General features: G+C 45.7%; 1 protein-coding gene, 1 non-coding gene and 1 pseudogene across 7 annotated transcripts; 1 reads left to right on the top strand and 2 right to left on the bottom strand.

Annotated features, from left to right (window-relative positions):
• Positions 1–4,951: 4,951 nt before the first annotated feature.
• On the top strand, positions 4,952–241,751 carry Rap1gap2 (RAP1 GTPase activating protein 2). 6 transcript variants are annotated; one of them, XM_047543930.1, is made up of 26 exons: positions 4,953–5,069; positions 17,254–17,370; positions 44,072–44,107; positions 133,461–133,545; positions 175,789–175,824; positions 179,651–179,695; positions 180,462–180,494; positions 180,884–181,096; positions 182,261–182,364; positions 190,432–190,510; positions 191,286–191,339; positions 193,898–193,981; positions 199,234–199,334; positions 201,392–201,521; positions 203,973–204,128; positions 209,150–209,221; positions 209,782–209,868; positions 211,235–211,369; positions 226,375–226,512; positions 228,163–228,281; positions 231,021–231,134; positions 231,409–231,526; positions 231,695–231,821; positions 235,591–235,667; positions 236,086–236,123; positions 237,258–241,751. In XM_047543930.1, exons 1-25 carry the CDS (start codon positions 5,020–5,022, stop codon positions 236,092–236,094), a joined length of 2,319 nt encoding a protein of 772 aa, XP_047399886.1. In that variant the 5' UTR covers positions 4,953–5,019; the 3' UTR covers positions 236,095–236,123; positions 237,258–241,751. The 6 variants fall into 6 exon arrangements, with proteins under 6 accessions (XP_047399891.1, XP_047399886.1, XP_047399889.1 ...); XM_047543935.1 differs by lacking the exon at positions 180,884–181,096 and having other exon boundaries at positions 4,952–5,069; XM_047543933.1 differs by lacking the exons at positions 4,953–5,069; positions 17,254–17,370 and adding an exon at positions 23,329–23,440.
• On the bottom strand, positions 7,419–7,530 carry LOC124981461 (U6 spliceosomal RNA). Its single transcript, XR_007107985.1, has one exon. It is a non-coding gene; the product is annotated as a U6 spliceosomal RNA (small nuclear RNA).
• LOC124979575 (alpha-enolase-like) lies at positions 127,115–128,417 on the bottom strand (annotated as a pseudogene).
• Positions 241,752–247,726: the final 5,975 nt, after the last annotated feature.

Genomic DNA, 247,726 nt, shown 5'->3' with positions numbered 1-247,726 from the left:
CCCTGGGCGTAGGAAGTAGAGGAAAAGCCGGCACCCGCCTAGGGAAGGACTAGGGTGCGGGCGAGCTGACCACGGGTCTAGAAATCTGCCCTGTTTTTTGGCGACAGGAAAGCTACCCCAGACCTTTCACGAGCTTTGTGACCTTGGGCGAGCCATATCATCTCTCTGGGCCCCAGCTGATAAGATACATGCTTTCTCCTTTATGTGAGGGTTTCAAGAGTCAAGGGAAGGTCCTTTATAAACTCTTCAAGTATAGAACAGGTGCAAGACATTGATCCGTTTTTACTTCATATGGGAGGTTCTAGGGTCCCACTGCTTGGCTTATAATTTTAACTCCACCAATATCTTCCTCTTTCCTGGGCTTTGATGTCCTTGTCTGTTAAATGGGGATAATGATGACTATGTAGCTCATAAGATCTTTGGGCTTTTGTGAGGATTAATTGAATTAATACATGTAAAATGTTTAGGATAGTGCTGAGTGTTCTTAGGCATTGGTGATCATTGATGGATGTTGGCAAGGGACTAGGTTCATTGTGTGAGTGGGAGGTGGCTCAGAGCTCCCTTCGGGTAACTCATTTTCATCCCTGACTTGAGAAACTGGAGGAAGGGACTGAGAAATTCAGACGAAAGAACTAACCTGGCTTTTCCCACTCCATTTGCAGACAAATACTCCTTGACTGTTCCTCCTGAGCCACATTTCCAGAGAAGTCCTTTCCTTTTGTCTCTGTAACTACTATGAAGATCTTGGGAAGGGTTCCAGCAACTCATTGGCTTCAAGAGCATCCTGCCTTCTCTCTATGGGTCCTTTTCCTCCTTGTCCTCACCATTGAATTTCCAAGGTTTAACTGAACTTAGGTGTCAATGAATAAAAGTTTTATCTGCTCCTGGCATACTCTAAACCTAAAAAGAGTTGAAGAATGGCTGTCTTAAATGGCCTAACAGGCAGTAGGGATTGTATTTTGCTCAGAGTCACCTCAAATTCCACCCTGTAGGAACTAACTGCCCTGTGGGTGGCTCTTCTTCATTCTGTAAGAGAAAATTCCTGGGAAAGGAGCAGAAAGGCCAGTCTAGTTCTGCTCCCTAGTTCTTTGCTGACCTTCCCAGAGGGTGCAACTCCTTCCTGGACTGTGCAACTCTCTGACCTTGTATTTGAGTGTTTCCAGCAGGGATATGGGTTGTGTTGAACCATCTGTGTTCCCTTAATTTTACGAATTATCAGTAAGAATGAAGAATGTGTGTTTTGTAGTATGAAGGAATCTGAAAACCTGGGTTCTGATTCCAGCTCTGTCACTTACTAGCTGAGTAATTCCAGGCAAGTCTTAGTGTCTCTGAGTTCTTGTTCCTCCTAAGTAAATGGGAAGCAGAACATCTAGTTTGTCAACAAGATCCTTGTAAACCTGTCATGAGGTGCAAGGAAAGTTTATGTGTGTGTGTGTGTGTGTGTGTGTGTGTGTGTATGAGAGAGAGAGAGAGAGAGAGAGAGAGAGAGAGAGAGAGAGAGAGAGAGACAGCAGACAGAGAGACATGTGGATAGGATTGTTATGACTGAGTTCCAAACATTTTTCTCCTTGACCTGTATCAAAATGTGTCCTGGAACTCTGACCTTTCACCAGCTAAAGCAAACAGTCCCAGACACCTGTCAGAGATGGCCCTGCTTGTTCACCAGGAGTCCCACTGTGCTTCTTGCAAAATCCTGTACCTGACCAAGTTTCTGGATGGACATAAAAACCCTCTGAGGCTGCCCTCAGAAACTTTCAACATATTTGGCTGGAAAAAAACTATATGTAAAATAACAAATAACATATAAGGCACCAAAGGAACACCTGAAAGTGACAGCCAACAGAATTGAGAGATCACCATGTGAAGACAGAGCAGGGGCCTGGACTTGGAGGTCAAGGGATTTAGGGATACCTCTTTGGAACAGTTTTAGAAATTAGTGAGTTAGTGCTGGGCTTGGTGGTGCATACCTATAATCCCAGTGACTTGAGAGGTTGAGGCAGTAAGATTGTAAGTTCTAGGCCAGACTGGGCATCTTAGCAAGACCCTATTTCAAAAAAAAACAAAAAACAAAAAACTAAAAACTAAAAAAAGTTGAGATGTAAGAGATGTAACTCAGTGGTAAAGTACCCTTGGTTTTGATCCCCAGTGCTAGGGGGGAAAAAGAGAAAGAAATTAATCAGTAAATATATAGAATAATGTTGAACAAAGTTTATTGAAGGCCATGTACTGGAAATTATGGGAGAGCTTGGAGACATTATGAAATAGGACATTTGACATGATGATGACAATTATAATTAAAAATGTTAAAGTATTTTGTATATGCCAAATCACTCATAAATGCCCTTTAAAAAGATTTTTTTTTCTATTTTCAAAATTAAACTTGTAATACTGTAAAAGGAAAAGTATATGGAATGTATACATCTTGCCTAAGAAGCATTATTTTGAGTTGAGTGCTTTATCCATGTAATCTCATTTAAACTGTTGAGAATTTCTGTTGGAAAGGTTTATTCCCATTGCAAGTGGATAAAATGAAACTCAAAAGAGGTTACATGTAGCACCACATAGCTGGGAAGCAACAGAGTCAAGATTCAAACCCTTACCCAGCTGGGCATGGTGGCACTTGCCTGTAATCCCAGTGACCTGGGAGGCTGAGGCAGAAGGATTGCAAGGTCAAAGCTAATCTCAGCAATTTAGAGAAGCCCTAAGCAATTTAGGGAGCCCCGGTCTGAAAATAAAAAATAAAAGCTTTGGAGATGTGGCCCATTGGTTAAGCACATGTGAGTTCAATCTCTGATACAAAAAAGCAAAAAAAAAAAAAAAAGAAACCCTTACCCAGCCTAGGCCAGAGGTAAGCTTGTAACCATAGTACCATCAAGTCTCTCAGAGAGATGAATCTAGTTGTGACAGTGCCCATAGAGGTCATGAACTTTAGGGGAAAATGAGGGCCAAAGTGTGCAAGGATTTGAATGCATCTCAGCTCTGATTTGTAGGGACTTTGTGCAATCCTCCCTTAACCGCTAGCATGGCAGTAGGAAATGAATGTGTGTGTGTGTGTGTGTGTGTGTGTGTGTACTAGGCCATCACTGGGCCTCAAACTGCCTACATGTTCCTGTTCCTGCCTACCTAGGGCAGAGGGCTCAGGAGCTCAATTGACAATATCATTCATCAGATCCTAAGAGGTTCTGCTGCCTGTGCTTGAAATCCCTCCATTATAGGTCAGTGTCCATGATCTTAGGCAACTGGTTCCCCAAATTTGGTGATCTGGTGAAACTGTGGTCCCTTTGGCCTTTTATATTAGCTTTGTTACATATGCTGGTCCATATTTTGCCTTAAACATGCCACTTTGTATATCAAATTCTGTTTAATATTACCATTTGTAAGACAAGTATTATAATTATATTCAGAAATATTGTATATTCAGTAACAAAAAAGTACCCGTAGGGCAATCCCATTGCCCTAATGCAACTGTTGTTATTTTTGTGTATTTTCTCTTAGTGTTTTCATGCACGTGATGATTTACCTAGTTTCCATGTCAGATTTATGTGACTTTTTTCACCCATATTGCATCATAACTTTCCCCCATGTTTCTGTGTAGTCTTTACAATTCCTGTGGCATCTTAAAGAAAATTGGCTGTGTTGTTGTGTTTTATTTGCTTGAATACACTACTATTTTGTAAAATGATTTTTAAATTTCTTTCTCCTCCTCCTCCTCCTCCTTTCTTTTTGGTACTGGTGTGCTCTACCACTGAGCCACATTCCCAGCCCTTTTTTTGGTATTTTATTTAGAGACAGGGTCTCACTGAGTTTCTCAGGGCCTTGCTAAGTTGCTGAGGCTGGCTTTGAACTCTCCATCCTCAGCCTCTGCAGCTGCTGGGCTCACAGATGTGAGCTACCCTGCCGGGCCAGTCTTTTATTTTTTATTTTGAGACAGGGTCTTCCTAAATCTCTTGAGGCTGGCCTTGAATTTGCAATCCTCCTGCCTCAGCCTCCCCCTGTAGCTGGGATTACAGGCATGCTGCCACCATATCCAACTCTAGTCTTTTTTTCTTTCTTTTTTTTTTTTTTTTGAACACTGGGGTGGACACCTATGGATATAATGACAAAGGTCAGTAGCAGTTGGATTCCCTGAAAATGTTATCAGGGTTCCAGAGCTGCAAGGAAGGTAAGTTCCCAGGATGTCACCTTAGAAGCTATGTTTGTTCTTTTTCTGCAAACTTTATCCTGCAAACGAAGTAGGTTGTCTTGACAGGAGAGGCATCCTGCAATTTGCAGACAACCTCTATGTTTATAAACATTTCTGATTTATCTCCTTCACACCAGGCTTGGGATGCATGTCTCTACCATGCCGCCGGCCAGGCCGGTCTCTGCTCCCCTCCAGGAATGAAGAGATTCTGGGGTGGATGGGAGGTTGACCGCCTGGGTGGAGTTGGTTCTAGGAAGGTTTGGGCAGTGTGCTAGGCGAATGCCATATTCTTTTATTACTGTCATTTTAGAAATTTTTATTTGTAGGGTACATAGGCGTTTGTTTTAGGCGTTTAGTTTAATTTTTATGCATAATTTTCTGGGTAGGTAATAACAACTGTTTCAAAGGAATGTGGCACAGAAGGATTCAATGAATCGCTTCCTCACTCAGCAAGTCAAATTTTCCTCTCAGTAGGACTCGAGAGAGTCTGACTCCTTGCCTAGTGCTCCGAAGAAACGGGCTGTTCCGAGTGGCTGGGCAAGCCAGGACGCGGAGAAGGACGCGAAAGGGACAAGCTGCTGTCCCGCGAGCTGCTGCGGAGTGCGGTGGCCCAGTCCCAGCCCGCTCAGAGGGCGGGGCGGCCGCCTCCGCACTGGGGCGCACAGCCGCACAGCCCGCGCTCCGGCCCCAGTCGCCTCGCGCCCGCCGCCCGCCCCGCCCGGCCCCGCGCCTCACCCCGCCTCAGCGAGCGCGCCCTCGGCATTGGCCCTGCGGCAGCCGGAGCCACCTCCACCGTGAGGCCCACGGCGGGCAGGGACCTGCCGGCCGGGCGAGGCATGGCGGGTCGCCGGGCGCCGGGGGAGAAGCGCTGGCAGCTGGTGCGCTGGTGAGTGGGCAGCGGGCAGCCGCCGGGCCTAGTGCGGGTGCTAACTCGCGCGCCCTAAGCCCGAGCCCGGCCTGCCCGGGAAGGAACTCGGGCGTTGGCCCAAAGTTTCTTCCCGAGTGAGAGGTTGACGGGTTGGGTTGACAGAGAGGGCTGGGCTACCTGATCAAAAAACACTGGGGTCCCCGCACCGGGTGTTTGAGGCTGTCCAGAGACATAGGCGCTGGGACCCAAGGACCCTATCCATGACGTCAGGTTTCGGAGGGACCTGGTTTCTTCTTCCACAGAGGGCGGGGTTCTTCTCTCCTGTAACCCCCTTTAGCTTTCCCATTTGTGCAATGGAGTAGGGGGGTCCCCGTGTATCTCCATTCCGTCTGCTACTCAGAGTAGGGTCAGGACCTGGGCACCTAACAGAGCACAACCCACAGCCCCCATCCCCTGTGTTCGAAGAGATGCCCCAACTCACCTCCACAGGGACCTCTGGGGGTGCGCACTTTGGGGGGTGTGGGCTTCAGAGAAGGGAACCTAGGAAGTGGGAGAACGAATGGGAAGGGATCCTGGAATAGGTGGGTAGTTGCCCCTTCCCCCACCGCAGTCCTGCTGGGAAATCAGAGCCTGTCGGTATCAGGTTACCGGACTGCGGGTTTGAGAGGATTTTCAGATGCTTACAGCTAGTCACCTGCTCTGGGCCACTAGAAACCATGTCCTCCGTGTGGGGGTTTCCGAATATTCAGGGCTACCAAGGTGCCTCACCTCTACTTAACGGGACTTAGAATGCAGGGGACCCTGTGGAACCCTGCAGGGGCTAAAAGATCTAAAAAAAGAATGTCTGACTGGGACACCGCCCCATCCCAAATTATCCCTCCCACACCAGAGTCAGGGGACCTCCTTGAAGTAGCATTTCTGAGCACATTTCGCCAGGTATATTCTGTAGCTGGTATATAAATAACAGTAATAATATCTTCAATAATAGCAACATGGGCTTCCTGAGCACCTCTGTGGCTCTGCAGTAATCAGGATTCAGAGTAATTCAGGATTACTCTTCACAGTAATACTCAGAGGAAGTTATTAGCACCCCCGATTTTTCATATGATGAAATTGAGAGCCAGAGAGGGAAAATGATTAGTCAAGGCCAAACAGAAAACACTTTCACAGAATCTGGGTTTCAGCCTAGGTCTTGTTCCTAGGCTTAACTCTTCCTGTTTTGCTTCTTGTTTCCTAGATTGTCCTACAATCCTAACCTGGCCACACACAGAAATGCACATTGTTGAATCCCAGTATGTCAGAGCAGGAGGGATCAATGTGTTTCCAAGTTTATTATTTAGTAGTGGAATCACTCTTCAGATGAAACTCCAGCATATAAATCATATAAAAGTAGAATTAATCTGTTTGAAGAGTAGGAGCCAAGCAGTTACTTCCTCAAAAGGAGGCACCACCCAGGATCCCAAGACTTTCCAGATCAGTTCTGTCACTTCACAGCAGTGGAAACAGAGTGTTAAAGGGGTCTTGCTTGGTTACCTGCTCTGACTCACCTCACCTCACAACCTACCCCTTGCTTCTGGCTGGGTGGGATCTTGGGTTGGCCTGAAGATGCAAGAATCTTTCTTAGTGCCCCAATTAGGTTTGGTCATTCTGACACTCATGTAAAAGTCCATCTTCTGAGAAGGTTCTGAGGATGTGATATTAGTGCCCAGGCAAATTGGCAGGGAATACTGTTGAAGGCAAGATACCCATCTGAACCCATGCCAGAGTCCAGATGCTGTTAGCCTTGATCCCTGGTTCCTGGACTTCACACAGAGTCAGTTTGCTTTCCCTTTGGATGAGTCAGGATTCTTTTACTTGTAAGTTGTAGAGAAGCAGCTCAAAGTGTCTTGAAAGAAGGAAATTTATTGGCTCACAAAGGAAAACTCCAGGAATTTCTTCAGGAACAACAGGATTCAGATGCCCAAATAGTGTTCTGTTCTCTTTATCTGTTTGCTTTCTACTGTTCTAGTTTTATTTCTTGTGGTAACAAGGTGACTGTCAGCAACCATAGGCGGCCTTCATTTCTCCAAGACTAACCCTCAGGATGGCATTTCATTGGACTGACCTGGGTCACACATAGTTTTTTTTTTTTTTTTTTTTTTTTCATTATGGGGGCTCTACCACAGAGCTATACCCCCAGCTGTTTTTACATTTAATTATTTTTTTTTTACATTTTAAATTAAAAAAAATTTTTTTTTTCCTGTTATCAGGTTTTGAAACCAGGGGAGTTCATCCCCAACCTGTTTTCAAAATTTTTTTCATTTATTATTTTTTAATTTTTATTATTATTTTTATTTATCTTTTAATCTTTTACAGACTGCATTTTGAAAAAATATGGAACGCTTCACGAATTTGCGTGTCATGTCATCCTTGCGCTGGGGCCATCCTAATCTTCTCTGTATCATTTCAATTTTAGTATATGTGCTGCCAAAACGAGCACAATTTTTAAAAATTTTGAGCTGGGGTCTTGCTGAGTTGCTGGGGATGGTCTCCAACTTATGATCCTCCTGCCTCAACCTTCCAAATAGCTGGGATTACAGGTGTTTGTTATGGGGCACAACTCAAGAACAGACTGATCACCGCTGAGAAGTCCAAATTTGAGAGTCTTTATTAAGCCAGCTGGCTGACTGTGTCGCACAATGCCCCCAAAAATGATTATTGGGAGAACAGCCCTGACCATAGGGTTGTAGGGGTTCTTATACCAAAAATCTCATCAATCATAAGTGTCTGTTGCTATGATTTAAAATTACAAACTAACATCATGAGATCATCGACAGAGGGGGATGTGGGTCAAAATGACCCTTACCTAGGTACAAACTAAAGAACGATTACTAACATCCATACAATCACCGTTCACATGGTACATTGTTTAGAAGCAATAGGAATCAAAAGAGAGTAATTTTTCATTACATAGGAATTGTCATTTTGTATTGCTAAACATGTCACACTAAGTAAATGATGATGGGTACAGAGGCGGGGTGTTCCCATGGGAGAAACTTATTTCCTACAAAACATGGAGACTCAGAGCAAAATGGAGTCTGTTTAGACATTTTCCTTATAGTCTGGCCTACAACATTCTCATGGAGCCAGATCTGTCAGCCCATTACAGCGTTCACCACCTTTCTGGACTTTTAGGGTATTTTGAAAATAGTAATGTGCTACTTACTAACAGGGAAATACATGGTTAAATGATTTTTGTCATCATCTGAACATTTTAAGTGTATTATTTACACAAATCCAGAGGGTATAGTCTACTACATACTCGGCTATATGGTATATATATATATGGTATAGATTATACCATATATATATGGTATAGGTTATTGCTCCTATGACCATGATGAAGAAAAAACCCCACAATATTAAAGCAAGCATGAGAGAAAATGATGCAATCAAGAGACAAGGCATAGCTTGTTGCTGTGGTGCACGCCTGTAATCCCAGCAACTCAGGAGGCTGAGAACGGAGGATCACAAGTTCAAGGTCAGTCTTAGCAACTTAGTCCCTAAGCAACTTAATGAGACCCTGTCTCCAGATAAAAAATGAAAAGGGCTGAGGATGCGGCCCTGGGTTCAATCTCTGGTACCAAAGGAAAAAAAAAAAGGTAGCTGAATTTGGCCGTGCACACCTGTAATCCTAGCACCTTGGGAGGCCAGCCTGGGTAATTTAGCTAGGCCCTGTATAAAAATAAAATTAAAAAAAAGACTGGGGATGTAGCTCAGTGGGAGAGCACTCCTGGGTTCAATCCCCAGTACCCAAAAAAAAAAAAAAAAAAAAAAAAAAGAGGAAAGGAAGAGAGAGGCAAGGTAACATTTGATATATGAGGAGGCTGCTAGCATTATACAGTAAAAATTGTTTTTTTGCAGTTTTGGAGATTGAACCCATGGCCTTGTACATACTAGACAAGTGCCACTACCCTATTACTGGACTACATCCCAAGCCCCATTTTTTTTTTTTTAATTAGGGATGGAACCCAGGGGTGCTTTACTGAACTACATCCCCAGTCCTTTTTATTTTTTATTTTGAGGCAGGGTCCCACCAAGTTGCTGAGACTGGCCTTGAACTTGTGATCTTCCTGCTTCAGCCTCATGAGCTGTTGGGATTATAGGTATGTGCCACTGTCCTGATCTACCTCATTTCTTGATTGAATCATCTTCCCTTATGCTTGATTTAATCTTGTGTTGTTTTGTTCATCATGACCCTAGGAGCAGCAATAGGCTATACTACACACATGCATGTATATGTATATATCACACAGTCTAGGTATGATAGTAGTAGTTTCTACCCTCTGAGTTTGTGTAAGTACAGTGAATTTTTTAAAATATAATTTTCATTTATTAGTTGATTTTTCTTTTTATTTATTTATTTTGAGATGGGGTCTCACTATATTGCCCATGTTGGCCTCAAACTCCTGGACTCAAGTGATCCTCCTGCCTCAGTCTTTGGAGTAGTTAGGACTACAGGTGTGTGTTCCACCCCAGGATTTATCTTTGCACCTTTTTGGTAGTGCCCTTGGCAGCACAAGTTTGAAATTTTGATGATGCCCAGTTTATTGATTTTTCTTTTGCTTTGGTATCATATCTAAGAAATTATTGCTTAATCCAAGGTCATGAAGATTTACCCGTTTTCTTCTAAGAATTTTATAGTATTGGCCCTTACATTTAAGTCTCTGATCTGTTTTAATTAAACTTTGTATGGTATGTGAGAGGGTCCCCAAGTTCAGTTTTTGTATGTGAATATCTCAATGTCTCAGAATCATTTATTGAAAAGATTTTTTTTTATTCTTTGCTGAATTGTCTTGGTACTCTTGTTGGAAATCAATTAACTGTAAATGTTATGGTTTATTTAAATGCTCTCAAGTTCAATTCCATTGATGTAGATGTCTGTCCTTACACCTGTACCACATTTTATTGATTAAGGTTGCTGTATAGTGACTTGAAGATGGGATGGGTGAGTTCTCCAACTTTGTGCTCCTTATTCATAGATATTTATCTTAAACTTTGCATTATAATCCCAAACTACTTTACTTTGTTACTCAATTGTTCTAGCTTTGCCTGTTGGGAATACTTTCCCTTTAGCATACACTTATCATTCTTGTCTTTTTGTTTTTAGCATTTCTTTACCGTTTTTTTTTTTTTTTTTTTTTATCATAAAAGAGTAGGATATATTCAAGTGAGAGGAAAAGAGATAGAGGTCCCAGAAGGCAAGAGGGGACCCAATAGGTGTTGCCTAGCATTTCCTGACTTTCTGACACTATCATATGCTCAAGGCCCCTCTTGTGTATTTCCTGCCTCAATTCCAGAATCAACCATTTCTCCAAGGAGCCTTTTTACATTGGAGAATGATATGAGAAACTAAATGTGAATTCTACTTATGATCAATCTTTTAGGTTTTTTTTTTTGTGTGTGTGTGTGTGTGTGTGTGTGTGTGGTGCTGGGGATCGAACTCATGACCTTGTGCTTATAAGGCAAGCGCTTTACCAACTGAGCTATCTCCCTAGCCCAATCTTTTGGTTTCTATGTTGAAAGTATTTTCTCCAAATTTATTAACACATACGTGTGTGTGTGTGTGTGTGTGTTATTTATACTGTATTTAAAAACCTTCTGAAAAGATAATACTTCAGTGGGCAGAGATGGGGCAAAAGGGGTCATTCCAAGGCAGAGAAGACACAGTCTGGCTGGAAAGTGTAGGATGTGTTTGGAACAAAGAGAGCTCATGGGATTGGATGGGGGATTTAGACCTATGTAGGAGAGGAGTATGAAATAGGACTGGAGAGAGCAGAACTAGGTGGCATAGGGCTTGAATGCCAAGCCGAAGAGTTTAGATTTAATTTGAACAATAAGAGTCATTGAATGTTCTTGAGCATTGAATTTTTTTCTTCTTCGTGGTGCTGGGGATTGAACCCAGGGCCTTGCACGTGTTAGGCAAGTGCTCTACGACTCAGCTGCTTCCCCCAGCTATGAATGTTCTTGAAGAACCCTCACCAATGTGGTTATGGGCAACAAGGAGCTTTCCAACTTCTACTAAGTACCTGGCTCTTCTATTTGATAAACTATTGACTTCAAGCTGGGAGTGGTAGTGCATGCCGGCAATCCTAGTGATTTGAGAGGCTGAGGCAGTAGGATTGCAAGTTCGAGGTCAGCCTCAGCAGTTTAGCTGTCTCAAAATAAAATTAAAAAATGACTGGGAATGTTGCTTAGTGATAGAGCACCTGAGTTCAATCCCCAATTCCCAGTAAGGGGGGGCAGGCGGGAAGCAAGAAAGAAAAGTATTGACTTCAAGTATGCTATATAAAATTGAATTACTGTGTTTACAAGTGAAAGAAACATGCATTCAAACTGGCTAAAGCAAAAAACAAACAAATCAAAACCCCAAACCAATGTGTATTGGTTCATTTTACTGAACTGCCTTAAGAGTAATGGCTTCAGACATGGCTCAATCCAGAAACTGTCTTCCAGGCTGTATATCTTTTGGATTGGCACCATCTTCTAAATAACTCCTTGGAGGAACATCAGAGAAATTCTTCTGGACGCTGTTCAGACTTTTCAAGGTGTAGCTCAGTGGAACTATGGGAACTTTGGCTATCTGTTGCTTTTATTTTGTACCTTTTAGATAAGTCTTTTTATTTCTTTTATTTTTTAAAATTTATTTATTTATTTATTTAGGGTACCAAGGATTGAACTCAGAGGCACTCAACCACTGAGTCACATCCTTAGCCCTATTTTGTATTTTATTTAGAGACAAGGTCTTGCTAAGTTGCTTAGTGCCTCGATAAGTTGTTGAGACTGGCTTTGAACTTGAGATTCTCCTGCCTCAGCCTCCTGAGCAGCTCGGATTACAGGTGTGCGCCACCACACACAGCTTGATAAGTCTTTAAAAAAATTTTTTTTTGTAGTTGTAGATGGACAGCATGCCTTTATTTAGTTTATTTTTATGTATAGCTAGGATGGAACCCAGTGCCTTACGTGTGCTAGGCAAGCACTCTGCCACTGGCTACAACCTCAGTCCCAGATAAGACTTTTTTGGTGTTTGGAAATTGCACTCTGAAAAGAGCACTGACCTGGGAAGAAGAATCCTGACTCTGTCACCTAAGAGTTGTGATCTAGGTCAAATTATTTCCTCACTTGGGGAATTCTCAGTTTCCTCATCTGTTGAAGGAAAGCATTATGCTTTCCTGACCTCCCCCAGTGGTCACCCAAATAAACAGGTATGACCTGTAAAGTGCCAGACCCTGCTCTCTTGTGGTGATGGGTTGCATTCTCCAGGAGGTGCCAACCCACCCCACAGCCTGGGGCTTGTGTATCTGAGCAGCTCCTACCCTTCTCTTCCCCTTCTCATTCCTGTCAAAATGTCCCTATGCCAGGTATCTTAGTCTATTCAGGCTCCTCTAACAAGATACCATAGACTGGGTGGCTTATAAAGAATAGAAATATATTTCTTACAGTTCCAGAGGCTGAGAAGTCCAAGATCAAGGTGACTGCAGATTCACTGTCTTGTGAAAGTCCACTTCCTGGTTCATAGAAGATGCCTTCTTGCTGGGTCCTGCCATGGTGGAAGGGGCTAACTAACCCTCTACCATCTCTTTTGTTAGGGCACTAATCACATTCCCTCATGACTTTACCTCGCATAAGGCTCCACCTCCTAATACCATCTTGAGATTAGTATTTTAAGATATGAATGGAGAGCGCTAAGGTTGTAGCTCAGTGGTAGAGCTCTTGCCTAACATGTATGAGGCACTGAGTTTGATTCTCAGCACCACACACAAACAAAGGTCCATTGACACACAAAAAAATATTTTTTAAAAAGATATGAATGAGGGTAGGGGGGTTGCACAAATATTCAGACCATATCCCTGGTTTTCTTGATTTCCATTCTTTCAGGGATAATCTGAGAAACTAGTTCTTGCTAAAATTTTAATGCTGAAAAAACTTAAAATTTGACACTGTGCAGTATTTAATTTCAGTGGAATTTCAGATACCTGGCAGGTTAAAAGGAAAGATATTTGGGGATGAGTGGTCTGTTTTCCCTTCTATTCAGTGCAGTTCAATTCAACAAAAACATTTACTAAGTTATTAAATTGGATTAATTAATGGAAATAATCCATGGCAGAGCATTCCCAAGGATGTAAATGAGTTGATCTCTGTTGCTGTTGTGATTTTTACAGCAGGCTGGCTCCAAAGACCAGACTGTGTGAGGACGTTGCAGAGATATCAGAGCTGGATCAGACCTAGTTTTTGCACTCTAGTGAGGAGATAGACGAGCACATAAATAACTCATGTACAGCCAGCAGAGGGATTGCAATGCTGTGATCAAGGCTGAGCAAAGCATCCCAGGAACCTTAGCGCTGACTTGGGTTCTGGCTGGGAGATAGGATGCATTCTGAGGCAGTGTGGTTTGGGAAAGTGGAGCAGGTCTGGGTTCAGCAGGGTGGGTTCATCTAGGGACACAGCCAGAGCCAAAGTTCTGAGGTAAGAGAGGCCAGAGTATGTTTGAGAAGGACAAATGGTTCAGGAATGCAGGGGTCTGTGTGTGAATGAGGAGGAGGCAGCATGTAGTGGACAGAAACAGAACCATGAACAGAACCAAGAGAGGAAGGACTGGCCATCTAAGGTGAGCAGTGTGGATGACATTTCAGATGCATTGGGAAGTCATGGAACTTTTGGGACAGGGGAGGAGCTGACAAGATTTGTGTTGGAAAGTGGGGGCTGGTACAGAGGAGAGAGAGGATGAACGGTAGAGCTGGAGGGACTGATTAGAAGGAAACTGGATGCTAATGGTTCAAGGTTCAAGGTTCAAGGTTCAAGGTGCATGTAAGGCCTGGCCTCTGCTGTTTCCTGCACACATGACTTCTGACAAATGCACTTCTTCTCCTGAGCCTTTCCTTCCTCATCTCTGAAATGGGATGGTCAGTTCCAAAGGTTTTGATGTGAGAATGTAGGGGGTGGCTTTGGGTGAAGCATGTAAGGCAGATGCCTGGAGGAGACCAAAGATGATGGGAAGGGAAAATGACAAAAATGAACAGGTGGCAAGGAATTCCTATGCATTATATCATTTGATTCTGATGACAATACTTCAAGTTTTATTATTACTCTTACAGATGAGGAATCTGGTATCCACAGGGGAAAAGCCCTCACTCACAGTTGGAGTTCAGGTTGGGGTGCCTGCAAAGTCAGGTAGCCACTTTGTTAAGCGGAGGACAGTCTCCTCCACCAAGATCTGGAAGATGGAGTGCAGGGAGAAGGGAAGGGAAGGTGGCTGGGTTTGGGTTGGAGCAAGGAGGTCGATGGAGGTGGCACTGTGGCTGAGTTTGTGTTCTGGGGCAGGGCCGAGTGTTGGGTGAGGAAAGGCTTGGATTGGGGACCCCCTCTTCCCTCAGCTTGGGTTTCTGTGTGTGCCAGGTGGGGTCAAGCACAGCCTCGTGCATGGTCTGTCAGCCCAGGAGTGGCCCTGTGCCTGATCTGGGACTCCTATTCTCACCTATAAAATAAAGTTGTTGGGTTAGATGGATAACCTCTGGCATTTTGCTGCTCTAACAATCTATGACTTCATGATAAGTAGAGGTCTTAAATTTTTTTTTAATCATCTGGTTCATATTCAAAAGGGATCAAATCAATTACAGTGCTCTTCAGCCACTCACTCCCCTCCATGGATGCAACCCAGAGCACCAGTTGGTTAGTACAATTCATTTCCTCATGGAAATGGCAAGAGCATGTCACTCAGGGACGAATCTGAGGAGGCCATGGTGGGGGAAGACAGGGAAACATTATGGGGGGAAAATGGGATCGATCAGGGTAGGCTTCCTGGAGGAAGGAACCCTTTGAACCAGGTTTTACAGGCGGACAGTTATCCTAGGGGTGGAAACAAGTCACCGAGAAAGGTCATGTCCCAAACAGAGGTTACAAGCTTCCTTCCCAAAGTTGTCCCTGTTTGGCGTGAATGGCACTGCAGCCAGCCACCTGCACAAATTAGGAACTGAAGAAAAACCTGACTGCCTTGTCTTCTCTGCATTCATGTCCGCCTTAGTGCCAGGTCCTGCCACAGTACCTCCTTAGCCACTCACAAGTCCTCCCATTTCTCTCCATCTCCAGCACTGTCCTCCTTTCCAAGCCATCCCACATGGAACTCTTCGAGGACATCTGAGTGGGCCTGCCTGCCATTCCTACCCAGAAGGCTGGACGACCTTCCTGAAATGCCCAACGAATGATATGGAGGACAGTGAACAGAGACAGAGTAGGGCCAGGCACTCCTGTCTGAGAGAACACAGGGGCAATGGGAACCCCTGCTCTCCAGCATCTCTGCCTTCTTTTAGATCCTTAAAATCACCTGCTGCCTCCTGACTCTGGGTCTTGCCTAGGCAGGCTCCTCTGCTGGACCACTTTAGCCATGACTCTTTTCTCTTAGGAAATCCTTGTTAAGAACTGACTGTGTCCCCCCAAATTCATAGGTTGCGATCCCAACCCCCAATGTAATGGTATTAGGAGGCGGGGTCTTTGGGAGGTGATTAGGTCATGAAAGTGGTCCCTGGTGAATGGGATTAGTGTCTTTATAAGAAAAGACATGAGAGAGAGAGGAGTTCTCTCTGCCAGATGAGGATACAATGAGAAAATGGCCATCTGCAAACCAGGAAGAGTGCCCTCTCCAGACACTGACATCTTGATCTTGCACTTCCAGTCTCCAGAACTGTGAGAAATAAATTTCTGTTATTTAGGCCACCTGGTCCACGGTATTCTGTTAGCAGCTTGAACTGACTAAGGCAGTCCTTGTCCTTCAGAACTCAGCTCCACCTGTATCCCCCAGCAAGGACTGCTGGGAAATTCCCTTCCCCAGATAGTCTGTGCCCCACTGGGTAATAGAGCAGCTGCGCCATTCTTTTTCATAGCACTTTACCCAGTTTGTAATCACACACACACACACACACACACACACACACACACACACACACCCCTTTTGAGATAGGTAATAGCTCTCCTGTATAAGAAATTACATTGTTAAAAGATCACTTTCCCGCACCTGCAACTACCCTGCTTTCTCTTCTTCCTACCCATGAAGTGACTTTTATTACCTTTTGCATCTCCAGAGTTTATATATGTAAAGATAAGCAAGTATGATTTCCTACTTTATTCCTTCCCCTCTTCCTTTTAACATCAATTATACATACTGCTTTGCCCTTGATTTTTTTTTTTTTTTTTTTTTTTTGTCTTGCTGATGTATTTTGGAAATCCTGGTATGAGAGCACACAGGAACACACTCATTTACAACATTTCTTATGACTGCACATTGTTTTACTGTATAGATAAACCATAATTGATTTAACCAGTTCCCTATGATGGGTGCTTGGGTCATCCACCAGTCATTTTCTGTTAAAAACAGTCCCACAGATAACCTGGTCCACATGCTGGAATCTGAAGATAGATTCACCAAAGGGAGGTTCACTGGACTAAAAGGGAAATAATGCATTTGTAATGTAGATAGATGTTAGGTCCTCCAGAGGGGCTGTGCAAATTGACACTCCTACTGGTAATGTAAGAGAGTGCCTGTCATGATGATGTATCTATTTCTGTAATTATTGGATGGTTTCTCTCCCCAGAGGACTGTAAGCCCCAGGAAGGCAAGGTCTAGGTCTGTTTTGCTTACCAGCATTGGAACTTGATAAATGCTAAATTAGTGAATGGATTCATGGTTCTATCAGAGGGGTTGGCCAGGGATCAGGGAATAAAGGAACAGAGAGGCCATCTTCCCTTTGTGTTCACTTTGCCCAATCCAGCTTCCCTGATCCTTTCAGAGGGCAGCTGGGACTCTGTGAGAGAATCTTGAGGTTCTGGAAGACCTGACTACTGTTGACTCTTGAGCCCCACTCCAGGGCCACCCTTCTCCCTTTGTGAGATGAAGTCCAGGGTCTTAGCCTTGGAAAATGAACCCTCATCTGATGCTGGAATCCCCTGCCTGCCCTCTTGTTTACATACCTCAAGTGACAGGGAACTTACCCCTTCCAAGTGACTCAACTTCAGACAACAGTTTTTGGATAGCTTTTCAGATCAGCAGTGGGGAGGAGTATTTGGAGACGGGTACCCCTTGGCTATCCTTCTCCAGCAAGCAGGGCTGATTCCCCAAAGGAACTCTGCTGAGACCTGCCCACCTCCTCAGTCTTTTCTGTCTTACTCATAGGTACGTGCAGGAAGGGCGGTTCCGAATTGAGGAAAGGACATTAACAGCCTTCCAGTGGCTCTACAGCCCACAGCAGCACCGTATCCTCAGCCGTGCCGACCTCGAGTCTCCCTCCAGGTAAAGGAATTTCTGCCCTTCCCTTCACTCTGTGGCCTAGGTCCAGCGCCTGCTCTACCCCATCTGGTGTTTATGTAGCCGGCTCACACTGGTCCTTAAATCCACAGCAGGAAATTTTGCCCTCAGTGATGGAGAGGCTTCCCAAGGTCCTGGGTGCCCTTCCAACCACTGAGTGATTGGAGGCAACTTAGTGACTCTGCTTTCTCTTCTGTAAACTTGGAGATCTTGAGTCTCCAGTGAATGGTGTCTCCAGAGATTTCTCAGGCCTGGGGTTCAGCTGGACCCTCCTTAAGAGAGAGGGTAACTGGCGAATTTGCTGGATAGCTCTGGATTTGACCTTGGTAAATCCAGCCCTGCTTTTCTTGTGTGCCTCCTCCTCTATGCCAGAGAATCCAGCTGGGATCCTGAGTCTGAGTGGAGAGTTGGGAGGTGAGGGGCTTTCCCCACTCAGATTCCAACTTCCAGGTCCCTGCCCACTCTTCCTCCACCACTGTGGACAGGTGTGACCAGTGTTAGAAGTCTTGACAGAATCTTCTCTTTCAGGAATGGTTGAACAAAAGAGGAAAGGAAGGGATGAAAGGAAGGGGGCCACATGCTCTTACTGCAGCTTCCCAAACTGGCCCCAGGAATAAGGTTTAGCAGTAGTGGTAGATGTCATCTCTCCTACTATCTGTTAGGAGTCTTTTATAACAAAGCCCAGTGCATCTATCTCTCTTGTCTCATTGACAATTTCAGAAGATTCAGGAAGTCGTAAGGTAGGTGGCCACCTTGAACTTGGTTCTGACCAGTGAGGAAGAATAAGTCAAATGAAGATGCAGAAGTGACAGGAACCCTGGAAAAGGAGACTCAGGCCACCTAAGAATTCTTGTTATTTACAGAGGTGCCCTGGACTCCAGAGAGTAGATTTCAAATAATGTAGAGAAGAGACAGAAAAAAATCAAGAGCTTTAGGTAAGAGTATTAGGAAGTGTACAAAAATGAAATTCCAAGTGTACAGTTGTGACTGCTTGCAGGGAAGGAGAAAGAGGATGGTGTAGCTGCCCTGGGAGTACTCTGGAGACATGTGGGCATGACAGGTGTGCAAACTGACTTAGTTTCAGGTGACCTGCAAAGCTTCATGCATGCCAATTGTCATCTGACTTAAGGGAGCTTTTTCCTTCCCTTCAAAGCTCTAACACTGCCCATTTATTCATTGTCTATGTACCCCACTGGATTGTAAGCTCTCTGGGCAGGGACTTTTCCATCTTGTTCTTCCCTGTGCTCTAGCACAGTGTGTGGCCCAAGGAAGGAGCTCATTAAGCAGTCACTGAATGAACCACACATAGAATGTTGACTTTGAACTTGAAGGAAGGCTGGTAGGAGGTAAGGCGGGCTCTTTAAAACTGCCAAAGGTGATAGTCAGGGAAAAGGAGGAGGGTGGGATCGCCTGCCCATGAAGTCAGTCCAAGGCTAACTGAGCTGCTCTATTTTATAAGCCAGAGAACAAGAATGCCCTTTAGAGTCACATGAGCAAAACCATTCCTCACATGAGGAAAGCAATCAGAAAACAGGCTGGAATCATTTGAAACAACTTCAAATTCCATCCTTGGGGAGGCTATATCCCAGGAGACATGATGACAGGTCTGCTAAGTGACAGTACTTATTTTTTGATAAAATACTGTGATTTTTTTTTAATGCTTGTTATGTGTCACATTGTAAATCCTTTGCAGGAATAAATTGGTTTAATCTTTATAGCAACTTTACGATCTGGGTACTGTTGTTCTCCCTATTTTTTTTTTTTTTGTACTGGATTGAACCCAGGGGTGCTCAACTACTGACCCACATCTGCAGCCCTGTTTTAGATTTTATTTAGAGACAGGGTCTCGCTGAGTTGCTAAGTGCCTTACTAAGTTGCTGAGGCTGGCTTTGATCTCCAGATTCTCCTGTCTTAGCCTCCTGAGCCATTGGGATTACAGGCATGCACCCGGCTGTTCTCTCTATTTTTCAGATAAGAGTGAGAAACAGTAACAGCTAGTAAGTGACAGTGCTTGCAACCCCTACACGTTGCTTCAGAGCATCAACTGTGTACCTGAAGGTGGGAGACGGGGAATATAATTTCTCTACAAAGAAGGAGAAAGTGATATCCACAAACCATAAATAAATGGGCTGAGTATCATTATTGGTCAAGTTTCAGAGCCTGTTATTAAAGAGATGATTTGAGTCAGATATGGTGGTGCACACCTGTGATCCTAGTGGTTCAGGAGGCTGAGGCAGAGGATAATAATTTCAAAGTGAGCCTCAACAACTTAGTGAGGCCCTAAGCAACTTAGAGAGACCCTGTCTCAAAATAAAAAAATGAGGAGGACTGGGAATGTGGCTCAGTGATTAAGTGCCCCTGGGTTCAATTCCTGGTATTAAAAAATAAAATAAAGAGATGGTTTGGGAACACTTAGGAAAAGGTAGAGGATCATTAGCATTGTATGAATTCCCTGAGAACCTGCCCTGCTGGGGGAAGCCTATGTGCTTTTCTGATCAATTTTCTAGACTTGAAATTGAATTGGATGTGGTGGAGTAGGAGATAGTGGCTATGAATTTCTGCAAGAAATTGTTCTTTTCTTCCTGTCAAAGCACTGTAGGTGACAGAGGAAGTGGGCTGGGGTATGGCACAGCTGAGGAGGCTGATAAGTGGGCTGCTATTAGTTGAGTCCTGCTCAGTGTGTTTATCGTGCCTTGAGGAAGGACATGGACTGCATGCTGGTGATTTTGCGATGGCTGGAACCTGGGCATCATACCAAGGCAAGATGGCAGAATTGGGACCCCCCCCAAATGCCCTAGAAGCTGGATTCTGGGCCCAAGTTTAGTACTGTAGGTTCCCCTTATTTGTGATGTCACTTCCACAGTTTTAGTTACTCACAGCTAAACAATCTGAAATTTTAAATGGAAAATTCCAGAAGCAAGCAATTCATAAATTTTAAATTGTGGGATATTCTGAGTAACCTGATGAAAGGTCACCTTATTTCACTCTGCCCCACTTAGGACATGAATTATCTCCTATCCAATGTATCCACAATGTATATGCTACCTGCCTGTTAGTTACTTTGTAACTATTTTGATTATCCAATCAACTATTTCGCTATTTCAGTGCTTGTGTTCAGGTAACCCTTATTTTACTCAATAGTAGCTCAAAGGTGCCAATTTGGATATGCTAATATGCTACCTTTAAGAGAAAAGATAAAAGTTACCAATGTCATCATTGTTCTATATGTACAGATGCTCCTCAACTTATGATGGGGTTAGTCCTAATAAATTCATCACAAGTTGAAAATATTAAATGCATTTTATACATATAACCTACTGAATATCATAGCTTAAGTCTCTCAAAATACTGATTTTTCTGGGGTTGGTGGCACACACCTATAATCCTAGTGACTCTGGAGGCTGAGGCAGGAGGATTATGAGTTTGAGACCAGCTTCAGAAACTTAGCAGAGCCCAAAGTAACTTATACACTGTCTTAAAAAAAAAAAAAAAAAAGGGCTGGGTATGTGGCTCAGTAGTAAAGTGCCTTTAGGTTCAATCTCTAGTACCAAAACAAAACAAAACAACTTATATTTGCCTACAGTTGGGCACAGTCCCCTGGCCACAAAGCCTACAAAATGTTGACTATCTCATCTAATTCATGAATGCCTATATCCAAAAAATGCTAGCAACACAGTACACTGTAGTGTATCAGTTGCTTACCCTTGTGATTGTGTAGCCAACTGGGAGTTATGGTTAACTGCTGCTGATCAGAATCTCAGAGAGTATTTTATGGCATATTGCCAGTTTGGGAAAAAAATCAAAATTCAGAAATTATAATACAGTTTCTACTGAATGTTTATTACTTTCATGCCCTCCTAATCTAAAGTTGACAACTTGTAAGTGGAACCATCAATTCAGGCACTGTCTTTACAGGAGAAACCATAGCATCTATAGGGTTTGGTACCATATGTGGTTTCAGGCATCCACTGGGGGTGGGAACCTTGAAACACACCCCCAAGGATAAGGGGGGACTACTGCAGATATACCTTAACAGAAGTAAAAAGAAATCAAAGTTGGCCTCTAACCCTGTCTGCATCTAGGCAGAGAGGCAAGAGAATCAGAGTTGTCTGAGGGGTTCTGATTGAGTAGAAGCTTGACTATGGCCCTATGTTTTAGAGGCTTACCAAAGAAAATACTGGAATCTTGGGGGTTGAAGGGATTAGGGCAGGATCTAGAATGAGAAAGGAAAGGTCGTGCTCTTCTGAGGCTCAGACTCTAAGACCAAGACTCCTTATCCTTATTTTATTTTTTTGGTGAGCAGTGATTGAGCACCTTTCGTCTGCTTCCAGTGCCAGAACTTACCCTTGAATGGCTGGGAACTTTGCATTTCAAGACCAGTGGCTGAAGGAACTCAGCCTGTGGGCTGTCCATTCCTCCCTCCCTCCTTTCTTTCCTACCCCCCCCCCCCTTCTCTGCCTCCCTTCCTTCTACAACTGTCCACTGTGATCCTGATCTGGGTCAGGCCTTGGGGTTACAGTGGTCCTCAAAGCAGACAAGGGTACTGTTTGTATGGGATACATTCTAGTGGGAGAGATGGAATACCAACATGTAAACGTGAAAACAAGAGAGATGATCAGATTCTTATAATTTCCAAGATGATCGATCAGTTTGCTGAAAAAACTAAAACAGCATCAGGATAATGAGTGACCAGTGAGTGTGTGAGGACTTTGGAAGAGGTGGAAGGCCTCTCTGGGAAAGTGACATGTGAGCTGAGTCCTGGAGGGCACAAGGGGGCAGTCATATGGAGAAAATGCTGGTGAGGAGTGCTGAATAGGGGGCTGGAGGGGCATAGGACATGGGGTGGAAAGCTATCCCTGCAGGGGGGATAGCAAGTGCAAGACACTGGGTATATTCTAGAAGCAGTAAGTCACTGTGGTCAGAATAAAGTGAGGTCATGACCAGCAGAATGAAGTGAGAATGATTTCCCTTCAATTAAAGGAAGGGCTTTCTAGCTACATAAAGACCATGTGTCTGTCCCCTGAGGGAGTGAGCTGCTCATCACTAGAGGTGTGCAAGTCATAGTCAGAGGCTGCCCTCAGAGGCGAGTTACCGAGGAAGAGACCCAAGCATCCCAAAGGTTGGCTAGAGGACTGTTCATCTCTTCAACTACTTCAAGTTCAGGAGCATCTTTGGTTTGGCATAAGTTGAGCAGGTGTCTGTGGAGTGAGTGAATGAGAACTCCAGGCGACCAGGTCCACAGCAGGGGGAAGTTTCAGGGGTTCTGGTCGTTCTTGAACCCTGCCGCTAACTTCCAAGTTACCTTCCCAAGAGCACCCCAGAGTATCCTCAATAGACCAGGAACTCATGGATCTTTCCGCACTTGTTTCCCACCGTCCAGCGCCCCATCTTCCAGGAACCTCTGTGGGCAGGTGGGCTTCTTTCTCCTTCTCTTCCCTAGGACCTCTGGGCGTGCCTGCCCCGCCCCACGCCTTTGTTTCGGAGGAGCTGCCTCGGGCAGTCCCCTAACTGTGGCTACGCCAGCGTCCCCAGAGCGCGGCGCTCAGGACTCACTGTACTGCGACCCCGGTGCCCTCGCCGCTTCCGGTGCCCACCTCCCTGCCCCTCTTCGGTAGCAGCCCGGCGGCCGCGTTGGGAAAGCCGGAGTGGGCACCGCTGGGACCAGGCGCAGACCCGGGCGGTGTTGCTTGGAGGGGCTGGAGCGCAAAGTAGGCGCGGGCGGGGGCGGCGGCGGGAGGACCCTGGGGTCCCACCCGCGCAGTCTGTGGCTGCGTGTGCGCGACTCCGGAAGCCGGGGACGCGCCCGCCAGGTGTGCGAGCGGCTGCAGGCGGGAGGAGGGCGCAGCTTTGTGCGTTCCTAGCCGCCGGCCGGGTGTGCGCGTGTGCGCGCCGCGGTGACGGTGCACGCGACTGGGCGGGCTGCGAGGGAACCCCGGAGCGGAGAAGGAGGGGGCTTGGGTCCGGATGGAGAGGGCTAGACGCGCCGTTCTCTGCGCGCTGGCTGGGTGAGCAGCCAGGACTGACTGTTGACATTCCGTCCACGTCGGTGAACGAGGTCAGTGGCTTCCGGGCTGGGTTGTAATTCCATAGCCATCCTGGATCAGAACCTGAGTCCTGGGTGTGATCGAGCGTAGAATAGGAGTGTACGTTGTGAGTGTGGATGCGTGTATTGCAAAGCGATATCCAGCACGTATGGCCCGTGTGAGCTCTGTGCTGTGATCCCAAAGAGCAATTCAGTGTACCGGGTTATGTTTGGGAGGTAGGGTGACTGTCCTCAGAAATCCCTGCCGGGTGGGGCACCGCACACACATCAATGCAGAGGGGTGTGTGTGCGTGAGTGAGATGTTGGTTAGCCCGCGTCAGTCTCTGACTAGAGAAGCTGACCGAGATGGAGGTCAGACGTGGGTGTTTAAGGTGGTGTTAGAATCAGACGTGGGTGTTTACAGGTGGTGATAGAAGGAAAAAAGCCAGGAACACCCAGGGGTACTGGAAAGGGCATGAATTACAGCCTATCCTCACTCCAACCTGTGCCTGTTGCAGGGAAGGGAACTAGGATGGGGGTTGCTGACTGAGAGGCCTTCATGAACCTTTGAGGCAAGGCCAGCCTTCAGCCTGATGCTCATATTTGGAGGCCTTGTATGGGTGGGTGTGGTGGGTGGCAGACCTGGGTTGGGGTCCAGGGCAGATGTTTAGGGGACTTTAGGAGTCTGTGTAGACTCCACTTTGACTTTACCACCACTAGATGCTGTATGTCTGGAAGGGGTACCTTTCTTTCCTCCATAGCTCCCCCTTCACCCTTCTTAACAAACCTGAAGGACATTTACATGCAAGTGGGGTTTGGGCTCTGATTCAGGGATCTACTTCTGATAGTGAACCCCAAGCAGCCTCCATGGGGAATAATAGGGTTGTCCTGGGTCAAGCATCAGAGCTCTTGGTTCCTTTTCATGCCTTGTAACTCTGAGGCTGTCCCTTGACATAGGCCTCAGTTTCCCACGGAGAGAGAGGAGGCTCTGCCCTCTCCCTCTCTCTGTTCTTTCTGCTGTACATGGCTGGCGGGGGAGGGGGGTTGTGGGCAGGTGAGGAGTAAACAGAAAGCTCACACAGCTGTCTGGGGCTGGGAGACTGGGAGTGACTCAGGGCCTGTGAGGTCCTGGGTTGTGATTTTCCTCAGGAAAGTCCCAGCGCATCTTTGTGACTTGGCGGGGAGTTGGGGAAGACTCTGCCCTCACCTCCTAGCAAGGGTGCTGCTGGGTTTCCTGAGTTCGAGGGGTGGTGAAGGGTATCTACTAGATCTGGCTGCTTGGGCTTTGGGAAACTGCCTGAGGTCCCTTCTTCTTTGCCAGATGTTGAGGAGTGGGGCAGGGGTGGGGCTTGAAGGAGGGGGAATGGGAAACTGGAGCTGAAGACCTTCTGTGGTTGTTGCTTCTGGGTGGAAGCATATGCTAAGCTTGGTTAGGGCCAGGCCTCGTCCAGTTGAACTCCTGCTCAGCCCAGGATGTTGAGGTAATTTGGCAGGACTGGGCATCAGTTCCAGAGAAGAGGATCCTCCTGAGGAAGGCACACTCACAGCCTTCTTTCCCTTTTTTCCCATGACCCACTCTGATCAAGTGTGGCTGAGCTACAGTGGCCTAGAATGGTTTATACCTTGAGGGAAAGGTAGTGGTGCCATAGGTGGTGGTGGTGGCAGCATGGCACAGTGGCACATGGCATGAAGGCTTAACCACTCTCCTGGTGACACTGTTGTCTGTTACTCAGACCTGAGTGTGAATCCCAGTTGTACTACCCCCTCACTGTGTCCACCTGCATTGTTTTGGAGAAAGGCTTGTGTGCATTGGTTTATTTGGGAAGTTTTCTCAGGAAGCAAGGGCAGGGGCAAGGAGAGAAAGGAGAGCAATGCAAGGAGGCACAATTTTGATTATCACCACACTGCATCCTGAGGAGCTTTGTCAGGGAGAGAAGCAGGGAAGCATTTATCCGTTCATAGTGTTCCTGGACAGAAGTGGCTCCATGGACAAGAACTCTTATGGGCCTCCAGATTGCACATGTGTGAGTCTGAAGTGGCTTCCTGTGGGCATCCCACGTCACTGCTTCAAAGAAGGCCTACCTCAGGCTATATGAAGCTACATTTCGTTTTTCTTGTAAGATGCTGTTCAGAGCCTTCAGGTGACTGGTCATTGCAGAAATGGCTGGAAGGACTGAGAGGGTTGGAAGTGGCACACTGAAGTGTCCTATACACCTTGGGCAAGTTACCTAACTTCTCTGAGCTTCTGTCTCCTTATGTGGGTGTTGTGAGTGTGAACTAAGACTTTTTGAACATGATAATAATGGGTGGGTGTTCAGTGAAGGGCTCCACTAATGGAGCATTTCTGTGTTGCTGGGAAGACGACAGGTTCTAGTGGAGCAGATATTCATTTGCTCAAGTGAAGGAGGAAATGGGATAAGATGACCTCTAAAGACCCCTCCTGGTTGTAGAATCTGGAGCTCAAGGGCAGGACTCATAACCTGGTAAGTTCCTGGAGGATCCTGGAGCCCAGCAGTTGGCAGAGGAGGATGAGGGAAGCAGGCAGCTCAGAAGCAGGTGCTTGAAGGAGGAGCTGAGGGAGGGCTGATGCTGGCGTTTGGAACTGGCAGATGGTCGTGGGCACTGGTCTGGGCTATAGTCAGTGGGAAGGACAGGGCAGAGGGGCGGGGGAGGGCTAGAGAAAATACATAACAGAAAGGGATAGGAGAGCCGGTTGGCAGAAGGTGGTCAAGAATGATGGAGGAATCAGGGCTCAGGAATCAGGGGTGAGGTGGAAGCCCTGTTGCCTGGGATTTTAGAGGTGTCTGGATCTGAGGGAGAGTGATGGGTCTGAGGAAAGGGAAGAGAAGCAGTGGTTGAGGGTTAGTTGAGGGGTCCTGGGACATAAGCCAAAAGCAGACCTCATATTCAGGGTCCAGCATCCACAAGCCTCCTCATTCATTTTTCCAATGTGTTCACCTGCTCCTCCTGGGCTGTCACCTCCTTTGGCAGGGGAGATGCTGTCTCTGTCTGCAAACACGTAGGTCCTGTTATGAGCAGCGATGGGAGAAGTTGCCTCAGCCAAGGCCTGTTGCCATGGTGCCAGGTGGCCCTTGTCTCCCTACCTTCTATCTCTGAGCAACAAGCCACCCCCTCCAGGAGAGGTCACACAGTAGGGAAGATATCCAGCTGCCTCTTGCTCATGCACAGGTGGCTCAGGATGATAATATAAAGGTCACTGTGTCCATGTTTCTGCCTGCAGACAAGGTCACACCCCATTGAGGCTGGGGAGGTGTGGTCTTCACTTACCATCATTTAAAGAGTATTCTGGCTTCTGCAACTTGGGGTGTTTTTTCTTAATAAGTTTAGGGCTGGGCATGGGTGGCACACACCTGTAATCCCAGCAGCTCAGTAGGCAGGAGGATCATGAATTCAAAGCCAGTGTCAGCAACTTACTGAGGCTCTAAGCAACTTAGCAAGACCCTGTACCTAAATAAAATACAGAAAGGGCTGGTGATGTGCCTCAGTGGTTGAGTGCCCCTGGGTTCAATTCTCAGTACCAAAATAATAATAATAATAATAATTTTAGTAAAAAATAAAAGTATTAATGCCACCCTCTCAGTGTATTCCCCTTTTAAAGAAACATCTAATGGATGATACTCTCTTCTTTCCCACACTCTTTTAGAGCTTTGGTGTGTGTTGGGAAATCTTACCTCATACCTGATCTCATCCTGCCTCCTATTGCGCGCACACGTGCATTTATGTGTGTAGATGTTTTGTGTTTTTGTCTTTCTCTGTTTGCTGCCACTGTTCAGGGCTTTCAGATGGGGATAAAAGGATTCCTGCCCATCTGCTCCCCATGCAAAGCAGTTGTAGCCTCCTACCAAGACAGGTGGCATGCCATGGCAAGGATTGTGCTTTGAAGGATCTGGCATGAAATGGAGACTGTGAAGGCCAGCCTAGGCAGGACTGGGGTTCTGCTTTGGATGTTGCTCTTGAGGCCAGCTTGCATCCCATCCCCTTCCCTAGTTTAGATCCAGGATTGCCAGCCTCCTTCCTGGATCATACTGACTGACTGGCTGGGCCTGGCTAGGTCTGAGTCAGCATATGGCAGCAGGTGTCAGCACCTGGAGGACCTTGGTATAGCCAGGTCCCTTCTAGTCAGGTGGTTCAGAGTAAGAACAGGAAGGAAGGGGTAGCAAGTCAGGTAGACCAAGGTGTGCCTGTGGGTGTGAGTACATCTGTGCTTGGCACACATGTGTGTCCCTGGAGGCCTTGCTGCTGGATTGCTGTTTGTACATCTCTGTGTGGCCATGTGGAGTTCCACGGAACATGTCTCTGTGTGTGCACTGTTGTGCTCTCTGGCACGTTCATGGGTACCTTTTTCTGATTGCAAGTGTTTACCACCCACTGGGCACTCTCCAGGGTCCTGGAGGGTATGTCTGTGTGCTTGGCAGGTGCTACTTTATGCTAGCAGGGTTCCTGGCCCCCTGAGGCTCTCTGAGTCTTCTGCCCTGCCCAGCTCTGTTCTTTCTCCAGGCTTTCTTATCCTGTCCTTCCCTTTGCCTTGAGGAAGACACTTCTCTCCCTTGAATATGTGGATGTCCATTGCCTTTGGAGTGGGGACTGAGAGGGACTACCAGTCCAACCTTCAGCCCTGTGCTCCTGAGCTTGAGGGGAATGATGTGAGCCCTGCATTAAGGAGATAAGATTAAGGGATGGCTACAGGGGCTGGGCAGAAGCATGCTTCAGGGAACTGTGTGCTCTTGCCATCCATCCACTTGACCCACCCTTCGTGGCCTGGGCACCAATGCCACTGGAGAAAGACTCCCTGACCTCTGCTGTGCATATTATTGATATTTATGCAGCAATTCCTGTGCCAGACTCTGGACTATATACTAAACATATATAAGCTCATTTACTCTGCAGAACAACCCTTGCTTATGAGAATAACAATCCTGTGAGGTAGTTTCTAAAAACATCCCTATTTTTGCCAGGTGTGGTGATGCATGCATGTAATCCCAATGACTCAGGGGGGCTGGGGCAGGAGGATTGCAAGTTTGAGGCCAACTTCAGCAACTTAGCTAGACCTTGTCTCAAAGAATAAAAGTGACTGGGGATGTGGTTCAGTGGTAGAGTACCCCTGGGTTTAATCCCCAGTAACTGAAAACAAACAAAAAAACAAATAAGAAAAAACATCCACAGCCAGGTGTGGTGGCACATGCCTATAATCCTAGCAGCTCTGGAGGCTGAGGCAGGAGGATCTCAAGTTCAAAAGCCAGCCTTAGCAGCTCAGAGAGGCTCTAAGCAACTTAGAGAGATCCTGTCTCATTTATGAGTAAGTGGAGGTCAGTTCCACAAGGCCACAAAACTAATAAGTGATGGAGCCAGAAAATGAACCCAGGTCTGTTTCTGATACTTGCTACTATTCCCTTCTCTCTCCCCTTTTTGCATCCATCTCATCCTTGCCATCTCCTCCTCAGAGAGACTGTCCCATATCATCCCCTCTAAACAGGGCTCCTCAACCTGGTCCCTTTTGGATCATATCACTTTATTGTGAGTATTTGCCTAATGTTATTCCTCTTTTATCTCTTAACCTCCTCACTCTCCATCCAGAGCAGGGATCTGCCTGTCTGCTCACTTAAATTTCCTCAGAATGAACAGAGCGTGGAACACAGTAGAGATGTAATAAAGATTTGATGAATGAATAGATGAAGATAGATTGGACTCCAGACCCTTGTTTTGTACTGCCGCTCACAGAGGGGATCACTACAGATCTGCCAGAGGCATAGGTTCTGGAGACAGCTTGCTTGGTTCAAGTCCTGGCTCTGCCACTGTTCCAGTTATCTAATGCTGCATAATAAACCACCCAGTAGCTTATGGCTTACAACAATGGTGATCTTTATTTGGCCCATGAATTTGTAGTCTGGATAGGGCTTGGTAGGGATAGCTAATATCTTCTTCACTCAGTGTTATCCTGGGTGGTCCAGGTAGAATCTGCTGAGGGCTCAGTTATTCAGGTCTGGTATTTGATGCTGGCTGTTGGCTTAGGGTGTTGGTCCTCTCCACATGGGTCTCTTTATGTGCTCCATCTGTATGCTAGTGTGGGCTTCCTCTCATCATGGTGACTGAGATGAGGGGCAAGCAAGAGAGAGGGAGAGAGAGAGAGAGAGAGAGAGAGGCAGAAGCTATTACATGTTTTCTTCTTTCTTTCTTTTTCTTCGATAGTGGGGATTGAATTCAGGGGTGCTTTACCACTGAGTTGTTACACCCCCCCAACCTCTTTTTATTTTGAGATAGGGTCTCACTAAGTTTCATAGGACTTCACTAAGTTGCTGAGGCTGGCCTTGAACTTGTGATCCTCCTGCCTCAGTCTCCCAAGTTGCTGGGACTACAGATGTGTGCCACTGTGCCTGGATCTTTTGTGTTCTTGCTTAGCCATGGAAATGGGCAGCCTCACTTCTGTCATACTCACAGACACTCACACATCCAAGGGGAACAAACAGACCCCATCTCTCAATGGAGGGATGCAACATAACATGATAAGAGCACATGGGATGAGAGATAAAGTATGGATGGTGTGTAAATACAGTCTTTGGAAAATGCAGTCTGCCACATTTACTTGGATTGCAACCTTGAGGATATTACTAAGTCATCTTTGAAATGGGATCATTATCAGTATGTAACTTTTATCCCATCAGGTTATGCCTTTACCAGTTGTACTTTTCATCCACAGATACCCCTGGCCATGGGGAAAGCTTTGGCCAGGTCTTCTTTTCTTCTTTCACACGTTTTAAATTTAGTTCTTAAATTTGAGTAATGGGCAATGAAACTTTTCCCTTGGCTCAGGTTGGTCTGTCCCCAATTCCTCACTTATTGTTTCATAATATGGGAGGCATTTTACTGTACAGAACCCTCCCAAATATGGTACCTGTAGTGAGGAGGGAAGGGGGAATCTGAATGGAAAGGATCTTTTCTGTCTCACTTTATTGTTTCATTCCCAGTCAGCCCTGCTCCCTTCCAGTGGACGAGGGTCAGGTGTTGATGCAGATGTCTTGAGGCTGGGGCTCTACCAGAACTGTTCTGGCCTGGGGATGGGATAAGCCATACTAGCTCCCCCATCTTTATCCAGGAAAATCAGATCAGATGAATGAATCATGAATCTGTTTTTGAGTTGTGAGCCTTTTTTTTAATGTCTGGGGAGCTCCTTGTCTCTCCTTCTGTTCCCACTGCCTGCCTCCACCTGAGTCCCTGTTCATCTGCCAGATGCATGGGTCCTCAACCAGTTTGCCAGACCTTGGGGAGGAATCTCAGGGTTTGCTCATCGTAGCCCAGGTTGGGACCAGTCCTCAGGTGGGCATTGACAGGGGGCCTAGAGAGAATCTTGGGGTATGCTGGAGCCTAGTCTGTCAGTGTCTCACCTCCAGTGCCATCCCACTGGGAGCCTTCTCTGCTGTGAGTCTTCCCTACAAGAATGGAAAAAGGATTCAAAGAAGGTGCTCTAGATTTGAATTCTGCTATTGCCACCCTCAAGCCCTGTGACCTTGGGCAAATCTCCTAACCTCTCCGAAGCTCCAGTTCCTAAACAGGAAAGTGAATATGGTTGTGGGAAGGGTTAAATGAAGTAGAAAATATGACCTCCCTGATTAATGGGAGGCTACCCTCAAATTAAGTTGTTCTGCACAGATGAAAAATCAGAGATTCCAAGAGTTTAAGTGGTTTCCTCATAGTGACATTTAGTGTCAGAACCAATGTTGCAATTCATTCCAACACCAGGTGGATGTTGCTTATCTTTTGCAACAGGGAGAATTTCCCTCATCTCTCAATCCCTTTTGCAGAGGGCAATATGGCTGCCATCCTAGAAATAGAAATGAAAATATTTCCTCCGTGCAATACCCAGACTTGCCTGTAGAGGTCGCTAACGGACACTTATCTGATCCATCCTGATGAGGGAAGTACCTGGATGTTCTGCTCGATTAAAGGAAGGTTGGGAGTGACCCTATTTGATGGGGGTGAGCAAATGGAGGTCAAAGAGCTGGCCCTGTGATCGCTTTTAGTGAGAATCCCTTCAAACCGTTTGCAGTGTCCAAGCCTTCTTTTGGGTAACTACAGGAAATGATAATGGGAATATCGTAGCGTATTTCATTCCAGTATTTCTTACCAGTATTTGCCTGGTGCCATCTCAGAATAATGGAATCAGAATTTTAGCAGTCACATTCGGTAACATGTTTGCAGGTCTGGGTCAGGCACGACTCTGAAGGCTTAGCACAGTCTTAAGTAATTTTCCTACCAACTACCTGATGAAGGAGGTACTACCTTTAATTATCCCCACTTTATAGACGGAGTGTTTGAGGCACAGATAGGTTCAGGACTTTGCCCAAGATCACAGCACTGGCAAACTGTAGAACTGGGTGTGAACCCATGCTCTTCAAGCGCCAAATAATTCTACCAGTGCTTCTGAAACATTGATGGGTGCTGGAGATTGAACCTACAGCTTAGCGCCTGCTAAGCATATGCTCTATCACAGAGCTACATCCCAGGATACTTGAGAACCTATTTTATAACAGTGGGCCTGACCCCTTTCTTGTCTCCTTATGCTTTCTTTTATTTGCCATTAAAGGAGTATTATTATTTTTCTAATTACAAAAGTAAGGCTTGCTCATTTCAGAAAGTTTAGAAAAAAAAAGAAGAAAAAAAATCATGATCCATAATCCCACCTGCTTAATACTGTGGCGCAGAGATTGTGATTTAGTTTATTTTATTCCACCCTGAAATTGACCTTGACTATTTTCTAATATCATTGGGTATACAGTACTTCTGCACCTACCTTATATTAGCTGACATGTACTGTGTTGTAATTCTTTAGTCTGTCCCTTAAGTATTGTTTCCAGTGCTTCACAGTTTTGACAACAATGTGATGGAGAACTGGAAAGTATGACTTTGCATTTATCTCTGAGTTTCCCCTTTGGGATGAAGTAGAATTGGAAATGGAATTGCTAGGCCAAAAGGCATGCATATTTTTAAAAACTTTTTATTGAAGTATAATATACCTATAGAGAAATACACATATTTTAAGTTTACAGATTGATAGATTTCCACAAGCTTGACACATTCATATAAAAATAACATCTAGACTCAAAAATAGGCTGTGACTTATATTCGAAAAGCCCCCTTGGCCTGCACATTTTTTTCCAAGGTGGGGTCTTCCTATGCTACCCAGGTTGGCCTTGAACTCCTGGGCTCAAGTGATCCTTCTGCCTCAGCCTCTCAAGTAGCTGGTACTACAGGCACGTGTCACCGCACCTGGCTCGACATGCACATTTTTAAGGATTCTGATTCACATCATCATACCCTATTTAGCAAAGTCATATTCTGATCCCCTTTTAGTTTTCTTACTTAGGGTTGAAATAGACTCTTTGCTTGAAAGTAGAGTGGATGGCAGAGCCATCTGGAATCAGTGAGAGAGGTTGGTCCTTCCTTCAGGGGTAAAGACTGATTCCACCTAGGGTAAAGGGGTAGAATCAGGACTGGGGTCAGTGGTGAGTTTGAGCTCTAAACCTTGACTTTAAGAGGGTTTGAAAGAAATCAACCTGTGTAGCTTCTTTTGTTCTTTTTTAAAGGTAGATCCATCAATTTATTTAATATTTTTTTCCAAATTATAAAATGTCCATGGTTTTAAAAATGCAGTATAAAAGGACATATGGTGAAAAGTTCATTCCCTCTGGATTTGCAGTTCCAGTTCTACTCTTTAGAGGTGACCAGGTTTGGACCATTATTTATGTTTCCTTCCATAAGTTGTCTAAGCATCTACAAAGAATTGCATATTTATTTAAACTAATGGAATTTATTTTAACTATAGAGCTGTTCTGGGCCTTTTTTTATTTGAATTTTTAGGATATCTTTATATGTTAACATATATAAGTTGTAGGTTATTCTTTTCCATGGCTACTGGTATTCCATTGTATGTTTATTTCACAGTGTAGTTAATGTCCAGATAATGGCCATTTAGCTTATTTTTGGTATTTGCTATTACAAACAATGCTATAATTAAAATCTGAATGCATATATCCTATCAATTTATTTGAGTTAATGTGTGTGATAAATTTCTAAAATCAAAATTGTTGACAAAAAATACAGGGACATAACATTCTAATAGATTCTGAGGGTTCTCTAGAGAAACAGAATAAATAGGCTATCTATACCTATATATCTATAACTGTATGTATCTATATCTATCTATTCATATATACACATACATGCACTCATACATGTTTATAGGAAGACATTTGTGAGAGGTTGGCTTATGTGATTATGGAGGGTGAGAAGTTCCAGGATTTGCCATCTGCAAGTCAGAGACCCAGGAAAGCCAATGGTATTGTTCCAGTTCAAGTCCTAAGTCCCAAACCAGGAGTACTGACGTCAGAGGGCAGGAGAAGATCAATGTCTCAGCTCCAGCAGAGAGTGAATTTGCCCTTCCTCCACATTTTTATTCAATTCAATCCCTCAACAGATTGATTGATGCCCACCAGCATTGCTGAAGGTGATCTTAGTCTACCAACTCAAATGCTGACCTCACCCAGAAGCACCCTCAATGGGCACATCCTGACTTCCTGCTTTACCATCTATCTGGGCATCTGTTAGCCCAGTCAAATTGACACATAAAATCACCCATCACATAGATATCACCAAATACCTACACCCTAATGATTTACCTGTTTCCTTGAATCCTCATGCCACTCTCAAGGTTGATTTTCTTTAACCTTTATTATCTTTAACCTTTATTATCTGATGGGTAAAAATGAGAATACCTTATTATTGTTATTTAAACATTTTAAGTTGTGGTAAAAATTGTCACTTCTTTAGCCCACAGCCATGCATTGCTAGTGACTTGGTAGACTGGTCATACTGAACAGATAAGAAGGAATTGTGAAATCTTGGCATGTCTGGGTCCTGCTCTTGGAACCCAGTTTTCACAAGCAGTCTTTTTGCAATTATTTTTTGTCATCAACTTGCTTTCCAGAACTTGTGCAATGGACCATTCATTTTAGCCCCCAAGAAGGGCACACAGAAGTGACCCATGGACTGGAAAGCACTGTGCAAAATAGCTCGGTGTGGGCTGGGGTTGTGGCTTAATGGTAGAACACTTGCCTAGCATGTTTGAGGCACTGGGTTCAACTCTCAGCACCGCATATAAATAAATAAAATAAAGGTCCATGGACAACTAAAATAAGTATGAAAAAAAACCCAACAACTTCTGCTTAAAAAAAAAAAAAAAAAAAGCTTGGTGCTATTTTGTCTTGACCCCGAAGTGTGGATTCCTAACAGATTTGGGTTGCTGCTCTGTATACCCACTATACCCTTATTTCCCTGGAGATCAGAGTGACTTTTTCTGCCTTTGTCCTTATCCTCACCTGGCTTATAAAGGGAGCAGAGGCCAATATAAGTCTCCCCTTTGATGAATGGTAGATTGAAACCTCAAAAGAGTAGGTGAGTAGGTGCCCTGCTTAAAGTGGAGTGGGGGTGAGTGCTGAACTCCACAGGGTCAGCTCTGGTTACCATAATGCTTCCTGGATGGAAGAACATCTAGGCTGAATGATCAAGTGCCCGCTTCTCTAGAGGCATCTGTTTCCTGAACTTCCTGTAACCGTCTCATCCCCATGCCTGGAAAAGGAGCTTGTCTCATCTTTTGACTCTCATTGGTGGCTATGAAGTCTGAGCTGCCCAAGCAGAGGAAACCACACTGTCCCTTCATTCCCTACTGCCCTAGGGGATGGGGTACTGAGGCTACCTCTCCTCTGATGGCAGCTAACTTTCCTAGCTCCATCTATCTCAAAAGCCCATAGATATTGTAACTGAAATTTAAAAAAATCCTTTCCAAATATTTTATATTTTGTAATAAAATTCTATTTAAAAAGTTAAAAAAAAAAAAAAAAAAAACCCACAGAGCAGGGTGTTTGCCCTGAGCCCTGCCCTGGGACTGGGGCTAGAGCGGGGACCTTGTATGGAACTTGTTCCCTAGGCTGGTCCTCCAGGAACACCCACAGGCTCCACCAGGAGAGCTGGGCCCTGTGACTTGTGACAGAGAGCAGGCCCTCGGCAGGGTTGAAGAGCAACCTTAGGGCAGAAGGAGCCCACTGGGCGGATGTTAGGAGGACTCGGCATTTCCTCTGGTCCACTTTCTCATTGTTCTCTCCCCACTCTTGAGCTATTCTTGCTTTCAGAGTCTTATCTTTCCCATCTGTGCAATAGGCATTGCATGAATTATGCATTTATCTAGGTTTCAGAATCAGTGGGGTGGGCTTAATGATGCGGCCAGTACCTACCCATATAGATCATCCTGCAACAGTGGCTGAGAATGACCCTGTCACCATGGGGTGGGCTGACTGCATGGAGTTCCTTAACCTCCCAGAGCCTCCATATCTCTATCTGTAACATGGGCATAACAGTAGGCAACATCTCGACGTGGTGGATGTGTGGCTGAAATAAGCTAAGAGGTTAGGTCGCTGCTGACCTGCAGTGAACTCACAGACATGGGTGCAGCCCCTGAGTCCCTTATCACCTTAGTTCGTCCTCACCTCCACTCCAGCGGCCTGGCTGCTGGGTCAGCCAAGGTCTGGGAGGAAGCTGGGCTGGCTCACAGAGTACTTCCCTTTTCTTTTGGCTCACAGTCCATCCCAGAGAGCCATGGCCCCCTTGCCACCCACTGCTGCACGGAAGAGGCAGAGTACAGGGTGACAGACAGGAAGCTGACCGGGACTGAGACTGGAGGTGGAATCATAATAGAGAGTAACTATAGCAGTTCCTGTAGCCTGTGCCAAGTGCTTATGTTCATTGATAACCCTGTGAATTTGGTGGCAACCACCCCATATTACAGAGAAAACCAAGACCTACAGAGGTTCAGTAACTTGCTTGAGGTCACACAACCTTAAAGCTTGGGAGACAAAGCTGATCTGGACAGTCTCTAGAAGACTCTCAGCCACCTCCAGAGCTTATGGAGTAAAATGAAAGGTCATGTGGGAACTTCCTTTCTCTCTTTCCATGGGGTTTAGGGACTCTGGGTCCATCTTGCCTCTCTTATTCCTGATCCCAGTGGCATTGGGGAAGTCCAGCATGCTGGGAGTTCTGTCTGCTCCCTGCCAGTGCACCAGGCTGCTGCTGCTCCTTGGCCAGGTGTGTGTATCCCATGAGTGTCCTTTGTGACTGCCAGGGACCAGAATCCCAGGTGGCAGAAACTAATTTTAGGATAGCAGATTCTGAGGCCTTGAAACGCATCTCCTGCCTCCTTGCCAGGCTGCCCTGTTGCCCTCCAGATGTTTGGGCCTGGGTCCTCCTGTCTTGGGGAACACTCGGTCTGGGTATCTTTATACCTGAGTGTGTCTACAGACTGTGAGGCTCTGTGTGAGGGCATCTGTCAGCCACCTCTTCCCCCAGAATAGGTGTGATGGACAATGTTCACACATGGTCTGTGTGGTGGGGGGTGTGCCTCAGCCTGGTGCAACTGTAATCTCACCTCTTTCCCTCATACATGAAAGCTCATCAACATACACTCCAAAGACAGGCTTGCCACTGACTCCCTGTAATTGGTAAAAGAGTAAGGAGTTTGCAGAAGGGATTCTCATCTCAGTAACCCATGTGACACCTACTGCAATAACCTCTGGCCACAGCCATGAGCTGTGTCTGGTTCACCCTGGTGCTTCTGCAGCTGGTGCTATGTGTGGTCTGGGGGTCTTGGAGTTGGCAAAGGGAGCAGGCAGAGTAGCCAGGTGGGCTGTTCATTCTTACCTCTACTCTCACTTGTGAAACTTTTTCTTCTTCTTGTCTGTTCATCTGTCTTTCCTTCTCTCATTCTTTTTTTTTTTTTTTTCCTACTGGGAATTGAACCCATGGTTACTCTACGGCTAAACTACATCTCCAGGCCATTTTAAATTAAATTAATTAATTAATTATTTTTGGTACCAGGGATTTGAACCCAGGGGCGCTTAACCACTGAGCTACATCTCCAGCCTTTTTTTTTTTTTTTTTTTTTTTTTTTGTATTTTATTTAGAAACAGGGTCTTGCTGAATGACTTAGGGCCTCACCAAATTGCTGAGGCAGGCTTTGAACATGTGATCCTCCTGCCTCAGCCTCCTGAGGCACTAGAATTACAGACGTGTGCTACCATGCCTGGGTTAATTTTAAGGATAGCGTCTCACGAAGTTGCCCAGGCTGTCCTTGAACTTGTAGTTATGTTCCTTCTGCCTCAGCCCTTTAAGTTGCTGGGATTACTGACCACAGCTCTTGGTGGGCTCTTTGTCAGAACTTTATCAGTGGAGGGTGAGGGGAGTCTAACTCGACTGGCAATAGGAATAGAAGGATGTATTGCTGGTTCTTGTGAACTCAGGGGTCACCTAGCTTCTAGTACCACTGGATCCAGAAGCTCAGATGATGCTCTTTAAGACTTGATCTTTCTCTTGATTCCCTGTCTTCCTGTTTTCTCCCCTGCCTTCTTGGTGGTTGACTTAATTTTCCTGCACTCCTCAGAGCCACAGGCTTCTGTCCTGTGGTTTAGCAACCATTGGAGAAGCTGGCGGGGAGCCTCCCAGGAGGAGCAATACTGGTCTGCTTAGGTCTTCTGAACCTGTCACTGAGGCCAGGAGACTGGATGCACTGGTTGGCCTCACAAATCACTCCTGTCTTGGATTGAATTGAGTGCAGAAGTGTTTCTCTGAGGGAAGCCAAAGGGAGGTAGGACAGGCAGGACCTGAAGTGTCTGTGGGGCCCGTTGTGCATTTCCTAGGCATGGGATGAGTGCAGCAGGAGTGAGGTGCAGTGGTGACTCTGGAGTAGACATCCACGAGGAGATCAGGGATCTGAAGCCACCCAGACCGTGAGCCTTCCGTTCCTGGGGCACAGGTGGGTGCGCAGGGCAGCCCGAACCCAGTATCTCTGGACTTCTGCTGGGAACCAGCTGCCTTGGAGAAGGAAGGAAGCCCTCAGCCCTGCCCTGGGCTGGGCCCCTGAAACAGCTCCCTCAGCCTAAGTGGAGTGCAGCTTGAGGCCACTGTGGTGTCCCCTATTGTGGGGAAATCAAGAAAACAGAAATCCTTGTGCCCTTTGTCCATGACCTGGGGATGGCCCTGGTACCTTTGCATGGAGCCTTTGATGCCCAGAGTGACAGCTGGCCCCCAACAAGACACTGTGCTCAGGTTGGGTCAGAGGGAGAGGCCGGTGGCAGCAGCTCCAACTCCCTTATTTCCTTCTCCCCACTGCTTTGAAGTGGGGCAGGTCCTGGCAGCCCATCAGTGGCCACCTTGCCTGCTCTCTGCTGAGTATCTGTGCCACACCCCCTGAGGGGCTGTCATCAGTGAGCGCCTCCTAAGTCGCTGACGTGTAGTACCTGGTAGCAGGCAGCAATGAGGACTAGCCCTGTGGTTCCCAAACTGGCACAAAGCAGGGCAATGCTCTGGCTACACCCTTGTCGGGTTCTGAGAAGTACACATAGGTGTCTGTGTATATGTGTGTGTGTATATGTGAAGGCAGTTCACAGGCACATGCACACTTGAGTGTGTGCACATGTGTGTTGATGTGTATGTGTGAGCACCTCTGTCTGTATCTGTGTGTGCATAAAGTCTGCAGGGATTTGTAAGTAAATGGGGAGAGCGTGCAGCTGTCTCCATCGAAGTCTGTGTGGGCCTACATGTGAGCTTGCATTTGTGCACATGCGAGTGTGCTGTGGCTGCACTCAAGTGTGCAGGTGTCTGATGACTCATATGTAAGTGTGCATGTGCCCAGGTGTACCTTTTCATCCCATGCATGTCTGTGCACATGTGCCCATGTTCCTGTTTGTGTGCCCATGTGTCCACATGTGTCCTTATGTCCCTGTGTGTGGCTGGTGCAGTGAAATGTGCTGAGCCATAGTGGAGCAGCAAGTGAAGGTCCCTGTCTCAGGAAGGCCCAGGGAGAGGTGTGAGGGTCCCTGTCATCAGGGCTTCTGGCTTCCAGCTGGGTCCCTCCTTTCCTCCCAGGCATGGTTGTGGGAATGCTTGGGCCTCCTTTAGGTTCCGGGAAACTGGGGCTGTGTGGGCCCCACTGCCAAATGTGGCTGTGGTGCAATCTGCCAGCTGAGCCCCTTCCGGAGCTGTGGGTTCCTCTGGGTGTGGGGAAGCTGCCCTTTGTGACCTCCCTTGCCTGCTTTGGTGCCTCTAGGAGGGCAGGACACACCTCCCAGCCCTGCAGCCTCACCCACAGGAAACTCTGGTTGGGGGCAGGCAAGGAGGGAGGTGCCATGCCTGGTGCCCCGCCCTGTGCTGTGGCCTCTGACCCTGCAGCACCTCTGCCGTGGCCCTCTTTCTTACAGCCCCCAGGACATCGCTGGGAACTCGGGGCCTGAAGCCGTCACCATGTTTGGCAGGAAACGCAGTGTCTCCTTTGGGGGCTTCGGATGGTGGGTGACAAAGGAAAGGGCAGTTGAAGGGTTGGGAGTGAACTTGAAGGCGGAGTTCTATTGAGCATCTTATCTGCCTATGGGGAAGAAGGGATCAGCTTGTGCTTGAGACCTGGGTCTGTAGGGGGGCACTTTCGGAAGCCTGAATAGCATGGATGATCTTGGGGGAGGCATCAGAGACTGTAAGTTTTTCCTCCCTGTCCCAGGGGCACACTCTGCTGGGGATCCAGGTCAGAGCTGGCTGCCAGTGTGGGTGTGTGACTAGTTGAATATGCATGTCTCTGTTAGTGAGTTCTCATACAGGTAGGTGCGTTTCTGTGATTATTTCTGATTGTGTGTGTGTGTTTGCAGGTGTGCATGTGTGACCCCAGCTGCTAGTCTTTGTGGTGGTGAGTGAGGTGCATGCCTGGCTGGGTGGATATGCCTGTTTGTGACCACGTGTGTACTTTGTGTTTTGGAGCAGGTGCCTGCCAGCATCTCTGGTCTCCTGGGTCTGTGTGTGCTCCTGCTGTGCTGTGTTGTGACCCCACAACAGGGGCATCTCTGGGCTTCTTCCTCACTTGGGGTCAACTGTGAGAGGAGGGGGCAGGCCTTACTCCCCTGACTCTCACTCCATCCAGCCTAAGAAGTAGGGTCTGTGTCCAGCCTCCTGCATGGCCTTCTGGGCCACCTTTTGCCTTTAAGCTTTTGGATGGAACATGAGTGATCTCTTTCCTTCCCAGGGGGCCAGAAAGTGGGGAGACTGAGGTCAAAGACTTGTCTCTGGCTACCAGATGCTGGCAGCTTCTCCTCAGCTGGGGAACAGAGTCTAGTGGTTTTTGTTATCGGTTTCCTTTCAGCTTCTGGCCCTGGGGAAGGGTGCCAGGGCAGGGTGGCTGGGATGTCCCAGTGGAGGAGATGGTGGGCTAAAGGGGTTAGCTTGAAGGGCAAGGGTGTGGGGAGGCACAGGAGGGCTGAAAAGGGATGGACTTTATCCCTCTGGTTACCATATGTGTGTGACTTATTTCCCTTTCCTCTTCTTTGAACACACTTCACCCTCCACCCTCCACCCTCCAGCAGGCAGGGGTTATGGGCACTCATGTTTGGCAGATGGGACAGGAGGATGAGATGATGCTAGAGGTGGTGCAGTGAGGCTTGCCTGCTCATGGGTCCTCCTTGACGCCAGGACCAAGGACTGCAGTCCTGATGGTGGGATCTGAGTTTGAGTCATAGTCTGCTTCCTGCTCTGGGATGGATGTGTGAAGCTGGGCTGGGATTCCTGAAAGGCAGGGCCCAGGCAATGGAATTGTGTCTTCCCAGGCCTGACATTCTCTGGAAGGTGTGACACACACAGGGACTGTTATTGGAAAGCTCCCTTTGTAAGGTGCAGGTGTCAGTGTGGTTTTGTCCTAAGAGAATCCCTCAATCCCACGTAGCAGTGCTGGGCATTGAGACCCAGTGCTCCAGAGCCCTGAGGCAAAGCTCAGCCTGTGGTTTGAACATGGCCAGGCAAAGGGGAGATATGAGTGTGGCCACTTGGGGCTGCCTTGAAGGGAAAGAGGAGACCCCATGTGCTAACCACAGTGTCCATTAGACTGGGTTCCATGAGGGCAGACCCAACTCCATCTTATTCTTGTGGTCTCTTGGACACTTGGCACAGCACACCTTCTCAGTAAGTGCTTGTGAGCTGACTAGGTGAGGTGTTTTGCATACATCAGGCAGTGGGTTGGGGTTCACTAAGTCCGAGGGGATGGTAGGGCCTCCCAGTGGGGTGGAAGGGTAGAGCTGCAGTGTGGATATTATCTGGGAATGACAGTCAACTGGGAGGGGATGTTACAGCTATTTGGGGGTTAATTACAGATTCCTGGAATTTGCCCCCTCTAGACTGTGAAGAGAATCTTGGCAGGGGGTGTTTTAAAAGTTCCATCCATTGCCAGTTGATAGCCTTTGACCTCAGGCAGAATAAGTTGTGAGAGTGAATCAGTGGAGGGAGGAGTGCTGGGGACTTGGCTTCCTGCCCCACAGTTGCTGCCCCATCTCCCCTCTCAACCTTGCCCAAACCACAGGCTCTACCGTCCTGGGGCTACACACTAGACTGGCATGGGAACCCTGCTGGACAGGCTGCTGCTGGACAGACTAGGTTGTGGGCTCAGGGACAGGGTCTGCTGTGGCCTTGAGAGCTGGTTGGCAGCATAGAGGTCAGGCTGACCAGACAGAAGCCAGGAGGGCACACAGAGGAGTCAGGGCCTTGTGCTGGCTCCACCTTGACTATTAAGGAACTCTAGTGGGACACTTCCTTTCTCTGCGTCTCAGTTACCCCATGTGTCAGTGGAGATTTCTTCCTTTCCCACAGCGCAGGGCTGTTGTAAGAATTAAATGAGAACGACTGGGGTTGTAGCTCAGTGGTAAAGTGCTTGCCTTGCACGTGTGAGGCACTGGGTTTGATCCTTTGCATCACATGAAAATAAATAATAAAATTAGGGTTTCATATCCCTCTACAACTACATTTCATATCCCTCTACAACTACATTTATACAATATATAAATGTATATATATATGAATTGAAATATATATATATTGAAATATATATTTATATATACATATATATTATAATATATGTTATATATTTATAATATTTTCAATATTATATATATAACATATATTATAATATATATGTATATATGTGTATATTATATATATGAATTGAAAGAGAAAACATGGGATGCAAGGGCTTATTATTAGGGTTGTGATTGGGTAATTATGGAAGGAATATTCCAGTAGGTGTGGGGTTCTGACTCCTGGGCAGATCTGGGAATCTGGTAGATTGAAAGGGTGAGGAGGAGAGTCTGCATCCCAGAGGATGGTGGGCCCAGGTGAGACCCTTGGGAACTGGAAGTGGAAGTCCTAACTTAGGGGCCCAGGACAAAGTTTGGGGAAGAAATTGAGAAGAATGTGGGCCAAGGATACTCAGGTTGGCCACTGAGAACAGAGGGTGCTAGGAGCTTACTCGGAGAGAGAGGATCCTACCCCCAGCTCAAAGGCTCTGGGCTGACCTGAGATGAGGGAGAAACTGTGTCCTTACCATGTGGCCCTCTCTCTTTCTTTGTCCACCACTGTCCTCAGCAGTCTTGTGTATGGGAAGCTTGAGACAGAGCTGAGCTGGCTAGATAGCAGTACCCAAAAGAGCTGGGGTTGAAGCTCAGTGGTAGAGTGCTTGCCTCGCATGGTGTGAGGCACTGGGTTCAATTCTCAGCACCACGTATAAATAAAATAAATGTTCATTGACAACTAAACAAAAAAAACCAAAAACAAAACAGAAGAACTTTCCAGGGTTTCTAGCATCCTGGAAGTGGTGGTGATTTTAGTGACTCAGATAGTGATGTACACACGAGGGTGGCACTGATAGTGATGTGACATTGACAATGTTGGTGACACTGATAGTGATAGTGACACTGGTGGTTACCCTGATGATCATGATCATCAGAAGACTCAGACAATGGGAATATTGCCCACCTCTCTGTCTCTGGAGAGGGGGAAGGGACCTCCCTTTGCCAGCCATAAGGGCTGGCATATGCAGGGGGTAAAAATAGAAGCTCCCAGCACTGCCTCCTCTGCCAGCGAGGGCGGGTGCAGGCTTGGGTAGAGGAGTGACTGCCAGGACAGTCAGCAGCAAACGTGATCTTCCCTGCTCCCAACTCCAGTGCCTGCTGGAACCCACCTGCTGGTTCTCCCTTGAGCCTACTATTGGGTTCTGTCCCAGGAGTGGGGTCTGCCTGTTCAGATGGACTGGCAGCTCCTAGAGCAGGAGGGTCCCTGCTGCTAGGAGGTACTCATATCTTCCCCAAGCTGAAGGCTAGGAAATGTGGAAGTGTTGATTATCCTTGTGCTAATGAGGGATCCAACTGGGTTACACAGGCCCCTTGTAGGGGTAGGAGTAATAAAGGAGAGGCTACATACAAAGTGCTTAAAACTCCTGGGTCTGTATTCAGATATCTGGAGTTAGACTGGACCAGGGACTTCACCCTTCTGAACTTTAGTTTCCTCATTATTAAAATGGGAAGAATAAAAGTACCCATCTCATAGGGCTATATGTGGCCCCAGGCCTTCCAGAGCACAGTCCTCTCTTCCTGGGCTGGAGGAGAACTTGCCTCGGAGTCATTGTCCACTGCAGGGCCCTGCCAGTCTAGTGAGTTGAGCTCACTCAGGAACCCTTCTGCTGCAGATACTGGGTAAGAACCTTTAGCCCTACACAGACTGAAGCCCTGGTTTTTCTCTTGGCAGGATCGACAAGACCATGCTGGCGAGTCTGAAGGTCAAGTAAGTAGCCACTTCTTATTCTTTAGAGTCAGAGATGGCAGCTGACCATGCTTTCCTGGGGCCCTGGTTCTTCCCATATCATGGGAAACACAGTGGGGCTGCTGCATGGACAGATCTCAGTGGAGGGGGCTTCCCCATTAGAGGAGGCTGGAGTGGGCTCTTGATTCCTGGATGTCCAAGGAAGGCAGAGTTAGGAATGGAAACAGCAGGGACCAGTGAGGTGGGAATGTATACACTGGGTGTGACTTTGAAGCCACACAAATAGCAGTAAGAAATATAATTGTCTTTTCTATCACTTTAATTTTTATGGGAAGACCCAATTCCATCAGGTTTTTCTTTCAGACATTTCCTGTCTACTTGAATAATTGTGCCACACAGTTTCAGAGCCTCATAAAACACGCTTGGTGGTGTGTGTGGGATCAGCTGGTCATTGATTCACCTGCTACCTAGGCCTCTCTGAGGCTTCTATGGCAGAAATCCTGCTTGGGCTTGGGAATTATCTGCCATGGGTTGCCACATCTGCCTGTCTATCTGGGGAAGCCTGAAATAGGCACATCTCTCTCTTGGATCCTCTGTCTTCTCTTCTCTTATCATCTTTGTTCCTTTTCCCTCTATGTTTCTGCAAACTATTTTGTCTGCATCTTGATCCTCTTTTTTTTTTTTTTTTTTGAGACTTAACCCATGTATTAGTCAGGACTCTCTAGAGGAACAGAATCAACAAGAAGTATGATTATAAAAGGGAATTTATTTGACTGGCTTACATGACCAGAAGCTGGGTAGTCCAAAATGACCATCTGTAGCTGGAGAGCTGGAAGAACTAGCAGCTGCTTAGTCCAAGACACTGAAGACCCAGAACAAGAAAGATCAACAGTGCTACCCTAGTCTGAGACCAAGGCTTCTTGAAACTACCTGGAGAATCATTGGCAGAGTCCAATATCCTCAGATGATTGAAACAACCTTCAAGAACCCATTCAAGAAGAACTGAGCTTGCATCTGCATCTGCTTCCTTGTTCTTCAGGCTTTTATTCCATCCTATTGGGCAGTGCCACCCATGCTTAGGGAGGGGCTCCACTTCAGTTCACTATCCCACATTCCAATCATACCCAGACACGACCTCATGGACACACACAGAGGCCTCTTAATCATCAACATCTCTTAATCCAATCAAGTTGACAATTCAAATAACCATTACAACCCAAGTTTAAGAAACTTCTGCATACCTCTTGAAGGGCAATGAAGACATAATAACCACCTGCTCAAATTGAGTGAATTGAAAAAGGGGAAAAACTCTAGGAGGAAAAAAGTATTGGTCACTAGCTCAAAATATTCTCTGCCATATATGAATTAACCCTGCAAGAAAATTCCTCCAGTGAGTTGCCTTTGTCAGAGGTAAGCTCTTCTAGGTTGTCACTGCCCATCTCTGCAGAAAGGTTTCCCATTCAGTTGCCAGCACTGATTGTGTATCCTTGTACATAGAACCCTGGTCAAGGTATAGCCAGTCTTGAGGTTTGACATATAAGGGAGTCAAAACAAGGGGCCTCCTACTCTGGTCTGTTTCACTCAGAAAGGTGAGGGTGGGCAGTTAGCAGGGCTGGGATGGAGTACAGAATGTTTCTGCCTTTTGAGTGCTTTCAGTCTCTCCTAAATATGATACTAGGGGTGCTGTGGAACAGTCCTGGAAGACTACTGGGAGGAGGTGGCTTCTAAAACTGCAGCAGGACAGTGGGGCCCCCTGTGCCTGGGCTGGCAAGGGTGTGTACTTTTGTGTGATCAAGGGTTCAGGATGTATTCCTCAGGCCAGAACACTGAACTTCTCTGGGCTTCAGTTTCCATATCTTTTGTCCCACAGGCGAAGCAATATCTAGCTTTCTAAGAGCTTCTCAGAGCATTTCTGTATATTGAATGAGATGTGAGGCATGAAGCATAGTTGCTTCAGGTGGAGTGGGAGAATTGTTTCTTTTGGGGTTGTCTTAGGAAATCTAGTTCAAATTCACAAGCATTTATTGAAGTTTTGTGTGTTTTAACTGTTAAATAAAATATTTATAACAGGGAAGGGAACTAGGTAGAAGGTAGAGTGAAGGGCCAGGGGCATGGGCCAGGGTTGGGATTGGGTCCCTAGTCAGGTCTCTGGGTATCTGGGGAACCATTTGAGGGCTTAGGCACTGGGAAGTGGTATCAAGATGGTGGTTTTGGACAAGTTATAGGACTGAGTTTCTAGTTATAAGACTTTTTCGATTGCAAGAAACTAAAACCCAGTGTGTTCTGGTTAAACAAAAGATGGATTTATGGAAAAGATGCCAGGGTGGGGCTGGGGATGTGGCTCAGTTGGTAGAGTGCCTGCCTCTCAAGCACAAGGCCCTGGGGTCAATCCCCAGCACCCCACACACACACACACACACACACAAAAAAAAAAAAAAAAAATGCCAGGGTACCTTAGGGAACCCAAGGAGAGAAAGTGGAGCTACTACCTAGGAGGGATTAAACCAGGAAATACACACCCTATTCTATCAAAATCCCAGTTAGTTTCTTTGCAGAGATTGGTAAACCAATCCTGAAATTCATATGGAAACTCAAGGATAATCTTGAAAAAGAAGAACAAGTTTGGAGACTGTACTTCTGATTTTAGAACTTACTACAAAGCTATGGATGGTGTGGTATTGGCAGAAAGATGGACATACAGATTAATGGAATAAAATTCAGAGTTCAGAAACCATCACATATATGGTGATGGTTTTTAACAAGGGTACAAAGATAATTAATGGAGAAAATAGTCTTTTTAACAAGGGTGCAGGGACAACTGGACATCTACATGTAAAACCATGGAATTGGATCCCTCTCTCACAGCATATGCAACAGTTAAATGGTTAAAAGACCTAAATGTAAGAACTAAAACTATAAAACTCTTGGAAGAAAACAGGTGTAAATCTTCATGACCTTTGGTAACACAATAGTTTCTTAGAAAAGATACTAATAACTTAAGCAACAACTATAAAAAATAAATTCAATATCATCAAAATTAAAAACTTTTGTGTTGCAAAGGACACCATCAGGAAAGTGAAAAGGCAACCTGCAGAAGGGGAAAAATATTTTCAATTTACTCATCTGATAAGGAACTCATACCCACAATGTTAAAGCACTCTTCTAACTCAAAAATAAAAATAATGTAACAAAAAAGTGGGTAGCCAGGTGCAGCGGTGCATGCCTATAATCCCAGCAGCTTGGGAGGCTGAAGCAGGAGGATCACAAGTTCAAAGCCAGCTTCAACAACTTAGTGAGTTCCTAAGAAACTTAACCATATCGTCTCAAAAGGAAAAAAAAAAAAAAAGGCTGGGGATGTGGCTCAGTGGTTAAGTGCTCCTGGGGTTCGATTCTGGTACCAAAAAAAAAAAAAGGTGGGCAAAGAGGAAGAGGGCTGAGGATGTAGCTCAGTGGTAGAGCACTTGCCAAGCATGTTTGAGGCCCTGAGTTTGATCCCTAGCAGCACAAAAACAAAAGCAAAGATTCTTATAGACATTTCTCCAAAGAAAATATGTAAGTGGGCAAAAATCACATAAAAGATGCTCAACATTATTAGCCAGTGGGGAAATGCAAATGAAAGATATAATAACATGTCACTTCACAAACAACAGAATGACTATAATAAAAAAAGCTAGTCATCAGTGTTGTTGAGGATATGGAGAAATTGGAACTTCATACATTGCTGGTGGAAATATAAAGTGATGGAACTCCTTTGGAAAACAGTCTGGCAGTTTCTCAAAGTGTTAAAACATGGAGTTACCAGATGGTCAGCAATGCCACTCTTAGGTGTTTACCTAAGAAAAATGAAAACTTAGGTCCACCAAAAAATTTGTAAGCAAATGATCATAGCAGCATTATTAATAATAACCCAAACTGGAAGTGACCCAAATGTCTATCAACAGATGAATAGATGAGTGAAGTGTGGACTAATACTTGACCATAAGAAGAAATGAAGTCCTGATACATAAGTAGTATAACACGGATGAACCTTGAAAACTCTACATGTAAAAAACCAGACACTAAAAACCACATATTGTACGATTCCATTTATACAAAATGTCTAGAATAGGCAGATCCCAAGAGACAAAGTAGATAAGCAATTGCCTAGGGCTTGGGGATTTGTTGAGAAGGAAAAAAGGGAGTGAAATCTAAATGATACAACCTTCTTTTTTTTGGAACTAGAAAGGATGGTAATGATAGATAGTGGTTAAGTTTGCATGATATTGTGAATATGTTAAGAACCTTTGAGAAAGTGCATACACTTAAAAGTGGTATGTAAAATTACATGTCAGCAAAGCTTTTTAAAAAAGAGAATCTGGGGGCTGGGTTTGTGGCTCAGTGGTAGAGCACTGGGTTTGATTCTCAGCACCACATATAAATAAATGAATAAAATAAAGGTCTATCAACATCTAAAAAATTAAAAAAAAAAAAAGAGAATCTGATTGGCTCAGGTTCTGCCAGTTTTGTAGTCGTGATCCAATCAGTTTAGGCTGCTATGGTGGCCTCTTTGTGGGAGGGGTTAGTTCTTAGAGTAGAAGGATGGGCTGTAGGCTGAGCAGACACCATAAGAGGTTGTGTCCAGGTATCCTCACTTCCCTGGGGTGAAAAAGATGAGCTCCCACCTCTCTCCCCCCACATTGCCAGTAGCTTATGAAGATGCATTCTACTGTGTTCTGTGCTAAACAGCAGATATTCCTGGGCTGTGGCCCTTGGTCCCTGAGGCTTGGCTCCCTATCCAGGGACCTAGTGTCTGTGACTTCAAGTCAGCCATATAATTCCTGGACTTGTCCCTGAGGCTTGTGACTCTGAAGATAGAAGTCTGGCCCCACCATAATTAGGCACTGACTTAATGCTTAGATTTCATTGCACTGCTTTCTGGAGACTTTTCAACCACCTTACCGAGCAGGCACCATTGCTTTCTGCATTTTAGAGATTAGAAAATAGACACTTGGAGAGGTTAGGAAATTTGTTCAAGCTTCTCAGCAAGTTAAGTTAAGGAATTAGGATTTGACCAGGTCTGTACTTTGTTCTGTCCAGTGTGGAACTGAGTGGTTCTCAGCACCTGCTTCCCCACCCTGCTTTCCTGCTCTCTTTTCCTTATGTGCCTAGAGGTCAAATGTGTAGAGTCCTTGCTAACAGAATGCACCTCTGCCACAACACTGGCCTTGGGCCAGTCTCCCTGTTCCAGACCCAGGTTGAGAGGGGCCTGTGATGCCTGTATGAGGAAGGCTCCTAGAGGCAAGGACTTACTTCACAGCAGTGGGGCCTGGTGGGGGGCACAGAGCCACACAGGAACATGGAGAGAGGGGCAGTGGCAGTGCCATGCAGGAGAGAGAAGTGTGGGTTGGCAGGCCCAGGTTTTAGCCCCAAGCTAACAAATGGGTGAATCATTAACCTTTCTGGGTCTCAGTTTCCTAATCTGTAAAATGGGAGACTTAGACTTACTCTCCTCTAGCTTTAACATACTGGTTTATGTGCACAGCTTATGCCCTTTTGCATTTCTTCTAGATCCTTGGCTGAGATGGTAGGTGCTCACTGCTGAGTAAGTGAAAGTAGGCCATGAGTGTCTCTGAGAGCAGAGACTCTGCACTGTTCATCTCTGGCTCCCTACAGGCCTAACACAGTGATGGCATGAAGCAGGTTCTCAGTCTGTATTTGCTGAGTGAAGCACAGGACACGATGCTTAGCCCAACATGTGCTGGTAGAAGAATGGAGAGAAAAGGGCAGAGACAGGTGGAGGGAAAGAGGCAGGATTAGCATGTGGGGCTCTCCCTTTCTCCATCCTGCTCTAGGGGTCTGCTTGGGACAAGGTCCCTGTCTGCAGTAATTCAGTCATAGATTAATTTCTTCCAGAGGAGAGCCAGGCTGGCAGGGCAAGGTGTCTGGGGTTTTCTCAGGGCACCTCTAAAGCAACATCCAGAGGGTGAGAACCTGAGCTGGGAGCTTCAGATATTTTCCTCCCTTCCCTGCCCTCCCTCCCCAGAGACCCCTGCTTCTTTGCTAAAGAAGGAGGTGTGTGTGCATGTCTGTCTATCTGACTGATGTATGGCTTCAGCCACCAGAGATGACTGTTGTGTGTAAGGAACAGCCACAGGGACTGAATGAGCATGGGGATGGTTCAGGGCAGCCTGTCTCCACTCCCAGGGGCACAGTATCATGCACACACCTGAAAGTGGGAAGGGACCTAGAATTCACTGTCTTGTAGGAAAGAGAATCCAACTTTGATTGATGGCCCTGGCTCTTCCCTGGAAATGGCATCCCTGGTAGGGGGAAAACATGCGATTGGACCAAGGTGTGACTGTATCCTCAGATTTATTCCTTAGGGGAGGAAGAGGGAATCCTGGAGGAGACAATAGCCTGGCTGGGGGCAGCCATTCAGCTGTATCATGCTTTGTCCAGAAGACACCACACAGCTACTCCTAAAGTGTCTGGTTGAACCAGCTAAGAATTCAAAATCCTGTTTAAAATGAGGTGGCCACACAGGACAGGAGCAGGCAGTGCGTTTCAGTGTAGCTCCCCTTGGCCTATGGAGTCTCCAAAGGCAGCTGCTGGAGACATTGTCCAGGCAGCACAGGGGCTGGGCACATTTAAGTAGCTCAGTGTCTTGCTCTGTTATAGCCTTCTAAATTCAGGGCTTCTGTTGCCAATCTGCGAGAATTACAAGCAAAATCTAGGTGATTCTTTGCTGACATCTCTCCTGGCTCTCTTGGTGTTAGCCAGCCACATTTTCATCTGAGGGTGTAAGAGCAGAGTCAAAACCCAGGTGTCTGGGCACTGACTGTCTGTCTCTAGCTTAAGAAAGCCCATTCCTCTGTAGGTCACCCCTTATTCCAATGTGGTAGCTCTCTTTATGCATTGGGCCATGATCACCAATTTGATTCTTCACCTTTGGCCATCAGGACTCTGTGTTCACTGCAGATTATAAGAATCCTCAAGGCACAGCCAAGATGTTCTGAACCTCCTGGAACTGACTCATCTTAATTCCTCTCTTACATACCTAGGGCATCTGCTGAGAGAGTTTGCTGGGGTTGTCAAGGACATGGGGAGCTAGATGTTTTTTGGGGGGAGAAAGCTGAGTCAGTTCAACTAACATTTACTGGGCACTGACATTCCAAGCCCTGTGCCAGGGGCTGGGGGAGGGGTAAGGACAGAGATGAAAAAGATAGTCTCTGCCCACGACAGCTTCCAATCCCACAGGGTGACAGACGCATGGACAGTTGCCATAGTAAGTACTCTGATGCCCTCTCCTCCTGGAGACCTGGCAATGCCTGGGCTGTCTTCAAGGGTGTGTAAGGTCAGTGGGAGAAGGGAGGGGCTACAGAGAATTGCAGCGTGCAGGCAGTGGGTGAAGCAGCTCTGGTGGGAGGACCTGGGAGCTCTTATCCTTGCCAGACAGAAAATAGGGGTGGAATAGGGGGCAGTCTAGACCAGGCCTAGGGTTCTCATTGGGCTGTGCAGAGGGATGAGTTGCTGGGTGGCTTTTCATCTAGGGAAGGAGTCACTGTAGGGGTTAGAGAGGAGGTGCTAAGGCCAGGGTGGGGGCAGTGGGGCTGGAGAGAGCGAGCTGTGGAGGAGGTGGACTTGCCAGCTGGAGCTGGTTTGGAAGTGGAGACGGAGGGTGTTGGAGGTGATCAAAGGTGATGACTCTCAGGTTTCCGGGTGAGTCCTAGGTGGATGTGGGTCCCATTCATGGAGATGGGGACTTCTGAAGTTGGGGCAGTTTTGGGGAGTGAGAGGGTGGAAGTAAGACTGTGAATATAAAATCTCCCTTCTCCACTCTCCCTCCTGTGTGGCCATCTTGGATCCTGATCCTTAAGTGGACAAAGGAGCTGCCTCTGGGGGATTGGGAGAGCCCATGTGTGGTCTGTGGTGGTAGTGGTGGGTAGTGCCCTCTCCCTGATCCTTCAGGCACAGCTGGTGGGCCTGGCTCTGGCCTCCACCCTGCTCAGTTTCTGTTGTACCTTTGGCAGGTGAGCTGCAGGTGAGCTCCAGGTGAGTCCTGCTGTCCTGTGACAAACAGCTGGTGCTCCAGGTGGCACTGAGGGGAGTGTGTCTGTTTCTGTGTATAGCATCAGACCCTGGGTCATCATTTTCTTCAGGATGGGCCCTGAGCCTGAGAGCAGTGTTGGGGTGTGTGAGCCTGTGTGTGCACTTGCACATGAAAGTGGACATGAGCTTTGAGGGCCCATGTGGGTGCTGCATGGTGCCTTTTTTGGCTTTAGCAAGTTCCTATGGTAACATGAACATGTCTGTTTTGGGATTTAGAGTCTGGGGCGTGAGTGGCAACAGGGAGAAGCAAGGCAGGCGGGTGCTTAGCTGGCAGTTGGGCTGTGGCCTGATTTCATTGCTAGGCACTGGGGATATACCTGGAGGTGCCATTTACCAGTTTAGCACGGTCTTCAAACTCCAGGGACCCTCATGCTTCTGGCCTTCATCCTGCTTGGTTCCCACCATGCCCAGGAAGCCCTGGTGAGTCCCTATTCTAATTTCTGGGTGAACAGACAGCTTCCCAGGACTTGACCAGGTCTGGTGGGTGTCTACTGATGGGCAGGCATGGAGCGACTGGTAGCCCTGGCCAGTAGGTCCAGTAGGTGCTTTTGTGAGATGGGTATGGGATGGTAGGTAGGAAGGACTCTGCTTATACCTGGAGCTCTGTGAGGGTATTCTCCATGTGGTTGGTGGAGCTGGTGGAGCAGAATGGTACATGGCTGCCGGGCACAGTGGTGCACACCTGTAATCCCAGTGACTCAGGAGGCTGAGGCAGGAGGATCACAAGTTTTAAGTCAGTCTCAGCAACTTAGTGAGGCCCTAAGCAATGTAGTGAGACCCTGTCTCAAAATAAAAATAAAATTAGGTTGGGGTTGTAGCTCAGTGTTAGGGTACTTGCTTCTCAATGTGTGAGGAACTGGGTTTGATTCTCAGCATCGCATATAAATAAATAAAAAAATAAAATAAAAATCCATTGACAACTACAAAATATTTAAAAAAACAAATAAAAAACTTTAAAAGGGCTGGGGATGTGGCTCAGTGGTTAAATGTCCCTGGGTTCAACTCCTAGTACCTAAAAAAACCCCAAAAAGACAAAAAAAAAAAAAAAAAAAAAAAAGAAAAAGAAAAAGAATGGGACATGGTTAACTGTGTTAGTGTGGGGAGCAAGAATAGGGAGGTGGGAGAAAATGCCCCTGGGGCAGCCTGTGTCCCACCAGCCCAGGCCCAGCCAGCCGTGAGGCCTCCCCGACTCTATTCAGCTCCCGAATGCTTGCCTGTCTCAGGTTTCTGGCCATCTACTTGGGCTTTCTTACAGTTCTCCCAGCCCAGAGCCCTGCTCTGTTCAGGATGGGAGACTCATTTTCTGGTGGAAGAAGGGTCTCGAGAACTCTGTTGGGCTTACCAGGGCCTGGATTTGGTTAGGACTGGGGAAGAATTGCTCTAGCTTGAATTTGGAGAAAGGCCTTTGACTCCCTAGATTATGTATCCCTTGTGCTTTTTGTCCACACTCTGTGGACCCTGGGTACATCAGGATGCCCCCATCCCAGCTACCACTGGAACAGGGACCTGGGTGCTCAGAGGCCTTACAGAGAGGAGTTGGTGTCTGGGAGCAGGTGGTGCCTGCCTTCTTCTGCCCCTTCCTTCTGCTGGCTCCTCTGGAAGTATCAGGAGGGCACATAGATGCACTTCCGCATTGTGCTGGGAGGGACCCTCCCCCCAGTAATCCTCTGTGGGACTTTCTGTGAGGCTCTACTGGGATAGCTGGTCATGCAGCAGGATTTGCTGGATCTGGTTATGGACTCTGGTCATGGTGAAACCACGGGAGCAAGGACATGGATGTTCTGAGCTTTGTTTGGACCATCTAAGCCTTCCTGGGACGCAGAGTCCAGAGCTTACTCCTTGTGAGCATTGAGAGAGGGGTAGGGGAGCCTTCAGGAGAGACCCTCAGATCTCTAGAGTCTTAGGGTTTGAGATAAAAATATTCAAATTAGCCACTATGTGGATTTCCTGTGACTCTGAAACTTGTCACTCAGCTTGAACTTTGTTACCTCTAGTGACAGGGAGCACATTACCTTGTAAGGATGCCTATTCTATTGTAATGCTGCTCTACTTCAAAGTTGACCATTATTTTCATCTGAATCTAACTGCCATTGCTTAGTTCAGTCTTATCCCTTGGCTTCCCAAACCTGCTCCTAAACAAGCTAATCCTTCTTTCACCTGAGTGCCCTTCAGATATGGAAGGTGGTTCTTGTGTCCTGAGGCTTCTTTTCTCTTCCCTTAGATGATCATCCCTGAACTCTGACTGTTTTTATGATTCCTCAGTGTCTGGGCTAACGGGAGTTTAGGTTTTCCAGGCAGCCTGCAGGAGCTCCATGGACATGAAGAGGGACAGCTAAAGGTCATGGGTTTTAGCCTCCTTAATTGGAGGTCAGTGACCTGATACCCCCAGTGCAGATGTTCCTAGCTGAGTAATGGGCAGGAAGATGGTGAATGTGGGATCAGAACATGAGAGTCCAGCTCTCCATTTTGGTGACCTTTGTGACACATTGTCTCCAGCTCCTCTTTGCAACTTTTTGATTCAGGACTTCATCTCTTTCTGAAGAGAGACCCAGATGCTGGCAGGGTTTCAACCATGGGGAGGGGCCTGGGTGCACTGGTGAGCAGGTGTCTTGTCTAGAAGGACCTGGCAGCCCCTGTCGGGCCTGGCCCATGCACACATCTGGAATGTTTGTCTACCTCAGCTGATCATTTGCTATGCAGGAGCTGCTGGAAATCTGGAGTTTTCGGCAAAATCTTAGCAACTACCTCAAGAATTTAAAAAGCAGATATGTGGGAATTGGGGTGTAGCTCAGTGGAATGGTAGGGTGCTTGTTCCAAGTTTGATCTCCAGCACCAAAGGAAAAAAAAGTGGTTATATGTGGCCTTTCTTTCAGGCCAATTCAGCTTGTCAGGTTGCCTACCTGCCACCTGTGCCCCTAGGTCTCATCTCCTATTTCTCTGTGACTGATTCCCAAAACCCTCTCCCCAGGTTGCTTCTCCCTCTCTCTGTTCTCACCCCCCTTTGCCACTGCCTGGTCATTTCTGGCGGCATTCCCAGACTGCGCTCTCTCTCAATTAACCTTTTCTCTCTTTCAGATCCAGTTCTTTCTCTGTCACTGGGTTGAGAAGCCTCTGAGTCATGGGGGGTTGGTCCTTCTGCCTCCTAGTTCAGGCCCATTATCTCCAGCCCAGACGGTGACAAAGGCTGTCTCTAATTAACCTCCTCCTCCCGTCTCTGCCAGCTCTGACTAATTCATCATCCCCAAAGCCAGCTCTAGTTCTGCCCTGTGCTTGAGGAGTCTGATCCATGGCAGACCTCGTCGGTGCTGATTCCACACTGGCTTGTGATCTCCAGGAGGCTGGGCAGGGATGGTCCCCACCCCTGCTGGTGGGACGCTGGGCACTTGTGGTTGTATGTATGCGCCAGAAACTTCTCTTTATGACATGAGCATCCACTGTCTTTGAATCCACAACACATTTGATCCCTGCTCATTTCCTTGACACAGTGGTCTTCACATATTTCTGCATTTTAGTGTCACCTGTGGGAGGGGAGCTTTTTAAAATTCTGATGCCCAGGTTGTACCTAATTCCAATGAAATCAGAATGTCTGGGTAGAACTCAGCATCTGTACTTTTTAAAGATCCTCAGGTGATTTCAGTATGCAGTGAAGTTTGGGAACTGCTGTCCCAAGGGATAAACAAATGTGATGCTTGTCTGGGTCATGTCAGGCTGGAGGATCAAATGAGCTCCAGGAGGGTGAGTCAGCCCAGCCAAGGTTTATAGCATTGTTTTGAACATTGATTCCTTGTGCTGGGGGCTCTCCTGAGCATTGTGGAATGTTTAGCAGCATCTTTGGCCTCTACCTACTAGATGCCAGCAACCCACCTCCTAGTTGGAATAATTAAAAATGTCTCTAGATATTGCTGAACTTCTGGGGGCAATGGTATACAATCCTTTATGGCATTCTCAAATACATACAGAAGAAAAGAATGCCAACCAGTGAGCCCCATCTTAGTGGATAGTTTGTGGGCTTTGGAGTCACGCAGCCTCTGTTGGAATCCTGACCCCACCAGCTGGGTGATCTTAGGCAAGTTATGTAACCTATCTGTGCCTCAGTCAGTTCTAGTTTTGTTTTCTTGCAACTGTCTCTCCTCTTGACCTTTAGCTCTAGTGATAGGGCACTGTCCTTCTTGCTTCTGCTGCTCTGCTGCTTGAAATACCTTGACTTCTTCCTCCCACATCAGCATCAGACGTTGTTGACATCCTGCCTGTTTTTCCAGGGCCAGCCCTAGATGTGCTTCCTCCACACACACCCAGCGCTCCCTTCCAGGAGCAGAAAGTCAGGGGTGGAAGGTAGCTCCTCCTGTGAGGGGTGGTCAGGGGGTTTCTGTCTGTGTCCCTCATCCCTGGAGGTCTGAGCCTGTGGGAGCCTGTTGGGTGCTCAGCCTGCTCTCCCACATTGCTTATTGCTCCCAGGTTCCCACATTGTTTATTGCTCAGGTGAGGTTGGCTGTTCCCTCCCTGCCTCCAGCTGAGCTGTGAACCAGCAGATTACCACAGTGAGAACCCTCCACCCCATGCCCAACTCATTCTGAGAGGGTGGGGTGGGCGGAAATCCGTGCCTGGCAGGCCACAAAGCCACATAACTGACTTTTGGGGCCCTGCCCTTGAGGGAGGTGTGTGATGACAGCCACTGGCCCTTTCTTGGGTGCTTTGCTGCTAGAAGATGCCATTTGGAATTGAGGAACTCTGTGCTATGGACTTTCCCAGGCCCCTTTCTGGGCTCCGGAACAGGACTCCAGAGGTACAGCCCCTGTCCCCACCTTGCCATACCCTGTTCAACCCCATCAGCCAGAGGAGCCCAAGATGGATCAATGACTGCCTACCCTGGTGGCACTGCAGAACTCTCCAGGGAACAAGGTTAAAATGCAGTCTCTGTGAGCCCACCTGGGACATTCTCTTTCATTAGGCTTGGGTGGGACCCAGGAAACATGTGTTGCCAGGGCCAGAGGTGATGTTGACCATGCAGCCAGGTTGCAGTTTCGTGGGAAAACAGTTAATTTAAAGCACTGTTCCCCACCATGCAGACTCAGCAGTTAGGTTCGTGGTCTGAGAGACCTTTAGAAAGCCACACAACCTCTTTGTGTCTAGTTTTTTTTACCTGGGGATAATCTTAGTGCCTATATGTGGGTACTGTTGCTGTGAAACACGAAGCACAGGGGCTAGTACATGCTTGACAAAAGTTCCTTGCCTTAATATTTCTGATATTATTAATAATGGTCCTGGGCTGGGCTGGGGAGATAGCTCAGCTGGTAGAGTGCTTGCCTCACAAGAACAAGGCCCTGAGTTCGATCCCCAGTACCACAAAAAAAAAAAAAAAAAAATGGTCCTGGGCTGGGTGATCAATGAACACACATAACCATGAGACTTGCCCACATGTCTGCAGACATACCTGCCTATACCCATGTGGGTAAACTGGACAGATGCGCACCCAGATCTGAGCCTGCCTGCTGAGGTTGGAGGTGTGCGAAGGGGTGATACACAGTCACTGGATGGATGGGGCCATGAGGGCAGACCTGTGTATACACAGAACCCCCATCAGTGGGACTTTTCTTTTATTTGCATGCTGACATTATTCTGGAGTTAGCAGCACCTGGGCTGAGCTCTGGGAGCCCAAGGTGCCCCCTTGTTTCTATAGCAACCACCTTACAGTAAAAACAAGAGGAGGAGGGAAGAGATGGAGAAGCCAGAGCCAGCTTCCAGGGGCATCCCGCCTGCTGAGGAACTCGCTCCTACATCCTCATCACACAAAGCCTCTTTTCTCTTTCTTTTTTCCTTTTTTAAAGGGTAATGACATGGCAATCCTCAGATCCAGAATTTATAGTTGCTAACATTTTTTTTTTTCAGTACTTGGGATCAAACCCAGGGATGCTCTACCACTGAGCTACATCCCAGCCATTTTTAGTTTTACTTTGAGACAGGGTCTTGCTTAGTTGCTGTGGCTGACCTTGAACTTCTGGTCTTCCTGCCTCAGCCTACCAAGTCACTGGAATTACAGGCATGTGCCATTGCTCCTGGCATTTTTTTTTTTCTCCTGAGGGGCAGGGAATAGAACTCAGGCCTTCCCTCATGTCAGGCTGGTGCTTGACCACTGAACTATGGTCCCCACTGACAGTTGGCAGTAGTTTTTCTCATTTTCCACTAATTGTTTTTATTATGATAAAATATATGTAACACTTCACCACTTTAACCATTTTTAAGGGTACTAGTCTGACATTACGTACAGTCTTGTTATTGTGCAACCATTACCACTGTTCATATTTAAAACTTTCATCACCCTAAACAGAAACTATACCCATCAAACACTGACTCTCCATTTCTCTTCCTTCCTGCCCTGCAACCACCATTCTGCTGTCTGACTCTGTGAATTTGACTACTCTGCAAAACTCATATAAGGGAAAGCGTGCCTTTTTTTTGTATTTTGGTGTCTGACTTTTCTCACTTGGCATAATGTTTTCAGATTCATTTATTTTGTAGCATGTGTCATAATTTCCTTCCTTTTCAAGGCTCAATAATATTCCATTGTACATCTATACCACATTTTGTTTATCCAATCACCTGTCAATGGACACCTCGGTTGTTTCTACTTTTTGACTTTGGTGAATAATGCTACTATGAACACTAGCATGCAAGTATTTGACTCCCTGCTTTTTGATTCTATTGGGTTGACAGTAGGAGTGGAATTGCTGGATCATATGGTGGACTGTCCATAGCTCAGTTGTAGTAGCATAGTGGGATAAGTTGCAGAGAGACCAAAGAAGACACCTGGAGATGGGATATGAGACATGAGGTTTATTGAGAAATATGGGGAAGATCCAGAAGCTACAGGCTAGACAAGTAGCACCTGTTTCTCACAGTACCTCTGATGTTTCACCAGAAAGCAGTGCCTCTCTCCTTCACGATGCTTTGTCTGGTGGTTGCTGAGCACTTATCCTGTCCACAGTGATCTGATCTACACAGGTCATCACAGGGAGGGGACTTTTATAAGTTAGGCTCAGAAGCAGTGACATCATTAGCGTAACTTGCTTTGTTCCATTGTTTGACCAGTTCCCAAAGAACTTGGCATTCATTCAAGAAAGTTGCTTCCTAGCAGATAACACTGACTTGCCTTAATTCCCCACATGGGTTGGAGAAGGGCAGTGTCCTTTGAGATATTTATCTGAACATTCTGGCCCAGACTCACTTTTGTTGTTCTCTTAACTTGGCTAGGTTCTTGGGAGTGCAGGGAACTGGGTGTTTTGCTGTCTTCCTTCTCTCTGAGGATGACACATATGGCAACACTGTGTACAACTTTTGTTAAATTAAAGAAAAACACCATCACAGATAAGTTAAGTTCCTGTAATCACTTCTTCTTGGTCCCATTCTGTCTGTCCCACCCATAAAGGTGACTACTATGAGAAAACCAACCAACCAAACAAACAAACAAACACACTTGCTGTGTTTTCTCTCAGTTTGTGTTTTTCTGATGTTCACATCAGTTGTATCTAGAAACTCTGTGTAGTTAGTTTTGTGTGTGTACAGTTTGCCCACTGATCCTTGGGTTCTACATCCATGGATTCAACCAACCTCAGATTAAAAATACTTTAAAAATTGTGTCTGTACTGCATATGTGCAGACATCTCCTTTTGTGATTAGTCCCTAAGTGATACAGTATAACAACTATTTACATAGGGTTTACTTTGTATGAGGTATTATAAGTAATCTAGAGGTGATTTGAATGATATGGGAGAATGTACATGGGTTTTATGCAAATATAACCCCATTTTATTTGAGTACAGAATTGAGTATCTGTGGACTTTGGTATTTGTGTGGGGTCCTGGGACTGATCCCTGATAGATGCCAAGGGTTGACTCTATTAAAAATTTACGTATGTGACATCCTTTTGAATTTTTGATATGATGTTCTGAGGCCATCCTGCATGGAGTCAGACCTTGGCTCTGCCACTTACTGGCTATATGACCTTGGGTTGGGTAGGTTACTCAATCTCTCTATGTCTCAGTTTCTTCATGTGTGAAATGAGACTAGTAATAAAAACAAGCTTGTCAGGTTATTTCTGGGATTAAGTGTGCTTACATATGCCCAGTGCTTAGGCCAGTGCAGGGATGTAGGGTGTACCAGATGTGATAACTGCTCTTACCATCAGGGTTCTGCATTTGTGCCCATCTACCTGGTTTTTGGAATCTGCCTAGATTCCTTCTTTTTAACTTCCATGTAGTATTTATTTTTACAAATATATCCCTTTTTGGTATTCTTTATTGTACCCTGATTGCTGGATGCTTAGGTTGTGTTGTTTCCTGAGATTGCAGACAGTGCTGCGGTAACTGGCTCCACTTGAACTCTGTGCATTTGTGAAAGATCCCTCCAGGAGGAACCCAGGAGTGAGACTGCTGAGCTGCAGGTCTATAAGTGTTGGCAGATTTTCCCCAGGAGGGAATTTACCACTCATATTCCTCCTAGGAGTCCACGAGGGCTCCATGAGACTCTTATTCCCTAAATCCTCACTGAGACTTCCTTTCCTTCCTGTTCTTTCCCTTCCTCTCCTTTCCTTTGCAGTGCTGGGGATTGAACCCTGGGCCTCCCTCATGCTACACACGCCGTCCGTCACTGAGCTACATCCCCCGCCCCTCACCAATATTTAATGTTCACATTATTTGGACCGAGAAGAGCACCTTTTGTTTAATTTGTTCTGCAAATATTAATATAATTTCGAATAAGTGAATGAAAATGCCCCTGGTCCAACTGTCAGATCACAGTCCGTGCCTCCTTTTTAGTCCCTCTCTGCAGGCCTGGGGGGATGTTCTTATATTCTCCTATTTTTCTGAGCCAGATCGCAAGCATTTCCCCATACTGGTAAAGTCTTTTTTTCCCTTTTTAAAAATAGCACTTTTCCTGTTTATAAAAATAGTACATGCTCATTGTAGAAGACTTAGAAAATATGTGCAAATATTAGGATGAAAAAATAAAAATAACTCATGACCTATCACCCTGATGTTTTTATTTTAATGTGTTTCTTTACAGTCTTTTATGTTTTTAATTTCCTTTAAAAATTTATTACATAATGATACTTTGCAACATTATTCTTTAAAAACATGATTTAAAATGTCATATACCATCCTATCATTATGATGCTCCATAATTTGTTTAACCATTGCTTTATTTTTAGATATAAGGTTGTTTTCAATTTCCAACTATTAACAATTAATGCTGCAAAAACCCTTGATAATAAATCTTTCAGCTAACTACCACTTAAGGTAAATATTTTCCTTTTTCTTTTCTTCCTTTCTCTCTTTCTTCCATTCTCTCTCTCTCTCTCTCTCTCTCTCTCTCTCTCTCTCTCTCTTTCTCTCTCTCTCTCTCTCTCTCTCTCTCTCTCTCTCTCTCCTCCTATCTCTTTCTCTTCATCTAGTGCTAGGGATCAAACTCAGGACCTTGCACATGTTGGGCAAGTACTCTACCACTGAGCTATACTCTCAGCTCTATTTTTTTTTTTTTTTAAGAAAATGTCTTATTTACTCTTGCTCATTTTTCTATTGGAGTGGCCATCTTTTCTTATTGATTCTTTAGGGTTCTTGTCTTATCAATTTTGCTAGGTTTTTTTTTTTTTTCCTCTTTTCTTTTTCTTTTTTTTCTGAACTATGGCCTTGCTCTTTTTATTTTGCAATAGAGTCTCACCAAGTTGCTGTGGTTGGCCTCAAATTTGTGATCCTCTTGCCTCAGCCTCCTGAGTTGCTGGGATTACAGGCCTGCGCCATCACACCCAACTTCTGCTAGCCTTTTGTTGTTCATATTTTTTTTCCCTAATAATCTTTCTCAGTTTGCTCTCTGCCCTTAAGATTGACTGTTTTTTTAGTGTTAAAGTTTTAAAATTTTAGATAGTAAAATCTGTCGATTTTTTCAGTTGTGATTTTTAAATTACTTTTATGCTTGGAAAAGTTCCCTATCCAGAAAGTCAATGATTGCCTATGTGTTTTTTTTCCCTTAACAATTTAATTTTTTAATGTTGAATTGTTTAATCCATCTGGAATTTAGTTTGAGATAAAATGAGAGAGGAAATTATAATTTTGTTCTTTCCAAATAATCATCCAGTTGTTTCAGTCATAGACTTCACCAAAATTTTCCATTTTCCCTACTACATTTTTGTATATTTTAAGGTGTATTTCTGGGCTTCTGTTTGATTCCATTGGTCAATTGTTGAATTTTTACAGGATCAGAGAGGTGAAAAGAACAAGGTGTGCTCAAGTGATACAGAGTAAGGCTGGAGTCTGGGAGAATGAGGAATCAGGTCCAAAGAGAGAGACCTAGACTGTGGTCGGTGGTAGGCCTTGAGGTTTTGGTTCTGGAGTGTGTGTTTTATTTGTTGAGCTGTGGGGGGATATTTTGGAGGTTTTGAGTAGAGATGTGGAGGGACTCCAGCAGAACTTTTCAGGAAGTTCCCTGGGGCTGCTGGGGGAACCCAGTGGAGCTCTATTAGACACAGGAGACGTGAACCAGCAGCTGCCCGGGAGAAAGATGAAGGTGGCTTCCAATGTGGGGTGGAAAAGCAGATGGCTTGCAAGATGCTATAGGAAGAACTTGCAAAATGTGGAACCTGGCTAGACTTGGAGACAAGGGAGGAAGCAAGTATTCTCCAGCCTGGCATCTGGGTGACCCAGATAATTATTCCATTAATCAGGATTTTTTCAGATTGTAAAATCTTGGTCTAATAATAATTTTAGCCAACCTGCAGTGCTTACTCTGTGTAACTGAGTGGTGTGAAATGTTTTCATCTGCCTCCTCTTGATCCTCACCCTATCCTTATGAGGTTTTTACTCCCAACTTCTGTTTTATAGATGAGGAAAATACGGCTCACAGAGGTTGTTGCTTGCTCAAGGTTACACAACTGGTAATCTGGAAACTGAGCAGTTTTTCTGTCTCTGTATCTGTGCTTGTGCCTGTAGGAAGGAGGCACAGAGATGTTCTTGGTAACCTTCAGTCATGCTGGATTCCTGTTTTTCCAGGGTTGGGGTGTACAGCATTCTGGAAAGTTGCTCGGTAACTGGGACCTGGTGGCAACTCTGGTGGCCTGGTCCCTCTTGTCCCTCAGTAGGAGGTGTCCATTGCTTCTTATTGCCTTCTTTTAGTGTATTTTGAATTCATATGCCCTAGAAGAGGACCGGAATTGTCATGGTTTGATTGGTCCAGACTCTGTGGAAGTGTCCAGAACCTAGTTCAAACCAGTCTGAGTAAAATGAAGGTATCTTGGTTTTTGTGGCTGGGAGGTCTAGGGGTTGGGCCATCTGGCTTGAGGCATATCTGGGAGCCCAGGACTCAAATAGTGCTCTAGACAAGTTGGGTGTGGTAGCGCACACCTGTAATCCCAGCATTTTAGGAGGCTGAGGCAGGAGATTGGCAAGTTCAAGGCCAGCCTCAGTAACTTAGTGAGACCCTGTTAAGGGGGGGGAAAAAAAAAAACTGAGAACTGAAAATGTAGATCAGAACATCTCTGGTTTCAAGAAAACAAAGCAAAATCCCCCCTGCCCCAGCTAGTGCTGTCGAATACAGCAGAAGCCATTGGATATATATAGCAATTTGAATTTAAATTAATTAAATATAATTATAAATTCAGTCTCTCATTTACACTGGCCACATTTCAAGCACTCAGTAGTCACATGGCTAATGGCTACTGTATTGGACAGCACAGATACAGAATATTTCAGAACATTTCTGTCAACACAGAGAGTTCCATAGGACAGCATTGGTTGAGACTGAAAACCAGACTCTCCTGGAGGACTTCCAAGGGCTGGACAAGCCCAGATATCCTACCTAGTCTGTGACCTGTCACCTGCTGCAGAAATGCTTCTAGAGCCCCAAAGCAGTGTCTTGAGTTGTGCAAATTCAGTACCGCTAGGTGGCACCAAGGAGATGGCCTCAAGCTGGCATCTGTTAGCTGGGAACTCATAGACAGCCCCCTGCCTCCTTGGGCCTGAGGCCAGGGACAGGGAGAACTGTCACCTTCAGCGCAACATTCATTTCAAGTGTAACGTGTTGTGGGTCCTGACGTCTCCTGCATACATACTCAGACATGCACCCAGGTAACTGCATTCAGACATGACCATCCGCGGTCACTCAGGGGCACACACACACACACACACACACACAAACACACACACACACATATAGTCACATCTGCTCTCATAAACACGGTCCCCCAAAGGCACAGGGATACCACATCCATTATAACAGCAACAGAAATAACTGTACTTACTGTGTCTCCTCATTCCATCCTCACTGGCCTGGCAGGTGACTCCTCTTACTCCTTCCATTTTAAGATGGAAGAAGCCAAGGCTTGGTTCCATGCTGATAGGAGATGAAGTCGGGGTTCTGCAGTGCTCTCTGCCTCCCAGGCTTCTTCCTCTCACTCTATGTGGCGGACCCATCATTTTAGACACACCATTTCATGTGTGGAAGGACTGATTTTTGCTCCACATTTCACAGACATGTTGAGGCTGCTGGTCCCTATGAGGCTGGGTGTGAAGCCTGGGAAAGGGATACACAGAGGGAGAGAAACCAAGAGAATCATGATTGCTGCTCTTCAGGGGTGTGAGGCACAGAAATGTGGGAAATTTCTTGATAGAGTGTGAAACCCTCAGAACCTAGGACTTCCAAGTGCTACTCTTGAAGTCCTATCAGCCTGCAAGTTGGAGGTTCCACCACTTTCTCTTGGACCATGTTAGTTCCCAGTGCAGAGACTGGGAGGGCTGTGTTTAGAGAGCTGTGTCCCCATGTCTTTTGTGGTTTTGGTCTCCCATCCTAGGGTCTAATGCTTGGAGTGAACTTGGTCTCGGCCTTGTCAGGGGAGCCCCAGCAATATTTGTACTCTGCCTGCACAATGTGGGCTCAGGAATTTATGTGTCTGAGAAGGAAAAACAGTATTCTAATTCAGTTGAGAATCATTTTGATTTCATTGTTTGGTTGATGTGTCACAATCCCTTCTTAGTGTACAGCAAGTATCGAGTATGTACTATTGTCTCTGCGGTGGAGGGGTCCCTGGGGCATACAGAATAATGCCAGCCATCTGGTCCTTCGCGAGGGACTCTGCCCCACACCTTTCTCTCTGGGCTAGCTGTACAGGACTCACAGGCTCACATACTCTTTGAATCAAGGTCAAAAGAGGTGGACCTATACCTGAATGACCCTGTTACCAATAAGGCAGTTAGAAAGAGCGCAAAAAACAATTGTGGAGAAATTACTGAGTAAAGAAACAACAAAATTGAATAGAAAGTCGTATATCATTTGTGAATTTTCCTGACTGAGCAGAAATAAGCAGACTTGGCTAGAGAGGAAGAAAAGGAGAGGAGGTGGGAGGTGGATATGCTTGTGGTCATTCTGCAGGGAACACCTGGTACCGTTGAGGGATGCCTTGCACAGTGTCCAGTCTCGCCTAAAAATTTCTCATGCTGCCTTTCCTTCTAAACATAGGCTTATTGATAGCATTTTTTCCACCTGTCAGAGCAGAGTCATCTTGGCTCACAGTTTGGACGGGAGGAGGGAGAAGAAGAGAGAAGAAACTTGGCTTTAAGTGGGTCAGAACTGGAACAGAGAAAACAAGGACACCAGTGCTCATGTCTTTGACTGAGCTGTCAACACTGAGGTTGGAGGCAGGAGAAACGAAACTGTGTGTTTAGCTAATGAATATTCATTGAGCACTTACTTTAAGCCAGCGCTCTTTGAGGTGCCGGGGATCCCTTTGTTGCATCCTGGCTCTGTCACTCACTACTGAGGTTACCTGGGGCAAAGCCCTGAATCTTTCTGAGCCTGTTTCCCCATCTGGAGAATGAAGATCATGAGTCCCTACAGTATAGGAATATTTGAGGATTAAATGAGCTCACACAGGAAATGTGCTTGGCACTGTCCTTGGCACTGATTTAGTGCTCATGATTGTTACTGTTCTTGAGGGCAGAGAGTGGTCAGGTGTGACTGAGGTCTGGTCTCTGCATCCAAGAAATCTATGGAGGAAACAGACATTTAAGTCAATCACGAAGTAGGAGGTGATGCCAGTAGAGACATGGAAGGAGCAGGGAATTCTTCCTGGTGCAATCAGGGAGGTTTCTAGAGAAGGTGGCATGGGAAGGCTAAAAGGGAATCCCCTAGGAGGATAGGGTTTCAGGGAGGCTTTTCAGACTGAGGGCACAGCAAGGACAAAGGCTTGGGTGGGGAAGTGTATGGAGTTGTTTGAGAAACAGCAAGCCAGACTCTGGAAATGGATGGAAGGATATGGCAGAAAACAGCACTGAGGCTGCTGGGGGTTGGGTGTCTGAATGTGGTACTGGGGAAGAGTAGGATGGGGAGCTACCTGTCTCCTTGGTGATTTGGAAAAGTAGCTTCAGGGCCCTGGGGATGGGATTAAGGAGATGAGGATGCCATTGCTGTGCTGGTGAGGAGTGGGGATGAACCTCAAGGTGGACTGGGACTGCAGTTGGCTAGGGCTCTGTGAAGGTGGAATCCTCAGAGGAGATGTCTGGTCCTTATGGAGTGTGAAAGGAGGAATCTGGGGCTTTAGGCTCAGGGGTCATATGAAGGGAAACCTTCCCAATTTGCAGGGGAAGGTAATGTCCTCGGCCTTGAATGTGTGAGTTTGAGGAGCTGTGGGTCCCTGTGGAGTCTGAAGTTGAGCCCTTGATCTCAGGAGAGCTCAACTGGATGACTCTGATGGAATCATTCATTCAACAAGACTCATTGCTAGAGCAAGTCATACAGAAGTGGACAATTCAGACTCTTCTGGACTTTGTGGTACTTTCTAGTGGTGCAAGGCACACAGGAACAGAATAAAGAGTCTAGATGGTTTAGATAAGATCCATCCCTGGGAAGGGAAAAGAGCCGTGAATTTAAGAGGATGGGTGGCCAGGGATAGCTTCTCGGAGAAGACACCAGCCGAATGTGAGGGTATTTGGGGGAAAAGCATTCCAGGTAGTGGAAATAGCATGTAAAAAGTCATGGGGTGGGAATAGGCATGGCAGGTATGAAGGAATGTGAGGAAGAAGGCTGCCCTGGTGAAAGGCCCCTGGGAACACTGACAGTTCTCCCCTGTGCCAGCAGGTGGCAATGTTGTCCCAGGACTACCTGCTCTTGAGCCTGGCTAGGGAGTGCTGGTGGGACCGCAGGTGCCTTGACCTCAGGTTTATAACGGCCTGGGTTCATCCTAACCTTCTCCACATTCTGGGGAGTGACAAGTGTGAAAGCCCTGGCTGGGGCGCAAGAGCATGTCATGGTGTACTGACGGTTGTGCTTTCCCCACTGGGTCTTGTTTTCAGTTTCTTTTTTTTTTTTTTTGCAGTGCTGGGGATCGAACCCAGGGCCTTATGCTTGCAAGGCAAGCACTCTACCAACTGAACTATCTCCCCAGCCCTCTTTTTCTTTTTTTCTTTTTTTCTGTACTGAAATTGAATCCAGGACCTCATGCATGCTCGGAAAGTGAGGAAGGGACTGGTTTTGTTGTTGTTTGTTTTTTTGTGGTGCTGGGGATTGAACCCAGGATCTCACATATGTTAGGCAAGTGAGGAAGGGATCAGTTTCATCTCAGTACCTGATCTGCTTTCCTGTGGCTTCAGTTCTCCAGTGAAAGGCTGGGGCTATGTACTGACCCCTGCCAGCAGAGAATGCTCCTGGGACCCTCACTGCAGGACCCCTGCCCATCTCCCAGTGTCATGGCCGGCTCACCTCCAGCACTTCCAGCAAGCAACCCTAGCTACCGGTTGTCCATGTTGGTGGTAACAATGGCTTGAACAGAGAAAGGAGAGCTAGACAGCAATAAAGATTGCATAAGACAGCAAAAGAGCTCACTGTGGACAACAATGTGAGGGGGTCATTTTATTTTATTTAATTAATTAATTTTTTATTGTAAACAAATGGGATACATGTTGTTTCTCTGTTTGTACATGGAGTAAAGGCATACCATTTGTGTAATCATAAATTTACATAGGGTAATGTTGTTTGATTCATTCTGTTATTTTTTCCTCCCCCCCACCCCTCCCACCCCTCTTTTCCCTCTATACAGTCCTTCCTTCCTCCTTTCTTGCCACCCTCCTTAACCCTAACCCTAAACCTAACCCTAACCCTAATGCTAACCCCTCCCACCCCCCATTATATGTCATCATCTGCTTATCAGCGAGATCATTCTTCCTTTGGTTTTTTGAGTTTGGCTTATCTCACTTAGCATGATATTCTCCAATTTCATCCATTTGCCTGCAAATGCCATAATTTTATCATTATTTATGGCTGAGTAATATTCCATTGTATATATATGCCACAGTTTCTTTATCCATTCATCAATTGAAGGACATCTAGGTTGGTTCCACAATCTGGCTATTGTGAACTGAGCAACTATGAACATTGATGTGGCTGTATCTCTGTAGTATGCTGATTTTAAGTCCTTTGGGTATAGGCCAAGGAGTGGGATAGCTGGGTCAAATGGTGGTTCCATTCCAAGTTTTCTGAGGAATCTCCACACTGCTTTCCAGAGTGGCTGCACTAATTTGCAACCCCACCAGCAATGTATAAGTGTACCTTTTTCCCCACATCCTCGCCAACACCTATTGTTGCTTGTATTCTTGATAATCGCCATTCTAATTGGGGTGAGATGGAATCTTAGGGTAGTTTTGATTTGCATTTCTCTTATTACTAGAGATGTTGAACATTTTTCCATATATCTGTTGATTGCTTGTAGATCTTCTGTGAAGTGTCTGTTCATTTCCTTAGCCCATTTGTTGATTGGATTATTTGTATTCTTGGTGTAGAGTTTTTTGAGTTCTTTATAGATTCTGGAAATTAGTGCTCTATCTGAAGTATGAGTGGCAAAGATTTTCTCTGAGGGGGTCATTTTAGTTGACAAAATAAAATGTCCTCTTATCCCATGAACTTTAAATACACATACACACACACACACACACACACACATATAGAATGTATTTATGTATTTCTTAATTTTTTTATAAACGTGCTGGGGTTTGAATTTAGGCCTTCGTACGTGTGCTGTACTACACTTGCACTCTGAGTTGTCAGTGGAGACTGAACTGACCAGGACCAGGGCTGTGCTCACTGGAAAGTTAACATAACACAATTATTGTGTTTTTCATGAGAAATATGAACGATACCTGGGTGTGGTAGTACACTTCTGTTTTCCCAGCAACTCAGGAAGTTAAGGCAGGAGGATTGCAAGTTCAAGATCAGCCTGGGCAACTTAGCAAGACCCTGTCTCAAGATAAAAAATTTAAAACAGGGCTGGGGATGTAGCTCAGCGGTAGAGCACCCCCAAGTTTAATCCCCAGAACCACAAAAAAGAAAAGTGAACTGTAAGCTCCCATAATAGATCTTCTCTCCCTAGTACAGAACCGTTTGCATCTTTGCATTAACATAAGTCAGTGGTTTTTAAAAAGTGGACCTTGTGAGGTACTTGTTAAAATTCAGATTCCTGGTCTTTGCCCCAGATTGAAGTAGGATTGGGAGGACTCCGTGACTCTCACCATCAGCAGAAACACTGGGTGCTGGTGGATTTTAACCTCCGTCATCCTTCCGAGTGCCCTGAAAGTTGGTCACTGGCACCATGTCATCATTGTCCTGAGACCTGTGTTTGACACATGTATGTAAGAAACTGGTATGATGGAGCATCTAAGGGGGCAAATGCACAGACTGCCCTGCTGCCTTATCTCCAGATCACAGATGAATTAATTGATTGCCTATTAGTGGGCGCTTAGGCTGCTTCCCAGTCTCCACTGTCAGAAGACCACTGAACAACTCTCTTGGTGCATGTAGCTTTTTGCATGAATTTATTTCCTTAAGGATATACATGAAGATTCAAAGGGCATGGTTCTTTTAGAACTATTGCTAAACGTTTCCACAGTGCTACCTATGGTCATTCTCCTGAATGATGCCATTTGTTTATTTACAGTTTATGTTGAATAGTCAATATGTTTACATGGTTCAAAACCCAAAATGATATAAAAATAGATATTGCTGAACCTCGTGGCACATGCTTGTAATCCCAGCAGCTCAGGAGGCTGAGGTGAGAGTTCAAAGCCAGCCTTAGCAATTTAGCGAGGCCCTAAGCAACTCAGACCCTGTTTCTAAATAAAAACATAAAAAAGGAAAGGGCGGGGATGTGGTTCAGTGGTCAAGTGCCCTTGGGTTCCATCCCTGGTACCAAAATATAAAAAAATTTTAAAAAATTAAAAAAAGAAAAGAAATGGTAGACAGATTTGCTTCTACTCTAATGCACCCTGTCCCTAGCTTCTTAAATCTTATGAGGTTCTTTGCAGTGCTTCTTTATTTGTAAAAAATATGACATATTTTCTTATCTCCTCTTCTTACATATAAGGTAATATCCTACACAACACTGTTTTGCATCTTACTTTTTTTCCCAGAGAACATAAATATATCTTGCAGATCTTTTCATATTTGTCCATGGAGAGGTACTGCTGCCAATCCCACCACCTTCTTTTAAAAATAACTGTGTAGGCTGGGTGTGGTGGCACACACCTGTATGCCCAGCAGCTCAGGATGCTGAGGCAGGAGGATTGTAGGTTCAAGACCAGCCTCAGCAACTTAGTGAGACCCTGTCTTAAAATAAAAAAATAAAAAACCCTGTGGCTATAGTTTAGTGATGGAGTGGCTCTGGGTTCAATCCCTGGTCCTGCCACATAACAAAACAAAACAACCATGTAGTGTTTCACTGAGTGGATTTACCCTTAGAGATTGATTCTTTTAAGAAATTTAACTTTACATTTCATAGGTAATATAAAAATACATTTTCCTAGCCAGGTGCAGTAAGTAGTGTATACCTGTAGCTCCAGCTACTTGGGAGGTTAAGACAGGAGGTTTGCTTGAGCCCAGGAATTTGAAAGTAGCCTGGGAAATACAGCTAGACCCTGTTTCAAAAAAGTAAACAAAATAAGTCAGGCACATCCCTGTAATCCCAGCTACTCTGGAGGCAAGGGCAGGAGGATCGCAAGTTTGAGGCCTTCCTGGGCAACTTAGTGAGACTCTATCTCAAGATGAAATAAAAAGAGCTGGGGATATGGCTCAGTGATGGAATTTCTCCGGGTTTAACTTCCAGTACCACCAAAATAAATAAATAATAAACAAACAAACAAACAAAAATACATTATTCTTTAAAAGAACCAGACAGTTAAAGATGAAGTCTCCTGTGGTCAGTAATGCTAGCCCCTTTCTCTCCTCCCCTGAGTACCCACTGTTCAAAGTTTGGTACACATTTTTCTACCTTTTTTAAAAACCAGTTTTATGTGCCTCTCCACCCTGGATGCCATGTTCAGAGACTTGTCTCATTCCTTCTAACCACTGTATCGAGTCCAGCTTGGGAACAGAACACACCCTAGTTGTCTGTTTCTCCTCTAAATGATGTTTCTAGTATGGTTTTGCTCACACAAGTGCAGCAGTGTCTCTACACACGTGTGTTTCTCTGGGCTTGAGCAAATCTTGGAGAGGAGGTTGTGGGATCAGAGGGTAGGACTTTTTACTTTAATAATCCTGTTGAATTGTCCTCCAAGTTCTGTGCCCACCACTGACAAGAGGGTACATTTCCCTTCTCTGGATTTGCACTTCCCTGACTTTGCACTCTCTGAGCTTCTCCCTCTACACGCTGCCCACCCTGCCTGACAAAGCACAGTCCTCTACAAGTCAGGTGAACTCTGGCCTCTGAAGTCCTTGTACTACCTGCTCAGGGTCTTTGCAAGATGGTCTGTGCCTGAGAATATCCTCAGCTTTCCCCTTTTCAAAAGCCCTGGGAATCCAAAGAGCTTTACCAACCAGGGAGACTGGAGAGAACACTGGGCTGATCACACTGACTTCCCTAGACAAATTTGGACAGGTGTCATTTTATCCGATCATGGTTATTTATGTCATTTTTTATGACCCCTATTTCATTTTATTGTCATTTTTTATTAATGCATTTTAGTAATACAGAACAATGGGTTTCATCGTGGTGTATTTATACATGCAATTAACACATGTATCACACAAGTTCTGTTCTCAGGACCCCTCAGGGAAGCCACAGCTTAGAGCCCGGCTGATCCAAAGGAGCTAGCCAGTTCTCACTTGGGGCATTACCTGTCAACCTCAAACTCAGGGTCAAGTTCTAAGAACTGGGTCCCTGAGAGGCCTAAAATCAGGCAGCTGCACAGGAGGAGTTTGACCTTAGAGACAGTTTCTGTTACTTACACCTGCCTCCTGAGAAAGAACCTTAAGATAGAGAGGACCATCTGGTCTAGGCTTCTACCTTCCTTTCTTAACCCCTTCCTTTACAACTAAATCCTTCCTCATCTATCCAAACCCATACATAACATCCGGTACATGTCTATAGGAGCTGGAATAGAAGCCCTCATTCTCTAATAAGAAGACAGGCTAGGAGAGGGACATACTGATGATGAGAGGACATGTCTGGGCGAGGAGCTGGTTCTACTGGCTTCTGGTCCTGTACTCTTTGACTACCCATCTGCCCATCTGCTGTGTTGCAGAATGCAAGTCTGCAAGTGTGTACGTGCATGGTCCTGTGTGGGTGAATGCATGTGCGTGTGCAGAGTTGGACTCAGGTATTGGTAAGGATAATGGGCTTTAAAATTTTTTTTCTTTTGAAAATTACCAATATGCACAAATCTTGGAAGAATAGTGTTCACCTAGGGTCACCTGGGTTTACCTTCACATTTTGCCACAAGTGTCCACTCATCCCTGTTTTTTTTAAATTTTGAGACAGAGTCTTGATAAGTTGCTGAGGCTGGCCTTGAACTTGCAATCCTCCTGCCTCAGCCTCCCGAGTTGTTGAGATTACAGGCTGGTATAACTGTGCTTGGTTCACCTCACTTTCTCTGTAGAATGGTAGTAAGTTGTGGTCACCATGACATGTCACACCAATATATTTCAGTGTGTGTCTCCCCCAAATAATGTCCTTCTCAGACATAATTGCATTACTGTTATCACATATTTAAAAATCCATGGATTTGGCATGCAGCTCAGTGGTAGAGTGCTTCTTAACATGTGTGACCCTGGGTTTGATTCCCAGTTTTGCCAAAAAATTTTCATATTAATTTAAAAATATAACCTAATATATAGCCCATATCCAGATGTCCCCAAGTTTAATGTACAGGGATGCACCATTGTTTGGGGCATAAATATTTACTATTGTTATGTCTTCCTGATTTATGGTTCCCTTAAGCAGTATGAAATGTCTTTCTTTATCCCTTCTGACTAACTTTGGCCTGAAGTCCACTTTATCTGATATAAGGATGGAAACCCCCACTTTTTTACTGAGTCCATGTGCATGGTAGGTTTTTTTCCCATCCTTCCACCTTTAGTCTGTGGATGTCTTTTTCTATGAGATGAGTCTCTTGCAGGCAGCATATTGTTGGGTGTTTCTTTTTAATCCATTCTGCCAGTCTATGTCTTTTGATTGATGAGTTTAGGCCATTAACGTTAAGGGTTATTATTGAGATATGATTTGTATTCCCATTCATTTGGCTTATTTTTGGTTTTTAAGTTGGCTTGGTTTCTCCTTTGAGTGGTTTTTCTCTAAGGTAGTTTCTCCCTTTGCTGACCTCCTGACGCCGTCCAGCGGAGTCAATTTGGCACGGGGGACAAAAGAGTAGCGAGGCTCTTGAATTCAGAACGATTTATTGATGAATTGGGAAACCCAGGAACTGGAACCCCGAACCTCTAGAAAAAAACCTTCTCTCTTCTTCTCTCTCCTTCTTCTCTCTTCTTCTCTCTCTCGGCGCTCAAGGAGAGCCGGCTTATATCCCCTCCAGGAGGCGAAGAGTAGGGCTGATGCCAATCATGCAAAGATTAGGCGAGAGCTAGCTGCCCAATCATGGCAAAGGTCAAAACGAGCAGGCATGAACAGGAGCACCTATGCAAACGTTGTGTGCATGGACTTAATTGGATACAGCCAATGACAAATCACCTGGGTGTGCTTATGCCAATCAACCTTCTCACCACCGATGTGATCAAAGCAACCTCTGGCTGGCTGCCAAGCGCCATCCCAGCGCCTCCCACACTGCATAGCCCCCAACAACCTCCATTGTTGTTTTTCATTTTCTCCTCATGGAATATTTTGTTGAGAACATTCTGTAGCGCAGGCTTTCTATTTGTAAATTCTTTTAACTTTTGTTTATCATGGAAGGATTTTATTTCATCTTCAAATCTGAAAGTTAGTTTTGCTGGGTATAGGATTCTTGGTTGGCAACCATGTTCTTTCAGAGCTTGAAATACATTGTTCCAGGCCCTTCTAGCTTTTAGAGTCTGGGTTGAGAAGTCGGCTGCTATCCGTATTGGTCTCCCCCTATATGTAATCTGATGCTTTTCTCTCGCAGCCTTCAAAATCCTATCTTTATTTTGAATGTTAGGCATTTTCATTATAATGTGCCTTGGTGTGGATCTGTTGTGATTTTGTGCATTTGGTGTTCTGTAAGCCTCTTGTATTTGATTTTCCATTTCATTCTTCAGGTTTGGGAAATTTTCTGATATTATTTCATTGAATAGGTTGTTCATTCCTTTGGTTTGTATCTCTGTGCCTTCCTCAATCCCAATAATTCTTAAATTTGGTCTTTTCGTGATGTCCCATAGTTCTTGGAGATTCTGTTCATGATTTCTTACCATCTTCTCTGTTTGGGCAACTTTATTTTCAAGATTAAATATTTTGTCTTCATTGTCTGAGGTTCTGTCTTCCAAGTGGTCTAGTCTTTTGGTGATGCTTTCCATTGAGTTTTTTATTTGGTTTATTGTTTCCTTCATTTCAAGGATTTCCATTTGTTTTTTTTTTGAGAATCTCTATCTCTTTGTTGAAATGATCTTTTGCTTCCTGCAGTTGCTCTTTCAGCTTATTGGTATTATCATTCATTGCCTACATTTGCTTTCTTATCTCATCCTTGCTTTGCAAATCATCTTAATCATGTATAATCTGAAGTCCTTTTATGACATTTCTTCTAACATACTGTCATTGGATTCTATTAATATAGAATCTAGATTTGTTTGGATCATTTTCTTCCCTTGTTTTTTCATGTTGTTCATGTATCTTCCCCTCTAGCAGTGCAGATCTGGGGTATTGCAGATTTCCCCCTATAACTTATAGTGGCCCTATAGGTTTCCAAAACCCTTTCTTTAAGGGGAGATCAATATTAGCAGTGCCCAATTCAGACACTGTGCAATCCTAGACCAAATAGCCCCTATGAGGACAATAACAAAATTGTCATAATAAACAGAATGATTTCAAATATTATCTTCAGTAAAACAAACAGATTTGCAATAAGGTCTGCAGTTTCTAATGGAGGACAAAGAGTATGCAGAGGGATGTAGAATGTGGCTATTAATGGGATAAGAAAAGAATATACAAAAGTTCTAGATAATGGAAAGGGTGAGAGTATAATCAAAAGAAATTGGATGTTAGCATGCAAAAAAGGGAGAAAGAACAAAAGGTAAAAGGAAAAGAGAGCAAGAAAAGTAAAGAAATAAAAACTTAAATATTTTTAATAAGGAGAAAAAAGAAAATCTACAGTATAACAGTCATATAGTAATGAAACCTCCCAGACTTCAGTAGCCTGATCATGAGAGGTACCAGACAATGAGCTTCAAGCCTCCAGCAGGCGTCTCAGGATGGGTTTTGTCCCACCTAAAGATAGGAGCTATGGCTTCCAGGATTATCCAAGATGGTTGCTCTGGCTTCAAAATGTGTTGGGAAATGGGGAGTTGCAGCTCAGGGTGTGGCCATGGTCAGCAGGAGGTCCTGGAGGTGGGATGCAGTTGGTCAGGCAGGGGTCCTGGAGGTCAGGTGTGTTTGGTGTGGTTGTGGGATCCTGGAGGCCAGGTGCAATCAGTTGGTCTGGGGTCCCGGTGATGGGGTGCAGTCAGTTGGTCTGGGGGTCCTGGCAGCAGGGAGCAGTCAGTCGATGTGAGGGCCCCAGAGGCAGGGAGTGATTGTTTGGGCTGAGGGATCCTGGAGACAGGGCTCAGTCAGTCTGGCCAGGGGTCCTACAGGGCCTGGCTGTTGTCTCAAAATGGTAGCAGCCACGTGTAATCAAACCTGCAGGTACTGTAATAGTGAACTTCCAGGCAATAGCAGGCAGCTGGTGCTCCACTGGTGGTCAGCAATCAGTTTGCTGACTGTTGTCGGACGATCGGGAGGTGAACCTCGTGCGTTGGGTGATGGATAGGAGTAAGGCAGGTGATGGACAGGCGAGAGGCAGGCAAATGGCGGATGATAGGCGCCTGACAGTGAGCAATCTGCACTCAAAAAACACACTGATATGCTGGCAGACTGCAGGTGATCACAGCAGACAAATGGGGTAAACAGCAGGGTATTGATAAGCAGCAAAAACTGCCTTACCAAGAAACCGATATCCTCTGCTTGAAACTGGAGTTATGGAGCGACACGGAACGCAGCCTCCCTCTAGTCCACCATCTTGGATTTCCAGATGTCCCCAAGTTTGAATACAGACTGTATATTAGGCTGTACTGTTATCTTATTGTTAATGGCTACCCATTGCACTTGGTTGTCACATCTTTCATTTCTTTAAATAGAACAACAGACCTGGCAACATTGTTTGTAGAATGTACCACAGTTTGGATTTGTCTGAATGTTCCTTTTTTTTTTCAAACGTCTTCCTTGAAATGTCCTTGATTTTATAGAAGAAAGATGAAATGAGTGGCTTGCATACTGACAGTGAAAAGAAAGGGAGAAATTTCTGTTTTATGCTACCCCTGTAGGGCTGAGAGGACTCTGCAGACTGTCCCTGAGCCTGTCACTCGTGGGATGCGTTGCGCGTGTGGGGAAGCAGCGCTAAGGGTTCCTCCTGGAAAGGCTTCCCCATGGCCCTCTTTGGGGGATGCTCACCTCAGGTGAACATGGGTGTCGTCTTCTTACTTACCTCAAGTTATTATTTTGCTCTTCCATGTACTTCTTTGCCCACTGGGTAGAGAGGTGTGCTATATAAGTAACTAGGTTACTAATGACAGAAATATATACCAAACCAACCTAAGGGAAAAAAAGATAACAAAAGGAAAAACAAAATCCAAGAAGACTATTAACTCTTATAGGTGAGAAGTTGAAAAAATGACATTCAGGAATGACTGGATCCAGGTGGGTCAGTTTCATCAAATAATCTGTCCCCATCTCTTGGCTCTACTTTCCTCTGCATTCAGTTCATTCATAGGCACCTCTCATCTCATGTTTAAAGGCGGCAACCACCCACAGCTCCAGACTGCCACTTAGGAAACCTCAGTGGTTTTTTTTAAAAACTTCTTTCTATGGTGCCAGTAAAAATTAGGTGTTCATTTATTTGGATCAGCTAGGCTTATGTGATTATCTCTAATGCAAACCCAGTTGCCTGGTCAATACTCTATATGGATTGGTCAGGCCTGATGTCTGTACCCATTGCAGAGCTCAGGGTGGGTGGAGTTGAGAGAAGGACAATCTCGCCTCAACCACAAAAACCAACAGTGATGTCATGGTGCTCCCCAATGGAAAATGAAGGCACAGTCAACCAGAGGAAGGGCCCAGGTCCTGAGGGGGCAGAAAAGCAGAGTCCACTACATCTGGTGACAGGCACGATGAGTCTCTGACTAGCCAAGTCTGCTTCTCTTCCCTTGGGGTCCCCAGTCCTTTCATTTTGAATTTTGTGAGCATCAGTCTATGAGAACCCTTTGTGTCTGGGTCTCAGCTCTGCTTCTTAGTAGCTGTGAGTTCCTGGACAGAAGATCTTGATTTAGTCATCTAGCAAATGGGGATGAGATTTAAATTCCTTCCTTACAGAGCTGTGTGTATGCAGTGGAGTCACAGAAGAAAAGTACTTGCACAGTGGAAAATGCTGAATGGGTGGTGGTGGTGCCCTGCCAGGTACTTCTGCTTTCAGGTGAGCAGGGCCTGCCTTTGCTCCTGGGACAGCCAGGATGGGACCTGTGGACCATAGACCTCTTGGGAGGTATGGGGCAATCTCTCCATAGGTGACCACAGATGACAAAGGGACAGGCTGAGCCCTTCATTGTCTGAGCTTGAAATGAGAAAGGGAAGCTAAGTGGAAGTAGTTGGGCTGGCACAAAAATTCCCAAATTGGAACTGGGAGAGGTGATATTAGGTGACACCAGGATGCAGCATTGCCTGACACTGATGGGTCAGAGAAAGCTATTTATTTCCTTTTCAGTTTTCTTGCAGTGCTTCTCTCAGCCTTAAGGACAACATCTCAGTTAGGTGCTGTTCGGTCTTTCATACTTAACACTTGCTAATCTCCCTTCTTAATAGAGAGAGCGGGGCTCAGTTAGGTCTTGGGCTGGCAACAGTGTTCAGTTAGCTAGAGTGTAATGACGTCATTTAACTTTCATTATATTTACTTTTTTTAGTAGACAATTTGTTTTAGAACAGATTTGGATACACAGAAAAATCAAGATCTTACATATTGTTCCCATGTAATCCAACTTCCCCTTACATTAGTGTGCTACATTTGCTTCAATTAATGAATCAATTCAAATATATCATTATTATTACTGAATAACATAATAGCTTATTCATATTTTCTCAGTTTTCCCATACTGTCTTTTTATGTTAGAGGATCTCATCCAGGGTTCCACCTTACATGTAGTTGTTACGTGTTCTCAGGGTTCTCTCTGCTCTGGCAATTTCTGACCTGCTTTATTTTTGATGACTGTGACAGTTTCAGGTATTTCTGGTCAGGTACTTTGGAGATATATTGGAGAATGTCCCTCATTATGTTTTTATCCCTCATGATGAGCCTGAGTTTGTGAGTTTGGGGGAGGAGACCCTAGGGTTTAGGTGTTATTTTCTTCTTGTCACATGGAGGGTGCATCCTGTCAGCATGACTGATCTCTGCTGATGTTGTCAACCTTGATCACGTGAGCAGGGTGTGTTTTGTCAGGTTTCTCCACTGTCAAGTTATTTATTTATGTATTTATTTATTTATTTATTTTCCCATTTTTTTTTGTTTTGAAACAGGGTCTCACTAAGTTACCCAGGTTAGCCTTGAACTTGCAATCCCCCTGTCTCAGTCTTCTGAGTTGTTGGGATTACAAGTGTGTGCCACCATGCCTGACTTTAAGTTTTTTATTAACTAATTTATTTATATGCAGTGCTTAGAATCAAACCCCGTGCCTCACACATGCTAGGCAATTGCTCTGCCACTGAGCTACAACCCCAACTCAAGTTATTTTTTATTTTGTCCCATTCATACCCTCTGGAAGGAAGTCACTGGGAATATAGTCCCACATCTAAGGAGCAGGACATTATATTTATTTTTATAGTGACCTTATGTTTTGGGGAACTAGTATATCCACTTATGGTGTTAATGTAAAGTCTTGTAAAAGCATTTATTTAATTTAGGTATTAAATTTGGGATCAGGGGTGTAGGTCTGTTGGTAGAGTGTGTGCTTAGCCTGTACAAGGAGGCCCTGGTTTCAGTCCCCAGCACTATAAATAAATAAATAACACAAAATTTAAAAATTCACTTAAGAAAAATATTAAGTGGATAAAACTTACAAAAGGTGTGTGAACATTTTTAAAAACCAGGAAGCCATCCAGGAATGATAGAATTCTGGAGGTGGGAGGGTGTTGAGAATATGGGCTGGGAAGACACCTGGACCTCAAGTTCACATCCTGCCCTGTCCCCAAATCCCCTTAAGACAGAATAGGAAGTGACAGAAGTGGCCACTGAGAAGTCCCAAACACATCCCAGAAGAGCTGTGGTCATTCTGGGGATAGGTGTGATGACTTCCTTTCTGCTCTCCCTCCTTTCCTGGGCCCCCAGCCCCACAGCATTTCCAATAGGGAAGTTTCTTGGAGGTGGGGAGGAGGCCTGGGAGGGGGAACCTGAAGCAGCACCCTGTGCTGCCCACCTCTGTGGAGGTCTGAGCCTTGAACCTCTCTGTGGAGGTCAGAAGGCCGTGCTGTTTGGGGCCCCTTCAGGCGTATTGTCTTGTTTATTTCACAGCCTGGGGCAATGTCAGTAACTTTCTCATTTTCACTCAGTCCTTTCTTCTCTCTCTGTCTCTCTTACGGTGCAGAGGGTGGAACCGGGAGCACCGTGCATGCTAGGTCAGCATTCTAACATTGAGCCACACCCCCAGCTTTCTGTTTTCCTAAACATTACTTTGAAAGTGAGGCTTAGTCCCACTCTCCAGGGTTGGCATGGAAGGCACTGTTTTAGAATCCTCCCCTCCCCGGGTTGTCTAATAGCCAGGGAGGGAGAATGAGGGGTCCGATGAAAGAGACCTGTGAGTGCGAGCCACCTCTTGGCAGGCTCATGGGGCGGAGCTGACAGGGGCGGGGCTTTTAACCTATGTCCTTTTAGACACTCCCATGTGGATTGTTTGCATCTTATGAGAGGGTAGAGGGTGAGTCTCCATCCCTGAGACTAGGTCTATCCCCCACTCCCCTTTAGCTAGTTCAATTCTGTCAGGTCAGAAGCCTAGGACAGTTTTTCTGGGGCAAAGGAAGCTCAGACTCCAGGACATATAATACTCTTGCAGGGGAGAGAGGCAATCTCTCTTCTTTCTCTCCTTTGCTTCCTTCTTTTTCTGTTTTTTCTCCCCTCCCTCCCCTCCCAACTTTCCACAACAGTTTTTGAGGATTAGAGGGTGTCAGACACCATCCTAAACTAGGGGTGGATTGGGGCAGATGATGGTGATCCCTAAAACTACACGGCATCTACTCCATGGTTTCCAGTGTGGTGGGGCTGGTGTAGGAAGATGTGTGGGGATGGTGTTGGTCTGGTGATGACAAGATGGGTTTTGGTGGTCTGGTCATTCTCAGGATCTTTGGGTTGACCTTGTCTCCTTTATCTGACCAAAAGCTAATGTTTGGAATGTACCCTACCTTATAGGTTGCTTAAATGTCATGCCTCCCTTTGTTCTTTCTATTCTAAAAATATATGTGTATTTAGCAGTACACAGGGCAATACTCATAAGTGAGTGAATTTACAGTAACTTTTAAGATTGTGAGTGGATTTACAGTTACTTTAAGATTTACAGATTTTTCAAGAGTTTGGGAATGACGGGCCTGGAAGAAAAACTGGTCTGGGGAGAAAAGTTATGAGGAACTTCAGCATAGGCTTTCAGATTAAAGTTAGTCTCCTTTTTAAATTAAAAAAAAAAGTCTTTTTTTTTTTTTTGTACTGGGGATAGAACCCACTGAGCTAGATTCCCCGGCCCTTTTTATTTTTTATTTAAAGACAGGGCCTTGCTAAGTTGTCCAGGCTGTCTTCTAACTTGGCGATCCTCCTGCCTCAGCCTCCAGAGTTACTGGGATTACAGGCATGCACCACCAAGCCTGGCCTTTTTTCCCCTTCTTATCTTTATTCCTTCTTCTCTTCCTCAGTGAGACCCCATCTCTTAAAAGAAAAAGAAAAGCAAGAGCTTTCCCCACTGGATGGTTTGATTGTGTTATACTTGGACAACAAAGTTCCCTACCTGCACTTACTCTTTGGTGTTCCACTGCCTTTGGGACAGAAGGGTGGGTTGAGATTGTTCTGGCTCCAGGTTCATTAAGAGAGTTAAGAGCTTTGCTTTCACAACATCATTTTTTTTTTTTTTTCTCTTTTCTTTTCTTATGGTGCTGGGGATGGAACCCAGGGCCTTATGCATGCTAGGCAAGTGTAAGAAACCCATGAAAACCATGCCGGACATGGGAAATCACATAAGGGAGTTTATTAAGCAAACAGAGTGTCTCCGTGCAGGGTAAGAGAGAAAATGAGAGGAAAAGAGAAAGGGACTGTGCAAAAGTGAGTGTGAAAAACGAGAAGAGAGAAAGAAAGTGAGTAGGAGAGAGAATGCAAGAGAAAAGATGGCGGGAAGCTATCCTTAAGCAGTTGAATTCCGCAGGGCTAACAGGGGACCAATAACGGAGAAGGATACTTGCAAGCTGACTGATGAACCAATAGCTAGCTAGGATGTTCACAGACTGACAAGTAGTTGGGAGGCGAGGAAAATGGCTAAAGGGAAAGGGTGGGGAGAGCAGCTTTCAGACTGACAAGCTAGGTTGTGATGCAACGTAAAGAGTGGGGGAGCAGCTTTGTATTACAGCAAGCTACCATTGAGTTACAATGCCCAGGCTCCCAGCATCATGAAGAGAACAGTTTCATCACTGACTGGGGACCTCATGAAGGTTACTGCTTGCCAGCCTAGACACTGTATTGGAACACCTTTCCCCATAAGTCCCCCTGCCACAAAATGTATGATGGATGGGGTGCACACAACAGATTATCCCTAGTGCAGCTCCCCATGACCTTGAAACTGATCTAATATATTCAAAAGAAGGAAAGTTTGGGCAAACTTTACTTCTTTAGTTATTAGCTGTGACCCATCATTCGTGACCCAAGTAGCTGTAGGGAAGGAGGGAAGACCTTCAAAGACTTGATAATAGTCTATAAAATAAACTGACAGTAGACAAGATAACAGGAAAAAGAGCATACAGATTTTATTAGGTGCCTAAGCACAGGAGCCACACATTCAGTATGAGACTCAAAGAAGACCTGATGGCTGAAGCACACACAGAATTTAACTCAGGGATGGGGCCTTGGGGTTCTGGGGGAAGGGAGATTGTGCACAGCTGTCTAGTGATGCAGATGATGTCTCCCAGGTAACAGCCACCTGTGGTCATCTCTGGACCTGGTGTCTGACCCCCAGTTTCTTCTTCCTGCGAAATCTTTCTCAGAAGAGTGGGATATCAGATGGTGGAGCCTATCTGCATTTGCTGTTTACTGATGTGACAATTAGTAATAAAATTAATTCCTTTTCTAAAAAGGACAACTTTCCTTCTACTCCTGTGTCTCCAGAGGTCTGCAGTTTCTCTAAAGAACCAATTTGAAATATTCCCAAAGAATCTATTTGAGGTAGGATGTTTTACTTTTCTGCAGGGTCCTTGATCGTGCCCTATAACACTCAGTGAGTGAGGCTGGGGCAGGGGTGAAAGTGGATGGAAGCAGAGAGTTTGGAGCCTTGGGGTAAAAGGAAACCAGCCAGTGTAGTTTCTGAAGCTGCTTTGGGACTTGGGTGGGTTGGAATAATAGGAACCAAAAACCCGGTCCCACACCCCCCACAAAGATTGGAGAGGGAGTTGCTTACCAAAAAAAGAGAGCTTAGACTACAGCAGGTTAGACAACTGGAAGAACTTTCTTTCAGTGGAAGGGCCCAGGAAAGGAGGCTTGGGAGAAAACTTGCAACTGGCAGACATGCTGCTGCTCAGTGGGAGGCTCAGAGCTCAACTCCCAGCAGGCCAAAGCTCTGGGAGTCTGTGTCAACATAAAAGATAAGCTTTGTGTTTATCTTTTAGGCTAAAAGGACTTAATGTCAGGGTGGGAAAGATCCATTAACACATCAATGAGTTAGAATCCAGAGTCTGTTGTGAAGGAAACCATTGTGGGCTAAGCAGAAAGGATTTGATTACGCCCATCAGGAGTGGCAGGCAGTGGTGTCCGCCCCGCCCATCAACTCCCAGCGTGCCACACTGGAAAAAGTATTCAACCCACAGTTCTTCAGGGGCCAATGGAAGAAAGAGATTAGTTCAGGTGACAGGGAAACAAATGAGAACGTACCAGGAATTGAGTAAGAGGGACCCTGATCTATGATTTGTGTACGTGTGTGTTGAACCCAGTGCCTCCTGCTTGCTAGGCAAGTGCTCTGCCACTGAGCCACATCCCCAGCCCATCAACCTGCACATATTCTGGTTGACCAGAGGTGTGAGCAGGAGTGTCTGTGGTCCATGAGGTGATCCCCCTGTGGTTGAATCAAAGTGACCTGTGCCCCTACCTCATCTGGTCCCCACTGGTGTACTGCCTGGCACCCCTGTCCCTGAACACCTGATTTACTGCAGCGGCCCCTAGCTTGGACTGTAGGAAACATGCACCCCCCTCACACACACACAGCAGCACCCAGTTTTTCCTAAAACTCTTGTATACCACAAATATGTCCAAGTCAGGAGGGAAGAGGGAAAGCAAAGGGGGATTCTGCAATTGGGGTTGGAAACCCCTGTGGCGCTTGCTCCTCATTTTTTTCCAATTGTTGTTATTTTGATTCCCAGTGAGTGGCAGTGACAGATACAGCTGTCCCTGGGAGCACCAGGACCCAGCACAGCACGCAGGACGGGCCATTTATAGATCGCTGGAGAGGTGCTTTCACAGGCATTCTCATTTAGCATTTTGAGAAGTTTTTTATTATTTTATTATTATTATGATTTTTTCTTTTTTTTTGCAGTGCTGGGGATTGAACCCAGGACCTCACACATGCTAGGCAAGCGCTCTGACACTGAGTTAAACACTTGGACCCTATCTTTTCATTTTATTTGCAAAATTAATAATAGTCCTTACATAAAATTCATGAACAGCTGGGCATAGTGGTGCACACCTGTAATCCAGCGGCTCTGGAGGCTGAGGCAGGCAGATTTCGAGTTCAAAGCCAGTCTTACCAACTTAGGGAGAACCTGTCTCTAAATAAAATATAAAAAAAGTGCTGGGGATGTGATTCAATGGTTAAGCACCCCTGAGTTCAATATCCAGTAGCGCCCCCACCAAAATTCATGAACAGAAGAAAAAAATAAAAATAATAATTTTAAGCTAGTCATTATTATCTCCCCCCACTATGAACATTACCTCTAATCTTTTATTATTGAAATTGTATAACTTACAAAAGTAAATAGAAAACAGTAATAATAGCATTAAAGAGGACTGGGGTTGTGGCTCAGTGGTAGAGCACTCGCCTAGCCTGTGTGAGGCCCTGGGTTCGATCCTCAGCACCGCATAATAACAAAATAAAGGTATTATGTCCACCTACAACTAAAAAAAAAAATTAAAAAATTTTTTCTTTAAAAAAATAACATTAAAGAATAGAAAATAGCAGTAAAGTATCATGAGCTTCCTGCCCCATCCACCCATCAGTTTCAACAACCACCAACAATCTGCCTTTATTTTTTGGGGTGCTGGGAATTGAACTCAGTGCCTTGCACATGCTAAGCATGTGTCCTACCAGTGCCTTGCACATGCTAAGCATGTGTCCTACCACCGGGCTACATCCCCAGACCCTTCGCCATTCTTGTTTCATCTGTTCCTCAGTCTGTATCCCCGCTCTATTCTCATTATTACTGTTATTATCAGTTTTGACTACTTAAAAACATTTTTTTTAGTTGTATATGGACACAATGCCTTTGTTTATTTTTATGTGGTGCTGAGGATTGAACCCAGTGCCTCACACATACTAGGCAAGTTCTCTACCACTGAGCTATAGCCCCAGCCCCTTGACTATTTTTTTTGAAGTAAAATTTACATGCATTGAAATGCATAAATCATAATCCTACATTTTGGGCAAACAGACCCTCCATCCTATCTTGATACAGAAGACTTCCATTTATCCAGAAAAATCTTACACAACTGGAGGCAGCCACCATTCTAATTTTTTTGCATTTTAGAAAGTCTTTTTAAAATTTTTTTATAGATGGAATCCTACAGGAAGTACATTTTATGTCTGGCTTCTTTCACTCAGCCTAATGTTTTTGAAATTTGTGCATGGAGTTGTGTGCATCATTTTATTGCTGAGTGGTATTCTATGGGATGGATGTACCACAATTTGTTGACAGATACCTAGGCTATTTTCAGACTTTGGCTATTTTGAATAAAACTGCTGTTCACATTTTCATACAAGTCTTTGTGTGGACTGTGTGTGTTCACTGGAGTCCTTGTGATAACCCTAGGAGGAGGGCACTGTTGTTACCCCCATTTTACAGATAAAGAGACTGAGGCACAGAGAGGTTAATGGTAAACTTGAGGCCAGGTACATAGTAAAAACTGAAGGTGGGATTCCATCTCAGCCTTCTTTATTGGCAGGGTCTGAGGTTTTATTTCCTTATTGTGGTGTCTTTGCTCCACAGATGTTTGGGGATACTAAGTGCAGGGACAATGGCCTCTCACCTCAATGGCCTGTCCGTTCATAACTGCATTTCAGTTCACTAGAGTAGTTGATATTGATAATGGTTCTGAGTCACCATGAAAATGTTACCCTAAACCTGTCTTTGAAAAGGACAACAGTGCATGAGATCTTTTAGAGAAATTTCTAGGCAAGGTCATTACAATAAGAGCAAATTAGCAAGCAAGCAAACAAACACAAAGTTTTGCTACTCAAAGCTCTTGTTGACTGGAAATTTCACTTAAGTGTAATTCGTCATCTCCCAAAGAAGCCAGGCATAGACTGGGTTACTGGGCATATAAAACAGTATATAAATAATACATGCATAAAGAAACCACTCTGTTCTTTGTAGAGCCAAACAGAATAGACTTTTGGAGAGTCTGTCGGTTCTTGCTTTGAAGGATGTTGTTGCTAAGCAATGTTGCTAATATTATGGAAAGACAGCATCCCTTCCGACTTTCCACTCAGGCTTAGAAACCCTAGTGCTGGAAGTGGCTTTGTGGGTAGCATCAGCTCAGAGTTTTGGTACTTAGTGAGGTGGAGGCCAGGGGACACTGGGCATGAGAGGGACTGTGCTACAGACCGCCCGAGCTCCTGACTTTCTGGAGTGGCTCTGGGTAGCTTCCATGCAAAAGGTATTTCTTCATGTTCTTCAGAAATGTTATACTCAGAAGAATATTTTATTTTCTTTTATTTTGGGCGGGGGGGTGGCGTACTGGGTATTGAACTCAGAGGCCCATGACCACTGAGCCACATTCCCAGCCCTATTTTATATTTTATTTAGAGACAAGGTCTCACTGAGTTGCTTAGTACCTCGATTTTGCTGAGGCTGGCTTTGAACTTGTGATCCTCTTGCCTCAGCCTCCCAAGCCGCTGGGATTATAGGCTTGTACCACCATCCAGCCAGAAGAATCCTTTTGAATGTTTCCACTGAGGGAAAAACTATATATCATGTAGCTTAATTTAAAAATTCATAAATGAATGAGAGATAGAGATAGATAGATAGAGAGCTCAAGAGCAAACCAGATGCACACCTGTAGTTCTAGCTTCTCATGGGGGCGGAGCAGGAGGATCCCATGTTTGAGGCCAGCCTGGACAATTTAGTGAGAACCTGTCTCAAAATAAAAAGCGTTGGTGGTATAGCTCAGTGGTAGAGCGCTTGCCTAGCATATACAAGACCCTGGCAAATGAAGAGAGAGAGAGAGAAAGGGAGAGAGAGAGACAGAGAGAGAGAGAAATATTTTAAATACCTTCAGTAACCAAAGCAATATATGAAAAAACAAAACAAAACAAAACAACCACCCCCAAACAAAACAACTCCTTTTTTCTTTCTCTACTCACTTTTTGTAACTCCTGAACAGAAAACCATTTAAGTCCTGATCAATAGCACACATTGCAGGCTTCCCCTTGGTGACTGCAGGTACCACCTGATGGGCAGCCCAAGGGCTGGATGCCCATTGTTGACTAGGATCTGTGGGTTACCTCAGTGTGGTTTCCTTTCCCTGGTGCTTGGAAATGCCACAGAAGTCATCAAGATCTGTTTCCAAAACCTGAGTCAGTTTATTATCAGATTCTCTGCTTAATAGATGTCAGCTCTAGGAGAGTAGGACTGAGCTGTGATCCCTAAGGCTTGTCTTTGCCCTACTGGTAATGCCCAGGCCTCCCGTGGCTGTCACTGTGGGATGGGCCCCTTTGGTGCTGGTCATGAGCTCTGGTAGGGAATGTTAGGAGCTGGTAGGAGAGTCAGTGTGTTGGCAGAAACTTTTCCTGCATCTCTCTCTTTTCAAAATAGAGACTGCTCCCCCACTTCCAATGAGCTTCTCAATTTTTCTTTCTTCCCCACCCTCATTATCTCCCTCCCTGCCCTCTTTCCCTCTCCCTCTTCCACTCTTCATACCTTAATCTTCAGGAAATGCAACTGTGCTGCATCCCAGCAGGGGGCGTTGGTGTACCTGCTAAGAATGAATGTCAGTTTCCTGACAAGCACAAGTGTGAGAGCTCATGTAAGTGTGAGGTCTGAGGTGTGAGAGGGGGCTTCTGATTGATTTCCCCCAGCATGTGTGTGTTAATATATTTTTGTCCCCCAAAGTAGAAGAGAGTGGGTGTGCTGTCCTAAGATTGTACGCTTCTAACTTGCATTGCTCCAAAGACTGTGATCCAGAGACTGACTGGAGACCCTGCAGAAGGGGAGGGGCAAGGCATCTGAAGACATTTGTTTTTTATCAAAGGGCCCACCCTCTCTGCTCCAAAGACCTCTTGCCCACATCTATCCCAGTCCTAGCCAAGAAAGGTTGCAGTCATTTTGGTGCAGAGCAGTGGAGGAATCAGGAGTCCAAGGTCGGGTGGGACAGGGAGAGAGCGTCTGCTGCAGGCTCTGTCTGACACCAGAGGCACTGGCAGTGGGACTGATTCCTGGTTTCACATGGATGTGTCTCTTGGAGCAGGTTCTCAGTCACAGAAGGCCCTTTTCTTCAGGACCAAGCATGCGTGTCTGTCTGTCTCAACCCATTGGCCCCTTAGGCGTGGGCTGTGCAGCTGTCTGACCTCTGTTCATGATTAACTTTCCTGTTCCTGCCCCCACCTCTGACTCCCACCCAGGCCCCCACAATCCTGTGAGTTTCCCCTGCACTGGGACAGAGACCTAGGCTGGCAACTGGCTGGTACTTTGTTCTCAGGGACTGTGGGCTTTTAGGGCATGAGTGGGGACACAGGTGGGGATAAACTGTGGGGTGGACTGGGACCTGGAGGAAGATCCTTTCTCTGACTGCTGTAGTTCTCACTGACCTTGATTTTCTGTGGCTTGAGGATGTGCAGTTTTTTTGGTCCATCCCAAAGTGCCCAGGGATGTGGCCTTAGAACAACTTCGAGTCACTAATGTGAAAATTATTCCCTTTCAGTTATCTTCTGAACTGTGATTTCTTCAAGGACAATGGCTTAGTTTGGTGCAAGTATCTCACTAACACCTCTCACTGGCCTATTTTTCTTTCTTTAAGGAAGGTGCTTCATGCCTAGAGCCTTCATCAGGGAACAGCATTAAGGCAGAATATAACAAATCTGTATTTGTTTTCATGGTCTGAATAGCAGGTGATCATAGATTTTCCTTTAGAGTGATAACAATGTTTTCATTTAACATTAAGTAAAAAAGCTAACTGATTTAATGAAAGCAAAATAATAAGTAAATAATCAAGCAGTATGACATCAAGGTCAAAAATTGTGAACATCGCCTACGGGTGGCTTGATTTGGGGAACCACTGGCTGGGGTGTACTGCACACACTACTGAAAATGGTATTGCTCTGCAATGGGGTGTGTTAGCCATGTTTATTCAGGGTGAGAATGGTCATCTGTTTCTGTCTCTGGCCATAGTCTTGCACAAAGCTGGATGGCTTGTGTTAATAAATGTTGGTAGAATAGACAAGCCTAGCATAGATGGACATCACATTCTCTTCCATTGATGGATTTCCTTGCATTTTGGTGTTTCCTTTATGGGGTATGTGTGTGTGGCGATGGGGGCAGGAACAGGAGTTTGGCAGGGGAATCCTATGTCCCAAAGATGGAAGCCTTGTGAGGCAGGGCAGGAGGAAGAGCTCTCCCACACCCAGAAAATGCCTGCCTCCTAGAACCTCAGGGATCAGGGTCTGAGAAGTGATAGTCTTGGGAGTCAGCCTTGTATTTTCAGCCATGTTGGGGTGGTGAAGGAGCTGAGAGCACCTGGAATGAATAATGGAACCTGCTTGGTGGGAACATTTTGCACCTTCATCTCAATGCCCTGCTCCCTGATGTGTACTTGACCTGGACAGGTTCCCAGGCAGTTGGAATGGGTGGGAGCCATCCATATTCTCACCTGCTGGGGAGGAAGACCAGCTTTCCACTAGGGCTGCAACCTTGCCCTGTATATAGATAAAATACACCAAGTGCTGTGTAGACCTATGGCCTCATTCCCTCACTGCCATCTAGCTGAAGCTGCCCATCAACTGACTTGTAGGTAGTATGTGATACTGGGACTGGAGAAGCCCTGGTCTGTTGTTGGGGCTCTTCCCTCTTCCCCACCTAGGACGCTCATTTCCCTATTCTTTTCTCAGTGATTTTGAAGTCACTGCTGGTGTAGTCCTTGCAACTTGCCTAGCTGCTGATCCCAGGGATGGGCCTGGGTTCACTTATATCTGGTTATAAATAGATATCCATGTCTATATCTGTGTTCCCCTACTACACAGGTGGCTTAGGAGGGCTCAAGGCCATTGCTAATGGATGCTTCATAAATAGGCTGGTGCATTTTGGAACCACTCCGGGACTCTCTTTTTCTTCCACCCCAGTGCCAGCAATAAGCTGTGGCCATTGGAAAGGCAGGACTGAACCTTAGGCCCTTGAACCTTAGGAATTCATTTGCAGCCCCTTCCCCTTTTCAGGATGGCTCCCTTCCCTGCCCAGATTTTCTGTTTGAACACTAGACTGTACAAAAAACAAGGCAAATTGCCTCAGGGACCTCCTTGGCCCCAACAGGACTGTTTCCAAAGATGGACTAATTGGCTTGTTTAAATTCCCTCCACCCTCTGCCCAATTCCTTTCCTCTAGGGGGCAAAGCTGTTGGTTCTGCTTCAAGGTTGGGAGGGGTCTGTGAGGCAAATGGAAGTGGTCGAGGGAGACTTATGAGGAAAGTCCGGGGCTTATAGCAGGGACCAGGCAGTGATCCCTTCTACAGAAGTTAACATGACCTTGCGTTCTTCCGTTCCAAAGTGAAGATGGAGTTTGCACTCGGTGTGCAGGGGGCTGGGAGGGTCGGACGCGGTGTGGGTGCAGAGGTCGGGAGGGTGGGATGGGGCGCCAGACCTGCATCTCCCTGGCAACCTGGTCCTTAACGTGAAGTTGACCACATTGTATTGTGTCAAACTCCCACGTCTGGGAAAACAAATGTTAATGGGAGCTGACCCCAGCCCCTCACGACAATCCTTTTGCGCACTCGGGGTGGGGTGGGGGGAGGTGGCAGCCTGACTAATCGAAACTCACCCCTTCCCCCAGCTCGCAACCCGATTGAGGAACCCCCTCTAATTGTCCGAAGCCTGGCCTTAGGGCAGGGGAGGCCTTCGGGTGACCACGCGAGAAGGCAGTTTCGCTTGGACGGAGGACACGCGTTTCCTTTCGGTGCATGTTTTTTCTCCCTGTTTTAAAGACAGTGACAGCATCGGAGAAGTATCCCGGCGGGCCGGGCAGCGAGAGCGCGTCAGCCGCCTCTGCCTGGGGAGGGAGCCTGGGGCCGGCGGGTTGTGCGCACGGGGCGGGGGCGAGGGAAAGCAGGGATCGGGTGGCCAGAACTCAGGGGAGAGTAAGGGCGCTGGGCTCAGGGCGGACGCGGGCGCTTAAGCCCCGGGAGCGCAAGGCGTGAGCGGGCAGCCTCCTTCTGCCAGCTACCCGGCAGCCGGAGCTGGTTGCAGCCGGGGTGCGGGGCGGGGCCGGGCGCAGGCGGCGCGTCTGAGCGAGAGTCTGGGAGCGGCCGGCTGGTACCGAGCCTCCAGCGAGCCTCAGAAATGCCCGCGCACGGAGAGCGGCCGCCGGCCGCCCGGCGAGCCCCGAGGAGACGCTGAAGGTCGCCAGGAAGTGAGCGCCCAGTCACCTGACCCCTGGGGCGCACCTAGGCGGGGCGGGGCCCATGCGAGACTGGCGGCCGGGGGCCGGGGCGCGGGCTCTGGGGCCGGTGCCGGCAGCTTGGAGCGCGCGGAGCCGGGGCGGCGGGGACGCGCGGTGGGCGGGCGAGGGCGCGGTCGGGCACCGCCGGCGGCCTCGCCATGTCCCAGCCGGCAGGGAGGATGCATTGCCGAAAGGCGGGGATCCGTGCCGCCGTGGTGCTCATCGGACTCCTGCACAAATCCCGAAAACAGAATAAAGAGAAAAGGTAAAGCTGGCAGCACCACCTCCCCTGCCCTCCCCTTTTGTGCTAAATCCCAGTTTTCTTCGGGGTGGACTTTTCCAACGGGTGTTCAGCTCGGTGTTGGATGGAAAAAAGACTCCTCTCCAGGAGCCGTATCAGGGAGCGAGTTCGGAGCTTTGCCCCAGACACTGGTCCCAGGCAGGGCATTGGCTGAATCGGAGGGCGGCTGGGAGGGCCCATCCGGGTCCATCCACCGCCAAGGGATACCAAGTCCTTCACCCCCAGACTTCGCATTTCGCGTTCGCGGAGCCTATCCCGAAGCTTGCTGCACGGTTAGCATTGATCCAGCCGGGTCGACAGTCACTGGCTCAGCCAGAGTGGCTTGATGCGCCGATGTTGCCATTTGCTTATTTGCAACTTGGCTGAGCCCGCGAGGTCCCCACCTGGCCGAGCTTTCCTTGCTCTGCGCGCGGTGCAGGCAGTCAAGGACCAAGTTTGAAGGTCTTTTTATCCCCCGCCCCGCCCCGCACTGTAGCTCTGTTTTTGGGTTTTCTCCTCTTTGACTTTTGGTTCTTATTGGGTTTGCTTGAGAATGGTTTCTTAGGCTATTTCAAAGACTCTTTGGACGACCCGTAGGTTGAGAGGTGTGGGATTTGAGGTGTGGAAGGAGGTTCTGGGGCAACTTCCCGGGTTCCAGCCCCCAGCTGCAGACTTGACATGTATTAGACCCGGGGAGGTGCCTATGCAGGTTGTTGGCTGAAGCCTCCCTCTTTTGCTAGGGTGCATGGCAAAGCTTCCTGGCAACTGAGGGGTTTGGGAGCCACTGCTGCAACTTCCAGTGGCAGTTTTGGAGTGGTCAGTACTGCACTCTGCATAAGACACGGGCTAAGACAAGGGCGTTGGAGCCAGAGACATCTGGGTGGTGACTGGCAACCCCTGAGCTCACCTAGAAGCTGGCTGGCTCTGGGAAGGTGTTGGGCAGCAAATGGAAGGGACTTTGAGACCATGGTATTGGTTACCCTTGTGGTGGGTTGTCTCTAATCCCTCTTGTCCCCTTTCCCAAAATACAGTCTAGTGAGATGTTTCCCTTGCATAGGATGAAGTGGCAGTGAAATGACTTAAGGTGGTTAAAGCATGAAATAACATTGAGTCACCTAGTGAGAAAGTTCTTCTCTTTTCAGTTCTTTACCAATCTTCAAGGGGAAAGTTTAAGTTTATGCTAGTCTGGCTTTAACACCTTTTAAACATTTGCTAATCTGCCTTTTGTAATGCAGAGAGAGCAGCTATTGACTCAGACTCTTTAAGTAGCAAGGGGTGCCTGAGATCATGTTGTTTTAGTACTATTTATTTTTAGGAATCCCTGTTAGTTATCACCAGTGGTACCGATTTTTCATTTGTGGCAGTAGTATAAAGCATTATTTTATTTATGTATGTATTTTGAGATGGGGATCTCTCTTTGATGCTTAGGCTGGTCTTGAGCTCATGAGCTCAAGCAATCTTCCTGCCTCAGCCACTCAAGTAGCTGAGACTGCAGGTGTGCCCTCATATGCCTGGTAAAGTATCACTTTAAATTAAATATATGTTGTCACAAGAATGAGTCTATTTAATAGAAATACTAGTGATAAAAGTACAAGTGGTATTGAATATGGCAGAAATTCTGCAGGTGGTCTAGGAGTGACTCATGTTGGGGTCACATATGCCTGGCAGAAAAAGCTGTCATCAGGACTCTGGAGACCAGTGTTCTAGGTCTGAGCCCTATTTGTTCCTGGGTTTTGATTCCCTCCCTGACCTTCAGCTTCTAATCTGTAGAATAGGGATGAACAGGCCAACCCTGTAGAGTCAGAAGGATGTTGGGGATAACTGGTTTGCGACAACTTGGGGTTGCTTTGGGAAATGAAATGGAAGATGTGCTTAATAGAAAGGCGGATCTATCAGACCAGTTTCTGACTCTGAGGGAAAGAGAGAGAAAGGACCCTGTACAGGGAGTTAGAATTCCCCGACCGGTTTCCTCCATTGACTATGATTTTACAATACAGATGAAACTCTTTGACCCTTCTGCCTGCACACAAAGGGGTTGTGAGACTTAAATGCACCAATGTGGGTGAAGATGCCAGTGAAAATTCTCAAGTGTTGTACAAGGATAAAGGGGGTCTGATCAGAACTACTCTCATTCTTCTCTTGCTGGTCCTGTGCCCCTGATGACCAGTGAAAGATGTCTAATGGTGATAATCCCACCAGTAGTGGTCAAGACAAGCCATGCACACACCTTTGAGGCAGTCAGACGTGCTTGGGCATGGGCAGAGATAGTCTGGGGGGATAGAGTGAGGGAATACCTGAACAGGGACTTGGGTCTGGATGCCCCAGGACCATGGTATCTTGTCTCTCTTCCTGGATGTACTGTGATCTTCCCTGCAATGCAGGCAGACACCAGGGCCCTCCTAGCACCTGCCTTCATTCCATTCTTCTGTTGTTCCAGCCATTCTGGTGACTCTGGCCATGGACTTAACCTACTCTAGGAGAGAGAGGAATTGTTTTCATCTTGGTGCTAAATGACCTTTGCTTTCCTTGCTGTAATCTGTAGTTTCTTTGTCTTTAAGCATCTCAAGTCAGTGCAGTGCACACTATTGACCCTTGCTCTGCAGGCGCCAGCTGACCGCAGGGGGCCTTGAGTGGGCTGCAGCTGCCAGCCTCTCTTAAGCCTTCCCCAAACTCCATGCTGGGTGTTAAATTTGCTGAGTTCTTCCTCCCCTCTTGTCACAGGGTCAGTTCAGACCTGAACCCCTCCTCATTCTTCCAGAAGGCTTGATCTGTCCATCGATCTTCCCAGCACCTCTAATTGACAGGCTCGTACAGATAGCACTCTTTGGCTCCTTGCCTTCAGTGTTGAAATGGTCACATGTGACTGGCAGTAATGTCCTGGTGGTCCTTGTCAACCTTTTGCTTTCTTGAAGCCACTTGAAAATATTACATATTAAGAGGCAGGGCATTTAGTTAGGGAAGATGGTAATGAGCAGGTATCCCATATCGGGCTAGAGCTCAGAGGCTCCCAGGCACTCTTGATAGCTCCAGCTTCAGCTTCCGTTTGATTTTAGGAGAAATGGGCATGCTGCTTATTAGCCTTGGCTTAATAGTTCTTTGCCAGAGTTGTGGGACAACCTGGAGATTCTACTCCTTTCTGACCACCTTCAGGGTTGCTGTCACATGGGATCCTGCAAGAGTTTGAAAGGATTTTGAGCATGGTTTCCAGGAGGTGCCAAAGACTACAGTTTGGAAACCACTGTAATGGAGAGTTTCTTTGATTGAGAAGAGCCTACTTTCTTTTAGATGTTGCAAATGAGGGTGAGGCCCACAGTGCCTCCTTTGTAGGGATATAAGTGGGTGGCGGAGAGCTCCATCCCCATTGATGAAATGGGCACTTTGGCAGGAAGGACCGAAGAACACAATCAGAATATGTATGTTCTTAAAGATGTGGATACAGTCAGTGTGGCCTTCAGTGTTACATTCTGAACCTGAGTTCTGTTAGCATAAAGGAAAAAGAAATCCACTTCTTACAGGGTGTAGTTATTTTGGGGCAACTCCCATGGAGGGTTTTATGGGAAGGTAATTATGGATTCTCCCATTGTTCAGCAAATACTTGCTGGAGGCTCTACGGGGATGCAGGGGAGGATGGTGGATCTGCTGAGCATGATCCTGTGATCCCTCTATTGTGAAGCTTACCATCTAGTGGACTGTTCCTGTGTGGGTTCTTACCTGTCCCTAGGGCTTTTTTTTTTGGCAGTACTGAAGATTGAACCCAGGGGTGCTCTACCTATAAACTACATCCTCAGCCCTTGATTTATTTATTTTATTTTGAGAAAGGGTCTTGTTAAGTTCCCTGGACTGGCCTGGAACTTGTGATCCTCCTACCTTAGCCGCCTGAGTCTCTGGAATCACAGGTGTGCACCACTGTGCCTGGCTACAATTTTTTTTTTTTTTTTTTTTAACTGTGGTAATTCTCAAGCATGCACAAAAGTACAGAGAAGAGTGTAACATGATATTCTGTTTTAGCCATTGTCGACTCATAGCCAATCTGTTTCACAAAATTATTTTGAAGTAAATCTCAGACATTAAATCATTCTTAAATATTCCAGTTTGTATTCTGAAGACAAGACTTCTTTTTAGTATATGTGCTGCTGAAGCAAGCACAAGAATTCTTTTTAAAAAACCATTATTGTGGGGCTGGGGTGTAACTCAGTGGCCTCAGTTCCAAAAATGAAAAGACAAAAAAAACGCCCCCATTATTGTGAGGTTGGGAATGTAGCTCAGCTGTAGAGCACTTACCTAGCATGTATGAGGCCCTGGGTTCTATCCTCAGTACCACAAAAAATAAAAATAAAAACAAAAACATGATCATAGCTGCTCAGGAGGTTGAGGCAGGAGAATTACAAGTTTGAGGCTAGCTTAAGTAACGTAGTGAAACCCTGCCTCAAAAAATAAAAAGGAAGCCTGGTATGGTGGCACATGCTTGTCATCCCAGCAACTCAGGAGGCTGAAACAGGAGGATCACAAGTTTGAGGCTTCAGCAACTTAGTGAGACCCTGTCTCCAAATAAAAAATGAAAAGAACTAGGGATATGGTTTAGTGGTAGAGCACTCCTGAGTTCAATCCCTAGTACTGAACAAAACAAAACAAAATTAGTAATTTTTTGGGGGGGTTGGATACTATGGATTAGATCTGGGGTGCTTTATCACTGAGCTACATCCCCAGTTCTTTTTTTTTTTTTTTTTTTTAAATTTTGACACAAGGTCTTGCTAAGTTGTTGAGGCTGGCTTTAAATTTGCCCAGGCTGGTCTTGAACTTGTGATCCTCCTGCTTCAGTCTCCTGCGTCACTGGGATTACAGGTGTGCGGCACTGCGTAAGGCTGATAATTTCTTTGTATCACATCCAGTCAGTGTTCAAATTTCCTCTGTGGTCTTATACAAGCTTTCCAAAGTTTTCCTAAGTGAGGGTGCAAACAAGCAAGTGTGGTTGGTGTATATCTCTTAATTTGTAAACTTTCCTTCTCCAGCTTTTTTTTCTTACAATCATTTATTGAAGAAACTAGATTCTTTATCCTTTTACTTATTAATTTTTGTGTGTGTGTGATTCTAGGAACCAAACTCAGGGCCTCATACATGCTAGACAAATGCTATACCACTGAGCTACATTGCTAGTCCATGAATTGTCTTAGGGAGTTTTCCAGTCAGGAGCTTGTGGGGCTGGGGAGATAGCTCAGTTGGTAGAGTGCTTGCTTTGCAAGCACAAAACCCTGGGTTTAATCCCCAGCACCCCACAAAACAAAACAAAACAAACAAACAAACAAAAAACTGAAGAGTTTGTAGATAGTGTCCCCTGGTGTTAACTTTCTATCGTCCCCTGTATTACCTGTAAGTTGGTTATTTAGTTCTAGAAGCACCAGCAGCTTTGGGTTTGATGTCCTTTTTTTTTTTTTTTTTTTTTTTTGGATTGATTTGGTCCTCAGGTTTGAATCTGATGTCAGGGAGAAGACTTGTGTTCTGCTGTGGGAGACAGCCCTGTGAGCTGGCTGATTATGGGGTCTGAGTCTGTGGGTTGTCAGGAGTCCTGGCCAGAGTCACAGAGCTGGAAGAGGCACAGGGTGGGAACTGATCCACTCTCTGGCCCCAGAACAGATGGCGGCTTGTTCTCTTCTTAGGAGGTTGCTGGGTCCTGCCCTTTCTGGAGGGCCTGTCTCCAGCTCTTTCTTGTCTGATGTTTGAATGCCACACGGTTGGCCGTCCTTGCTTTAAAGAACGAGCATCTCCCTTTTGCTAACTTCCCATCCTAACCTCTCTTGAGAGTCTGAGGAGTCAGACTCTTGGAGTTTAGGGGATAAAATTTGAGGTATAAATGAATTTATTTGATTCTTCATGAGCTATACCACTGTTTTAATCTGTTCGGTGTCCTCTTTATATCTATTCTTATGGAGGCTAGAGTGGAATTTTAAAAATTCAAATAAAGTCAAGGCCCTTGAGGGGGATCCAAAGTTTGAGGCCAAACTGGGCAACTTAGTGAGACTTTGTCTCAAATTAAAAAATAAAAAGGGCTGGGGATGTATCTCAGTGGTAGAGTGCTTGCCCAGCCTGCGAAATCCCCTGGGTTGAATCCCAGTACTGGGTAAGCGGGTGGGGATCAAGTCTCTTTCCTGGGGAGAGCTCTCCCTGAGTTTCCCATTATACTTGAAATAAAATCCAGTGATCTTCCCTCCTACCACTTCACTCCTCATTCACCATAATCCCTGTGCTTCTGCTGCAGAGGCTTTCCTTCTGCTCTTGGAATACGCCAAGTGTATTCCTGCTCCAGGCCCTTTGCACCTGCTGTCAACAGTGGCTTATTTGGATGGTACTTCCTCATCACTGAACTCATAACTCAAATGTCATCTTCCAAAAGGACTTCCTTGACCATCTAATCTAAGTAGCTCACTCCAGTTGTAATTGCTTTACCCTGATTTATTTTCTTCATGGCTCTTATTGTTTAACTGAGATTATCTAGTTTATGTAATAAACAACTTTTTGGATGTTCCCGCCCCTAGAATGTGAACTGGGGCTTTGCTGTTGTCACCCCTGGGTCCCTATTGCCCAGAACAGGATGTTTTCAGTAAATACCTGCTGATTGAAGCAGGGATGCTCAAGAGACTTAGTGGCTCTCCCAAGTAAAATGTCCCCTTTGCTTGTGTCCCAGAGATCCTTTTAATAGTGTAGTGCTCTCTGATGTGAGTTTCAAAGGTGCCTTTTCCTTATGATCAGGGAATCTCTCTCTTCCCATTCCTTCCTTGAGATTTGAGAGAGAAATACATATGATCACTTGAACATGTGTAGTTCTGTTGTTATTCCTCTGACCCCTCCCCTTTCTCTGCATGGCTTTGCAAGTCATAGATGTGGACAGCCCTGACTGTCCTGAGGCTGGAGCTGGCACCAGTGCTGTCCTTGGCTTTGAGTTCCTAGATCTTGGATCCCAGAGCTGCTGCCTGATGGGCAGAGGCAGGTTCCCTTCATTTATGCCAGAGGAGCCAGTGGGCGTTTGAATTAGTGAACAGTCACCATTAGCCCATATATATATATATATATATATATAATTTTTTTTTTTCCTTCTAAATGCAGTTTTATCTCTTTGGAGCTGGCATGGTGCACAGACGGCTGCTACCAGGATGTTGCCAAATAGAGGCCTTGCCAGGCCTGTTCGGTTAAACCAGAGAAAATCTGTGCAAATGGGGGCTGCTGAAGGGCCCAGGAAGTTTCTCAGTCATTTTAAGCAGATGAGGCCCCTTCCGTCCCCCACGTCCCCCACCCGCTACCAACTGAATTCCTTTCCTGCTGCATCCATAAAAAGTAAATGAGGTAGGCAAGATGATTTCAGGTGGACAAGTGCTTTTTATTTTAATAGCTTTATTACAAAATGAATTCTGGCAAACAATGCTGGTTTTCCACGCGTGACAGTTACATAACATTTTAAAAAAGCAAATTTGTTTAAGTCAAAAATTGTGAGTCAAGTTAAAGAAAAGTGCTAAGAGACATAATAGTCAGGTGGCACTGTCATTTGAGGAAAATTGGGAAGGTGATATGAAGATGCCTGAGGTTTGGGAAGCACCGTTGGAGGGAGAGGGCCCATTTCCTATATGTTAAAATGGGCCCAACAGCACCAGTGTCCTGAGGTCATTGAGGGTTGAATGGTGGTTTATAACAAGCCCACACGTTTTGATAATTACCATTTGCTAGGCCCCATGCTAAGGGCTTATGTGCATATCTGTCTTAATTCTACCAGTTAATTAATTAATTAATTAATTAATTATGTTTGTGGTGCTGGAGATCCAACCCAGAGCCTCATACTATGCAAGCTTTCTACTACTGAACCACACCCAACCCCTTAGTTCTACCAGTTAGCATCTCTGTTTCCCAACTGAGGAACTGAGGCTCAGGGGTGGAGGAGGGTGCTGGGACACAATTGAAGGTGTAGGAGCTGGGATTTTAACCTGGCTGTAAAGGTTGTGCTCAGAGCTATTACATGATTTGCAGGATAAGTACCTGCATAGTACCTAGCTTGAAATTAGTGCAAGCTGTTGCTGCTGTGATTAGTGCATCCTAGTGCAAATATCCATATATATGTGTATACATATATACACATATAAACATATATAAATGTGTATATCTTAAGGGTGCAACTCCATGAATTTTCACATAGCTGTTCACCTGTACAGCTAAATCAAAATATAGATTTTTCCAGACCTCCCCAGACTCTCTCACACCTTTATAAAGTCATCTGGGCCACATTACCTTGGGCTTCCCACTAGGTGACCTGGGTGGCATCTGGGCAGCTTTCACACCCATACTAATGGCTGAGGAGTCCTGTGTTTTTCAAGTTGGGTTCTTTTTAATTTTTTTTTAAGTTATAGATGGACACGATATCTTTATTTTATTTATTTATTTTTATGTGGTGCCAAGGCTCAAACTCAGTGCCTCACACATGCCAGGCAAGTGCTCTGCCACTGAGCCACAACCACAGCCCTCAAGCTGGGATTTCTGAGTGAGGAGGTCTGGTTCGGCCCTGAAGAGCTTGGTATCAAATAACCCAAACTAGTTTCTGGGGGCGAGTGAACTGGGTTTGACCTGCTCTTCTTCTTCCAGACATCCTTGGGGGAACCTGCTGTGATTATTCATTGCCCTTGGAGCAAGAGTGGATTGAAAAATTGTCACTTGCTTTTACGCTTATCGGTTGTGAACACTTTGTTTTATGGAGGCTGGAACGCTAGCCAAGTCCTTCCTGGAGTCCTCCAGGAGCTGGGGACGTCCCTGGAGACATGTGGTCCCATGTGTGTACTGAGACAGCTGGCCCTGCCAGGCCTCTGTTGACCATGATTCTGAAGGCAGGAGGAAGCAGGCCCATTGGCCAGATCCTCCCCTCCCTTGTCCTTTCCCCTTCCTCTTTTTCTTTTTATTTGCTGTAAAGGTTTTTACCAACCATATGAAAGGCTGCATGGTGGAATCAGGGAACTGTAAGGGCAGCTATGGTCATAAAGCTTACTCCTGGGTGCAGAGCAACTTGTGACAGCCTCATGAGGGAGGCACATCTCTCGTCCCTGGTTTACAGACAGGGTCTGGGTTACAGAGTCTCAGGAACGGAGGCAAGATCCCCCTTGTTTTTCACTGTTATGTCCTATAGTACACAATGTCCTGTTTCTAAGAGCAGGGACAGCAGCACCTTTATGATTTAGGAGTTTGCAATCTGAGGCAGAGGTTAGCAACTGGCCCCTGCAGATTCCTCACATTTTTAGGAAGCCTATGCCCTTGGCTAGATATGGTTCCAGGTACTGGGGATTCAGCAGTAGATAGCCCAGAAACAAAGATCTGCCCCACTGGGACTTCCATTCTCCAGGGACTTGGTTAGGCTCATGCACCTTTCTTTTCCCTTTTTAAGCTGATATTTTAAAATTGGAAGGTTCCACGCTACAAACCTGTTTTTCAGTCTTGAGAAATCAGCAGCTCTGGCAGTGTTGGCTGGGCCTGTCTTCCCTCATTGCATTTGAAGTGCCAGCTGCCTGCTTCTGCAGCCCCCAACACCTGGCCATACCTGGTTGCACCTGTGCCACACCTGCACCACCTGCCATAGCCCTGATGGATGAGATGTGGGAGGCAGGATACCCAGGGATGGGACACTCTTGGGGTAACAACACAGAGGCTGTGTGTTGTGGCATGGCCCTGCATGTCCCTTGAGCTCCCTTGGTTTGGGACAGGTCCATTGTTTGGCCTGCAGGGTATTGGCAGCATGCTGGGCTCCCTGCAGGTGCTGGGCTGCAGAGTAGCTTCTGTGAGCTTGTCTTTGGATGTTCTTCTTCCTTTACCTTTCTGAATTATCTCTAAAAAATGACAGAAATTATGGGAGACCATATATTACAGTGCAAAACCCTGGGAATAATGAGAGAATGGAGAAGGGTAGGAACACACATAGAGTCCCCTCTGGGCATTCACGGGGCTGGTATATAAACCTCACATACTTCATTTCATTCCCTGCACAACACTTATCATCATCTCCATTCTCCACAGAGGAGAAAGCTGAGGTTCAAAAATGGCAACATATCTAATGTCGCTTAGCTGGTACAGCAGTGCTGGGATTACAACCCAACTCTCTTGGATGCCAAATTCTTTGTCTTTTCTCCCCCTCCTGGGTGCATGATAACTCTGGCCAAGGTACTTACTGTGAAGGGAACTGTAATGCACCTGGAAGAACTTCAAAACTTTAAGAGCTGGGTTACCTTAGCACTTTCTGTTTCTTTAAAAAATTTTTTTTAGTTGTTGATGGACCTTTATTTTACTAATTTATTTATATGTGGTGCTGAGGATCAAACCCAGTGCCTCACACATGCTAGGCAAGCGCTCTACCACTGAGCCACAACCCCAGCCCTGGTTCTTTTTTAAGGAAGAGATGAGATAGGCATCCAGGCATCTGACCTTCTTTTGAAGTCTTGGTCTGAGCTAGGGGTTGGTTGGTGGATCCTTGAGTTGGGGAAGGGTGTGTCTCATCATGCTTCAGATAATCAGAAAGGTGACTTCGCAGTCTGCTGTCCTCACTAATTAGGACAGAAATTCTAGCTTCTCTCTGTGATCAAGAAGATTCAGGTTACCTGCGCCATCTGTATTTTAACAGAACATTTATTTTAATAAGATATTTAATTCAAGATGCAAAGGCAGAAACAGTGTATAAATCAAGAGGTATCGAAACAGGCTGTCTGAAAACTAGATCCACAAATGTGCAGGGAAGGGCTTTGAGTGTGACATCAACAAAGGCCAATTACTGATAGCTGAGAAGGTCCCCCAAGGACATGAACACGTGGAGGCAGGACATGGGCAGTGGTGCAAGTGATGGGAACAGAGACACCTGGCTTCCACATCTTAGTCCCTTCCCCCACTTTCTGGAAACTGCTGCCAGCCCCCTCTGCAGCATGGATATGCTCTTTCCCCTTCATAAATGCAAATGTAGGCAGCAGTCTCGCATATAAATGGGGTGCATTCCAAACGTCCATTTGTGTCCTTTTCCACTGGCCCATCAATATTGGTGGAGTGCAGGTGTGTACCAGGAAGGTGCTGGGCAATTGACCTCAGGGGAAAACAAACCCTCTCCCTGCTCCAAGCATCCTGCACTCCAGAGGGAGAGACCAGCCATGTCCTGTGAATCCAAAGATGGAAGTGGCAGAAGGAATGCAGGGTACCCAGTAGGTCAGAAGGAAGTGGGATGTGCAGGGAAGGTTATGTGGAGTTGGAGGCATTTGAGGTGGGCCATGGGGACTGGACAGGATTTCTGAAGGGAGAGATGGAGTGGGGAACTGCATTCTAGTTAAATGAGACAGCATAAGCAGAGGAATGGAGGCAGGAAATGCAGGGGGCATGTTCAGACCCCAGTTTGTGGTGTGGATTTCACACTGGGGAATAGTGGGAGATGAGGCTGTTCGGGTGGCCTGAGGCTCTTTCATTGTGTTGAATCCCAGGAAAAGGAAAGGCTAAGAAACAGGAAGCTTCCCTGACTCCCTGAAATTACAGGGCAGTTTGGTACACCAGTTAGTATGCCAAAGCAAAACCAGTCAGTGTTTACACTTGAAAGAGAATTCTATAACATTTGTTTTATTGCAGTTACATTAAACAGAGGTATGAGATCAGATGGTCTTTTTGTTGGAGGGCTGGTAGGTGGTGCCCTCAAATCAATTCTGTTTCTGATTGGTAATTTAGCTGAATTAGTCAGGAAGCTTTTGTTATAAGTGACAGATCCCACTTCAAATTAATGTAAAGAAAAAAGTTGTGTTTTTTGTTTTTTGGTACCAGGGATTGAACCTAGGGGCGCTTAACCACTGAATCACATCTTTAGCCCTTTTAAAAATTTTATTTAGAGACAGGGTCTCTCTGAGTTGCTTAGGACCTTGCTAAATTCTTGAGGCCAGCTTTGAACTAAAAATCCTCCTGCCTCAGCCTCCAGAGCTGCTGGGATTACAGGCATGTACCACCATGCCCAGCTTGTTTTTTTAAGGAACTGGAAAGTTCAGGTGGAACAGATTCAGGCCTGGCTGAATCTAGTTCTTGAATGGTGTCATTTGACACTGGGTTCTTTCTTCTCCTCTCTAGGCTGTGCTTTCCTTTGGATTGGCTTCCTCCTCAGATAGGTTATTCACAAAGATGGGGGATGGCTGTTCCAGACTTTAATTCTATTTAAAGACACCAACAAGAGCATAGGTGTTTCTCAGTAATTTCAGCAGAAGTCCCAGGGATGGCTCATGTTGAACATAATGGGCATACACCCATCCCTGAGTTTTGGCCAGAGAGATGGGATACACTGATTAACCACATCTGGGTTTTGTGCTCACTCCTGATTCAAGGGATAGAGTTGCTTGGCTGAGGGCATAGAAGTTATGGGTCATCTAAGGAAATTTGGTGTGTTGCTCTCAGAAGAGCAGGGAATGGAAGCTGGTCAGGAAAAAACCAACTGTAGCTCACTGCACTGGCCCCGGTGGCTTAGTTGGTCCTGGTCTTAACTCAGTATTGTTATTTGACTGGTGACTAAGCTGCTGGTCCTCTGCAGATGCAGGAATGCCTTCTCTGCCTCTACTGGGTGAGGCGTTCCTTCTTCACTGATGCAGTAGGCTGGAGCCTTCAGCAGTGAACACACTTGTTGGTCTGCACACCATCCATCCTGAATGGTGAAGTTGTCAGACATATGACAGTGCGAGACCTCATCTCAGAGGACAGTCTGGCCTTGGTCATGGTGGCCTGAGCTCTGGGGTTTTCTAATGCTTCCCCACCCTCTTTTGCTGATGGATTGTGGACACCCAGTTATCCTTCAACCCAGAAAGTCCAGATTCCTTGAATACAGGTTGCCATTCCCTCCAGCCACCTGACCAATGGGTGTCTTGATCACAAGATCCTGGCTAGATGAGGTTGGCTCTCTGTGATCCATTCCCCTTCTGGAGGCCCAGGCCCAGAAGTCGTCTCAGAGGTCTGTTGTGTTGACCCCTAAATAGCAAAAATAAAACTGCAGAAGGACAGAGTAGCCTAAAATCTCATGGAAAAACACAAAATAATCTTGGGTGTATATGATGCTCATCCATGGCCCTTGACTTTCCTTTCTGTGATATGGGACTAGGACAAATGAATGCTTTTCACTGGTTCTTTCATGGAATTACTTGGTAAACAAAAATCTTATTCAGCAATTCCACTCCTAGATATATCCCCCAAAGAAATGAAAGCAGGAACTCAAAGAATACATGTACATCAGTAATCATAGCCTAAAGTGGAAACAACCGGGTGTTCTTCAACAGTGAATGGATAAGCAAAATGTGGTTGATCTATAAAATGGAATATTATCCATCCATAAATTAGAATAAAATTCTGTGGCAATGTGATGAATCTTGGAGGATTATGCTAAGTGAAATAAATCCAAAGAACTTGGTTCCACCTTGTCTTACTCTGCTCTAATGGAGTACCATGGACTGGGTGGACATTTATTTCAGCAGACATTTATTTCTTACCATCTGGGGGCTGGAAAGATGTGGTGTCTAGTGGTGGCCTACTTCCCAGTTCTTCTCTCATTCTCACATTGCAGAAATAGCGAGGGGACTCTGTGGGGCCTCTCTTATGAGGGAATTGATCCCTAACCACCTCCCAGAAACCCTGTCTCCTAATAACCATCACATCAGGGATAGGATTTCAACATATGAATTTGAGTGGAGTATATAATCATTCAGTTTATAGCACCCTTATATGAGGTACCTACAACAGGCAAATTCATAGAGACAAAGTAGGATAGAAGTTGCCAGGTGCTGGAGGGAAGGACAATACTCAACATAATTATTATTATTCCAGTACTGGGAATTGAACCCAGGGGTGCATTACTACTGAGCTACATATACCCCAACAATTTTTATCTTTTGTTTTGAGACAGGTTCTTGCTAAGTTTCCCAGGATGAACTTGAACTTGTGATCCTCCTGCTTTAGTCCCTCGAGTAGCTGGGATTTCAGGCTTGTGCCACTGCATCTGGTGGGAGGGAGAATTATTGCTTAATGGGTAGAGAGTTTCTGTTTTGGGTGATGGAAAAGTTCTGGAAGTGGATAGTGGTGATATTTGTACCACTGTGACTGCCACTGAATTGCACGCTTAAAAATTGTTAAAACAGTAAAACCCAAACCCTAAAAACCCAACTTTATTCAGAACCTTAATATGTAAAGCAGAAAGAAAGGGTGTCTTTGTGACTGAGGATGGGATGGGCATGAGGGAGTGGCTTAGCTTCATCTCATGAACACTGTGCCAGGAGTAAAGAGTGTCTTGGGGACCCCAGGGAAACCACAGTTCTTCCTTTCCTCATAATAGGGGACAGATGAGAATGATGGGAACATGAGCTTAGGGGAATAAGTCTATAAAATGGGCGCAATGTGCTGACCCTGGGGCCATATGCTTTCTTTCTTTATCAGGAAGCAATTTACCTGCAGCCCTGCCTGGACAGGACATGTAACATTCTTCAGCAAGCTACCTGTTACCTGCAGGAGAAATGTAGACCCAAAATAATGTTGATAAGAGGAACCCAAGTTATCCTGAAGGGGAGAGACTTTCTTTTATGACCCTTTTTTTAGACTAGATCCTGAAATTCAGGGAGATGAGGATAGTTCCTCCTAACCTAAGAATTTGTGGTTAAAAATACATTTAGAACTGATCAGCACGGGCCAAAGTGACCTAGAGTAGTCATGGCAGTATGGACTTGAAAGTCAGATGTCATCCTACTGTCAGGCAAAAATCAAGAGGTGGACCTAGGCAAGACTCTCTGGAAAATTCTCTGGGTTCCCCAATAAAACTGGAGTGCAGGAGAGGTACACTGTCCTTCTTTCTGAGAGGACCCACCCTCTCCCTTGAGAGTGTCCCCTTTCTCTTTAATAAACTCATGCCTGGTACTCTGAGTGACATGTCTGAAATTTTTCCGTCTTGATCATAAGAATTGGGGGTTGAGGGATACTTTGCACTGCCTTAGTTTCCAGGAAGGCCCCAGTGCCGTAACATTTGGTGTTCCTGTCCATTATCATCGGTTATTGGTTATCTTTAGTTACTTCAATTCTTTTCTGGTTGTTTTGTTCAGCCTTTTTTGAATCTCTATTCTCCACCCGTTTTTGGTGACTAGAGGAAAAATCTTGAGATAATTGATGTCTTTTGGCTAGGGTACACTCTAGTAAAGTTTTCTTGATTGGAGCTCAGAAGTGGCAGCCCTTAGGGACTGACAGAACATCTTGGGACCTCACTCGAGGGTCCTGATTCATGCCTAAGTAAAGGAGTACTCTCTATCTCTTTGGGTCAGGATACCATATTTAATGCCCTTTGCCTCTCATGCTCAAAATGCCAGCTTTCCTTACTCCTTAGCTTTCTGCCAGATCTCTCTCTCTGAGGCTTGCATCTGGAATGTAAGTTGCATAAGCAATTGGCCCAAACTGGTTTAAGATCAGAGGAGAAATGCCATTTTAAAATCCAAATTGCTGTAGGACATAAATGATTGTTTTATCAGTTATTGTACTCTGGGATTCTGCCCTCTCAGTAAGTTCCTCCTAAGTGCTAGGGAACAGGAGACAGACAAAGGGGACCTGGAAAGGCTGGCTAGGCCAGGTCCTGGACCTTTTGAGGATGCTCAAGAGATCTACATTCTGTTTTGGGAATAATGCAGGCAGACATTACCCCAAATCACAGACTCAGCTTCAGGAAGCTGACAGGACAGGTCCGGGAATGTCAGGGGACATTCTACTTCCTGCAGGGTTTCCTCTTTTCTCCAGTGGCCACAGGGAAGTAAAAATGGAAAGATCCCATATGTACAAGCCTTCTTTACATTGAGAACTTTTTCCTAACGACCTCATGGGCTCCCACATTCTTTAAGTATCTGGACTGGCTAATCTGATTCAAAAGCGCACGGTGGTCTGATACAGACGTTCCATGTTCTTCACTAGAGTAATTACAGCTGTGTCTTTTTTTTTTTTTTTTTCAGGACCTTTTTTTTCCTTTCTTCTTTTGAGCTCATGGTTTTCCTAGTGAATTCACCTTTGGTCTTGTGCACCTAAATTAATACATTTTGTTTTGATAATTCTTGTTTTGTCTAACTGGAGTTTTTTTTGTCCTGTTTGTTTTGTCCTGCTTTCTTTTTTCAGAGGTCAGTTATTCAAGGAAAAGCTCTAAAATCTTTGGTTCCTGTCAATTTTTATGTATATTTTTGCACACCTGTGTATTGTACATTGTGTGTGTATCTGTGTTTTTTCCTGTGTATTGGGAAGACAAAAATACAGGGTCAAAGCTACCCAGTTGTTGGTTCCAGCTTTGTGAGCTAGCCCGGGGTGTTGGTGAGGACATGGGCCTTCCTTCTATTACCAATTTGATGGGGGTTCAGTTTGTACCATCCCGTAAGCAGTTCAGTGCGTCAACAGAGTTACCATCATGCTTGCATATCCCCTTTGACCTGGGGAGCCACCTCTGGGGATTTCTCAAACATGTCCATTCCCACATGTGTGGAATAACTTAATATTATTTAAGATAACTAAACATTGGAAATAGCCAAATGCCTCTCAGTAAGGAACTGATTACTTTTTTACATTTATTTTTTAACTTTTCTGTATTTTTATTGGTGCATTATAGTTGTACATTTGTTGTTACATATTCATACATGTACATAATATAGCAGTATAATTTGGCCAATATCATTCCCCTGTAGTTCCCCTTTTCTCTACTCTGTTGATATCCTTTTGATTTCCATGAGGCCCCCTCACCTTCCTTTTCCTGTTTCTTTTCTAGCTTCCACATATGAGAGAAAACATGTGACTCTTGACCTTCTGAGTTTGGCTTATTTTACTTAACATGATGGTCTCAAGTTCCACCCATTTTATTGCAGATGACATAATTTCATTTTTATTTATGGGTGAATAAAATTCCATTGTGTATGTATACCACATTTTCTTTATCCATTGCTGGATACCTAGGCTGGTTCCATAATTTGACTGTTATGAATTATGCTGCTATCAAAATGGGTATGCATATATCACTATACTATGATGATTTTAATTCTTTAGGATAAATACAGAGGAGTGGTATAGCTGGGTCATATGGTGGTTCCATGCCCAATCTTTTGAGGATTTCCATAGTGGTTATAATTTATAATCCCACCAACAGCGTAAAAGTGAGGAACTGATTAAATTATTTCACATCCATGTCTTGGACTGCTACTTCCTTTAAAAAGGAATGAAGCTGCCTTTTTTCTGATAGAAAGTCATCCCCAAAATATCTTAGGTAATGAAAGTGAGGTGCAGAATGGAATGTACATTAAATGTCTTTTGTTTTAAAAATGGGAAAATAGGACTCCATCTTTGCACTGACTTGCCCTCGGTATCCATGGACTCTCCATTTATGGATTCAACCAAGAATGGATTGAAAACATTCAGAAATAAAAATTTCATTTTTACTGAACATGTACAGACTTTCTGCCCTTCTTACTGGTTCCTAAATAATGCAGTCTAGCAGTCATTTACATAGCATTTACATTATATTAGGTATTATAAGTAGTCTAGAGATAATTTAAAATATATAGGAGGATGTGGACAGGTTGTATGCAAATACTGTGCCATTTTATTTAAGTGATTTGAGCATCTTTGATTTGGTATCTGCAGTGGCAGTGGTGTTGGGGAGGTACTGGAACCAAACCCCACAGGTATTGACAACTGTATTTGTGTAAGAAATTGTACAAAGGTTTATTAAAATAATATAATGGCCAAGCAGGAACTGGATAGTGAGATGGAATTAGATAGTGGAGATAGTAGCCCAACATTGTGAAATACTTAATGTCACTGAATTATATACTTTAAAATGGTTAAGATTGAATTTTATGTTATGTGTGTTTCCTCATATTTTTTTTAAAAAGTGAAAAAGATCCTACAGACCAACACATAATAAAGGTGGGGAGGGAAGAATAGAAGTTCATTAAATTAGACAAAGGGGAATGAAGGAAAGGGAGGGGGGATGGGATAGGAATAGGAAAGACAGAATGAATCAGACTTAACTTTCCTATGTTTAAATATGAATACATGACCAGTGAAACTCCACATTATTTTCAGTTGCAAGAATGGGATCCTGGGGCTGGGGTTGTGGCTTAGTGGTAGAGAGCTTACCTGGCGTGTGTGAGACACTGGTTTCAATTCTAAACACCACATTAAAAAATAAATAAATAAAATAAAGATATGGTGTCCATCTACAACTAATAAAATATTAAAAAAAGAATGGGATCCTAATTAGAATAAATTATACTCCATGTATGTATAATATATCAAAATATACTTTACTATCATGTATATCTAAAAAGAAAAAATTTAAAACACACCTACAAACTGCCCCCCCCCCCCCCCCAAAAAAAAAAGAGAGAAATCAAAGAAACAGTGGGTTTGTGAACCTGGAGTTAGGCAGTCTGGGTTCAAATTCTGGTTTTCTAGCTTATGGATAAATTCTGGTTTTCTAGCTTATGGATAAGTTAGCTTGTTTTTCAAAGAATTGGTATACTCGTTTGTCATTTGTGGATCATAAAAGAATCTGTGTTCTGAAGATGAAATGAGAGATAAAGCCTGTTCCCAGGGTTTACCATCAGGATCAGGAGGGAGAAATGGACAAGAAGCAGGCTTGAATGCGTGGGTGCCAGTGGGGTTCAGAACAAGAGCTGAGTTCCTGGGGAACTTCCCTGGAGTTGGAAGATGGTTGAGTGCAATGGTCATGATGGCCACTGTGGCCAGGCTCCCTCTCCTCTGGCTAATTGGACATTTGCATCTAAATGAGACTCTTGAAGACCAAAAACATTCACGACTCAAAGCAGGGAATGATTGGAATTTTAGAAAAAAATTCAGAACTCTTATGTTGGGATAACTGGTCTTTTCCTAGTGAGGGTTAAGCTCCAGCATCCTCACTTGGTCCAGAGATGTACTTTGAGTAGGAAAAGGTTGGATGCTTTCTGCCTTTAATTGAGAGAGGTAACCTGGGAGGAAGAGCAGGTTGGGGGAAATGATGAGGTCATTTCTGCACACTTTTCAGAAATGCTGTGTACCCATTAGCAGGTACTCCTTTTTTTTTTTTTTTTTTTTTTGCGGTATTGGGGATCGAACTCAGGGCCTTGTGCTTGTGAGGCAAGCACGCTACCAGCTGAGCTATCTCCCCAGCCCAGCAGGTACTCCTTATACCCACCTTGGAGTTATTTGTGATACCCCAAGGGGGAGGTGTCCAGGTGGCAGTGACATCACATCAAAAACTCAGCAGAGAGGCCTGGGCTGGAAGTGAAAATGGGGAGTTGTTCTAGGGTGGGTGAATGCAGTCTTGGGAGGGGGCATGTGGGTGGTCAGGAGAGTTGTGAGGGTATTCCTTTTTACCCCCTCTCTCTATGTAAGTCCTGTCACTTGTATGAAAGATCCATTGCTAAGGCAAGGCCTTGGTTGGACACTACACTGGGTCATTGAGCACTGGGCTGGCTCCTGCCACTTCAACAGCTTAACTAAGCTAATGAGCAGGAATCTTTCCCTGCCGCAGACCTTGCGGGGAGCCAGACAACTCTGGGTTCCTTAGCAGGAGGTGGAGCAGAGCACTCAGGTTTTGACACAACTGCCCTCATAACCGTGCTGGAGTATTTGGGTGTTTCTGCCACCCAGGAACCCCACTGTGGGCAAACCTGGGTGCAGATCCTACTTAGCCACTTGGTAGTTGGGTGAACTTGGGCAAGGTGCTTCCTTTCTCTGGGCCTCCATTTTCCCATGTGTTTGGTGGAGTAATAATAGACCCCTCTTCATGCAGTGTTGTGAGGGTCATCAAGATGGGGTGTCTAACACCTTGAGCACAGGGGCTGTCACTGTTTGGTGCTCAGCAAGTTTATAATCATCATCTCTGCAGAGTGTGACACAGTCACATGGGCCCTGGCTTGCCTACTTTTCCCTTCCCTGCCTGTTCTATGTACCTGACTGGCCCCACCTCCAAACCCTTGTTACATTGAAGGTCCCTACTTTCTCCTGGGTACCCCTCCTTGGATTGAACCCTCTTCCTCTATTGAGCTCTATCCCTACTGATTTCTGAACCCCACCAATACCTGTTCATTCAAGCTTATTTCTTGCCCATTCATTTTTTTCTCTCATGAGCCTGATGGTATGCCTGGGGAATAGTGTAATCATGTTTATCCACCTCCCTCATTAGACTTAGGTGTCCTTGAGACTGGGTCAATGCAGAGGATCCAGGCAGGCCTGATGGTTGCCTTCCTGGAGCTCACAGTATGGAGGGGAAGACAGGCATGCAATCTAGGTCATTTCCATTGAGAGTCTGTAACAGGGTGCCATGGTGGCAGAGAGCACCAGGCTCCTGATCCAGAATGGACCCAGCACCTGACATCTTGAGCAAGGATGTTTTAGAGAGACTGAGGGTGAATAGGATACAGGTGAACAAAGTCTGGAGTGTGCTGGCTGTGTGGATGAGGAGAAGTAGGAGCTAAGGCCCTGACGTGAGTGTGAGAGTGGCTTACAGGAGGAATCGATACACCGTGCAGATTGGTTGTGGCAGGTGAGGAGAGGAAGCAGGAGGGGTTGGATTTGAGGCTGGATGGGGCCACTGGGATACAAGGGCTCTGAGAACATGTCAGAGAGTTGAATTTGATCATAGAAGCCATTAAAAAGGGAATGGCGTGATCCACTTCACACTTATTTTGCACTTTCTCTCTCTCTCTTTTTTAATTCTGGTAGAACATAACATACAACTTCCCATCTTAAAATGTACAATTCATGCGCCATGACCCATCACCACCACTCACCTATCTCCAGAACTTTTTCAATATCCAACAGGAATGCTATCCTCATTGGCAGCATCCAGCCTGCACCCCCAGTTAGCTGTCTACTTTCTGACATTATGGATTTGCCTTCTGAGCATTTCATACTAAATGGAATCATAAATATATGATCTTTTGTGTCTGGTTTCCTTCCCTTTGCTTGCAATTTTTAAGGTTTATTCATGTTGCAGCATGTATCAGTACTTTGCTCCTTTTTGTTTTTTAAGGTTCATTCAAGCATCTTTTTTTTGTTTTATACACTTTTTAATTTTTTATTTGTTCTTTTTAGGTATACATGACAGTAGAGTACACTTTGACACATTATACATACATGGAGTGTAACTTATTCTAATTAGATTGCATTCTTGTGATCATACATGATGTGGAGTTTCAGTGTTCCTGTATTAATATATGAACATAGGAAAGTTATGTCTGATTCATTCTACTGTCTTTCCTATTCCCATCCCCTTCCCTTCCCTTAATTCCCCTCTTTGCCCCTTTTTAAGGCTGAATAATATTCCATTGTGTGGCTATACCATGTTTTGTTTATTCATTCTCCTATTGGTGGACATTTGGGTTGTTTCCACCTTTTGAATACCATGAATAGCATTACCATGAACATTTGTGTACACATTTTTGTTTGAACACCTGTTTCAGTTCTTTTGGAGTGGAGTTGCTGGCTTGCATGGTAACTGTGTTTAAGTGTTTGAGGAGCTGCCAAATTGTTTTCCAGAGAGGTGGCACCATTTTACATTACTATAAACACGTGCAAGTGTTCCAGTTTCTCCATATCCTTGTCAACACTTGTTATTTTCTGTTTTTGTTTTCAATTATGGTCATCCAGTGGGTGTGATAAGCTTTTCATTTTAGAATGGTCACTATGTCTCCTTCCTTGGAGAATGAATTGAGGTGGATGCAAGGGATGGAGATGTGTTGGAATGCAGATTCCATTATCCAAGTGAGTGATGAGTGGCAACAGAGGGATAGCAACTGCAGCAGACGAGGAGGTAGTGAGGACTGAGTGATGTCCTGGAGGTCTTGGATGGTGGAAGTGGGGGCACAAGCCTGACCTCTTAGGTCATGTTCCTAGTGGTTAGCACTGTGGGTGGGTGTTTTATAAATATTAATTGAATGAATCCTAGATACTCAAGGGGAAGGGTTCTTTGTGCCCTTACTGAAGGTCCCTTCCACGATTGGTCCCCTAATAGTGTTTTGTAGAGGTGGGATAAAGAGGGGCCTTAGGCAGCCTGTCTTATGGGGGAGGCTGCAGGGTCACCTTGGTCAGTGTATGTTAAAGTGGGGGATGGGCATCGAAGCAGCTATAAGGATCACCTCCATCTTCTTTTTTCTTTTGTGTGCTGGGACAGAACCTAGGGTCTCATGCATTCTAGGCATACCCTCTACCAGTGAGCTCCATCCCCCAACCCTTTTAATTTAATTTAGTTTATTTATTTTTGTAGTATTTGGGATTGAACCCAGGGCCTTACACATGCTAGGCAAATGCTCTACCACCTAGGCATGTACCTAACCCCCTTTTATTTAATTTTGAGACAGTATCTTACTAAGTTGCTGAGACTGGCCTTGAACTTGTGATCCTCCTGCCTCAGCCTCCTGAGTCACTGGGATTACAGGCCTGCCCCATTCTCTATTTATTTCAAGATCTCTAGCCTGGGGAGACCATGTGGGAGGGGCTGACAACTTGAGGGATGACTTTTTGGGTGGGGCTCTGATGGCCTTAACTGGGGAGGGTCAGTCAAGGGCTGAACTGCCAGCTCTGAGGGAGCAGTGACCTTTTCTGAGCCTCCCAGCCATGGCATAAAAGCACTTTCTGTGTGGGTTGGTCTGGACACCACGAGCAGCCCCCTCAAGGGGATGCCCAGGGAACACTCAGGGTTTTCCTCTGTTCTTGACACTTTCGTCAGGGTTCTGGAAAGAACCACAAAGACCTGGCTCAGCCCCTTGTGTGGTTCTTATTGCCGTTCCTCCCACGGGCCTCTGCTCCCGTGTGCTGCCTGCCTGCTGGGCCTTCTTCAGCTCGGCAGCCTTTCAATTGATGCATTTTGGCCCTCATGGGGAGTGAAGTGTCTTCCATCTACAAGCTTCCAAGATTTGTCTTTTCCTCCTTTTCCCATTCTGCCAGATTCTCTCTTTCTCCTCTCTCCCTTTCTGCCCTCTGCTCTGGTTTTCTTTATCCCCCCTCCCCTCTGTTCTGTAAATCTGCAAAACAAAATATTTTTAAAGATCTCATTTGTATATCCCATCTGCAGCTCAGAGCAGAACGAAAATGTTGCTTTCCTTTGGAGCTGGCTTTTGAGCTTTGGGCATTAGTCAGCCCTGATCCTGGCAGCTGCACGGCAATTGGCATAGAACCCCAGTGTGGCTGCTGTGTGGCCTGGGGCCTCACCAACTTGGCCTCTGAGGCTCTGACCCAGATCAGTGGTTGGGTGGCCCTTTTTCCCTGCTTTCAGCTCACCCTCTTGTCCAGAGAGATGTGGAAAAGACCGACAGGGGGCTAGGAGACTTCAGCCAACTTTTGGGCAACAGTAAGAATTGGAAAGGCCACTATGGTCATTGTCTGGCCTAGGTGGACTGTGGGCTCCTGTTGGACTCGATCTCTGCTACTCTCCTCTCTCCAGAGAGAGTGGACATGTCCTTTGCTTGGCCAGTCAGGAATTGATGGTTCAGTCCTGTTACAGATGTGGAGGGGGAGGTCATGAGAAGCACAGGGCAAGGTCCCCTCAGGCTTCTAGTTTGAACCATTGTAACTGAGAACCACCCTCACTTGGCATGACTGGGATGGAACAGAGAACGCTAAGTGTAATGAATTCCAGGGCTCGCTGCAGGGCTGAGGGAATGCAGAGGAGGGGGCGGCCAGAGGGGTCCGCAACAGTCATCCGTCTTCCCGCCTGCCTACCTGCCTGCCTTCCCTCCTTCCTCCACCCATTTACTGCCTCTGTAAACAGGATGGCTCAGCCACAGGTCTTGGAGTTAAAGAGTTCTTGTCTTTGAATACTAATTCCTCCATGGAATAACTGTGCTTCCTTTAGCCAATCATTCGACCTTTGCTAAGCCTCAACTGACTCATATTTATAGGAGAGGGAACTGTCAGTCCTTGTCATCCTCACAAAACTGCTTGGCAGGGAAGGTGATCATACACGTAGTCTCTGCATGTGGTTGTACCTTGACCCTGTGGATACTGCATCCCTGGATTCAGCCAACCACGGATCAAAAATATTCAGTAAAAAACTGTTCTGATCATGTACAGATTTTTTTCTTCTCATTATTCCTTAAACAATATAGCAACTATATAGCATTTACATTGTATATGTAAATTGTACATTGTAAGTAAACTAGAGATGATTTAAAGTATATGGGAGGATGTATATAGGTTAATATGCAAATACTATGCTTTTTTTAATTTTGAGGATTGAACCCGGGGCCTCACACATGCTCAGCACACACTCTGCCATCGAGCTACACCCCCAGCCCAAATTATTATTTTTTATTTTTATTTTTTTTTGGTGCTGGAGATTGAACTCAGGGCCTTGTGCATGCTAAACAATGCTCTGCCTCTGAGCTATATCCCTGCCCTGGCTTGCCATTTTATATAAGGGACCTGAGTATCTGCAGATTTTGGTAGTAGTAGTAGGAGTAACTCTGGAGCCAAGTCCCCACAGATACCCAGGGATAAGGGACAACATCACAAATATAGTCTATGTATGAACTTACACATTTTGAGGGCCTACAGAGTAGGATACTGCTTTGGATGCTTGGGCTCTATGGAGAAGGGTAAGGCAGTCCCTGCCCTCTGAGTGGTGCAAATACATATATTTCTTTTGAAGGATCTGACCGGAAGGTTCTCATTATGCTTTCTCATGGGACACTGACCCAACCAAGCTCTTTTTCAGCAAATAGTTACCAAAAGTTCATAGGAGCCAGGTGATGGGCAGGGGACTGGACCAGTGTGCTTGTAGCATGTTGGAGGTCAACAAAGGTGAAGCCAGGTGCCCCACTGAGTCTTGAGGCTGTGGGAGGTTCCTTTAGCAGGAAGAAGCTCTGTGTTTTCTCCCTTTGGCTACTTTTGACCCACTATGTGCACCAAGTTTCATGTCCAAGGGCTCAAGTGGCACCTATCTACTTGGATGATTTTTTGACTGGCCTAAGAGTGGCTTCTTCTTGTCACCATTTGGTTTTGCAAACTGTGGCAGGGAGTGGATCTGGGAGGGGAAGGCAGAGGCCCTTTATTCTTGGTGGCTCCAGCTGCCTGCTGAGGTTGACTTTGGGCTCCCTGGGGAGAACAATGCTGTGTCCGTGGACAGACCCGTCCAGTATTATTGATGTTGATGCATCATCTTGTTACTTAAATGGTCAGGGCAGCTGGAAATGATCGAGCGGGAAGCCTGAAACACCAGCCTCTTCCCAGCCTTGACTCCCTGTGGCAGGTGCTGGGGCTGCTCCCTGGGGTCTAGCGCTGTGGTTTAATGTGCCACCCTAGACGAGCAGAAGGCAGCTGTAGCAGGGCCCCTCCTCATACTCAGCCCACTTCCTTTGATGCCTCTGGATTCTCTGAAATTTTCCCCCAATGAGTATGTATTAATATTTACAAGGAAGATTTAAAAATCAGAAATAAAATGATAGTCTCTTACTTGATGGTACCTTTTGAAACAATTCAGGAATGGGTTATTTGTATTTGAAAAGATTTTTTGGTAGGCATGTAGCAAATGAAAAAATAACTTTTTCTTAAAAAACAACAACAAAACAAAACAGTGTCCACCTCAGGTGCTTTCCCAAGCCACATTGCTTTTGGACCTTAGGTTTGTCTGGAAAGTTGCTTCCAAGGTCCTTGAACTACCCTTTCCTTGACAGAGAGGTTAGTGAATGGCCCCAATGCCTCAGCAGACCAGATCAGGGGGAGTCCTACAGAACTCACTCTCTAGGGCCCCTTAGCCAGCTCTGCCACTTACTTGTGGTAGAACCATTTATAAGTCTGAATCTCCGTACTTCAGTTTCTTCATCTATAAAATGGGAGAATAATTCTTACTTTTTATTTTGCATTGGGGATTGAGTCCAGAGACCCTTTACCACTGAGATACATCCCCAGTCCTTTTTATTTATAGTTGTCAATGGACCTTTGTTTTATTTATTTATATGTGGTGCTGAGAATCAAACCCAGTTCCTCATGCATGCTAGGCAAGTGCTTTACCTCTGACCCACTTTTACTTTTTGACACAGGCTCTTGCTAAGTTGTTCAGGTTGACCTCAAACTTAAGATCTTCCTACCTCAGTATCCTGAGTTGTTGGGATTACAGGCACGTGCCACTGAGCCTGAAAAATGGAAGAATAATTCTGTGTGTACTGCACAGGGTTGTTGAGAAGATTAAGTAAAATAAAATATATAGAGTTTAGTGTGGTATTAATTAAGTATTAACTTGATGATGATGATGATGAATATATTAGCTCTACTACCTATTATCCAGAGGGGAAATCTAAGGTGAGAAATGATGTGACTTCAGTAACATCAAACTGGTGGGACATGGTTCAATTTTGTCTCAGATTCTTGAGCGAGGGAGTTAAGATTAGCCAAAGCATCAATAGTAAATAGATCGATAACAGCGGAGACAGTAGTCAATTTAGCCCTCTATCTCTTATAATCTGTAAATTTCCCGTTTTTGTTTTTCACTTTCCAGTTCATTCAGTGCTAGGCACTGTGCTGGGTCAGCCACTGGTCAGCCTCTGCTCTCACTGGGTTGGAGGTCAGCCTGGCTGGCCGTTGGGTTTCTGCTCATCAATTGGAGATCTTGCTTAGCCAGTGATGCTACAGCCTGCCAAGCCCGTTTTCTGAACCCGCCAGCCATGTAGTACCACAACACCATGTCCAGCTTCCAGTGTGCCCCTGGGGGCTCCCTCAGTTATCTTGTCCTTCCTTTCCTAAAGTTCCCAAGAAGGAGGCCAACACTGAGAGCAGACAGAGTTTTCATATCACTAGATTTGACTCATTTTGTATGTTGGATTAGAGTGTCAATGAGGTAAGATGGCAGGCCTGGTCCCTTGGACCCAGTCAGCTGTGCTTGGTTGCTTGGCCACAGGTGGAACCCCTTGCCTTCAACATTCATCTTTGAATATATACCATGGTCCCAGGCAAGAAAGGGTAAGAATGAGGATGGGCCACGTGCCCTATCTCAGTACTGGAAAATAGTTCCAAGTGTTTGTTTTTTTTCTTTTTGCAGTGCTGAAGACTAAACCCAGGGCCTAGCTTACACTAGGCAAGCACTCTACTCCTGATCTACACCTCAACCCCTAGTGTTTTTCTTTTATAGATAGGGAATAGCATGATTAATTGACTGGACCAGACACGTTTACCTTGAAATGCTTTGGTCTGGCCTACTGAGGATATTACTTAGTTTGAACCAATAACAAAATCCCATAATCTGGCCTGTCACTGAGTACTAACTTCTTCAGAGAGTTAAGGGTTGGGAGAAATCATCTAAGAGTGGAGTGGAGTGATAGCTTAGCTAGGAGGGCCAGTTGGCCCTGTGACAGAGTGACTCCTAGTGCTTATAGACTGATGTGTGATATCTAAAAGCAGGGATGGTTTAACATACCCCTGTGCTGGTTCTTTTGCAGGGTGGCTCCTTCTCTCCTTGGGTTTAACCAGAAATTCAGTCAAAACAAGGAACACCTTAGTATGCACTATATCCTCCTAGTGGCACCATTTTTTGGTTCAATTCAGTAGTCAGTTTCTTATTGTGACTGTGTAAATATTGTTTATTGTTGAGTCATGGAGCATACTATAATTATGTTTACTTTGCACTTTTTTGGAGTTAATTATTAACTCATGTTTCCAATATAACATTTTTTATGTACCTTTCTTTTTCTTTTTTTTATTATTTGCATGTATTCTTCCATAATTCCTTTAATAGTTTTCCCTGCCCCCCAAAGCTGGCACTTGCTGGCCACAGTGGCACATGTCTGTAACCCCAGCAACTTGGGAGGCTGAGGCAGGAGGATCAAAAGTTCGAGGCCAGCCTTGGCAAGTTAGCAAGATTCTCCCTCAAAAAAAGAGGAGGTTCTGGGAATATAACTCAGTGGTAGAGGGCCTCTGGATTCAATACCTAGTACTTAAACCAATACCAAACAAAAAAGAAACAAAAAACAAAGCTTGCACCTGTTAGATATCCTGTCCATTCCATTATTTTCACCAGGAGACCTCACTACTAGAACTTTAATGAGTGTCTCTAATGAGTGATTACTTTTAAATAGTTGCCTCTCATGAAAGGGTGCAAGAGGGTAAAGTGTTTGAATTCTTGACTATTTCAGAATATCTTTATTTGCTCTCACAGGTTGATAGTTTGGGTATAGAATTTTAAGTTTAAATAATCTTGAAGGTTATTACATTATTGAATATTAGATGCTAGAGTTGCTGTTGGAAAGTCTGGTGATGTATAATTTCCATTCCTATGTATATGGTGTGTATTTATACTTGTTCTTTGGAGTTACTGAAGAGTTTTCATTTATCCACATGTTCTGAAATTCCATGACAATGTTTCAGGTGGATCTTATGTCATTTATTGTGCTGAGTACTTCATGATTTGGGAGACTTCAGTTTTGGAAAATGTTCTTGTACCGTTTCTCTGATAATTTTCTTCTGTTATAGTGAAACAATCACCATTTTATGCCAAAATTCTGTGGGTTAGGAATTCAGCAAGGGCGCACTGAAGATGGATGCTTTCACATTGTCTCTGCTTTCATAGTGTCTGGGACATCATCTTGTGTGGCTCAGATGGTTAGAGATGGCGAGGATGCTCAGCTGGGCCATGTGTCAGTGGTCCTGGCTCTGGCTCAATTCCCAGGTTCTCTTTGTGGCATCTGTTGGGCCTGAAATGGCCAAGATGCTTTTCTCATGTGCAGGAACTGGGATGCCTGGAACATCTGGGAGTTGGCTGAGCATCTCTTTCCATGCAGCTTCTCCATGTGACATGGTAATCTCAAATTTTTTACATGCTGGCTTGTTTTCCCTAGAGCAAATGTTCCTAGAGATCAAGTGGAAGTTGCAAAAGTTCTTATGACTCAGCCGTGGAAGTTAAGTAATGTTATTTCCATCCCCTTCTGTTGATCAAAACTGAGTCACAGGGCTAGCCCAGATTCAGGGGAAGGGGGCCACACAGGACAACAATATAAAGAAACATGTTTCTTCAGGAGGCCAACTTTGTACACTAGCTATTACAACTTCCCTCCCTTTTCTCTATTATCTTTTTCTGGAACTTTCATTGGTCAGATATTGGATCCTATGATATTTTTTATTTTCCATATTTCTTTTATTTATTTTGTGCAATACTGGAGGTTGAATCCAGTGCTCTGCCACTGAGCTACATCCTCAGCCCCAAACTTCCTTCTTTATTGGTAGATTTCCTTAACTTAATCTTCCAGCCATATTTCCAATTCCTAACATTTCTTTCTTGTATCCTGACCATTTCATTTTTATAATATTCTCTCCTTGTGTCATGGATGTAAAATCTTGCTTAATCTCTCTGATGATATTAGTTTATGCTGTGTTTTGAAGTTTCCATGGATTCCTTGCATTGGCTGTTTCCTTCAGGATCCTCTTGTTTATTTTGGTGTCTCTTCCTCATGTTGGAGCCTTTGTTGTCAAATGTCTGCACCTTGGTTTTCTCTTTGTACCCAAGAATGAGACTCTAGGAAGTGGATTGGGAACTCTGTGTGGGTGGGCTGGCTTGCTGCCTGTGGGCTTCCAAGCAGGGCAATGGGGTGATGGAGTAGGGGTCAGTAGTTGGTAGAAGCTTTCCCTTTCCATTGGAGGAATCTAGATTGTTTGATTTATTATGGTGGCAGGGGCTGGGGAGCATCATTTGCCTGGTAGTGAAGTAATATGTGGGTCCAAAGGCTCAGCATCTCAAGGTCTTTTAGTCCCCCTCCACCAAGCCTTTGATCCTGCATCTCAGGTGGGGGACTTTGAGCCTTCCAGGGGTTCTCCAGGGTGAAGCATCCTCTTTTCAGCTGCATTCTCCTGTGTGGACACAGGCTGTAGCTGCACCCCTCTGCCAGGGCAGTTACCATGCTCTATCTATTGCCCTTTTTCCAAATACCTATAACCTCCTGTAGGCTGTTTTTATCTTCCATTACATTTGTCCATTCATACTTTCCCCCTCTATAATTATTTTAAGAAACTTCAGAAGTGAAATATATTCATGTGGTCAGTCTGACATGTTCATTGTGGGAAATCTCAACAACCTTAAGAATAGCTCTCTTTCCTTCTTTTTTTCTTTTTCTTTTCTTTTCTCTTATGGTTCTAGGGATCAACCGAGGCCTTGTACATGCTAGGCGAGCACTGTACCACTGAGCAGGATTCCCCAACCCTACTGTCTCTGTTTCCTAAAAGAAGTGAAAGAACATACTTACCACTACTTACAATTAATGTTTTATTGTGATACATGTCATAACGCCCAAACTGAGTGAATCATAAAATGAGCACTCACGCGCCCTCCACATCCAGGTTAAGAAAGGTCACGGGCTGGGAAAGTGCCAAATATGCTGTACCTTTGTGACTCTGTGCTTTTGTGTTGGATTCTGACGCTGTCTGTGACCTTGGGAGCTGGCTGCCTTTGCCGTGACCATGATGTAGCTCCCTCAACCGAGGCCAGGTAGCGCCAAGCAGAATTGCTGAGCACGTGAGCAAAGCTGCTCAGTTGGCAGTTTCCAAATGATGCAGTGCGCTGTGAAGGCTGGAGGGCACAGACATGGCAGCTTAGGGATTTCTTTAGTACTTAGTAGTGAAGCCTCTTGTATAAGGGGACTTGCCCACCAGCCCTCCTCAGCACTGGCCCCTCGGTCCTGTTTCTTCTGGCTTTCATAGACCTACGCGTTCTTCCAGGAGCCTCCTCTTCTCTCATGGCCTCCACTTTCACCTCTGTGCTCATTACTCCTGTTTCTCTGGCTAGGGCCCATCCTTTTCTGATCCCACGTGGGCTCCTAGGGGGCCTGACTCACCCGGTGTCTGAAATGAGTGCTCTATCACCTGCCATTTGCAAACACAGTGCTCCCATCTCTGTCTGTATCATAGTTGGAGCATCTATCATTCAGTTTTCTGAAAACCAAGTCTTCTGGCATATTTAGCTCTCCTTCTCCTTTGCCTTCAGTGGCCAGGCCCTCTTAATTTTGGCCCTTAAAGTGTCTCAGGAGTCTGACCCTTTCATTTTATGTCTATGGCCATAGGCACAGGGGAGCCACTTCCCTTTTGTTCCCCCCTCTTGCTCCCATCTCCTAGTCGCTCCTGTCTCCTCTCTGCTGCCCCAGAGTCCACCAAAGCCCAGCAGATCAGGCAGGCCCTGCCTCAGGGGCCTGCAGGATGGCATTCAGATTACTCAGTGCCTGTCTCCCCAGTTCAGCGGTCCTCAGTGCCCCCTTCGCTGTTGCTGTCATGTTTGTGTATCACCTGTATCAGTGATTTAATATCTCCCTTTAACTGGCTCCATTTCACTTGAATGAACTGGTTCTAGAAAGCAGCTTTATGTCTCTAGCATAAAAGGAAAGTCAGGGTGGGCTACCAGAAATAGGTCACTGTAAAAGATCAGTAAATGGCTATTATAATGCAGACCACCCGAAACTGCTTTGGGTGCCAGTAGAGATTCACGTGTCCCACTCTGGGAAGTGATGCCATGTGGAATCCCCTCTCAAGCTGATACCTTTTCTTTCTCAGGGGCAGTGTAGCATGATGGTTAAGGTCATGCACTCTGGAGTCAGACTGCCTGGGTGCAAGTCTGCTCTGCTACTTTCCAGCAACATGTCCTTGTGCAAGTTACTTAACCTCTTGCTTAAGCAACTGATGAGCTTCAGTTTTTCCCCATGTATAAAATGGAATTAATAATATTTCTTTTAAAGGATCATGGTGAATAGTAAGTGAGATGTATATGTGGTTCTCTTTGAACAGTACCTAGGACATGAGAAGTTTTTGCAGACTCTTTGAGCCAGGGGGCCTCTCAAGAGCCTGCCACATGCCAGGCATGTGCTTCCTCTGTGTCAGTGTTGCTCCCTGTCTGTAGTGCCATTTCTTTCCCCCTGCACGCCTCAGATCTGTGCCTCTCTCTTTCCTATTTCTCTCCCAGTAAGTGCCTTTCCTTCTGGTCCCAGGACAGCTGTCATCTCCTCTGGGTACCTTAGCTGATCCCCCAAGGAGGCCTGGGCCTCTCTTCCCATGACACTTTATTCTATGTCTTTTAACACAGTAATGTCTGCCCAGCAGGCCCTTCATGTGGGTATGCAATGCCTTCAGGATGGTTTGTGCATTTCACTGCTCCTGCTTGGATCAAATATTCTCAGATGCTTGTACATAATACAGACGTCACTGCCCATGATGAGACACCGCCCACTTTGGGCCTCCAAGAACTTGAGCTTAGAGGACACAAGAGGGTTGCTGACCCATGTCCTCTTTTCACATCCTGCAGTGGCATGCAGGTTGTACAGAACTGGCTTTCTAATGCTGATGGGAAAGAGCAATGGAATTGGAGTCAGAGATCTGGAGGGTGAGGTCTGCTTCTTACATTTTCTGACTGTGACCTTGGGCCCACCCTGAAACTCTGGAGCCACCATCTGCTCATGTGTGAACCCTAAAGCATTAGTCAGCTGTAGAAATTGCTTGTTCAGCAAAGGCTTTTTTTCCTAGGGAGTGATGGCTTGCCCACATGGGTAGGTTGGTCCACTGCCCAAGACATAATGCAGAACAAAGCTTAGCCGTCCCTTTCCAGGGGCCTTTGAAGGCCATGGCTGGTTCTCTGAGGCTGGCTGGGCCTGTTGTATCTGCTTTTCTTGGCTATTGCCCTTTCTCCTACCTCTGGCCCAGTTAAGGGCTTCAGTGTCCTCCAGGGAAGGGCAGGTCATCTGTACCCAAGGCACTCAAAGCCAGAGTGTTCTTTGAGGCTGCAGCGGCAGAACCTCGCCCAGGCCTCCCCTAGGTCCCCACATGCACTGCATCTTGCTTCTCAGGGTGAGGCCTGCACTAGAGTACCCTTGATCCACCTGGCATACCTCCTGGCTCCCCAGCCCAGGCCTCTGCCATCTGTCTACCCCTTATGGAGATCCATAGACCCCTGTATCTTCCTCTCTCCTCTTTCCTCACACAAGGGCCCCAACACTCAGTAAGTGCTCTATAAATGTGCATAAAGGAGTCAGGCTTCCTGACAAGTTCTTCTGGAGTATGGTCTCTCACTTCTAGCACAGTTGGCCTGAGCTGACTTGGAAACTGGGCCTCCTTGGAAAGGAGGAGGGAGGCACAATTTTGGGCAACTCCTGTGACTCTCCAGGCCTGTCTATGTAATTAGGCTATTGGACAGCATCTAATGGTTTCTCCCAGAGGCTGCTGGTCTCTGTGCCCATAAACTCTGGGATGGAATCCGGGGTGGGGGTTGTCATTTTGGGAAGTTTTGAATCACCAAAGATCTAGCATTGTGCTTTGAATTTTTGGGGAGCTTTTAGAGTCCACACTGGGGTGGGAGGAGACACCCAGGTCAATCCTGCCAGGTACCGACAGGTGAGCAACACCTGCTTTTTCTCAAGAAGGTCATCAAAGGGGGCATTGGGACCTACCCCATCCACCTGCCAGAGCCATCACTCCTGTGTCCTGTCTCCCCAGTGCCCCCTCCACTACCATTACCACAAAGTAGGAACATGCACAACATTCAGGGCCCTGGGGGCACCAAAAGGCAGCCAGAGAGGAAATTAAGCAGCAGGAATGACAGAGATGGAGCCCATTCAGCCATTTCTTGTTCCTTTTTCCAAAATTGAGATATAATTCATATACATAAAATTCATCCATTTAAAGTGTACATAATTCAGTAGGTTTCAAGTTATTCACAGAGTTGTGCAACCATCACCACAGTCTGGTTCCAGAACATTTTTATCACCTCAGGGAAACTCTGTATCTACTAGGAGTTGCTTCCCAGGCCCTCCTCCCTCAAGCCCCTGGCAACCACAGATCTATTTTGTTTCTGGATTTGCCCAATCCAGACTTTTCATAGAAATGAAACCATACAGTATGTGACCCTTTGTGACTGGCTTCTTTCACTTACCATACGTTTTCAAGATTCATCCATAGTATAGCATATGTCAGCACTTCATTCCTTTTCTTTTTTGTACCGGGGATTGAACCCAAGGGTGCTTAACCACTGAGCCACATCCCCCAGCCCTTTTTATTTTTTATTTAGAGACAGGGACTCACTAAGTTGCTTATGGCCTCACTAAGTGTCTGAGGCTGGCCTTGAACTTGCTTATCTTTCTGCTTTAGCCTCTTGAGCTGTTGGGATTATAGGCATGTGCCACTGCATCTGGTTCACTTCATTCCTTTTAATGGCTGAATAATATTTCATTGTGGGGATCATCTGTAGTTTGTTTATTCCTTCATTGGTATATGAACATTCTGGTTGTTTCCACTCTTTGGCTTCTGTGCATTCTATTTCTCCTTTTTGTTTGGTTTTCCTGAGAAGATCTTCCCAGTGTCTGGTTGTCTGTATTCCTCTAGTTTGGCTATTTGGGAGGCCAGGGAAAGAGTAGCTGCGTGTGGAGGGGTGATTGGGAGCTGTAGTGGTGGGAGATGCAGAAAAGGGGAGTTTTGAGATTTGCAGGAACTCCCTGTCACCAGGAGACTTCACACCTGGACCCAGAGTCATCTACTGTTAGGTGGGGATTTTTCCTGCTGTTGATTATTAACCAATAATTGTGATCCTGTGAGTAGATCCCTAGGGCTAAAACTGGAGCTTATTAAGATGCCAGAAATGTTTTGTGAGACATTTAAACAGCCCTGAACCCTTGATTCTCTGTCTTCGCTTGGAGACCAGATCCCCATTTTATGAGTCACATAGTCATCATTGTCATCGTCATCATCAGTGTCTATATTTGTATATAGGACTTCATTTTTTTTCTTGTGGGTCATTTTACACATGAAACCACTGAGGACTTTGTAGCCACACTGGAGATTACACTGGAGGTGAACATAGCTCTGGACACTTGGTGTGAAGCGAACTGAGGACAACGATTCAGGCCAGTCACATAATTACAGAGCTAGGGTTTCCAACAGGGCTCCAGGTGGCTTCTGTAGGAGTTCCAAGGAAGCAGTGGTGGGAGAGGGGAGCTAACTACCAAAGGCCTTGGCAAGCTCTGGTCAGGGACCTTGAACTGTCCATGCTCATTAATGTCAGGGGAAGGAACTAACCACTAGCTGGCGCCTGAGGACCCACAGCTTACTTGGCCAAGGGATTTCTGAAGTTCCTGCAGGCAAACTTTGCTTTGTCACCCGGCTCCTCTTCAATTCTGAGGAGCTGGTTGTACTTGGCCAAGCGCTCAGATCAGCAAGTTGCACAAGTCTTGATCTGCCCAGTGCAGAGTTCCATCACCAGGTTGGCAATGAAGGTGTCCTCAGTCTCCCCAAAGCAATGAGACACCATGATGGCCCAGCCATTGGATGGGCCAACTTGTACACCTGGAGGGTCTCGGTCACCAAGTCAGTCTGCTTGACTTTGAGCAGGAGGCAGTTGCAGGACTGCTCATTCATATGCTTGGCAATGCACTTGGGGTTGGTCACAGTGAGATTTTCGACTGCCACCTGGATGCCTGCGCTACCTGTGAACTTCTGCCAAGCTTCCCAGTCATCCTGATTGGAGGGGTCTTTGATAGACACCACTGAGTATTCCCTCGTGAAGGACTTGTACAGATCAGCCAGGTGGTCAGGTGTGATGTACCTGCTGGAATCATCAGGGGGCTTGAAATCAAGGTTGTACTTCCCAGATCTGAAGAACTCAGAGGCGGCCATGGACATGCCAGTGACAACCTTGTTGGTATAGCCAGCCTTTCTGATGGCATTCTTCAGCAGCTCTAGGGCTTCTTTATTCTCTAGGATGTTAAGAGCAAACCTGTCCTTGTCACCTAGATTGGTGGCGTCTTTTCCATATTTCTCCTTGGTGATGTTCTTCAGGTTTGGTAGACCTCTGCTCTGATGCACATGGCCTCCTTGAAGCTTGAAGCACCCACAGGGAGGATCATGAACTCCTGCATGGCCAGCTCATTACCAGCATGAGAACTGCCGTTGATCACGTTGAATGATGGAACTGGCAGGATGACTTCAGAGTTGCCTGCCAAGTCAGTGATGTGGCGGCACAGAGGCAACCCATTCTCTACAGCGTCAGCTTTGCAGACAGCAAGGGACACCCCCAGGATAGCATTTGCACCAAACTTAGATTTATTTTCTGTTCCATCCATCTTGATCATTAGTCTGTCAACCTTCTCCTGCTCCACAACATTCAGTTTCTTGCTAACTAGGGCAGGTGCAATAGTTTTATTGATATGCTCAATAGCTTTTGAGACACCCTTCCCCACGTAGTGAGTATTATCATTGTCCCAGAGCTCTAGGACCTTGTAGATACCAGTTGAGTCCCCACTGGGCACAGCAGCTCTAGAGAGACCTTTTGAGGTGCAGAGATCAACCTCAACAGTGGGATTCCCATGAGAGTCAAAGATCTCCCTGGCATGGATCTTGAAAATAGACATAGTGAATATCTGGTGGCAGGGTCTTGTCGCCCAGGAAGGAAGCGGAGAGTGCTGCAGATACCAAGAGCGTTAAGCTAGCGAGGTGTGGGCACCTCCTATGACTTCATGTTTTATTTCACAGCCATTACTTTTAATTCCTCAGAATGTTATTACCTGTATCTCTGCAGGTGAAGGAACTGAGACACAGAGAGATGAGGTAACTTAACCAAGGTCACATAGCAGACTATCAGTGAAAGCCAAACTCAAATGCAGGAGTCTCTCCATTGTTAGTGTAGTAACCTGCGGGAGATTGTGAACTGTTGCAGTGTCCTCAGGGGTCTGGGGAAGAGCAATCTAAGGGTAGGATGAGGACCCTGGAGGCCTGGGTGCTGTCACAGGGACCCTCTCCAGGAGTCTGCCTGTTCTCATCTGGGTGAATCAGCTTCTTCGCCAGATCCCTTTGGTTCCTTCCTCATGAGTGCATTTGGCTAAAGGCCAGGACTGCTGTGATCTCCCCGAGCCCTCCCATCTGCTCAGGACCTCTCATACTTTGGGGAAAGAATCCCAGAGTGGGAAGCTTCAGGACCACCTGACCCTGGGGTGGCAGAGATGCTGAGCAAGGAGCTCAGGGCCTCCAGGACCCCGACCTGCCCATTTAGCCACCCGCATAAACCCTTTCTTTCAGCTGGGTGCACAATTTTCCTTTTCCTCCAGTCTCCTCTCCTCTTTGGGTCCCCCTGGGTCCCCCGGTTGGGTCTGGGACTTCATGTCCTTAGAGCACATTTGAGTTCTGTCTGGATTGGTCATGGGCAGTTTTCAATCTCAGGGTCATGACACATGGCAGGATCACTGTGGCTTACAAGAAAGTTATCCCCTCTGCTAATCATTTACCTTTTGCTCATAATAAACGGGAGCAGATTCAAGGTTATACCTTGATATAATCACATTGTTTCCCCTGCTTGTGTGCAATATGTTTGCTTGAGTGGGAGAGAAAGGACTGGAACTGCACTAAGCATGCAGCTCTTACTCTATCTTATCTTTGTACCAGCTGGTGACTGGGTCTGGCCTGGCTGTCCTGGTAGCAGGGTGGCTCACATGTCAATGTCATTGTCATGAGGACTGGGGCAGGACAAGGTCGAGCACAGAGGATCAGAGCAGAGAAGTGAGGCAGAAGCATGAATGTTTTAGTCAGCTTTTATACTGCTGTGACTAAAAGACCTGACAAGAACAATTTTAGGGGAGGAAAAGTTTATTTCAGGACTTATGGTTTCAGAGGTCTTAGTCCATAGATAGCTCCATTCCTTGGGTCTCAAGGTGAGGCAGGACATCAGGGCCGAAGAGTGTGGCAGAGGGAAGTGCTCACATAATGATCAGGAAACAGAGAGACTCCACTCACCAGATACAAAATATATATCCCAAAGGTGCACCCCAATGACCCACTTCTTCCAGCCACATCCTGCCCACCTTCAGTTACCACTCAGTAATCCCATCAGGGGATTAATTCGCTGATTGGGTTAAAGTTGTCATGACCCAATAGTTTCACCTGTAAATGTTCTTACATTGTCTCACACGTGAGCTTTTGGGGGACACCTAATATCTAAACCATAACAATGGATTTCACCTTCTTGTTTTTGTACCAATCACAAGACCAAGGCTAGAACTAACTGGGGACATGGACTGTGTGTTGTTTTTGTAGGGCTGCCATTACCATGCACCAAAACTGAGTGGCTTAAAGCAACAGACATTTATCGTCTCAGTTCAGGAGGATCTGGATATCGGCAGGACCATGCTCTCTCTGACGGCTCTGGGGGAGCATCCTCCCTTGCTGCTGCTTCTTTTTTTTTTTCTTTAATGGTACCAGGGATTGAAACAGGGGTCCTTAACTGTGGAGCTACATCTCCAGCCCCTTTTAAATATTTTATTTAGAGAAAGGGTCTTACTAAGTTGCTTAGGGCTTTGCTAAGTTGCAGAGGCTGGCTTTGAACTGGTGATCCTATTGCCTCAGCCTCCTGTGCTGCTGGGATTACAGGTGTGCGCCACTGTGCTGGCTCTCCCTTGCTGCTTCTAGATTCCGGTTGGTGGTGGCTGCCAATCCTTGGCCTTCCCTAAGATGCAGTCCCGTCACTTCACTTTCTGCCTCCGCCATCACATGGTGCTCTTCACACGTCCTTATCTTTACATAGTTGCTTTCCCTTATAGGGACATTGGTCATATTGAGTTGAAGGCTTCCCTTGTGACCTCATCTTGATCATATCTGCAAAGACATTATTTCCAAATAAGGCCCTGTTCACAGGTACTACAGGTGAGGAGGTCAGCAAATTTTTGAGGGGAACACATTCCAACCCTTAATAAGCGGTTAACTCTAAAATAGTGGGGAGCACTGGAGCCAAGAGTGGGAGTAGTGCAGTGTGGCCCAAGCACCCTGTAGATGCCACTGGAAGCCATTCAGATACCAAGGCAAGGTGGATTTTAATTTGCAGCCAAGGGTCTTTGCTTACTCTGAGTTCTGATCTTTTGGAGGGCAGCAGCTATGCCTTCTGTTCACCCTGGCCTCCCTTGTGGTGTCCCAGACAGAGCCCTGGAGCTGGCAGGAAGTTGTTAGCCACAGGTGTTCATTCCTGCTCCCAGGCGTCACCTGGAAAACCCTTCTGGCCAGAAACTGTATTCCCACTTGATGGTTCTTAACACTCACTTGGAGACTACTTCCACGAGTTTTTCCAGTATTCAGGGAAACAGGCTGATTTATGGGAGAGGGCTCAGCCCAGGGAGGGTTGGTGTTAGGGGCCTTTTGCTTGGGACTCAGACCTTAGACAGTAATCATGTTGGCTCTGGCCTAATGGATGTGAACATAGAACCCTTGGCCAGTGATGTTAAAAACCTGCCAGCATCGCGCTCCTCTAGGATTTGTGTTGGGCTGCTGTTGGTCAAGGTGTCTACAAACCATTTCTGGGGTAGTGAACCAGAGATCTTCAAAGCCCAGAGCATCCTAATGGCTGCTGGGTAGGGTCTTTTTTTTTTTTTTTTTTTTTTTAAGTATTTAAAAAATTTTTTTAAAAAATATTTTTTAGTTGTAGATGGACATAATACCTTTATTTTGTTTATTTAATTTTATGTGGTGCTGAGGATTGAACCCAATACCTCACGTGCTAGGCAAGCGTTCAACCCCAGCCCTGGGTGAGGGTCTTGCCTTCCCTCCCTTCCTTGCTTAATTTTCCCTGCCAGGCTTCCAGCCCCAAGGGGAGCTACCCTGTCATTTAAGGGACTTCAGAGTGGTGCCCTCCATCCCCCATCGTCCTTCCTCCCTTCCCTTCCCAGCTCCTGCTTCTCAGGGGCAGTCCCATGGAGGAGGAGCAGTGGCTGCTTGGGAGTGGGCTGAGGAGAGTGGAGCCTGTGCTGGACCAGCTCTGTTGAGTCCACAGGTAGGTGAGGGCAGAGCAGAAGGCTGGACTCCATGAAGTTCATGTCTGAGGTCAAACATGGAAGGGGAGGCTGGTGACTCTAGCTGCCAGGTAGAAGGAGCTGGTGCATTGCCTTGTGTGAATGGGTGTGTGCATGGGCATGTGTGCATGTGCTGTGTCTCAGCCCTGCTGGTTCTTGAACCAGTTACAGTTTTGGATTAGAAGGGATGAGAACCTCCTCTCCAATCATCATAGGTCACATTGCCAAGGTCCAGGAAGAAATAAAGGTGAAGGCAGGTGGAGGAGCAGAAAGCGGGGGCATGTCCAAGGTTGAGGTTAATGGAGTTGTGTGAATCCTGTGCCAAGCCAGATGTTCACAAGCATTCTCTGGCTAGAGGACAGAGAAGGGTGTCTGACTTCAGGGGCAGGCAAGGGTTCTTGTGCCAGAGTAGCATGGTCCTGTGGCCCAGGCTGGTGTCTCAGGAGGTGTTAGACTGGACCCATCACACAGGCTAAGAGGGGATGGTGACTGAGCCCCAGAACTAGGCAGGGCTTCCCTCTGGAATGCTGGGGGTCTGGCTCAGTAGGGAATGTGTGCTTTTCTCATGCAGGCTTGGGTTGAAACTGGCTGGAGAGAGGTACAGAAGCATTCTCTCCAGGTAGCAGTTGGGGGCCCTTTGGTTATTTTAGTGAGAGCTGGGTGTTGGCCTGACTCTCTTGGCTGCATTCCTTCATGTGCTGGGGATATAACTCAGTGGCAGAGCACTTGCCTAACACGTGTTAGGCCCTGGGCTTGATCCCAGTACCACAAAATAATCCCAAAAGCTAGTAAAGCTGGGGGCTTTGACAGCTCTGTGGTCTTCTATCTCAATACTGTTATGCTTTCCTTCCTTTCCCTTCCCAGGCATTGGCCAAGGCATGTCTCGGGCACTAGAGTCTCTCTCTGTGGGACGCCCCAGGTTCTGCCCAGCTGGCTCTGTTTCGTAATTCTCTCCGAAGCCTTCTCCCACCCCAGTCTGCCTGGTGATGGGACAGCCAACAAGCTTTCCCTGGTCACTGGCAAGGGCCAGATGGGAAGTGGGGAGTGTGTGAGAGCCGCGAACTTGTCGCAATCATGTTGCCATGGTGACACAATTCTGTTTAGCTGCCTCTCTCTGGTCCTAGCCCACATGGACTAAAATAAGTTTAACCTGCAGCTCTCTGGCTTCCCAAGGTCAACTCTCTGGCCTGGGCCTGTGTATGTGTGTGTGTGTGTGTGTATAGAGGGGCCCGAGGGAGAAGGAATCCCACACATTGACCCCTGTCCCCTTTTCCCTCCTCAGCTCTAGCCTGTGTCTTTTAGACTGGTAGGTCTGAGACCTCAGGTGTATCAGAATCACCTGGAGAACTTATTAAAACACAAATTCTTGGGCCCCATCCCTGGAGATTCTGACCTGCACTTGAGGACTCAAATTTCTAAGAAGCTCCCTGGGGCTGCTGGTGGTCCAGGGATCACCTGGGAGTAGGACATCTTTAGATGTTAGTACATCACAATAAAGGAAGGAAGTCAACTCTGGTTTTCTACCTTGTCCGTCAGGCTGTGTCCCAAGCCTACCCATCTTAGAGCAGAAAGGGAAGGCATGGGCAGGGCCTTGCTCACCACTTCTGTTTTTTGGTCTCTTCACAGGAAGCAGGAGCTGGCCAACAGCTCAGATGTCACCCTCCCAGACCGGCCGCTGTCCCCTCCTCTCACTGCACCCCCCACCATGAAGGTAAGAAGCTCCAGATCGGGAACAGGGATGGAGGGCATTTGGGGGAAAGTCTTGAGGCCCGGCTGTGTCTTTGGCTCCAGGCCAGCTGCTCCTGTCCCACTGGGGGCCACGGAGGGCCTGTTGCTTCCTGAGCCAGCATCCAATTAAGCTTTCCAGAACAGGAGGAAAGTGTGACTGAGACTCAGGGGTGTCTGCATCAAGGGGCAGTGAGGAAATAGACTGGGACTGAAATGGGGTTGGCAGGACACTTGGTAATTAGTGATAGACCTTGTGGAGTCATAGGGTTTGGGAACAAGGGGCCCAGGCTGCAGGAAGTAGAAGAGACAGAATATAGCTGGGTGTCTTTAGGGGTAGCTGCCCAGGACTATTTGGGGCTGGGGATGGACGTTCTAGTGCTTGAGTGGCATTTGCATGCTGGCCTACCTGCTTCTCACTGGTCTCCTTGGGATGGCCCTATCACCCCAATTCTTGTGTGAGAGTTGCCCTGAGGCTGGGAGGGAGGCAGTAGCTCTTTTTGTGTCAGCACTTTATTCAGAAGCCTCTTTCCTGGGAGATCACATCCCAGGACCTCAGGCCTAGGGTTATCCTCTTCCTGGAAAGAGGACAGTATCTCCCTGAACCACCCTCCCGCCGCCATATTCTTCCCCTTTTACCTTTCACTAACCCCCAGGATGGCTCCGTGGGCCTGCACTTGGATGTCTCCATTGCGCCTGCCAGGGCTGCTGTGCATCCTCCCCCCTCCCTCTCCTCCTTCCTGCCTTCACACTTCTTTGGGTGAGGACTAGCTCTGAAGAAGTCACCTGGCTCCTGAGTCATCTGAAGGGACACCTAGGCCAGCCTATATCTCTATCCCAGGCCTCTGCTCTGAGGTGACTCACAGGGAAATAATTAGGCATCTTTTCCCTACTGCTCTGTATTGCTCCCCATCTCCCCTGACTTAATCTTTCACAATGTGGCACCCCAAAAGGAAGCAGATAAAAACTGTCTATCTTCCTGTTATCATCACATATTGGATGCCTGCCTTGTACAGAGCTACATGGTATACACTGAGGGGGAATGTATGCAATGGCAGCAGAGCCTGCCCTAGTTGGGTTAGGTGTTGGGGGGTGGCTTAGGGGATGGGACAGGGCCGAGGGGTGACAGAGGACAGCTCTAGTCTCCTCCTGGTGAAATATCAGGGGCCACTGAAAGCCAGACTATTTCTACCACCCTAGTTCCAGGGCTGGTATCTGACCCAGCTGCTGGGGGTGGGGGGATTGCTTGTACCAGCTAAAGCCGAGGAACATGTCACCATTCTGAGCTTTAGCCCCTTGGTTTGCAGAGCTGGGCGTGGGAAGCTTGTCTTTGCTTATGGATGGTGAGTTTGTAGGGAGAGCTTGGAAAGCCCGGGAGGAGTCCCTGAGTACTCTTGGCAGCCTTTACTCACACCCTTGTTTAATTCATTCAACACCCAATATTTATTTGAATGTTGTATTAGTCAGGACTCTTGGTTGCAAGTGACAGAAAAAACTCACTCCAGCTAAGGCATAAAAGGGAACTTTTTTGTCTTTGTTACAGCAAGTATAGATGCCAGACATGACTGTATCTATGGTTTCTGCCTCTTTCCTTCTGTATTGTGTGTTAGTTTTATTCTTTGTCAAGTTTTGTCTCTGTGGTGGCAGGATAGTGACAGTAACTTGGGTAAGTTACCAGGGAAAGAGAGAGTATCTTTTCCCCAGTAGTTTTAACAAAAGTGCCGGGGAGGAAGCTCATTGGCCTGGCTTATGTCACATGTCCACACCTGAGAACCAATCATTGTGGCCAGAGAGATGAAGGCTGTGATTGGCTAGCCCTGAGTCTCATGACTTTAAGAACTTGGAATAGAGGAGGGGTGGCTCTTTAAAGGGAAATTGAAGTGCTGCTGTGAAAAGAGGGAGAGATGGATGCTTGGGTAGGATAGATCAACAGCTTCCTGTCAGGTGCTGATGATGTGCCAGACCAGTGCTGGGTGCCAGGGACCTAGGAGTAAACAAGATATTGTGGTCCCTGTTGACTTAGGGTTTGTAGTCTCTCTAGGGAGCCAAAAGCTGGAAAAAAAAAAAAATGATGTCAAGAATGAGGGATGGATGGTTAGGTATAGTAGATGTTCCAAGGAGAAGTGCAGCATGGCTCAGGGAAAATATGAGGTTGGGGCTTGAGGGGCTTTGATCTACTTTTGTAGAGAGACAGTTAGGGCTTCCTGGAGGGAACTGTATTTAAGCTGAGCCCTGAGAGTTTAACAGGACTTGGGCAAAGGTGGAGTCAGAGTGAAGGATCATGTTCCAGATCCTTGCTTTCTGAGGCCAAGGGACCAGCAACACCTGCATTGTTTGGGAGATCCTTAGAAGAGCGGAACTTATGACTGGGGGAGTAGCTCAGTGGTAGAGTGTTTGCCTAGCATATGTGAGACTGTGGGTTCATCCCCAATACTTAAAAAAAAAAAGTCAGAATCTTAGGCCCTGTCCCAGACCATTTAATCAGAATTTGCATTTTACCAACATTTCCAGGTGATTTTAATGCACATAACAGCTTGAGCTGCAGCTTTGAGGAGAGAAAAAGTTACTTAGGGGTGGGGATGTGGCTCAGTGGTAAAGTGCTTGTGTAGCATGCACCAGGCTCTGGGTTCAATCCCCAGCACTGCAAAACACACACACACACACACACACACACACACACACACAAACATACATATATGTATGTATATATATATATATATATATGTATATATATATGTATATATACACACACACACATACACACACATGCACACACCTGAATGGTGAGCATCCCAAATTAGGGATGAAGAGGTTGAGAACTGTAGGCAGAAGACAAGCTCAAACAGACACCTGGAAGTTTTGCTGAGGATTTGGAGGTTTTCCCTGTTGAAGTCATTGAAGAGTTTTGCTAGAGGATTCAGATGCTGGGACTTTGGAACAATCACCCTGGATGTTGTGAGGGGAACGTGTGGGAGAGAGCAGAGTAGAGATTAGGAGACAAACCAGAGAGGATGACTCCGAGGCTCCAGTGGCCTTAGTTATTTATTTTTAAAAAAGTTTTTAGTTGTCAATGGACATTTATTTACTTAATTATTTATTTATATGTGGTGCTGAGAATTGAACCCGGTACCTCACACATGCTAGGCAAGTGCTCTACCACTGAGCCACAACCCTAGCACTGCATTGGGCTTATTTTAAAGTGGTCAGATCTCAGATTTCCCAGGTGGTAGCTGGATGACATAAGAGGAATTGAGGAGAGAGAGTAGGCAAGAACAGCCCCCAGGCTTGGAGCAGCTGAACTTAGTGCAGCCATTCTTTAAGATAGGAGTGACCCAGGAGGGAGGATGAGGGTCATATTGGAAGTTCTGAGTTGGACATGCCTGAGACAGGAAGGGACATGTCAGTGAGCAGCTGGGTATTTGGGGCCAGGCTTAGAGGAAGGGTGTGGCCTGAAGGTCAGACTCTGGGAGTGGTTCTCATGGAGGAGAGAACTGAAGCTGTGGGATGGGTAAATTTTCCAAGGAGAGGGTGGAGTGAGATGAGAGGTTCCTGGGGAGGCAGCTCAAGGAGCACCCGCAGGTGAAAACTGGTGCTGGGACCTCTGCTGTCAACCCTGGATGTTGGCATGGTGGGAAGAGCTATTCATGGGGAAGGGATGGGCAGCCGAGTCCACTACTGTGGACAGGCCAAGTATGACTTGGAATGTACAGTGGCCACTGGGAAGAGTGGCCTGGCAGTTGCTGGGGTGTAACTGAGACCAGTCTTGGAGAAGGGTGGAGGTGAAAGCAGATGGCAGAGTGCTGAGGAGTGAGTGGAGGTGGTGAAAGCCTCAGAGGATGTAGACCCAAGTGTGCAGACGTATTGAAAGAAGGGAGTTAGAGGGTATGTGGAGATGAGGAGACAGAGTGTGATGAGGGACCTGCTCTGCTCTGGCCATCCAGGGTCAAGGTGGTCAGGGGAGGGCTTCAGGCAGACCCAGAGTAGATCACAACTTTCAGGGAAAGCTCCATGACCCCTCAGAGGGCATCTCCTGCCCCAAGTGCTTTGTCCTTTTCCTCTTTAACTCAGCTCAGGAATTTCCCAACCTGTGACTTTTCTGTCCCAATCCCAAGAACAGAGTTAGTGCTGGGAACTGAGGAAAATCAAAGTTCATCCTCAGGCTTCAGTCTGGGTTGGGTCCCTTTGTGGTTGGTGTTGGGGTCAATGGGTGACTATCAGACTCTTTGTGACTATCAGATCTATTTAGTCTGTGGCTCTGTCAGCCTATGGCCACAATTAGGAGTCTTTCTGTGGCTAGGTCATTTTCCCTTTTGTGTAGAGCTAACTGCTCATCAGGGATTTAAAACCACAGTCCCCACCTCACCCCACCCTGCTCACCTCAGCTAGATCATCCCTTTGTGATCACACCAAATAACATCAGTTTCCCATTACCAATTGTCGATTCTCCCCCTATACTGAGTTCCTTGAGTGTAGCCACTGTGTCCTGGTTTTTGGGTCCCCAGTCCCTGGCTCGTGGAAGGTGCCTGGCAGATGTCTGTTGTCTGTAGGAGACATCCAGTTTGGAGGAACTCGTGCTGGTCCTGGTGGTTTTGCCTGGGCCTTCTGTCTCGGACACACCTGGTTCCCTGGTCTCCAAGGGTGGGATTAGGCCTCTGCTTTGTTGACACCTCCCAAACTCCCCAGATTATTTTTATATACTGAGGCTTGAGACACCTTGGGGTGGAGGTTGGATACACTGTCTCTCATATCTGGCTCTCGGGGGTTCATGAATTGATTCTCTACCCCTTGAGCAACTGGGCGGTAGGAGATGATCTCATCCAGTAAGGCCTCATCCAATCCCCTTGGCAACAGGGGTTCAGGGTAGGGGCATCAGGGATACCCTTTTGATTGATTAACTTGGGAGTCAGAATGTTGGGGGTGGGCAATTCATTTCTTTTATAGATAAACCAGAGTCCCAGATGTGGGAAATGACTCACCAAGTCCCACTGCAGGAACTTGTGTTCCTCCTGTAGTCAACAGACAGCTAAATTCTAAGAACCAAACCATTTTTGGTGAAGTGTTCTCATCTTACCCCTGATCCCCAGGGACAGTCCCTCTTCTGGTTGCTCTTTCCATGATGAGGGGACTGCTGGAGCAGTAGCTGCCTGCAGCTCCAGTCTCTCCGCACTGATCCCTGGCCCCTGCCCCTCACCATCAGACCGCTGTGTCTACTGGTCGTTCACATACCCTTTCCCACCTCATCGCTGTTTGTGATTTTCAGATTTTTTTCCCCCTCATATGAAGCTGAGAAAAAGCAACCAAAGAGATGCTGAGCAGATGGGCTGAATGGGAGCCCAGTTCCCAGCCAGAGCTCCTGCCGGGGATGGGGCAGGGTGGGCTCGGAGAGGACTGGAAGCTGTCTTTCTGGGAATGCTGTGGATTGTTTCCAGGGCCACATTTTTCATGAATCTGGTTTCATGGCCAAATGGATCAACAGGCATTAAAAAGGGCAGATTGTGTGCTCAGCATTGTGTCAGGTCCCCAGCGTCTGCTGAAGCAGCAGTCCTTGACCCTCAAAGAGCTTGCTGTCTACAGGGGGCCTTCACTATGCAGAAGAAACCATTTGACTGAGCATGTGGCCAGGCTTCTGGCCACATGTGAAAGGTGGTTCTTGGGGTGGGGAAGTCAGGAGGGGCCCTCATGGGAGCATGGAGGTTGAGCTAACCCCCTGTGACTATAGACCACAATTTTTCTGGGCTCTGACAAAAAAGGAGTTGGGGTGGACCATTTGGGGACTCTTGAATCAGGGCCTTTTGTTCAAGTTGGCTATGCTGAGACTTGATCTGACCTTGACCTGAGCTGTCAGACTCGTCCCTGGAACCCCACTGAGGCCCTGGGCTGCCAGATCAGCTGGGAGATGACCCCCTCTCTCAGCTTCTACTTCTCTCTTTATGCAAGTCCTAGGGCAGCCCTATGTCAGACCTTCTTTCCAGAACAGGGGAATGGAGGCTTAGGGTTCCTTCTGTGGGGAAGAAAAAAAGTCCTCTTCCTACGTTGCCGTTTGTGTGTGTGTGGTGGGGTGGGTGGAGGGATGCCGGGGATGGACCCCAGGGCTTCCTGCACGTTAGGCAGACGATCCACTCACACCACCTGTTATCACTCCAGCACTAGCGAATGCCCCCGAAGCCCTCAGAGGCAGAGGAGGCAAGGGTGCATGCTTCACATGCCTGGGAAGGAAATGGAGATCTGGGGACCTTCTCTTTGCCTTCTTTGTTCTTCGTGCAGACCCCTGCCTGGGCACCTCCTCCCCTCGCTTCAGTTCACAAATTGGGCACCAGCCACTCATTCTCCCATCCTCCCTTGTAGCACTGCCTGAAGCAGAATCATCTCTTTACTTTGCTCCTCGTTCCTGGCCCTACTCTCCAGTCTTAAATTGGTGGGTAGGGTAGTTCCCCTACCCACTGGCCTGCAGGGAATCAGAGGGTTGCTGGGAAGTGGTTCCTGAGGAGGCCGCATGTGTCCTGGACTCTCCAGGAAACCTGAATGGGGACTGTGGGAAGGCATTTGTGGGAGGGATTCTTGGGCTGGGGCAGAAGGGCTCAGGAACATCAGCAGGGAGTCTTGGGTTACCCTCTTCAGAAAGCCTTGTCTTCCACGTATGAAACCCTGAGTTTAATCCCCAGTATCAAAAAGAGAGAAAGAAAGAAAAAAAAAAAAAAAAAAAAAAAAAAAAAGAAAAGAAACCTTGAAGGAGGACATAAGGGGACAGATATTTGCTCCTTTCTTCTTTTTTGCAGTTGTAGATGGACAGCATGCCTTTATTTTATTTATTTATTTTTATGTGTTGCTGGGGGTCGAACCCAGTACCTCACACATGCTAGGCAAACACTCTGCCACTGATCTATGACCCCAGCCCCATTTGTTCCCTTCTTTGCCTTGGTTGGGGGATGCACAACTGGAGCTCTTGGTGAGGCTCTGTGGGCCCTGGGAGAGCTGCATCCGGTCTCTGCACAGACCCTATTTAGGTCACTAGTTTCAGATGTGGCCTGAGTCAAACACCTTTTCCTCAGGAGCCACTTCCCAGCAGTTCTTTGATTTCCCATAAGGGAACCCAAGGGCAGGGCAAGTCTGATTTAAGGAGGAGAGAGTCAGTCTCCTGCTGAGGGTGAAGATGCTTCCTGGAGGCTTTAAGAGCAGGCAGATGTCTGCAGGAGCACCTGCCTGCATGGATCTAGCTCCATATGTGTGCACAGCTGTGCCTGGGTATATTTTCCCTGATTTTGTTCATGTTTTAAGGCCAACTAGCTTATACTTCTTGCAGATTATTTTTGATGTAACTGGATTTAAAAATTTACATACTTATAAATGTCTGCATCTTATCAGTTTATTTTTATTAATGGATACACCAGTGCAAGCCATACCCTGATTAAGATGTAGGATATTTCTGTCACACAAGGAAGTTCTCCCATGTCCCTTCCTAGTCAGTACCAGTGTTCTTATTTTTTTAAAACCATAAGTTAGTTTTTCCTGTTTTAGAACTTAATTTAAATGGAACTTGGCATATATACTCTTACGTCCAACTTAGCACAATATTTGTGAGTTTGCCCATGCAGCTGAATGTATTGGTAATTTGTTCCTTTTTATTGCTGAGTAATATTCCATTGCATGAATACACCTCTGTTTGTTTGTTTTCCTGTTTGAATTGTTTCCAGTTTTGGCTATAATGTGAACTTTCTGGCATAAATTTTGTTTATTTGGTCATGTGTTTTCATTTCTCTTAGGTTAAGTACGTAGGAATAAAATTGCTTGGTGAAAGAACAGGTGACTGCGTAACCTTCAATGGAACTGCCAAACTATTCACCAATAGTTGTACATATTACATTGCCACCAGCATCATTAGAGATTAGGCTGCTCCACAGCCTCCCAAAGTTTGCCATTGTCTTTTTAATTTTAGCCACTCTCATTGTGGTTTTAATTTGCATTTTTCTCATGACTGATGGTGCTGAACCAATTGTTGTCCTTCTCCATTTAATTTGATTGTGGATGGCATGATGTAAAGGGTTAGGTCTGTTTATTCCCGTATGGATAATTCCATTGTTCAAGCATCATTTGTTGAAATGACATTTCTTTCCCCATTGAATTGGCTTTGGTGTCTTAGTTAAAAATCTGCTGACCACCAGCACCATTGTGCCCACCTGTAATTCTGGCAGCTCGGAAGGCTGAGGCAGGAGGATCCAAAGTTCAAAGCCAGCCCCAACAATTTAGGGAGGTCCTTAGCAACTCGGTGAGACCCTGTCTCTGAATAAAATATAAAAAGGTTGGTGCTGTGGCTCAGTGGTAAAGCACCCCAGGTGCAATCCCTGGTACCAAAAAAATAAAAATTAAAAAAAAAATAAAAAAATCTGCTGGCTGTAGAAGTGCACCTGTGCACTTGTATGGTATCTCTACAAACCACAGCGTTTCTCTAGATTAGGGATAGAAAATACATGACTTTTGTGCTTTCACTCCCCCTTCTGCCCCTGTGGCAGATATTAGTAACTGATCATGGCACTTTTTCCCCAAGAGCTTAGACCTGGTCTCAGAATCCTGTCCAAGAAAGCTCTGCTGGCAGCCCCTCACCGTTATTTGGAGTTGTCATTGGAGATGAATTGCTTCTGGCATCTCTGACTGAAATTGTCACGAGAGGATGAGTTATTTGTTGTAGGTCCCACAGCTGGTGAGTGGCAGAGCCAGGAACGAGACCCTGGTCCTTGTGTGTTCTGAAGCCTACGCTGTGGTAACCACTGCACCACGCTACTTTGCTTGACATTTTGTAGAAAGCCACCTAGACTCCCTGACTTCCAGTCTCTTCACCTGTATAACAGAGACAGTGACCCCCTGGAGGAGTGGTTTGAGCAGTGATGGAATAATCCATGAAGTACTTAGTGGAGTACCTAACACACAGTGAACACTCAATAATTGGTGGTGTCAATGGTGGTGGTGACAATGATGATTTGGACAAGTTTCTTGTTTGAGAAACAGACGTTCAGAGCTTCTTTTTTGGAACCCAGAGTTACCAGCTTACGGGAGTCCCTTGTCTGTTTCAATGTATCTTTGGGCCCCTGGCCTTTTGAACTGGAGGCCCCAGAGGGGAGCCCTGCTTCCTAGAAATTGTTAATGACTCCCAAACCACAGTTCTTGGCCTAGGCATCATACTTCCTGAGCCTTGTTCTTAAGCTCTTCTGTATGGGAGGATCAGGCCAGCTGGGCTCTCAGATTTCTCTCTCTGGGAATTTCCTCTCTCCTTTGATTCTCCAACCTATGTCCTTAACCTTCCTGACCGTGTGATTGCCCCTCCCATGGAGGCTAATCAAGTTCCTTTGACCCAGTCCTGGATCCCTGAGAGCTACTTCTTCAAAGAGATGGAGTCATACAGATTAATGGTTAAAGACACAATTTCTGGAGCCAGCTGGCCTGGGATCAGGGCCTTCTCCACTTCTTGGCTGTGTGACTTCTCTGTTCCTCACTTTCCTCATTTGTGGGACAGGGATAAGAAGATTTCCTGCCTGGTGTGATTATATTGAAGATTAATTGATATTGTATGCCTTTATCACTCAGAACAGAGGCATATAGCCTGTGCTATGTAAATACTAGTCATTCTTATTCCTAAAAAAAAATAACTTTCTTTCTGAAAGATGAAACTTCATTTCTAAGATAGCAATGCTTAGATAAAGTCTGGAAGGAAGCACAGTACAGTTTTTCTGTTGTTAATAGTTTCTCTTGGGCTGGAGTTGTGGCTCAGTGGTAGAGTGCTTGCCTAGCTTGCCTTGTGAGGCACTGGGTTCAGTTCTCAGCACTGCATATAAATAAATTAATAAAATAAAGGTCCATCAAAAAAATAGTTTCTCTTATGGCTCCTTGATTTCTTCCCTTCCAGGTCCTCACCGCTAAGGGGCCTTTGTGTATAGTGAACATTTTGTGAGTGGTTCCTTGTGATCCTGGGTATCAGATGTAAAACCATGATTGATCAGTATGGAAGACAATGATACTGGAAACAAGGATCCTGCCCTGCAAACTAGTCAGACCTGGAGTGGGGAGCATCTTTCTGGATTGCACTTTGCACTCTTGCTTTCTGAGTCTGGCTGCCCTGACCTAAACAAGAGTCACAGGCCATGTGGTCTCCATGGTGACAGGAGGAGCCTGCAGGGCCAGCATCCTCCTGAAGGTTGTGGGATTGGACTCTGTAGAGACTTGGATAATTCAGGGCTATGGTAGAATTCTGAGATTGACCTTGGAACACATTTTATGATCTGTTTGTCTCCACCATAAGTTTCCTTCCTAATTCCTTTTGCCTATGGCTAATATTAAAACGAACTTGTATTTCTGGGACAGGTGCTAACCTTGTGGGGAACATTGGAAAGCAGGGTGCAGGGCCTAACAGCATTAGGAGGCCCCTAGAGTGCAGCCACCCTCTTGGCCTGAGTGTTCTGTTGGCTGGGGTCTCTGGATGACTGGCAAAGGTGCTTGACTCCCAGACCCTCCCTCCTCAGGCCTCTCCCTTCTTAAGTCCTTCTCTTGGTCTTCAAGCCTCAACTTGACCCTGATAGAGCTGTTGGTGTTCTGGGCATCTCGGATGCTTTCTGGGCTGCTGTAGCTCCAAGTCTGTCACTTGCCTTGGAGGGTCGACTGGCCATCCTGACTCAGAAGTTAGTACCTGTTTCTACAACATCCCTGCTTGTTTCAGGTCCTACCTCCCACTGCAGATTGTGCTGGGTCTGGGTATCAAACCCTGGTCCTGGTCCTGGTATTTAGTAACCACTGCATGTCCTTGTATAGTTCAGTCATGTTTCTGAATCTCAGCTCTTACTCTCTCTCTTTGTAGAACTGAGCTCATCCCACAGGGTTGCTGTGAGGATTTAAAGAGGAAATAGATCATCAAGGACTTCATAAAGGGCCAGGCACCATATAGGTATTCTGTATTGGTACATATGAATGCTTGTGGTGGTTATCATGGTCAGTAAACCAAAAACTTGTAGGGCGGCTTCACTGATAAACCTACCCTTTTCTTCTACCTGCCATAGATACTTCACTGAGACCATCCCAACAGTGAGAGCTGCCACATTCTGTGCCTAGCCTCCCTCCCCAAACCCCAAGCATAAGTGTCATTTATCTGACCTTCAAGCCTTGTATCTAGGGCTTTGGGGATCAGTGGACAGTGGTTTTGTGTTTGTGCCTGAAGGGATGTCACCTGTGTACTTCTGAGCCCCAATAGGTAGTGTGCCTGTGTTTCCCTCCTTTTGATTACTCCCCCACCAGGACCCTGGTAAGCTCTTGGCTCTTGGCTGAGTGTGGAGGTGGAGGTTCAGGTCTTGAGTGTGTATTTGTTTTTAGGGCTACTGTAAGGAATGATCACAGACTTGGTGGCTTAAAACAACAGACATTTATTTCCTCACAGTTCTTCTAAAGGCCTGAAGTCTGAAATCAAGGTGTTTGCAGCACCTTGTTCCCACCAAGGCTCTAGGAGAGAATCCTCCCAACTTCTCGTGGCTCAGGGCATTCCTTTGGTTTGGGGTATATGACTCTATTCTCTGCATCTTAATGAGGTTTCTCTTCTCCCTGGGTGTCTATACTTTGTGTGAGGTTTAAAAAAATTTTTTTTAGTTGCAGGTGTACTCCATACCTTTATTTCATTTCTATGTGGTGCTGAGGATTGAACCCAGTGCCTTACCCATGTTAGGCAAGTGCTCTGAGTCACAACCCCAGCCCTTTGTGTGACTCTTATAAGGACACTTGTCATTGGATGTAGAGCCCACCTGGGTAATCTAGGGTGATGATCTCAGCTTGAGATTCTCATCTTAATTGTATCTGCTATCTCAGTCTCTTAGTGCTTCGATAACAAAGTATCTTAGATTAGGTAGTTTACAAACATCAGAAATTTATTTCTCAAAGCTCTGGAGGCTGGGAAGTGCAAGATCAAGGTGCTGGAAGATCTGGTGAAGGCTTTCTCTCTGCTTCCTAGATGGTGCCTGGTGGAGGGTGGAAGGGCCTTGTTAGTGCCCCCCTCTAGCTGCCTCCACCGCACCCTTTTCTTTTGGTACTTGGGATTGAACCCAGGGGCCTTTAGTCACTGAGCCACATGTTTCCAGCCGGTTTTTTTAATTAAAAAAATTAAAAAAAATTTTTTGATACAGGATCTCATTAAATTGTTTAGGGCCTTGCTAAGTTGCTGAGGCTGGCCTTGAACTTGTCATTCTTCTGCCTCAGTCTCCTGAATCACTGGATTATAAGCATGCACCACAACCCTCCAACCCTTTTATAAGGACCTGTGGAACCCTCATGAACTAATCACCTCTTAATGCCATTACTTTGGGGTTTTGAGTTACAACATATGAATTTTGGAGGGGCATATACATTCAAACTATAGCATCTGCCAAGACCTTCTTTACAAATAAGGCTGTATTTACAGACTTTTGAATGTGGACATATCTTTGGGGGCTATCCTTTAACCCATTACAGGGTCTGGGAGCTCCTGGTGGGAGCTTGGTGAGACCAGGGAGCACCTGCACCCCCTTGTGCACTTGGACATCCAGTGTGGACTACAGGCTGCGTGTATATGGCACTGGGCACTGCAGGGCCAGGAAGAACCGACCCAGTTCAATTGCAGCTCATACAGACTCGGCCCGTCCTGTCCTTCTTCTTGCCACCACAGAATCTGATATAAAGGAACCCACAGTAAATGCTTAATAAATATAATTGGTAATTGATGAATCCTCATCGATGAAGCCACTTTGAGAATATGACAATGAACAAAACAGACAGTATTTTCTTAGAGAATTTTCATAAGACTTCACTTTTTTCAAGGGGGTTACTGGTGTTTGAACTCAGGGGCACTCGACCACAGAACCACATCCCCAGCCCTATTTTGTATTTTTATTTAAAGACAGAGTCTCACTGAGTTACTTAGTGCCTCGATTTTGCTGAGGCTGGCTTTGAACTCATGATCCTCCTGTCTCAGCCTCCCAAGCTGCTGGGATTACAGGCGTGCACTACTGTGCTGACCAAGACTCCATTTTTCTTTTTCTTTCTTTTTTTTTTTTACAAGTAAATGGCAAAAAACCCTTGAAAAAATTTTTAATAAAATGATAAATGCTTATTGTAGAAAGTAAAGTACAAAGAAGTACATTATTAAAAAATTAATAATGCACTAATAATCGTGCCATCCAGAAATAGCTTTTCTTACCACTTGCTAAGTATCCAGATATCTTGGCATCATATACACAGGCATACATAAATGAGATCACTCTGTACTCCTTTGTAATAAAAGGAGTTCAATTTGATTTTCCAATGATGAAAAAAAAAAGAATGAAAAACAAGTGGCTCAGAAGGAATTGCAAAAGTTCAGAGAGGTGTTATCTCTATAAGAGAGTAATTTTTATGAGTTCTCCAAAGATCAGGGAAAAAATATTATAAGGAAGTACCAAACCTTTGAGGGTAGAGATTAATTTTTTAAGAAAGAATTTCAATTCTCTATGTCGTAGTTGGCTTTCTGCTTTGGAATCTGAGAACCAGGTAGTTTTGGAGGGAAGATAGTTCAGTCTATGAACATGGCCCTAGAAGTATGTGCTTCTTTTGAGGGGGACTGCTGTTCTCAGAACAGGAGCCTGAGGAACAGGGTTTGCCTCTCCAGGTGCATGGAGGGAGCCTTCCTGAGCCTGGGCTCAGTTACACACGGAAATCAAGCTGAGCCCATCTCGGGAGTGAATTGGGTTTGTGAGCAAATGACATGGACTGATCTGATTTGATTTGGCAGCAGAACCGAGAAGTTTTTGAAATGTCAGATGTTAATATGATGGCTGACTGGCTCTACATGGGAAGCCAGAAGAGGGGGGTGTATCCTTCTGCTGTAGAAGAGGAATTTTGGGAGAAAGGAAAATGGCAGGGGAAAGCAGAGGCAAGGAGGGAAAGAAGGTGGAAGAAGGGAGCAGAGAGGCCAGGGACCATGGAAAAGGTGGAGAGGGAGGGGATGAGAGAGGAGAGGTGGAGAAGCTGAGTTATGTCATCAAGGGTCATGAAGTGGTGAACCTGGGCTGAATTTATCCGATAGGCTTGTTTGACCAACATGAAGTTTTTTAAAAAAGCACCTCAATATCATTTGGGAGGATGTGCTCCATCCAGTCCTTCTCTAGATGACCTGCTGCTCTTCCTGGAACTCTTTCTTTCTGGGGGTAGTGTCCTGGTGGGTGGCCTGGCCTTCCAGGTGACCAGAATGTCATCTCCCTGCAGCAGTACTTTGAGGATCAGGCTGATTTGGGGAATGAGGTCAGATCCTTTCCTGGACCCCTGGCCTTATCCCATTGTGGATGTCCAGGTGGGTCTCAGGACTGAATTTGAGTGCCTGTTTGGGCTGTCCCTTGTGTGGTCAGCAGTGCAGGGCTTTGGGAGACAGGAGGCAGCAGCTGTGGGTGGTTGTTGCCAGGCTTCCTGCTTGATGACTTCTGGTCCAACTGGGAAGATATGGTCTTGATGCTTTGAGGGTATGATGACTGGGAGGCAGCAAGAACCCAGAAACAATCCTCTGGAAGTGACTCAGGATGGCACATGGCCTCCACTGAGGGGTCCAGTTGTCTCTGCTTGGATGTTGAGGCAAGAGAGACCTGAAAAATCTAAACAAATCCGGAAGTCCTTAGGTGATGCCTCCCTGTCATTTCTCTAAGAGGGGATTTTTTTTTTTTTTTTTTTTTTTTTTCGGTATTGGGGATCGAACTCAGGGCCTTGTGCTTGCGAGGCAAGCACTCTACCAGCTAAGCTATCTCCCCAGCCCGAGGGGATTGTTTCTGGGTTCTGCAGGGGAACTTCCAGGCTATGGAGGCTTAGAGTAAGTCCCTCAAACAAAAGAAGAACAAAGCAGAAAATAGATCAGGAGCTGTGTTAGTTCTTGGGAGCAGGAAGTGGGTTTGCAATTTCTGTGGAGGGTTCAGTAAGAGTTGGGGCTGGGCCAAGATTAAGAACTTTGTTGCAGCACAGCCAGGCTGAGTCAGGCCTCCAAAAGGCACCTGAGGCTAGTGCTGGTGGCAGAGTAGAAGATGGAAGCCAGGCCTCCCAGCTCCCAGCCCAGCCTGATTTGCTGTGGCTAGCTCCACCTCTTGTTTGTAAGTGTCAGGTCCCATTGTCCTGGTGTGTTACTGTATGACCTATTTGGGATCCTGTGCATGAATTCTGGGCTCATTGGAGGTCAGGAGTCTACACCTTATTTCTTGAGAAGCAGCTCAGCACTCCAAGGCAGTTTTCAAAATAAAGTTTACCCCAGACTGTGACTACATGTCACAGAGCATTTCAGTTTTTTTTTTTTTTTTTAAGTATGGGAAATTGAACCCAGGGGTGCTGCACCACTGAGCTACACCCCTGGCCTTTTCATTGTGTTTTTTTTTTTTTTTAATAATTTTTTTTTTTTTTAGTTTTAGATGGGCACAAGAACTTTATTTATTTATTTTTTTATGTGGTGCTAAAGATCAAACCCGGGGTCTCACATGTGCTAAGCAAGCACTCTACCATTAAGCCACAAATCCAGCCCCTTCATTGTGTTTTAAGACAGGGTCTTGCCAAGTTGCTGAGGCTGGCCTTAGACTTGCGATGCTCCTGCCTCACCCTGAGTTGCTGGGATTACATCTGTTTGCACAGCATCTGACTGAGTGTTCAGTGTTAAGGAGTATAGAAAAGTTATCAATTAAGAGATACAATGCTGAAGTGTCATAAGTCCTTCTGCCCCATAAAGCTAGAGCGGACTTGTATCTATCAGGTCTCTGTTAGTTCCTTATGGTTGCTATAACAAACAACCACAAATTTAGGGGCTTAAGACAACACAAAAATTTATCACCAGGCATTTCTGGAGGGCAGTCTGAAGTGCATCTCATTAGGCTAAAATCAAGGTATCAGCAAGGCTGTGTCCCCTGTACCAGATCTCAGGGAGGATTGATTCCCTTGCCTTTTCCAGCTTCAGGAAGGCCACCTGTATTCCTTGGCTTCTGGGCCCATTCCTCTATCTTTAAACCAGCAACACTGAGCCAAATCCTTCTCATTCTCTGATTCTTTCTGCTGCCTCATCCTTGTACTTATCCAGGCCCACCTGCATTACCCTGGTTACTCCTGCCATCTCAGGGCCAGCTGATTGGCAACCTTAATTCTGTCTGTAACCTTAATCTTGGTTACTATGTAACCTCCTTTGTTCACAAGGGCATCTTGGGGAGAGGCAGGCAGGCGGATCCAAGGTTAGGTCACCTTTGTAGTTCAGTGGGAGGGGCTGGGTCTTGTTCTGACCTGGGTCCTCATCTGTAAAATGGGGATCTTTATCTTTTTTCAGAGTCCCCAGTGCATAGTAGGGCTTTTTTCCGTGGGATTTCATGGTCCTGTGACTGATTTTCCATCTACCTGGTTTTGTTGCTTTGTGAGCCTGGGACTACTATGATTGCTTGTGTCCACACCCCGATCTCACAGCCAACAGGTTTGAGACATGTTGAATGTCCCTTAGTTTTTCCATGGAGAAAAGAAGGCCACGCAGTTTAGAGTTGAGACATGACCTTGATTTTGTAACCTTCAGGTAGCCACTTATAGATCTCCATCCAGGTGGAAAAAGTAGTAGGGTGGTGGGGGGAAGACATGTGAGCTTCATTCGCCAGCCCTGATTCAAACTTGTTCAACCCTTTCTTGTCCATCACCTGCCTCAAATCATACATTGTTGTCTTCCTCTGATCTAATCTGAATCTTTCGTGCTGCAATTTCAGCCTGCTGGCTCTCCATTTGGCTGGCAGAGAAACAGTGAATGACACCTAATCCCAGTGATCTGCTTCTATCATGTTCTAATAATGCCACCACTTCTGTTTCAAGGACCAGGACCACCCTTTGCTGCTTCCTTCCAGAGTCTGGTCTGGGGTCACTGGGGCTGAGAGTTGGGAGGGATGGGAGGGGAGGGAAATACTTCATTCTGCTCAGACTAGCTGTACTTAGATAACCCTCCCCAGGTGACCTGCCTGGCATGGAAAGCCCCCCTCCATGTCCCCCAGGTCAGATAGCGTTGCCTGGTTACGGGGAGGCTTCCACAGGGAGAGTAAACAGGCACACATGTTTAAAATTCAATATCACTGCCTAGCAAACACTCTGGCAGGGCCTTCCAGCCCACCGATAATCTCTAATTCTCCTCGCTCCATTCGCGTGGGGGCTCTCTGCATCAAGTCCCAGATGGTCTCTTCTGGGAACTGGCCATCAGCTATTGTGAGGGACGGTGTGGGGGTGGGCCAGTCATAGCCTCAGCCCCATGAGGACTGTCACCCTGGTACTCTGAGTAGACTTCCTGGGACTGGTGTGGACTCTAAACTGGATGGAGCTTCCAGGACAGGGTCCTCCAGCTGCTCACCAGATTCCTGTCTGCCTTGGACTGCAAAGAGATGGCTGTGTGGAGCCTGCCCTGAGGAGGACATGCATGGGGCACCTAGCACAGACAAAGAGTGAGGGATGCAGTCTAGCCATGGCGTGTCCCTTGTGGGGCAGCATCTATCTAGAGGAAGGGGCACTTTTTCTAATTGATCCATGAGAGAGGTTTCCTTTTCCATTCACACAGAGGTGTCTTATAGGCTGGCCTTGGTCCTGTGCAATGGAAACGCGCTAAGTTGGTTGAATCCTGAAGACTGCCCATGGGATACCACGTGGCACGTGGCTGTTCTCAGGCAGTTTCATTTCCTCCTGAGGTAGCATAGGGGTCCTAGCTGCCAGCAGAGAAGAGGAGGTGGCAGACACATTTCATCTATATGGGGTGGGAAAGTGGCCAGCCTCCTCTTAACCAGAGGGACACAAATGGCTGCTTGGGGCTCTCGGGGAGTACTTGAAGGGATGGTGTCCTGGAAAGGACATTGCTAGGAGGGATCATTTGATAACACTTGTGTCTAGAGCAGGTCAGGTTGATTGTTTTCCCTCAAGAGGGGCTTCATGCTCGCCCCTCTTTTACAGTACAGGATTCTCTCCCCGCCTCCATCCCCACATGCCATAGCCTCCTTCCTTCTCCTTGATCTCTCACAAAGGCACTGCTTAGATGCCACTTCTCAAGGGAGCCTTCCCTGCACTCTGGTGGGAGCTTGTGTTGGTTGCTTGTCCTGCACACAGCCCTTCACGCCTCAGCATGCTAAGACTCCCTCTTTATTTACGTTGAAGGACTTATAAAATGTCCACCATGGCTTAGGTTTTGCTGAGGGCCTGGGGGTACAGCAGGGCACTGGGTAGACGTAGTTCCTGTCTTTGTGGAGCTTACCTTCTGGTGAGGGAGACAGACCGTAAATCAAATCAGATGGCAGTTTCTGATAGGTGCTCTGAAGGAGAGACACAAACAGGGCCTTTTGGTGCTAATGACTTCAAGACCCCCAGAGAAGGGGACACTAAAATGTGTCCTGAAGAGTGGGAAGGAAGAGCTGTGTGAAGAGCGGGAGTGTGTCTGGGCCTGGGAAAGTACAAAGGCCCAGGGCAGGAACCACCTTGATGGCAGAAAGGAGGGCCATGTGGCTGCAATGACATGGACAAAGGGAGGATGTGGGCCCTGGACATGCTGCCCGTGTGGAACTTGGGAGGGTGGTTTAGATTTTAATCAACAGAGCAATGTGATTTGCACCTGGCAGGCACATGGGTTATATAGATCAGCAGATATGGGAGGAGGGAGAACCTATAGGACTATAGGAGGTTGTTACTGGAGACTGGGCAGACATGGAGGGAACTTGAGCTTTGTGCTGACAGTGGAGGTGGCAAGAAATGGATGGATTACGGATATGCTGGCGGGGTTAGTACAGTGGAGTGGGCTGATGCACCACCGAGAGAGGGAGGAATCCAGATGCTTAGTCCCTCTAGACAAGGCTTGAACAGTGGGTGGGTTTCAGTCCCATTTTTCTTAGATAGAGATGCCAGGGGATGGGCAGGTTGAAGAGGACCTGCCAAGTTTGAGATACACATATGCTGGTTAAGTGGAAGCATCAGATATGCATTTGGAGATGCTAATTTGGAGGTCCAAGGAGAGGTCACAGTTGGAGTTATCCATGTGGAGAATTAGCATAGAGATAGTATTAAATCCATGGGAAAGGATGGGCAGCTTGGGAGGTCAGCATAGAGGGAGACAAGAGGAGGACCCAGGCCCGGCACGGGGATTTTTGCCTTTTACAGGTCACATGGAGGAGGCTGCAAGGAGGGTAAAGGAAAACTTGGCGGTCGTGCAAGCCCTGGGAGAAAACGCTGCAAGAAGGGGGTAGTGCTGAGAGATGACAAGGGCCAAAGCGCATGAGGGATTCCGCAGCATGGAGGTCACTGGTGACCTTGATAAATGCAGTTTCAGGTAGCTCTGGGGCCAGACTGATCGACCAGAGAAGTGGGGAGACCCTGTCACTTAAGCTGTGCCGAATTCCACAGAGGTGAATAAGGTGGTCAAGCTGGCGGAAGTTGGTGGAAGCCTGAGACTCCATCCACTCCAGCAGGAGGACCTCCCATATTCAAGGCTAGGCTATCCCCAGTAGTGAGCTCCCAGGACTGCCCTGCCCCCGAGGGCAGTACCTGAGAGTTCGGCTGCCTGAAAATTCCAGCAGATGATGCTCCTGAGGGCGAGTGCCCCTGAGGGCAAGTGCCCAGTGAGCCTGGTAGCTGCAGCCCCAATCATCTGTGCCCCTCCCTTCTCCAGTAATAGGTCCTGCCCTTCAGGCCTGGGAGAACAGGGTCATGATTTCACATTCCTGGTGGCCCTGTCAGACTAGCCACTCCCAGGGCACCAGCTTACCCTTCCCTCTGGACCCCTGTATGACCAAAGGAACCCCCAATTTATTGAAAATGGATCTGTTCCTTGGCACCAGGACGTATCACCTGCCCTTTGGGGAGCTAAAATGATCCTGGAAGCATGTCTGGGAGTGTAAGAGGACCAAGCTGTCTCTGGATGGATCTGCTTTGCAATCAGCTGTCCCACCTCATCCACCACCTTGCTGGAAGGTGATGTGGAGCTCCAGTTGCCCCAGCTGTGGGTCTGGACCTTCCTTATGACTCACCGGGCCCCCTTGTGGCCAACACCATCAATACCAGATGGTAACTCATGTCTGGGGGAGCCTGGGGAGGGTGACAAGCCCACCAGCTGCCTACTCTGCCAGTGTGTAGACCTAGGGGATCAGGCTGCCAGGAACTGGAGCCCTGCCAGTGTCCACTACCAGCCTTACCACTCAGGAGTCCCCAGAGACCTACTTAGGCCTGGCCTGAATGGGGTTCACAGCAGCCTTCACACTCAGAATGAGGCCTTCTGCCGGTGTGACCCTTGTTCTCTACTTTGTAGTCTCAGGTGCTGTTACAGTCTTGCCCAGTTTTCAGCTTCAGTCCCACATCTAGAGGGTAACACCCGCCGGGGGGCCAGGCTCCAGCAACACTTCAAAGACATGCCAGGCTGCATCGATCTCTTTTGGTAGAAAAGGAAGTGGATTGTGAGAAAAAAGGCTGAGGTCTCTAACTTGGTGCTTCTCCTCTCTGCCTCCCTCCTTTGTTGTCTGTGTATGTTTGAGTAGAGGACCACTGGGCGGGCGCACTGGAAAGAGCAGATGATGACTGTTTATAGCAGGAGGGCATGTGCAGCTGGCTAATGGTCCTCGCCTTTGGGGCCCATAAACCTCACTAGCACTAGGCTTGTTTGTTTGCAGTGAGTGAGTGTTTATTGTCTGGTGTGTGTGTGTGTGTGTGTGTGTGTGTGTGTGTGTGTATAGGAGGGTGAATGTGAATGCAGATGTTTTGGGTAGCTCTTTGTTGTATCATCCATGTGCTTTGGGTATCTGGGGGTAGATATTGTGGGACTCCACATTGCGGGGAATGATTTTTGCAGTTGAATAGATCCCTCAACCAGGACAGCTGGGCCCGGGATGGGTAGCCAGTGTCCATACCATAAACCTTGTTAGGTCTCCATGGACCCCTGCACCCCATTCATCAGACCCAGCTGGAAGGGGTGGGGCAGTTGTGTTATTTGACATATGGTTTATGGAGAAGAGAGCTGTTTAGCGTCAAAGTCCCCATGCGCTTGTACATGTATAATTAGGCTGTTGGAGCTTGGGGACTGAAGCACTTATTTAGGTAATCATTAACTAGAAGATGGGGAAGGAAAGGAACATGCAATTTGCAGACGTCCCTCCTTCCTGCAGGTTAACCCAAAATGAAACTCTCAGCCAGGGACTAGGCTGGGGCCCCTCCGCCTTCCTCCTGCCATCCCCTCTGTGATCAGAGGAAGGTTGGGGTCTTTTAGAAACAGCCAGGATTGAGTTGGGATGACTCAGACAGCATCTCTCAGGCACATTGGATGCATGATCCCCTAAAATTACGTTTCCCATGAGCTTTTTCCGCTACCACTCCTTTGTTCAACTAAACCCAGGGGTATATAGTTATTCAGGTCTCGGAGAACCCAGCACATTTGATGAGCACCTATTATGTGCTTGGTAAGAGATGGGTTTTAGTGAAATCATCAGCAATCTAGGTCCCGGATATAGGAGGGTGTTAACAGGAAGATCCCACATCACCAAAATTCTGATTTGACTGATCTCTAAACTGCATTTGCCACTCATTAACAGTGCTGATGTGGGCATGGGAAATGGGGTGCTGATTTTCTTACTTGCCTTGAAGCAGAGGGTACACAGCTGGGAACATCTCTGAAGCAGGAGGGTGCTGGGAGCAGCAAAACTCTAGGGCAGTTAATGGCCTGCTGCTGGCTATAGGGGTGTGTCTTTCTGGGGGACAACTGCAGCCCAGTGGAGGGGATGGGAAGGCGGCCAACTGCATATTCTGTAAGAGTATAGAAACTGAGGCACAGAGTAAGGAGACCCATTAGGAAGGCTGTGTGTCCTGGATTACAGTGCCTCCTAGTGTAGATGCAGTGTGAGGTCATGTCCTTTGATTCTGTCTTCCCCAGGCAGCCCTGGGAGTGGATCTGGTGGTGGAATGGAAATCGATGTTAGAGACCAGTGAACTGTGCTGTGGGTCAGGTACTGACTGGCCCTGGACCCCCTCCCAGGTGGCAGCTGAGTTCATAGTTCCCTGAGATGATGCTGTAGAAGGGACAGGGGAGATGAAAGTGGGCTCTGGCAGGACGGCTTCTAAGATAAAGAAAGGGGATCAGGTTCCACATGTGGCCTGTGATACGCTTCTTCACCTTCCTCCTCTACGCCAGGACTGGAGAAGGAGGCTGATGAGTACCAGGACCCACAGTGTCAGATTCTCCAAATCTGCCTGTGGAGGGCAGGGGGACAGGCAATGGCAGGGCTCAGATGGCTTCTCTGTGCCCCTCCAAACCCAGAGTCCAAGTGTGCAGGGCACGACTGCTCTTTCCATTCTCAAAGAGCCATCAGGAAAGTGGGCAGGAGGCAGGGCAGAAGGGAGAGGGGAAGGAAGTCTAATAATGTGAGGGTGATTCCCTTGGAAGGCACCCAGGTTTCTGCAGGAGCCTCGCCTGGGAGCAGAGGCCACCATGGAGGATGCAGCAAGGACCCCATGCCTCTGTCACAGCCAGGCACCCGCCCACCAGGGCCAGTTATGAGACAGTCCACGACCCTATGCATTTTCCAGTTGCAAGGAAGCTTGGAGGGAAGCAGAGATTTTCTGGGAGGTCAATACCACCCTTGACTCTACCTTTTCAGCCTCAGGGGCTCTTTCCCACTCTTCAGGGAGAGACATAGAGAAGACAGGGCCACAGATGTGACCACTGGTGAGACCAAAGCCAAACTGGCCCCTCCTCACCTTTCCGCTCTGAACCTCACTTAAGCTACTGCCTCTCTTGGAATGCTGAACTCTCCTGTTTGCCCTACCACGGACCTAGCAAGGTTTGTCTCAAATGACCTGATGAGATTTCCAGATTTGTTTTTCCAATTCCCCCACTGGGAGGCTCAGACCTGAGGCTGAGTCCCACTTTGTGGGGAAGACTGAAAGTTTCAGGCTACAGACTAGATCAAGACCAGGAGCTCTGCCAACTGACACCACAAAGCTGGGCTTGGAGAGGCTTCGTGGTGTAGGTGCCTGCACCTTAACCAGTGCTGAGCAGCTTGAAACTGGAGCCCAAGTTGTTTTCTGAAAAATGGGGCTAATTGCCCCTGGCAGCCTCAGACTTATAGTGCCCCCTGTGAATACCCATCTGACTTCCCTCAAAACCACAGATGGTGTCTGTGTTAATCTGGTTTTTATTACTATAACAAAATACCTGAAGCCAGGTAACTTTATAAAGAAAAGAGGTTTATTTTGGTTTGCTGTTCTGAGTTCCAAGGTGGAGGGCAGTATCCATTGTTCCACTGTATCTTCATTCCCTTTGTATTTTGTACTTTTGGTTGGAATGGTGCTTTATAAATCACATTTGTGAAGTCTTCTGGTTCTCATTGCCACCCTGCAAGAGAAGAATTATACTCCCACTTTTCAGATGAGGAAATTGAGGTTTAGAGAACTAATGAAGCCCTTTCCTTAGCCAGCTAGTAAGATACAAACCTTGTGATTTCAAGTTTAGTGTTCTTTCCATAACCCCAAGAAATAATTACTGAGTATCTGCTACTGTATTTTATTACTTCTGAGACCCCCTCCCCCTTCCCTCATTTAACAGTTCTGGAATCAGGAGCACCTCACAAGCAATGACTTGCCATAGTTTGTAATTGCCAGTATTTTTGTTTTATTAGTGGTACAAATAATGTGCACCTTTCAATGGATGCTGCTTAGATTTGATGAAATCTGGTGTGTGTACAACTCTGGCTGTGTGTAGACACAGTTTCTTCCCACCAGAGGTTATGGTTTAGAGGAAAGGAGATATGGTTCCAGCCATTATCATAAAACAGAATATGATGTCTACCCAAATCAAGTCAAGTGCCATGGGAATGGTGACTGGGGCTTTGTGAAGGCTTAGGAGAAGTTGGTTGGGAGTCAGACCCTAAGCCTAAGCATCCTCCTTCTGTGTCAGCCAGTGATTTGCAGGCACCCAAGCCCTATTAGCAGGGTGGTTCAAAATTTACACCCTGGCAACTGACTGTAGCTTTTCATGGCTGCTTGTTTGTCTAGTTGTTTAACTCTCTGCCTCACTTTCTTCAACTGTAGAGTGGGCACAGTAAGAGAGCTGGCTGCACAGATGATTACGAGTATTAGATAAGAGAACACATATAAAATAATTTAGTCAAAGGTCTGGCGAATACAGTGAGAACGCAGTAAATGTCAGATCCTGCCCCATGAAATTAATTCTATGAATTCAACAGATTTAGAGCCTGCAGACATTTATTGAATTGACTTCTGTTCCAGGTGTTAGGCACGTTCACATTGTCTTCTCATTTCATCTTTGGAAACACCCAGGCATGGGGTGGGGGATCATTAATTTAATTTTACAAATAAAGAAAATGTGGCCTCAGATCACATGGCTGTGCTGTGATTTGGTCTGTCTCCCTCTGCCTGGTGCTCTTTTTCCTAGAATACAACTGCTGGTGAGAAATCTCAGGCAAGAAAGGAAACTTGCTGATCTGGTGGCCTCGCCCTAGCCAGGGTATTTGGTCACCTGATCATTATGTTGGTTGTCCTGAATGGTGGGGTTTAGAAGGAAGAGGGGTTGGTCTGGGGGTGTAGCTCAGTGGTAGAGCACTTGTCTAGCATGTATGAGGCCCTGGGCTTGATCCCCAGTACCGGGGTGGGATACAAAAAAAGAAAGAGTGTCTCATTCAGAGCTGCAGGAGGCTAATTTGACCCGGACAATCTGCACAGAGCTTAATCTCTCATCTATTCCTCTGTGGCCAGTGGCCAGTTTTGCTTCTCAAGAATAGCTACTTGAGTCCTTGACCCTCATTCCTTCTGAGCTTGGCTGTCCTTTGGCTCCCTGCACCCTGAAGAAGCTCTTAGAATGTGGCCGTGCTGCCACTTCTGCTCATGACTCTGCAGGGACCAAGGGCCACCTCAGCTAGCCAGGAGTGTCCTTCCTGCTGAGTTTAACACAGACAAACATATTTGTCTTTTCTCCCTACCCTTCCTCCTCCTTCCCTTCCATCTTCCCCTCCTCACTCTTCTTTCACCTAGAATACTAGGCTCTGCTACTGATAGACTGTGTGACTTTGAGCAGACCAATTAACTTCTCTGAGCTTTAGTTACCTCTTCTCCCAGCAACTGGACTATCATGAGGGTCAAATGGGAAATATTAGGGATGCATCCTGGGCCTGGTCTGCACCATGTATCATTAGATACTGGACTTGTAACTCCACCGCCTTATCTGCAAAATATGGGGAGAATAAGTCTCTCCAGAAAGTCCTCCCCATTTGCAGCCCAGCCTTTGCCTACTCTTCTGAGCATCTCTGCAGGCTGTGGCAGATCCATATTCCTGCTGTTCTCTTATTGGGTTGTAATTATTTGCTCCTAGGATTGTCTTAGTCAGTAGCCTGCATCCAGTCCCTTCACTCAGTTATTCATTCAGTGAGTATTTATTCAGTGCCTATGCGCCAGGTCTGAGGTTAAGGATTAAGTGGGAGAAACAAACAAATTACAGAGAGGTACTGATTCCATAGGGTGTGTGTAGGAGGGAGACCACCTTGGGGAGGGATGGAGATCAGGAAGTCTTCCGGAGGAAGTGCTCTCCAAGGTAAGTTCTAAGGGAGTCCACTCAATAAAGTGGGTGGGAATGGATAGGAAAAGTGGGATGGAGGCTGTTCTTCCCCAGGTCCCCAGTCTCAACCAGTGTCTGGCCCTGAGGAGATCAGTAAGAGGAGATCTCTCACCTCCCTCCCTGCCTCTTAATATTCCTGCACAGAGGTAGAGGCTTGGACCATAGGGGTGCTGTGGCCAAGAGGTTGCAAAAGGGTTCCAGATATGGCATGTCCTGCCAGCCTGGGGTGTGCCAGTTCCTGGGGCCAGGGCTGCGGGAATGGACTTGGCAGGCTAGGGTCGGGGTGGGGACTTTGCTAAATGACTCTTGGGCCCAGAGTAGGAATGGAGATGAGCCAGAAGCAGGCGCAGGAGGGAACAGGGAGGATATTGAGGATGCAGGAGCCCTGTACTGGGTTCCTGGGCTCAGTAGGAACAGGAAGACCCAGGAACTTGACCTCATTGCTTTTCCCAAGATGGTCTTTTCTTTGGCATTTGAGGAATTGGAAGGGACATTGCCACCTTTCTCTGTGGTCAGGGTTCCCTCTCACAGGTGGTTCCTCAGAATGAGTGAGGTGGTCCAGTTTATGTCTAGAACTCTGCCCTCTCCTCCCCACCCCTTCTGACCTCCAGTGCTGTTCCAAGTCCCCAGGGATGGACCCATGCAAAACCTTCTCTGCCTGGACTCAAGTGAACTATGCCCTCCCCCAGCCCCTGGGGACATTTCCTGGCCTCTATCCTCCCACAGGATGCTGGTAGTGGGATTTCTGGAGCAGGCTCAGGCTGTGCTGGGCTGGAGAGGGGAGGTGGGCTGGGTGTCTGGATGCCAGTTGTGCGTGAGTGGGGAAAGTAGGGACAAGACCGGTCTTCTGGGTGGGCTTGTTTTCATACTGTTTTGGGAAGTGGGGTGTGAAGAGCAAGCATGAAGCTGGGAGGGAAGATCTGTGATCTTGATGGTTGCATTTGTGGAGGGTGATTCATGCCTCATCTTACAGTGGGCTCAGTGTATACGCCACTTCCTGTTCTGCAACTGTGGTGCACAGTGGCCATGTCTCCATTTTACAGATATGAAAACTGAGTTTCAGAGACTGAGTAGCCTGTCCACAAAGTGTATCGGCAGCAGAACCTTGAGTTGTAAGCTTGTCTGCTGCACACTAAATGCAGAGCTATTTCTACAATATTGCTTTTTAGAGGGATTTAAAAATCCATGCCCTTTCCTTTGAGTTGGGGACATTGCTTTCCTCTAAAGCTAGAACAAGATTGAGGGCCCCTGAATGGGCATGGAGTGTGACTTGTTCATTAGTGTTAGAAAGAGACTCTGAGATCCAGGGGAGGGCCTGGCTGCCCCCTCCCGTGCTTAGCTTCTAACAGCACAGCTTGTGGACACCTCTGGCTTCAAGCCACAGATGCAGCACGAGTCTCCCAAGGCCATTCATCTTATTTATTTTTACTTTTTCTCATGGGATAGCCACAGGGCATGAGGACTGCTCTCTTTCTTTTTTAAAGTGCATTTAAAAATATTTTAAAAACAGAGTAGTACATGCAATAGATTTTTTTGAAAATCCAGACTATATTTGAAAGAAAACTGTTCTCTATGCCTCTGTGCCCTTCCCAGAAGCTCCCCTCTGCCATTCCTGAAGCAACCACTCTGAGCTGTATCCTCACACCTCTGATGAGTGATGTTCCAGGCTCTGTGTGGTCCACAAGAGAAGCCTTCAAAGATGCAGGCACTTCAATCCCCAGTACTATAAAACGAAAGCATAAACTCAAAGGTGCAGGCACTGATCTTTTCTTTTGTTTTTGTTTTCCTTGTGCACAGGGCTTCCCAGTTCACAGACAGGAACACTGAGGCCCCAGCCAAGTGGGGTCTGCCTTGAATTCCACCAGACACCCAACACTGGTCTTCTAATTGATTCTGGCACTGTCCCTGGCCTCCTGTGTCCCAGTCCTCCCTGTGGCCAGGTGCAGACCAGGGGTGTTGGGAACTCCTGTGGCAGGGATGGAAGGGGGGGAGTGTGCTTACCTTTGTCCCAGGCCTGGAGAGGTTTCCTTTCATTACTTGCTGGCATGGCACCCCTCCTTTGGGAGGGACCCCTTATCCTTTTGACGTATGATGTGTGGCTGCTCCAACCCTGGACTCCCCAGAAAAACAGCCCAGGCAGAAGAGGGGTCGAAGGTCAAAGCGAGTCAATGTAGACTAACAACTCCGGGCGGACACCCAAATCCTGCAGTTCCTTGTTTGATCTTAAGGAAGTTGTCCAACGTCAGCAGCCACCCTTGCCGCCACCGTGGTGGTAGCAGCAGCAGCAGCCACGGCAGTGGTGCTAAGGCAGACAGGACCCCTGCCTCACAGGGGACCAGTGTGGGTGGAAGATGATGGATTTCTTCAAGAACATTTTGGTGAGTGTCTCTGGGCTGCAAGAGGAATGCCCATTCAGGTCCTGCTGCGTGGAGAGGTTGAGGGGCACAGTCCCTCCTACTGTCACCTGGCAGGAAGCCTCAAGTGGCTGTTTGCTCACCATGGGGCATGGAAGCCTCTTGTCACTCAGGGGAGGAGGAGCAGAGGTCAGGGACAGTGGGGACTCTGTGTGTGTGTGTGTGTGTGTGTGTGTGAGAGTGTGTGTGTGTGTATGCATGCACACGTGTGGTGGGGGTGGGGGAATGGACGGGGACAGAGTCAAGGGCCAGGTCTTTGCTCCCTGGCCTGTTATGGGGGTTTGGAATGAGCTCACTTATTTGCTTCTCTGAGAAGTCTTCTTGGCCCAGTGCCAGGGCTCAAGAGGACCCATTGCCAGCTAAAGGTCGCACCACAGGTGGGAGTTTCCAGGATAAGAGAGAGGGGGACTCTTCCGCTAGGCTTCTGCCTGGCCCATACACTTGGAGCTAGCCAGCTCAGCCCTGGGGGTCTAGCCCCTCTCTTCTTTGTTCAGTGTTCTTGGGGTGGCCCTGGTAGGGTACTTCATGTCCCATCACAGAGCCTTAGATTGTGGTTAGTGTGAGACTTGTGGTGGTGAGTGAGCATGTGCAGTGCTATCCAGCCACGTTGTCCCTCGAGGCTCCTGGACCCTGTTTCAGCTCTGCCAGTCCCTTGTACTCCTCCTAGTGGACACCGGGGTCCAGGCTGACACCACCGGGTTGGGGCCGTGGGGGTCCCCTCATTCACACGCCTTCCTTCTGCTGGCCAGGGACTGGCTGTCTTCTTGCCTTTCTTCTCCCTTCTCAACTGTGCCATCCTCTTCTTTAGGAAGCTGAGAGTGACCACCTAAGGATGAATGACAGTGTGAGGAGTGGCAGGATACTATATTTGGGGGGTTGGGCCAAGAAGTTCCCTAATCTCAGGATGGGTATTATGGGGCTGATGACCCTCTAGGTCATGGCAGCGGGTGTCTTGTGGTTAATTGGAGAACTTTAAGCTGGGGACTGATGCTATCATATTAATCTTCCATGTGGCTGTCGTATAGGGAACTGGTGAGGGGGTGTGCAGTAAGAGGCAGGGAGCCTGGTGGGAGACTGTTGAGTGGTCCACTGAAGGACAGTGACATGATAGAGCTACAGAGCTTGTGAGACACAGTCAGGCCTGGGACCCACTCTAAGGGTAGACTTGCAGGGGGATTGGGTGTAGGATTGGAGCAATCCATGAGGACTCTTAGGGCTTTGTCCTGAGCTTAGAATGGGTGGAGGTACTACTCAGTGAGATGGGGGTTCTGATGGGTGCAGAGTAAGTTTTTAATTTAATGAGAGTGCTTGCTTTGACCTTGTTAAATTTGAGGTGCCCATCAGACAAGGATGTGAGATGTGGAGTTAGCAAACCCAGCTGGAGCTGGACCTGAACTTCATTCTGCATTTCCTAAGTGTGTTCACTGTGGGCAAGTGACTTGATCACTCTAAGCCTCCAGCCTTCTAACCCTAACCCTCTGTGGATACTTGTGTGGCTCATGGGGTGTTTGTAAAGTGCCTGATTCAGTGCCCAGTGCCTGGCATGTCACAGGGTCCTCAATCAAGGACACCTGAGACTTCCTAAAACTTTTGTTTCTATCATTTTTCAACTGAGGAATATTCAATGACCTCCTGTTGTCCAGAGAAGAGCTTCATTCTTCTATCTTGTGGGCTGATTTGGCTTGTAGACTTATTATGTTTGGTCTGTATAGAGATTTTTAACATTGTATTGATTAGCAATGAATTGATTTTTAATGTATAAAAATTGAGAAGAGATCACATAAAAATATGGATTTCTGGCTTATCTTGAAAACTCCAGCTGCTTTGAGCTTGCATTTCTACTTGGCAACTTGGTTAGAGATAAGTAGTGACTGTCCCTTTTGGGCATTTAACATTGTCTCACTCCTCCACTCTTTTTATTTTATTTTTTCAATCAAGGTGAAATTTATATAACATAAAATTAATCATTTTAAAATAAACAGTTCAGTGGCATTTAGTACCACTAGTTCACAATGTTGTGCAACCACCACCTCTATCTAGTTCCAAAATATTTTATTTTCATCGTCTCAAATAAAACCCCATTAACAGTTACTCCCCATCCTTTCCTCCCTCCACCCCCAGCCCCTGGCAACCACTAGTCTGTTTTCTGTCTTTCTAGATATTTTAGAGAAATGGGATCCTTATGCTCCTGTACAGCAAAAGAAACAATCTGCAGAGTGAAAGAAGTATCCAATGGAGTGGGAGAAAATATTTGCAAACCATAGATCAGATGGGGGTTAATTTCCAAAATATATAAGGAACTCCTACAACTCAATAGCAAAAAAACTAATAATGTGATTTAAAAATGGGCTAAAGACATGGATAGACATTTCTTTAAAAAGACATGCAAATGGTCAATAGAATATGAAAAAATGCCAATACCATTAATCATTAGGGAAATGTAAATCAAAATCACAATGAGACAGTACTGTTAGTATGGCATCATTAAAAAAAAAAAAACAAAGGATGACAAATGTTGGTGAGGATGTGGAGAAACTGGACCTCATATAACACTGTTAGTGGGAAAGCAGAATGGTACAGTTGCTATTGAAAGCAACATGGAGGCTCCTTGAAAATTTAAACAAAGAAAATAGCCAGCCTCATCCTTTTGCACGTGAATATTTGTTTTTTCCCCCAACCATTTGTTAAAAAGTCTGTTCTTTCCATATTGATCAGTCTTGGTACCCTTGTCAAAAATCAAGTCGCCAGCTGGGTGCGGTAGAGCACGCCTGTAATCTCTGTAGCTCTGGAGGCTGGGGCAGGACAATGACAAGTTCAAAGCCAGCCTCAGCAAGGCCCCTAAGCAACTTAGCAAGACCTGGTCTCAAAATAAAATATAAAAATAGAGCGGGGAAGGTGGCTCAGTGGTTAAGTGCCCCTTTTGTACTGGTTCAATCCCAGTACCCAAAAAAAAAAAAAAAAAAAAAAAAAAATCAATTAGCCGTAGGTATATGGGTTTATCTCTGGATTCTTAATTCTATTCCTTTGATTTAAATGTCTATCTTTATGGAACCACCATGCCGGTATTTTTTTTTTTTTAATTTTTGGGGCTGTTTTTAGTTGTAGATGGACATAATACCTTTATTTTATTTATTTATATGGTACTGAGCATCGAACCCAGTGCCTCACATATGCAAGGCAAGTGCTCTACCACTGAGCTACAACCCCAGCCCAGCCACACTGTTTTGATACTGTAGCTTTGTAGTAAGTTTTGAAATTGGGAAAGGTGAGTCCTCCAAATTTGTTCCTTCTTTTTGATAATGTTTTGGCTATTCTGGATTCCTTGAGTTTCCTTATCAAATTTAGGGTCAGCTTTTCAATTTCTGCAGGAAAACCAAAAACTCATCTAGGTTTCTGATAGGAACTTTATTAAATGTGTAGATCGCTTCGTTTGGTGTTGCCATCTTAACAATATTAAATCTTTCAATCCAAGAACATTGGATGTCATTCCATTTATTTAGGTTGTCTTTAATTTTTTTCAGTAATGTTTTATAAATTCAGTATATAAGTGTGTAAATCATTTGGTTAAATCTGTCCTTTTTATTCTTTTTTAATGCTATTTGTGAATGGAATTGTTTTCTTGTTTTCCTTTTCAGATTGTTCATTGCTGGTGTAGAGAAACACAATCGATTTTTGTATTTTGCAGTTTTCCTGACTTCATTAGTTTTAGTCATTTTGTTTTTGTAAAAATTTTAAGGTTGCCTTTATAGGATCATGTCATTACATCTTTACATTGTGGGTGCTTTTTATTTCTTTACTCTGGCTAGTGTTGTGAAAGCAGGCATCCTTATCTTGTTCCTAGTTTAGAGGGAAGAACTTTCACCATTGAATATGCTGTTAGTTATGTTTTTTAAAAATGTTCTTTATCATGTTGAGGAAGTTCTCTTTTATTCCTAGTTTTCAGAGTATTTTTTATTTTAAATAAAGAAGGGGTATTGGATTTTGTCAAGTGTTTCTTCTGCATCGATTAAGATGATCAAATGTTTTTCCCTCCTTGTTCTATTAATGTGATAATATTATATTGATTTTCTTATCTTGAACCAAACTTGCATTCCTGGGATAAAATCCTACTTGGTCATGGTGTTTAATGTTCTGTTGGATCCAGTTTGCTGGTATTTTGTTGAGAATTTTTGCCTCTGTGTCCATAAGGGATATCAGTCTGTAGTTTTCTTGGGATTCCTTTTGTGGGAATTTGGTAATGTTGACCTCATAGGATGGGTCAGGAAGTATTCCTTCAACTATTCAACTTTTTGGAAAAGTTTCAGAGGATGTGTGTTAATTCTTTAAATGTTTGGTAGAATTCACTACGAAGCCATATGGTTGGTCCTGGACCTTCCTTGATTGGGAGGTTTTTAATTACTGATGCAGTCTCTTTGTTTCTTATCCCTTTGCTCTTTCATTATCTCCCTGGTACTTGTAGTCATTTGTACCCTCAAGTCCTATCTTAGAGATTTAAATTTGTCTGCCTGATTTTTAAGATGTCCTGTTAGATCTGTCATCTTTCCACCCTTCCCTCCTGACTCCATCTCTGTTCCAGCATCTCTGCTCACAGAGGCCCTTTCACACACCCCTTGCATTAAACACAAGTCCATAGATCAGTGGTTCTCAAAGTGTGGTTACCTGGGAGCTGATTAGAAATGCAAAGTCTCTGGCTAGGAATCAGAAAAACTAGGGGTGGGGCCCAGGAAGCTGTATTTTAGCAAGCTTTCCTGATGATTCACTGTGGTAGGTAATAGAGAGCCACTGCAGGCTCCTGCCTGGGTCCAGGTGATGTAGTGAAGGGGCATCTCTGAAGTACTTTCATAGCAGAGGAGTTGTATGCAGAATGAATAGGTGGGAGGGGAGACCAAAGAAAGGAAATGGAAGCATGCAGGTGGTTTTTTGGTGGTGGAGGTGGTGGAGGAGGGAGACTTGGTTGGAAAAGGACTTGGTTGGAACAGGACTTGATAAGACAACTTATCATTGAGGGCACTCACTAGAGAGATTTGGCCTAGATAGGATTGGGTGAGGAGTGCAGTCTGTGGCCAGAGAATAGACATCTCTTATTAGTAGGCATGCTGGCCTGTCCATTCCTGCCTGTAGCCGTCTCAGGGAGCCAGCCCTGGTCATTCCCAGGCCTAAGACTCAGTTTCCACGGCTTGCTTCATTCTCATCTTTCTCAGCAGAGTATTTAGTTACTTATTTGGCAAATGTCTCTTGTCTTCTAGGCAGAGGCAGACAGCAGTGAACACTATAGACCAAGAACCCCATGCCCTCGAGGACCTTCTATTCTGGTGATCTACTCTTTGTGGTTTGTGGGAATAGCCCTGGTGTTTCTCTGTAGGACTCAGCAGCTGCCCACCCTCCAGGACCCGTGAGGCAGCAACCAGACAACTTGGTGTGCTCCATGGTTAGGTAGCTGGGGGGCACGTTGATCTGGATCCTACTAGGGCGTGTGTTCTGAGTCTCTCTCTCTCTCTCTCTCTCTCTCTCACACACACACACACACATTTTAATGTCTTTCATCTCCTTGAGGACCAGAGACTTGTTGTGACCCAGGTTTTCTTCCTTCCTCATTACCTCCACCTTATTTTCTAGGGATCCATGTGAGTGGAAAACCTTCACCCTCATCTTGCTATGAATTTGTTCTGCTGTTGATATGCCTTTGCTCCCTCAGTGGATTGGGGTGGCAGGGATAATGAGTGAAGAGTTTGCTGTTGAGCATAGAGTATGTGTTGTGTGTTAGGTGCCGTGCCAGCCTGTGCACAAGCTGGCTCATTCCAACATGCAGGGTGCCCAGATAGCCCTCGTCCTGCTGTGATCCGTGGGAGTGTCGTACCTCTTGGGAGTGGGGCATAGCAAGACTGCTCACACATAAACACACCCTCCAGGAGCGGAGGAGTGGAGCCCAGAGCTGGGGCAGGTTGCCCAGCAGGGACATGGCGAGCTGCAGGTGGGTGGCAGTGGGTGTCTCTTCAACAAGAAGGGTCAGAGAGGAGGAGGAGCGAAAGGGGAGTGTGTTGTAGGTTCTTTGAGGATGGGGTGCAATGATGGGGAAAGAACAGGTGGCTGTCTATCTGCAGGGAGAAGCCACATCAATGTGTTGAGCTGCCATGAAGCAGCGGGAGTCAGGCAGGGCTGCTCCTGCCTGCAGGAAGGGCACAGGAGGGTGTGACGGCTGCCATGACCATCCTGTACAGTTGGACTTCCATATCTGTGGGTTCTGCATTCACAGATTCTATCAACCTCTGACTGAAAATATTTGAACAAAAAATTGTGTCTGTACTGAACATGTACAGACTTTTCCCCCTTGTCACTAGTCCTTAAATGATATAGTATTAACAACTATTTACATAGCATTTACATTGTATTAGGTATCAGCAGTAGTCTGGAGATGATTTAAAGCACACAGAGGATGTGTGTAGCTATGGGCAAACACCATGACATTTTTTTATATAAGGGACTTGAGCATCTGGGGGTTTTGGTATATGTTGAGGGCCCTGGAACCAATCCTCAGCAGATAGCAAAGGAAAATTGTATGGTTGGGATTGTGGCTCAGTGGTAAATCTCTTGCCTAGCTTGTATGAGGCCCTGGATTCTATCCTCAGCACCACATAAAAATATAAATGAATAAAATACAGTTGTTGTATCCATCTGCAACTAAAAATAATTAAAAAAGAAATTTTTGTCACACAAATCCATATTCTTTCCATTGCTTATACTTCTTCAACCACCCGGGCAGTGTGCTGGCACCAGAGCCAGCAAAGAGGCACATTGGGGAAAATTTCTTTGAGATTTTTCAAACCCAAGTGGCTCCTTGCATTTCCTGGTCATGCCTGCTCCTCCTGCTTCAGACCTCCTCCAACAGTCTCTTCCCTAAAGACTGGCTTTGCCCTCAGGAGGGAGGACCAGGCAGTTTCTATATTGGGAGGTGGAGAGGACAGGGACTGAACCCGACTGAACCCTGGGGCCCAGCCTGTGACTTCCTTGACTGAGCTGGCTCTGTGATTATTTCACGGCCTACTTGACCTGCTGTTAAAGTGGAGCCCAGGGGAAATGCTGGCCGCCGCTCTCATTTGGGTGGCAACGGTGGTTGCTAATAATAAATTAGACAACTGAGCTCACGCTGCTATTGATGAAGAGGCCGAATTACATTCCTCTGTGAAAATCCAGGGGCTGGCTTCCTGATGGAGGGAGATCCCCTTCCAAAGGATTCCCTGGGCAGGACTTCAGCCTGTCCGACTGGGACCATGGGACAATGCCAGTGGCTCAGTGAGTATTTATTGAGTGCCTGCAGGGTGCCCTTGGCTATGTGACGTATTCTCAGGGTGTGTGGATGAGGGTGGATCTGCAAGGCTACAGCTGCTCTTCCAGGCTGCTCTGAGTCACTCTGCTTCTGGGTGGAAAAGGAGACTTGCTCTTTGCCAAGGCTGGAACTGTCGCATTGGAAAGTTCAACGAGTCACTAAGAAGTGGGGCCAACCCAGCTACGGCCAACTTCCACGGGCTAATTTCTGCTCCTGGGCACTATCCATGCAGGAATTGTCCCCCAAAGCATTCTCACATCTCAGGAAGACTCACAGTCCTTCTCACCATCTGTGCCAACCCCAAGGCCATAGAGCATCTTCATTCAGGAAACACACACTCATTTTTAATAGGTATCCAAATACCCCAGCTCTAGGAAGATCCACAAAGTTAAGAAAAGCAAAGTATCCTAAAGCAGATAGACCATCTTCCCAACGGGTCCAGGCTGTTTCCATAGTGAGTGTTTTCATAGTTCCTTCCAGTAGCTGCTATTTACTGAGCATTCTCCTTGGACTTAGTACTATCTGGGCACTTCTTACGTGCATTACCACTTTATCCATGTAAGAGTCCCCAAAAGTCAGGGATTATTTGGGTCAGTTTTCAGGTGAGGAAATTGAGAATTGAGAGAGATTAATCTGATCATGCCACACAGCTGGGCAGCATCAGGCTGGCCACTTCCTAGCCCTGGGTTCTGACCCCTGGGTTCTGCTCCCTCTTGTCTTCCTACTGCATCTGAATCTAAGTAGCTTTGTTCTGCCTTGCAGATTTAGCTGAGTTTTGGCAGTCAGAGCTTTTAAGGTCCAGACCCCAGCTCTTCTTTCCTGCCTGAAATTCAGGATGTTTTACCCAGAGGCCAGTCTGGCTGGGCTGATTCACTTACTGTTACCACCTACATGCACTTCGTCCTTTTTCCACCTTTGCCCACACAGTTCCTTCTGCCTGGGTACCATGTCTTCTTCCTCCCTGTCTATCTGATTTCTCTTTATCCTTTAAGGTCTGCCTTAAGGCTTCCATGTCTTGCAAGATGCCTTCTTTGATGTGTTGGTTTTAAGATATGTCCACATATTCCTTGATAGTTCTCAAGAGGTGGAACCTAATTCTCCTCTTGAATCTGGGCTGAATTTGGACACTTGCTTCTAATGCATAGGATAAGTGGAAGTGATGTTGTATAGTTTCATGTTAGGTCATAACTCACAACTTCCTCTGGGCCCTTTCTGTTGGATCACTCATTCTGGGGGAAGTTAGCTGCCATGTTTCAAGGACACTCAAGCAGCTGATGGAGAGGCCCACATGATAAGGACCTGAGGCCTCCTGCCAGTATCCATGTGAGTGTACCATGTGAGAACAAGAGGCTCCAGCCACAGTTAGGCCTTCAGATGACCACAGCCCCTGCTGACATTTTGACTGTGGCCACTGGAGAAGCCCAGAGCCAGAACTGTACAACTAAGTGGCTCCTGACTTCCTTCCTCAGAAATTGTTTTGAACCACTAAGGTTTGGAGTAATTTCTTATACAGCAGCAGAGAACTATGTTTGACATCCCAGTAAGAAGTGCTTCATGCCACCCCTGAACCATGATGCTGGTCATCAGTTATATTACCCTGGAAAGTGTTGTCTCATAATTAAGATCAAGTACCCTGGAAGTTGGGCCCTTGCCTGGTACCTCCGTATCCTGTCCATGCCTTGGAGTTACTGAATCAGTTGAGGATAACTGCCTGATCAACAGAGGGGCATTGTTGAAGAACACAGCCGAAGAATTTTTTGATTGCCAGAGTGTGTGGATAACAGAGTGAGCTGGATTTGGGCATTTTAGACTATAATACACAGAGCCCATGATCAGTTTGAGAATGAATTGGCCTGAATCCAGGGTCTTTCTGCGACACTAAAGACTGAGTACTGGGTCCCTGGATACTACCCATCATGAAGTTGTGGGAAGGATCTTGAGCTGGGGTTGGGAAAGCAAAGAAAGGACTGCCAGAGTCTCCACTTAGGTGTCAAAGTCTTCAGAATGTGGATCATATGCACGTGCGCACACACTCATGCGCGTGCATGCGCGCGCACGCACACACACACACACACACTCTTATTATGAAAAGTGAAAGAAACATCCTTAACCAACATCTCATATTGCCATATATCCTGCAAGGTATTTTTCTTTGCAGGAATGATACATTGTAATCAGGAATGATACTTGTAATCAGACATGTACATGTATATAAACAAACATCTTTTTGTGCTTAATTGAAAAATAGGACCATCTTGTTGTCAAAGCTATTTTTCTTGCTTAGCAATGCATTGTGAGTTTTTGTGCTAGTATAATTAACACAGGTCTCCTCTCTTGGTATTTTCTTGTCTGGGCATACACTTATGCATTATTTGCTTCTCCCCTCACTGGTGGGTACTGTATTTCCACTTTTTTTGCCTATAAACAATGCTGTGACACACATCCTTGTATTTGTGTTCTTGTGCAGTTGCTCAAATATTGCTTTAGGGCAAATTCCCTAAAGTTAATTCATTGGACCAAAGGATGTGAGCATTTTTAAAACTTAGCACACAGAACACCGAATTGCTCCTTAGAAAGATTGTACCAGTCCAGTGACTTGGGAAACTGAGGCAGGAGGATTGCAAGTTCAAAGCTAGCCCCAGCAACTTAGAGAGGCCCTAAGCAACTTAGTGAGACCCTGTCTCAAAGTAAAAAATAAAAAAGGGCTATGATATGACTCAGTAGGTAAGCACCCTGGGTCTATCCCCAGGAACCCCCAAAAGAAAAGAAAAGAAAAGAAAAGAAAGATTGATTGTACCAGGTGCTCACTAATCTATACAGTTTCTGTGTTCCCTTTTTTTTTTTTTTTTGGTACTGGGAATTGAACCCAGGGGCTCTTAACAACTGAGCCACATCCCCAGCCCATTTTTACATTTTATTTAGAAACAGTATTTTACTGAGTTGCTTAGGGCCTTGCTAAGTTGCTGAGGCTGACTTTGGACTTGCGATCTTCCTGTCTCAGCCTCCTAAGCCACTGGGATTATAGGCATGTGCCACTGTGCCCAGCAATTCCTGTGTTCTTGACCCCCATATTCTTGCCAAAATTGACCAATCTGGTAGATGAAAGATGCTATAATATTATTTACTCTCAATTTCTTTAATAACAAGGGAGGTCAGGACATTTTTTTTTTTGTGATAATTGGTCATTTTATAGTTCTCCTTTAGCAGTTTATTCGTGTCCTTCACACATTTTTCTGTTTCCCTTAAAAAACTTATTCATTTATTTAAAGTTTAATTATGAAAGTAACATGGGTCTGTGTCTTTTTGAAATAGGCCAAATACAAAGCTTAACTTCTCTTACTGCTGTCATCTTGCCTTCCTGATAAAATAACTTTTGGCACTTTGAGTTATATTCTTCCACATAGTTTTCTATGCCATTTATAGGTGACTTTAGATTTTGTTTTTAAGGTTGTATTTATACAAGTGGGATCATATTCAATGCAGTGTTCTCTGATTTTCTCCTTCCCTCTACATTCCCCTCAATGTCCCTTGGAGACTGGCTTATCTAAGTAGTACACATTGATTACTTTGTATTTGAGTGATTGCATAGCTTTCTTGAACAGCTCTATTGAGGTAATTCACAGACCGTAAAGTTACCCATTTAAAGTGTACCATTTAGTGGTTTTGGCATATGCTTGGAGTTTAGCAACCATCACCTCACCACAATCAATTTTAGAACAGTTTCACCACCTCAGAAAGAAACCCACTCTCTGACCTCCCAACCCTCTCAACTCTAAGCAACCTAATCTACTTTCTCTGTATGGACCTTCTATATAAGTGGATCATATAACATGTAATCTTTTATGTCTACCTTCTTTCACTTAGTATAATATTTTCAGAGTTCATCCATATTGTAGCATATACAGTACTTTATTCCTTTCATGGCTGAATACTATTCCATCGTGTAGGTATACCACATTTGTATACCAACTCACCACTTGATGGATATTTGAGTTGTTTTCATCTTTTGACACACATGAAAAAATGCTGCTGTGAACATCATGTACAGGTATTTGAGTCCCTGCTTTTAGTTCTTTTCGGTATATACATAGGAGTGGGATTTCTTGGTCATGTGACAACTCTATGTTTAGGTTTTTGAGGAACTGCAAAATTATTTTCCACAGCAACTGTGCCATTTTACATTCCTACCAGCAATATGTGAGGTTTCCAATTTCTCTACATTCTTGTACTTATTACATTCACACTTATTTTCTGCTTTTTGATTATAGTCATCTTAGTGGGATCTCATTGTGGTTTGGATTTATATTTCCTGATGGCTAATGATGTTGATTGAATGTCTTTTCATGTGCTTATTGTCAATTTTTGTATTTTCTCAGGGGGAAATATCTATTCAGATCCTTTGCCCATTTTTAAAAGGAGTTTGTTTTTACTGTTGAGCTGCTGGAGTTCTTTATATATTCTTGCTACAAGTCTCTTATCAGATATGTGGTTTGCAAATATTTTCTTCTAGTCTGTGGGTTGTCTTTTCACTTTCTTAAGAGTGAGTATGAGGACTTAGTGTTAATTCTTCTTTAAATATTTGGTAGATGGCACAGAAGAAGGAGAGAGAGAGGGAAGGAGGAGGGACAGGAAAGGGGTGGAAATGCAGAATAGATTTAACAACTCATGCTAGATGTGTGTATAAATATACCACAGTGAATTTCACCTTTATGTACACGTATAAAGCATCAATAAAAATAAATAAATAAATGAGTGAATGAAAGATAAGTAGAACAGAGGGAGATGGGACAGGAAAGGGGGTGGGCACCAAGGACTGAAAGGGAGTAAATCAAATTCTGTGCATGTGTGATTTTGTCAGAATGAACCCAATGATTATGTAAAACTATAATACATTAATTTAAAAAGTAAAAAAAAAAAAAGAAACAAAATGAACACATAAAAATATTTGGTAGAATTTACAGATGAAGCCATCTGAACCTGGACCTTTCTTTGTGGATAATTTTTTGGATCACAGATTCATTCTCCTTATTTGTTTTTCTTTTTTAAAAATATTTTTAGTTATCTGGACACAGTATTTTATTAATTTTTTTTATGTGGTGCTGAGGATCAAACCCAGTGCCTCACACATGCTAATAAACAAGTGCTTTACCACCGAGCCACCACCCCAGCTCCCAGTCTCCTTATTTTTCACAGGTCTTTTTAGATTTTTTGTTTCTTACTGTGTCAGTTTTGATAGTTCGTGGTTTTCTAGGAATTTGTCCACTTCATCTAAGTTATCTAATTTGTTGACCTGAAATTCTTTGTAGTATTTATTTTTATCCTATGAATGTAGCTTACTCTAACTGGTTTCTTATAGATTGGCATTTAAGTTGTTCAAAAAATTTTCAACTGTTACAAACAATGCAGCAACGAGCATTTTGAGAGTATGCATCTTCTGCATACATGTGAATGTTAGAATATAGATTGCTAGAAGTGTAATTGGTGGGTTGGCCATCTGTGTATCTAAATTGCTGATTGTTTCTGCCCCCTGTCCTCCTGCTGCTCATCTTTCTATAAGCTTTTTATGTTGGCAATCTTGGTCTCCTGGAGGCAGAGTTGGTAAGAATGCACAGTATAGTTGGTGCCTTTATACCTAGAGAAGTGGGAAGGGTAGGTTTGGGTGTCTGGTGGATGCTTCTGGTCAAGAACATTAGGTGTGAGTGCCCCAAGCCTAATCCTGTACATTCACATGTGGGATCTGCAGACCTAGATCCTGAACTGCTGGTGGGTCAGAGGTGCTCTGCCTCTAACAGGTCAAGTTAGCCTTGACCCAGGTCATTTGGATTTTATGGCAGGAATGGGTCCCTCCAGGTGACTGCTTGGAGGTCTGTCCCTTCTGAGGAATTCTGAGAACAGTGGGAGCCCCAGGCAGTTCTGGCTTATTGGTGCCTACAGAGGAAGGGAGATTCGGGGAGGCACTACTTCTGCATGAAAAAGAGGACAACGCCTTCCTCCTTGTCTCTGCATTCTTTGGGCACTGTCCTGGGCACCTTGACTCATGGCTTGCCAGTGCCCAGATGTGCGCAGTGATATTAGTGTAAGAAAGTGAGGCTCTTTTCCCAGAGTGGGAAGTGGGGGACTTCTGAGGGACAAGGACATGTCCTTCATCAGGGTTAAGCTTCCAGCCCCTCAACCATCCATTCTACCTCCTTGTTCTCCTTTATGCCTTTACCTGGAATTTACAGAGGGGTCAATGGGGGAGGTTAAAGGTTTGGACAGCTGCAGTTTGAGATTTTTAAAATAATCCATCCAGGTGCCAGAGGCTCAGATGAATGGGTTTCAGGCTGTGTTTCACAAGCTCTAGGGTCCCAAAGCAGTGCCATGGGGATGGGGTCCAGGATGTCCCAGGGCGCACATCCGGGGCTGAGGCCTCTTTCGCTGCCCTGACTGGAGTGGGTGTGTATACTGGCTCTCTGTCAGGGTCTGAGTGAGATTTTGTAGGAGACAGAGAGTCTGTGTTGCCACAGATGTCAGAAAACTACGTGTATCAGACATCTTGGCTTCACTGTTGGGTTGAAAACATCCCAAACATGAATCCTGCTGGAGGCTGAGTCTTCACCGGTGTTTGAGGAATGTGATTTTTCCCAGGGGTCCCACTGCCCCTTCACCCAAAGAGATAGAGTGGCTGCTTTCTCCCCAAGGCCACTGGCCAGCCCAGACCTGTTTAATTTTATCTTTTGTCGTATGGGATGTTCTGGTTCTCCAGTTCTGCAAGGCAAAATCAAATTATCTTCTCTCTTGACTCAAATGAATATCTTCCCTGGGGAAGCCCTGAGCTTAGCTTCCTAGCAGTTGGTGAGGAGGAGGCTCTGATTCCCGTCTTTCTCTCCCTACCCCCTTTGTGTCTTTCAGTCAGCGGAGTTCTTCGAGATGCTGGAGAAAATGCAGGTGAGCATCCCCAAAGTGGGGAAGTGGCCCAGCCATGGGTGTGGTTGCTGCTGGGACCTTGGAGGTATCAGCAGCAGGACATACCTTGGAGGGACAGGCCCTCTCAGCCCAGACAACCTGAGGCCATTTTGCTATTGAGCAGCAAAGCACTTGGGAAGATTCTAACCTGAGGACAGGAAGGACCAGCTGGGGAGCCAAACACTCCATCAGGGACTGGAAAGGGGCCATTGTTCCTGGAATGGGGTGGAAAGAAAGCTTGAAAAAGCAAGTCCCATCTGAGGTGTGTCATCTTCTGTGGGGGAGAGAGCTGCAACATGGGAGGCAGACCCGAGTTCAAATCCTGCATTGGACGCTTAGTTGTACAAGTTCCTTACTGTTTCCACACCTCTAAGTAAACAATAATAAAAATACTCACTGAGCTGAAATAAAAGGATATATGTAAATAATTGGTAGGCACTCTGTGAAAGTCAATGTTCAATGTGGATTTGAAGGACTTTTATAAGCACAGCCCTTATCTGCAGATTCCAAATCTATGGATTAAACCAACTGTGGATGAAAAACATTTTAGAAAAATTTTCATCTGTATTGAACATGTACAGATTTTTTTCTTGTCATTCTTCCCTAACCAATGTAGTATAACAACTATTTACACAGTATTTATATTGTATAAGGTAGTGTAAGTAAGCTAGAGATGATTTAAAGTATATGGAAAGATGTGTGTAAGTTCTAGTCAAACACCATGCCATTTTATATAAGGGACCTGAGAATTTGTGGAATTTTGTATCCATGTGGGTCCTGGAACCAATGCCCCCTGAGGTCAGGGCTCTCAGGTAAGAGGGTTGCTCTAAGGAATATGAGCAGAGGTCCAGGTGGAATTGATGTGGGTAAAGACAGTGGGAAGAAGCTGATAATGGCACACTTGTTTCAAGCACTTCTCCAGGCTTAGAGATTGACAGGTGTTATCTTGTCCTGACAAGGCCCTGGAAGTAGGTCTGATACCGTTACTATCCCCATATCACAGGTGAGAAAACTGAGGCATTGAGCTATTAAATATAGCACTCTAGGACACATAGCAATAAGCCAGAGGGCTTAGCTATTGTACCATGATACTTTTTACCCTAAGGAGAAGAGACAGATCCTGTAATAAGGTTGTGGGAGCTCTAGGAGGAGGGGCAATATGGTGCTCAGGGCAGTCCTGAGATGCAGGTAGAGCTGGCAGTTCTCCTGAGAGGCGGGTAAGAGGAGACCAGTTGGAGGGAAAGATAGTATTTGTGTCATTACCACGAGTAAATTATTAAGATTCTACTCCATGCTTGCCAGTGTGTGGACTACAAACTCATTTTACATTCATTTAGGGAACTTCTAATCAAGTTGCGGAAACAGGGCTGGCATGTGCACTGCGCAAGCCGTGGGGACAGGGTATAATTAAGTGCTCAACTGCGTGGAGCAGAACCAGGATTTTCCCCTCAAGCCAATGGGATCCCTGCACTCTGGCAAGCTGGTGGGGAACCGGAGGCTCATTCTTCCTACTCCCTGGTGGCCTCCACCGTCCGCCTGTCCTCACCCCAAGCTGGAGTCTCCTCCCTCCCCCACAGGGCTTCTGTGTGAGCGTGCAATTTAGCCCCACTTAACTGGCCTCATATTGTTCTGTTTTTAGAGGCTGTCGGGTGGGTTTGTTTCTCAGCTAGAGTGGGAACTTCTCCAGGGCAGGGGCTTGTTTTTCAGTGGGAACTTCTCCAGGGCAGGGACTTGTTTTTCCCCTTCCTCTGTATATCTGTGACGAATGACACCCATGGTGGTTTGCTGCTTCTATCTCAGTTGAGACGTGGGCACCAAACTTCCCAGTGTGTAAGACTACCATGTGCCCACGGGTGCCAGCCTCGGAGGGCGCACAGTCCCCGTTTACTCTGTTGGTAGGAAACTTGCATGTGGGGAACTGATGGTGACCAGGCAGTGTGTAGTGGGGATGGAGTCGTCCTTGGGCCTGGGCTTCCTCTATCCTTATCTTGCAATTGTGAAAACAAGCTTCAGAGCAATTAAGTGCCCAGGCCACTCTGCTAGTTGTGAAGAGCTGAAACTAGGATCCCTGATTCCAGCCCAGAAGTCTAGGGATGTGAAGAAGGGCACAACCCCTGTGAAGTAAGAGGAGTTTAGAGCACATACTTTGGATGCTTCAGTCCCAGGTTCAGGTTTAACCCCCATGCCTTCTGGTTGAGTATCTTTGCCCTTTGAGCCTCCATTTTCTCATGGGGGGTGGTGGTGGTGGTTGGGTGTCAGCTATTGATTGTACCTGTTGCACTTGGGGGAGAGAGGGCCCAGTTTGGAGCAGTGGCTTTGTTGTGGGGGAGGGAGTTTGGTGGCTGAGGGGCCGGGAGAAGGTTTGCTCTCCTGCCCCAAGGACTGTTCCCAGACAGGGATGACTAATGCAGGACAATCAAAGCAATTCCTGACACCACTCCCCCACCCCACCTACCCAGTTGGCTAACCCCACAGGGTCTGCAGGGCCACCCAGGTGGTTTTCTGCCTGTGTGTATGAGGAGCACCTGTCTTGTGGGAGGGCCCCTCCCACACCCTCCCGAACAATGTTGCAGGGTGACTCAGCCCAGAGAAGTCCAGGGAAGCTATATCTAAATCTACCCAGTTAGCATTAGCCCTGGTGTCCAGAGAGTGTGGGGTGTGGTCATGTACCCAGTGGGCAGGTGACCTGGCTTCAAATCTAAGCCTTGTCACTTACTAGCTGTGTGCCCTTAGGCACATGCCCTCCTGTGGGATCTTTATTTCCTTGCTGGTGAAAAGCTACTGTGAACTTTGAAGGAGGCCATGGGGGAAACTCACCTTGGAAGGTGTGTCAGTGCTCTGACCAGGCAGGGACTGCTTCTGAACTCTCTTCTCCCCAGAGGGGAACTGTTTCTCCTAGCTTGTCCCACCAGCTCATACCCTCACCTGACTTATTTGGACAGTCTTGGGACACCATGTGTTATCCTCCCACACAACCCAGTTAAGTCAGAACCCAATTATAGGACTGCTGGACAAGGCACTGCTTCCAGAAGTGAATTTTCCAGATACCTGCGATGAATTCCCCCAGTCTAGTCCCAGTTCTCAAAGCTGATCCTTGTAATACTCTGTGTATCTGTGAGTTTTATTTTTATTTTTTTGGTCAGGGTGGGATGTGTCTCATTCTCATTTTATAGATGCAGCTACCGAGGGTCCAGGGGTCACCTAGAGGAGGCTTGCAGCAGAATGAGGACCTGGCAAGGCCTCCTGCCTGTCATCCACAGGCCCTCGCATCAGGGAGGGGGAGCAGCTGGGTGGTACAATGGACATGGGTTCCCATTTTTCCCTCCTCACCTGATGACCTTGTGGCCCTAGGAAATAATTTAAGCTCCAGGATGATGACAATGATATTGCTAGGCTATGGTACTGATAACCCAGAGTGCTTACCAGTTACCAATCAGTGTTCCAAGGGCTTCACTCATTATTAACCTTTAACCTTTAACACAATGGTAGGTGCTATCATCATTCCCATTTCACAGATGAGAGCAATGGAGTCACAGAGAGGTTTCTGGGACGTGCCCAAGGTCATCAGGCTACTAAGTAGAGTGTAGGGATTTGAACCTGGGTGTTCTGTCTCCAGTCCATACTCAGCTGCCAGCTGTCTCATCTGGGACTGCTGTGAGGACTGACAGTGACAAGGCAGAGAGCTGCTAGCTGCCACTGCTCTCATCATCACTAACCCCCAACAAGGCGAGTTGTCCAGAGACTCTTTCCTTTGATCATTCTTTTATGACCTTTGCTTCCATGGCTCCTCTTTTCCTTGTTTCCACAGGGGATCAAACTTGAGGAGCAGAAGCCAGGACCCCAGAAGAACAAGGTGGGCTGGGTCGCTGAGGTGGTGGCTGGGTGGACCCAGTGAGAAGGCCTCAGTCGGAGGAGGGCAGGAGGAACATCAAGGGTGCTGGGCTTTTCTCTTTTCCTCCTCTCTTACTCTGGTTTGCACTAAGAGCCACTTAAGTAACTGAAACCTGGTAACATTTGTGCCTGGTGGGCAGCAAAGGGGGACCTGGCTCAGTGCCTTTAAGGCAGCTTCAGAGCAGGCTGGGGTGGGGGTGGAGGTCTTGATTGAGACCCAGGAATGGTGGCTGTGCCCAGCTCCTCCCATCCCATTCTGCACATGCACCTGCACAGTGTTTGGGGCTGTTAGACTTGATTTTAGAGGAGCATCAGCTCTTAGCTTTGGATTGTTTCCAATGCCCAAGGGTACCTTGGAGGTCAACCCTCTTACCTGGAAAAGGCTGCTGGTGAGACTAGGGGCCATCACCGTGTTTTGGCACCCTAGGGTGAGAAGCTGGTCTCACTAGGGGTGACAGGGTCAGCACCTTGGTATGCTGAGTCTTTGGCTCATTTAATTTGCATTCAGGTTGGTCAATTTGTAGACAGCTCAACTGAGGTCAGATATCAGATCCAGGAGCTGCCTCTAGGCTGTTCTTCCATCTCTTGTGCTTCTCCCAAAGCCTTGGTGCAACCTGCTAAGCCCCCAGTACATCCCCTCCACAGACCCAGGAGAGGGACATGGAAACCAATCTGACTTTATGGACACTGCGAGGACTAACAGTTCTGTTGTCTTCTTTGCTTTGCAGGATGACTATATCCCATATCCCAGCATTGATGAGGTAGGAGCCCCCCTGGCTGCACTGCAGCCTGGTCTGGGTCTTGTCTCTGAGGAGATCACGGCCCTTCCAAGCCCCACATGGGAGAGAACCTTGGGTCTGGAATTTGAGGGCCTGAGACCTCTTTCCATATTTGCCTCTGCGACCTCAGTTTTTCCTTGCTTTAATTGGGGGTGCCCAGCCAGGTCTTGCAACCCATGGACACAGGGTCAGCTGGTGAAACTGGAGATGCCAATAGGGTGCAGAGGAGAGATTCATGTTACTGCCTTTGGCCTTAAAAGTACCAGACTCCCTTCCCTGGAGCAGTGCAGAGGTTGGTGGGGACACCATAGGCACCTTCTCCTGCAGTCCCAGGGTAGGCCTGCAGGGCAAGATCCTCCCTCTGACTCCAGGTTGTGGAAAAGGGAGGCCCGTACCCTCTGATCATCCTGCCCCAGTTTGGGGGCTACTGGATTGAGGACCCGGAGAATGTGGGCACACCGACGTCACTGGGCAGCAGCATCTGTGAGGAGGAGGAAGAGGACAACCTCAGCCCCAACACCTTTGGCTACAAGCTTGAGTGCAAGGGTGAAGCCAGGGCCTACCGCAGGCACTTCCTAGGGAAGGTGAGGTCCAGGGTCCCTGGGAGAAAAGATCTGCCAGAGGGGGAAGTGCCCTGGGTGGGAAGGGGGCCCTCTCTCCAGTGCTCCCTCTGTTCTTCCTGCCTTTTCTCTGTCTCAGACCTGTCCCCTTCCTTGCCTGCATCTGTCTTAATAGGAGAAGTTTGACTGGCAGTATTCTGAGGCAGGGGCAGGGGAGCAATGCAGAATTTCCATGATAGGTCCTTTGGGGATCACTCCCAACAAGGATTGCAGGAGGTGATGGAATGGATAGTGTTTAGGGGTGAAGGAGAGATGGGTAGAGTTTTGACTTCTCCAGGAAAAACACATCCTCACACCTTGGAAGACTCCATTGTCGTTTACTTAGTGCACATGTCTGGTGTCATGTATGTAGTTCTTCTGAGCACAGTGTGCTTGCTGTGACCCTTTGATTGCTTAAAAGTGACAAAGTTATATATTTTTAAATATATTCTGCCTTTCAAATTTGCTAGATTCCCCAAGTCCCCAGGGCAGATTCTGAATATCTCTAGCCTGAGACAACTTTATAGAGACTCACTTGGAAGAAGCTGCATCCAGACCTCTAAACCCAGGGGATCTTGTTAAAATGTAGACTCCATGCCCCACCCTGATTTGGTGGACCTGGCATGGACTCCAGGAAGCCATGTTTGTAGCCCAGGCTCCCTGGTGCAGAGGACCTCTCAGTTCCCCTTGGATGGAGGTGTTGAGTGCCTTCTAGCTTTTTCCCACAGGAGTCTGTGTTGGTGAGAGCTGCTCCCCTGGGAACATCTGGTGGTGAAGAGCTTCAGCACAGTTGAGACATCTGGGTTTGAGCCCTGGATCTGTGTCTTGCTGGTTGTGTGACCCTGGACGGTTACTTAACCTCCCTGAACATTGGTGTCCATGTCTGTGGAATAGGGATGATCTCCTGCCTAGAGCTGTGGTCAGGATTAAAGAAGATAGTGATATTAAACCCATAGCATGGTGCTTGGCACATACTGAGGACTCTTTATTGTCATCATGGTCACCATCATCACTCATAGCAACTGTAGCAGTAGCATCCTTAGCGTCCTCATTTCTGTGGGGCTTCTCTTTCCTGGTGAAGAATGTGGTTTGGGGTGACGTGTCTGGAGGCTTGCTTCCTCTCTACTCACACCTGATTTCTATTTCTAGGATCATCTAAACTTTTACTGTACTGGCAGCAGCCTGGGGAACTTGATTCTGTCCATCAAGTGCGAGGAAGTGGAAGGGATTGAGTACCTCCGGATCATTCTCAGGTGGGGCTGTTGCACTGGTTGAGGCCACACCTCTTCCGGGTGGGTCTGCCATCAGTGTGTGTGCTGGGTAGTGGTGGAGGGGGCAGAAATACCAGTCTGACCAGGTCCAGTGTGGAAGGACAGACCTGCTGGCATCTCGGGGCTATATTTGAAGTTGCCAGGCAACAGGACCAGGTGGCCCCAGCTGACTGATTTTCAAGGTCACCTAGACCAGACCCCAACAGGCCTTTCTTTCTTCTGAGGGACCATAACCTGAGAAGGATGGGAACATACAGTAGGGATGGCTCAGTGTGTCTCATCAAACTGAGACACAGCTTTATGTCCTGGGAAAGGGTTGTCCAGAATGCTGCCTATGGTGACCACCGAGTCAGGGAAGGTGGATCCTAAATCATCAGTCGTGTGTGCTGGGTTCATGGAGCTGGAGTGATCTTTACAACAGGAGCACTGACTTGTAGGTGAAACTGTGGCACCTCTCCCTGGATTGTGACTTCCTAAAGGGCAGGAACTGGAACTGGCTTCTGTTTGGTTCAAGCAACATGTTTTGTAAAACCTTCCTTGTACCAGGAAATAGGATAAGTGCTGATAATGATGACCGAGACTGTCCCTGTTCCCTAAAGACTTATGGTCTAGCAAGAGAAAAAAACCTGAATTTTAATATGTGCCACAAGTATTATTTTAGTCATATGCACAGAATGTTATGAGCGCCCAGAGGAGTGTGTGCCTTGTTTATCTCATTCCCTGGCTATGGGGTGCAGAAGCCAGGAAGGCCAAGGGCTAAAGCTTAGTAGACTGCTATGAACCTGTCAAGCTCTCAATTCATGTTTGTTAAATCTAATTGTAAGTTCTTAAAGGTATTTGGAAGGCAGTAATAACAATTTTTTTTTCTGTCCAAATTTTGAGATAAACATGGGAAGGAACAAGAACATTTGACCCTGCTTTGGGAGAGGCAGGAGAGGATATGGTTCGAATAAGTGGTCAGCCCCCATTCAACCTTGGTTTGCTTCTGATGTAAAAAGGAAGTGGTTACATTTACATAGGTTCACATGGATGGAAACTGTATTTGCAGGGCATGGAAAGTCAATTAAATAACTACAGAAAAATCTCAGAGAGGGTAAGACCTGGATCCCTACCTCCAAATAGGATTTCTAGCTATATGAACCTCTCTGAAGAAAATTATTTTATTTCTTAATAAAAATTAGATCAAGATTGTATGGGATTTCTGAGTCAGATGACAATGGGATGTAAGCCCTTCTTCCTAATGCTACATCCTATATGAAACACTGTATCAGTACTGAAGACTGGAGAAGGTGCCAGGCACAACATACCCTTGATATTTTAAAATTGTCATTTATAGGGTAGTTAGGACCAAAGTGTAGGTGATATTGAGTTGAACCCTAGGTCCCTTCCTTAGAAAGCAATGTAGAGTGGGACCATATGCAACTGACTGAAGATTCCGGAAGAAATCTGTTCTCTTTAGGAGTGAGAGGGAGTCCTGAATGGTGAAGGGTCTTTTTGCATAGAATCACTTTTGTGATTTGGGGCCAGCAGCATTTGAAATCAATACCGGGAGCCCAAGAGCAAGCTCAAAGTGTCTCTCCCCAAAAGAAAGCCTGTGGGCAGGGTGACCGAGAGATGCCATATATCAGCCAGGAAGTTGGACAATCACATCATGTACTTGGAGTGATTGCCAGGCCAAATTGAAAACCAGGCATGAAAAATTGGCTCCATGGCTTAGCAGCTTTACCAGACACAAAGAAGTCCTTTTCCAGAGATGAAATACCCTTGCTGGCAGTAACCACTGTCCCAGCTTCTTCCTCATTCCCTATAGAGTTCTGGATTATTTAATCGCTGTCCCAGATTTATCCCAACCAGCATTCCAGACTAAAATCTGAGAAGAGCTCTCTGACAACCTCTTTGTGTGCATAAGAGTAGTCAAGTGGGATCTACCCATCATTTGGAGACATCTTTTCGTATACTTAAGGATTGCTTGTATTTATATGCTGTGAACTGTTCATAAGCTTTGTTCCTTTAAAAAATTGGATTATGATTTGAAATTTCTGCTTTAAAAAATCTTATAGGTTATTCTTTCAGGTAGATTAGGAACTTCTGAACTACAAAAAAATCTAAATAAATTTCAAAAAGCAAATTCTCTTCTGGTTATATTCACTAACACATTGATAATAAAAGTAGAAATTAATAACAAAAGAATGTTTTTGGAAATACACTTAACCACTTAGAAGTAAATAATCTCAATACTTTCAAGTAACTTTTAGGTCAAAGAAGAAGTCAAGGCAATAGTTAAAGAATACAAAGTAATGACATTTATGATATTACACATAAAAATTCTGGATATACTTTGAAGAAAGTTTGTTGCCTTAAATGGTCTCTTATTAAATAAGTAAGAGTGATGTTTACATGTGTTGTTGTTGTTAGTAACCTTTCTGTGCCTCAGTTTCCTCATCTGTGAATGGCAATGATAGTTAAAATTCTTGAGTTTTTATGTGCCCTAGTGAGTCAGAGCTCGTCATATTGTAGCTACTCAATAATGCAATAATGGTAGCTAGTACTCTTTTCATCATTGATATGATTACCTAAAGAACGTGAGGGGAAAGAAACAACAAAGATTAAAGCAGAAATAAATAAAATTATAAATAAAAAGAACGCAACACTTGATAAATCTGGGCTTCTTTGGGGGGGGGAACAAGATAGGCAACTAGCTAGTCAAATGTAGATAAAAAGAGAAAATAAAAATGCACAAAATTAGGCATAAAAAGACACATAACCACAGAAGTGAAGGTTAAATAATTATTAATGGACGCTGTATGCAACTCATGCTATTAAATTGGAAATGTTATTTGAAACAGATGCCTTTCAAGGAAGTGTACATCACCAAATGTAACTCAAGATGAGGTAAAAAACCCAAATGCACCAATAAATTAGAAAAATTCTCAAAGAATTATCCCTCCAAATGTTCCTAGGTCTGAATGTTTTGTGGGTAGGTATTTTAAACTTTAAAGGAAAAGATTTTGTGTTATTTAAACTGTTCAAGAGAATAGAGAAATATGGAAAGCTTCCCAATTCATTTGATAATGTTTAGAGGGTCCTCATGAAAAATAAAACAGGCAAATGAAATATAAGTTAAAAAAGAAAAAAAAAAACAGGTCCCAGTATTCCTTATTAATATAGAAGAATGCTTGGTCTCAGAAACTCAAATTCAAGCATACTATTAATAAAACTTTACTATAGTCAAGAAACAATTACTTTAGCAATGTAAGAATGGTTAATATGAGTAAGTGCATTATTTATTTAGTGTTTGTTTAACCAAGGCTTACTATGTGCCAGACTTCGTCTAGGGGTAGGGATTCTATGAGGAATAAACTCTTAACTTGTTTATTTGGCCATAGAAAGCATTCAATACATTTTATATATTTTTTCCTTTCCTTCCTTCTTTGCAAGGCCAAGTATTGAACCCAGAGCCTTGTGCATGGTAGGCAAGTGCTCTACCACTGAAGTACACCCCTAGCTCCCATTTAGGTCTTTTTTCTTCTTAGCTTTACTCATCTTCTTATTATGGACCTGGATCATTGTAGGCTAGTGAGGATGGTGCAAAAGATAGAAGTTGAGGGAGAACTGAAAGAAGTTCAGGATGGTTTGATTGTGGAATGTGTGTCAATGTGTGTAGGGTTGAAAGACTGTGCTAGAGAGTTGTGGGAAAGCCAGATCATGTACAGATTATCTTTAGGAGCTTAGATTTAATCCTAAGAGCCAAAGGAGAGCTACAGAAGAGAGAGTGTTACAGAAAGATCTGTAGAAAGGTCATTCTGGCTAGAGTAAGGACAGTGACGTGGAGGAATGTCAAGGCCAAGAGAAGGAAGGTGAGTCAGGAGGTAGCCACAGTGAGCCAGGTGATGATTGCAGGTGATGATCCTGATCACCAGATTCATAATGTGAATGGTGCCCCCAGAATGGTGCAGACTAATAGCCAGGATGGGGACTGAACCAGAGTGACTTGCACTGAGAATAGAGAAAAGTGGGTGGAAAATTCCAAGCACCTGGGGAATACTGACATTAAGAAAGACAGTCAAAATGTCAACAAATGGGAGGTGGATTTACTGCTGATGAAATGCAAATAATGGAGTCTTTCAAAATGACTTAAAAATAAATATATTTAAGATCTTAAAAAGACAAAGAATGAATAGCATCTATAAAATGGATAAATTGTAATACAGAGAAATGAATCAAGAACTCATGGGCATATAAGGAAAATGATTAGAATTTTTAGGAATAAAAATCGTTGTTGAAATAAACTTAACAGGATAAAATCTAGTTTGTTCAAAGAGTGAATTTGTGAATCAGAAGATAGATAGTTTCAAGGAATTCATCCAGAAAACAGCACAGATAAAGAGATTGAGTACATAAAAAAGAAGATAAGATGTGAATAATAGACTGGGAGGCCTCAGAATTTGTCTCAAAGGAGTTCCAGAAGGAAATAATAGAGATTAGTGAGCAGATTCCCACAGGGAATAGCTGAGAATATGTCAGGATTGAAGAAAGTACACAACCTACTGCTGAGAACAATTTAAAAACAAAACATTACTTCTAGACATGTTGAAGTGAAACATCAGAAATCAAAAATTAAAGAAATTTTAAGACTATCTGAGGATAAAGCCAGACAGTTTTTGAGGTAGTGACAACTAGGCTGGGAGTAGATTTTTCTTTAGCCATAATAGTTGTTGAAAGATGATGGGGATAGTATTTTTAAAGTGTAGTGAGCAAGCAAGCAAGCAAGAAGGAAAAAATTAAAGAAGAAACATTTTTAACCCAATATTCTATGCCCAGAAAACATCAAATTAAAACTGTTTTCAAACATAAAAAAAAAAAAAAATAAAGGGAGTATATGATTCATAGAGTCTCCCAGAAAGAAATACTACAGGATGTACTTCAGCCATAAGAAAAGAAAACTTAGAAGAAAAGATGTAATTATAAAATAACAAGATATAGGTAAAGCATACTGATAAATTTAATTACTGACTGGAAAAACAGGTAATTTTTGGCATCTTTAAAAGGAGACTTGAACTAAATTTATAAACAAAGGTAGCAAGGACTATGGGAAAGGAAGAATTTTTTTAACCTTCCTCCATAGGAGAAATATCACAATTTTAGGGTTTGTTGGAAAAAATATAAGTATTTATCTTGGGAGATACACAATCTATATCTCCCAAACTAGCAGACTTAAAAAAAAAAGAGAGTAACAAAACAAAAACAAAAATATCCATAACTCTATTCAATTGAAGACAGGAAAGGAAAAAAAAAAAAACCCATAGGGAATAAAAGATATAAAATGATAGATTAGACATAATTTCTAATATGTTAGTTACATAAGTATAAATAGATTAGCCTACTAAGTTATCAGACTATCAAATTAAATTTAAAATGGAAGTTCATTATGATTATAAGAGACATACTTAAGGAAAAGTGACATGGAAAGATTTAAAAGAAAGAAATGGAAAAAGACACATTGGGAAAATACTAACCAAGAAAGCTGGCATAGCAATATTAAAATCAGACAAAATAGAATTTCAGGTGAAAAGCATTAAGGATAAAGGAAGTACTCCTTTGTAACTTGGGAATACTTTTTCTCGATGCCTGGTGTTTCCTGCCCTGTGGTGGGAACACTTTTGTGTAACACCTCTGGTTCTCTCTGCCCTCTGACATGTTCATTTCAGAGCAAGAATTTAAGGTGTAGCCTTGATTTTTCTCCCCTTTCCTCTTGGCTTCTCCTGAGCAGCCCCCTAGGAGGGCTCTTGCCCCCACCCAGCACTACCTCTGACTGGGTGGTTATGTTTGACTAATTCTGGACTTTAATTAGGAAGTCTCATTTCATCTTCTTTCATTCTAAGCTATGTGTTCTCAGTCTTTATCAGTAACAAAGAGCTGTTTTCACTCCTGACTGCCTTACTCTTTGTTGTTATTTTATTACTGAATTTGTTCAGACCTGGGCAGGAAAAGATAGCCTCTGCTGGGTCCCCTCTGAGGCCTCCATCTACATGAGGATGAAGAGGACAGGTCTCCCAGGCCTGACAATCATGTGTGTGTGCTTGGTAACAGAGGCTTGAATTTAAAAAGCAAAAACTGACAGAAATGTAGGGAGGAGTAGACAGATCCTCAGTCTTAGAGGGAGATTTTAATAATATCTCTCAGAAAACAATGAATAAAGTAGATAAAAAATTGTGAAGATAAACAAGATTTGAACAATACGATGAACAAACCCGATCTGGCAATGTGTTTTCCTGCTCTCAACAACAGCAAAAAACATCCTTTTCAGGTCTACATGGAATGTGAAGAAGTAAAAATAAAAAGAAATAAAATGTTTCATGGACTAAGTCAGCAAATTTTAAATAATGAATATCATAGAGATTATGTTCCCTGAAAAAAGAGAATTTATTAATCAACAATTAAAATACTGAAGAAAAAAATTCTTGTACTTGGAAAGTTTTTTTTTTAAACCTTTTAGCTGGGGATGTGGCTCAGTGGAAGGGCACTTGCCTAGGATGTGTGAGACCCTGTATTCAATTCCCATCACTGAAAATAAATAAATAAGAAAGAAAAGGACAAAAATACCTTTTAAAATGACTCCTTGGTTAAAGATAAAATCACAAAAGAACTGACAAAATATTTAGAACTAAATGACAGTAAAAATACTACCTATCAAAATGTGTGGGATGCAGTTAAAGTGGTACTTACAGAGAGATGTAAGTACACTCATTAAAAAAAAAAAAAAAGAAAAAAGATTAAATGAGTAAGCATAAGGCCAGGAAGTTAGAATAAGAATAGTATGCAAAACCCTGAAGGAAATAGAAGAAAGGAAGTAAAAAAGACAAGAACAAGCTAGTGAGGTAGAAAGCAAAAATGAAAAAGAGCAAAGACGATCATGAAAGCCAAGTGCTATCTCTTTGAAAAGACTAATGAAAGAGGTAAACCCTGCTAAGACTGATCAAAGAAAACAAAGAAAAGACGCAAACAAGTAGTATTATAGCAATGAAGCTGCTACTAATAGTATCTGATACAAGTGTATCAATGTGTTTGTTGGATACTTTTATAGAAAAAAAATTATCCAAGTTGACTCAAGAAAGAGTAGAAGATCTAAATACTCAACACTGAAGAACTGTGAAGTACCTTTGCCCAGGGATGTCACAGATGAGATTTCACAAGACTTTAAGGAATGTAAAATCCCTATATTATTCAAGATATTTCAGAGGGCATGAAGCTATCCCACAACTTTGTGTGACTGGAAATAACACCTTGATATTAAAAACTGGCAAGGAAAATATAAGAAAAGAAATAAAAGGCCAGTGTTGCTTTTGAACATCGATGTAAACATCTAAATAAACTATTAATCAATTAAATTCAGCAGGATATTAAGAATAATACATCATAAACAATTGGAGTTCTACCCGTGGGATGAAAAGATGGCTCCACAGAAATGTAATTCACCAGGTTAACTGATTAAAAGCCATATGATTATCTCAGCAGATGAAGAAAAGCATTCAGAAAAATCCAACACTTTCATAATGTGCTAAATGAATCAGGGGAACGGGCTAAATTTAGAGTCTCATGGTGAAGCCCTTTATAAAGCAGATTCCATTCCATTTATATTTTGAGTAAATCCAGATTTTCAAATATTAGATTATCTTTCATACAGGTTCATTTGCATGTCAAAATCCAAATATATACAGAATCTGGGCCCAGTTCTTTGGGAGAGCACAAAAAACCCACAAAGAAACAAAAATAGTGGTAACCTGGAGGGTGGAAATATAGTCATTTCCCATATTTCAGTGGCAGATAGCTTTATCAGGCTTGTTCTTTGAAGTGTCCACTTCCTCTGGGTACCTAGGTAGGTTCCATTTCCCCATTTGAGTATGCTGCCCCACACAGGTTGGGGGAAAGAAGCAAACCTGCCTCCAGGGAGACCTGAAGCGGGTGACCTGTCTGGTGTGACCTCAGCCATCTTCCTCATTGACTCCATTCCTGTGGGTGCCCTTGCCTCACCCTTATCTTCATGTGCAGGTCCAAACTGAAGACAGTGCATGAGCGGATTCCCTTGGCTGGACTGAGCAAATTGCCCAGTGTCCCTCAGATTGCAAAGGTAAAAACCAACCCTTGAGAGAAGGTGACTTCCTCTTTCAGTCCAGAGCTGGCCTCTGGGGAATGGAGGCTCTGCCCTTGGGAAGGGGGAAGCCACTTTTCTATGGTCCTTGATTGCATGGATGGGGTTGGGGGGCTGTTGGTAGCTGCTTCCATCAATGCTGAGGTTGCTCAGGGGAGAGTATAATCCTTAGTCTCAGCCTCAGAAATATAGGAAGGCAGGGCTGGCCATGGCAAGAGCTATAGGACTTCAGAGGAGGATGGAGGGGAGACCAGGGAGCCTTCACAACAGAGGAGAGAACTGGGCCAGGCTGAAGGGTGATCCAGACCCAGGACTGCCTTGAGTAAGGAGCCAGCTGGCAGAGGTGCCGTGTCACTTTGGGATACAGGGAACTTGGGAACTGAGTCAGCAAAGAGGGGTGAGAGGATGGGATTGTATTGGACCCTCAATCTGGGAGCAGGGATGCTGGCAGAATGGGGCCAAGTACCTTTAATGGGAATTGGGGGGTGGAGGTTTTTTTTGGTCTTGTTTTTAGGTCAGAGTGGGGATAGGTCTCAAGCTTACCTGGTTCCTCTCCTCATTTTGTCAGGAAGCCCCAGAAAGTTCAGTGTACTGGCCTGGGCACAGAGTAGTGAGCTGCAGAGCCAGAATTCAACTCCAGGTTCCCAACCCCATGGTCCTTGCCCTCCCGTGCTGCCTTCTGTCAGTGGGCACAGGAGCTGGGATGTATTCTGTGGCCTTGGTCCCTGACCTGTGTGTTTCTTTCCCTGCTCAGGCTTTCTGTGATGATGCAGTGGGGCTGAGATTCAACCCTGTCCTGTACCCCAAGGTGAGGACCTTTATATTCCCCCTTGCCTGTTATTCAGGGCTGTGTAGCTCAGCATGAATTTGCATACCTATGATTCTGTGAGGAGTTCTCTGCATCATGGTGGGGTTTTGTGGGGTCTCCATGATAAATCTCTAGGACTCCCTCTGTCCTTGCCTACTACTTCACACACTGATCCCCTGGGAACATATCCTTAGACATGCCTGGGTCTCCAGCCCAGCTGAATAGGTCTCCAGCTAGGAAGGTGGCAGAAGTAGCAGTTTTATAGCTTTTCCACGGCACTCCATTTGTACCTCCCTGAGGCCAGTACTGGGATGAGACGCGGGGCCGATACAGAGCAACTGCTATAATGGGGGGTGGGGGAAACAAAGGGCAGGAACCCACTAAGAAGTAAAAGGCCAGACCTTGGCTTCCCTCACCCATGTTACTGCAGCTCTGAGGTCTTACAGGCCCCTCTTGGCCTTAGTTAATAAGCTACCTAGTTCTCTTGTTATCAGTTTCCTTAGGATTGGCCTGATCTTGACCCCAGTTTTGATATGGTGGTGTGAGTAGAGAGAGGAGCAATAATAACAAAATGAACAAGAAACACACTCAAGAATGATTATGGTATGACAGGACTTAAATCAGCCATGAACAGAGAATTGCTTAAAATTGGCCACAGGAAAAGACCTCGTGCACCAACTGCCTTCTTCATGAGCCAGCAGGGTCTAGAGGAACAAAATGGAAGTGGAGCTGTGATCTGAGTTTCCGCTGTGGCCAATGTGGTGACAGCTGAGGCTTGCTGGGATTGGCTCTGTCCATTCCTTGAGTTCCAACTCTGAAAACCAGGAGCCATGAAGTGAAATGTCTGGGGTGTGTGTGTGTGTGTGTGTGTGTGTGTGTGTGTGTAGAAGAGAGGCCTCTATCCTGGTGGGTCCAGAACAGTTAAGGCATTTGCCAATTTGTTAACCCCCTGGAAAAAATGCCTTCAATGTTCACAACTGTGCAAGACACTCCTAGAAGCATCTATGTATTTATTCATCTGCAGTGGCTGAGCTAGTGGCAGAGTTCTCTATCTCACCAAGCCCTTCTTCTGGATGCCTCTTTTTTTAGAGCCTCCAGAAATTTGCCAGGAATATGCTGTGCTCCACTGAATGTTTTCTATCATTCAGACTGACCTCCCTTTATGATTAAAGCTGAATTGGTGAGGTTTAACCGCACATTAAAACCCCATCATAAAAACCTAACTGAACTACAGGTTTGGTAATTTTTGTTGTCAGATCATACCCGCTGTGAGAACCCAGTGATGTCCATTTACATAGTTCTCTTTATAACTTGGAAAGCCTCCATCCCTGGTAATAATTGAAAAGCAGCTGTATTTGTGTGTGTGTGTGTGTGTGTGTGTGTGTGTGTGTGTGTGTATTGGAGGGATTGCTAAAGTTCAAATGGGATATTAGTCTGGCTGAGATGTTTGTGTTTAAAAGTTGCAGAGTTTAGAACATTTATTGGAAGGTCTTTATGACCTGGTGCCTCTCCCTGAGAGGGCAGCTGTTCTTCTCCTTTAACTCATCCCAGGCAGGACTGGTGGGCTCCCACAAGGGTCAGGCCAACAGGGCTCTCACTGGGGGAGCTGAGATGTGTCCATTTTCTCAGGCAGCTGAGAACCTCACAGAGATACACAGTGAGTGGCAACCTAACATGGGCCTGCCTTGTTCTTCCCTTAGCATGACACATGGACGAATCCTTCCTTTATATTGTAGGAAGTATTCCAATAGCACCCAAATATGCTACTCTTTCCCAACAAGCTGGTTCAACTCTTCCAGGAGGGTTGCACAGATGGTGATGATGTTGTTGATGATGATGTTGATGTTGATGATAGTTGCTCTGTGCTCAGCACTTTATGTGCCTGATCTCATTGACTCTTCATAACTACACATCTCCTTTTAACAGAGGAAAAAGTAAAGTCCAGAGACATGAAGTGACACACTCAAAGCTACATGGATAAAAGTGGCAGATTCAGAACTAGAGTTTAGTGTTTCTGACCCCATACATAAGTTTTATGAGAAAAAATGGAAAATTTGGTAGAACTTATGGTCAGGTTTTAATTTTTCTTTTCTGTTTACTTCTTATTAGAAGATGTTCCTCTATACAGCTCATCTTATGAAGAAAGGGATTGACACCTGGACAGGAGAAGGGACTTGCTCAGCATTATGCTGCTGAGAAGAGGTGGAATTAGAGCTAGAGCCATCCTTGCTGAACTATTTTGGGGTTCTGGCTTTATTTTTAACATCACAGATAAAATACTGGGGTAAAGTCAAATCCCTGAGTCCCACTGGCTCCTTAATTTCCCGTCATGGCTGGCCCACCTGGATGGGAACAGAATGGATGATACAGAGGCTTGGTTATTCCTGGGGAAGCTCAGGTGTTAGGAGCTAGCTAAGACCTTTGGAGCTGTATCTTGAGCATCTGCTTTTTTAGTAGGGGGCACATTCTTTACCAAAATGAGTGCTTTCCCTTCCATTTGCATCTTCACTTGTCTCCAAATTAACAAAATTGATTTTTTGCCTTCCTATCTTTTTCAGGCCTCCCAAATGATTGTGTCTTATGATGAACATGATGTCAACAACACATTTAAGTTTGGAGTCATTTATCAAAAAGCCAGGCAGGTAAGCACCATAACTCCATTCTGGTCACCATCTCCTATGTTTTCTCACTGAGGGCTCTTTTTCCCCTACTATAAATGCAGAATCCCTGAACTAAGTTCTTAAGGCATTCTGAATACAACTGTCATATTTGAAGCGTGAATTGGACTGGAGATATCAGAATCAAGTAATGCTACTTCTTACCAAAAGACCTACAAGTCTTTTAAATGGTGGTGTAAGTTTTCACACAGTAAAGCAGTAAAGTTTGATTCTTCCTGACTGTCTCAGTTTGTATTTATCTATGGGCTGTCAGTCACAAGAAAAACCTAAATAGTCAGAGGGAACAGGTTAGCATAAGCTTATCTCTTCTACTTTTTTTTTTTTTTTTTTTTTTGGTGGGGGAGTACCAGGGATTGAACTCAGGGGCACTCAACCACTGAGCCACATGCCCAGCCCTATTTTGTATTTTATTTAGAGACAAGATCTCACTGAGTTGCTTAGTGCCTTGATTTTGCTGAGTCTGGCTTTGAACTCTCGATCCTCCTGCCTCAGCCTCCCAAGCCACTAGGATTTCAGGCATGTGCTACTCACCTGGCAGCTTATCTCTTCTTGCTCACTGTTCTCCCAGCTGGGAATTAGCTTTTTCTCCCAAAACTTCAGCTGTGTGCTGGAATCAATTATGGGCATCTCTTTCCAACTCTGTGTTCAATGATGTCATGTTGGTAGCTTGAAATCAGCCATGGAAGTATTATTTATACCATGGAAATTGGCAAGCACCAGAATTTCAATTTCTTCCTTTGGAGAGAAATTGTGAAAGCCAGTAGTTGGTAAAGAATTTACTGGCACACCACTGCTACCCTCCTCTATCTCTTGTAACACTCATTTTTAGCTTTGGAGTTAATTGGCCCAAATAATGTTTCTCAGAGTGTAATTCCATGAGACACTGGTCTCGTGAAGTATTCTGTGAGCAAATGACTTGGAGCCGGGGTCTCTGTGTGTAGGAACATTTTAAAGACGCTCAGAACCCCCAAGGTAAAAAACTCCTTTTAACTTTCTTGAGCCCATTATTTTCTATGCTTCTTTGACCATGAACTTCCCATCTTCCTTCCCTGTGTTTTACCATGAACATTTACTAACATCCTGGCAGGGTGGTCAGCAGGACACACTGGTCTCCTCACCTAGGTTCTACGAGAAGAAGTTTGCACACCCATCTCACCTTTGTATCATCCAAGAGACTAGCATTGTGACTTTATATAAATATACTCAGTTGTTATGTGAGTTAATGAACAAATGAAAATTTTGGCCCTGCTAATGGCAGCTCAGTAGTGTGTTCCAATTTTATCTGTGTGTGTGTGTGTGTGTGTGTGTGTGTGTGTGTTTTGCGTGTCAATGTCTTCTTGGCCGGATGATGGCTGATTTCCTCGTCTAAAGATATTAGACCACAAGAGACATGTGTTCGCTTGAAAACACTCTAATTATGTGAAGAGTTAGGATCTGAAAGACCAATGCTGATAAATCTTATAATTTAAGGGAGATTATTCAGGTAGCCACTCTCATCATTTTCACATATTACATTTTTATTTCTTATAACTTGGTTAATATGATCCACCTAATTAAAGTTCTTTGCTTGTGAAATTTACCAAAACAGATCTTAAGGTGATTACAATCCAATGTTCCAGAAAAATTATAATTACTGAACATTAACCATCCACCTCTGAGAAGGAGCCTCTGTGCTTTTTGTGTACCTGCTGCTGCTGTGGGGGAAAAAGCCAGGAAGATAAAATTCTTTTTTAAAAAATCTAGGCAGATTGTTGTTTTGCAAACCTACAGCTGGGGGACATTTAATATGAACATTTGTTGCATTAAAACCCTATGCTAGTCTTTGAATATAAATAAGCTTCACCTAACTCTCCTGTTTGTCATGTACTATGCTAAGCACTGTGGGGGACACAGCGATGACTAAGACCCCTTCCCTGAGTACATGGTCAAGCCCAAGGCCAGTATAAAAATAATGACAATGCTAATAATCCCAGACTGGGTGTGAATCCTGGATGAGAGGTGCATGCCCCAGAACCTACAATGAGTTGTTTTCTTAGTAGGAGATGTAGATTTCCTGGAAACAGCAGTTCACACTAAGGCCTCATGACCTGGGAAAAACAGGATGCTTGCCTGGAGTTGCAATGCCTTCATACCATGCTAAAGATTCGGGATCAGCAAACTTTTCTTTCAAGGTCCAGATAATAGATTTTTTAGTCTTCCTGGGCTTTGGAATCTCTGTTACTACCATTCTACTGCCTTTGTTGTGCAAAAGCAACCAAAGGCAATATGCAAATGTGTTGGCCTGGCCATGTTCCAATAAAATTTTATTGATTAAAATCAAAATGGGAACTGGGCTTGGCCCATGGGTTATAGTTTGCTGACACCTGCTAGAGAGCCGTGTTTCCAAAACTTCAGATATTCATAGACCATACTTAGGATCTGTATTATAGCATTTATTTCACAATAGGCCACTGTTAAAATTTTTATCACACCCATACTATTAATTACTAAATATTTTCTTTATAAATTTTTTTAAAAAAAACTAAAGTGCTTTTATTTATTTGTTTTCAGTGGTGTTGGGGATTGAACTCAGGACATTGCTCAAGCTAGGCAAATGATCTACCACTGAGCTATACCCCCAGGCCTTGTGCATTTATTTTTTAAAGGAATTTCTAGATCACACTCCTCTAACTGGGAAACCAGTATCACTTGTCATGAAATCAGTAATCCTAAGAAGAAATACTATTAAAAACCAAGTAAAGTTATTGAAATCTGCTAGATTCTGTTGCCTGTTGAAGAGTTGGAGTCTGAGGTCTGCTTTCATTAGTTGCAAAGCAGGCCTATGTGGGGCTGGGGATGTAGCTCAGTGGTGGAGCACCTGTTTAGCATGATCGAGGCCATGGGCTCAATCTCAAGCACCCCCCCCCCCCAAATAGCAGACATTAAGGAGATATTAAAGAATCACCTATTTGTCTTTGTCCTTGAAGTGATTGGACAAACTAAAATTTTTTGTATGCAACCATTCATTGCAGCCCATGATTGTTTACAGAGCCTTCAGCTGTTTGCAGGCCCTGCTGCCATGGGCAGAAAAAAGTAGCAAGTGTTTTTCATCAGAGAGGGTTAGTCAGTTTTTAAAGTCTATCACCATTTGCAAAGTTTGGTACTGTTTTTAGCTTTGCTTTTTTTTTTTTAATTGTTCAACTTCTTAGTTTTAGATATTTGTAGATTCACATGTAGTTGGAAGCAATAATACAGAAAGATCTCATGTGTCTTTTACCCAATTTTCCCCAAAGGTCATGTCTTACACAACTACAGCACATGGTCACAACCATTGTGACATTGACACAATCCTCAGATATATTCAGATAGCCACAGATAGTATTAAGATATCCCCACTATAGAGGTACGTGTGTGTGTGCGTGCACGTGTGTGTGTTTATTTGGTCTATGTTTTGTTCTACATCATTTTATCCACCTGTAGGTTCCATAGTCAAGAAACAAGAGTTTCATCACCACAGGGCTCCCTTGTAGTTTCCTTTTTTCACCATGCCCATCTCCCTCTCACCTTTCTTCTCCTTCCTCACTCCAGTCCCTAAACCCTGGTAACCATTGATCTGTTCTCTAACTTCAAAAATTTTATTCCAAAATATTACATAAATGGGATCATACAGCACATGGGCTTTTGGGGTTGCTTTTCTCTGCTCAGTAGCATTTGTCCAAAGTTCTTGAATTGTGTCACTAGTTTGTCCCTTCTTATTGCTAAGTAGTGTTCCATGGTCTGCCTCTCTCACAGTTTGTTTAACCATTCACTCATTGAAGGATATCTGGGTTGTTTCCAGGTTTTGGCTATGATGAATAAAGCTACTATGAACATTTGTATATAACTTTTGGTTTTATTTGAATGCAAGTTTTCACTTCTTTGGGATAAATGCCTAGGAGCACAATTGCTGGTTGTATGGTAATTATATGTTTAATTTGTAGGAAACTGCCAAACTCTTACTGAGCGACTGTTCCCACCATCAATGTATGAGCGATCCAGTTTCTCTACATCTTTGCCAGATTTGTTGTTGTCTCTTTTTTTTTTTTTAATTTGAGCCATTCTGATATGTGTGTAGTAATATCTCATTATAGTTTTAATTTGCATTTCTCTAAAGGCTATGTTGAACATCTTTTCCTATGCTTGTTTGCCATCTGTATATCCTCTTAGGTGAAATGTCTGTTCTTTTGACCATTTTCTCACTAAGGCTTTTAAATTTTCTTTATAATAGCTTTATTAAGGTGTAATTCTCATACTGTGCAATTCATAGTAGTGTGAGAGTTGTATCTTCATCAGGTGATTTGTAGTGTAATCACACAGTGGCACAGCAGTGGCTATCTAATTCCAGGATATTTTCATCACTCCCCTTACTTACTCTCAGTGACTCTCCAACCCCATTCCGTTTTAGCTCCTGGCAGCCACTAATCTACTTTCTATCCCGTGGACTTGCTATTCTGTACCTTTTGTAAGAGTTTCTTACTTATGGCTAGATATTCCATGGTATGAATATATCAGATTTTTAGATTCATTTATTGATGGAAATTTGGGTTATTTGCACTTTTGAGACATTTTACATAGTACTACTATTAACATTCATGCAAACATTTTTGTGTGGCCCTAGGTCTTAATTTCTCTTGGGTACCCACCTAGGAGTGGAATCATACGGTACCTCTATGTTTAACTGCCAGTCTGCTTTCCAAAGTAGTTGTACCATTTTCTCTTCCCATTGGCTATTTATGTGGGTTTTGATTTCTCCACATCCTCACCAACATTTGTTGTCTTTCTTTTTTAATTATAGCCATCCTAGAGGGTGTGAAGTGGCATCTCATTGTGGTTTTGATTACTTTAGTGTTATGCTTGTTTTTTCTATGTTCTTGATGCTAATTCTTTGTTGGAAGTCCAATTACCAAATTTTCATTTATGGATCATGTTTTTGGTATTAAGTCTGTGAACTCTTTGTGTCAGCTTTGCCTTTTATACTAACCTTTGCTCAAATAGAAAGATCTCATTAACCCACTGCAAGGATCCAGCTCTGTGGAGTGGTTCTCCATTAGCCCATCCTCCAATGAGGACGGCTGTGATGAAATATATTGGGAGATAGGGAAGAAGAAAGAAAGGACCAGGTATGTGGCTGCCTTTCCTTTGGCACCAAGATGGTGTGTGTTTTTAAATTCCTACTTCTGTTCCTGTTTCTTTTTAAGACCCTGGAGGAGGAACTATTTGGGAACAATGAGGAGAGTCCTGCTTTCAAGGAGTTCTTGGATCTGCTAGGGGACACGATCACACTGCAGGACTTTAAAGGGTGAGTTTTAGCCAAGGGATTGCTGCAGCTTCATTGATGAGGCCCTAGCAGAAGGGCCTGGGGCACAAAGCTCAGTCCTCATGTGAGAGTTAAAAGTACTTCTGAGGAGTATGGGATTGTTTTTCAGCATCTGATCAGCACTCACTTTTTCCTAAAAAATCAGTGGTCCAAAGGATAATCAGCATGGTAGGTTATCTGAAAGGCATTGGCATTTGGCCTTAGGATGTGTGATGGGAATGCTTCCCTGAGATTTTCCTTCCTCATTGCATTTGACTCAGACTTCAAATGAAATGAGTTCACCTTCCCTACCTCTCACCTGCCGGGCAAGAGTTCCCTATGCAATTTGGAAGGAAATGACCCCTTTTAGATAATGCATAAAGAGTGGGTAATTAAGAGTTGATATAAATATAACCCCCCCCACCACCACCAGGAGGAGTCTATGCAATGGACAGAAAGATTAAATATTGGCGCTATTGTTTGGAAGGTTCTGGCTCTTGATTTTCCTTGGCAACAGCAACATTTGGGAATACTTCAGATCTGGCCAGCCAGGTACCTGGTGTGTGACTGAGGGCCCTAGAAATCATACCCCTCTCCCACCCTGGAAGTCAAAATAGCAGGAGCTCCAAACAGCATGTATAAATTAACTAGCCCAATTGCCTGGCATGCAGTAGGTGTTCAAAAATTGCTCTTTTCCTCTGCTTTCTTCTCTTCCCTGTTTCCTTCTCCTTTTCCCTTTCCCTTTTTCACCATTTGTTTTCTCCTTTGAAGTCACCCTGCTGTCTGGAGTCAATCACACCTGTGTTAAAATCCCAGCTCTGTTGCCCACTAGTTCTAAGACTTTGGACAAGTGACTTAACCTTGGCAAGCTTTAGTTACTTCATCTGTAAAAAGGAAAATAAAATACTGACCCCACAAGGATTAAAATAGTCAATGCACTTGAAACATTTTGACTAGTGCCACACACTGGTCATCATTACTGTTATTTTTCTTATTTTGTAGTCTTTTGTTGACTTTAAGATGCCATCATTTTGAGGTGTCCTGATTTTTGTGATGTTAAAATGTTAAAATTGTGGGTCTTAGAATAGATGAACTATATTATGCTAATCCCAGAAGGATCCAGAGATATGTAATACTATCCCTTTATGTTATAGAAGAAGAAAACCGAGGCCTAGAACCCTTAAGTGATATGCCCAAGGTTATGAGCTGACTTAGTGCCAGAAGCAGGTTTAGAACCTGAAATATCCGACAACCCATCTAACATCCTTTCTGCCATGCTGGGCTGAGCACATTTTCTGGCTGGTATTAAGGGCTGGGAGACTGACATCCAGCGACCATCTTGTTTCATTTTCTTTAAGGAACCTGCATCTGCCTTTTCTTCTCCTTGCTGAAGGATGTGGTCTGGAGCTGGCAGCCATTTTTCTGTAAAGGCAGAAGGAACAGATTTTGAAAGTCCACCTAGTTCCTTTGTGCTTTTCTTTCCTGTCTGTGAATAGGCAGTCCGAGAAGGGACCTCCCTGGATTTCCCTAAGCTGGGTGTTGCCACAGTTGGGCCTCCACATCAGGAACTAGCTAGGTACAAGCCAAGCATCTGTTATCTCTCCTGGCTGACTCTGGAGCCATTGAGGAGCTCACCATCATCCAGCAGGATGGCTGGTTGCCCTGGCTCTGGGCAGATGACGTGGCTATGGCCTTGCAGAGAGCATGGAGCTGTGCCCAGCCTTGGGGGCCTGGCAGCTGGGATGGGCATTTGTCTGGGATCTTGGACAACAGGCCTCCCTTCCCACATGAACAGTGGTGCATGGGGGACACAACAAGGGGTGGGTTGGAGGTTCTGCCTTTTTATTTAGACAATGGATGTCTGATTAGAACTCCAGGCTAGTCTGCTCAGAAGAACACCCTTCCCTGCTTTCCTCCCCTTGTTCTCTCCTTTGCCCTCTACTCCTCCCTTAGCTCTTCCATCTGCCCACCACCTGCCTCATAACCTTAGGGGAGGTTGCACCACGTTGCCTGCTTCCCCTCACTCTTTCTCTCCTGCTCCTGCCCTGTTTTACTGACAGTTTCCGAGGAGGCCTGGATGTGACCCATGGACAGACAGGGGTGGAGTCAGTGTTCACAACCTTCCGGGACCGGGAGATCATGTTTCACGTCTCCACAAAGCTGCCATTCACCGAGGGTGATGCCCAACAGGTAGCCTGGTTTTGGAGAACTTTGGGAGCTTGGGTGTGGCCCTTGAAGGCCTGCTCCTGGGCTGACCTGCCTGGGGGATGACAAGGGGGCTTTCCTTTGCGTAATTAAGAGGACAATATGTTCAGCATCCCAGGTCGCAGCTTGTTCTGTTGTGTTGTCTCACCAGGGTGGCACCTCGCAATCCAGTGCAGGAGGCAGGGCAGTACTCCTGGTTATTCCCTCTTTGACAGATGCCCTTGGACTGCAGTCTAAGGGCAGGCCCTTAAGAGACTTTCTTGAGGGCTGGGGGTGTAGCTCAGTTGTAGAGTGGGGACTTAGCATGTATGAGGAGGTCCTGGGTTCCTTTCCCAGCACTAATAGAAAAAAACACCTCCTTAAGATTTCCCAGTCAGTTAGGGGCTGAGCTGGGGGCAGAGCCTATGATTCCGATCATATAAGAACTCTTAGAGATAAAGGGTGCATGACCCCATCTGCAGGTGGGGACTTGAAACCAGCTGAGCCATTTAGAGGTGTGTGACTCTGGGCAACTGGTTAGCTTTTGCCTCATTTTCTTCTCTGTAGAATGGAGATAGCAGCCCTATGTCAGAGAGCTGTTATGGGCTCACTTAAGTTTCTGAATATAGGGCTACTGTGATGGATGCCTGGCATGTGGCCACTCCCTATGTAACAACTGTTCCCTGCCCAAGGACACTAGACTTTTTGCCTCCCTGCTGCCCTGGTGACAGAGCTTTTACTGCATGAGGACCTCCTCATGCCCCTCCTCACTCGGCACACCTGCCTGTGGGCAGGAATCCAGCCTGTACTCACAGACCTGTGTTCCTAGTGTTTGCTCAGCCTCGTTCATGTTTGTGTTTGGACAGCCACACATCCCTGGGGAGGGCTTTCCCTCTGAAAAGCAGCTGATCTTGGAGGTCGCGATGCTGGTTGCCTCAGCCTTTTTTGGTCCCTTTTCTGTCTCTGGGAAAACAAGAAGGGCAGATGGGTCTTTGCCCAAACTCTGACCTATTTTGTTTCTGAGCAGGGAACCGAGAGGGAGCAGAGACGTAAAATTGTAAACATAGTGCTGGCTTCTTAGGAAAAAAGGAAATTGGCAAATGAAATTATGATTTGGCTCTCAAATAATGACTGAATGTTCCAGAAACAAATGGGAGCAGGATTCCTTTTGTATCCAGAGTGGGCTTTCTCATAGTGGCTCACCTTCAGTCTCTGCTCCCTCATGGTCCCCCTCACCTGCTGCCCCAGCCTGGGGCTTGTTCTCGCAGGCTACTTCAGTTTGGCATATGTTAATTGGGAAGTGTACCTTGGCACAGAGCATGGCTCTTGGCAGGGACTGAATAAATATTAGTTTTCTTAAGAAATGGGAGGATGTGTGTGGAATGAGATAATTTGCATAAAAGTACCCAGCACGGTGCTCAGTATATGGCAAGTGCTCAGTAAATGAGAAACTCCATGTAAAAGGATTGAGCATAGGACCTGCGTATAGTAGGTGCTTAATAAAGGAACAAATGCATAGTTTTACAGGAGGATTTTAACATTTGAGATCATGCATGTGAATAGCCCAACACAGTTATTGACACATAGTAGGTGTTTAGTGATCAAGATCACATGCAAAAGCATGTGGCACTATTTAGGAAACTGAGAGAGTGGGGTTTCCCTCCTCCATCCCCCCTCTCTCACCCTGGTGACTAGAGCCCCTTAAGCATGGCCAGCTCTCTTCTGGCAGAATACTCCACCCACTCACCAGCCCCACCTCTTATCCACATTTCCATCAGGACTCCTCACACCCTCATCTCCTCTTCCAGGAAGCCTTCTCAGGTTCCTACCAGGCCCTTTGATTATCCCTCCTCTCTATCCCCAGAGCTGTGAGGCATTTCGTGTGCAGCAGCCAACTTAGCACTTGCTGACTGGCAGCTTTGTTAGGGTTCTCAGGTCATTCTGCCCAGATCAATTACAGCTCTCCTGGGGCCAGACCCAATCCTCCCCCCGCCCTTTTTTTGTGGTACTGAATCTAAGGTTGCTTTACCACTGAGCTACATCACCAGCCCCCCACTTTCCAACCTCCCCTTTCTTGGGTGGGACAGGTGTCCAAGGCTGGCCTGAAATTTGTGACCCTACTGTCTTGGCCTCCTGAGTAACCAGGGTTATAGGTATGTACCACTGCATCTGACTCCAGCCTCACCTTTTAAATATTCTCCCTGGGTCCTGAGTTAGGGCTCTGTATACCATTGAGCTCAGTTACATGCTCAGTGGCTGCTACCTAACAACTTGGGCATCTTCCTCATTCTTTTCTTCCTGGTGGCTTCTAAGGATTGAAAAAAGCTCCCTGGAGCTAGGTCTCAGAGCTCCAGGATTTACATACCAAGGTAAAATAATGGGAATTTCTTGTACAGATCTTTTCTTTTGTCAGGCTCTTCCTAACTGGTGTGTAATGATAGAATACTTTTTGTTTAGCTCCAGAGAAAGAGACACATTGGGAACGACATCGTGGCCATCATCTTCCAAGAAGAAAACACACCATTTGTCCCAGACATGATTGCCTCCAATTTCTTACATGCCTACATTGTTGTGCAGGTTGAGAGCCCAGGCACAGAGACTCCCTCCTACAAGGTAAGGAGTAGGCCTTGTTGGAGCCAGTCAAGACCCAAACGCCTCCCCACACTTTGTGGACTCTCGATATCAAAAGTCACTAGTTGTCAACAGTATTGGAGCTCCTTGAGTTGTCAGGTTTCTGGGATCTGGAGCTAGACTCTTGAAGGAAAGCACCTTTCCAGGTCATCCCACCCATTTTGCTGCTGCAGGCTCTAAGCATCTAACTTGAGGTTCCAGAAGCCCTGAATGCCATATTTGGAATGCAGCAATGTCAGGTTCTAGGATATGGCAGAGTGGGAGGTACGAGAGTGGAGAGGACACAGGAGAAGGGAGGGGTGGTAGCAAACAGAGGGAAGAAAGAGAAGGGGGAATGTTTCTGGTGAGAAGGACGAAGGGGGCATGGGTGTGGTAGATCCGGCCCTCTGGTCTGGTCATTCTGGACCAATGGGCGGTCTTAACTTGAAGACCTCAGGGAGGCAGGGATGCAAGACCCCTGTAAGTCTCCTGGCCAGGGGGTGATGGGGCAGATGGATTCATGGTCTTCACTAGTGGGGATGGGACAGACACAGAGCAATCCATTGTCCTGGCAGCCCTCATCTGCCCACTCCTGATGGCTACCTTCCTCCTGTCCACAAGAAATAATCCTGACCTTCTGGGTAGATGGAACACTATGTCATGGTGGTTCTAGGGGCATAGGACCTGAGGGAGAGAGGCTGAGGCAGGGTTTTTAAGGTGTCAGTCAGTTTCTGCACAACCCCACCCCCACCTGCAGGGATTGGCACCAACTGCTGTTGGTGCATTTTTCTGCCTTTCCTGGGAAGAGAGGCCAGAGATCACATTGTTAAAGGGCTCCCTGCTTCACAAAGTGTTGGGAACCACCATTCTCTGGGAGAGGAGAGATGAGCCTGTCATTGCTAATGGGAGACAATGAGGCCTGGAAATATTTCCTAGATAATAACTTAGGTCAGGGCTGATTCCTTGGGTTCACTGCCATCTTTGTAAGTATTAATTTTGGTATGTATGGTTATGTCACTCACACGTCAGTACAAACATAGATGTATTCAGTGCAAAATTCCCATCAAATTTTAAAGCCAAATGTGAGACTTAACAAAAAGAAAGGAAAGAAAAAGCTAGCAAAAAACAAATCCCTCTTGTTGTGCTGAGCTAATTTCCTTACGTGAGCGAGTTTGGGTTCCTCTGACATTGAGCAATCTTAGCTGAAAGGTTGGAGCAGTTGTGGTGTGGCCATTTCCTAGAAAGCTATGGAATCACCTGCTTTGACTGAAATGAGCATCCTTGTTGCAGCTGCTTGATGAATTTGTTGGTGAAAGTGAGTTTACTCCTTCAGTGTCCATTGTGCGCCAGGCATCATGCTGGGGGTGGGGAACCAGGAAGTGACGTGCAGAATTGGCCTACAGGTCCTGGCTGACCCCAGACAAGAGACGGAGGAGCCAGTGAGTGTAGTTCAGCCACTGGACAGTTCAAATAACCACTGGTTCTTTTAATAGCCTCCTGAGGTGGAAGAGCCGTGGAGAAGGAGCCCTGAAAGAAAGTCATCTGGATGTGGCTCATCTGTTGGTCTCTCATGGACATTTAGTATTTGCTTTTCATTCCTTATAGGAGATGGAGCTTAGATAACTGGCTTCTCTACTTTCTTTAAAAAATTTTTTTAAAGTTATAGTTGGACACAATACCTTTATTTTTATATGGTGCTCAGGATTAAACCCAGTGCCTCATGCATGCTAGGCAAGTGCTCTACTATTGAGCTACATCCCCAGTCCCTGGCTTCTCCACTTTCCCAAGAGCTTAGTGTAGAGGTGCATCCATACAGAGAACAATCAGAGATCCAGAAAGCACTACCCTTCCTCCAGCTTCAGTGCTAGAGATCTTCACCCAGTTTTCCTAGCCACAGGTTGGAGTCCAGGGCAAAGCACTGTCTTCAGACAGGTGCAGAGTTGCAGAGGAGCAGGGCCAAGTCCTCAGGACTTGGGATCTTGACCTTGTATTTCACCTGCCTGGCAGATGTCCTGGTGGGAATGGGGCCAGAGATACAGAGGGCAGGGAGAGAGACCAACCTTCCAAGGCACTTCCCAACATGTTGCCTGCCTGCACCCCAGCAGCAGCCTGGGTGATATGTGGACTGTGAGGGAGGCCTGGTTAGATTCCTTAGGGTGTCCAGGTGAAAGGGACCCTAGCTGACTCCTGAAGGTTTAGGGGCTACAACAAAGGACATGGGGATTTCCTCAGGGACTGAGCAATACCCAGGAGGCATAAGCAACAGGAAAGAAGAAGAGAGGGGGAAGAACAGAAGTGGAAATGTTCAGGTAAGGTTCCCCAATCAAAGTATTGGTAGGCTGGGGTTCTGGTTCTGGTCCTGCCTCTGACTGCTGTGTGACCTTGGATCAGTTCCTTTCCCTCTCTGGGCCTTGTATGAAATGAGGAAGTTGGACTAGGTCCCCTGTGAACTCCTTCCAGCACTCTCTCTTATTAGCTTGATGTTATAGAGAGAAGATTGAGTCTCAGAGCTTAGACCACTTAAGGCTGAGACCACAGAGTCAGGGAGCCATGGAGCTGAAATTCCTACCCAGGTCTATCTGTGAAGCCATCAGAGCTGGTAGGAAATTGGCTTCACAAATTCAGGTGTGCAAGAAGAGTCACATGGGATTATTTTTTAGGTAGGAATTTTAGTCCCCATTCCACCAGATTGGGAGGAAACTCCAGCTCAGCCATCAGTAGAACTCCTTCCTCTTCCTCTTTGGGGTCACCTCCCCCTTCCTGAAGTCCTGTGAAGGTTTCAGGAATCTTCTGTGGAGCAGACCACTGGGGAAGCTCTCCCCTTCCCATCCCAACACTTGTTGCTTAACAAGCTTAACTCCACAGCCCTCTGAGGCGACAGCCCACACCTGGGCAGGGACTTTGTCGGGTTTCGAGTGCTCAGATCCCCCGCCTTCCTGCTGCATCCTCTTGGCCTCCACACCCAAGCTCCTTCCGCTTTCCAGCCATGAAGATGCTCTTCCCCAGGGCACCTGCTGCTGCTGTGACCTCTGAGCCCTGGCTGAATTTAGAAACAGGAAGGGGAGGAGGGGCTCTGTTCAGGCAACTTCTGCTTTCAGAAGCAACATCCTCAAGAGGAGGGAACCACAGAGACCAGACTGCCTTGTTGGAATGGGGTCAGGAGGGGAACAGGCTGAGGATGGAAGTTGAAGGGTATCACCAGAAAGGCCCCTGTCCCCTGTGTTTCTGACCACTGTTGCAGTGGGCTTCTCTGTCAGGGAGACTCAGATGGATTTAGGCATGTCTGAAAATACCCTGTCAGCACCGACCACTCTGATGCAGGCCTGAGAAGGAAGCGGGGCTGGATGGGGTGGGGGCCTCTGGGCCTGCTTCTGTCCTTTGTCCCAGGTATCCCAGATGTCTGTAGCCCACTCCAAATTCTGACTCCGTGGGTGGAATTCTTGACTTGGGCCACCAGTGCATGGTGGGTGGTGGTAGGGAACTGTATTTGGTAGCTGGAGCTTGTCCAGAAATCATGTCAGTGAACACAGCATTTCCTGACTCTAGGCAGAGCAATTTGGGCTGTGCAGACAGACTTGAGCTTGGGGAGAGAAAGCCGGTATTGACCTACCCTCTCCACTTCCTCCCCTCTGGACTCTGGCAGGGCCTTTCCTTGGCTCGGCTCCGGGCTGCCTGCTCACCCGGTCTGGCAGGCTCTCTGCATCTGCCCTAGTTCACAGGCCAGAGGGGCTGGCAGTAGGCCAGGGTCTGCTCATGTCTGCTGAGGCAAAGGAGCAGGCAGTGTCCCGAGAGCCCTGTGCCTCTGGGGCTGAGAGCAGGTGAAACCAGGACACCTCCACTCAGAGCGGGTCAGGTAGGGGACCTGCCCTGAGCATGGGCACCCTTTATGCAGAGTACCCGAATACTCTTGCTCTGCAGTTAGATCTCACTGAGGCTGGCTTGAGCCTGATTGTCCCCCCACTCTCAGTTCTCATCCTGACCATGGAGATCTGTTAGGATAAGCGTCAGCCAGAATGGCTGACCCTGTGTATGGGGCCAGGGCTCCCAGACACTGGTCCACTGGCTATACAAAGGCTCCCAGGAACCCCAAGCTTCTCATATAATCTGATTTTACTTTTTAAACACTGGAAGTGAGTCTGAAGTATGGCTGGGTTTGAAGTATGGTGGGGAAGAACCCCAGACTGGATTAGGAGAGATCTAGAAACTTTGTTCCTCTCTGTGGCTAATCACCTGTGTGACTTTGTGGGACTCACCCATGTCTCTGGCTATCTGTTTCTTCATCAGGAAAACAGAGGTAATAACTCTCCCTGTGCTTTCTCCATGGGATGACCATCACAGTTGAATGAAGTAATGACACCTCCCAGACACTTGCACTGTGTTATAATCAGGGACCTTGCTGCTCCTCAGCCCTGTCAGTCATTCTGCCATACTTGCTTCTGGCACCCAGGAAGGCAGAGGAGAGGATGTGGATGGCTCCTCACTGTCCAGTCCCACCTCTAGGAACAATGACTCAAGGCCTGTGCTGGTGATGCTTATCGGGGCACTTTATTTGTATTCTGGGAAGGGGAGCGGGGAGAAGGTGAGTGGATTAGCTGTTAAGAAGTGGTGGCTCTGGGCTGGGGTTGTGGCTCAGTGGTAGAGAGCTTGCCTGGCACGTGTGAGGCACTGGGTTCAGTCCTCAGCACCATATAAAAATAAATAAAGTAAAGGCATTGTGTCCATCTGCAACTTAAAAAAAAAAAAAAAAGAAGTGGTGGCTCAGCAGGGCACAGTGGCGTGCACCTGTAATCCTAGCAGCTTGGGAGGCTAAGGCAGGAGGCTCAGCAACATGTCGAGGCCCTGAGCAACTTGGCAAGGCCCTGTCTCTAAATAAAAAATAAAAAAGGGCTGGGGATGTGACTCAGTGGTCGAGTACCCCTGGGTTCAATCCCTGATAACCACCCTGCACCCCCAAGAAAGCATGGCTCCCTGAAAGACAACTCTGATCTCTTCTCTCCTGGCCCACATGTGACTCTTTCATTCAGGTCTCTGTCACTGCACGGGAAGATGTGCCTGCCTTTGGCCCACCTTTGCCCAGCCCTCCTGTTTTCCAGAAGGTAGGACACTCTTCCACTCTTCTCACATTTAAGATTCTAGGTTTCCATACCTGTCTAGCAATGTTGGAATGGGCAGAATTTGGGCTGGAAACATTAGGGTGTCTACTTATCAGGGTGTTTGATACCAGGGTTGCCTGCCAGAGGAGGGATTTTAATTTTAATTTTTTATGGGTACATTATAATTATACATTGTGATATATTTGTACATGCATGTAACATAATTTGGCCATTATGATCCAGTACTTCTCTTGATCCCCATCCTCCACTCTTCTAGTGGTCTAATGAAGGGTTTTCATACCATGCTCCTGCCCAAGGAGCCTTGGGGGAGAATTGCCTCCACTGTGGAAGTACCCTATGGAGGGCTGCTGTCCCAGGACCAGCTGGTTTCCATAATGGCATATTAGCAGGTGGACCTGGCCTGGCTAGAAATGATCAAATGTCAGAGGGCCCCTTCTGGGACTGTTTCCAGACCCCCTTTTCTGCCTGCCTAAGACTATGACTGAAGCTTCTTTGGCAGTGACTGAGGGTGGGAGAGCTCTGGATCATCTTGTCTTTTCCAGGGCCCAGAGTTCAGGGAATTCCTGCTCACCAAGCTCACCAATGCCGAGAACGCTTGCTGCAAGTCGGACAAGTTTGCCAAGCTGGAGGTGAGAGCACAGTTTCTGAAGGTGTTCCTCCTGATCTGCTTTTAACCAGCTTCCCTTGGGGCTCTCATCTTGGGGTCTGTTCTCATCTTGGGGCTCTCATCATGGGGAGCATCTTTGCCCCTCTAAGCCCTTGACCCCGTGTTCATCATGGGACTGCTTTCTTCTTTTGGAAACTCCAGGTCTGTCAATCATTCACCCAACTTTTATTGAGTACTTACTATGTGCCAGGCCTTGTTCTATTCCCTGGAGTATAGGGATAAGCAAGACAGTTTCTGTCCTACAGAGCTCATAGGCTGGTGGGAGACAGTTTAATACAATGTGCCAGCCCTAGGCCATGAGGAGCCAGCACTGCTTAGAGGACAGTGACTTGGGAGGGGGGCACTGGGAGTGTGTTCAGGGAAGGCTCCCTGGAGTGGGTGGCTCCGGAGTCTCTGAATCTCAATATCCGATGACCATTTGCCAGGAGGCAAGAGTGGGGATTATTATTCCAGGCATGGGGAACGATGAGCAAAGGCCACACAGAGTCAAAGCACGGCTCCGGGAGGCAGCTCCTGGGAGTCTGCTATGGAACGAAAGAGACTTCATGGGGGGTGGAATGGGGGGCGCTCAGCTGCAGATGAGGTTGGGTTAGATCAAGAACTGTGAGCTAGAGGTGATGGGTGCTAGAAAGTTCTATGACACATTCTATTTTCATGTTAGAGGGACTGGTGAGAAGGACAGGCTGAAGGAACAGGAAAGGTGGTCAGTTAGATGCAATTAATAGGAGTCTAAGAGATGAGGAAGGCTCATACCCTATAGGAGGAAATGGTTCAGAGTCAGGGTCAGGAAGACATGAAGTCTTCCTGGAAGCATGGGTGGAGGGAAATGGAATTGTAGGGTCTCTCAGACCTTCAGCTGTGTGGTAGACTTGGGGGTGACTGGGAGACTGTTCTGTTAGGATCCGCTGCTCTGGGGTGCCTATCAAGGCAGGTTACTGAAAGGGCCATCTGTGCGAATGCGCCCCCTGGAGGCTGCACGCATAGCCCTGGTGTGAATATCTGGCTGGAGAAGAGCCATGGGCAGGTGGGTTCATGAATGTGCGGCTTGGGTAGATATCTGGGTGGGGAGTCACCAGAGAGAACTGTGGAAGTAGTGGGATGACCCAGGGAGAAAGGGGCAAAGCAATGAGATCAGGGGGCTGAGCCCAGAGCATTTGCTGTCACAGCAGTGATTGTGAGCATGGAGCCCAGCCTGGCTGCAGGTCCACACTGGCTGGGATGCAATGGCACCGTAACAGTCCTCAGGCTGGGTGTGTGTAACCCACAAAGAGAGGGCACACCTTTGTTGTCAGCCCCAAATCCTCCATCCTCACCCTCTTCCCTCCTAGGACCGGACAAGGGCTGCCCTCCTGGACAACCTTCATGATGAACTCCATGCTCACACACAGGCCATGCTAGGACTGGGCCCAGAGGAGGACAAGTTTGAGAATGGAGGCCACGGAGGATTCCTGGAGTCTTTTAAGGTATGGAAACAGAGGTAATTGGGGGTTACTATGCCAGAGAGGGTGAGTCAAAGAAAGGAAGTGATCTATTGTCATAAAGATTTTAGCCCTAAAGCCCTAGGGCCAGCTAGAAGAGACAGGACCAGTGGGGGCATCCTAGGTGTTTACACAGAGCAGTGATATCAGGAGCGTGAGAGGTCAGAGTTAGCCAACAGTGTCTCCAACATCTTCTCCACCCTCCATTGGCCTGGATCATCTTCTCCTGGCCCAGGAATCCGATAAGCAGGGACAGGTAGAGAGCAATTGGAGAGGAGCCAGTGGAAACCAAGAATATTCCTAATTTCATCTGTTTCCCTTTGGGATCAGGGTGTCCAGGGCAGGACGGGAGAAGCAAGTGTACAAACACAAACCTTAGGGGTCTCCTGCAGCTGGTGTGGGGTGCTGCAGTGATTCTTTCCAACTGGCAAGGCCCTGGGGACCTGGCTGGGCTGGTGGGCTGGAGATATAGGCAAGTCCCTTTGGATCTGCAAAGTGAAGAACTTTTAACCAGAACAAGCTGCTAAAGGAAGCAGTGAGCTCCCTGTCCCTGAACATATTCAAGTGGAGCCTGTATAGCCACAGAACTGGCATGTGGGCAGACAAGGCTCATCATGTTTTAGATGAGCCCTTGTTGGTCCACACGGCAACACAGCCAACGTCTGATTTGAGCCTGGCTGTAATCCTGTGTGGTTAGCTGGATGGTTTCCTATTATTTCTACTAACACACATGGGGATAGACTGAGAGAGGCCACAGAGTAGATCCTTGTTTCAACTAGGTTTTCACAATCTCAGGTCAAGGTCCTTCTGGCTTGCCCATTGGAGAGTGGTTCATAAAGCTTCTATTTTGGGGGAAGTATGTGTAGGTTAGGGTTAGACTTTCCTGCTTTCAAATCTTAGCTGTGCATGGTCTTGGGTGAGATCTTTAAAGTTTCTGAGCTATAGTTTACTTGTTAATGATACAGGGATGATAAATCAGGCCACCATCACAGAGTTGTTATAAGAATTCATAGAAATAGGGCTGGGGATATAGCTCAGTTGGTAGAGTGCTTGCCTCAAATGCACAAGGCCCTGGGTTCAATCCCCAGCACTGTGAAAAAAAAAAAAAAAAAAAAAAAAAGAATTCATAGAAATAATGGCTGGGAAGTGCATATTGACTACAACACTGTAAATGCTCAAGTGTGAGTTGTTATTATTATATGAAGTTAAAGCTTAATACACATTATCCTATCTTAAAGCTCCAACTGCCCTCTGTGTTCTGTAGGGAAAACTATTATTGTGGATATAGTAATTTTGGTATAATAATTTAGACCCAATTTTAATAATTACAGGTATAATTTTACATATGAGAAAACTAAGACTCAAAGAGACTAAATAATTTGTCCCAGTCACCTGGAGACAGAGTTGAATTCAGGTCTCCCAGATTCCAAAGCCTTGTGTTCTTAACAGCTATGTGATACTCCCTCCCAGTTTCCAACCATTAAGATTCCACCCACACTGGCCTGGGCCTGGGCAGGTGTGGGGTCAGTCCCTCACTGGCTGAACCATGGAGAGCAGGGCATGGCTCTGCTGGTCAGCAGCAGTCAGCTGCTGAGATTCCTCATGAGGGTGGGGGAAGAAGCCAAGTTGCTTGCCCAGGCTGGTGGAAGATTCCTGGGGCATCTGCTTTAGTCCTGATGGACAGTGGCAGCCAGGGCAAAATACGGGAAATTGTGGGGATCAAGATGTAAGAGGAATGAGGGAGAAGAGGAACAGGGAGAGAGAGAGGAACAGGAAAAGGAAAGAGAGAGCTGGGTTGGATAGCCTAGCTGAGGGAGGGCTGAATGTGAGACCAGATAATAGGAAAATGAGCTTGAATCTGGAAAGGCAGATAAGCAGGACCATTTAGAGGTTTTCTAAGGCTTTGGACTCTTCTGGAAGCTCTGCCTTCCTTCATATCAAGCATGTCAAAATGGTCCATATCACACAGTATGTTAGCTTTCTATCACTGTGACAAAATACCTGAGAAAATCAACTTAAAGGAGAAAAAATTTATTTTGGTTCATAGTTTTCAGAGATTTCAACCCACAGTCATTTGGCTCTGTTGGTTCAGAGCCAGTGGTGAGGTGGGCATGGAGGAGCAAAACCGCTCACCTCATGGCAGTCAGGAAGCAGGGTGGGAGGGTGGGGTGTGGTGGAGAGAAAGGAGAGAGGCAGGGGACAAGATATACCCTTCTAGGGCATTGCAGGCCCCTAGTGATCTACTTCCTGGAACTGAGCCCCATCTTCTACAGTTTCCACCAACTCCCATAGTTCATTTAATTATGAACCCATGCATGGATTAATTCACTGATGAGATCAGAATCCTTATGATCCCATCACTTCCTCTAAAACCCCACCTCTGATCATTGCCACGTTGGGGACCAAGCCCTCAGTACACGAGCCTTTGGGGGACATTCCAGATCAAAACACACAGTAAGTGTAATTTACGCAGGGCTAACAGAGTTGAGCTGTGGCTGACTAGCTAACATAATGTTGTATTTTGCACACATTCAATGAAACATTTGTCACTTTATGTTTTGCAAGATTCTTTTTCTATATTAGAGTTAACAATCGTTTATTCTTTTTTTTTATTGTAAACAAATGGGATACATGTTGTTTCTCTGTTTGTACATAGAGTAAAGGCATACCATTTGTGTAATCATAAATTTACATAGGGTAATGTTGGTTGATTCATTCTGTTATTTTTTCCCTTCCCCCCACCCCTCCCATCCCTCTTTCCCCTCTATACAGTCCTTCCTTCCCCCATTCTTGCCCCCCTCCCTAACCCTAACTCTAACCCTAAAACTAACCCCTCCCACGCCCCATTACGTATCATCATCCACTTATCAGCAAGATCATTCTTCCTTTGGTTTTTTGAGATTGGCTTATCTCACTTAGCATGATATTCTCCAATTTCATCCATTTGCCTGCAAATGCCATAATTTTATCATTATTTATGGCTGAGTAATATTCCATTGTATATATATATGCCACAGTTTCTTTATCCATTCATCAACTGAAGGGCATCTAGGTTGGTTCCACAATCTGGCTTTGGTGAATTGAGCAGCAATGAACATTGATGTGGCTGTATCTCTGTAGTATGCTGATTGTAAGACTTTTGGGTATAGGCCAAGGAGTGGGATAGCTGGGGCAAATGGTAGTTCCATTCCAAGTTTTCTAAGGAATCTCCATACTGCTTTCCAGAGTGGCTGCACTAATTTGCAACCCCACCAGCAATGTATGAGTGTACCTTTTTCCCCACATCCTCGCCAACACCTATTGTTGCTTGTATTCTTGATAATCGCCATTCTAATTGGGGTGAGATGGAATCTTAGGGTAGTTTTGATTTGCATTTCTCTTATTACTAGAGATGTTGAACATTTTTCCATATGTTTGTTGATTGCTTGTAGGTCTTCTTCTGTGAAGTGTCTGTTCATTTCCTTAGACCATTTGTCTATTGGGTTATTTGTAGTCTTGGTGTTGAGTTTTTTGAGTTCTTTATAGATTCTGGAGATTAGTGCTCTATCTGAAGTATGATTGGCAAAGATTTTCTCCTATTCTGTAGGCTCTTTCTTCGCATTGCTGATAGTTTCCTTTGCTGAGAGAAAGCTTTTTAGTTTGAATCTATCCCAGTTATTGATTCTTGCTTTTATTTCTTGTGCTATGGGAGTCCTGTTGAGGAAGTCTGGTCCTAAGCCGACATGTTGAAGCTCTGGACCTACTTTTTCTTCTATAAGATGCAGGGTCTCTGGTCTGATTCCGAGATCCTTAATCCATTTTGAGTTTAGTTTCGTGCACAGTGAGAGATATGGGTGTAGTTTCATTCTGTTGCATATGGATTTCCAATTTTCCTAGCACCATTTGTTGAAGAGGCTATCTTTTCTCCATTGCATATTTTTGGCACCTTTGTCTAGTATGAGAAAATTATTTGTGTCCGTGTCCTCTATTCTGTACCATTGATCCACCTTTCTATTTTGGTACCAATACCATGCCGTTTTTGTTACTATTGCTTTGTAGTATAGTTGAAGTTCTGGTATTGCAATACCCCCTGCTTCATTTTTCCTGCAAAGGATTGCTTTAACTATTCTGGGTTTCTTATTCTTCCAGATGAATTTTATGATTGCTTATTCTATTTCTGTAAGGCACGTCGTTGGGATTTTAATTGGAATTGCATTGAATCTGTATAGCACTTTTGGTAGTATGGCCATTTTGACAATATTAATTCTGCCTATCCAGGAACATGGGAGATCTTTCCATTTTCTAAGGTGTTCTTTAATTTCTTTCTTTAGTGTTCTGTAGTTCTCATTGTAGAGGTCTTTCACCTCTTTTGTGAGATTGATTCCCAAGTATTTTATTTTTTTCAAGGCTATTGTGAATGGGGTAGTTTTCCTAACTTCTCTTTCTGAAGATTCATCACTTAGGTATAAAAATGCATTAGATTTATGAGCATTGATCTTATATCCCGTTACTTTACTAAATTCACTTATGAGTTCTAAGAGTTTTCTGGTGGAATTTCCTGGTTCCTCTAAGTATATAATCATATCATCAGCAAATAGGGATAGTTTGAGTTCTTCTTTTCCTATTTGTATCCCTTTAATTTCTTTGGTCTGTCTAATTGCTCTGGCTAGAGTTTCAAGGACGATATTGAATAGGAGTGGTGAAAGAGGGCATCCCTGCCTTGTTCCAGATTTTAGGGGGAATGCTTTCAGTTTTTCACCATTTAGAATGATATTAGCCGTGGGCTTAGCGTAGATGGCCTTTACAATGTTAAGGAACGTTCCCACTATCCCTATTTTTTCTAGTGTTTTGAGCATGAAGGGGTGCTGTATTTTATCAAATGCTTTTTCTGCATCTATTGAAATAATCATATGATTCTTGACTTTAAGTCTATTGATATGGTGAATGACATTTATTGATTTCCTGATGTTGAACCAACCTTGCATCCCTGGGATGAAACCCACTTGATCATGGTGCACTATCTTTTTAATATGTTTTTGTATGCGATTTGCTAAAATTTTGTTGAGAATTTTTGCGTGGATGTTCATTAAGGATATTGGTCTAAAATTTTCTTTCCTCGATGTGTCTCTGTCTGGTTTAGGTATCAGGGTGATATTGGCTTCATAGAATGAGTTTGGGAGGGTTCCCTCCTCTTCTATTTCATGGAATACTTTGAAAAGTATTGGAATGAGCTCTTCTTTAAAGGTTTTGTAGAACTCGGCTGAGAACCCATCAGGTCCTGGACTTTTCTTTGTTGGTAGGTTTTTGATGACTTCTTCTATTTCATTACTTGAAATTGGTCTATTTAAATTGTGTATGTCCTCCTCGTTTAGTTTAGGCAATTCATATGTCTCTAGAAACTTGTTGATGCCTTCGAGGTTTTCTGTTTTGTTGGAATATAGATTTTCAAAATAGCTTCTAATTATGTTTTGTATTTCAGTCGTGTCTGTTGTGATATTTCCTTGTTCATTCCGAATTTTGGTGATTTGGGTTTTCTCTCGTCTTCTCTTTGTTAGTGTGGCTAAAGGTTTATCAATTTTGTTTATTTTTTCAAAGAACCAACTATTTGTTTTGTCAATTTTTTGTATTGTTTCTTTTGTTTCAATTTCATTGATTTCAGCTCTGAGTTTAACTGTTTCCTGTCTTCTACTACTTTTGGTGTTGTTCTGTTCTTCTTTTTCTAGGGCTTTGAGCTGTAGCGTTAGGTCGTTTATTTGTTGAGTTTTACTTCTTTTATTGAATGTGCTCCATGAAATAAATTTTCCTCTAAGTACTGCTTTCATAGTGTCCCAGAGATTTTGATGATGTTTCTTTGTTCTCATTTACCTCTAAGAATTTTTTAATTTCCTTCCTAATATCTTCTGTTATCCATTCATCATATAATAGCATATTGTTTAATCTCCAGGTGTTGGGGTAATTTCTGTTTTTTACTCTTTCATTTATTTCTAATTTCAATCCATTATGATCTGATAGAATACAAGGAAGTGTCTCTATCTTCTTGTGTTTGCTAACATTAGCTTTGTGGCATAATATGTGGTCTATTTTAGAGAAGGATCCATGTGCTGCTGAGAAGAAAGTGTATTCACTCTTCGTTGGATGGTATATTCTATAAATGTCTGTTAAGTCTAAATTATTGATTGTGTTATTGAGTTCTATGGTTTCTTTGTTTAATTTTTGTTTGGAAGATCTGTCCAGTGGTGAGAGAGGCGTGTTAAAATCACCTAGTATTATTGTATTATGGTCTATTTGGTTTCTGAGATTCAGAAGGATTTGTTTGACATACATGGGTGAGCCACTGTTTGGGGCATAGATATTTATGATTGTTATGTCTTGCTGATTTATGCTTCCCTTAAGCAGTATGAAATGTCCTTCTTTATCCCTTCTGACTAACTTTGGCTTGAAGTCCACATTATCTGAAATGAGGATGGATACCCCAGCTTTTTTGCTGGGTCCATGTGCATGGTATGTTTTTCCCCATCCTTTCACCTTTAGTCTATGGGTATCTGTTTCTAAGAGATGAGTCTCTTGCAGGCAACATATTGTTGGATCTTTCTTTTTTATCCACTCTGCCAGTCTATGTCTTTTGATTGATGAATTCAGGCCATTAATATTCAGGGTTATAATTGAGATATGATTTGTATTCCCGGTCATTTGACTCATTTTATTCATTTATTTGTTTATTTTTGACACGACTTGGTTCCTCTTTATTTGAGAGTTCCTTTAGGATAGCTCCTCCCTTTGCTGATTTGCTTCTTTGTTTTTCATCTCTTCCTCATGGAATATTTTGCTGAAAATGTTCTGTAATGCTGGCTTTCTTTTTGTATATTCTTTTAGCTTTTGTTTATCATGGAAGGATTTTATTTCATCGTCAAATCTGAAGGTAAGTTTTACTGGGTATAAGATTCTTGGTTGGCATCCATTTTCTTTTAGGACTTGAAAAATGTTGTTCCAGGCCCTTCTAGCTTTTAGGGTCTGGATTGAAAAATCTGCTGATATCTGTATTGGTTTCCCCCTGAATGTAATTTGGTTCTTTTCTCTCACAGCCTTTAAAATTCTGTCTTTATTTTGAATGTTAGGTATTTTCATTATAATGTGCCTTGGTGTGGGTCTGTTGTAATTTTGTGTATTTGGAGTCCTATAAGCCTCTTGAACTTGATTTTCAATTTCATTCTTCAGATTTGGAAAATTTTCTGAAATTATTTCATTGAATAGATTGTTCATTCCTTTGGTTTGTTTCTCTAAGCCTTCCTCAATCCCAATAATTCTCAAATTTGGCCTTTTCATGATATCCCATAGTTCTTGTAGATTCTGTTCATGATTTCTTACCATCTTCTCTGTTTGGTCAACTTTGTTTTAAATGTTAAATATTTTGTCTTCAATATCTGAGGTTCTGTCTTCCAGGTGTTCTATCCTATTGGTTGTGCTTTCTATGGAGTTCTTAATTTGGTTTATTGTTTCCTTCATTTCAAGGATTTCTGCTTGGTTTTTTTTGATATCTCTAACTCTTTATTGAAATGGTCTTTTGCTTCCTGTATTTGCTCTTTTAGCTGTCGATTGGTGCGTTCATTCAATGCCTGCATTTGCTCTTTCATTTCATCGTTTGCTTCCCTTATGTTAATTATGTACATTCTGAACTCCCTTTCTGACATTTCTTCTACCATGCTGTCATTGGATTTTATTGATGTAATATCCAGATTTGTTTGAGGCATTTTCTTCCCTTGTTTTCTCATGTTGTTCAGGTATCAGTGGACTGCTGAGATGTCGCAGATTTCCTCTATTGACTTATAATGTCCCTGAAGATTGCTAGTGTATCCCCTCTTATCCTTCAGTAGCCTGAAGTCTTGGAGGAAGTTGATAATGCGGTGCTCCCCAAGGAAGCTGCCTCTCTAGGGGTGGTGGTCTTCAGGTGGGGTATATTCCCTGCTAGTGGGCAGAGGTGCCTCCACTTGTTGACCAATGGTCATCCAAAGGGGAACTAGGCTTCGGGCTGAGGTAAGGCCTGTTTGGGCCTGTATCTCTGGTTTTACCGTCCTTGTGGGAAAACCTCACCCGGCGGGGAAGATTCACCCGGTGGGGAGGTCTCGCTGGTCAGTTCCCCTCCTAGAGGTTCCCCTCAGTCCACAATTACCACCTGGGCAGGGCAGCCTTCCCAGGCAATGTTCCCAGGGGCCCGGACCTACCTCCTGGGACTGGGAGCCTCACCCTTCGCAGACGAGTCTCCTTTGGCTGCCTCTCCTCAGAGAATCTGCCGGCAGTCCTGGAACCTTTGCTCCGCCCCTCAGCTTGTCTCTGCAGCTCTTCCACCAAAAAGCCGCATAGGACCTGGGACCCTGTTCTGCACCTAATCGCCTGCCTATGCAGGCCGTCCCCTGGGCAGCCGCCGAAGCCCGGCAGTTTACTCTGAAACCAAGCGCTGTGCTGAGCAGCTTTCTCTGCAAAGTTCCCAGTGGTCCGTGTTTACCACTCCAGCGGGGGGAGGGGTGTCTCGCCGAGCAACTCTACTTCATAAAGTTCCTCGCGTTCCGGGGGGCTACCGCCCCATCCGGGACACCTCCCCAATGGGAGAGACTCACCCAGCGGCTTTGAGTTGGTCCCAAGTCACTCACTATCTCCTCTTTTGAATCCTGAGTCCTGGAGCAACATGAAATGCAGCCGCCCTCTAGTCCGCCATCTTGAAAACCTCCAATTGTTTATTCTTGATTCAAGTATTTTTATAATCTGTAGAAGCTTGTAGGTTGTGGACACTGCCCATGGCATCCAGTGAATGAGATGACCCAGTAGCTAAATACAGAGGGTAGGTCTATAGGACAGTGGCCTGAGGAGACCATTTTGTCCAGTCCTCTGCCTCTGACAGGAGTAGCAGTTGGCCTCTGTTTGACTCCAGAGCATTTGGCATATTTCTAAAGGGGTTTCCAAGAGAGGAGCTACTTCAGAACTTTATTATTTCTTGTCTTTGAGTCAATAATGAAGGGAATTCTCTTTTCAACCCCAAATCTTTGCAACTGAAGTTTGAGAACACCCATTTCTCCATTCTGCTTGTCTCTGCAGTTGCACTGTGGGGTTAGAGGGGGACTGTCACAATCAGTCACAGAGTAAGCTTTAGAGCTCAGTTGATAGTGATCAGTTTTTTTCTCCCCTCACCTGGAGAACACATATTCTCTAGCCCTGTTCCTTTCAATCTCTCACTCTTATCTCCCCACATGGAGAGGCCTGAGCTGGCCAGGTTCTCGTTCAGCTCGGGAAAATGTCTCTAGTTTTGCTTTTTTTTTCTGTCATGGGTGCATTAAGCAGAGCTATGGTGTTAGAATTATTGGTATTCCTCATCTAGTTCCCTTTGACATCCACGGGATCCCTCTTGAATGAAGTGGTGCCTGAAAATGATTCTGGGAAGAAAACTCGGATGTTAAATCTTCCTGTCAAAGACCTCATCTTACAGGTAGATATAATGCGATTGAGAAATAGGAACATAATTGAGAAAATTCAGGGCCGAAAGCTTTCTTGATCATTTATCCTTTCACCTCTCCTGAGGCTGCTCTTCCTGCACCTTAAAGGGCCTTGGCCTTATCTGGGCTTCAAGAAGTGGACTCACCATGACCCTGGGTTGTGCTGCCTGGCACCTTGTGGCAGGTGGAGTGGTTCTTTACATCTCGCTTCATTTGCCTTGGCTATTATTAAAGCTTTTCCTCCACAAGACTCAGATGTGTTGGTTTATGGACCTCTAGACCTGCTTTTCAAACTGAGCTGCCTAGAGGTATTGTCAGGACCCTGCCAGTTCTACCGACCCTTTCAAAGTCTCCATTTTCACTTAGATTATAACATTAAGATGCGAAAATTTCCAGTGACAAAGACTAAACTTTTGCAGTGATGATTCACAATTAAAAGATGTTTCTACAGAATGAGACAGGGAACATAGTCAGCTGTATTACACATGCAGCCTGTGGGGGTCTGTGGACAGATTCTTGGGAGTCTTGCAAGAACATTTTTTCTTTATAAAAAAATACTGTACATCAGTCACCTTTGAAAGATATCGATCTCCAGAGTATTGTTCTCAAATGCCATTCTCAGCCCATGCCAGCTATTGACAAAGGTTTTGATTGGTCTATAATGAAATAAGAAGAAAGTGATGATGCTTGATGTATTCATGTGACATGAGCATAAATCATGTGTGTGTCACGTTTGGAGAAACACTGAATGGGCCCAGCCCTCCACTGACCTCATTGTATAGAAGCAAAGGATAAGGGAGGACAGAACTGGAACCACTGCAAGCTGGAAGTTGCCAGGTTAATTTCTCCCAGCCTTTGAGGGACTGTGATTGTTATTGAATGGGTCTGACCTGACCCCTAGTGGCAGGAGAGGCCACACATATTTCTGGCCATATCTCTATGGGGTCCAGGCAGTACCAGTAATGGTAGATGGAGCCTAGAAGAGCCCAGGCAGAATCCCCAACCTTTGGCATCTCTACCCCATTCTTTTCCTCACAAGACAGGAAGTTGTAGAGTCAGGATGGTTCCACTGCCTTTGGGGGGGTCCAGTAAGAGAGAGCTCAGGTCTTGCAAGTGGCCCTGCTCAGCTCATGGCTTAGAACCACATCTGTGTGAGGAGACCTGTGAGCTTCTGTTCTGTTCCTACCCTGCTAGAGGAACAGAAAGCCCTGTGCCAGACCTAAGAGCACTCCCCAGTTGGAGCCATCTCAGCAGGCAGGAAATTAGCATCTTTGTTTCCAGGGACTCTGCCTCTGTTACTTGTCTGGTTCTGATACTTGCATCCCCCTTGGTGCTCATTTCCTTGATTTTTGCTCCTTGAGTTGAGTTTGTTAAATGGAAGCAATTCATAAAATCCACTTGTAAGGAGATGAGCACTATGGTTGGCAGGGAAGGAAATTGCTTCCTCTGTGAAGCTAACTGGTGCTCAAGCTCGTGGCTAAGATCAAGTGACATGTATGGGCAACCAGAAAGCAATGCCATCTCTCTAATCTCACTCCCCCAAAGATGAGCAGGGAGGTGAATGAGGGCTGGGATATCATAGTGACCTAGGGAACTTGATGGAACTGGAGATGATTAGCTAGGAGGACAGCAGTCTGGGGACAGCAGGGGACAATCATGTGAAATAATCCAATAGACTGGTCCGAGACCCTAAGCTCTAGGAATATATGTAAGACTTCAGCTTGGCACTTTCCAAAGGTCAGGCCATTCACCACTAGGACAGGCAGCCTTGGAGGCACTGAGCAGCCAGCCCTGGAAGATGCCAGTGCAGGGTACATGAGCTTTGCTGGGGCGGGATGAGGGGCCAAGCTGGAGACAGTCCTCATGGTCCCTGGAGACCTCCCAAAGCCATGCAAAGGCGTCATGCGCCTGTCCTCTCTCCTGCCTTCCTCTTTTCATAGTTGCCACCCTCTTTTCTCTTCTTCCCCTTTCTTGGACTCTTCTGTCCAGTTTGAGAAGGCCAGCATGTTGATCCAGTTGACCATTAGATTGAAATGTGAAGTTCTTTAGATCAGATCCCTGAGCAGTTTCATCCAAATCAAGTATTATTTTAGGGCTTGGAGGTAAACCATCACCTCCCTCTCACTAAGATTGGGGCAGGAGAGCTGACCCTGAGTGTCAGGTCTTATGCCAGGCTTGGGCACACACCATCTCTTGCTGTCCTTGTGATAGCTCCTCCTGGAGGGCCCATTGCCATGTTGTATCAAGAAAGCATCTCAGAGAGGTGCACACGCAGAGCAAAGGGAGGGCCAGGTCCCAGCCCCTTCCCATCACTGCAGCAGCAGACCGTCACCCTGCCCACCCATCAGCCCATCCTCTCCTCAGACTTACCTCTCTGATTGACAGTAGCATCAGGGACAATTGAGGAGACTGTGTCCTCCTGACAGAAGCCTCTGAGATTTTTTTTTTTTTTTTTTGTGGTGGGGAGGGAGTGCCCTGAAACCTCCTGATTTCTACTCATCCTTAGTTCATCAGCCAGTTGAATTATTTTTCAGTCTGGAAGCCTGGGGTCCTGGCTCCATCTTTTACCTGTTGCATGGCCTTGGGCATATTCGCTTTTCCAAACCTTTTCTGTTTAGCCAGTACCTGCCCTCCCTGCACCTTAGCACTGTAAGAGTTCAATAAGATCACATACATGAAGCTGCTTAGACCAGAAACCATCACACAGGGCTTATTCCCCACATCAAATCCTTTCTGGGAAAAAGATGGTGAGGAATTTATCAGATCATCTGTGATGAGTTTGAAGTGACACTGATAATGTGGTAGTGGTGGTGGTAACACAAGAGGGCACAAGGAGTGTAAAGGTGCTGAGACTTATGGAGCACTCACCTCATTTAAGGAAACTCACCATTCATTCCAGGACACGCTGTGTGCTGCCTCATCTTTCCCAAGGGGTACATGACTTTACGATGCTCCGGTGATGAGTGAATTGAACATGCTGACTGTTCCAACCATGTCTCAGGAACACTGTTGCTAGGCGACTCTGTTCTGTAGTCTAGAGAGGGAGAGAGATGATGTCCCTCAAGGGGCATCTTTGACTCAGACTTGAGAAACCATATGACATCAGGAGTATTAGACTGGTGGGCTCCATGCCTTGTTCTCAGTACCTCATCGTGGCGACTGTCTTATTTATCAACAACTTTCCTGAGTCTGCTTCCCTTGTCAGGATAGAAAAGGCAGGCAGGATGGATTTCTTTGAAATTTCCAAGCCTGGAGAATTCCTGGTCTAAAGAGGTCCCCAAGAGACCTGATATTTAGGTTGGGTCATTCTTCATGCTGTTTTCCTGGAACTACCTTGGCATAGACTGAGCTCTTCCCTGGGTACCTCGCAGGAGGGAAGGAGTTTGTTCTACTTGAGACCTCTAAGTTGGCGATTGAGGTGCATTCACAGGTCTGACATTCAGAGAGGAAGGGAGCAGACCCATAACTTGTAGCCCTTCTGCATCTGTTTTCTGGAGCTGGGATTGAGAACATCCTCCCTAGACAGGCTCACATGCTAAGTCCATTTACTCATGCACCAAGAAGAACCAGGTGACTTGTGGCTCAGTTGGTCAGGGGTTTCCAGGTTCTTCCTCTCTTTTTCTTCTGCATGCCTGGCTCATCAGCTTTGTCCCTCAGGCTTGACCCCAATAGGGCTGCCGTATGTCTCAGGTGCAGACTTGTCACATCTCATTTGGGAATCATTGAGGAAGCCTTTCTCCAATGCTCCCAGCAAAGGTTCCTCATGCTCCACTGACAAGGGGATGGGTTAAGGGGTTAAGTGACTGCTTCAGACTGATCATGACTTATTCCTGTGTCCCACAGAGGAGGAGGAGATATTGGGTCAGACTGTGATTCTGTCAGCAAGGAGAACTGGGGGACTGGTACTTGTTATATTCCTGTATAACCTCTGTATACAGGAATCCTTGTCCTTGGGGTCCCTGAGCAGCTAATTAATGCTGATGGAGTACCCCACAAACCCTGAGTCTTGCAACACTGCCCCAATTGAGGAATATATCTTGGGTACTTCTTGGCGGCAGGGGCCATGTCTTATACTCCTTTGGCCTCTGGACTACAGTTCTGTCAGTTCCTGGCACAGTATTGGGCACACAGGAAGCGTGGGACAAATTCTTATTCTTAACAATAGGAGTAACCACATTTAGAGGTACTTTTGATGCTCTGTGCTCTCTCTGGGAGACTTTTGTGTATTCTCACAGCAGCTCCATGGTGGAGGTAACCTCCATCCCATTTCGCCGACAGGCCATAGAGAAGCTATGAGTACCCTGAGTAGGGTACCCAGATCATGAGTGGTGGAGTTGAGAGTTCAAGTATAAATCCTAGCTGTGCCACCCTGAGGCTTTCATGCTTTTGACAGCTAGTTTGCATTGCCACCTGGTTCTGTTATTCAGCAACTGAATGAAAGATCAAAGGGAGGTGACTTTAGTTCTTTGGAGTCACTGGAGAGAACCTCCTAGAATTCTCATACCATCTTTGAAGGCTTCTGGACTGAAAGAAAGCATCATTGATGAGATAGCCAGAATCCTCCAGGACTTCACTTCTTGAGAAGTGCCCATCATTTCTCCATCATTCCTCCTATCACTTTTCCCCTTTAGTCTCATACAAGCAACACTGCCCTGTGGAGCAACCTGAGAGTTGGCCGTCACCCCAGGTCCATCCCCACTGTGGTCTTGCTGATCCTGTGGTTTAGCTGTTCTTCTCATCCTCACACACACTCTGGCAAACCTGACCATCCTGGTTATCCTCTCCTGAATGCTTCATTGTTTGCCAATGTGCCCCTGGCTCTTTGGTGGCCCTAGGTGGGCACAGGCTTCATGAGGCCTGAATAGCCCCATGCCCCTTAAGCAGGTGCTGGGTGTGAGCACACGTCTCCTCTTTCAGCAGCCATGCAACCATGGGCTTGGAAAGCAAGTGTGCCTTCAGCCCCATAAGTGGAAGGGAGGACTCGATGTGGGGTTTGATGCACAGACGAGCAGGACTTCCTCACAGTTTCACCAAGGGTGAACGAAGTCCCAGTTGCACAAAGCACACTTTGGGATGACACAGAAGGGTAGTCCATTGTAGACATGAATGGAAGGTTAGTTTTCTGAACAAAGAATCAACGTGCAGTCCAGTACCTGATTTAATGTACTTAATCCCCACCTCGATCCTGTGTGGAACAAGTAATTCCAGTTTTCCAAATGAGGAAGCTGTACTTAGAGGGGTTGGTAACTGGGCCAGTGTCACACCGGCTGCCTGAGCCCTGAGCCTCACTTCCTTTACCTGTAAGATGAGGATAACAACCTTGACCCACCTTGTAGGGACCTGGGACGCTGACCCCTATGGCCCCTGTCTGGTGCCTTGTCAGAGCATGGGACAGAATGTGTAAGCTCTGGCATGGGCCTCTGTGGCTGTGTGCCTGTACTTACGCACAAATGCACCCATGCCAATTGCAGGATCATCCAGAGGGACTGGGTGCTAACTTTCAAACCTTTGTCACCCTTCTCCTTGCAGAGGGCCATCCGCGTGCGCAGCCACTCCATGGAGACCATGGTGGGCAGCCAGAGGAAGCTGCACAGTGGAAGCATTCCTGGAAGTCTTAGTGGGGGCATTGTCCACAACAGCATGGAGGTCACCAAGACTACCTTCTCGGTAAGCGTGGCAGGTTCTAGGCCATGACATGGACCAGGGGAGGCCCCTCACTAAACCTATGCAGGAAGGGTGCTCCCACCCAGACTTGGGCTAGACAACTTGAGCAGGGCAAGCTGGATGATGGAGGGAAACTGCGTCTGCTTGGCGGGTGACTCAGTCTTTACCCTATGATAATGGTTGCTTGGAGCCTCAGTCCCAGGTGACACCTGGGACTAGAAGTCCACTTGTCCTGTTGAGTTTCTTTGACAGCTACATCTCATCCTTTGGACCAACCCTACATAGTGACCCTGGGGTGTGTTTCCCTGTCCAGGGGCTTGGGGCCCATGACTGGGAGAAGGGTGTCCTCACATTGTTATTTTTAACGATAGAAGTAGCCACCCCAGCTTACTGTGTGCCAGACACCAGGCTAAATAATCCACAGACAAGATCTCACCAGATTCCTGTCACAGCTGCCTGAGGCAATTTCTGTTCCACATTTGATGAAAAGGAGGCTCAGAGAGGTTAAGCAATCGCTACAAGTCACCCAGCTAAGCTGAGGAGCTTGGATTTGAATGCTAGTCTTCCTGATTCAAAATATATCTTCTTCATAACTGTGTATACAATGACCAAGGAAAGTGGGCCCTGTGGCTTTGACTTATACCCCATTGACTTATACCAGGGCGGGACAGGTGAGGGAACCATATTGCCAGTCCATTTGGCAATATGGTGGTTTAGGACTTGTATGGACTAGGATTTTCTTTTCATGTTCTTTTTCTAATAGCAGAACAAACTTACCATAATATTTATGATTCTTATTATAAATGGTCTTGCACAATTAGTTTAATCTACCACACCTATTGTCATCTTCCTTTCAGAAGGTCTACGAAGTGAGCAAAGCAGGGCAGTTTTCTCCATTCTGTGGTTGAGGAGACAGGCTCAGAGAGTTCTGCCGTTTGCCCAAGGTTGCACACACATGACTGGCAGAAGCCGGGGCCTGGGTTAGAAGCTCTAAAGATTGGTTCCAGGTTCCCATCTCTCCTTCCTCAATGTCCTGCCTTTTCGTTTTCACCCTGCAAGACCAGGCAACTCTCCTGATTCAGAAACCTCTGCTGGTTCCCGCTGCCTGTCTGCGTACATGGACCTGGCTCCACAGCTGTCCTTCCATCTGGTTATTGTGACTCCTGCCAGGCTCCATTTACTCCTGAGCAATGGATGGAGAGTCAGGAGCCCTTGGGTTCTTGTCCTCATCCTTCCTGTAATATGCTAGCTGACCTTGATGAGCTTGCTTCACCTTTCTGGTCCTCAGCTTCCTCACTGGTGAAATCAAGGACTCTTGAGCTTTGTGGTTCTCAGACTGTGACTGAATGAGTCATCCTGACTTTCTCAATATGTGGAGCTCTGCTATGGGGGCCTTGACCCCACCAAGAATTCTGGTCTTCACTGGGTCATTGTCTGGGGCCAGTGACTTGTCTTAAGAACACAGAAAAGAACTGTGAGAGAACTGTGAGTTTGGGATCTCAGTTCTTGCTACATAGATCCCATCTTTCCTAGCTGCCTTTCTATCTTCTGGGGTCCCTTCCAGACCAGGTGCCATTTGTAGACCAGAGAGGGGGCAGGGAAGAGGACCTCTGTTTGGGGTGGGTGTACTCACTTTGGCAGTTTCCTCCGCAGCCTCCAGCGGCAGCTGTGACAGTGAAGAACCAGTCACGGAGCCCCATCAAGCGGCGGTCAGGGCTCTTCCCCCGCCTGCACACGGGCTCAGAAGGCCAGGGGGACGGCCGGACACGATGGTAACTACCAAGGGCCCCAACTCCAGCTAAGCTGTGGGATCTGTCAACTCTCTCCACCTTGACAGCTGTCAGATGCCCACCCTTGGGAAGAGCTTAGCTTAGGTTGGGGAGGTGACTTCTCTTTAACCCTGGCTCTACTCAGGTACCTGCATGGTCAATCACTCACTCAGCTTTTTATCTACCAAGTCATTTGTCCATTCTCTGCATGGATCTGCAAAGTTGTTTCTGCAGCATTTTGATCCAGGCTAGAAACATTTCCTGGGTTCTTGTCTTTTTTTGTCTCTTTTTACAATGCTCACTCAAATGTACATCCCCACCCCCTACCTTTTTATATCACTGGGGATTGAACTCAGGGCCTTATGCATGCTAGACAAGCACTCTACCACTGAGCTACACCCCCAACTCCAAATGTCCCCTCCTATGGAAACTTTCCGTGATTCTGCCAGGCAGAGTTAATTGAACCTTCTTTTGGACTTCTAGAATATTCTATACGTTTTAAAGCAACTCTCCTTTTATACCATACTTAACCTGTTCCTGTTAATCATCTTTCTGATCCTTTAACTAATGAGCCCATTTTTTCTTTAATTCAGCAAGCACCATTTATTGAGTGCCTGCCATATGCTGGGCTTGCTGCTGAATGCTTAGACAGGTGCAGCCAGACACAGGCCTGCCCTCTGAAGCTCACAGTTCTGGGAGGGAAGACATTTAGATTCATTTCTAGATTTCTGGTTGTTTGCCTGTAGCCCTGAGTGGTGGTACCATCCCCCAAGCTAGGCCATGCAGGACAAGGGACAGGTTTATGGAGGAGGACAAAAGGCTCTGTTTGGAACCTGCACAATCGATGTCATGGGCCACTCAGGAGAGATGTTCAGTTCTTGAGTTTCAGAGAGAAGACTTGATTGGAGAGGAGGAGTTGGTTGACACTGGAATAAAGATGCCGGTTAAAGACATGTTAATGGGTGAATATGATTGTCCAGAGGGTGTATATGGAGCACTTATGTTCAAGAGCACATGGAGGATGGAGAGCTAGTGAACATGACTGAGAAGGAAAAGAGAAAAGAGGCGGAGAGGCTGTGGAGGTTGGGATCTCTGAAGCCAGGAGGGGAGAAATTCCACACTGGTGTTGATGCGCAGGCATATCCAGCACCATGGCCCAAACCCCTGCGAGGGTTGGCAGTGAGGAGGCCATCAGAAGTGCACTGAGGTACTCAACACCACTAGCATGGCCGTGATCAAAAAGACAGATAATACAATTGTTAGGATGTGGAGAAATCCAACCCTCATTCATTGCTGTTGGAATGTAAAACAGAGGCTAAACAGAGAGTTACCCAACAATGCCACCCCTAGATATCTGCTCTAGAGAATTGAAAAACAATCACCTATAAAAAATTAGAGCACTAGCACAACTCAGGACACAAATGTTCAATGCAGCATTATTTGCAATAGCCCAAAGTGGAAACAATCTAAATGCCCCTCACTTGATAACTGCATAAATAAAATGTGATTTATTCATAAAGTGAAATATTATTTTGCAATGAAAAGAATTGAAGTTTGAATGCACAGTACCATATAGTGAACTTTGAAAACATTATGCTAGTGAAAGAAACTAGACATAAAGACCATAACACTTAAATGATTTCATTTATATGAAATGTCCAGATTAGCAAGTCTATAGAGACAGAAAGGAAGTTAGTGGTTGGAGGGGAGTTGGGAAAAGAGGGATGGACAGTGATTGGAAATGGAGCCAAGGTTTCTTTTGGGAGGTCTAAAAATGTTCTAAAATTAAATTGTAGTAATGATTGCACATTTCTGTGAATATACTAAAAACCATGTAATTGTCTACTTAAAATGGATGAGTTGTATGGTATGTATATTGTGTCTCAATGATACTGTTATTTAAAAAAAAAGTACAGCCTCCCAATGACTTGGGAGGTTGAGGCAGGAGAATTGCAAGTTCAAGGTTAGCGTTAGCAACCTAGCAAGGGCCTCAGCAACTTAATGAGACCCTGTCTCAAAATAAAAAAATTAAGAGGACTGAGGGTGTAGCTGAGTAGTAAAGTGCCCCTGGGTTCAATACCAAGTACCAAGAACCAAAACAAACAAAGCAACAACAACAACAAAAACGTACATTGAAGACAAAGCTATCATGTACCTAACAGCTGGCACAGGGTAAATGGTCTTTACTAAACTCTAAGAGAAGGGAACTCCTGGACCTTTGGGCTAGGAGTAGCCCTTTGCTCCCCAGTACCCAGACCTACTTCACCATACAGATCCAGGGACCTCATATTACAGTGTATATATAGGGTGTCCCCCAGAGTCACACAGCAGATGGTTTCCCTGGAACCTTCTGGGAATCCATGCATGTTGGGTTGTATTCTGTATAGACTCTACTTTGTTCCATCGGGAGGCCCTCTCTCAACTCATAGTTTTTGCCTGGTGGGAGAGCCAGTTTGCATGAGGGGTAGACTTGGGCTGGAGTCCATCAAGCCAGGGCTCCTGTTTGGTGGGTCTGGACTCTCACCCATGAATCTAGAGTAGTCTTTGCTATAGGGAACATAAAACCCTGTTGGCTGCTGCAGTCTCAGGGACTCAGGTGGGAAAAGAAGTCCTGGTAGCTGTGCTTTAAAAGTAGGGGTCTGCTGGACCCTGCAGTCAGAATGCTGTCTCAGGCCTGGGGGTGGACTGTCAGGTTGGGAGCTGGCTTCATGGTCTCACTCCTCTTCATTCTCATTCCCTCAGTGACAGTGCATCCAGCAACCCCAAGACCCCAGATGGCGGACACTCTTCTCAAGAGATAAAGTCTGAGACCTCATCCAATCCCAGCTCTCCGGAAATCTGCCCCAATAAAGAGAAGTAAGAGAGTGAGGGTGAAGAAAAGACTGGCTTTCCCTATTTGGAGTCTTGGAACATGGGCTCTGCCTCCAGGCAAGCTGAGAGTCTCTCTCCTCTGAAACTTTTGGAACATGAAAATTGACAGAGGGAGCATAGGAATTGCTGTGGGCAAGCTCAGATCTCAGGTGGACCTGTTCCACTCTGTCTGGGGAGGGCCTGAGGACCAAATGGGGTCTTGGTGTCCTGTGACCCGGGCTGCCCTGTTCCCTGCAGCCTCACTTCCTGTTCCCTGCAGGCCCTTCATAAAGTTGAAGGAGAATGGCCGGGCCAACATCTCCCGCTCCTCCTCCAGCACCAGCAGCTTCAGCAGCACTGCAGGAGAAGGCGAGGCCATGGAGGAGTGTGACAGTGGGGTAAGTGGACCCATTCTAACCTGTGGAGTGTGCCCCAGGGCCGAGGAAACAGAAAGGGGTAGGAGGTTCTGGGCTGATGGGGGTCCTGTCTCAGGCCTGCCTGGGCATGGGATCCCTGTGGGGCTTCCAAGGGTACACTGGTCTCACTCACCCAGTCTCTCTCCCCAGAGCAGCCAACCATCCACAACTTCACCCTTCAAGCAGGAGGTGTTTGTCTACAGCCCGTCCCCGAGCAGCGAGAGCCCCAGCCTGGGGGCAGCCGCCACTCCCATCATCATGAGCCGGAGTCCAACGGGTCAGTGGCTTTTGGTGGTATTTGCAATGTGGCTGGGAGGGGTGGTATGTATAATGTAGCCAGGAGGGCCAGATGTGCCTTGAGCACTGTTACATGGGGTATGTACCTAGTACCAGGTACCCTGGACTGGCCAGTTTCTGTCCACCCCTGAGGTACAGGGCCTTCAGCTTCACCAGCTCTTTTAATCTTCCATCAATCTGAAGAAGGCTGGGTCCCCCCCCCCTTTTTTTTTTTTAAACAATGTATGGGAAAGTGAGGCTCTGGGAGTTCAATGATCTCCTGGAGATCCCATAATGGAGGAGTTGGGATCAAATGGTTAGAAAGTTGAGTGCTCTCCTGACCCCTCAAGCACCCCCTCAGCCATCCTGAGTGCCTATGTCATGGTGTTGATCCTGATAATACAAGGATATGAGGGAATAGCAGCATGGGGGAAGGCTGGAGGAAATGAGGGACTTGGCATTGTGGAACCTCCTGTGATTCAGTGCAGCTGGAATTCAGGGGGAGGGTGAGAGAGGAGAGAAAGGCTGCAGCAGCCACAGGTGGGCTGCCGGGAGAGTCTGGTGAGAATTACAGTGCTGTCCTGCTGGCTGTGGAAGCCCTGGAGGGGTCTCAAGCCTTGAAGGTTCTCAAGTAGAGAAGTGCCACCTGGAGTTGAGAAAGAGCATTTTGGCTGCTGCCTGCTGAGTATGGAAAGGGAGCTGGAGTATGGAGGGAGAACAGAAGGAGCAGTGGGGCAGTGGAAGGAGGCCCTGGGAGAGGCGGGAGAGGATGTCAAGGAGGTAAAATTTACCAGGCTTGGTAGTGGAAGTCAGTGAGAGCAGGCCTTTTGAGGTTCTGGGGTCCCTGCAGTTGGGTGGAGTAAGAGGCACCAGCTCTGGGAGAGGGGAAAGGGCTAACCCTAAGAGCCTTCTGAGTGACCCTGTGTAATAGGCACTGTTTATCCAGGTGCCCAGAAATCAAACTCCTTGAGGCAGGCAGCAGGACTCTGGGGCTTGCATGCAAATTCTGGACCTGCCACTCACTAGTGATGTGACATTGGGCAAATTACTGAGCCTTTCTGTGTCTTAGTTTCTCCAAGAATTAAGGGAGGGGAATAGTAGTTTCAACCTCATAGGTTTTGTTGGGTAAAGATTAAATGAGTTTATGCTTATAAGGGACACAGAACTTTTAACCCAAGTGTGTATTAATAGTGATCAATAGTGTGATAGGCGGCTTTAGGTGGGGGCAGTCTTGCTCCCCAGGGAAACTTTGGCAATGTCTGGACACATTTTTGTTTTCATGATTGTGGAAGGGGGGAACCTATGATAACTAGTGGGTAGTCAGGGATGCTGCTAAACAGTGTAACCTTCCACTCAACAAAGGCTTTTCTGGCTCAAAATAGAATAGGTTGAGAAACTCTAATCTAAATGTTAGAGACACAGGAAGGGTCAGTGAGCCTTCACTGTGGTTTCAGTCAAAACCACTGTAACAGCTCACTGACCCTTCCAGAGTTCTCGTGGCGAATGTGTTTTGGTGAAAAGGGTCAGCAGTGTCCAAGGGAAGATATAAGAAGATCATGGTCAGGAGCAAGTGATCTTTTATGTTAGCACTTCCCAGTTAGTGGAGCAGTTCATGCCTTCCTCTCATTCATCTCCCATCTGGAGCTGGGTTCTAATCTGGATCAGACAGCCCACCTTTCTGAACCTCCTTTTCCTTCTCTATAAAATGGAGTATTCATACACATTCCTAGATTTTTAAGGGTTAGTTAAATGTTGATGGAATGAATGAAAGAATCTATAACCAAACCCAGTGCCAGTGTGGCACTAAATGAATTTCAAAATGAAATGTTGAGTAAAGGGAAACTTAGAGTCTACGACATACTGAAGGTCACTCGGGGAAGAAGGGAACCTAGATCATGTCGAGTAACTCTTATCTAGTGCTTTGTACTTCCTGGTGATGCACTTTCCTGTAACCCTTCCTTCCACATAGGATTTGACCCCCTAGTTCCATGCAAGTTGTGCTGGGTATCCACAGCACAACTTTGATTTCTTTCTCCATTAGTTTCTCAAGTCTAGACAACAAAACAATAAATCATGCCCTGATTTGTAGCATTTGCCAGTTGATCTCAGGGTGGGCTTGGGGATACCTGTCTGTTCAACTGAGTTTGGGTAGAGGCAGGCTGAGGGGAGGGAGGTGGGCTGGGAGGGCCTGACATTGAGTCTTCCAGAATCTCAGATGCCTGATTGTTGGTCATTTTGCACCTGCACTTCTTGCAGCCCATAAGGGGATTGACAGGGTCACTCAGAGAGGTTTCTATAGCACCTGCAAAATTCATCAGCAACCTATAGAGGGATGTGTGAGTTGTAGGTTACCTCAGTCAGGGGAAAACCTGAGAGCCTGTGGCTATCTTGCCAGTGGTGTAATGGCAAAAGTTTAACAGTGGGGTCTTCTACCACATTTACACTTATTGTAATAATTACAATTATTATGCTTATTGTAATTATTACACTTACTGTAAAATTTACCGATACAATGTATCAAACACAAAGTTTATAAATAGGGATAAAATACACAATGTTCTGTATTTTAAATCCCTTTTGTCCAGTGATTCTTTTTTTTTAATTGTAAACAAATGGGATACATGTTGTTTCTCTGTTTGTACATGGAGTAAAGGCATACCATTTGTGTAATCATAAATTTACATAGGGTAATGTTGTTTGATTCATTGTTTTTTTTTTCCCTTCCCCCCACCCCTCCCACCCCTCTTTTCCCTCTATACAGTCCTTCCTTCCTCCATTCTTGCCCCCTCCTTAACCCTAACCCTAAACCTAATGCTAACCCCTCCCACCCCCCATTATATGTCATCATCTGCTTATCAGCGAGATCATTCGTCCTTTGGTTTTTTGAGATTGGCTTATCTCACTTAGCATGATATTCTCCAACTGCATCCATTTGCCTGCAAATGCCATAATTTTATCATTCTTTATGGCGGAGTAATATTCCTGTCCAGTGATTCTAACAAAACACAAAAATTTCCATTGATAGTTATCTCACCCTTGTATCTGTACCAATTTTGAGGTTGAAGATGATGAAAAAATGTGGTTCCAACATGAATGACAATTGATATTATCATTTATGTTAAGCAGTACTTTATATTAAGAGAACTTCAGCCATTTGTCAAAGACATGAGCAACTTTTTTTACTGAATCAGATAATACTTTTCAAATACTGGAAGAATATTTACTCAGTCTTTGGTGCTAATGATAATGATATGGCTGTAGGCACAACACATTTTCAAGTTTAATTCACATGATTACTTTCTCCATTAGTTTTTTAAGTCTAGACAACAAAACAATAAATCATGCCTTGATTTGTAGCATTTGCCAGTTTCTCTTAAGCTACCTCCGTGATGTCCTTGAACATGGGCTGGGAAGAAGTATAGTTCACTTCCGTAGGGTATTTCTGTCATATGCATTCAATTGATGCAAATGCACAGACAATAGTAAAATAGTGAGGACATGATGAATTTTGAGTATTTATTAACTTTTATTGAATATAATCTATTTACTCATAAGTTTTTATCATTTGATTTTTAAAACTCTGTGTTTAACAACCAGCTCACCCCATTCTAAGTTTAAGAGTTGGCTCTGGTGCATGTCATATGGGCTACTGTGCCTTGAGGCACGGTGGGGAGGCCCCTTTCTCTTGGCATCCCCAGCCAGTCTACCCATTCAGTTCACCTGACCTCTGCAGTTCCATCTCCTTTTCATGGACATTCTCCTTTTCTTAGATGCCAAAAGCAGAAACTCCCCAAGATCAAACCTGAAATTCCGTTTTGATAAGCTCAGCCATGCCAGCTCCAGTGCGGTAAGGATCTGGGTGTGACAACCACACAGGAACACCCTCCCCACCCCCATTCCAATATCCTCCAAATGCCAGTCTTCTTTTCTGTGGGATGGAAGGGGAGCATGTCTCAGACATCACATGGGGGTCCCCTGAGAGAGGGGAAGGGAAGTTCTTATCAGATCTAGGGGCGATGTCATCTGTCCCCCCATGATGCAGGCATCAGCCAGGGGCTCATCAGCTACCTTTGTCCCACCTTCTGCATTAGAGCTACCATTGGACAAAGCTGTGTCTAGTTCTGTGATATGAACCACTGTCTCCTGGGGCCCCTGTCCCTTTCTGAGCTCACCAGATTGTTGAGAGCTGAGTGTGCAGAAGCTACAGGTGAAGTGGATTGCGATCTTGTTACTTAAAACTCTTGTATGGATGTTTCTTCAAACAGGGTCACTAATGGAAAGTGGAGTCCTTGGCCTGTCCAAGGTGAGTGTTTGCCTTGCAGTGGGCATGAGGGGAGTTGTGTATTAATTTCAGATCAGGGTACCAGCTAGGTGCAATGACACATGCCCATAATCTCAGTGACTTGGGAGACTGAGGCAGGAGGATCGCAATTTCAAAGCCAACCTTAGCAATTTAGTGAGGCCTGCAGCAACTCAGCAAGACCCTGTTTCTAAATAAAAAATAAAAATAAAAAACATTGGCAATATTGCTCAATGGTTGAGCATCCCTGGGTTTAATCCCTAGTTTAATCCCTCCCCCCCAAAAAAATCAGGATTCTGGTGGGCTTATGACCTCGAGAATGGTCAGAGAGATGCTGCTAGCTAGGGAGGTCCACACAGTGGTCTCATCTCCAAGTCTCCATGATGGGCTTCCCCAAGTCTGTGATGGGAAGATGGGGAGGATGCCTTGGGTGTGGGAAGGAGTGTTTACTCAGTGGGACAGTCTGGTTTCAGCAGGTGGAAGGGGCTGTGGCCAGAGCTCACTTCCTTTTCTGGAGGGAGGAGTTTCTCGACTTACCTGCTGCTTCCCTGCCCTTAGATAGCCTAACCCTCCTTGTGTCATTGGCCAAGGGTCTAGGCTAGGATATATCCTCCAAACATGCCAAGAGATATACTTGCTCAGAAAAAAGTGTAAGGGACAACCCCAGAGAGACCTCTGCTCCCAGCCTCTGCCCAGGGTTCATGTGGTTCCAGCACAGCAGGGCAGGAGTCCTTTACGATTAAGTCTCAGCTCCTCCTAGTGAAGACTAGGAGGAGAATCCATCTGAACTCCTGACTCTTCCCGACCTGGAGCACCAGGGTAGAGTCACATTAGAGACTATGGGAAAGGGCAGAGATGAGCCCACTCGATGTTAAGCCTGTTTATGAGAAAACAAGAAAAACGGGAATGTCAGCATTCACCTCCAACATCTATCATGGACTTCAGATGCTTCTCTTTACCAAAGTAATGTTCATACCCAACTTCCAGGGCTGAATAAATGAAGTTGGGCACCCTTATGTTTGGCACTCTCCTCGTCCTGAGTGCAGTTGGTGGGTTGTGGCTATAGGCCAGTGTATTTATCTCTCCTGCTTTTATGGAATGCTTACTTATCTTCTCACTCCCTCTTGTCTTCTCCAGGGAAGCCCAGTTCTGTCCTGTAGAAGGCTTCTGTTCCAGCAGTTTGGGGGTGCCATCTGCTACTCTGACCATCACAGACCTGTTGCCCCACTGGCCACCTGCCCATCAGACCAGATTCCTGTGCTCTGTCCCAACCTGACCATAGCCCTGCTAGCTCCTGTACCAACATACCCTGCAAGAACCTTCCCAACTCTGGACAAGGCTTCATACCTGGAGGCTCCTCTGCTCTTGACCTCCAGATGTGATGTTTGTCTGGGTCATTTGTCATCTTGCTTTGTCTGTAGGAGATAGAGTTGGGCAAGGGGGGATCTGGGTATGGGGGCTTGGTCAGAGACTAGGCAGCTCATTTGCCTCAGAGGCAGAAGATGATGGGGTGGAGAGCAGAGGTGATAGCAGAACATAAGTTGGGCCCTGTTCATCCTTGGTCACAGTGCAGTGCCTTCCTGGACTTGGCAGGCAGGAGCTTCATCACCACCAGTGCATTTAGTGATGTAATGGAGATAGAGGGGCTGCTTACCCAGGAGCCAAGATTAGCAACATCTTGGAGGTTGTCCTGATGAAAATTGGCCCCAAATTGGGTGCATACTTGTAATCCCAGCAACTCTGGAAGCAGGAGGATTGTAAGTTCAAGGCCAACCTTAGCAACTTAGTGAGATTTTTTTCTCAAATTAAAAAATAAAAAGCACTGGAGATGTAACTCAGTGATAAAGCAATCTTGGGTTCAATCCCCAGTGCCAAAAAAAAAAAAAAAAAAAAAATTGACTCCATTGGTTCCAGATCTCTGGAATGCCAAACATCTACCTGCTTTTGTGCTATACACTTCTGCTGTAGTCTCACAGACAGGTCCAGGGATGCTGCCATCCCTGCTACCAGGGTCTTGGACTTGTGGAAGCTCAGAGACTGAACTGGGTGTGTCTGGGAACCTGGCTGAACACTTCTTTGATTATAGCTGAAACTTTTTTCCCACCTGATTTTATGCAGGTTCCTGACTGTCCTTGCTGTGGGAGAAGCCCCAGGCAGTCTTTCCCCTTTGAGCAGATATTTTTTTCCCCAGGAACAGGTGGGAAGCCAGGAGTGAGAAGGAGTTCTGGGAGAGGGAACAGGGCAATGCTGGGCATTTGTTGGTTGAGAACAACCTCAGGGCCTGAGGGCTCAGCTGGCCTCCACAGGGTCCCAGTCTCTGCTGGTTGTGGAAGACATAGTTAATTTCAATTCACCATGGGCAGGAGGCGAGAGGTGAGCTAGGGGGATGCCGTGGCAGGTTTGGTCAAGTCAATGTGTGTGGGTTGAACTTAGGTGTGGGAAAGGAATGCAGTATCCCTCAGCGATTTACGTCCCAGGCATCAGTGGGGTGTCCAGTGCTGCCTTGGGGGCTGCTTCCATTTATTGTGCCCTCTGGCCTTGTCTGGAGTGCCATCCCCCAATCCTCTTACCCTTTCCAACCACAGCCACCCTCTCTGGGATGAGCCAGCTGTCCTGAGGAACCGCCCTCTGACCTCTGACCTTTCCTGCTAGTCTGCAGGGTGTTTTTGCTGCTGGGTTTAGGGTGAGGCATCCTCCAAGTAAAACACAGAGTTTGAACAGCAGACCCTTGGTGGTACTGCAGTTTGAAGTTCACAGGGTCTCTGGTACAGGTGGCACAGGGCTTCTGGGGTATTGTTGGCTAGGCTCCTTCTTTTAAGGAGCAGATGACAAAATTTCTAATCAAGTGCTTTTTCTGCACAGGAATCTGGACCCAATCCCAAGTCAAAGCATAGAAATGCAACACGTTTTTTTTGACCGATATTGTGACTATTTCCTTATTACTTTTGCCATTGGAGCAAAAGTTTGATCCTTCATTTTCTACTCTTGTGTTGGATCCTGTTTGCAGGCTGGGAGTGGCCATACCCCTCACCCTGTGCAGGGCATGTGCTTACATAAAGTACTAGTCTGGTATGGTTTATTCTAGTTAGAAGGTCAACAGAATATCTGTTTCACTTTTATTGAAAGTGTAGCAGCACCCACTGCTGGAATGAGGCCTGTCAACTCTGGTGGCTTTCTGTTGGCTGGGTTTCTGAAGGAACTTGAAAGGTCGAACTGCATTTCTTTGAAAATGATTACAGGGTTCTGGCTTGTCTTTCTGGGTAGCTAGTATTTACAATTGGTTGTACCATGTTATATTGCATTTTGGAGTCCTTTGGGGTTTCCAGGTTGTCCCCATGCTGTCCTATTTGGGAATGTCATACCCCCTGTCTCCACTGCTCTAACTGCTCCCTCTGCAGCTCCTAGCTCCCTGATGGGCTTTGCCTCTGCCTCTGGGCTGGTGGACAGGATGGCTAGGTGTGTCCCGAGAAATAGAGTGGCACAGATTTGCTCCTGAAGTGCAGACATGGGATATGGTCTCCACCCTCGGCTTGCTGTTGGGGTACTCTGGGTGGGATCTGAGATGCCACCTTCCTCTAGGTCATGCCTCTCCATCTTTAGAAAGGCCATTCATAAACCTCCAGAGTGTGCATTATCAACCTACCTGAGGTCTTAGTGGAGATAGGGAGGAGGCAGATGAGAATGTGGCCCAGTCTCCCCTCACTCTCCTGGATCATGGGCAGTAGTTCAGGTTCTTGGAGGACTGTTCCCCACCTCACCCCACCCCACATTCTAATCCACAATGACTGTCCTTTTATTGCTACACAGTCTTGGAGCTCAGAGACTTGCTGAAGCCCCCTAAGCCCTTATGACTGGATTTGTATAGATGGCGCTTATGTTGGTATTTGGGGAATTTCCACTATGAACTCTATGAGAGGTTCTCCCGCTCACATCTCTGGCTTTGGGGACCACTTGACTCACAGGAGAAACTATACTTTGCAGGTGCCGTTGGGCACCTGGATGTTTCTAGCTCCATTGATGCTTGAAAACAGCTGCAGAAAAAGTTGAGATAGAAGGCCTTAGGCAGAATCTCTGTCTATGCTAATGAATATCAAATGGTGTGTCTTAGAAAATATTATATGGTTCAGTTTTTTGGGCACAGTCTTGATGCCCAAACCTCCTGTCCTCTTTTAGCATCTCATTCAACCTTATCATGACCTGAATGTGAAACCTTAGCCTCAGTGAACCCACAGCCAGCTAGTGGGAAAGCTGAGACTAGAACTCACAGCCCACGGTTCTGTCCTCTGCACCAGCTGTGTGACTGATAGAGAAGGTGGCTGGATTTCCTGGGGCCCAGGATTGGGGGAAGCCATGTGTTTTGGCCTTGACACTGGGTGGTAGGTGCCAGCAGTCAAGGCTTCAGGTAGGGCCTTGGTCTTTGGGAGGGCTCTTCTCTTGGATTGGTCAGTGAGGACCCTGAGATTTGGGATGAAGCTTGAGCAAAGAAAATGGAGAGGGAAAGGGATTCCAGCAAATTGCTCCTCAGTGACCTCTGCTCTGCAACTCCAGTCTGTAATGTGGCAGAGGCCAGGGCAGAGATGCAGCTCACCACCCTCAGCTTCCTTGCTGCAAATCAAGACAAAAAGTAGTAAGAGCAAAACTCTCTCTCATTTCTCTCTGATTCTTAATGGGAAGTGGTTACTAGAAACCTAGGTTCAGGTGACGAGGGAGGACACGGCCTGCTTCACTTTCCTTATCTTGACCCTTGAAGGTGCCAATTCAAACACTACCTTTTTCATTTGTTTCTTAGTCTATAGATATAGCTCTGTTGTGGGGAATGGTGGGGGATTCAAGTAGATTTTACAGCTTCAGGGGCTGGAAGGGACCAGGCCAGTCAGCCATGCTAGGACCCTGTGGCTCCTCCCCCACTCCAGCTACTCCTTATCAAAGGCAAAGGCAGGACAATGAAGTTTGCCAAGGCTGCCGCTGCAGCCAGGTGTGGACCCATGGGGGCATTCTTCTACCCAGTTCCAGTATCTGTTTTACCACCAGCCTCTTGCCCACCCCTACCCCCGACCTTCTCCTTTCAACTGGGCTATGTGCCCCTTTGGGAGGAAGAAGATAACCCCCTTAGGGCCACAGGCAGCAGAGTCCTGCTTCCTGAGAGGCTGTTGGAACAGTGGCTCTGTCCTGTGCCTTATCAGCCCTGGGGAAAGAAAGTTTGGCTGGAAGACTGGAATTTAATTGCCATCGTCTTTGATTTTTGTGATATTTCTGCTTGGAAGGGTAAAACCCTCCTTCCCACTCTTTAGCATGTGTGCCAACTCTCCCTTGTCGTGGGTGTTACCCTTCGACACTCCAGCTCGGGGAGTGCTGACGTCTTCATGTGAAGAGATTCTTGTGTGATAGAACCTAAGAAGTGTAGCTTGGAAGTGACCCCTGTGACGATGACTTTTATTTCTTTCCTCTTAGTGAGGAGGTGATTTGTAGACCCTGACTGCCTATGTAATGTAAATAGTGTACATTTAATTTATTGCTATGGTAGCATATTGTATTTGTTAATGTATAAAACAAATTCTAAAAGGTTGACAAATGTATATTTTGTTGCTTAAATGTGTCTTTGCAGAAATTGACAATAAATAACATATTTTGTGTCCATCAGTGTTCAAACTTCTTTGTGTGTGGCCCCAGGCCTGGGTATCACCTTTCAGTTCACTGGAGGTTGCATATTAGCTAGCCGATAGATGTGTTAACTTTGGCTTGAAAGTGTTTAAATTTTTAAAAAATGAGTCACCAATGTTTTAAAACTAACCATAACTTTCAAAAGTACACCTAGAAATTTCACATAAAAATCTCAATTTTCTGTTTCTCTTAAAAAATCAGGTGCTGAATCCACTTCTCAGGCATGAATTCCTCAGCACTCAGCAGAGTCTGTCTTTTTGGGTAGGATCTGAGTATAACACAGTCTTCACCACTCCTCATTGTCCACCTCTGGAGCATTTTACTCTTTCCCATTATTTGTCTGCATCTGTAGGCATGAGTGAGACCCATGATATTCACTGTTTTGTTTCCATCCTGCAAATTTCTTCCTTCTTCCCACCCTCAAATTACTGATTCACTTTTTTTTTTTGGTTCTAGGGATTGAACCCAGGGCCTTGTGCTTGCAAGGCTACCAGTCTAACGACTGAACTATATTCTACCAAATGAACTATATTCCCAGTCCACTGATTCACTTCTTTAATGATTCATAATCAAAATCCTTCTGTTCCTATCCTTCTTTGACTCCCCAATGGCCACACTCTTTTATATACTTTGCTTTACATTGTTTGGATCTAGATTTAAAATAATACCTGTAAATGTATTTTTTTCTTCAGAAGTTTGAAGATAAAGAACAAATCTTTGGATATCTGACAGGGGTTGGTTTTGTGATCCTGGGCAAATTACTTCCCATGAATTGCATTTTTTTATGTGTTATCAGGAATCTAACCCACATGCAAAGTATGAGAATAAAAATGAATTCATAATTGGGGAAGAGCTTTAAAAAATGGCAAGTATTATTTAATCATCAGAAGTTCAATAATAATGATGATAACAATGGTAGCAGATTACATTTATTGCAAGTTGATCATGTAATAATCGTTTCACATTTGTTGTCAGTTTTGTTATGACATACCAGTTCCTAAAAACAACACTGTGTAAAATCATGCAACCACAGGGCTTATGGGAAAATATGGGGGTAGGTGCATAACACTCAAAAACTTTATCAGTGGCTGGGGAGATAGCTCAGTTGGTAGAGTGCTTGCCTCGCATGCACAAGGCCGTGGGTTCAAGCCTCAGCACCACCAAAAAAAAAAAAAAAAACTTTATCAGTGACACATAAACATAAAAAGGTCATGTTTATAACATACTTAATAAAAATGGTAATAACTTTATACATGTTGATTAAGAAATACATAAATGTTATAATATACAAGGCATTTGAGCTTGAAAAAGGCCTGAAGTATGCTTGTGGAAGTGGGTGTTGGAAGGGTTGCCACTTCTGAATTATTATGAAGACATAGAGGGGATGTTTTCCTGAAATTAGATGGATGATGATAACACCAGATATGGATGGGTGTGGCTGTAGCACACATGGTATGTAGAGGTAGGTGGTAGATGTTTGAGGTGCATGTATGTTTTGTGTGTGTGCCTATGCAGCTCAGTTTAGCTGAGTTCAATTTCTACTTTCACACATTTCTCATGGATAAGTTGTGAAATCAAAAGTACAATTTGCATTATACTCAAGTCATTCCCTATTTTATCAATTGTGTTGGTGTCAATTCCTATTTTTGTTTTTATTTTTATTTTTTTGTGGTACTGGAGATTAAACCCAGGGACACTTTACCATTGAACTACATCCACAGCCCTTTTTATTTTGAGGCAGGATTTCACTAAGTTGACTAGGCTGGCCTTGAACTTGAGATCCTCCTGCCTCAGTCTCCTGAGTAGTTGGGATTACAGGTGTGCACCATGATTCTCAGGGAAATACCTTCTTAAAACAAGTGTCATAATAGAACTGACTCTGTTCTCATTTAGTCATCCAAACAACCCGTTAAGACGTTATTATTTTCATGTAGCATAAGGATTCAGAATCAGATCAGTTTAGGACCCAAATCTACTAGGCTGACATCAACATGAAGGTAAGTTCCAGACTGTTGGGAGTTATGGATGCATAGGAATGCACCAGGTAAAGTGTATCTCAGTTTTCTCCAGTTTCCCTGCTCAGTTAGCAGTGCCTATCCTGGAACCCATGCCTGCAGCCTACCAGGTTGGGGTTGGGGTCATCCCACTCATGTTAAGCAGCACCTCCTCTGAGTCTGTGGTTTAAGGTTTCATATTTCTCAGCATTTTAGATTCCTTCTGTTCTGTCTCCATGGTGGCAAATGAAGCCTCATCTTTCACACAAACACCCATGTCTTTGACTGCTTTCTGGGTTCAGCCTTTCTTTCCAGAAGCTGATATGTCACAGCTGGAGGCTTGTGGGGGTTTAACAGGAAGTCTGTATGGGAAAGTGCCATAGGGGTATGGATGCAATTCAGCTGAGCCAACGCCTGTCTCTCCAAACCCTCAGACCCTATTAGTGCTCTGAAAGCTCACCTGCTAGTCTAGGTATCTGTGTTCAGATGTTCTCACCCACCAGGTGAATACTCCTCCAGGTTGAGGGCTCAGTCTTAGGACTCTAGAAATTGGTTCACTAACATCAGAATCCAACAGCTTGCAGTAGTCATTGGACATCGTGTGTGTGTGTGTGTGTGTGTGTGTGTGTGTGTGTGGCAATTATTCTGCCTAATACACAGGGGAAATATTTGCTGAGGAGTATGTCAGGCTGTGCTCAGATTTCCCCTGAGTCTTATTTTTTGAGTGCCTGCTGTGTCCAAAGATGCTACTGACCAGCTGTGTACTGATCAGCCTTTCTTTGTCCTCTGGGCTTCTGGGTTCAATAATGACATCACAGTCTAATTCTGTAATATTGCATTATCAGTTATTAAAACAATCCCATTTCATTGAGGCTCAGTCTTGTTTATTTTAAACATTACCTTCAATTCAGAGCTGTCCCCACCAATCCTTTGGGGTAGGCTGGCCTGGTAGGACCAGTCTTTTGCTATGGGATTCCCTTGTTGACTGAACTTTACTCAAGCTTCTCTGAGTCCTCTTTTAGGCTCAGTCTTATCCTTAAGCTGTTTTAGCTAAGACTCCTGCTAAACCAGTTTGAGAATTCCCTAGCCTACATATCCAAACCAGAAGTCCATCTTTCATTCTTGATACCTAACCAAGTTCCTCTTGATAATTTTCCACCTTAGAAAATTACCCTGAAAATTGGTTATAAATCCTCACTTGTCCCTGTCATGTTCAAGGTTGGGTTCAATATCTCACCTCTATCTCAATAGTTTTGAATAAAGTCTTCCTTGTCTGTTTAACTCTTGTGCAATTTTTCTTTGTTAAGCAGCTGGTCTGCCCTCCTACCAACACCCTCTGACTCTTCTGCACTTCCACACTATAGAGGAGAGGGGCAAAAGAGAACTCTCATTTTGGGCCTGCCCCTGGAAAAAGCACAGGTTAGTCTGAGTACTGAGAAGCACCAAGACAGGAGCGACACATTTATTAGGGGAAAGACCTGTGAGAGAGTGAGGAAGGAGCTGAAGAAGGTGGAAATCTATCACCTGTGAGGCAGGTCTGACTTCCAGCAAAGGAGAGATGGAGGATGGAAGTTTGGGCTGAGGTGTCTGAGTTCTAAGATGAGGAAGATCACTGGGGAGTCCCTCTAGCCAGGGTTCTCCACCTGAAGATTCCCAAATATTTCTAGAAGGAGCCTAAAATTACAACCCTGCCACACTCAGTCATTGGGTGGGAGCAGAGGAAGCCTGGCTTTGGTGGAGTTCCAGTACAAACCCAAGGCCCAAGAACTGGCAGGCTGATGGTAAAAGTCCTGGTCTGAGTCTGAAGCCCTGAGAACCAGGAGTGTGTTTGAGGGTAAGAGAAGATGGGCATCTATGCAGCTTGAGCAGAGACAGCAAATTGCTCTTCTTCCCCTCTTTTTTTCCTTTCAGGCCCTCAACATATTGCTGATGTCCACTTGCATTGGTGAGGGTGGTTATTACTCATTGATTCAAATGCTAGTCTCTCCTGGAAGCACCCTCACCCAGAAATAATGCTTATCCAACTCCTTTGGCACTCCTTAGCTCAGTTAAGTTGGCACATAAAGCTAACCATCACCCAAGGCAGATGCAGTCCCTCCTTCATGGAGCCAGTCCTCTGTATTGCCTGGGGGATGAGGAGTGTTGGCTTTATTGCTGGTTCTGATGCAGGGGTGCCTCTCTGCACATCTGCTGGGGCTCTGTGGCTGGTTCCAGAGACTCTGATGTTTCTCTGAATTTAGAATGTGAATTTGGTCAGTCATTGTTGTGGTTCTACATCTCCCCTCAATAATTTAATGGTGGACCTTGACAGGCACTATTTATAGGAACCAGAGTTAAGTTCCAGAGAGAAAATACAAGACCAAGATCGCACCTAAAAGCAATGATCCAGTGAAGGGGAATTTCAGTCTCCATTTCTCCAGGTAGAGATGATGCCTCCTGGGAGCATCAGGGTCTGGAGAAATTTGTAGCAGATTGTCTTTAGTTTTAGACCAGACCCAGTGCTGAGCCATTCTCAGAACTGAAACTGTCCCCTGAATGAGCACCATGCAGGGAAGCCTTCTTCTCTAGCAGTTCAGCTGTGGGGTGCATAAAAATTCCCAGAAATATCATTACAAATGCAGATTTCAGGCACTGCTCTAGAGTTTATAATTCATCTGGTTTGGGTGGGGCTCAGGAATCTGTATTTTAAACAAGCATGTGGGGGATTCTGCTGCAATCTTTCACTGACCCAAGTCACAGTCTCTATTTAAGTAACTCCTATTACAGTAGGCTCAGAGCCAGTGAGAGAGGGTTGGGGCTCTGTGAGGGCCCTGGGGATAGAAAGACACCTGTCCCCCCACCAAAGGGGATCCTTATCACCGTTATCACAGATGTGGGGAAAATATCTGTCCTGGAAAGACACAGGATCTTACAGGAAAATGAAAGGGAATCAGTAGAGGGAACAGAATAGAGAAGTATACATAAAACATGAAGCTTGAAAAAAGTAGGTTGAGATAAAAATGGATGATGTCTGCATGAACAACAGGGGCATCTCATAATAAGGAACATCCAGAGTAAAGATCAGCACCACCCAGGAAACAGAAGGAATCTGGTGAGAAGGAAAACCAGATATTGAAAGAATTAAAAATTAAATTAAAATTAAAATATAGATACAGCATCTTTCTTCAAACGAAACCAAATTATCAGAGGAAAAGTGTGATATGAGACTGTGGAAATCTATCAGCAACCTTGGGACAAATAGCTGCTGGAAGGAGCTGATGCTCCACCCATGGGTGAAATGTTCCCTATTGCTAATGATGTTAAAGGAAGAATAAACTAGTAACTCCAGTATAGACTAAAGAGTGCATTGACAAATTGACTCCTTGCAGTGGAATAATAACACCAAACAACCCATTTGGAAGAACTAATAAAAACAAACTACTCTATAATCAGCTCCACATGAAAACATACAAATGAATGATTAGACAGACACAAGTGAGACCATCTTAGGAAAAGCACAGGTGCTTTATAAGAAAGATGGTCTAGAAAATATGCTCCGAAGATTGGATTGAGGGAATTTTAATGAGTCCCCCTGCAAGACATTACATTAGGGAAAAAATCCCAAGACTATCAAAGGAGTCTTTATGACCTTGTTCTAACATGCCGATTGGTTGGTTTTATAAGAACTTATTACTAATAAGGAATCTGAGGAAATAATCCAGGGAAAATGGACAGCAGGGGTCCAGATGAAACCCACCTGTGCACCTGTGTAATAGTGTAATATGATGGAAAAATATTTTTTTAACTTTTTCAATTGTAGTATTTTACACTAAGGAAAAGTGTTTACAAAATCTAGAAAGGTCAAAACTCTAGCAGATACAAACAGCAATAACTTATTACAAGGACCCAGCAATGATAAATTTATTATCTTAGATTTTAACTCAAGAACTTTGTTATTGCCAGTCAGTACTG

This window comes from Sciurus carolinensis, chromosome 3 (genome assembly GCF_902686445.1).
Source record: "Sciurus carolinensis chromosome 3, mSciCar1.2, whole genome shotgun sequence".
NCBI classification, from domain to species: Eukaryota; Metazoa; Chordata; class Mammalia; order Rodentia; family Sciuridae; genus Sciurus; species Sciurus carolinensis.
This window is presented reverse-complemented; position numbering and strand designations above follow the sequence as displayed.

Excerpts from the sequence above, each read along its gene's own strand:
- Rap1gap2 (XM_047543930.1), top strand. The coding sequence starts at position 5,020 with ATGGCGGGTCGCCGGGCGCCGGGGGAGAAGCGCTGGCAGCTGGTGCGC. Across the intron at positions 5,070-17,253 it reads CGCTGGCAGCTGGTGCGCTG|GTACGTGCAGGAAGGGCGGT; the intron begins GTGAGTGGGCAG and ends TCTTACTCATAG. Across the intron at positions 204,129-209,149 it reads CAGAGACTCCCTCCTACAAG|GTCTCTGTCACTGCACGGGA; the intron begins GTAAGGAGTAGG and ends TCTTTCATTCAG.